Here is a 288,358-nt window from a genome sequence, read left to right on the forward strand (position 1 = left end):
CAAAATAATTCAAATTAAAAACTTGATTTCATATCTTTTGCTGCCCACACCATCTATCCTATACACCCAACTACTGGAGTGATGTAAAACATTTCTATCTCTACTCTGCCTAGGAGATATCCTAATCCTTGAATAAGCTGATGAGCCCCAGATTTATAAATTTATTTATAATCTCAAATGTATCAGACTTAAGAATTTTGATCACTCTACTAATTCCTAAGGATGCCCCACAGATGTTAAGATCATCATGAATTTGCTTAAACCAAAAACTTGCAATTCATCTCTGATTCCTCTCATTCCTTCACATCCACATTTAATCTATCAGCAAATACCAACAGCTCTATTCACACATACATCACAAACCTGACTAGTTCCGACCACAATCAATACAATTTCCTGCTAAGATTATTTCAAACACATCCAGGTTCTGTTCATGCTTATAAAAATCCCCTTCTCATCATCAGTAACTACAAAGCATTTCTAACTCATCCATTGCAGAGAGTGTCTTCCTTGTCCTAAAACCACACAAAGGTATCACAGGATGTCTCAGAGCTCAGACATTCACTAAGAAGATTTTGATTTAAAAATAAGCAACTTAGAAGTTTACATCTATTTTGTTCATTAATTTCTTCATTTGGGACACCTGGGTGGCTCAGTCAGTTAAGCGTCTGCCTTCAGCTCAGGTCATGATCCCAGGGTCCTGGGATCGAGTCCCATATCAGGCTCCTTGCTCAGTGGTGCTTCTGCTTCTCCCTCTGCCTGTTGCTTCCCCTGCTTGTGCTCTCTCTCTCTCTTTCTCTCTCTCTCTGACAAATAAATAAATAAAATCTTTTTTAAAAATTTCTTCATTTAACATTATTTATTCAGGACTCGCTATAAGCTCTCATTCTTATCTGACTAAAAAGGAAACAAAGCCAAGGAAATACTAAGAGTACCCTCTGCTATACAGAAAATAAGTCAAAATGATGTGATAACGCCTGGAGACCTACTTTAAACTGGAGGATCTTCACTGAGGGATATTTAAACTTAGATCTGAATGACCCACAGAGGCCTGCCATACTAAAATCTTGAGGAGAAATGTCCCAAGCAGAAACAGCTATTAGTACCCAGCCATAAGGCAGGAAAGAACTTAGTGTGTTCCTGGAACCCAAAAAAGGACTGAGTGCCTGAAGCTTAATGACAAAGGAGTAGAATGAGGGAAAACAAAGTCACAAACTTAGGCAAGATGAGATAAGCTGAGTCCTTTTTGGTCTTGGTTAGCTAAGTCCACTTTATGTTATGTGAGATGAGAAACCATTAAATAGACTGAAAGAGAATAGTGACACTATCTGATTTTTGTTCTTGAAAGATCAAAGGTTTCCAGTAGCAAGTCTTCAAGTGCTAAGACATCAAATATTGGCTTTTGCTTTCCCCATGACTATGCTTATATTCCAAAAGCAATGCTAATCCATGATTCTGTGGCTTCAGTATGTGCTTATGACCCATAATTTAGGGAATGTTCTAGAGCTCTTTCATGCTGTCCTGGAAGGAGGAAAAATGGAAGTCAGCTTCCATTACCGAGCTGTGACCAATGAGCTGCGAATGCCCTTAACTGGGAAAAGAGCAAGTCTTATTATACCATAAACCCACTAATGTGTCTCCCTCCTAAAGCACAGATTATTTTATGGTTCTACTGTCAGGCCATGGATACTGGTTCTCAGTACTGAGCGAGTTCATTCCAAGTATTAATTTACCTAAAACTAGAGGTTCTTGGGAATCGAGGTACTCCAAGCTGGAAAACACAGGTAAATTGGACACAAATTAGAAAATCCCCTCAAATTTGAGGTTGTCTTTTATCATACCCTAGTTTTAAAGATCATTCATCTCTTAGACTGCCCACATAATCCAGAAATCAAGGGCTAAGGTAAATGTCCACGCCATCGATAACCCTTCACACGGGTAATCATTAGGATAGTTAAATCTGAATAGTCCTGTGATGTTGGTCTGCACGTTCAGTGCCACTGTGATATGAGCAGAGAATACAGAACAAATTCTCCAAAGTTCTCCTAGAATCATACCAATTGCCAATCTAAGAAACCCTTTCCATTCAGGAACCAGTCACCTGCCAAGGCAAAATATCAAGCCCTCACACAGAGGATGCATTCTATTCTAAGACGACTCTCCATTTGGTCTTAAGTCAAAGGCCAAGACAATGAAATAAAGCAAAGCCAAGCAAGCCCAAAAGACTTAGCCCAAAAGACACACACTGTGGAAGAATTTATTTCTTAAAAGTTACACAAGGCAGTTACTGTCCAAGTCACTATGGTCAAATAGCAATATAATTTTTAGGAGTTAGATTTTAAATGGGGGTGAAATACATTTATTTGTTGCATTAGACAAATCTTACAAATCATCTGGCCCAGCTATCTGGCCCAGAAAGAAAATAAAAGCCCAAGAGTTTCAGTACTTTTTAAAAAGGTAGAGCAAGGGAGGGCCAGAGATGATGCCCAGGTATGTGACCCCTGGTCCAGGGGTGGTTCTACTACGTGGCAAAGCAGAATTAGAAAAATGAAGGGAGGCTAGCTCTTTTCACACAATGGAAGAGGGAGAAATGACACATTTTTTGTTGAGTTTTCTTAGAGCCACGTTTTGCATAGCCAAACTAGAAACTAAGCATTTTCTGTGAAAGGCCTCATGTGGCTTTGTCCTTATGTTAATTATAAGTTGGACTACATAGGTACTTTGTGGTTACCAAGATAGCTCCAGGGCAGAAGTGCCCAACTCTATAAACATTTCATTGTTCCGTGTGGGCAGCCCACCAATGCTCAGATATGTTGGGTGTGTAGATTTGAAATCATAAAACAGACCCTTAGGGACGTGGTCATTCTCCAGTCTTCCAGAGTAGAGACAGATTGTGTATCACCCGAGGACATCACTGCTTGCCAAAAACAACACCATGGACGGAGATGAAATAAAATCACCCAACTGGAATCAACTAGAGGAGGTGTGCACAATTCTGGTATGTCTTGCCCAATGCCCTCTGACAAGGGCAACTTTGGTTCTAATTCCAACTACTAGGAGTCCGGGTACCTTTGCTAGGCATTTTTTGTCCTTAAATGAAAATGTCAAAAAGAACTTGATGTCAAAAATATCAGGCACGGTGCCATGTCAAAGGCCATTTCATAATTTAAATTTCATAATGTTCAAATCAAACAACATTAGTCTCTTCATTAAAATGTACTTCAGAGAGGAATGAGAGCTTCATCTTTATTTTATTTCCATAATCTGCTTAATTCCACTTTTTTGTAGGATGTGTCTATTAATTCCACATAAAAATAGAAACCTCTCTATCATCTTTAACAACTTTGTCACTCTCGCATCATTGGAAGAGATGTGTAAAGAGTTCATCAGCATTATTTAAATACAACGGTTAACTGATAAGATATAATTCTTGAAAACTTTATTTTTTAATTTTTCTTTCTAATAACTCTTTTTTTGGGCCTGAATTGAGTATACACAGGGGCTGAAGGAAGACGCTGGTTCATTGAATACACATGCATTTCCAATGAAATCTGATAGATTCTGACTTTCAAACTGCAGCCCTAGAGAAGACATGCTTTTGCATAACTTTGATTCCAAAAATGTGGTAGCGCAGTAACTACGGAATAGAGAGATTTTTTTTTTTTTAATTTCTTTTTCTTTCTTTCTTCCTTGCATGCAAGTGGGGGGAGGGGAAGATGGAAAGGGAGAGAGAGAATCTCAAGCAGCCTCTGCAGCATGGAGCCCAACAGAGGGACTCAATCCCATGAACCTGAGATCACAACATGAGCCAAAATCAAGTCGGACGCCCAACCAACTGAGCTACCCAGGTGCCCCATCAGAGATATCTTATAAAAATACTGCTAACTGAAGAATAACTGTTTTTTAGGGTTGAACAATCTCTAAAATTTTAAATTTTCAGTTTGTGTGCACAGAGCAATTAAGTTACCTCAGCATGAGGCCTATTTAGGACCCAGTTCTGTAAATTGGATAACTTTGGTACCCTACAGGTTAAGATAGTTGTAAAGAAGAATATCAAATGTAGATTGTTCATGGAAACAACCATCAAAGGATAAATGAATAAAGAAGTTGTGATATATATATACATTTGCAAATGTATGTATGAATAAAGAACAAATATATATATGAATAAAGAAGTTACGTGTGTGTGTGTGCACATGCACACACATGTGCAAGGGAATATTATTCAGCCAAGAAAAATGAGGAAATCCTACTATTTGTAACAACAAGGATGGATCATGAAGGCATTATGATTAATGAAGTGAAACAGAGAAAAAGAAATGTTTGATCTCACATGTGGAATCTAAAAAACAAAAACAAAAAATCAAACTCACAGAAACAGGAGCATAATTATGGTTATTCAAGCAGAGGGAGCGGGGAGGGGGGACTGGAAGAAGGTGGTCAAAAGGCACAAACTTCCAGTTACAAGATAAGTAACTATTAGGGATGTAACGTACACCACAATGATACAGCTAACATTCCTGTAGGATATAAAAGTTGTTAAGAAAAAAAAAGTTGCTTAAGAGAGTAAATACTAAGAGTTCTCATCACAAGGAGAAAAACTTTTCCCTTTTCTTCTTCTTTCTTTTTATTGTATCTGTATGAGAAGATGGATGTTAGCTGAGCCAACTGTGGTAATCATTTTCATCACGTCTGTGTATCAAGGTAGAATGCTATGCACCTTAAACTTATAGTGATGTAAGTCAATTACTCCTCACTAACACTGAAAAAAATGTAGATCCTTGTCTGTGTTTATTTGAAAAGAAGAGTGACATCTCCTATCTCTCCCATCATATTTCAAATCATAGCAGTTCAATGGAAATGAGAAAAGCAAGCACGAAAATTGGCAAAGAAATCATTTTGAAAGTATGTGACGCATATTGTTGTAACAAAATATCATTCATCCATATGCTGTCAATATTGAGTTCTCATTAATATGTATTATGCTTTGTTTTCTAACTAGATTTTAAGCTTAAGTAGCCATTGTGTCTGTTTTTTTATTTCTCAAAATGCCTGTCCCAGTACTTAAGAGAAAGAGTGCTCACTAAGTACTGTTGAAAGATTGATTATTGATCGTCAGTGCTGAGAGGAGTCTCCTCACCCGGTATGTAATGCCCGTGGTAAAAGATGGGGTAAGATGGAAATGTTTGTGTGAGTTTGAAAAGTCTAGTCCCTGCCCTGTGATACATAAAGGTGACTATTTAAAGCTTTTAGTAGTATAAAATTTCACTGTAGTTTACATAAAATTATTGGAATTTCTTCTGCTTCCAAATGGATACTACTTTACAGCATTGTCTTATCCTAAATTTCATGGTTCTCTATCTCAGCAAGAACCAGAATGTGTTAAAATATATAAGGCATCCTTTATTTCTTTGAAAATAAAGTGAAAGTGATCAAAAATTATCTAAATAGAGTATGAGCTGTTCAGTTCTCGCTTCTCCGATTAATCTTCATCCAAGGACACAAAAATACATGAAGGGCTGGAGATGAAAACACAAGTCTCACAGCCACGGAAGAAAAAGAAAAGGGGGGAAATGCACAAATTGTGACTTGCTTGTGCACTTCTGCTCTCCGAGCTCATCATTTGTTTTTTGGACGAAACTTGCAGACTTCTGTGAAATGCAGGATCCTTCTAATTCAAAACTACTCAATTGTCTCTGAAACATTCTACGAATAAGAGAGAGACTCTTATTCAAGTTAACAATTAACAGTAAGCAGAGAATCATAAACAGAAACACAAATCTTGAATAAACTAACGGACATGAGCTAGCATTCAAACATTGTATACAAAATCAGAAAGCTTTGGAAGTTAAAAAAAAAACAAAACAGTATTTTATATGCTTGGCCATACAGCTCATGCTATAAAATCAGAGTTACTATATATATAGTATGAAATTAATGCTAGAGAGATAACTATTAGTTATCTCTCTAGCATTATATATGTACTCACACACATATATGCATACATATGCACAAAATTCTGCAAGGGGTTTTAGTTACTGAGTAATTCTGGAGCTGAGTCCCAAGCGAGCAATTTTATTCCAGGGAGAGCAAGTATCTAATGTTTGTTTAATGACCCAATAGAACTTGGATAATGAGACAATTGAGGGTTGAGAAAGGTACACCATCCATCACAATGAGTCTAATGCTAGTGACATACTGTTTATTTACAGTGCAATATAGGAAGACCTATGGCTCACACTGCCAACAAAACAGAACAACAAAAAGTACTTAAAGCCATTTATATTCATTTTAAACTGAAACCCACGGAGTGATGTCAAGATTTCTACTCTTTCTGACAGAGATATAGTATTTATCAACAGCAGTGTGCCTCATTCTTCAAACAGTGCACAGTGGGGGCTTGGATTTTTATAACTTGTGTTCCACTCTAATGGAAAAACAATGAAATTGGGAGGAAGAGAAGAGTTATTCGATCATCTACGTTATCTCCATAGTTATGTCTATGAGACATGCTGTCTCAATTTTTTCCCAGGCCTGACACTGATGGTTTCCAATGAAAATTCTCTCTACTTTTCTACATCGTGGTACAATACAACTTAGCTGTCACTGATTCCTTTTCCTCTTTTTAAGGTTATCACATTATACTTAGTCAATTCTGTAAACTATTTGTGATTCTTTTCGTTGGCAATGAAATCATTTTGCTCTTTGTAAAAAATGATGTGCGTATTAAATCTTGACTTACTAAGCCTCTCACATGAGATCTCATCTTCTACTACCTCCATGGTCTTGCTTTTTCCCTTCAGGTTTTTAATTGTTGCTGTACCAGTGACTCACACTTTCCCAAAGATCATTTATCAAGTCAGGAATATAATTCTACTCTTCCTTACACGATTTGGAAATGAGGGAACATGTATCCAGCTACCTTAGGAACACATGTCCAGAGGCACAAAGTTGTATCTAAAGGTAAGTCACAGTGAGGAGGGTTCAGAGTTTCTGTCTTTCCACATGGAGAGCAGTTCAATTACATAAACTAGAGGAAAATTCCATTATAATTTTAGGACAAAGAATTAGCTCCTTTTCAGCCTTGCTCACTGATTTAGCACCACCACTAAGCATAGTGCCTGGCATGTGGCTGATGATGCTTGCTAGAAATATTTTCTTGTTAGAAATACTTTGCTAATTTAAAACTGCCAGGTGTCAGTGATAATAGAAATATTTCTGATAATTTTACTCCATAAATATTAAGATTCAGCCTACTGTAATCCCTTTATGTTCTTCAGTAATATTTTCAGTAGTACCTACATTCAAAATGATGGAAAACACAGAAACAAACCATTTTTGAACTCACCTGTAAACCACTAACTTTATTAGTTCTCTCCCAACAAACTTACCTAATTTCCCCATTTTTAAATTTGATTTTCTATAATACTTTTCACAGCCAGAACAATTTGAAAAAAAACAAATGAGAATCCATGATATCCACTATCAAGCTATTTTTGAAAGCACTGATATGTATTCACTCCCTTTGTACTCATTGATCAAAAGAACCATAAAACTTTTCCTTAGAGATATTTAACCTAATAAACTTTTGCTAGTGAAAAATATAATTTTATTTGTTAGAATTCATATCTCTAATACCGTACTTATATAGGGACTTTCACCTCATGATAATCTTCAACATAGACTGTGTTAACATAATTTCATCTTTGGTCCTATTTCTTATTTTGCTTTAAAAATCATTACCACAAAAAAAAAAATCATTACCATGGTTATATTACCCACATCTTCAAATACTTTTCAAATACTTCCTATACTGGTTCAGTAATCAGCAAAATCCAAATATAAAAATCAAGTAACAATGTGACTAAATCTTATTGATATGTATCCTCTGAGTACTTTAAATTAATTCATGCTTAGCCATTACTACATAATTGCAGCAATGATCTTATTATTTGGAAAAATGTCCATATATTGGTAATAAATTTTTAAGGACTCTAATAATTAGTGATTTTACTGGGAAAGTTTGAGATCCCATGGCCCTTTTTCAGCAACTAGTATTCTGACTCACGCATCATGCTTTTATTCATCAGTTCATCAGTTCTACGCTGAGCACCTACTACTTGCCCAGTCCTCTCCCAATGCTGCAGGTCCGGAGGTAAAGAAAGACAAGGTCCCTGATTTCTTGGAGTTAGAATCTACCATGATCTTACATCTCTCATTCTTTTTTCTGTATACCTTGACTGTGGTGTCATGTTTTTACAAGTTTCCCCTTCTATTTAGTAACTTTCAAGTCAATTAACATAAACTGAGTATTTCTTGGAACATTTTGGTTCTAAAAGCACACACAAAATTCAGATTGATATAAATGTCCATGTTCAAGTATCATACTATGATCCAAGTATACTTTAAAAAGACTAATATGACAATCACTAGAAACTGGTACGTTTTAATTTTTCCTATAATGCAGTAGTATAAAATCTCCTTCCACATATTCTCTTCAGACTTTTATCTCATGATTCATTTAAAACAAAAATATCCATTTGGTTTTTCATATAAAATTTATATACATAAATGGCAAGAAGAGCTTACTTATACAACTCAAAACAGGCAACTACCTGAAAAATTTCCAGACAGAGCCCTCAGTAAAAATTCCAGGTTTGGCATAATAACATGACAGGATGTAAATAAATGTACATACTAAATCCATGAGAATCTGTGACAGAGTCCACTATGCCCTCACCAATATCTGCTTCCTTTTCTTTCTGGGCCCATAGCTAGATTACATTTCCCAGACTCCATGCAGTTAATTCTGGACATGAGAATGAGTATTTCACAAAGAAATGTGAACCAGAGTGAAATGTACTGCTTCCAACCTTGGTCTGAAACTCTCTCTAGGGTACTTCCATTCTCTTTCTTACTTATGACAGACTGGAATGAGGGGAGTGTTGTGTTCCCGAAGTCCACTACTTTGAAAATGGCAGCAATAAGTGGGTAAGAAACACCTACGGGATGCCAAAATGGTGAAGAACTTTTATTTTGTGGCTAAATAGGTGCTGAAAGTGTTGCTTATGAAAATTCTGAAGACAGACCCAGGCATTGACCAAATCTCTAGCTCAGGAAATGGTAAGGAAAATGCCAGGGAATTGGTTTGTACTGGCTGGTGCTCGATGTTGGTCAAAGTACCATGAGAAAGAACTGAGCTCAGGAAAGTACTAGCTGGTTTGCAGGCAGGTATTAGGGTCTTGTAATGTTGGAGAAGCAAATTTCTTCAAACCCCCTAGTAAAAGAGTTAAAACTGAAAAAAGGCTTAAAACTCAAAGTCATGTTCTGCATTAGACAAGGAAGTCAGCCCTACAGCAAAAATTAAGATTAAGGATGTTGCTTTCCTACCAAAACCTCTTTCTCAAATGGCAGCTACTATTACATTGAAAGAAATAAGCACTGAAGTAAAGAAGCAAAGAAATACAACAAGCTTGAAAAGTAAATCCAGAAAACAATACAAAAAAAAAAAAAATCAAAAGACAATGTCTGTGGTTACTAGCACTTGAAATACACTGTAAACCACTAAATTAGAACCCTAGAAAGTTTTCTGAGGCATAGCTAAAGAAGTAGGAGTTTAGCCCCCAAAAAAAATTAAAAAAAAAAAAAGACTGAATGTAAGACAAAGCTTGGGCTCCTGTTTGCATAAGAATTGGACTTTGAAAGCTGCACAGCTCCCTAAGAGAATGATATTCTCCAGGACCCATTTTAAAAGTGTCTGCAGACATTAAATATAGAAGGAAGATCTTTCAAGAGGGTGGCAGCTAAGTCCACGGAGATCAGTGGATAAGAAATTTCTTCCGGAACACATAACCAAGATCTAATCATGAAACTTCCTCTCCTGCCACTGTAGACATGTCCCAAAATTGCCTTACCAGAAGGATTCCAGCATTTTCCTATGCTAGAGCTGGCCATGAGTTTCCCATTCACACACTCTCAAAATAGATGTTTCTTACGATTACTGTGTACTTGCTTTACTAGAGTACGCTATCCTCTCGTCCATAGGAATTAAAATATAGTAACATAGAACTGGTCCTGATTGAGAGGACTGACCATCTTCCAGATATCCTGGACTTTGAAAGGGGTACAGATATGGAAAGGGGTTGTAGGTTGTTTTACTTGGAAATGGATGGGTCTGCTTTAAATATAGAGCAAAGGCTACCAATTAATATTTCAGGAGCAGGAGGGGAAACTGTGGCAAAAATTTCTTTCTATTCACAAATATATATATTCTCTTTTTCAGGGCACAAAATCAAACAAAACTTTTCAGCCTTCCTTGCATTACTATGTGCCCATGGGATGGGATGGAAGTGCAATTCCCAGGCTGCACCAAGGAAAATGTCTCAAAAATCTCTACTTCTTCCAGTTCCCTGGGATTAGACAACCACCATGTCTTGGATACCTCATCAGAGTTTCCATCAATATGAGTCCCTGTGTGAAAGACAACAGAGAAGACAGCTGTTCCCGACAACAAGTAACATCTACCTTGGATTTCTTGGTTGGGAAAAAAAAATTAACTTACGTTGGCTAAGGGTTTTTGGTAATAGTAGCTAGCATTATGCTAAACCAAAAGCTAAATTTTCAAGTGCAATTTTCAAAGTCATTCACCTATAGATTTATTAATGCTCAACACATTACAATTCCTCCTTTAATGTGTACTACTGGACAAGACAACAGAACCTACTTGTTTTTTTCTCAAGTTCTTCAAACTTTTCAATCAGCTGTCTTATTAGATTTATTAATGCTCAACACATTACAATTCCTCCTTTAATGTGTACTACTGGACAAGACAACAGAACCTACTTGTTTTTTTCTCAAGTTCTTCAAACTTTTCAATCAGCTGTCTTATTTTCAGATCCCCTATTATTGGTTTGCATAGACCTATATAATAGAACATCTATTAAATGGTCCACTAACAGTTAGGTGCCATCATTTTTTGTGTTATACAGATTTGGAAATTGAGGCACAAAGAGGAAAACTGAAAACCTTCCTCAAGATCACATTTCAGAACTGCTGGACACAGGATTCAGACAAAGGCAATCTGACTCCAGAGACGTCATATACAGATACTCATTGGGGCCATGGTTATGAGGAAATGCAAACCTGGTGGGACACTTAGTCCTCCGCATGACTGCCTTGAGTGGCTACTAATAGTGTTAGAGATAACTGCTATCATTTGGGAAATACAGGTAAGATTTGGGAAATTCACATGACAGAAGAATTTCTTTTTTAGAAAAGAATTCAACAAAGAATTCCTATAAACAAAGAGCTCATGGTGATCTTCAAGCAGGGTGTACTTCAGAGAAATGTAAAGATTCACAACATCACAAGGACACATTTATTAGATGACAGTGAAGGGCAGTGCTTAATCCTCCCTACCCCAAATATACGGTTTGTGGAGGCAAGGTTTCCAATTTTTCAAATATTTTCACAAAATGAAAACATTATTTCCTTCTAGTAAAATGAGACGGTTTCCAGAGCTCATAAAATAAAGCACTATGTTGTCCCTCAGTTTTCTCATAAAATATCTTACATTCGTACCATGAAGAGGTTTAAGTTCCTTCTTAGAGAATTTGTAATAACAGAGGATGAGGAATTTTTACTTGCTCTAGATACATAACTACATTTTTAGTCCCTTATTACAGTGTGTTTCATTTCTATGTGTATGCCCTTTCTCACTTACTTACTTACAAATTCCATCACTCATTCACATAGAATGTGTTTATTGGCTGTCTATGAATTGATTCCAGTGGTCAATATAAACTGCTAAAATCTATCTCCAGCATTCACAGCAATGCCTGGAACACAACAGACGCTACACAAATATTTAGACAACAAATGAATGGATGAGTTAATAATGAGCGAATGAACGATCTTAGTTTAACATCTAAAGCAAACTTAAACCTAAATATAAAACAGTAACAGCAAGTCTTTGGATCTGTCTATATTCAATACCCAAATCTGGGCTAGAGTGTCTGGAAGGCAATTAGATGGGAGGTGGATCTGAAGGTTAGACTCAAGCATGGGCACAATGAGTTCAGAAAGATCTGAAATGGTACAAACAATGAACAAACTGCAAAGATATGGAAATAATCTTTGGATTAACAGGAAAATCAGTCTTTATTAGCCAGATTCTTTTCTTATCAAAACCACATGGCCTCAGTACCCTAAAATGCTCCCAGCAAACAGGCCTCCTAATACCTACAAGTAAGTACTCAGGGGCTATTGTGTTGCCCAGGGCATTCCGAGGCATGAGTCTAGGCCTAAGCACTGAACGCGTCTCCTACCTGCCTTCCTGGAAGAGAGATGCCAGTGTGGAAGTAAATGGCTTACTCAAGACCTGAGGGACATAATAAAAAAAACAAAAACAAAAACAAAAAAAACCTTCTTTGCTTAAAGTAAGAGTACTGCATCTAAAACCTAGAAATACCACCATTAACTAAGTTTCAGATTGCACCATGAGAATCTAATTTGTTAAGTATGGAAAGCATAATTAAAATTAAAACATTTAACTTTAAAAAATTAAAAAATATTTAAAATTAAATAAAATTTAATTAATTAAAAGTAAAAAAAAAAAAAAAAAGACCTGAGAGAAATCACTGTGAGTTAAATGAGAGCACATAAAATTGAGGGAGGAAACCGCAGATGTTAAATACACATGGTTTGAGAGAACTGTTTGTCCTCGGAGTCCCATGTATTCTTTTCCTTCAGTATTATTCACTTCAGAAAATAATCAATTCTAGTCATAGGTCCTAAGTCGAAGGTCTATGTTAGCTCCTCTGATAAAGAGAAATGCTGAGGAAAGATACCCATTTATTTCAAGCACTTAGATGTTAAGGGGGCAAAACATGTAAAAAGTAAACTTATATAAATTTTTTACTGGCATAATTGAGTGTTAAAATTATTATTTTTTACAATTTCGTCCATAGCAGTTCTCAGGCCTAAGTATTACTACCAGCACTATCTACAAGACTTCACTCTGCTTTTCTTTGTGGTAGCTCTGTAATTCCTTAACTCCTTGTCTGATTAGCTTTTGAGACTCTGGTTTCACAGTCTCATGTCATAGAAAACATGTCATATATATTGTCATACATATATAATACATATTACATATAAAATTTAAAAATCTGGTGATTTTTTTCAAATTTAATCTTTTTCTTTCTTCAGATTTATAAAATGAATCTATTTAAAGGAAAACACTGTTACAAGTTATTGAATATTATTACTAAATAGACTTTGGATATTTACAAATGGTGATATCTGAATATAAAAAATTTAATGAAAATTCTAAACTCAAGAATGCTACAATAATACATGTATAATTGCATACGTGTGGTTTAAAGGAAGAAGGAAACCCCCCATTTAATGGAATGTAATTGTTACGCTATGGGTGCCAAGTAGAATTGGAAAGACCATAATGAATAGTGGCACTTGCTGTCCACAGAAATTAAATGTTTAATCACAGGCTTAGTGTAGGTCACTTATTTTAACATGTAAATTCTCATGTTTGGTGTCTCATCAATACTCAGACCACAGGGGGGACAGTTTTTTTTTTTTCTTTTTAAACACAAACTGAACTTTTCATTAAAGAAAGAATGAAAGTAGTTTTATATGCATTCTTAATCTTGGTAATGTGTTTGTACTATCTTCTCTTTGAAACTAAACTTTTATCAAAAGCTGACATGATAGAGTGAATCCATGCACGTATGAGTCTATACACGTATGAGTCTATACACGTATGAGTCCATACACGTATGAGTCTATACACACAAGTCTGTACCCATACCCATATATCACTCCCTGCAGAAAGACCCAGGTTTTCAGATCTATATGTATTGTAATCCTACAAAGTATGTATTTTGGATACAAGTGAAGGACACTCTTGAAAAATGCATAAAATTATAAATACAATTAATGCATAGGACCTTGGAAGGGGCCCTTGCAAGTGAGAGGCCCTAACACTTAAGTTTCATTAACATAACGCTAAAGCTTCCTCCAGGTGGACACCGTGGTTGTCTTCCACACCAGCCATGAACACTCACACAATTCTGGGAATACCTTGGGTTTCCAACACTGACATCTGGACAGTCCTCTCAGCTGAGTTTTAAAGAAATAGGCCAATAAGAACATGCACAGCCTATTTGGATCTCCTAAAAATGATGTTCAGAAATCTCATTTTGTATATGTCTTTAAAAGTCTTATAACAATTCTGTGTTTTAACCCTTTCCATCATACTGTGACCTTTTAAACAAGCAGGATACGATGAGGTGGGGAGGAGAAATATTAGGAAAATAACAGTATGCTTAGTCATGTAAACTTTATAGAGGCACATTTTTGGAAAGTGTTATAATCAACCATTAATAAGAGGTTTATGCAATATGAGTAGTCTTAATCACAGTCATGGAAATTATGTAGTTTCAGTTCTAGAAGGCACCTGTCAGTTCATTTTTTTGTCCAAATAAAAAATTAATTCATGCTACTTCACCCCAACACAATTCAATTCATTTAATTCTTGCCTGTTTATCTTTGCCAACTCACAGGATGACATGGCACAGTAAGACTTGCATTTTTTACTTTGCATTAAAAGTATCTCTTGCTAAATGTGTAAGTCATGGTGATGTAATGCAATGTACAGCATGGCCACTATAGTAAATAATACTGTATCACATATTTCAAAGTAGCTAAGAGAATGGATCTTGAAAGTTCTCACCATAACAAAAAAAAATTGTGACTATGTCTGGTTACTGATCTTTACTGAATTTACTGTGGTAGTCATTTCGCATTATGTACAAATATCAAATCATTATGTTGTGCACCTGACGCTAATGTTATGTCAATTTTGCCTCAATAAATTTTTTTAAGTACCTCTTCTTCAATGTTTAGAAATGCAATGAGTAAATGTGCATAAATTTGCCTCCATCTTTATGACAGTAAAACTGATCAAAGCAGCTATGGGAGGGTACACCATATGGTTTTTAGAGGCCAGGAGAGTTAAATATGAATTCCAGTTCTGCTAATGACTTGCTGTGTGATCTCTCTGAGCCTCGCCTTCTACATCTATCAAATGAAGATAAATCAGCTGCACTGGAATGACTGCCTACAGGGAGCAGGAAGATGAGAGAGGGGGAAACAGGGTTAAAATGGAATAAGTAAGTACATAAAACAAGAGAAAGGCCTTGGACAGACCAATGATGATAACGTGCACTGAATATGATTAACTCAGCCCTCCGAACCTGGGAACTATGTAAGTGGAAAATACACAAATATAAAATGAAACAAAGATCTCACAGAATACCAGACCTGTGTGTGTGTGTGTGTGTGTGTGTGTGTGTGTGTGTGTGTGTATTAAGAAGCTGGTATGATTATGGTGCCACTTAGTTTTATGACTGCATGTTCTGGAAACCATCTGGTCCTATTTTCCTAATATACCACAGTTGGGGAATATCTGACTTTATCAATCTGCCACTGGAGAACAACGAGGAGAAGCAAACTCCAGTAAGGCAAGACTATTAGCACGAAGGAAAAGGCAGAAGAAACCTCAAGGGGAAAAGAGATAGTACTTGTGGCAAATGCAAAGAACATGGTCTTTGATATATGTGGGAACAGAAGACCAAGGAGAAATGTATCTTATGGCTCATGTTCTGTGGCTCTGAAAACATGGGCAAAGAGACACACACAGACCCCAGAACAAAATGAACCACTGCCAGGGCGCCTGGGTGGCTCAGTCGTTAGGTGTCTGCCTTCGACTTGGGTCGTATTCCCAGGGTCCTGGGATCGAGCCCCGCGTTGGGCTCCCTGCTTGGTGGGAAGCCTGCTTCTCCCTCTCGCACTCTGCCTGCTCGTGTTTCCTCTCTCATTGTGTGTCTCTCTCTGGTCAAATAAATAAATAAAATCTTAAAAAAAACAAAAAACAAAAAAAACGAACCACTGCCTACGCTTATTATAAAACCAGTGTCACCAACATCAGTTACACTTGCTAATTCAAGAGTCCCATTGTATTTCACTTGTTATTACCCAGGGTTATCCCCTTGCCTTTATGGTCTCTGTTTCTCTTTTTCTGAGAATGATAATTTGGCTGGTGTATCAGTCAGGACTCCAGGAGGAAATAAATGGCATACCCAAATTAGTATAATTTGAGGAAGATTCAATAAGGAGAATAATGGCGAAGGTATAGAAACTGCAAGAGATGCTATAGTGCCCTGGGGCTACTGGTAAAATCCCCAGGCCTAAGGGAATGGGGAGAGGAAGATATCCTAAGCGAGAAAGAAAGAGATTTTGAATAGAGCAAGCCACCTGGAGAGGAAAGGTGGCATTTAGTAGTGTAACAGCTCTTCCGATGCACCTGACGGGCCAGCAGAAGAAATGGTCAAACCTCACTCTCTTCCCTGCCTTCAACATCTCCACTGGCTTGAGGGTCTACTGACACAGGCCATGCGGATCAGCCTAGTAAGGAGGGAGTCATAAGGAACCGTGGGGAATCGATGTGAACAGACAGATAGAAGGTACCCAGCACAGCTGATGAAACATGGCCAAGGAGGAAGGTTTTTATTTTTAAATAAAATATATTGTTTGCCAAAGTAATACGTGCACACAATTAAACAATCGAGGAATACATAGGTATTTATGAATGAAAAGCAATAACCTTTGGTCAATCTTCCATCTCAAAGTCTGGACCGCGAAGTTACTACTTTAAACCACTTCAGGCTTTGGCTCTTCCAACGATTACCTCTAAACATTTAAGTAAGATGCTCAAAATTCTATTTCTTGATTTACTAACTTTAGAAACTGCCTACTTTTTAAAAAAATTTTATTTGTTTATTTGAGAAAGAGAAAGAGAGCACAAGTGTGGGGGGTGCAGAGGCAGAGGGAGCAGACTCCCCATTGAGCAGGGAGCCCGATGCGGGACTCGATCCCAGGACCCTGAGATCATGACCTGAACCTAAGGCAGACGCTTAACCTACTGAGCCACCCAGGCGTCCCAGCCTACTTACTTTCTGCTATGGAAAAGGATTTAGCTTACTTAAACCAACATGCTTTCCTAGGCACCTCCCAGGTGTTATTTTAGTTCTCTTAAAGTTAACCCTGCAAATTTTTTTAAAAGCTGGTTTTGTTCAAGATGCTGAGCTTTTCTTCTAATTATAAAAAAAGTTTCTTTTATTTGATGAGACAGCTAATTAAGAAAGTATACCTTCTAGAAACATCCACAAAAGTTTACTAAATTCACCCATGAGCAAACTTGTTTTATGACAGCCTCACTGAGATATAACTTATATGCGGTAAAGTGAATAGTGTATAATTCTAAGAGTTTTGACAAACACATATGTATCGAAAAATAAAGTATTTCCATCACTCCAAAAACATCCCTGTGTCCTTCTCTAAACAAATTCTTTCTCCTGACCCCAACCCATGGCAACCACTGACCTTATTTCTATCTCTGCAACTCTGCCTTTTCTAGAATGGCATGTAAATGGAATCATAAAGTATATAGTATTTCTTTATCTAGTTTCTTCACTTAGCATAATGATTTTAAGAATCATCTATGATGCTAAATATGTCAGCAGCATATTTCTTTTTGTTCCCATTGTGTGAATAAATCACTATTTATCCATTCAACTATTGAACATGCTAAGCTTTTTAAGAAAAAAAAAATACACAAAACAGAATCTACAATATATTCCTGATATAAATATGTGTGACATAGTACACAGCCCTAATTTTCAATTACTATTTCTCTTCCTGATAATTTCCCTTCATTTAGATCTAGTGTATTCTTTCAAAAATCAGGTCACTGCTTAATTTTTTTATTGCTTTTTTGCTTATTTTTTTAAGGAAGAAGACATAATTTTCTTTTTTTTTAAAAAAAGATTTTATTTATTTGAGAGAAAGAGAGAGCACAAACAGGGGGCGCAGCAGGCAGAGGGAGAGGGAGAAGCAGGCTCCCCACTGAGCAGAGAGCCCAATGTGGGGCTTGATCCCAGGACCCCACGATCATGACCTGACTAAAGGCAGATGCTCAACCAATTGAGCCACCCAGGCACCCTGGAAGTATAATTTTCAAATGTCATTTAGGGAAAAAAAATTTGTAAGACTCCACAAATTCATGGAAAAAAACACTAATTCTGGGAGTTATAAAAATAGAGACTACAGGAAAAATTTTGTAAGCCTCTAATATAATTCATATAATAAAAATATAGCAAATCACACTTTCATTAAACATTTTAAGAACTGAGAGCTAATTTTTATGTACAGTTTTACAATATACTAAGTATATTTTCATCAGTCAGTAACCTTTTAATTTATCAATCATGATTAAAAAAACAGAGCTCTAATAGTCACTACTGCTGTCTAGAAGGCAAAAATGTAACCTTTTGTGGCAGAGCCAACCTATGACATCTGAAAGCAATTTAGGATGAGTAACAAATAGGATGGATTTGCTAACAACTCATAAATAGGAGAAATGGAGAATCATTTTATCAAATATCACTAAAATACACAAGGGAGAAAAGTAGCTTTTATTTAGACTTCATAAAAGCTCCTGATACATTATAATATGAAATTTCCTTTGGCATAAATTTTTATTTGTATGTCACGATTTTGTATGTCATGATCAAAAGAAAATGAAAAACAGCAATTACTCAACTAGGACCGTAAGCAAGACTAATATTTCATCTAGAGCTCTTGAAATTCTGGGAAGGAATTTCTGGGAGACAGAGATGAAACATAATTTGGTCTAATATAAAGATGAAATAAACAGCTTGCTAACTAACTACTGATGAAATCAAAACATAACTATAGGAAGAATACAAGAGCCAAGAGGAATTTTTTTTTTTTAAATAGAAAAGGCAATCACTTTTTTATACTACTCCAGCGTTCTTTTTTTGTTTCAAATTTTGTCCTGAGGTCATGTTATTTCTAATGGTATCTTATCTACTAATGAGTCCATCTTCAACTTCACCAGGAAATTCATCCAGCCAGGTTTCAGGTGCAATTCAACTCGATGCACATGATGTCTTTGTCAGATCCCCAAAGACTTAGCTTTGATTTCATTGAACCAGCAGACAATAAAACAGCATTTGGGAAGTTGAGCCAGACATAATAAAAAGATAGTTGCCCCAGAATAAGAGAGGTTTATATATTTACAGACTTCACAATAAAGAAGAGCCATATGTGAAGCAATAAAGCCAAAGAAATTAATAATAAGAGAAAGAAATATGAAAGTTACATGGCATAAAATAAAAAAAAATTAGAGACCAAGTTTTGCTTTGTTTATTCACTGTCATACCCAAAAATAAAGGAGAAAACACCACGACAAGCACATGGAGACATGCTATCAAGAGGGAATCAATATGCAAACATGAGTTCAAAGTTCTGTGAGTGGAAAGGGATCCTAGGTATTTATAAATCATGATTTTAAAAAAAGAGAATGAGGGAAAATATAAAGGGGAACTTCATGTCTTCTCCAACTACCTTCATTTAAGTGCAAATTATGCCAAGTGATTGAAAAGGGTGGAGGGCATCATAGTTGTTTATTTCACAGTTGTTTTCAGTAACACTGTAATGAAATAAAAATGTCAGTTCCTCCTGTATTGGATCAGTTTATGTCTCCAAGAGAAACTTTCCTCTTGTGGCCACAGATTGTACCTCTTGAGCATAATCATCCATAAAAGTATTCCTTTGATGATGTGTGTGGGCTGACTGGCAACAGTAGCAATGGAAAAATTATACAAGATTAAGGTCACAAGAGACTGGACATTGTTCTTAAGCAGTAAAATGAATAGGCAGGCAGGCTTTTGCTAAGGATCCATTAGCATGGCAAGAGGAGACACATCTGAGATTCATCAATGGGTTGGAGCCACTGTCCAAAGTATTCAAGGTGGTGTCAGAATCTGGGTCCCCAGGGTTTATGCAGAAAAATAATCTTCAGAGCCACTAGCAGACATCTGTTGAAGTAGTTGCTCTCACAACCCTGGAGAGGGCTACTGGTTGCCTTGTAAAATAGGGCAACCTGAGTGTATTCGTTCGTCCAAACACAGTCATACGATGCACATGCTAGAAGCTGGGATACAACAGTCAAGAGGACAAGCAAGTTACATTCTGCCTTGGAACTCAAAAAAGGCAGAGGTGATAAATTCTATGAAGGAAATAATGTCACCATGAGTGCCTTGAGCTCAGGAAGCAAGTGGAATTACTTAAATGGAGCAAAGACATTGTGACCTTAAACGGGAACCTGAATGCTGAATAAATAAGAGTCAGCCTTGAGAAGTGAGGGCCTTCTGAGCTGAGAACTGCAGCCTTAGTATGTTACTTAACCTCTCAAGGCCTCATTCCTAAGTCCATGAAAAGGTAACAAAGCCTGTGCTGCAGGGCACTTAGAGAAAATGAGTCTGGCACTGAGGGCCCTATACCCACTATCGTAACTCCTCTCTGAGTTGCTGTCTCTTTTCCCTCGGACTGGAAACCACCCCCCTCCTTGACACTCCTCAATGTCAGAATTGTGTATCTTACAGTGAGTGAGCACTATCAACATTGTCTGAGGATAGCACAATTTTAAGAGGAAAAAAAATACCAAGAAATTATGTATGCATTCTAGGTAACTGATAAGGAAGGTGTTTTATCAAAAATGAAACAATGTAGTCATTGAAACTACAAAGTTGAGGTCAATGTCCTGAGCAAGAGTCCTCTCAAGGTGCACGAACAAAGACAGCCTCATGCAAAGAGAATATTGGCTTACCTCCAGAATGTCACCTGCCTGAAGCCAAATCCCAATTCTCTCTATCCTATACTGATTACCACACACATTTATCAGGTAAGAAAGCAAACTACTTTTCCTATTGTATTTTTTTTCTTCCCAGAAAAATCAATATCTTTTTTTTTTTTTCCCCTGAGAGCACATCATGACCTTTTTTAAATGACATGCTACAAATACAGACAGGATAAAACAGAAGGAACGGGAAGAGCGTAAGTCTATAGGATCACACTGGGACAGAGAGAGGGTGGTTTTCTTCCAAGCTTCCTTATCCCCACTTCTCCCCTTGCCCTGCCCCAGAGAGTTCGGGGCAGACTAAAATGACTGAGATCCAAATAGTCAATTTCACGTAGTTAATACCAAGTAGAAGAGCTGCAACCGAACAGGTAAGCAAGATAAAAAAATTCAAGATAAGAAAAAGGAAGGGGTAAGGAAGCCAGGTATTAGGATTCAAGTGCCTTTGATGAAGAAGCCGGATCATCTAGTAGGATCCGGTAAAAAATGTAGTGTAAGTATCAAGCAAATTGACAAAAGACATACATTCCCACAGAAGTAAGTTCACCATAAGTGTGATTATTTGGGTTTTGAAATAACAACTAGAGTACCTGAACACAACAGTAAATGAAATATGATTTGGGAAGTACTAAATGAAAAACTCATTTCCCTTTAACTGAAACTATATTTTTAAAATACTGTATTAAAGTGGAGATAGCAGGAGGGTCTGAGGTTTTTTCAGTGAGATTTATACAAGCACATTACAAAAAAAAAAAAAAACACAAGAATACATGATATTCTTAAAAACAAAACAACAACAAAAAAACACTGATTACGGGGCACCTGGGTGGTTCAGCTGCTTAAGCAGCCAACTCTGGATTTCCGCCCAGATCATGAGGCCAGGGTCTTGGGACTGAGCCCTGTGTCGGGCTCTGTGCTCAGCGTGGAGTCTGCTTGAGGATTCTCTCTCTCCCTCTGCCCTTCCCCCTGCCTGCTCGCTCTCTCCCTCTAAAATAAATAAATAAATCTTTAAAAAGAAAACATTCATTACTATTGGTCTGAAAGAGATACTTATTAAATTCCATTCAGACTTATTCTGGTTTGCTCACTTGTTGATTTCCAGGAAAAGACAACTTGTGACATTAACAAGAAGCAGGTCTCTGTTTCCCAGGAACTGTTGGGAAACATCAATGACTCATTTATGGGAGTAAACAAAAGGATTAAGGAGAGAAGAACTATTTCACAACTATAAATACATACTAAGTTACAGAGCTCTTTCCCAGACAAATCTATAAAGAAAATGGGGGAAGAAATGAAAATGGCTTTTGCTGAAAGTAAACATAAAGGAAAGCAGTAAAAGAAAGTTGAGTAACTTTAGTATGTGCTAAGTGCAATAAGTCAGACAGAGACGGACAATAACTGTACCATTTCACTCATACGTAGAATCTCAAAAACAAAACAAATAAAACAGAAACAGACTCCTAGACACAGAGAAGAAACAGGTGGTCCCCAGAAGGAAGGGAAGTTGGGGGATGGGTACAGTAGGTGAAGGGGATTAAAAGGTGCAAACTTCCAGTTATAAAATAAATAAGTCATGGGGAGTAAATAAGTAAAGCACAGGGAATATGGTCAATAATATTGTAATAACTTTGTAGGGTGACAGATGACAACTAGACCTATCGAGGGGATAATTTCATAATGCATAAAAATACTGAATATACTATGCTGTATACCTGAAACTAGTACAATATTGTATGTCAATTATAAGTCCATAAAATAAAAACTTTAATCTAGGGGCGCCTGGGTGGCTCAGTCGTTAAGCGTCTGCCTTCAGCTCAGGTCATGATCCCAGGGTCCTGGGATCGAGCCCCACATCGGGCTCCCTGCTCGGCTGGGAGCCTGCTTCTCCCTCTCCCACTCCCCCTGCTTGTGTTCCCTCTCTCACTCTCTCTCTCTGTCAAATAAATAAATAAATAAATCTTTAAAAAAACAACAAAAAAACTTTAATCTAGATTGAAAACATGTGGCTTCCAAAGAAAACCAGGAGAATATTAGAATTTTGGCTTTGTTTTTGCTTTTGAGCCAGCTTCCTTTGGCCTTTGGGCTTCTTTGTATTCAGCGTTAGAAAATGGCCATTAACATCACCTACCATATTGATTTAACCAAAGTACCATCACCTGAGATAGGTAATTCTTAGCACTAACAGATTTTTTTGTTCATTAGGTTTAATTCTTCACCAAAGATTATGCATAGACTATGGTCTTTAAGCACAATGTACAATATTTGAAATAAGCTATGCAGGGGTAAGGATTCTTCTGATACAACAATAAATCTTAGGCAAAAAGATAATCTTATTTTGAAAATTCATGTTTAAATTTTGAAATAACGGCAAATATATCTAACAAATTGCAAGAATAGTAAAAGCAACCGCTGTATCCTCTTTACCTAAATCCCCAAATGGTCACGGTTTACTCCATTTGATGATTATCCTTTCATTCTCTCTCTGTTGATATGGTCTTCTTTTTTCTTTTCTTTTTTTACAGTTTGCACTATCACCTCTAAATACTGCAGTGTTTTCTCCAAAAACAAAGAGACCTCTAGACATTATTACCACACACCCTTCCCATTCAGTTAAATAACAGTGGTAACAACACTGACTCAACTCATAGATCCCAAAGTTTAACATAACCTAATAAAATCTCTCTAACCACTCTGGCCCAGCAACCCACCCAAGAATATGTACTGCATTTAGCCAACACGCCTCATCAGATTCTGCAGTCTCATCAGTTTTTCCCCATTTCTCCAACCCCTGATGGTCTTCAAGAGTACAGGCTTTCATGCTATAGGATAACCCTTAGTGTCTGATGTTCCCTCACAACAAGACTGAGGCCATGCATTGTGTACATCACATGAGGATGCACACTCGGGTAACATCCCACCAATGATGATATTCAAATTGTCACCTGGTTTCTGCCAGTTTTCTTCAAGGGAAACCCACTTTTGGACAGAGGGTTGGGCCATAAAGATAAAGAGATATGGGAAAGTTGGTAGACTCGAATGGGGTCCCAGAGTTGGATGGTAGTGCTGTTCTCAGCATCATGCACTGTAGTAAAACTTGCTCCCTTTGTTTTGGTTACTATATTACTGGGAGCTATTCTGATTACATCGATCCTCTGTTCCTCAACAAACCCCTACCAGACAGCATTTACATAATTAATGATTCTCACCTGTGCCAACTACCCCAGTGATGGCTGCCAAAAAATGATTGCCTATCTCATCATTTTTTCTGTTTGTCACTCAGTAAACTACTCTGAGGAAGTTCTTTTCCTTCTTCCTTATTTATCTACTTATGTAAGTGTGGAGTGGTGGATTTCTATTTTATTCATTGGCTTGCAATCTAATACTCTCATGATCTATTCTGACACCCAAATTGTCATAGATTTGGTGAGTAGACGCTCCTTCAAACTTGCATCTGTGTGGGGTTTTTTTTGCCATATCCCCAACAGCCTTTAAGCATTTACTTATTTTTGGGCACAACAATATGTTACACATTAATCTTTTTTTGTATAAAAATTTTTTAAAGATTTTATTTATTTATTTGACAGAGAGAGACACAGCGAGAGAGGGAACACAGCAGGGGGAGTGTGAGAAGGAGAAGCAGGCTTCCCGTGGAGCAGGGAGCCCAATGTAGGGCTCAATCCCAGGACCCTGGGATCATGACCTGAGCCGAAGGCAGACGCCTAACGACTGAGCCACCCAGGTGCCCCAAGTTACATACTAATCTTAATACTCCTGTTATATGCTCACTGGCCCCAGCTCTATAATCTAAGGAGACTTGGTTCCTCTTAGGGGGAGATTGTTTCTAGGAATTAAATCCAAGTGTTTGGCATGTACATTACTACTGGAGGTCATAGTTCACAGTCTCTCAGCAAAGAGAGCTACAAAATATAGAAAGCTATAGATATTTATGTATATATCATTTATATATGTATATAATCTATTTGTGAAGCTATATAGATATAAAATCCATATTCATATACAAATATGTATGTTTACATAAATACACACAATAATGCACATATACCTGTAACTCTCAGTATCTGTGTATTCACAGTCCTGGTTCTTAAAGGGGCACTAAATATAGCACAAGTCCCACTCAACTTTAAATTACAGCTGTCTCCCTCCTACTTTAAGTTCTTTGTGCCAAGGGATGAGGGGGCAAGGGCAAGAGTCATCCTACTTTCAGGGATCCCTGGCTCTTGCCAGAAGATAGAGCTTCTGTTAGCTAAGGAGGGTGAGGAGTAATTCTTTGGCACCAATGAGAACTATGTGAGCATCTCTTGGTATTCCCCTGCTCATTTTTTTTAAGTTGAATGGAAAAGTCCAAGAGCCTGAGAAGAGCTCTCAGTGTAGAGGGTCTGGATCACACCACCAAGGAAACTACTTAGGACAGAAAAATGCTGAGAGTGAAGGCAATCCAGAATGGAGAGTAGAGGGAGATGGTCAGTGCAAGTTGCAGCCCTGAGACCTTCTTGAGTTGTGTGAATTATTGTGTCTACCACTGACCTCCCTCGCAGACACTTTTCCCCAGGAAAAGAGGCCTGCCAGAATGCTGGAGTGGCTGCGCTGAGACCTTGCATGAAGAAGTGGTAGACTGTACCAGACACTATGTTCTGCCCTTGAGATGACCCATACAGGACCTGAAGGTTAATTTCCTGCTTCGGGGAGTACTGCTCACTCTTAGGCATCAGCTATCAGTCCTCCCCAGGAACTGCCCTGGCTGAAAGGAGCTATCTATTACCCTCCAAAACCTGTCAAATGTATTATTTTTATTCTAAAATTTGAATTACATAAATTAATATATGAATACATTCTCATTAAATGCAGTTACAAATAAGGGAATTAAGTTCCTTGAGCACTACCCTCATGCCGGTCACCTTTCTTCTCCACAAGAACTACTGTTCTCAGATTGGGATTATCCTTCAAGACCTTTTTCTATACATGTGCAATTATTTCAGTTCTTATCAGTGACCAATGTAAAATTATACCTATATAAAGGGATTAGAGCTGATTTCAGGCATGGTTGGTAAGGTGAAGTCTATGTTCCTATTTTTTAATACTTTTTGGATGCATTTTCTCATGTTTGACAGCATCTATCCTCATCTTTTTAGAGACGTACATTAGGTTTGAGGCATTGTATTGATGTTCTAGCTTGCATATTTTTCTCCCACTCTAAGGAATAATTATTATGATAATTTCATAAGGACTTTTTATAAACCCTGAGCAGTATACAATATATAATTCAGCTAACATTCCAGAAGTCTATAATAAGGGTGTAATTTCACAATTTACAAAAACATTTGAAATCACTACATTAATGTTAATTGCTTCTGATTATAAAAGACAGGATTACATTAACAAGTTAAAAAAGAAGTCACTTATAATCCAATGATTCTTTCATAATGTTTTAGATGTATATAACAGTAAGGAAAAAAATCTCCTTTCTTTCTCCAGTATGATAAAGGTACCAATACCTTATTTATTTATGTATCTATGTATCTGCTCACATATCAACACGTTTTGTGCTTAATCTCATAGCTAGAAAGACAAGAACAGACACACAGACATATGCACACGCTAATTTTGTTTAGCTTTGTACCAAAACAATGGAATTTTACAACCCGCTTTGTTACAGATAAAGCATACGTCATGAACAATCTTTACGAGTCAGCATATGTACATGTATGCCATTTTCACATGAATAGCATTCATTCCATTGTATAAATGCATTAATCCCCCAAAACTGATGTCAATAATGTTTAAACTTGTTTTTGCATTTTTGATAGATGGAAAACAACTGTCATTTTAATTTCCCTTTTATAATGTTTATCTATTTTTATCAGATTTTTTTAGTCATTACAATTCAAATGTGTATTATTATTCCTTATCTACTGTCTAATTCTCTTCTAGGTAGTGGAGTTTCTTTCTTGTATATTTTGTTGTACTTTTTCTATATAGTCAAAGTATTAAACCTTTTTTTATTTAAATACATTGTAAATGTTTCTCCCCATTTTCCCTTCTAACTTTGTTAACAGTGTCTTTAATCATTCACTGTTTTTCATGCTAATGTATTCAAATCTGTCCATCTCAGCCTTTATGGCTTTTGAGATTTACATCCGGGCTAGCAAAGCTTTCCCTACTACAATATATACAGTTTCTGTTTTGGTCTGCTTTTAGTAATTTTTTGATAATGTGAAATATGCACAAAGTTTATCTTTTTTCCAAGGAAATGGACAACCGTACCAATCCAGTGACGTGAAAAGTAATTATTTTTCCCAATGATATAAAATACTTTATCATATCCTAAAGTACCCTTCTATATCTTTTTTTTTAATATAAAACAGTAACACAGGGTCTCTGGGATTAATAATGGTATGATGGTAAAAGCAAAAATTTTACAGTTGAAACACCTGCATCATGTGTTATCACAGTGAATTCATAATTTGAACTAAATCTCTGTTTCCACATCTTCAAAATGGGGATAATGGCTTCCTTCTAGGGTTGTCTTAAAGATTCAATGACATAAAAGTCAACTGTCTGAGTATGATGTGTGCTAGGAAATTAATTCCTGTGTCCCCTTTTCTTTCTATTCATTCTTATCAACAGCTTTTATTAGGTTCTCCCAGGTAATATACTTCACTTTGGCTCATTCTAGTGCAACACTTGAGGTGCAAATAATACACACCAAAGTTTAGAAATTCTACGAGCCCCCACCTCCAAATTTAATTTTCCTTTGTAGGTGCCACTCCACTAAGGTAATTTTTATAGCACCTTGTCTCTGGGGAATGACAGGAGCTTACTGTAAGTGAATTTAAAGAGTGGATGACTTTTAGTTCAGCATACCTGTCACTTCATTCTGAAGTATAGTAGGCTTCTTAACAGACTTTCACTGTAATAATATTCCATTTCTGCTAAGAAGTAAGTTTTCTCCAAACTATTCTACTGAAAGTACTAGGAATCTCAATGTTCAAGATGCTGAAATAGAGTGGGAGTTTTCAGAGGAATAAATGATGGCAAATATATAGCATTTCAATAATACCAGTGGTGTTCATAATGGTATAAAGAAGTTCTTAATAATAACAGGAAAAATTGTTATTAGACTTTCAATAGTGGATGTAAGGTGGCTTTTAGTATTAAAAAACATAGAGAACATGAGGTTACATATTCAACAGGCAATTAAAAACAGAAGGAAAACCAACAGTAGACATCTTTGTTCCACATTTTAAAGAGGTTAAAGTCAACATTTATTTTATGAATTACCTGCTATTTCCAGGTACTGGACCAGGCTCTACAAGTCATGTCTTAGAAAAAATATGCTTTTACTGGATTTTTCTAGAAATACTATAAATGACAATTTCATATTAGTTTCCAAGGCTTGGAAAAGCTTCTATGCAAGACAAAATATATGTGATGTAACTGAATATACAATGAAGCTAACAATTTTTTAAATTTTGATAATGGTATCATAGTTCTCTATTTTTTGAGATAAGATACTATAATATTTTGGATTTCTTTAAAGTAATTCAGTTTTCCCATATGGATGGGAGTACAGATCAAACAAGACTGGGTTATTACTGAAGCAGCATAATGAGTATGAAGAGATTCCCTCTACTTTTGCAGGTATTTGAAAAATTCTATAATAAAAAGTTTTGTGTGTTTTTTGGTTTGTTTTTTTTTTACAGAGAAAGAAAGAGTTGGGGGAGGGGCAGAGAGAGAAAAAAAATTCTTAAGTAAGCTCCATGCTGAATGCAAAGCCCAACGTGAGGCTCAATCTCAGGACCCTTAGAGCATGACCTAAGCCAAAGTCAAGAGTCAGACTCTCAACTAACTGAGCCACCCTGGGCCCCCTATAATAAAAAGCTTTTTAATGACATGTGATAATCAAATAAATCCATAAATATCAGTGGCTGCAGCACCTACCATAACATAGTCCATATAGAAGAGCATTTCCCTGGTCTCATCAGATGAGTTCACTCTAATTCAGATTTTTTAGGTTCAAATCCCAAACCCTATCACTTACTAATATGTTTTATCTGCCAGGTCAGTTAACCATTTTGTGCCTTGATTTTCTTATTTGTAAAAATCATTATAAGAGTACTGTGACAATTAAATCAGTTCATCCCATTTAATTGCTTAGAAGTACTTGGAACATTATAAATAATAAATACTTGTTTGCTATTTTTATTATATAGTGGGAATAGTTCTATTTGGTCTCCATGTTCATCACTCCAGTAAGAAATGCCTAAAGACTACTCCCTGGATTACTGGCCTTCCAACAGTAACAATTTACCTGCCTGGTTAAATCTCATCTGGTTACTCAAGGTCTTGTTCTATTTAACAGTAAGAAGTAATATATCCCTAAGTTTATAGTTACTGAGTAATCAAGCTCAATTCTTGAAATATTGGCAAAAGATTAAAAGCACTTTAAACAGTTTGAGAAAAGAAAAACACTAATTTAAGCTCTTACATTGGCTAAATTTTAAAAAAGGAAAACAAAATATATGATATAAACATAGATATGATTACTGTACTATGATACCATTATCAAAATTTTTAAAATTGTTAATATCATTATATATTCAGTTGCATCACATATATTTTGAATTGCATGGAAGCTTTCCCAAGCCTTGAAAACTAATATGAAATTATTATTTATAGTATTTCTGGTATTTCTGGAAAAATCTATTAAAGTATATTTTTTCTAAGACTGTAACTTGTAGAACCTGGCCCAGTAACCAAAAAACATACAGAAATAATCTCAAAGCTCCCAAACGGTAATATTTCATGTCAAAATAACTTATCAAAGAAAATACTTTATTACTTATTGATAAATATATCCCAACAGGATATATTAGGCTATGCAGAAATTCTTTTTATAATTATAATAATAAAAGTCTAGACTTAAAATGTGATCAAATTTGTCAAATAATTTCAAATATGTCATTGTTAATGGTAAGCCTAATCATAAAAATTACTTTAAAAATCAGGAGAACAGGGACACCTGGGTGGCTCAGTCAGTTCAGCATCAGCCTCTTGATTTCCACTAAGGTCATGATCTCAGGTTTGTGAGACAGAGCCCCTCATTGGGCTCCACGCTCAGTGGGGAGTCTGCTTAAAGATTCTCTCCTTCTGCCCCTCCATCTCGTGTGCACGCACACACTCTTTCTCTCTCCCAAATAAATAAAATCTTTAAAAAAAAATAAAAAATAAAAATCAGAACATATAAAGAAAGGATGAACCAAATCAAGGGGATGCACACAAAAAGTATAATGTGACATCCAAAATTAAAAGTTAGGACTACCTTTAAATGAGTGCTTACAAACTCACATGGTTCAACTCTAAGTGGGCATGATGGTAACCTCAGGAATTAATAATCAAGGGGTAGAGACTGTGACAAACTGGGTTTCAAATTACCTGGTGAATCTAAACACATTCAAACTCACTTATTTTAAACAGAAGGAACCAGTAGATGGTTGGGAAAAGAATGCTCATTAAGTCATTTGGCAATCTATGTCTTAGACCAATATATTGATATAAAAGCAACCATTATCCACAGAATTCGGATGTTTCTTTCAAAGGATAAAATATCTGTATTGTTCCCATGGTGGATAATGAAACCACTCACATGAATCTCCTCCCTGCATTTTTTTTTTTTTAATATTTTAGCGGGTTCCTAATTGGTTTCTCTGCTTACAATTGCACGGGCTTCAAATCTCTCCCCAGTACAGCCCCAGGGTGCTATTTCTTAGAACCCACCTCTGATTGCACCAAGTCGCTTTAAATGCTGAGAACAGCCTAGAGAATGCTGCAAAAATGGTCTTGATCAACATGCTAGCTATTTCTCCAGCATTCCCTACACCTGTTCCCATCCCTTCACTCATGGCGAAGCACTTATTTTGCAATTTTCCTAATGTCTCAGGCTCACACCTTGGTGTTCTCCACACTGTTCCTTTTCCCTTCCCTACCTGGTTCCATCCTATATTATTCAAGCTCCAAGGCAAGAGCCCTGTCTTAGCTGAGATAGAAGCCGCTCCTAAACATTCCCACCATTCCCTATTCTTACTTCTTCCATGACCTTTATTAGGTTGTTTTATATTCACTTAAGATTACCAAGGGAAGATAACTTTTATGTCTCTTTTTATTTCCTATCTTTTGTTTCTGTGTTCTCAGTTTTATGCACAATACCAGGCACAGAGCATATACTTAATTTATTTTTCTTGAATAAATGAATTCATTAATGAAGTGGAACACAAACCAAGTCTGCTCTATTTCATACCCTGTTCTCTTTTATTGAATTGTGCTAAACACATAGCATGGTTCTCATTTTTACTTTGGGGCATAGATACCACATCTTAAAACTAACCAAGGAGGGACACCAGGGTGGCTCAGTCAGTTGACTGTCTGACTCTTGATCTCAGCTCAGGTCTTAAGCTCAGGGTTATGAGTTCAAGGCCCACATTGGGTTCCATACTGGGTGGGGAGCCTACTTAAAAAAATAGTAATAAAAATAAATAAACTAACCAAGTACATACTACAAAAGGAAGGAATTAATAATTCTACCTCACTGGAAACAAAACTACCACCAACAAATTGAATACTGATTTTCTGGATCTACAGAAATGCCAAATGTAAAAGGGAAATGGTTTTATGTAAGGATTTTACACGAGAACGATGCATGTGTCCTGGCTTAGGTGTCTTCTAATTTTAAAAACTCTCTAGGATAAAATCTACTAATTAAGAGATTTGCTCCTAACTCCAAAGGCAATGACATATTGTCATTTCACGGGTGTTTTATTGCATCTTTTTCCCCCCACAGTGAGCCTTGAACTTCATTATTCTATTTCCAAAGAAGTTTTTTCCCCCAGATTATTTTATATGCACCTTTCCATTATCACATGACAAACCCTAACAGTTTTTTTTTTAACTCTTCAGAAGATACAAAAATATGTCTAATTAAGTCACTCACTGGCATTTTGGGTTGAATTCAGGAGCACCTCATATTTGTGATCAGGAAGGTGGCAGGATGGTGGGTGCTTACAGATGTCAATGCCCTCAGGGCTATCTCTGTTTAGTTCACCTTTGTATCTCCATGGAAACGATGTTTTTTTTTTTTTTTCTCCATTTCTAGAAAATAAATCATGGGGAACACTTATTGTGTTCCCATGGAGATCTGGAAGCCCATATTAATCTTCTCCTTTGAATAACAGCCAAATATGAGATTCTCCCTCTCTTTTAAAAGGTAAATGAGCATCCATGAATTTTACAGAAATAAACAATCACTGGTAGCTTAGAAATGAAAATAATTAACAGATAAAACAATTAAAGATGTGATTTTATACTAGAAAAAGTTGAAGTTAAAAAAAGTTGGAAAAAAAAGGAAATCAGAGTCTACCTAAAAATCATCTAGTTAAAAAAAAAAACACACACACATAGAACATCAAGTTGATATTTATAGGCCAGAAGATGGAAGAGAAGTTATCACGGAAACAGAAATAGAGAATTTCTCTGAAATACTGAAAAGTAATAATTTACTCCTTATGAGACTAGTTCCAGAAAAGAAATACTCCTTTAGGGAATAAGGAATCAAATAGTTAACTTTCTGGTTATACACAAATTCAACATCTTTAACTTTTCTTTTCTTCTCTGACAACATATTTTATTTAACCCTCTAACCCTCACCTTCAAAACCTTGAGTGAAAGTTTACAAGTTACTTGTTTAAAAGAGGCTCTTAAATTTACTCTATATATTAGGCACAATTTCAGGTAATAGGAAGAGTCTTCGGGGGTTAAACAAAATAGGTTCAGTAACTCATTTTATTATACACTGTAATTAACATCTATCAATTATCAGCCAATTTTTATGAAAGGCACTATAATCTTTAATTAAGGATCACCTCATTCTTACCTTCAGTTCAAGAGGAGCTGTCTCCACCCAGGCAGACAATATGAGGAGGCTTATGATGCAGTCATGCAATTTAGAGAACCACATACACACCCTAGTCTGGTCTAACATGAACATGCAACTCAGGCAGCAAAAACGAGAACTGGGCTCAGATGTTTTAAATCTTAAAGGAAGTAAAATACTGGGAGAAGTGAACTGTGGAGGTATTGTACACAGTATGCCTGTATTACTGGTATATCAGTGTTCAGAAGACAAAGTAGAATGAAGGTATTTCGATTCCTATCCTGTGTCCATTATGTATGTGTTCCCAAATTCTCAGTGTAAGTCCTAAGATCGTTGAGTGGACAAGCTCAAGTTTTACGTTTGGAGGCACCATGGAATCAACCTCTCTGGAATCACAGGGACACCTGGTCAAATCAGCAATGCTAGAAAGGGGGAACGTTGCAGTGGATAATGGGAAAATAACCAAAAGATAGCCTCTCTGCCTCCCAGAGTTAGGCATTCTTTCCTCTAGGTTCCTAAAGCACCCCATGCTGATGTCTAGAGCTGCAGAAAACACACTGTATTATAATGATTTGCTTACTGCTTCCTTCAGGGACCCATGAACTCCTTGGTGGGAGTGACTTTATTGCATATCTGTAACAGCTAGCATAGTGGTAGACACAGAGTAGAGGGGGGCAGAAAGATTTAATGCTATTGAATAATACATTTTTAGAAGTCAAAATGTCCTTAGAGTTTATTTAAGCTCCTTATGTTTTTCTAAGTGTGGATATAAAGAGATCGGAAGTGAAACTTTGAACCTGAAGCCACAGTTAATTCCAGAGGGGAATTTAGAAGCAAGTTGTACCAAAAAAAAAAAAAAAAAAAAAGTTGTATTACCCTTCATTTTGTATTGATTAAACATTACCCCTTACACATATAATAATATTTTTCATTTTCCCAGGTACAAAGGCACATCAGTAGGATTCACATACATTCTAACATGATGGTGAACTGGTGGTTTAGGCAATGAAAAAACACCTTTACATGCAGAGACTTCTAAATAAGGACTCATCCTAGAGAAACAGCACAGCAAACTGAATGTAGTAATAAAATTGAAGTAAAGAGCTGTCAATCATCTAAATTTGTTCCTCTTCCAGCCCTCCATGTATTTATGCCTTAGCTCTAGATGAAGCATTGAGAAAAGTTTAAATAATTTTTTACTTTTTGAAGATTTAACAAATAAATTTACTTTTTGAAGATTTAACAAATAAATTATAATATTTACAATGTACAATCATGTAAGTTTTAACATATAGACAACATCCCTCCCCCAAAGTTTCTTCATGTTCAGTTATCATCATCCCTCATGTCTCTCCCCTCTGCCCCAGGGAAACACTGATGTGCATATCACCACTATAAATTAATTTGCATTTTCTATAATTTTGATTGTTTGCAGTTTGAGAATTCCATACTAACAAAAGCAGACAGTATTTACTTTGGAGGGGGGGTATTTTTCCAATCAACCAAATTATTTTTAGATTCCTCCATGTTATTTCTAGTATCAACAGTTCGTTCCCTTTACTGTTCTGTTGTATTCCACAACATGTTTTTTTTACCTAGTTGATGAACATCTAAGGTGTTTCCAAGTTTTGGCAATCCAAATAAAATTGCTATGAACATTTGTGTATCAATCTTGGTCCAGACATATGCCATTTTCTTACTTTCATATCTAAAGGTGAAATGGCTGCACCATATTAGTAATGTATATTTAACTTTTTAAGTAACTTCCAAACTTTTTTCCTCAGTGATTGTACTACTTTATATTCCCACCATCAACGTACAAGAATTCCAATTGCTACACATTCTTGTTAACACTTAATAGGATCAATCTTATTTTTAGGCATTTTGATGGTTGTGAAATATTATCGCCTTCCTTTTTTGGTCTGTTTCATACATTTTGCCACTGATGTTTGGTACATACATATTTAAAATTGTTTTATCTTCTTGGAGAATGGACCCCTTAATCATAATGTAATGTCCCTCATTATCTCTGATCATGTTCCTCTTTCTGAAGGTTACATGTCTGATATAAATATATCTACCCTGGCATTATTTTATGTTTACATAGTTTATCTTTTTTCATCCTTATACCTGTCAACTATTTATGTCTTTATATTTAAGTTAGTTTTCCTACAGGCAACATAAACTTGGTCCATACTTTTTTAAAGTCTAATTTCATAATCTGCATCTTTACATTGGTGTATTTAGATTCTGTATTTAACATGAATATTAATATGGTTGATCAAAATTTACCACTTTCCTAGCTATTTTTTTCCAATGTGTTCTTTTTTTCTGCCTTTTGAATTAATTGAGCATTTTTAAAGATTTAATTCTATTTCCTCTATTGGCTTTTATTTATATCACTTTAAAAATTGTGTTTGGAGGCTAACCTATAGGTTTATAATGTGTATCTTTAATTAATATATTACTTTGCATAGAGTGTAAAAACCCTAAAAATATATTTCCAGTTCTCCCTTTCCATTCTTTGTACTGTTATTGCCATATATCTTACGTTTGCATATATGATAAATACACAACACTTTGCTACTGTTTTCCTTCAGAGAGTCCATGAATTTTTAGAGCAGTTAATAAGCCATTTCATCTCTCCCTGTATCTGAAAAGCACCCAACATGGCCTTGTTAGAAAGTGCCTTTCTAACATGTACCTGACACATGGGAGGCACATAAATAAATACTTGAATAAGTAAATTAATATATTCTTGCCTGAAAATATAATTTTTGTAGTTTTTGCAGAACGAAGAAAAACCAGGAAATAATTCACAAGTCTATACATTACGTCAATTAAGAAAATATTCACACAACAAGGAAGTACGGTTATCCAAACTTACAGGAGGGGTGGGAAAGGGTGGTGACGACAGAGAGACAGAAAGGGAGAATGGGAGACAGGCTATTTCAACTCCTACTAAATGATACATCAGAGTTAACATCTATCTAAGGAGCAGGTTTATATCCAAGTAAGCCATATTAACAGAAAAAACTTATTTTCAATTCTGGGTGTGTATATTTTCTCAGGATAACTTTTTTAATCTGGAGGAGGGCTAACTGAAAGAAGGAAAGGAATCCAATCATATACTGTTGGTCTCTTACTGCCCATTTTGCATTTTAAAATTAATATAATACCAATTATTATTCTATATTATTACTTCTGCCAAATATTTAAGTGCTTATAATGTTTCATTCAGCACAGAATATTGCTAGGTACTTTGTACATACCGTGTCATGTGGGTCCTACCCAAGAGCACTGCTTCTTGTACTGAATAGCGCTGTACATAACTCACAACATTTTGACAGTCATTGTCTTATTTGATCCTTTCAGTAATCCTGTGAAGTATGATAATTCCCATTTAATGGATTTGTAAATCTGAGGCTCAGAGATTTTACTGTGCAAGTCATAGACTTCATCAATGAACAAGAACTCCAAGACCAAATCTGATCTCTGCACCCTGCTGTCTCTGGGATATGTATCATCCCAGTCATCCCTTGATGTGCTGTTGCCATTTTGCCCTTGACTCTTCCTATTATTATCAGTCATGGGACCAATCAAAACAAAATCAATTTTTAACATAAAAACACAGCATTCTATCTCCATATAATTAAGAATATCTCAGTTTAGGTCTATTTGACTTACTATATGATGATACCCTTTTCTTTTGAATCTTGAGGAATTAAAAACGCCACAGAGAAGTTCATTTTTTTCTCTGAAGTCAGATAGGACTTTGCACTGTTAAAGATAGGATTAAAAATGAGAAAGAGAAAAGTGAGGATGCTCATGCTCTAAGTGAATATACTCATATGGCTATGCTTTATTAAAGAGTTTTTAAGACCATACTATCACCTAGGTAGTGACTGTAAGCAAACTGTGTGCAGCGAACATTAACATAAATGTTAACGATTAAAATTACTCAAATGTAATAAATATTTCATTTAATGAAGTGATAGGAACATAAAACATTAAGCTGAAGATTATTCTGTAGCACATTCACTGACCATATGATCTAATTAAAGCATGTAAATTATCAGAGATGATCTAGCTCAGGATCATTTCCAATGAAGGTACTCTATCATTTCCTATCATTAGGAAATAGGGTTTGTGAATGACCTTGAATGTCACCTACTGCAGATGATTCCGAAAGTATGGGTGTAGCCAGAAATTTTATATTGTGATAGAGAGGAACAGAGACTCATAACTCAAAATGTGTATAATATTGCCTTTACCTACATTTGAATGACAATAAATAATGCCAAGTTTAGAAGAACTGTTTCTCATGATAATGAAATCATTTAAGACAGAAGAAATTGTCACTTCCAGAACAGTTTGAACTCAGTTTGCATGGCTAAATCTAGATTGCTTCTCAAGGAGTCTTAAAATAAAAGCTCTTCTGATAAAATACTGTTTTTACTGATTACCCTTATCCAATCATTGATTCTTAAAAATTTAAGTATTTGACTTCTCCTTTGTATGTATAGAAACAAAAAGGTAAACTAATCTCTGAACTAACTACACAGCAGAATGTGAGAATACACTTTCTCTGGCATTTCGCAAAAGCTCTCAGGGGTTTTGCAAATGTGTGTTTCTGTATTAGAAGTTTCAACTATCCTGAAAATATTTCCCAAAATCCAAATGATGAGTACACATCATTAAGAAAGCAACAGCATGGCTTATTCATGTGTCCTCTAATAAAATACCTGATTCAGTAAGAGAATGGTTAACAAAAAGAACCAGATAACACAGGTCTTTAATGGATGCACAACCCTTAAAAACTGGCCATGATATTTATGTTTTAAAGCTCAAAGGAATTTGTAATGATTTTCTTCTTCATGAGTGAAAAATCCCTCCTTATCTATCTTACAAGGCCAGGGATTGCTTTGCCTTCAACCAGTTGCCCAAATGAGAACAGGGTGGGGAAAGGAGGACACAAAGGAGGATGTTGTTTGAGTGATAAATAGAGGAAGGGGATAGAGGCAGAGAAAGATGGAAAGCAAAAGAACGAGAGAAAATTCTAAGAAATACTTAGGCTCTAGGCAATTATTTGTGATGCCCTGTCCCCCATATAATATCAAACATCAAAATGTATTCACATCCTCACTAAATACTGTTTCTATATATGACCATCTAAAACTGGAGTCTATTGCAACCAACTAGATGCAATTGCTATGCATTGCGTGCCTTTAATATGAATTTTAACTTTAAACGTACAATTTTCTTTTTGTATTTTGGAGCCAATAATTTTTAGACCTCCAGTATTTTCAGTCTCTTGAAAAGCCAATAGGACCAAAGAATTGTGACAGTAGGAGCCAAAGGAGAATGAGACCCTGCTAAGTCCTAATTTCCCTATTGGCCATGAAGCTACCTATTTTGAATTGCTCATCTTAGGGAAAATATTCAATGTTTTCTACTACTTGTCTTTGAAAGTTTTTAATGGAACTGAATGCAGATATGGGAATATTGTCAAGGTATACATTCTTAGCACCTGTTTTAGGATACTAGGTGAGTTTAAGTTTAGTTTTGATATTTTATTCAATTCTTTATAAGATAATGAAGGCATTCTTATTAATAATAATTGCCTAGTGAGTCCACCTTGACTTCCAGAGCTATCCTTACACGATTTGCTCGTTTCCATATAATCCCTTCCATCTTCCAACTGAAATAAAAAGCACTGTTAAAGGTAAGAAATGAGAAAGAGAAAAGTGAGGATCGATTTGGGAAATAACATAGTCCTCACTAATATTACAATAGTATAAGATTATGTGGCAGGGTCCGTGGCCCTGTTCTCAGAATAATTATCTTTGTTTTAAACATTAATAAGCTCTCCTAAATTTTAATTCCCCCTCTCCCAAATAAATGACAATTCTTCCATGTCTGTTAACTAAGCTGCCAATGGTTTAACAAAATGAAAAGTCAAGGATCATTTAAATATCCAAACTTGGTTTTATCTTTGACCTTCCCTGACCTCACCACCAGCTTCCCAGGTTTCAATATGCTCTTCATCTTCACTCCTTACGGTCCTGATAGGGGCACTCCTCTTCAAACCTTTGTGTGGAGGCCCAGCTCTACTTCCTGATAAAAGCTGAACAAATAAATTCCTAATAATATACTACTTTTTGACAGATAATAATACTTTCGGCTAGGGATCCCATGAACTTAAATGCCTTGAGGGGCCAGGCACGCATCACAAACATATGAAGGAATCTGGTATAAGACGGAGAATCAGAAGAGCCTAAATTCCAGATTGTATCTATGTTTAAAAACATTCTTACAGCCAAACAAAACTGCTGCCATCATTAATGTTCAGACCCCACAGTAACCCTGTATACACATTCATTACAGAATATCTTCTTATATGGTAATTATTCAGTAAATAGATAGATGGATACATTGATGGATCAGTACAGGGATGATAGAATGATTGAGTGAATGACTGGATTTAAACAGTTTTTTTTTTTTTTTTCCTGAGTATAGACACCCAAAATTAAACAGGTAAATTACATGTTTTGCCTTTCAGTGAAACCAATTCTGATTAGAAGTTTATTTCATGCCAATGCTGTTGATAGCACAATAAGCTTTTCTCAGAAAAGCAAAAGAAAATCACGAAGCACCCTTTCCCAGAACTACTGCCTAAGCACAACTGGAAAACTTTTCAAACACCCTACGTATTTCCACTAAGACCAAGGAACACATGAAAATATGGAGCTGAAGTGTTCACTGGGACCATCAGTCCAAACATCTAATTCATAAAAAGAAAACTGGATCCCAAAAAACAAATACTTTTCCATAAACTATATAAATTTAACAGGATAAATACTAGATTCTCTGTCTCGGATTCTTTCCAGAGCATCTCACTCTTCAAGGAAGAAGGATAATCTCCCGTTGTAACTCATTTTCTCCCATGAGAAATGAATTTCCTCAACAGTAGCATAAACAAATCATATTTTAATTAGTACAAGGAATTATACCTATGTTAATTTGCTTGCCATGGAATCTTTGGAGGTGTTTGGAACTAATGTCACTAATTTGAAAAGTGCTGGATTACATCATAACAGGCATTTATAAAAACTGTCAACTTTCATATTATTTAATTCCCATCTGAGCCATTGTTTAGATTATTTCATTAGTGGACCACAATGAACCACATATCCTTATATTCATGCCTTTATAAGCCACTCCAGACACTGACTCTGAGCCCTACCATAGGACTTGCATTGGCCAATGGTACAGTACCAAGCATGATACAAGAAACGGGATTGATAATCACTATCTCACCAGGTCAGGTTGAACTCTCTGTCTCAGAGTCCAACCACGCTCTAAGCAAATCAAGGCCAAACCGTGGTAGAAAGAGAAAGAAGCCACATGGCAGAGCACTGAGACACCAGACAAGCCAATGACCTCAGTTTACCAAATCCCCAGCAGAGCCCTGTTCTAGGACCTGATGCACAGTAACATGGGAAATAATAGTGTAGCTTTAACTCACTTTAAGTTCCGGAGTGACACTTTATACAGCAATACTTATACAACAGTCAAAAACTGGGTAGAGGTATTAATTGGACAAAAGATCAAAGGCATGTAGAGTGGGGGCAGGTAAGAGAACAACCTAAAAATATGCCAAAAGATGACTGAAAGACACAGGGTAGCATTGTTAAAAGAACCTGTATCACATAAGCACCAAGAAAACAGCCAAAAGCATAGGCTCATCAGACAAAATACAGGAAGACACGAAGTTTTAACAACCTTAAAATCATGACTTTAATGATTTTTACATTAAATATAATAAAGATCAATTGTAACAAAAACTTCTAATAACCTTCTAACAGCGTATCTTATTATTTCCGTTATTCAGACAAGGAAATGGAAATCCAGAGGAATGAAGCAATTGGCCTCCGGTCTCTTGGGTGTTAGCAGACAGGATTCCAAGACACCACAGGTGACTATAAAGATTATATAGCTTTCCTACTAGCTACTGGACAGATAAATGAAGGCACTTCTTCTAAATTAGTATTTCTCTTAGAAGATTGTATTCAACTTTTGTGAAAGTATCAATATACTGTCTGAAAGAAATATTGGGTTTGAGGGTCAGATTAATTTAGATAATATCATTATATTACTTTCATATTGGTACATTATTAAAATTACTCTTTCTCTTTTTAAAATGTTAAACTCTTTTTCATTTGTGATTCTTTATGAATAAATTTTTATTAAGATATTATTAGAGCAATTTCAGTTTCACAGGAAAATTGAGGGGAAAGTACAGAGATGTGCCATAAGTCCCCTGCCCCCACACATGCGTAGCCTCCCCTATTATCAACATCCCCCAAAGTGAGACATTTGTTAGAAGCAATGAACCCACACTGACACATCATAACCACCCAGAGTCCATAGTTCACATTACAGTTCACTCCTGGTGGTGTGTATTCTATGGGCTTGGGACAAATGTATAATGACATATACCCACTATTGTGGTATCATACATAGTATTTTAGCTCCTCTAAAAACCCTCTGTGCCCTAGCTCTTCATCTTGCCCAGCCCTCACCCCTCATCATATTGTGATGATCACTTATCTTTTTACTGTCTCCATACTTTTGCCTTTTCCAGAATGTCATGTCATAGAGTTGGAATGATACAGCATGTAGCCTTTTCAGCTTGGCTTCTTTCACTTTGCAATATGCATTTAAGACATCTCCCTGTCCTTCATAGCTAGATAACTCATTTCCTTTTATCGCTGAAAGGTATTCCATTGTTTAGAGATACTCTGGTTAATTTCTCAATTCACCTCCTGAAAGACATCTTCGTTGCTTCCAGGTTTTGCCAATCATGAATACAAGTGCTATTAATATCCATGGGCAGGTTTTTGTGTGGATATAAGTTTCCAAATCCTCTGGGTAAATACCAAGGAGTGTCATTGCTCTATCTTTCTTTTTTAAATATTTATTTATTTGACAGAGAGAGAGAGAAAGCATGCACAAGCAGGGGGAGTGGCAGGCAGAGGAAGAGGGAGAAGCAGGCTCCCAGCCAAGCAAGGAGCCCAATGCGGGGCTTGATCCCAGGGATCATGACCTGAGCCGAAGGCAGACGCTTAACCGACTGAGCCACCCAAGCACCCCTGTCATTGCTATATCTTAAGAGTAGGTTTAGTTTTCTAAGAAACTGCCAAACTGTCTTCCAAAGTGGCTGTACCATTTTGCATTCACATGAGCAATGAATGAGAGTTCCTGTTGCTTCGCATCCTCACCAGCATTTGGTGTTGTCAGCATCCGAGATTTGCTAGACAGGTCTCCCGAGGCAAGGAAAATAAAAGCAAAATTAAACTACTGAAACTCAGTCAAAATAAAAAGCTTCTGCAGAGTGAAGAAACTGGAAGGCAAAACTAAAACAAAGTCAACAAAACTAAAAGGCAGCCTATGGAAAGGAGGAAGATACCTGCAGAGCTCCAGGTGGGGACAGAAGCCTTCCAGCCCCTGTCCCTCGGTGCCCTCCTTGAAGGGAGGAAAGCAGCTCTTGTCTGGTGCTCTAAATGAGCTCCCAGGGCCCACACAGGGCCTGGCGTTCTGCCGGTCGCAGGGTGCCCTTGGCTCTCAGAATTGCCACGAAGTACGCGGCCAGCAGCCCCATCTGTTCTGGGTAGCACAGCTTCGTCTCCGGCAGGTCCCGGCAGGCGGCCCGCTGCTCTTGCACTTGGCACCGTGTGCTGGAGCCCAGACTCTCCATGGCGGGCTGAGGGGGTTGAAGCTCTAATCTAGAAAAGTCGTGCTGCCTGGATGGCTTTCTCACTTTCCAAACTTATTTTTTTTTTTTTTTTTTTTTTACATGTGTGCAGATTTTTCTCAGTAGGAGATTTAGTCTCAAAGGGTTTCTCAATCTCAGCACTACAGACATTTTGGGTCAGATCACTTAATGAGGAGGACTGTTTTACGCACTGCAGGACGGCAGCAGCTTGCATGACTTCCATCCACTGGATGCCAGTATCACTTCCCCAGTTCTGACAGCCAAAAACATCTCCAGACATTGCCAAATAGCCCCTCGGGACAATATTGCCCCAGTTGAGAACTCGTGGTAAAAGGTAACTACTGTGTCATTCCCAGAAGAGGCAACTGAACACATATTTAAATTCCTTGAATTCTGGTTATTTTTATGAAAAAAAATAAAATATAGTGTTATAAAAGGATTATATAACACACGCAATGCTCGGCTTAGTGTTTTGTATATAAGGCGCTGTTTTGGAGATCTAGAAAGGTGCCTAAAAGTACCTAAAGACATAAAAATAGTTATTAATATATTTAGGCTAGGTCAGTAAACAGTAATTACTAAATCTGCATATGTCCCAGGCTTGTTAATAATTTTAAGTTATTACATGTTTTGAAGTTACAGGGATTTTTCTAAGTTTTATTTTACATGTATTCTCCTATTTCATCCTCAGAATAATGCAAGGAGAGAGGGATAGTTGTTATCCTCATCTTCAACATGCAGAAACTGAGGCACAAAGATATTAAACACTGACAGGAGGTAAGTGACAGAGCCAGGATTCAAACTGAAGCCTTCAGTCTCTAGAGACTGAGCTTTCATCATCTATTTTTTTTTTTTAAGATTTTATTTATTTATTTGACACAGAGAGAAAGACAGCGAGAGAAGGAACACGAGCAGGGGGAGTGGGAGCGGGAGAAGCAGGCTTCCTGCCGAGCAGGGAGCCCGATGCGGGGCTTGATCCCAGGACCCTGGGACCATGACCTGAGCCAAAGGCAGACGCTTAATGACTGAGCCACCCAGGTGCCCCATCATCTGCTATTTTTAAAGGAATGAAGTTTAATAATGAAAATGTGCTTTGAAGTCCTGGTTGCAAGGATTTCTGGATGTGATAGATTTCACTGAATTAGTAACTGTGTTTCTCTTCAGGGTTCTTCTAATGCTTGCCCATACCTCTTTTAAAAAGGATGAAGACAGAGTTCATTTAAGACCATTTTGTTCAGTACTTAAATAAGCTGAATAAGGTTCATAACAATGAGAGTGTGGGTTATATGTGCAGGGATTTAAAATGTCCCAGGAGGAATTTAGTAGAGAATTTGTAAAATATTTCCTGACAGCGATAGCTCTCAAGCATCGTGGCCAAAACACAGAATTTCCAAAACTGGAAAAATAAACAACGGCTAACAACGTGCATGCTAAAATGTACCAGCATAACTTCTTAATGGGATTTAGGTCATAAATGTAATTTCTAGGTGAAAGTCACTATTAAAAGTTGTTGAAAACCAAGCCAAGATTACTAGATGATATGGAAAAGGTACGGATACAGGAGAAGAGCAAACATTTTTAAGTAATATTCTCTGTCCTAAAAATCAACTGTACTATTAGTTAAAAATTAATATATACAATTCTTACACAATTGTGAATTGGTAAGACTGGTGAATCACAGACCTGTACCTCTGAAACAAATAATACACTATATGTTAAAAAAAAAAAAGAAGACAGTAGGAAGGGAAAAGTGAAGGGGGGAAATCGGAGGGGGAGATGAACCATGAGAGACTATGGACTCTGAGAAACAAACTGAGGGTTCTAGAGGGGAGGGGGTGGGGGATGGGTTAGCCTGGTGATGGGTATTAAAGAGGGCACGTTCTGCATGGAGCACTGGGTGTTATGCACAAACAATGGATCATGGAACACTACATCAAAAACTAACGATGTACTGTATGGTGACTAACAAAACATAACAAAATTTTAAAAATTTAAAAAATTAATATATTAAAAAAGTGCAGGGTATCCATACTACTATAAAATTTGGAGATCAAAGTTTCAGATAAATGGTCATGTACCTGAGGTGAAGTAGAGAAGATATGACGCAAAAAGGAGAGAGATTTTACTGGGAGGGCAAGGACATGGGCATAGTTAAATTTGGTAAGCAGAAACTAATCTTTATTAGTGCCTAAACAATTAGAAATAGGTATATCTGGGTACACATGTACATGTATTTGCATGTATGTTCATATACATTTTTTGTCTGGTCTACTTTATTAACCTCTCTGTTTATTATGACCTAAAGATTGATTGAACAAGCCCAGAAAAATTTGTCTAGTTATGGTCTTAACATAATCTATTCCCCCAAATGACACACTGAAACCTTGAGTTTAACAGCAGTTAGAGAGTGAAACCTGAGCACAAACATGGGTTATTCATGTTTAACATGGAGAAACCTTATGTCACATTCAAACTGCATATGAGATGCTGTTAGGTGGCTCTCTCATTAACAAATTATTGTTTTGTTTCTCTAAGTAAAACACATAAAGATAATTAAGGGAAGGAGCCTAGATTTTAAGAAAAAGACAACTATTTAGGGTTTTCCCAAAGCTCTGTAGCCTAGATGGAATTATGAAAATATAATTTGACATGGTCCTAGCCATGATGATGTGGCAAGTACTAGCCTAGCCCTTCAAAAATAAAATAGAAAGCTCTATGAGGCCAATGTTTGCAAACAGTGGACAAAGGGATGCAGGATTGCAGTTATTAATAGTATGGGAATATATGAAGTAAGACCCATAATAGCCCTGGGCTTTCTGTCTGGAGGCACCTTCTAGAATACAGGAAAGCAAAAGACAAATAGAGGACAGTAGTCTTTCTAACTGAGGAAACACAGATTGGAAATACAAACTACTAAACTCACTGCAGGTCAGGTTAGGATACCAGAAAAAAGGGAGCTGAAGAAAAAAGCCACCCCAAAATTTACATGGAGGTCTCCTTAATTTGTTAGTCAAATACTAAGCTGTGTGTACTGTGAGTGAGACTCTGCAAGGTCTGGAAGAGAAGAAGACCTGGTACTCGGCTGACTCCCAGGAAGTCACTTACTAGTCCTAGAATAAAAGAAAATAAAAACTCACTCTAACAAAGCCTTTTAAAAGCCTCAAGGTAAACATGGTTACCAATAAGGTGATGCCTGCAAGAATGAAAGTCAACACTTCCCAGACAAAGACAACAGAAACTTACCACAAGAAAGCCTAGATGTTGGAATTAGTACTCAAGGTGTATATGTATTTACATATATTCAGAAACTTAAATGTGCATAATAAATGAACAGATGGACCTGCACAGTAAAATATGTGGGGAAAAAAGGGCCAATGAATGGGTTAATACAGTTTGGAAATAAGAAAAGAAAAAAAGAGACTCAAAGATCTGTGAGTTCAAATTAAGTGGTATAATATAAATATAAATGGTGTCCCAGATAGAGAATGTCAAGGGGACAGAAAGAGCACTTGGAAAAAATGATGGCTCAAACCGACCTGATCTAGGAAGGTCAGCAAATCCCAAAAAAGATGTACAGAAATAAAACACATCTGGATATATCATAACCTAACAGCTGAAAATCTTAACTCAAGATAAAATAATGAAAGCAGGAAGAAAAACAAACACATAACATAGGAGAACAATGAAATAAATGACAATTGACCTCTAATCAAACAGTACAGACCAAAAAGAACATAATCTTAAAAGTTAAAAAAAATTGTCAACTCAGAATTTTATACCAAATGAAAATATTCTTCAAATGTGAATATGATATAAAAACATTTTAAGATAAAAAAAAACATGAAGAAAATTCATGTTATCTAAACTGAAGGAAAGTGACAAACATGGCAACTTCAATATACAGGAAGAAACAAAGAACATAAGAAATAGAAATATGTGGATAAATACAAAAGACTACATTTTTATTCTATTTCTTTAAAATACATGTAAATGTATAAAACAACAGTTTTAACACTTTATCATAAGGCTTATAGGTGGATGTATCATATTTGACAATGATAGCACAAATTTAAAGAAATCAAGACAGTAGACTATTGCAAGGGTCTTACACTTCACATACAGCCATGTAATAAACAATGATGCATATTGGAAACCAAGAGGAACCATTAAATATTACACATACACACATACATACAGAGACAAAGAGAGAGAGAAAGACCTTACAAAGCCAATAGGAGAATGAGGATGGAATACTCTAGTGTATCTGATTAACTGGAAATAAAGCTCAATGATTGAACAGATCTCACAAAAAAAAAAGTTTCTCCAAGTCTGGCATCACCATTTCATAGTGAAAATTAAACTCATTTTTTGTTTAAACTGAAATTAAAAAATCAAGTATATTTGACAATGAAGACCATGAGGAATGCCAAAAAAAAAAAAAACCAGTTCTAAACATTTAAAACCACTGTTCAATGATCAACATGTAAAAGATGAATATTAGAAGTCATTTAAAAATCAAGTCACAAATCTTAGATTTCGGGTGTTCCTTCTTTAAACAAATATGTATTACATGCCCACTTTGTGTCATGCATTGTTCCAGGGGTTAGGAACACAGAAACAGAGAAGAGAAAGAGGATGGGGTATGGAGGAAGGGTACCAGGTGAGGGAGAAAGCGAGAGTCGATATTTGGTAGTAAGTTCTATGAAGATAAAGAAGCAGGGGTGCCTGGGTGGCTCAGGAGGTTAAGTGGTAGACTCTTGGTTTTGGCTCAGGTCCTTATCTCACGGTTGTGAGATCGAGCCCCACATTGGGCTCTGTGCTCAGTGCGGAGTCTGCTTAATACTCTCTCTCCCTCTGCCCTCCCCCCCTTCTCTAAAGAAAGAAATAAATCTTTAAAAATAAAAAAGAAGCAAGGGGGTGAGAGAGGGCTCAGAGTGAAGAGGAAGGGGATTATCATCTTAAATATCAGAAGAGTCCTCTCTTGGACAGTGACATGTGGACAAAGATCTGAAGTTGGTGAGGGAAGAAGCCATGTGAATAAAGGAGAAAAAAAAAATTCCAGGCAGAGGAAAAAACAAATGTAAAAACGGCCTTAGGCAGGGATTTGTCCGGTGTGTTCTATAAACAAGAAATAGACCAGAGTAATTGGAGTGTTGTCCACAAGAGGCCTAAAGAGTAGAAATGAAACCAGATATATAGATGGAAGGCCACTTTTTAGACCACTGGAAGACTTTAACTTTTGTTATCTTATTATCAATTACTTTGGGGGTACATTTTTATCAAATTAAGATACAATAAAATGAAAATTTATATAGTTCTACAAAAATTCTCTGCACATTTAGTGGGCATAGTCATGATGAGTTTTGAGATAATTTGATCTGTTTCTACTTTTTGAAAATTACTATTATGTTGAAAGGAGAACATGATGGGAGGAGGTTGACCATGGTGATCAGTGAAGAGACTATTATAACAATCCAGGTGAGAGGTAATGGGGATTTGGATAATGATCACACAAGTGCTAAGAAGTGATTATCTTAAGAATATATTTTTAAGGTAGAGCCTACAAGATAAGTAAATGGATTTTCAGTAGAATGTCGGAGGAAAAAGGAATCAAGGATATCTAAGGTTATAATCTACACAACGGAAGTAGAGATTTATCATCAAATGAGCTGAGGAAGAATGTGAGAAACCTTGGTTTATGGGGGTAAGATTGTGAACATTTTGGAACAAGTCTGATGTTAGTATACACAACTATGAGACAGAAATTTGGCAGCTGGTGGCATAGCAATGGTATTCAAAGCTGTAAGACTGAATGAGATCACTAAGCGACGGCTGGCAAGGGAGGGAGGTGGGGGTACAAAGAGAGAGAAAGAGAATAAGAAGTGAAAAAAAAATTAAAAACTGAGCATTGGAGCAGTTTCAAATTGCAGACCAGTCATTAAATGAGGAAACTATTAGCTTTTCAGTAAGTCAGAAGAATACGATTTAGAATGAATTATGGGTAAAAAAGGGAAGAAGTTGTACACTAAATTCCCTCAACAGTTATGACACAGACATGTGACAAGAAAAAATTTCACTTTTCGAATATGATGCTGTGATTGCAAGGAAGTTCTTAGAAAATCTCAAATTGGCTGTCATCCCACAATATACAGAATTTCAGAGTTTACATCAGTTCAGTAGTTCTTTATGTGGTGTCTACTAAATAAAAGGCAGAGAAATGTGCTGAGTGACGGATCGGGTTGACTGTCCCTATACCTAGGAAGTTAATGCACTAGCAAAAGTAGAGCTCTATGTAGATCTCTACATCAAATTGTTTAATTCAGTATGTGAACGGTGACTAACAAATGAATGCATTGTTAGAGGGATGTTGAATCCCTTTTAATTCAATGATTTAAGTGTACCTATCTTGGAAAAAAAGAAGGAAGGAACGAAAGAACGAACGAACTTAAAATGATTCCGTGGTGTCACTGACTTCAGTCTCAAGCATTGTTCTAAGAATCTAGATTCTTAGCTCTCCTTCCTTTCTGTTGAGGCTTTGCCTACGGATAAATGTTCACTTGGGGCTCCCCACAACTCCCGGTTTTTATCTTCCTTGATTAAATTCCAGCAGAAAAAAAGAGAATCTTTTTCCCAAAACTTCTAACTAGTACTCTGGGCCTGAGTCTGAATGGTTTTGATTAGGTTCTACTGATATCTATGACGGACTCATTATGGCTGGGTCAGGGATGGAAGAATATGGAGTGTGTTGTTGGGATTAACCAGATGTCACAAGTACATGAGCTAAGGGTAGGAAGAGAATGGTTTCAAAAAAACATCAGATTATTCTTATGAGAAGAGAAAATACTTGTGCTAAAAGAGCCACCAAAAAAACCCAAAATATATACACAATATATGTATATATAAAATATATAATATGTATGTATATATTATATGTGAGTTATTGTCTGCATGTGAGCAGGTAAAGAAGACATCAAGGGGAGTTGTGTAATTTCAGGTGGGACCTTTCGAGTTTAGTAAAGGCACCTAGAACAAAGAAGACATTACAGATTGAAGGAATGGCAAAGCAGAGAGATGGTAGCAAAAAGACTGAATGAATGATCAAAAATAATCAAGACATAAGTTTGACTAGGGGACTTATATATGGGGTGAGGGGGAGTCAGGGGAGAGACAAACAAGACAACTCAAGCGAAATGCTGCTAAAAAGCCCTAAATGCCAGGGTAGAGAGCTGACACTTCAACTGTTAATGGGAATCCCTTGCCATTTGGGGAGAATGGGATGTATTATTTAAAATGCATTTGCAACCAATTACAGAATACCCAATTAATAGTTGCTTATGCCGAAGAGTATTTATTGTTTACTAAGAGTCCAGATGTAGGCACTTCCAAGCCTTAAGCTGTTAACATCCTCCATGCTTTGATCTTTGATATGGTGACATTTGTCTTAGGGCTTCATATTCCCACACATCGATGAACTCCTCTTTATGCAGCTTTCTCTTTCTCCAGAAGGAAAATCTATTCCCAAAGTTCCCAGCCTAAGTTGATTACATCTCTTTGACCAACACGTCACCACATGCCTACCCTAGAGCGATCGCCAGCAAAGGAGAACAGTCTGCCAATATCAGACTAGACCTATCATAATTTAGATTCTTCATTGGGCATTTTGCTACTGTTACTCAATCATGGTTTTATTGGTTTAAAAAAAGGGGTGGGGAGGCACTGGCTACTGAATAGATAACCAATAGAATGCATAGAAGATATCATGTTCAGAGAGACAAAATTAATCTGGAATTTGTGTACAGAACAAATGAGGTAGTGAGTTATAAAGGGAGGGATGGACACAGCACATGGATGCAGGGCATCAACCAGAGCACGGCCACCGAGAAACTGGCCCAAACAGGAAAGGAATGTAACCTTGGAGGACATAAACCACCATCTAATGTGAAGTTATAAAAAAGAGAGAAAACAAGAGATCCTATTTGGTTTGTACTCTGCATTACCAGATTGTTTAATTGCTTTAATTTCCTCATATCCCCAAGAGACCACTTACAATTGTCTCATGTGTCTCCCAATTTAATTTCGATCGAATACTCTTAAACCTCCTTCCTATACCCTTCACCCACCCTCTGGCTTTTCTGGCAAAGGAATACTGGCAGTCTTATTGCCATCTTTTACTTATTAAAATTTCTTCACTTGCACCAGCTTAATGCAACATTCAGCCCTTGGCAATCTGCCACGTGGGTTATTCCTTTTGGCTTGGGTTTTCAACTCCTTCTTTAAAAGAAGTTAATACCCACTGGGCAATATGGAGATTTCAAGTAGCAAATGGCAGGACAAGGGCAAAAACATAGTGGTACAAATATTATTAATTTCCCTATGAGGGTATGAGTAGCAAGCAAAGTAAACACAGATAATAATCCCTCCGCTTCATTCTGATTCCTAGGTCATATATATATATATATATATATATATATATATATTTTTTTTTTTTTATCTATGATTATGGCTGTGCCTAGATCCCATCTGCCTGTTGTCAACCCACAGAGCTACAATTCAAAGAACATCACTCAAACAGGACACCTGCGGTTTTCTAATCCAATGGGAATAAGGCTTCTGGAACCAGTGCTTGCTGATTTGTCCAGAAGTCTGGATTATATGTCTACATTGCAGCACAATCAACCCATTTATTATTTTTTTTTAATCTTATTTATTTGAGAGAGAACATGAGCACGAGCAAGAGGAGAGGGAGGGGAAGGGGCAGAAGCAGACTCTCCACTGAGCAGGGAGCCAGACGAGGGACTCAATCCCAGAATCCTGATCATGACCTGAGCTGAAGGCAGACACTTAACCAACTGAGCCACCCGGGGAGCCCAACCCATTTATTTTTCAAACCATTCTCATGTGGTCAAATACAGCTTCCTAAAATAAAGGCCATCTTTGACCAAAACTTGATTAATAGAAGTAATCAGGTTTCACTATTAAGTTTATGGAGCATGTCATTTATAGGCACAAGCCATAGCCAATATTGCAGGTGCGGCAAAATAACTTTCAATAATAAAAAATTAACAACCAGAGATTAAAACATGCAATGGTAGCAGTCACATTACCATAAATTGCAACCTACATTTCTCGGTTGATAATATTAAGTGCTCCCTCATTCTCTAAAGTAATATCTGCTCATCTTCTTTTTTTTCCTTTTTTTTTTTTTTAATTAAGAAGTTTCTTCTAGGGGTGCCTGGGTGGCTCAGTTGGTTAAGCAACTGCCTTCGGCTCAGGTCATGATCCCAGGGTCCTGGGATCAAGCCCCGCATCGGGCTCCTTGCGCAGTGAGGAGCCTGCTTCTCCCTCTCCCTCTACCTGCTACTCCACCTGCTTGTGTTCTCTCTGTCAAATAAATAAATAAATAATCTTTAAAAAAAAAGTTTCTTCATAATTTCATGACAAGGAAGACTGACCAAAACCCTCCTATCTACTCTGGAATGTTAACTTAAAACAAAGGCAAAAAATTCTAGGTAGGTAATGCTCAGCTCTTCAAAGTTCTTATGTTTCATATAATACAGGAATGCTAAAAAACAAAACAAAACAAAAACACTTAGGTTCACTGCTGAAGTCTCTTCCAATTATTTAAAAATTAGGTATCTCTTTTTTTGTTTTTTTAGTTTCCTGACAGCACAAGAAATGAGCTCTGAAAAAATTTATAACAATTATTAATTTAAAATATATAGTCTTACATAAAGATGGACTAACATACTTAATATAATCATTTCCTTTGCTATTTGACTTTATATATATTTAATATATAGTTCATGATTTTAATAAATTTTATTTAATGTTGTACTCTAGGAATTGGAAGACACTATGTCCTAAGTGGCTGTACTGATTAATTTTTCGGCCAACAAATGGAAAACAGACAGAATAAAATATGTCTTACGTAGCCACTTTTAGCCATATCCTGGGTTGAAATATTTGTCCTTTTTTTTTTAAAGCAGTACTAATGACTAATAAAGGGTTTTATATGTTATCAACAGGTTGGCAACCCAAAGCTTTCATCAAGTTACCTTTTCCCAACTCCAATTAAAATACAAAAATATACATAATATACAAATTAAAAAGCTCTTCATGCAAACAAGAAATACCTATTTCTGAATACACAGCACCAAGACTAAATATCTAACATTTACTAAAGGTTAAGGAGATAGCTTCTATTTTTCCCTTGTTGACAAAATACTCAGTCTGCTGGTTTGTATCATCAAAACAGCTGTGAGACGATTCATTTCTTGCCTCTTCCATCCACAGATCCATTGATTCCTCCAGCACAGTGTCCCTGGACACCCAAACATTATTCAAGTTCTTTATATGGTACATGTTTAAACCAAGGTATCTACTAGTCTAACCATTTCCCATCAGAATTCACAAACCATTTCACTTTAGCAATTAGAAAGTAAAATGGAAGAGCAATAAAAGACATTGGCCATGTGATCTTACAAGACCCACAGTGAAAAGACGAAGTTTAAACAGAAAGTGACTTAGACCCTAAGAGACAGTTTATTCTTCCTCCCTATGCACCATGTTTTCTATTTTAGAAAAGAAGCCTCAACTTCAAAACTATAATCAAAATGCTAAAATGAATTTAATGTTAAATAAAAAAAAATATGTTGGATTACTTCAAAACAACTCAGGACGCAGCAGAGATTATGCACAAAAAACCATACTTTTATTCACATGGTTTATTCATTTAAGATGTATTTATCGTGCAACCAACACTGAAAAATATAGAGGCCTGGCGAGAAGATACTGATGAATAGGCATGACAATTGCTCTCAAAGGACTTCTAAACTTGCCCTCAATTTTATACAGACCCCTTTCACGCATTCCTAAAGTTCACGGTTTGAATTCCTTGAGGCACTAGCCAAAAAGCTGTCTTGGTTAGCATAAAATTATTGTTCTAGCAATAAAAAAAATTAAAACAATTACTTTTTAAAAATTACCTGTTTCCCCTTCTTGGGTGACCAGGGACTACGGAATCCATCTAGTGCTTCCTTTTGCAGTTTCCAGCAGCCCCCCAAATCATCCTCTCGGTTCTCATGCTATTTTTGTGATAGTTCTTTTTAAACTCCTACCTCAGATTCTCTACACCAAATGTACTCCTCTAATGTTGCTGTCTCGTGGCTCAAGACTGATTTGCTACACCTTTCCTTTGAACAAGTTCTGAAATTCAGGCGGTTCATGATCTTAAACCAAATAGCTGTCCACATACCTGCCCTGCTGGAAGGCATGACCATCACTTTCTAGGAAGCTGGTTTTTGTTGCTTTCAAAATAATCTGATATTTGGTTTTCCGAAGACCTATATATCTCAATTTAAAGTAAGTTAGTGGGGCGCCGGGGTGGCTCAGTCGTTGTTAAGCGTCTGCCTTCGGCTCAGGTCATGATCCCAGGGTCCTGGGATTGAGCCCCACACCAGGCTCTCCGTTCAGCGGGAGGCCTGCTTCTCCCTCTCCCACTTCCCCTGCTTGTGTTCCCTCTCTCACTGTCTCTCTCTCTCTGTCAAATAAATAAATAAAATCTTTAAAGTTAAAAATAAAGTTAAAAATAAAGTTAGTAAGTTGAATAAGAGACTTCTAATGCCTAAATGTCAGACATGTGGTCCTTTTTATATAGAAAATAGAGTATTTCAATGGAATGATAATCCACTTTATACAGAAAATAAGCAAACATGAAGTTCTTGTAAGCAACTGAGTGAGTGAGGTTTCAGTGGTAAATAAAATTATTTTAAATTGCTCAGATTTATTTTAAGTCAGCTTTGGAATCATTTAAAAATCATAAAATATGCAAGTCCTGGCCTGGTCCAGCTGCTTAATTTTCCAGGATTATTTATAAATCGCTTTTGTTTAATAAGTAAAACTACCTTCCCTGCTAAATTTGAATTACCAGACACTTCCAAAATATTTCTGAAACCAGCAACCGTTTTCTTATTTGCAACTTGGCTTGTCTTCAAAAACTTATTTAACACTTGTAAGCGGCATCTCAGAGATCGGATCCACCATGTTTTAGTGATTTGTTTTCCCACTGTCGCAGCGTCTGATTTCCAGCAGACGCTATTTCTGCAAATAAGCTTCGCAAGTGCCGAGCGACTTCATCACAGTCCTGCACCAATGTGCCCCAAGCTCAAGGGCAGGAAATGGTTAAATGGCAAAGCCCTGAGCAGCTGCAGCTAACAGGGACACATGATCTGGTTCAAGAAACCACCTTAGAGACATTTCTTTGATTAAAAGACTGAGAGATACTGAAAGAGTCGCTCTCTTTGTGCCAAAAGCCAGAGTGGTCTAAGACTGATGGGCCAACTCCAGTGATCATCAGAATCACCTAGGCAGCGTTTTAAATCTAGAGATTCTTGGGCTCCATGCCCAGCAATTTTGTTCAGTAGTCTTGGGGAAAAAAAAAAATCTCTATTTTTTATGAAGTTCCCCGGTTAGGAAACTTTCTCTAATCTCCTCTGCTCAGGCAGGATCAGAATAAATGATAGAACCATGTATGCATACCAACTTTCTATATAAGTACCTATTTTATTTGGTGTATTTACTTTCAGATGTCATTCGTGTGTGTGTGTGTGTGTGTGTGTGTATACACGCTTAGTTTAGTGATCTTAATTACAGTTCATTTAATTATGTGTCTAGATTTAATTTTTTTAACCGACACTTTTGGTTGTCTTTATCATGACCACGCAGAGGAGGAGTTCAGATATTCTTACACAGAAATTCCTGAACTCAGTGGACCCAAATGATCCATATTCTCACCCAAGAGTAAGTAGATCATGTCATCAGCAACCCTCATGAAAAAGACAGCAACAGAGTCTATTGGGATGTTAATTGTCTTCATGTGAAATGCAATGAAAGAACCATCTGAGCTGAGACCATATGGAAACCACTCATCTAAACCTCTCCTTCCCCCTGCCCCTCACCATTCCTTCTACAGAGAGGAAACTGCATTCCCAGGTAACTGTACTAGGCCATTTTGCAAAGTGGAAAGTGTCAGCACTTCCTTACCTCCTAAATTCATATGGATAATTGCCATAGCATCCAGGAGCAGGAAGAACCGAAGTTGTATATATGTGACAGGCAAACCTGCACAGTGTAGAGTTTGGGTAAGGGGTGGTTAGCGCCCATACTCTAGACCCGGGTCCAATCCTTGTGATGCCACTTACACACTTTTTATTTTGGTCTGTGTTTTTAACCTCTCTTTGTTTACTTTCCTTTATCTGGAGAAATGGGGTAAATTTTAATATCTACCTCATTATTACTGGATCAATGATTCCTACTTTACTATTCAGAGGATCAGAAGACCAGCAGCAGAGGCACTACCTGGAGCCCGTCCGAAAAGCAGCATCTCAGGCCCTGTACCAGAATCTGCATTTGTAATAGGATTTTCACACGGGGCAGGTGATGGTTGAGAAGCACTGATTTAAGACACACGAGGATCTTAGAACTATAAGGAATTTACAAACTTGCTATTATTACTTAATTTAAAACTGAACATTAAAATTAAAGCCAAGAACTAAAAACTCTGCCAATAGGTATACAGACCAAGAAGCAGTACCCAGTCCAATCTGTGGGGGACACATCAGGACCAGTGGAGATCAGTTTCGACCAGAGAAGAATGTGTGTTGCTGATGCAAAACTCAGAACTGAGAAAGATGATGTAGGAAGAACTACAATAGAAACGTATCTCTGGGGCGCCTGGGTGGCTCAGAGGGTTAACAGTCTGCCTTCGGCTCAGATCATGATCTCAGGGTCCTGGGATCGAGTCCCACATCGGGCTCCCTATTCAGCAAGAAGTTTACTTCTCCCTCTGCCTCTCCCCCTGCTCCTCCCCAACGCTCATGCTCTCCCTCTCTCTCAAATAAATAAAATCTTTAAAAAAAAAAAAAGAAGAAACATATCTTTGATACATTTTCCCTCAAGGTTGTCTCTCTGGGAAGGGAGACAGAAAAGTCCGTTAAGTAATCACACTGTAGTGAAGGTTTGATAATGCATGCACATAGAACAGAGATAAGGCAAAAAATAAAAATAAAAGCAGTCGTGCAAGCTGCCTAGAGAAGTCAGAGAATGCTTTTCCAGGGGCCCCACATCTGAACTGGGTTTTAAAGAAGACACATCGACAAGGAAGAAGGCTTTTTGAGTTTTGGAAAATCTCAAATACAAATGCCTGAGGTCTTGATTGCATGATCGCTGAATTTCAAAGTCCCTACACCTTGCGTGTGGATGGTAGTGGCTCTGTGTTTATAAAGGGTAAAACCAGGAGAGGGTATTGAAATGCTGCTAGATGCTGGGCCTGTCTGAGACACAGTTCTGTTGTTCAGGGTGGGCCCAGGAATCTGCATTTATAGGCCCTCCATCATTCTGATATGTTTGAATGGACATGATGGAATTAGGAAATGTGTTCTGCTTCTTTCTGATCATCATAAATTGTGTCCTGGAACAAGTGAGTTGCCAATGAAAGGTTTAACTAAGGGAGTGAAGTAATCAACACTATTTTTTAAGTGGTAAACTTGGGGAAATGGTATTAAATGGTTTGGCTCTGGAGCCAGGTGCTCCAAATGTACTATGCAATCTTGTAAAAGTCACTTCAATGCTCTGTGCCTCAGTGGACTTACCTCTGAAATGGGACACATAATGGGTCAGTTGAGAGGATCGTGAAACACTATGAACATTGCTTAACATGCAGTAAACATGTAGTAACAATACATGTTCAATCATGATCACCATCATAATCATGCTACACCAGACTTCACACAGCAATGCATCTGTCCCAAGAACAGATTACAGAGGATTTATTTTCAAATGCTGTTAACAATTAGTGCCTGATGCATAGATGTAAATTCATACTTATTTCAAAACTTCTCAGTACCAGTGGAAATATTTACTTGCACAAGTCTTCTTGTTTTCTGAGGTATATACGGATGGTGGGTCAGTGATGTCACATCTAATCAGAAAGATGAATGCTTGGCTACTAGAAAGCAGCAATACATGAAATACTTCTTGTGGCCAAAAGTGTTCTTTCTCAAACCAGACTCACTGAAACAATGCGCAGACTCCAGACTTAGACCAAGATCTGAGCAGAGACGAGTCTGAAGTACTTTATTTAATAGAGTTACTGCATCACACAGAATTCAATCTCTCCCTTCTTAAAAATAATCTAATACAAGAATAGGTTCCACAAGCCCTGGCTCATTATAACAACAGATGCATAATCTAGGAATTCACAATCTGTACATTCACTCTTTTTTGGCAACTTGCACTTAACACAATATTGTTGAAAGACATTGAGCTTTGGTAGATTTAAAATACTTGGTGATAGGCATGGTCATTCTTTATTAGCAGTACTATTAATCATTAATGATTGATATATTATCAAAACTTTCAAATAATTTCTTTTCCAGTGATTATAGATATTAAGCTAAAATGCATTAAAAGGTCAATATAACTTCCTCTTGATAGCTCTGCCTTTGAAACAAGTGTATAACAAGATATGAATATGTAGAACTATGAAAATACACATGTATAAATTGAAACTAATGTTTACTGATTTAACGCAGGCCTTTTTGAGGACACAATTTTTCCTGGATTTGTTGCTTTTTCTGGGCATTAAACAGAAGCTGAATATATGCATATTCTGAATAGCTGGTATTCCAGTAGCTGGAAAATCTTAAAGTAAAAGGAATATAAAATGATGTTGTTTGGGTAACAGGTTGAAAATTCAATGGTTTTTACCTTTTATTCAATGTTGAGGATATCCACAGTAGTTGCTATATACTCCTTTCAAAACAGACAATTTTAAAATAGTAACTGAATAGGGGATGCCTGGGTGGCTCAGTTAGTTAAGCATCTGCCTTTGGCTCAGGTCATGATCTCAGGGTCTTGGAACTGAGCCCAGCCTAGAGCCTCTGCACTCAGTGGCGAGTCTGCTTCTCCCTCTCCCTTTGCCCCTCCCCCTCACTTGTGCTCTGTCTCTCTCTCTCTCTCTCTCTCTCTCTCAAATTAATAAAATCGTTAATAAAGAAACAGCAACAATAAATTGAATTCAACCATTCTATTCTATTCTGCAGTCCTCCCACGTGTCCCCTCCTGGGGCCCCCTCCCACTAGTCCTTACACAGCTGGGTATCTCTGCTTTCTCCCCCTGACTGCTGTGTGATTCCGCCTTGTCCTCAGCACTCAACGTGAAGACCACTTCCTCAGATGAGCCTCCCTGAACTAGGTTAAATCCTCCACTACAGACTCCCTTCCCATGAAGCATTTCTCCATTCTAGCCTTTGTCGATATGTCAAGGTACACTCGTGTGTATGCGTGTGTGTGTGTATGTGTGTGTGTTTAATGGCTGTCTCTCAAATGGCTCCATGAAGGTAGAAACCGGACTTACGAGGGCCAGCCTCAGCGCCTATCACATAAAAGACACTTAAATACCGGTTGAATGCCTGAATACATTTTTTTAAATTAACAATGGTCAAACACCAAAGGGACAAAAGTGTCCTAAAGCCAGTATCACTGAACTGTTTTGAGAGCCTCAGCAACCCGGATCCTACCCACTTGAGGCCACACCACACCAGCTACTAACTCCTCCTCTCCTCTTCCTCCTTAACATTTTCATCATAAACACCATTTCTATGATAATATCCTAGGTTTCAAGCTTTGTGCAAGTATTTTAGTTTCAATATCTTATTTAACCCTGACTACAGCTCTCCAGATAGGTACAGTCTGATCCCCATTTTACAGGTGAGGAAACTGAAACTCTAATAAGCTAAGTAACTTGCCTTGAAGGAAGGTCTGCATTTTTTAGCCTCTTGTCACTCATCCCGCACTGGCTCTTCCATACCATGGCCGGTAATGTTAGCCTAGGAAATGGCAAACTCTTTCTGGCTTTCTGTTAGTATGAACTAAACCACGGAAAGAACACACAATCATGTGCTATGATAGACGTTATCTGTACTTTTATCAGCAACACTGTTTTGAAATATCAGAACACAGATGTGGAGACATCACTACTCATGTGCATTCACTTGTCTTGTGAAATGTCCATACAAGTGCCCTATGAAATACCTAATTTAAAATAAAATACGTATTTAGAGAGAATTCAAATTAACAACACTTACCCACTATATAGTTTAGACTAAGTATACTCAAAACATTTAGAGCTTCTGAGGCTGTTTCTACTTCAAGAAGCAGAATTTGGCATTTGTGGAATCATATCAAAAGTGAATTCCTGATACAAAGGATAAAAATACACCACTTTAAATGTCAAGAGGTGAAATGAAAGTTAAGATTCCATAATGCAGACGCTGGATTTGGGAGCAAATAAGTAATGTAACACTAAAACAGCAAATCTGGATTTCTTCAGAAGTGTTCACCATTCAGGACCTGAATGACGAAATTCTGAAGAAGGAATCTGACATAGAATATTTGCTTAGTGGGAAGAAGGTACTACGAGGGTAACTTGATCCTTCTCTTTGGTGTGCATGTGAGGAAGTTGGTTTAAGAGAGATGAAATGATTATATCCTTTAATGAAATATCAAACTAGATCAGTCTTTACATATATGTTAGGAAATCCAAAGCCTAACTATCTTCTCTAACCTGTCACATGTCTGATGCCACTTAGATACTAGGTCACCCTTCTTTGAAAAGCAGCCAAAATCAATTGGTTCCTTAAATGCTTCTACATGTGTTGAACCAAAAAATTAAATATACACTCTTTCCTGGACACTCAGTTTATAGAAAGACCAACTCTTCTATTACACTAAAACTCCCTGGTTGTCTTCAGATTTTTCCAAAATTAACATGACAATGGGAAATGGTGAGTGATCCCTCCAATAACACCCCGTTTCCATTTTGTTGTATATCATATGACAAGTGGCACAAACAGAGCCACCTCTCATTTCAAACAGTGTGGATCTTGGAAACAGAACAAGAACTATCTTAAGTTCACAAGGACATTATGGTCTTTTTGTTTTGTTTTGTTTTACATTTGGTACAAGTAAATTCAGTTTAGATTTTAGTTTATTTTAAGATCCCAGATGCAATCACTTTTGATTTATTTTTTCCAATATTCTACAATTACACCCTGGACGTTAGCCAGTTTATTGAAGGGGAATAATACTCTATCCTTAGATGAAAAAATATCAAGAACCACCTTACCTCTCTAATACACAACAATATATTGAATCCCTGAAATCACAGGCATGTGTGTGAATATTCATATGCTCACACACACATAATGACACACAATCATACAGTCATATAGAAAATTGTTGTCAACCTAGTCAAAGCTTCTGGTTGGACACCTCCGAGTACACACTAGAGAAAATAAATTCCTACACTATACAGGCTCTTTGTTGTCCTACAGAGCGTCAATAGTCTGGGGTAAGAATGATTATGTTTTCATTTCCCTCTACCTACAAATAATATTGTAAACTAAGATAGAGATAAAGTTAATACATACTAGTAGAATCACACTGTTTTTTCATCAATAATCACTTTGAGGCCAAAAAAATAAGTTTGTGGGATTCATTTTATAGATCATTTTAGTGTCATAATTTGAATCAAATCAATGCCAGAAAGTTCACTCCCAAGATGGCTCAGTTTCAACTGTGATAGCACACATAACAGTGCTAAAATAATCTTTTGTTTTAACTGACTAGAGTTAAATCATTTCCACTAGATGGAAATTAAAAAAATGTTGTGGGATCATATGGCATTTACCTTTCTCTGACTTATTTCATCCAGCATAATACCCTCTAGGTTCACCCATGTTGTTGCTAAAGCAAGACCTCATTTTTTATGGCTGAATAATATTCCATATTACTCATTCATCTATCGGTGGACACTTGGGTTGATTTCATACATTGGCTATTGTAAATAATGCTGCAATAGACACTGGGGCGCATGTATCTTTTCAAATTAGTATCTTTTTCCTTTGTGTAAATACCCAGTAGTGCAATTACTGGATCATATGGTTTTTCTATTTTTAATTTTTTTGAGAAAATCTCCACCTCATTGTCCACAGTGGTTGCACCAATTTACATACATAGCATCTAAAAAAAAAACAAATGAACAAACAAGCAAACAAAAAAATCTACAGACTCTTAAATACAGAGAACAAACTGGTGGTTAACAGAAGGGAGGTGGTGGGGGGATTGGTGAAATAGGTTAAAGAGAGTGAAAGAGATACAAAGTTCCAGTAATAACATAAGTAAATCATGGAGATGAAAAGTCCAGCATAGGGAGTATAGTAAATAATACTGTAATAACACTGTATGGTGACAGATGGTGACTGCACTTACCATGGTGAACACTAGGTAATGTACAGAACTACTGAATCACTGCATTGTACACCTGAAACTAACAGATATGTCAAATATACTTCAATAATAAATATGTATGCACATACATACATCAAATAAAAACAAAAACACTGTGGGTCCTGCCAGATGACAGAAAATTGAGTTGTCCATTTGCAGAAAATGTTTCAGGCTTATTTGAATTGAACCAAACTTCTGACAATCAAATCAAGAACAATTTTTAGCTGTAGCTAAGAAGCTGTGAAAGAATTATTTTCTATCTAGTGTTTCCTTACTCCTTGACATAGGCTGATTTTTATCCTGAGGGAAAGCAAAAGCTAAGCATATCAGGCTAGTTCTTCACCATGGTGTCAAGATTCCAGTTCCCTCCTTCCTCTGCCATCCCACATAAGCAGAATTTTCTAGTCACCTTTAGGTGATGGCTTCTGTTATTCCAAATCCTGAAAGAGTAGCGAGAGGTAGCAAACACAGAATGTTTTCATGCACTGGACTTAACTTAACCATATTTACCCTCAAGGAAAAGAAAATCACAGGAATTTCTACAATATTTCTCTATTTCTCTTTGATACAGATATATAATCTTAGAGATAAACTGTTCCCTCCCTTCTACACCAACCCCATGGAACTTCACTACCACAGCTAAGACTTGAACATATTCCCAAGATTTAGTCATGCTGCTTTAGTTATGAACCTTTTATGAAAAAGTTAGCTTGTTGTGAATCAGACCTTCCCACACAAGGCCACAAAAATGTGTGAGTTCATTTCTGAGTCAAATATTTAGCTTAGTTAGGGTTGGTTTGCTTGTATCTCATATAACACATGAGAACAGAAATCTTATTTTTTAAACAAGTGATCCATGATTTTTGCTTATCATATTGTAATAATCTTTGCAGATGAGTAGATCTAACTCACTTTTTCATGCTTTTCTTCTTGGTATCTTCCTACAGGTTATCAAACAAAGTTTAAAAAAAGCAACCTACAGAATGCGAGAAGATATTTGCAACTGACATATCAGATAAAGGGCTAGTATCCAAGATCTATAAAGAATTTATCAAACTCAACACCCAAAAAAACAAAGAATGCAGTCAAGAAATGGGCAGAAGACATGAACAGACATTTCTCCAAAGAAGATATCCAAATGGCCAACAGACACAGGAAAAAATGCTCCACATCACTTAACATCAAGGAAATACAAATCAAAACCACAATGAGATACCACCTTACACCAGTCAGAATGGCTAAAATTGACAAGTCAGGAAACAACAAATGTTGGTGTGGATGCGGAGAAAGGGGAACCCTCTTACACTGTTGGGAGGAATGCAAGCTGGTATGGCCACTCTGGAAAACAGTATGGAGGTTCCTCAAGAAGGTAAAAATAGAACTACCCTATGACCCAGCAATTGCACTACTGGGTATTTACTCCAAAAATACAAATGCAGTGATGTGAAAGGGCACCTGCACCCCAAGGTTCATAGCAGCAATGTCCACAGTAGCCAAACTGTGGAAGGAGCCGAGATGTCCATCGACAGATGAATGGATAAAGAAGATGTGGTATACATACACAATGGAATACCACTCGGCCATTAAAAAAATGAAATCCTGCCATTTATATCAATGTGGATGGAACTGCAGGATATTATGCTGAGCAAAATAAGTCAATCAGAGAAGGACAATTATCATATGGTTTCACTCATATGTGGAATATAAAATACAGCACAGAGGATCATAGGGGAAGGGAGGGAAAACTAAATGGGAAGTCATCAAGAGGGAGAAAAACCATGAGAGATTCTTAACTACAGGAAACAAACTGAGGGTTGCTAGAGAGGAGGTAGGTGAGGGGGATCGGGTAACCGGGTGTTGGGCATTAAGGAGGGCAGGAGATGTGATGAGCACTGGGTGTTATACACAACTGATGAATTACTGAACTCTACATCTGAAACTAATGATGTGCTATATGTTGGCTAATTGAATTTAAATGGAAAAAAAAACAACTTCTTTGATTCTAATTCTCACATGGGAGAGGAGAGCCCATGTTGCTCTATTCTAAAAAATTATATAGAAGGATAATGTTCTATGTCAAATGGCTGAAGCCCACACACAAAACGCCCTATTGCCAGTGAGCCCGCAGTGGCCATGCAACCAGCTTATGCTTCTGAGTCAGCACTGAAGGGCCTGCTCTGGTGCTGGTCGTGGTGCCCGGTCAGCATGGACCTTTACCAAGGTCAAATGAGGTTTTATTCTCGAAGGACAATGACATCAGTCTTACTCATGACCTGATGTTTTTCTGCTCCACAAGGTAATTCACACACTCAAAAATGAGTATTTCAATTTATAAACACTTAAAATAGTTTCACATCTTTAAAGGGGCTTTTGAATGGAGTACACACACACACACACACACACACACCACTTTTAGCTTCCAGGACTCAGCAGAGCAGATAAAGAACAAGGAAAAAAAAGTCTTGACAAAAATGGGTATTTCCAGCTTTCTGGTCCTCTACCTGCTTAGGAAGAGGGCTTTTTATGAAGTGCAAGTCTTCAGAGACATACAAGAGTGGCCAGAACTCAGGACTTTTTGAGGCTCTATACTCAGCTTTCCTAAGCAAGGCTGTCTTACTCGAGAGGTTTGTGATGGAAATCTAATTATTTAGAGACAAATGCTGTACCTCAGGCTACGAAGTATGGCAATTGCTTTAGAGTATTTCACATGTACTCTCTCACAACAAAGCCAATTCAAGTAAACATTTAAATGACCATTTCCTCTGGATTCATACTTTACAACTAAAATTCAACACTGGCAGTTGTTGCATTATCTGACATGAAAAACCTTCTCGGAGTAATCAACGAGAATCAGTTCCTTCCAACACAATTTTAACCACCTCTTCAAAAAATGATGAGGTTAGTCACACCTGATAATGACTCTCATGCAATCTCACCTCTAGGAAAGCCCCACAGTCTCCCAGGACACTGCATAAGGGATTTTCTAGTCTGGTCCAACTAAAATTTGAAATTGAAGTCCTCCAAACATTGAGAAACCAAAGAACCAGTTCAGGGACAGAAAACTCCTCAAACTTCTTAGATATAAGGTCCAAAACAGTGTGTCTGAGAGACTAAATGCCAGTACTAAGAACCATTGCAAATGCATTTTCAGGGAGTCCTAGCTCACCTCTCTCCCCTTATTTACCTTGATGTTTTACAAAAAGTCTCTTAAGCAATCTGAGCTTCAATTTCCTCAGATGTAAAATGTAGAGAACAAAGCCTAGCTCACCAAGATGTGAAAATTAAAACAAACTGAACACTTTAAAGGTCTTTAAAAATGTTAAATCCTCATGTTATGGTGAGATACTGCTTATGAAATGGGGTTGCAAGAAAGGGAAAGAGTTAAATGATCATGAAATGTTCCACACCTTGCCACAAAATAGCCAGAAATACTTCCATGAAAATATATATCCACCCTCTACATCAATTAAATAGGCTCCAGAATATTCTACACTGGAGAGAAAGAAGCCAGTTTTATGATGTTGATAGATATAAACCCTATTATCAAAAGTATACAATTCCATACAGACAGTATTATGAAATACACATGGGAACCAAAGCTAAGATAACATTTATAAGGATCGGGCAGAGAAATCAGGTTCTAACTAGACTTGTTTCTTGCCTTAAGCCCTCACAGCTACTGCCAAACACTTGTTTACAAATCTAAAGATCTTACATTCACAGATCTCAGTACATTTTTATTTCTATATTGAAATAGGAACTCAGCCTTCTGAAACCTATAAGCCATAAAGGTATAAATCAGAAACCCACATACAGACTGAATAATAAATAAATGTTTGATCTCCTGTGTTTTTTCCTTAACTAAATATATTAATTTTTTTAACCCATCACTGTGTTGTGAACTAAAAGCAATGTAATTTCACCCTTCAACTATATGGAAATAACTTTCAGTCATCCAAGTTAAGACTCTAAAGTTAAATCCGGGGGGGGTGGGGTGGGGAATAATTATGTAACTTTGAAATAGTGTCATCTGTGCAGAATAACTTTAATCATAATGTTTATACAAGTGTAGTTTACTGGCTTAAAAATTTATTAGACTCTATTCTGTGGTCTGTGATAAGCAGTACATGGTTAAAGCTGTGACAGCTGTATATAAAAGCCATTATCAAGATCATCTCAGCCATGTGCACATGAGTCTTGTGTTATCTCCTGGCTCCCTTGACCCAGAGCACCCCTGCTACACTCTTTCATGATGTACAGTGCCTTTGGCACTTCCTCATTTAATTAAAAGATTCTTCTGGAACAGAGCTGATTCCTTCCCTCTACCTACAAATGTCCCCTTAGAGTCCCATCAAGTCAGTCCTTCACACAGCAGGTCAACTTCTTGAGATATCCCAACAGTTAATGCTGTAGCTCCATCTTTTGCCTGCTTTAGAATCATGGGAAACCTGGTCTCTTATCTCCCCAACACTTGCCCCATAAGAAATACGGGAGAGAAGGAAAAGGTTGTTACGCCATTTAGCAATCTCCTGACATTTCTTTCTCCAGTGGCACAAGGATGGGTCCAGAGATTCTGGACCTCAAAAAGTACCCTGTGAAAAAATAAGATTCCAGTCCCTGCATTTTGCAGAAACCTCCCAACATGACTTGGAAAAGGGGGGATAACAGAGATGTCTTTTAATATGTACTTTTTTTTTTACCTTTTCTCCATAAAATTCAATTATTTATCTCATTGGTTATTTTTGTCCCTCTTAATGAAGGTAAAAAAAAACCCACAAATAGGCTAGGCCTCCTTCAAAACTTGATGCAATGAAGAGGGTCTCAAACTATGAATCACACTCATTTGGATTTGCTTTCTTTTCCTTCAGGAGCTATCTCTGTACTATTCCCTACCGGTGTAGACAAATCACCCTTTTTGTTGTTCCCATATAGTTGTTCACATAACAACTGAACATATGATAAATGGTAATCCTTCTATTAGCCTACTTGATACAGGGTGATGTCAAGAGAAAAAAAACACCCTGGGATTCCGAGCATTATGGAAAACCTAATCCTGGAGAAGCAAGCCTCTACATTCTACAATTACTTTTGCTCTTGAAATTTTCAAGCTGTTATCCAAATTACTCATTACAGAGGGTCAGTCTTTTGGGCTCCATTTAGGCATTGATATCCTACGTTAGGTAATCAGAAGATCAAGTAAAAATAAAGATGTAAAGGCTTTGGCTTCAGTAAGTAGCACAGGTCAACCCTGAATGCTGGTAAGGTTCTGAGCCAAGAGAAAAAGATATAAGGGTTAACATGCCCCAACCAATTTCGCACAGGTTGGCCTTCTGCAGAATTCCCCAGAAACCAGCCCCTGCCAAATTCTTGAGGCAATCAGTCCTAGTAAAAGCTGAGATGGCAGCTCAGCCCACAGGTTCAGCCCAGCTACATGCACAAGTCTCAGATCCCATCCTTCTAATCAAGCAAACAGAAGGGCCTCAATCAATAAAAGCTGAGAGAGGAGAAGAGGGATAGAGGACAAGCTCTGGCACATCATACTGCTGCTATAACACGGGGCTTGGACCCAAGGCCTTGAATGTGGCTCAACAAGGACTGGTACTTCTTCAGTGATGTTGCATAAAAACTCCAGAGCACAAAGGCCAGGATTTCTGTATCAGAATCTGATGACTAGCCTTGCTAGATCCTTGTCCCAGCTTTTGTAGACAACTGAGTACCTGGAGACCCGGCAAATGTTGCAGATGACTTGGTCTTGTCATCAAGCCAACCGCCCTTTTGTGCTCAACACACACACAGTTTGTCCATTGTTGGTAGAGGTATACACTTACACAGTTACCAAATTAGGGAACAACTTTTGTGTAAGAGATTTTATCAAAACTATAATAAATATCTTGACCCAGAATTTCAACTTCTAGAAATTTATCATATACACATATTTGCAAAATGATGTGTGTACAAAGTATTCATAGCAGCACTGCTATTTTATAGCAGATTATAAAGAATGTAATGTTCATCAACAAGGTACTGGTTAATCATGTAACACTACATCCACAGGACGGAATACCCTACAGCAGTTTAAAATAAAATCTAAAAAAAGACAAGAAAGCTGGTTTTGTGTTGATTTAAAAATACCCCAAAATACACTGTTCAAGTTGTATATGGTGGGAAATGGACTATGCATTTTTTCCTTCCTAATATTTGAATGATAAGGACATAATGTAAATTATTAAATACATAAAGACTAAAAGTGAAGTAAATGAAGTGAAGTAAATCTTTAAAAGCATAGTATTGGGTGCCTGGGTGGCTCAGTGGTTAAGCATCTGCCTTTGGCTCAGGTCATGATCCCAGGGTCCTGGGGCTGAGCCCTGTGTCAGGCTCCCTGCTCAGCGGGGAGGCCGCTTCTCCCTCTCCTCCCCTCTTGTGCCCTCTCTCAAATATATAAAATTTTAAAATAAAAATTTTGAAAAAAGCATAGTATTTATTAATATCCACAAAATAAGACAATAAAATTCAGCATCATTTTTAATTCTGAGAGTTTTCAAGATGAAGTTCAAGTGATGCCTTATGTGATTTCTGTAGCCAAGGCTCAATTAATTAGAAGTACTCAGTATATGAAAACATGAGAAATGATATAAGTAAGGTCAGTCTATTGACTGATTCACTAAGACTTTTCAGATTATATCCCAGGATTAGCCATAGACAACCAGTCAGCTTACTTTTTAAACTTTTTAATTTTACTTCTACCATTATAAAATGGAAAGTGATGGTCAGAAATATGGTCTTGTGGTACGTGGCAAAATAAACAGGATAGAACTAGAGAGTGTCTGGTTTAAATCAAAGTTCTGATTATTGACGAATCATTTCATTTCTGAGGACCTCAGTTTCCTAATAAGCTATAAAATAAAAGTGAGGCGTAATTATCACCAAGATTCCTTCCAGCTTTACTATTTTTTAATTCTATTCGTTATTATTGTAATATAGTAAAAACTCTAAGATTTTGAAAATACCTTAAAGAATTGTGATGCAAACCACAGAGTGAAGTCAGCAATCATGCAGTAAAGAAAAATATGCAGACAAAATACAGCAAATAAAGGTTTCAGTTGTGCTGTCTTGACTATTTTTGAATTTGACTATTGAGAGGTCTGCATGATGAAGAACCTACTATAAAATCAAGCCTAGTATTTTCTCAAAGCTGCTCAGTGATTCAGAGTGAATATTAGCGCCCTCTGTAGACAGACCATGAGACTAGTGTCTCAAGACCCAAGATGGTCACCATTTTGACTGAGCTATGGAGGTACCAAAGAGTTCCATCTTGCAACATGAAACATCATTCAAGAAGTGCTAGCTGCCTGATACATATGGTATTTGGAACTCAAATGTTTGGCGGGAGGGGGGGAGTGGGGGAGGAGCAATAAGTGAGATCAATATCATTTGCTTTGGTCTGAGTTTTTTAAAGTCCCATTACTATATCCTAGATAATTTTCACCAAAGATGCTTTTTAATACAATATTGGACAAATGAGAATGCAAAACAAAAACAAAACCCCAAACCAAACAAAAACAAAACAAAAAAACCAACTAAATACCCACAATGGAAAAGTCAACTAAAACTTAAAAGGTAAGCAAACAGGTAGCCTTGGGGCATATGCCTTATCAGGACAGGGAAATGAATAAAAGCCTTGAGCTTCTGCAAAACCAGGGAGCTGAGTTTTAGTTCATCATATGAAGCCAGAATTATCTAAGGGGGCTAAATTGAAAATGTAAGTGAAAACATTCCTAGAAAAATATACTTATTTTTACCAAATATGATTCGAGAAGAAATAAAAATCTTGACTAGATCTACAACTATTAAAGAGATCTGATAATTGAAATATTTCCACAAAAATATTACATCAAATAATATATATCCAATGAACTATCAAATAATACTATATCATTCAATTTTAATCACTTACAAATTCATCCACAGGCTAGGAAATTCTTTCTATTAAAAAAAAAAAATGCTACATGTTCACTATGGCCCTAATTTTCTCTAGTAAGTATGCCTAGGAGAGAAGTTTTTGGACCATGGGATGTGTACATCTTTGGTTGAGTGAGATAATGCTAAATTATTTTCCAAAATGCTTACTTACCCCTGTTTATATTCCATTCAGTGGTATGGAAGAGTTCCAGTTGTGTTATCTTCTTGGCAACATCTAATATCATAAGCACTTTTAATTTTGCCCATCTATTGCATTTAAATTATTTATTCTGGACTTCCTTTCCTTCGTTTTCTCCAAGTTTAGAGTCATGTGAAAAGCTTTTGCTAATAATCTACCACCATCTACACTTCCATTAGCTCTCCTTTGAGCCTTTATCCTTTCCTTCCTGTCCAACAACAACCCACCACCCTTCAATTTTAAGCTTTTTTCAAATAATACATCTGAAAGTTATTACTGTCAGGACCTGGATATGTGGTGTTATTGATAACTAAGATATTTATTGGCTGTCATGTAGACCTGGTAGCTCTCCAATATCATCCACTGAAGCCAAGTATCAGCAACCATGTGATAAAATTGGATGGTTAGCTTTGCCATATGTTTATTTTGAAAATGCAAATTTGTTCTAAACGACTGATATATTAGAGAACTATTTGAGCCCAGCACACATTTTGCATTTGCTTATGCACAAATTCATTTGTGAAAAATGTTAGGTGAAGAAAGAAAGCTGTATTCCGCTGAAATAAGCCCCGTAGGAATACACAAAAACCAATCTCAGTTTCAAAGCTTCACGCTGGTATGCCCACCCTCGCTTTTACACCACCTATTTTAAAATCAGATTTAACAAGTAATTATTGTGCTCTTTTTATCAGGCACTGTGGTAGGCACTAGTGATCAGAGTTCTCTGTGGTCCTCAAACTCGTAGACTGATGCACAACCTCATAGAAGCTCTTTTTGCAATAACTACTAAATTATAATCGTATTAAGTGCTGCCAGAATAACTGTATGATGTTGTGAGGATGTGTTACGTGAATGAAGCTCTAACCTAACTTGGAGGCTACTATTCAAGGATAGCAGAGAAAGCTGCCTTGAGAAATTGACCTTGAAAATAAAATGGCAAAGGTGAATTAAACTTAGCATGACACCAGATATGAATGAAAAGAAGGGAAGGCTACATGGAAGGCTCTGAAATAAAAAGAAATTTGTCCTTAACAAGGAGTAGAGAGAAGGCCAGGAAGCACAGCAAGAGAGAAGAATAATGATACCATAAGAGGATGCAGTGGGTTGGGTGGTAGCCCCCCAAAAACCATGTGTATCTGGAACCTGTGAATGTGATCTTCTTTGTAAAACGGGTCTCTGCATATTTAATTATGCAAAATATCTTCAAGATGAGATCATCCTCGATTAACTGCATGGGCCCTGAATCCAATGACACACAACCTTCTTAGAGACAGTAAAGGAGAAAAAAGAGACACAAAAAGAAGGTGATCTGAAAATGGAGGTAGAGGTGGAATGACAAGATCTACGAGCCAAGAATGCCAAGGATTTTCAGAAGTTACCAGAAGCTAGAAGCAGGGCATGAAAAGATTTTTTCCTCAGAACCCACAGAAGAAACCAACAGTGGTCACACTGTGATTCTGGACATCCTCAGAACTCCAGGTGAATAAACTTCCATTTTTTGAAGTCATCCAGCTTGTGACAGAAAACTGATACAGAGGCCGTATCAGTCAAGCACCTTACAACTGGTGTGCCTGGGTGGCTCAGTCGTTAAGCGTCTGCCTTCGGCTCAGGTCATGGTCCCAGGGTCCTGGGATTGAGCCCCGCATCGGGCTCCCTGCTCAGCGGGAAGCCTGCTTCTCCCTCTCCTACTCCCCCTGCTTGTGTTCCCTCTCTCGCTGTGTCTCTTTCTGTCAAATAAATAAATAAAATCTTTTTTTTTTTTTAAAAAAAAGCACCTTACAACTAAAGTCACTGTGGCAGGCAGCTTCTAAGAGGGCTCCCACTAATTGCTGTCTCCAGGTATTCACACCTGTGTGTCATCTGCTGCCGTGGAATGTGCCTTGACATCAGGTATATTGCTCAGGGTTTTTTGGCTCTCTGTTTTGTATTTTTCATTTTATTATTTCCAGAGCTTGGCATAGTACCTAGAATATAATAAAAGCCCAACAAATATTTAAGAAATGACTACCTGATCACTTTAATTTAGAGAACTAGAGAGTTGGAGGACTGTGCAGTTGGGAGAGGGTCTAAAGAAAGGATAATTAAAATCACCAATGTTCCAAGGAGAGAAAATCTTTTTAAAAAGAGAGAGTATACAAAAATAAAGAGTCACCATAGTATTGTGACATGCTATTGAATCAAATGATAAACTGCAATTTTACTTCTCTAAAAGATGGCAAGGAATTCACTTTGTTAACTGTGCTATGTGAACTTGAACATGTAACTTAACCTCTCTGTTGATTCTCATCTGAAAAATGTATATAATAACTGTCTGAGCCTCAGAGGGTATAGCGAAGATAAAAAGGTAATGTAGATATAAAGAGCTTAGAATGATACTCAAAATATTGTATAAATTCAATAAATCTTTTTATTAACATTAGTATAGAGAACATTCCATTCAACAGCAGCAGAATACATACTCTTCTCAAGTGCAAAGGGAACATTCTCCAGGAGCGATCTTATGTTAGAACACAAACAAGTCTTAACAAACACAAGGAGACTGCAATAATATCAAGGATCTTTTCTAATCACAGTGATAGGAAAGTAGAAATCATTAACAAGAGGAGTATCAGAAAATCCACAAATATATGGAAATTAAACAACACATTCCAGAACAACGAACAGGTCAAAGAAGGAAATCAAAAAGGAAATTAAAAAAAAAATATCTTGAGACAAATGAAGATGGAAACTCAACATACCAAAATTTATGCAATGCAGCAAAAGGAGTTCTAAGAGTAAAGTTTATAGTAATAAACACTTACATTAAGAAAAAAGAGGGGCACCTGGGTGGCTCAGTCATTAAGCGTCTGCCTTTGGCTCAGGTCATGATCGCAGGGTCCTGGGATCGAGCCCCACAGGGAGCCTGCTTCTTCCTCTCCAGCCTGCTTCTCCCTCTCCAGCTCCCCCATGCTTGTGTTCCCTCTCTCGCTATCTCTATCAAATAAATAAATAAAATCTTAAAAAAAAGAAAAAAGATATCAAATAAATAACCTCAGTTTACAATTCAAGGAAGTAGAAAAAGAACAAATGAGGCACAAAGGTAGCAGAAGTAAAGAAATAATAAATATCAAAGTAGAAATGAACAGTGTAGACAACAGAAAGAAAAATAGTAAAGAACAAAAACACTGATTTCTTGAAAAGCTAAACAAAATTTACAAACCTTCAACCAGACTAACCAAGAAAAAAAAAGAAGGAAGACTCAAGTAAAATTATAAATGCAAGAGGAGACATTACAACTGAAATACTAAGGACCATAAGAAACTAGTATGAAAAATTATATGCTGACAAACTGGGTAATCTGGAAGAAATGGATAAATTTCTGGCAACATACAACCTATCAAGAAGGAAACATGAAGAAATAGAAAATTCTGACAGACAAATATCAAGTAAGAGGACTGAAAAAAAAAAAAAAGATTGAATCAGTAATCAGAAATCTCCCAACACACGCGCACACACACACACACACACAGGACCAGATGGTTTCAGTGGTGAATTCTACCAAACAAGTATTACCCTCATACCAAAGCCAGATAAGGATACTACAAGAAAATAAAATGATAGGTCAATATTCCTAATGAGTATATATGCAAAATATATATGTGAAAATTCTCAACAAAATGCTAGCAAATAGAATTCACACATTAAGAGGATGATACACCATTAACAAATGAGATTTATTCATAGGATACAGGATGGTTCAAAATATGCCAATCAATGAATGTGCTATACCACATTAACCAGAATGAAGGATAAAAATCTTATAATCATCTCAATAGATGCAGAAAAAAGCATTTGACAATATTCACCATGCTTACTTGATAAAAACTTTCAACAAATTGAGTACAGATGGAATTTATATCAATATTTTCAAAGTCCATATATACAAACTCACAGCTAAGATTACATTCAATGGTAAAAAGCTGAAGGCTTCTCTTCAAAGATTAGGAACGCAATGGTGGCCACGCCTCCTACTCCTATTCAATATATTACTTGAAGTTCTACCCAGAGATATTAAGCAAGTTGTAAAGGGTATACAAATCAGCAAAGAATTAAAATTGTCCCTGTTTGCAGGTAACATGACATCATATATAGAAAACCATTTTACATACACACACACACACACATATATACATGGATACACAAACATAATGGATTCTTATTCAACTATAAATAATAAGGAAATCCTGTTATTTGTAAAACGAATGAACCCAGAGGGCATCATGCTAAATGAAATAACATAGAAAGGGACAAATACTGTATGGTATCACTTATATGTGGAATCTAAAAAAGTTGAATTCATGGCAAAGCAAAGTCGATTGATGGTTGCCAGGGCCTCAGGGGTGGGGAAAATGGGGAAATGAGAGCCCTAAGTTCTGGGGATCTAATGTATGGCATGGTGACTATGATTAATAATACTTTATTGTATACTTAAAATGTGCTAAGAAGCAGATCTTTAGGGGCACCTGGGTGGCTCAGTCGTTAAGCTAAGAGTCTGCCTTCGACTCAGGTCATGATCTCAGGGTCCTGGGACTGAGCCCCACATGGGGCTCCCTGCTCTGTGGGAAGCCTGCTTCTCCCTCTCCCACTCCCCCTGCTTGTGTTCCCTCTCTTGCTGTGTTTCTCTCTGTCAAAAAAGTAAATAAAATCTTTAAAAAAAAAAGTAGATCTTTAGTGTTCTCACCACCAAAAAAAAGGGGGGGGATATAACTGTGAGGTGATAGATGTGTTAACTTGATTGCAATAATCATCTCACAATGCAAACATATATCCAATCATCATGCTGCACATCCTAAATACAATTTTGTGTCTCAACTATACCTTAGAAAAGCAAGGGGGAGAAAAAGTAGTAATTTTTTGTGAAATGATGTGTATGAAAACATTTAATGAAAAATAAAGTGCAATACACATATCAGGGATTACTACCTTAAAAAAAATCACTAAACTTACGATCGCTATTTCTTGAGTTTCAGATAGTCACGGTTTTTATTAGCTGTTCTTCAGTCTTCTTCAATGTCCTCACACCTCCAACCTCACCTCTTCTGCTTCCTCGCAACCTGAGACTCTTAGCATGTGACCTGTCCTCTACTTCAGAAAGAAAACAAAAGTTCTTATATGAAATTACTTAAGAGGCCACCATATCTGTAACTTCCTCAACTACCCTTTTCTTCTCCATAGTGTCCAGTTTCTCCAAAATGTTCTCTTACAGTTTATGCCATGTCAGAAAGCACATGCTAGTGATTAGTCCACCTCTTGTGCACCCTGAAACTTTATTTCCAGGTTTGGTCATTCTTACCAGGATTTAAGAATATTCTGGCTCCTTGTCATCAATACAACCAGAACCAGAACAGTAATTTAAGATCACAATGAAAACCTCTCTCCCTGGAATGATGTTTCCCATCCATGCACCTCTATACTTACTCCTCTACACTGTCAAACTTCTCAAAAGAGCTGTCTTGTCAGTTTCTCCAATTTCGTGACTCTCTTTCAGTCTGCCTTATAACCCTACCACTGGAGTAGCTACTGCCCTCTCTTACAAAGGTCACCAATGGCCACCATGCTGCCACCAAAAATAGAGCCTGTTATAATCCATAAAGCTCATTTCTCATCTCACCTGACCTCTAAAAAGTCTTAGAGACACACTCTTCTTGCCTTCTCTTCTTCACTTTTAGGGAGGGGGAAGAAGTACGTATCTGCTTTTCTCGATCAAAACACCAAACAATAAAACTATACTTCACCACGTAAAACTACCATAGACAAGAACAGAACAGACATTTTTTACTCCTGTTTTTATATGTAAGTAGGCTGAGACTGAGAAAGTTTAAGTCACTTTCCCAAGATTACAAAATATGTGAATAGCTCAGAAGCAAACATTTCTGATATTCGAGTCTAACTCAGCTAATGTTTATAAACTTACATGATTTGCGATTTAACAGAACTTCAGTATACTTCTACTCAGCAGTCTGCAGAATCTCATTTCCTCCTAACCTAATCACCATATATTGACTAAAAGAATGACTACCAATCTGTACAAATCAATGATGAACACATAAAATTTTCAAAATCTATTTTCACAGTTAACTATAATGACACTAACCTTAAGAAGGATACGCCAACTAATGCTGTTGGTCAGTTAAGCACTTGTGGATGTCCAAAAACTACTCATTCTTATAAACGTATCTTGTTGCTATAGTAAGCACTACCAATCCACAAAAAAGAAAGCTAATTACTGCAGGTATTAAGCCAGTTTACAAAATGGCACAAGATTCCAAATAGAATCATCTGTGGAAAATGTAATCTCAGCAGTTAAAGCTGGACATTTTTTCACAAATTGGTAATACTAGGATCTGGATTAGAGTTTTGATACCTGGCTATTACACAGTCTTTTAAAAATTGTAACAACATTTCGGGGTGCCTGGCTGGCACCGTTGGTTAAGCCTCTGACTCTTCGTTTTGGCTCAGATCGTAATCTCAGTGTCGTGAGATCGAGTCCTGCGTCAGGCTCCGCACTCAGCACAGAATCTGCTTGAGATTCTCTCTCCCTCTCCCGCTCGTGCACTCCCTCTCTCTAAAATAAATAAATAAATCTTAAAAAAAAAAAAAAAAAAACAACTTTAACAACATTCCAAGGGCATAACATGGTGTCACAGCCTCAGTAGCTAAAGGGAGCTGGACATGGCCCCTAACACAGCACTACACAAACCAGCTACATGAAGAACGTGAGTGTAGTCTGATAAAATCAATGTCCAGAGGAAAAGAGCACACAGCCGGTGAAACATGCCAGAGGCCCAGGGTGAGGTATGTGTGTGCAGCTCTGTGAACCTAACGGAGCCCATGATCAACCGTTAGCGGCTTTCACATGAACCATTTCCTCAAACTGTACCTTTCGTTTATCTTGTTGCATTACTTGGATGCATTCCCCTTGAAACGGTTATTAAAGTTAAGTGCATCCTTTTAAAACGTGAAAGAATAAACGTTTACAGAACTGAACCAATTCTAAACCAATTCAAAATCGGTAGAAAAAGGTGTATAATGAAGGTTAAAATAGCAGATTTGTTGCTGTTCAAGACTAGGTTGGAGAAAATGACTTAGGCGTGTAGTTAAAAGGGGTTTTCTAAGGCTGAACTGAAATTTCATTGGTTAAACCCTGAAAAGAGGAAAGCCACATTCAAAACGTAATTTTCTGATTATGCATCATGAGCTGAGTACTAGCTTGCAAAAAAGGTCCGCTCTCTGCTTTTTTCATGGAAATATCTCACCAAGGAAGAAAAAGCTAACAGAGTGACCAAGAAGTTCACAAGCAACCAAGGCAGAAGCAGTCCTTTCTGGCTTCCTGCCACAATCTGAGGCCAGCCCCGCATGATCCCACTTGACACCAGTTTCAATCAGTATCAAAGTGTGATTTCAGACACAAAGCGCATGGGATTCACAGGGTGGATTCCCCTTGGCGCTGCTTAGAACTGAGGATCCTTGCTCAGAAAAGATAAAGGCAGGTATATACCCTTCTAAAGACCATCTAAAGATGCCCATCTCTCTCATGTCAGTCAGCTCATCATGCAATTTGATATTTTAATAAGGCACAGAATTTTACTTTTTGAAGAAAAAAAAAAAAAGGCAGCAGTCATCTTAAAGTAGGGTGGCTTCAAGTGTTGTTAAGCCAGAGAGAACTGTTGGCCTCCCTTCTCAATTCCACATGGCCCAGGAGCTCAGAGGTCGAACTTCTGATTTGGACTCAGAGTTCCCCATAGGGCGAGGCAATGTTAGTTCTTAAAGCAGGCCAACTGTAAGTTTCTTTAGTAAGTTTTCTTAATTCTATAAACATCACAGAATTTTTTTAAATAAAAAAACATTATATTCCAATTTCATCTCACTTCTGCATCATTTTTATTATTTGGGGGGAATAGTCCATACAGGTCATGAGCGATTTCTGAAACTCTGGCTCTAGACATCTGCAAGTAACAAGGCCATAGGTATGCAGCCATTTATCCCTTGCAAGAAAGCATAGCATCTGGTTCCGGAGGCCTCTACTCTGTGCTTCTATGTTCTCCTCCTGGATAACTATGAACTCCTCAAACCCCGATAAATCCCTTTCTCGGGAAACCTCTTCAAAGTCCCATACCCCTGTCTTTCCTTTTACAGTTAACCTAAATTCTCAAAGGAATGGGACATTTTTTTTTTCCATTTTATTGCAAGACAATCCTTACCACCATATTTTATTGATGTCCTGCCTAATTCAAAAGTGGCTTTTAGAAAATGTACCTACAAAGAGCACAGACATAAGTATAATAACATTTCTAAAAATAAGGACCAAGGACAGAGAGAATACTAATACTATAAACCGCTCTGTTATTCTTCCAGATGGAAGAGAAATGGAAGGCTAAGTGACTGTGTTTCCATTATCAAAACAAAGGGTAAATCCTGGCTCTAGGTAGTTGTTCTGCTGCCTACGAATAAATTACCTTAGACAATCAGAAGTCTACCTTTGTTTTGTCTCCTGACAGAATCACTATGATGTACCTGAATGGTACGCTCTTGGTTTGTCTCATGGTTATTTACAAAAGTGCCCTCACAAAAAGAGATTCTTTTACGATCCATCACGCTACTAGGTGCTGAGTATTCAAAGATAAATGTAAGAAGTTTATTTTAGATTTCAGTATCATGAAAGTCCTTTTATATGAGAAGGGTCTTAATAAATCAGTATGGTCCTTGAGTTTAGAAATGAAAGGATTGGATATTGATGGCATTCCATTATCTATATTGTATATTCATATACCATTAACCACATTTTATAGTCCTATTCCATTTTCACTGGGTTATCATGAAAACTTTTAAAAGAGGTTAATGGGCTTCTGTTTCCAAAGGTTAGCCAGCATCGCTAAAGTTAGAGTTTCCTAAAAAAACATTTAGTTTATTAAAAGAAAACACTGCAGAATGGAAGAGAAAAGAGAATTCCTAAAGGAATAAGATTCTAATACATAGCTAGTATAGAGTGATGCTATTTGTCTTGAAATTTCCAGACTCAGAGAATATTTTTGCTATAAGGGATCTTAAAATATGCAGACTATCTCCTCAATTTACAGAAGAGGAAAAAAAAAAAACCACTGAGGCACAGAGAGGTTAAGTCACTTGCCCAAGTTCCGTAAGTGACCAGAAGTCAAGTCCAGAGTAGACCGCAACTCCCTATATTGAGGATTAATATCTTTCCCACTGTAAAATTCTCAACTCATCCCTGCCCCAAATTACTTGCAGGACAAATCTTCTGTCCCCCCAGAATGATCCCATGCAACTCTAAGTATAAAGCACCCCTGGGTTATGTACCCTTTTTTTTTTTTTTTTTTTTCCAAATTTTAAAGTGGGTCTGTTTACTAACAGTGGTAGATAGCTATTTTTAACAACTTGGAGATTCAGTTTTGGAGGCTCCTAGATTATCATATTTAATACGGTTCAAAATTAATATGCTATCTTCTTTGTAGCTGAACAACAAGATCAATATGTTCTCTTTCTCTTTCATGAGTCAGAGAACACCAGGAGAGTACAGTGGTAACTCATTCATTGATTTTTATCAAATTAAATTAAGTAATCAGATGGCTCAGTCAATGTGACTGCTCCATTTCACTCATCATTGAAAGGAGTAAAATGGATTTGTCACAACATGTAGACAGCCTTTCCTGTGATCTCTTTCACAGAGTTGTTCCTTGGTACTGGGCACATGCACCTACTATGGTACCTATCACACTGGCTTGTAAATTTTTGTTTATCATTCTACTACAAATAAAATAATATTTAAAGAATCACATCATATTTTTTTCAGTTTGATTTTGCTTAATAAAATCTTTAAACAGTGCCTACCTCACTTTGGACACCCTATTAGCTACTGAGTTTATGAGGTTTATGGGGGAGACATATATGATCTTATTTATGATATCATTACAGAGGGGTGCACAGGAACTACTGAGGAAGACCATGTGGGGCTCAGAGGTCATGACAAAAGCAATAATTATATCTGACCTCAATGGGAGCAAACAGAACTAGGTAGCTAGGATATAAAGGTAGGGATAATGAAGGAGAGCATTCCAGGGAAAGAAAAGGTACACATACAAAAAAGCAAAGAAGCATGAAAAATCATTTTATGGTGCAAGGTGGGATAGCTTAGAAAGGCAAAACATGAGGTGCCTGGGTGGCTCAGTCAGTTAAGCCTTGAGTCTTGATTTCAGCTCAGGTCATGATCTCAGGGTCACGAGATGGAGCCCTGGGTCAGGCTCTGTGCTGAGCATGGAGCCTGCTTAAGACTGCTGCCCTCTCCCCCCAACCCTTCCCTACCCACTGCTGACTCACTCTCTCTAAAAAAAATTAGAGAAAATTTTTTAAAAATTAAAATTAAATAAGGCAAAAAGTTATCGTTAGTATTAGAACAAAAATGCTCAGTCTTTGATATACCAGAATCATCTGGAGTACTAAAAAAGAACGCAGAAGGGCGCCTGGGTGGCTCAGTTGGTTAAGCGACTGCCTTCGGCTCAGGTCATGATCCTGGAGTCCCTGGATCGAGTCCCGCATCGGGCTCCCTGCTCGGCAGGGAGTCTGCTTCGTCCTCTGACCCTATCCCCTCTCATGTGTTCTCTCTCTCTCATTCTCTCTCTCAAATAAATAAATAAAATCTTTAAAAAAAAAAAAATAAATAAATAAATAAATAAAAAAGAACGCAGAAGACCAAAGGCTATCTAAGTAGAAGAGGTATTTTATCAAATCCTTAGGTGATTCTAACACACACTGAAGTTCAAGAACTATTGTATTAGAGCATCAAGTGCTAGATGAGGAAGGTGTGTGAAAGGACAAAGTAGAAAAATCAGGCTAGAGAGAGGTAAAGATTACATTCTAGGTTACACAAAGTCAGAAGTCAATCCCCAGGTTAAAAAGAAGTCTACCTACAGCATAGGTAATGGGGAGTGACACAAACATGCCTGCATTTTAGCATAACTACTATCAACACAAAATAAAATACACATAAAATGGAAATAAAACTCAGAGGAGAGGGCAATTAATATTCCTTTCCATTAGCACAGGGGGGAAAGAGGATAAGGGCCTACACTAGAGTTCAGGTGGTACGGATGACAAAGGTGGAAAATATTACACCACCAAGTCGTCAACTTGTATTTAGTAAGACCCACAACAGGTTCATGTAATACATGTCGTGATTAGGTGTCGGTCAATTAGGAAGAAGAATCTCTCACTTTACCCTATCATAGACAACTAAAACTAAAAATATACCAAGAGAACAGATGATTAGTTAAAAATTCTTGAATCCATTATAGCCTGTAAGAGACATTGGACTGCAATGTGAAGTGACTGAGTGGAAACTATTTTTTTTTTTTTTTAAAGATTTTATTTATTTATTTGAGAGAGAGAGAATGAGAGAGAACACATGAGAGGGGATAAGGCCAGAGGGCAAAGCAGACTCCCTGCCGAGCAGGGAGCCCAATGCGGGACTCGATCCAGGGACTCCAGGATCATGACCTGAGCCGAAGGCAGTCGCTTAACCAACTGAGCCACCCAGGCGCCCTGAGTGGAAACTATTTTTAAAACTGATTTTATTAAGAAATATTTAATGCAAAGAGTATGTCTTGACTGTATAAAGAACAATGAAACAGAGATCCACACAGATCCACCACTCCACTTATTACCAATACACTTGAGGACTGTACTCTTCCCCAACTGCATTCTTTCACTTTCCTACTACCCACAAGGTCATCATTCTTCTAAAACTCGTGTTTATCATTTTCTCTCCTCCGTGGCTTAAGTACAGTGGAGGTATCCTATATAATGCTCTTTAGTTTTATTTGTTTTACAAAACTACGGTCTTGCGGCGCCTGGGTGGCTCAGTCGGTTAAGTGGCTGCCTTCGGCTCAGTTCATGATCCCAGGGTCCTGGGATTGAGCCCCACGTCCGGCTCCCCGCTCAGCGGGGAGCCTTCTTCTCCCTCTCCCTCTGCCTGCCACTCTACTTGTGCTTTCTCTCTATCTCTCTGTCAAATAAATAAATAAAATCTTAAAAAAAAAAAAAAAACTACGGTCTTAATGTCTTCTGCAGCCTGCTCTTTTCCCGCATGTGTTGGAGACAATTATTTTTTAGGTGCAATGCTTCAGTTCATTTTTTGTTGAGTGGTCTACTGTAACAGGAGACCACTATTTAACCATTTTCCCGCCAGTAGACATGAGTTGTTTTCAATTTTTCCTCATCATAAACAATACTATTTTTTTTATTTTTTCAAAGAATACTATTTTTAATATTCTTGCACATGTGTCTTAGGGAACAAATCAAGTTTGCTCTAGGATGGTGGCTCTTTTTTATTTTATTTTATTTTATTTTTAAAGATTTTATTTATTTATTTGAGAGAGAGAATGAGATAGAGAGAGCACACATGAGAGGGGGGAGGGTCAGAGGGAGAAGCAGACTCCCTGCTGAGCAGGGAGCCCGATGTGGGACTCGATCCCGGGACTCCAGGATCATGACCTGAGCCGAAGGCAGTCTCTTAACCAACTGAGCCACCCAGGTGCCCCGGTGGCTCTTTTTTAAATGGAGACCCATTACATGGCAGCCCAGTACACATATATGTACACACAGACACATGCATGTGCGTGCATGCGTGCACGCACACACACACCCCCTAAGCAAATGTTTCCTGAAACAATATTTACCCTATTAATACATACCAATATTCTTTCATTTATTACATTCTATTATATTGCATTATATTATATTTCATTTCAACAGGTTGGTATTCAGTTGAATTAACTTTAAAATGCCCTAAAAATCGGCAACCTAGGCTTTGAAAAATCACTGCTCTAAGGGTATAAACCTAGAAAAGGAACTGCTGGGAGGTAAACACATGCACATCTTTGGCTTCCTAAGATAAGGCCAAATTGTTTTCCAAAGGCTTGTAGCAATTTACTCTCCCATCACTGATACCTGTTATTGCTCCAAATATACACCAAAACTTATCCAGTTTATTTACTATAAAATATCATCAATTTGTAGTTATGGTAGAGGTTAATTGTGTTTTCCTATTTTCATTGGCAATTTGTGTTTCTTCTTTCAAACGCCAAATCCATGTTTTCCCCTACTTTGCACTGGGTTGCTCATTGGGCTCTCCTTCATCTGTAGAAATTTGTTTTAAATACATAGTCTTGATATAAATCTTTTGTTGGTCATCTTCACCTAATATGGCTTCTCTTTTTTATGGTGAGCTTAAATTTAAGAAGTTTTCATTGTAAAGTGGTTAAATTTATTTATCTTTCATTATTATCTTTTCATTAGTGCTAATGTTATGTCTATGTTAGAGCTATTAAAGGCAAAATTATTAATGATCACAACAGGACAGATAACCTTAGCCATATACAGAAGTAATTCTACCTAAGTGAGACTTGGTTACCACCAAAGAAATGTGTAAACTTAATCATTTATAAAGCTATCAATCTTAGTTCCAACATATTAACCTAAGAGTGGTCTTTGGCATGTGTCTAGAAAAGTACATGGATAATAAGATTTTGTGTGCGCTTACTGAACACTGTTAGAGAAACAGACTCTATATTCAACAGCTATTGGTCCGTTAGTCAACATAGGGGTGACCCTTGTGGGAAAACTGCCCTTTTCACAGTTTGCCTAATAGATTTCATGACTATCAAATTCTCTTGGGATAAATCATTGTTTACTCAAGGAATTTATGCATAATGATTTCATTTCCTGATATCTTAATAATAGGGTATCAGGGTATCTTGAATTACCAACACCAATTGTCTGAATAATAGATAAATACATGCCCCAATGCAAGGTTAACAGACTATTTTCTGGTATAAGAACTTCCACCAAGTTCACGTTCATCCCAAAAGTGTGATCGAGGTGGGATTCAGTGATAAAGCTGAGTAGATTTGGGAAACAAAGACTCAATTCACCAAGAACTATACCCCCATAAAACTCTTTCTGGAGAGCTGCTAACCACTATTTCTGACATTTCTAAGGCTGGTTCACAACTAAATTGCCATTTGAGACCAGCACATGACTTAGAAGTATGAAGAATTGTGTAAGGATCTAAGACACAACAATTATTTGGAGATGCAGGTCCCATCTAAATATGTTAAAATTATTGTTTTAGCCTTCTGCTTTCCAAAGAGAAAAAAAAATCTGCAGCCTAGGTTCCTGTCCCAATCCCCCATTTTCCCACCTCTATTTTAAACGTAACACCACAAAAGTTGGGAGACGCATATATACTCTTAAACATCTATGGTTTTACAGAATTAGAAGACCTATTTCTAATGACAAATTTAGTTTTTATTTGCATTTAAAAAATAGGTTTCGGCATAGCTCCTAAATTTTTTTTGTCCCAAAGTTAGAATTTGTCAGTAAATGTTTTGTTGTGTATTGCATTTTTTTTATTTTATGTTATGTTAATCACCATACATTATATCATTAGTTTTTGATATAGTGTTCCATGATTCATTGTTTGCGTATAACACCCAGTGCTCCATGCAGAACGTGCCCTCTTTAATACCCATCACCAGGCTAACCCATCCCCCCACCCCCTCCCCTCTAGAACCCTCAGTTTGTTTCTCAGAATCCATAGTCTCTCATGGTTCGTCTCCCCCTCCGATTTCCCCCCCTTCATTTTTCCCTTCCTACTATCTTCTCTTTTTTTTAACATATAATTGTATTATTTGTTTCAGAGGTACATGCATTTTAAGTACTTGACTTTTTAAAATTACATATTGTACATGTTTTATAGTGAACTTCTATATTTCACAAAACTGCGTATCTCAGAATGCTCAAAGTCTATCACTTATATCATTTATAACTCTCTGGGAGAGAAGAGGATTTGTGTATAAATATGTAACTGTCACTCTGTACCATATAAAAATTACTGCAGCCATTTTATAAACTTAATCTCTAACACACGTTTAACTAAATGAAACTACAAATATCGCTCATATGATTTGATGAGGATTCTTTTTGTTTGCTTTGGTTTACAATTACATACCATGCTATCTTCATGTTTAGCTTTTCATAATCTGCTGGGAAATACATATTTCATATTTGTAAATAAAATTTTGCCTTAGTCTCTCAGACTATGTAAGTGTGTGCTTGTGTGTGTGTGTGTGTGTGTGTGTGTGTGTGTGTGTTTTCAAACAGCAATCTTTTGAATAAGGTAGAAATAAAAATCTACTTGGGAGTATTTAATTGTTTTAATATCCTTAAAATTACAATTTTAAAACTCCTCTTTCACAGTAGCATTTTTTCCCCATATTTCTCTTCTTTCCATAATGGAGCCTTATGCCCCCACATCAACATTCTGGCACGTCTCTAATTATAAGGAAGACTACTGTTATTTCTTTCTTCATATTTAGAAACTATTTTTAGATGCTGGCTTTCACATGCATGTCTTTCTTTTTCTAAGTGATTCTTTCATCTAAAAATCAGAGATAAAATTTCAAGCTAATGTTGCCTAGCTAAAAATACAGTGGAATGCAGTACTTTATATTTACATCATTTGAAGTAGCAGAAAACATTTCATTGGATGGAAAGTGACCAGGACCCAAGTAAGAAAACCAGGAGAGAAAATGTTTCAGATTTTCTAAAACTATACTGTGTTCAGGTACACTGACCTTTTTTCTTTGGGGAATGCAGGTTTGTAAGTTCCAAATCAAAATACCCAAGTGAAATTTTGAAATTGAAAGTGTGCCTTAACAAAGAATAGTTTCACATTTCTGGATTCAGAAATTCACTTCTGGATTCCAGATATTGACTGCTTTTCTCATTTCCAAAATATTGTATTTTATTGAAGGTTCAAATTGTTTCCTAACATGACTGAGGAGTGCTCCTGAGGGTATGGCAGGCTCAGGAATCAATCAAAAGCAAAGACTCTCTACATGTGGATTAGAACAAAGGAAAAAGGAGAATTATCTGCCTGCATCTAAGAATACTTGTAATCTAACTAAATTCCTCTCTAGTGCAAAAGTTAGATTTGCTTCCTAGTTTATGGCAGAATTCTAAGCCATTGTTTTCCATCGTTTAGTTCATTATATAGTTTCCATCAACTTTATACTCATCTCCTTCAATGGCTGTACCTACTGGGCAGCCTTTGAAGACCCTTGTCAGGAAAGAACGGGGTCAGAGAAACATGCTGGAAAGACACAGGGCAGTGATCAATAGTTTAAACAAAGAAATGAAACTGGGACAAGAAAAAAAAGTCTAAATTTAATCAGTTCAGTTTAATTTATTAGATGAAAATTCCAATAGCAATTGAGTTAAATTCCATCACTATCAATGAACCTTAAAAAAGTTCTCCAGGTTCAATATGCAATCTAAGCTTCACACCAGAACATAAATTAAATTAATGGTATTCTTTTCTCATTGCATTAGTTTGATTTAAGTGAGATTTGAAGTATTTCTTATAGCAGATAATTCCAGTTCATCTTCTCAATGTGCAAACAGAACTGAGTTCTTTTGTCAACCTACAGCCACGGACACATTTATGGTCATCATACATTATTCAACTCGTGTTTCTTTGTTCAAATATTAAATCATCCCCTATTACCTAGCATAAAATAGATGTTGGCCTTATTTTGACTGTAGGGTGGCAAATTAGTATAAAAGCAAGTTATCAATTCTCCTGACAGGTGTCTCACTTCCAAAGGAAAGCAGAATACTTTTCAAAACACTTATTTCAAACTTCTTTTATCAGTTTCTAAAAGTGCCATCTCCTTAATTTAAGGCGATTATTTCAATGACCATTTGTCAGCTCTCCCTTTTCGGGAGAAAGTCTAGTAACACTTGCTGGGCCTGATCACAGCCCTGTATCCTTACAGCGTATGTTTCTCTGACCCCATTCTGTCCATCCAAGGGTCCTCAACAGCTGCCCAGCAGGATATAGACACTGAAGAGCCTAATATGAAGGTGACTGAAACATACTTGTGCTCTAAGGAACCAAAATAAAACAGTATTTTCCACTAAAAATGATCCTGTCCTTGTCTCCAACTTTTTTTAGGTTTAATTTGATGTGGGAGAAAGGTGTGTAACTACAACCTAACTAATGGTATCACTTAATACCGAAGTGATAAGATTTAAAATGTCCTCTTTCCTGTAAAGGAAAAGAAAATCATGAACAAATCAGAGGCCTAACTGGCATAATAAAGCAAAGACATTTACTAAAACCAGGCTACTTGGCATTCAAAACATTCTTTAGTTTAAGAATCCTACAGGAGCTCCTCAAATGAAAGCAACAGCAACAACAAAGCATATCTTTAGCAAAAGTCCTTAAAGATACCATTTTTATTCATCATGAGAAAACAGGTCATCATGACTGATTTTCTTCAGTTGTTAACTCTTCTTGCAACATTCTGCACAGTTCTATAAATACAAAGTGTGTATTTTTTTTAGCCAACATGTATTTTCTAAATGTGTAGAAATTTTCATGACTCAAGTAGAGGGAAAACAATGTTGGATGTATAACTACTTTTTCAAACAGGCCATTTTGTTGCTACCAGATCTCCTATGGTGGCCCCTCTCCATTACTAAGACCGCCTTATGGACTCCAGAATCAAAACTACTACAGTACGTCCAGAACTAAGCTACTTAGAATTTTTACTGTCAATACTGTCTTGCGTATGACTCATTAAGAAAGCTCATTAGAATTTTCATATTAAATATTATCCTATGGCATATCCATTATTTCCTAGTAGCAAAGCCAGAAATACAGACGTAGGGAGATATTCGTGTTGGTCCAGCTCTCCTCTTCTCTATTCTCTTCAATTCACCATATGACCTCAGAACCATCGACTCTGGACCTAGTCCTCCCTCACCAGAGCCTAGTCTAATCCTCACCAAGCCCTTTCTCATCCCACTACATAATACTTTAAACTAAACACTGAGATACTTGTTTACTTGTCTTGAATCTGTTCTGTCTTCCCATTGTCCACAGTTCAGATTCCTCCTTATGACCTCCTTTTTCTCCCTTCTGCCCAACCCCAAGAATACCCCCCTACCCAACTTCAGAAAAATCCCACTCAACCTTATTCAAGACAGCCTGACAGATCCCCATAGCAGCTTACTATCTCAAGCAATTCTGAGGACAAAACCTAAGAAAAAATGGGGTCCCTATCTTATATAACAAGGTCTAAGGCTCATGGAGGGCCACAGACTCCATCAATTGCCTACACAGTAAGATTTAAGAACATTCTACAAAATTTTCCCTAGCCAAGAATATCCCCGTCTAATCCACGAGGCCAGCTGACCAGTTCGTCTTGAGGAAGAGGAAACTCTGTGTAATGGAGAAAGCCTGACGTTGAAGCTAGTTCTGGTTGAGTTTGAATACCAGCTGTTTTGCCTCCCAGCTGAGCAACTTTGGAAAAGTTACTAAACTTTTGAGCCCAGATTTGTTTTTCAAAAACTGGAGATTATAATCCCTCAGTTGCAAGATTAGGGTAAATGTAGGCAGTATGCCTAAGTGTGAGGCAGACACAGTACCCAGTAAACTGAAGCTCTTACTATTACTTCTAGCATCCAAAATGGATTTGGGGTAGTGTAAGATCCCTTGGTAAATGGCAGTTGGAGCAAAGTGGGTAATAGTGAGGAAAAGGGAAATAAAATACCTCAGAAAGTATATTAGAGAGATACCAAAGGCTATAACATCTACTGTATTGATCTTACAATCATAAGTAGAAGTAAAACAACATTTACAAAGTTCCTAATACAAGCCACCCATGGTCCTAGGAATTTTTCTTATATTAAAATACATGAATGCATTAATTAATTACCTCCATAATCATCTAAGGTACATGTTATCTGCATTTTACAAATAAAAATGTCTTCTATCTCAGAAAATTTACTTAACTTTACAAGTTCACACAGCTGCTAACAGTCCAACTCTAAAACTCACTACCTTCCTGCTCTGTCACGCTCCCTTCCAGCTTGGAATCAAGTGCTGGCTCTGTGTGAACTTCTGCAAATCATCTACGGTGGTGTTTCCTTTGCCTGTAAAATATCTATAATACCAGCTTACCTCAGTGCGGTGATTAAAGAACATTATATACAGTACATGAAATACAAAGTTATTATTAAAGAAAATACTAACTTAATACCATTAACATAAAAACTAAATTGCCAGATTCATCAAACCCCATAGTCCCCTGATCTTCTGTTTGATGTTGTGATCCTAACCCTCCTATCCCATTTTAATCCTGCTATGTTGACCTGTTCATTTAGCGAATATATTGTGACCACCTACTACATTCTAAGGAATTGCCTCAATACTACCAATCTGCCTTCAGGGAGTTCAAAACCACTAATGGAAGGAAATACAGAATTACAAATTACAGCTCAAAATGATAAGAGACATAAAGAGGCATGAACGACACTTTGTGTGAGCACAGTAAAGGTACAATCTCTGCCTGAGGAAAATGCAGAAGCCTCTCAGAGAGGGAGACATATGTGAACTGTCACTGAAGGAAGATTAAGTATTTGCCACACAGATAAGAAAAGGACATTTCTGAGTTAAAATGAGGAAATCTCTTCTCAAGAACCATTTTGCCCCTGGCAAGAAATTCAGTGATATTTTCCCTGGTGATTAGCTGGAAAAGGTGATTACTTTTGAAATAGCCTAAAAACTAAAATCCAAGTATTTCATGTGGATGATTAATACTAAATATTTAATTACTTTATACTAGTGAAAATGATTGGTTCTTCCTTTATTGGGAGGGCTAAGTGGCAGAGCACATATCCTGTCCCAAGTGATAATCAGCAAAGATCATAACATATGCACAGGAATAGCCAATAGGGTCTCTCCTCTTCCAGTCAAATGGATGTGATTTAGAGTCTGGGAGCCCAAGACTCTCTGGTCTAACATCATCCACTTTTCTCCACTTGCTATACCAGAAATGCAAGGTTCAAACCTGTTGGAGGTGGAGACTCTTGGTTCCAGTATATGTAACTCAGTGAATTTTGCCATAGAAATCACCAGGTTACAATGCCTTGGCAAGCAGAACACAATCACAAGCTTCAACAGACACGTGGATTGTGCTTAGATTCTCCCTGTGAGGAAGCCTAAGACACAGAAGAAAATTTCAACAGATGAATGGATAAAGAAGATGTGGTCCATAAATACAATGGGATATTACTCAGCCATCAGAGAGGATGAATACCCAACTTTTGCATCAACATGGATGGGACTGGAGGAGATTATGCTAAGTGAAATAAGTCAAGCAGAGAAAGTCAATTATCATATGGTTTCACTTATTTGTGGAACATAAGGAATAGCATGGAGGGCATTAGGAGAAGGAAGGGAAAAATGAAGGGGGGGAAATCGGAGGGAGAGACAAACCATGAGAGACTACGGACTCCGAGAAACAAACTGAGGGTTTTAGAGGGGAGGGGGTGGGGGGGATGGGTTAGCCCGGTGATGGGTATTAAGGAGGGCACGTACTGCATGGAGCACTGGGTGTTATACGAAAACATTGAATCAGGGATCACTACATCAAAAACTAATGATGTATTGTATGGTGACTAACATAATAAAATAAAATTTAAAAAATTTTAGGTAAAGGAAACAAAATAAGGAAAGCACACAAATGATCAAAAAAGTATATTCTTGTAGAATTTTAAGAAACTAGAATGGGATGTGGGTAAGAGGATAAGAAATGAGGTCAATGAGATGGCCAAGGAGCCAGATCATGCAGGTCTTGAAAAGCCAGAGAGTCATAGCATCTGATTTTATTTAAATATAGCATTCTGGCCATAGTAAGGGATTTTCTTTTCTTTTCTTTTTTTTTTTTTTTTAAATCAAGAGGGACAAGAATGGAAACAAGATAAGTAAGAGTCTATCACAACCATCCAGATGAGAGATAATGTTGACTTGATCTAGGGTGTTTGAAGCGGCTAGTCTCATTCAAGATATATTTTGAAGGCAGATCTAAAACTATTTGGTCCTGATCAGTACTGCCCCTCTTACCTCTCCAGCAATCCTGCTGAGGGTATACAGCAAGAGAGATGGACTAGAGAGTATGACCCCAGCCTGAGGACACCACTGATGATTTCTGTACATGGGACAAGGAGAGCTAGAACTAATAAAATTTAATTTCATTCTTTCAGGCCACCCTAAATCTTGCCTTACTTTTTCTAAGAAAATAGCTAACATGTGGTGTTACCTGTCTCCCTTCTGTGAGTCACATAATGAAGACTTGCCCATACTTCCCCATTGGCAATTTGTTTTTCAGTGACAAGGTGACAGTTTTGGTTCATTTAACCAACAACTAATTCCCAACCACTGAAAAACCATCCGGGAATGTTGTTCTCGTGAGATAAGGTGATTTTCTAATTGGTCTGTTTTATAGAAAATTTGTTCCTTCAAGCTACACTGTGCTCACGTCAGTCTTGTGGCCAGAAAGATGCTATAGGCTGACCTCCAAGATACTCACTTTGGCTGCCCATGCAAAATAATGAAAGGCTACTGTCGGGCATTCCAAAAGGCCGCTGAACTCGTTAGCTTTTAACATACTCTATGGGGAAACACTTAAACACACATAAAACCAACTGCAAAATACACCTTTAGTGATTAAAGCCTTTAAGTCATGAAGCACTATTCTTCATGTTGACTTTTAGAGATGATAATTAAATATAATTTCAAGTCTATTTTAAGCTCAGTATTTACATTTCAGTTTCACATGAAAATGTTTTACCATTTTAAATGTATTAAGAGATTGATAGCAATTCATGTCTAGGGATTAAAATGTGTGATTTTCTCCTTGCCTTATTCCCTTATTTATTTGTTCACACACTCATTTAAAAATATGAAGTACCCACCATTTGCCCTGAAATCAGTCAGGAGAAAGAGGTGAACACCAAAATAAGGACCCTACTCTAATATAGCTTGTAGTCTAATGAATTTGATGCAACAATGTTGCAAAAGAGAACTGTATTTGGAATCACCAGATATGCCTTATGTTAATATCACAGCTCTTCCATTTTAGGCCCTAGAGTTTCTTCACCTTTCTGAGCCCCACAGTGGAAGAAGCGCAGAGAGGTGGGACAAGAAATCACAATCGTGAACGCTCTTTCTTTCACAGCTTTACCTTGGATCCAGCAGAGCTCCCGTAAAGCAAAGAGTGTGGCAACTTCCCTTAGAAATTTGCCTGACACCTCATTTGCTGCCCCTGCCACTATACCCAAAAGCCCCCTACTACTAGAGTCCTCTCATCACCACCCCCCAAGTGATGTTTGGAAAGAAGTTCCTCAAGACACTTCCAGCCAAGTTACCTCCTTTGCCCATTTGGCTTGTGATAAACTCGCCTATCTTCTCAACCCCAGTTGGTAGTAATGCAGATTTGCTCTATAGCTCCTTTATCTCCTTATTCTGCCTTCAGGATGCTCCAGCAAGAGACAGGCTTCTGTGTCTGTGTTTGTGAGCCCCACATCTCCAGGTAATTCATTAACATTCTCACCGAAGAAATCTTGGTGCCATGGCTGAACCAGGTCCTGTCTAGGGAATACTGAGCTGAGGAGTGAGCTAATGATCTCTTTTTGCACACTCCTCCTAAAACAGAGAGAGGTCTTCTAGAAATACACACTGATGATTGGCCTGAGGAGAAGAGGGTCCCTTTACCCTCCTCCAAGGTAAAGAATACATAAAAGACATTGTTCTACACAAGACCCCAATCTCTCCACTCTCTATCACACAGACTACCTCCTACTGAAGTCTAGTCTCCTCTGATATACCCTGAAGGGGGAGGTGGGTGCACTTGAGGTTGCTGGGCTAGTTCTTCTCTATTTTAGTAATCCAACGTAAGAATTACAGGCATCTCTCTTCAGAAACTAAACACTTACATTTATTTTCAGTTTGGAGGCTTTATTAAAAACTCAAAAACCTCAAGAAAAACAATTCAAACTCCAAGTGTGTGTGTGTGTGTGTGTCCGCGCGCACACACACGCACGCGCACGTGTGTGTGAACATCAGCATCTAGGGTGGGAAAGATATGCATTTTTCATCATAAATTCTTTTACCCTGTTTAATGAAGTGGTAGTATTTTTAATTTAAAAAGTCAGGGGGTTTTTTTAGATAAAGGAGATTGGGATTTCACTGGAACTCCTTTTTACTGAGTTACAAGAAATATCCTTAGTCATTTCATGTTATCCAAAGAAATTAAGCACTTAGAAAATCACTGCTGTATCCAAGTTTTTATCTAATGGTAGGTTTGTTTGTTGTTTTCTCCCAAAACTGAATATGAAACTGGTAGTGACTATGTGACCAGAGCTGTCCCATAATATTGTGGAAAACATCTGAAGAGGCCCCTTGGGAGTCTGTCCTCCAGAAAATCTGACAACTATATTCTCCACTCCTGCCAAAGCAGGGTACACACTTTATAAAGGTAACTGTTTATTGTTTTATTCCCTTCTACCAAGGTGCCAGGCCAAAGAACAATAGAGGAAGTGGCACTGACAATCTCCTTATCTCGTGTCATCAAAGACCTCACAGTTTCAGGTGTCATCCATTTGGAACAACATATTTGACTGAGTTTTTCAGCTAAAAATAGCTTGTACTCCAAAATTTGGAACATACTGACATTTTTGTAATGAAGTACAATTTTGTCATTGACTCTACTAGAAGATTCAATTATTTCTTAGTTTCTTTGACATTACTGTACTATTGGAAATTAGCCTAAAGTCTGTGCAGAAATGTACATGCACACACGTTCATATACACACATGCAACATAATTTAATTTGTAATCTATAATAGCAAAAGAGCTCCATGGTGGAACTTTCACTTCTCAAGAGAATATAACTAATAGGCAGCAGGTCCTAGGAAGTCACAAAAATAATTACAAGGATTTATGGTGCCTGGGTGGCTCAGTCAGTTAAGCGGCCAACTCTGGATCTCAGCTCAGGTTTTGATCTCAGAGTCATGAATTCAAGCCCCACGTTGGGCTCCATGCTGGGTGTGGAGCCTACTTAAAAAAGAAGAAAAAAATCCTTGTCCTTTTTGGGCACCTGGGTGACTCAGTCGATTAACTGTCCAACTCTTGATTTCGACTTGGTTTGTGATCTCAGGGTCGTGGGATCAAGCCCTGCATCAGACTCAGCGATTGGTGCAGAGTCCGCTTGAGATTCTCTCTCTTCCTCTCCCTCTGCCCTTCCCCCTGCTCAGGCTCTAAATAAATAAATAAATAGATAAATAAAAAAAATAGTCTTTAAGAAATAATAAAAATAATAATTACAAAGATTTAGAAGAAAGGCTTAAAAATAACACCAAATACTAAATCTGAAAATTAATCCATTGCTCTACTTTAGGTGGCCTTAAAGCTGAAACGTAGGAAACAAAATGTACAATGCACATACTTAAGAAGGTAGGAAAAAACCTTTGTTTACTAATTCCTCATACCTAATAACTCACAGCAAACAAAAGGAAGGTGGGCCTTAGTTGCTGGTAGCTGACCACTATATCGTAGGATGGGAAATCCACGCTAGGCAAGAGCTGGGGGCGGGGCAAAGAGGAGACCCTCAATCCTAGCTCAGGCTCATGGCTGTAATTGTTTTCCTATCCCAAAGGGTACATATTATTAGCCAGCAAGCCAGATGTGTTTTGTTTGGTTCACACAGTACGGGTGTGTTGTTTAGCTGCCTTAACTGGCACTTAGACATCAGAAGTTCCCATAAAAAAACTGGCTTCACCATAAAATAAGAGAACTCTGATGAAAATCGAATGCTTTGAAGCAGTACTTTATAAAACTGCATGTTGATATTATGATTAGAAACTTATTTTAGGGTTTCCTAACAGTAAAAAGGAAAAATGGTACCTACTGTTCCCTACTACATTTTATTTGGCTGAAACACATAGAAAACAGGAAGGTAACAAGCAAAATGCATTGCTTTTTCAATCTGTGTTATCAAAACACATGTAAAGACATTGCCAAAGATGTAAAAGTATCAGTACTCAAACAGGTTGTATGCTATGGAAAAACTGATGTGCAGCTGGAGAAAAAATACTGTCCTTTCTAACTCCTCAGCTTCTATTATTTGCCAAGTTCTATCTCCACTGTACTTTGAGAACTTCATAAGGATGGTAGAGAAGACATATGCTCAACAACAAATACAAAAAATATATTTCTTAAGAAAAAATAAACAATGCTTTATGAAAGTCATTGTAAATACAGTCAATGATGGAATAACTACTCTGACATACATATATTAAATAATTTAAAGAGAAGTCCAAGTTTAAAGAAAAGTGCTTATAGACAAAATTCATTACTGCATCAGACATAGTTAAGCTACTAAGCTAAAGATATAAAAACTAGGAGTCCCCAAAGTCTTATGGGAGGACATCAAATGGTTAATTTCATGTACATAAACACTAGCAATAATTCTAGTTACAGTCTTGATAAATGCAGTGAACTGTCCATCCCACTCTGTATTTCTATAGGTGTTGGTAACAATGTGGATGCAGAAATAATGGGCCTTAACCCAAAGAAATGATGATATTCCGATATTAGAGACCAAACATTTCAACAGCTTTCTCTCTAAAGTGAGAAAGTTTTTACCAAGAAGTGCACAGCAATTTCCTCTTTGGTTCCATGTCCTAAACAAATCATCTGTGCATTCCTGGCCTGTCCTTGTGGCCAGGACAATGCTGCCATTAAAGACTTAGGCTTAAGAGCTTGAGCCAAGGAGCCTAAAACTAATAGATGCCTAAGGTTCATTGGTCTCAACTCTGGCTGCACTTAAAACTCACCTGTGAAATTAAAAAAATAAAACAAAACAAAAAATAAAAACCTATCTCCATAATCAGGCCTTATCTGTTTGAGTGGTGCTAAAGTATCTGTAATTTCAGCAAACTCCCCAAGTGATTCTAACTTAACCACTAGAATTAGAACCACTGGCTTATAGTCCTTAAGATCCACCAGTAGAGGTGGGTATCAGCTCCCAAACTGCATGGTTACTAAAGCAAGGAATAAAATGGTGCTTGGACATCAACTTCTGTATCCAAAAAAATACACACAGAATGGTGAAAACCTTATTACATTTCAAAAAACAGAACTATACACCAGAATGAATGTAGGATTGCCAAATTACATACGGTTTAGGATAAACTATGTTACATCGGTGTCCTAGGTAAATATTTAAGAAAGAAAACAGAAATCTAAATACAAATAGACCATCAGGAAAACAATGAGTATTAGAAAGAATTACATATCAAATCAACTTTATCTATCTGAAGTTGAAATTGGTGCAAGTATGTAAAAAGTTCTAAATTGATGACTTTCCCAAAAAAGCTGTTATTTTCCAACATGATACAGCATTCACAGAATATTCTTTCCTGTTTCTCTGCTCCCTTCCAATAGAAGCTCTAAAGAATCTTATGTTTTACAATTAGTACATTTACTGTACATTCCCATTTTAGGGTAATTCAGATTCATCATTTATAATTTTGATAGATAGTAGTTTTCTGTTCCCATTGTGTGCTGTAGTTATTAGGTAATAATTATTGAGAAAAAGAGGGAAATAGATAAGAAAGAAAAAAAAAAAAAAACCCAAGGAGGGAGGGATGAATAAGAAATCCTGAGTAATTACAGTGACATGGCATCTGTTCATCATTTTAATAACACTTAATAATTCTGCCATAGCCAACAGAAGACCAGTTCAAAAATACTTCTCAGGGCCGTCAGCTTCCAGACCTTAGGTCTCCTTGGATAATGAGTGAAATTAACAAAGAAGGGTCAAGAAGAAATGCAATGCTTCCCAAACTGTTCTTTACAACAAACTTGAGGACTGTGTAAAAACTGTATGTACCATACAGCAGACATCAAAGTAGGAAAGTTGTCAGAGATAAAGAAGGGTATTCATTATATTAAATGGGTCAATTCTCCAAGAAGACATAGTAATTCTTAATGTGAATGCACTAATAAAAGAGCCTCAAACTCCATGAGGCAAAACCCATAGAAATGCAAGGAGAAATAAATAAATCTACTACTATAGTTAGAGACTTCAACAACTCTCTGTCAAAAACGGACAGAGGGGCGCCTGGGTGGCTCAGTCGGTTGGGCGGCTGCCTTCGGCTCAGGTCATGATCCCAGGGTCCTGGGATCGAGCCCCGCATCGGGCTCCCTGCTCCGCAGGAAGCCTGCTTCTTCCTCTCCCACTCCACTTGCTTGTGTTCCCTCTCTCGCTGCGTCTCTCTCTGTCAAATAAATAAAATCTTTAAAAAAAGAAAAAAAAAAAAAAAACGGACAGAGTCAGCAGGCAGAACACCAGTAAGGATACAGTTGAACTGAACAACATCATGAATCACTTGTGTATAAGTGACATCTATAGATTACTTCATCCAAAAAACAACAGAATACACACTTTTCACTAGCCTCCATCAAACATTCACCAAGATAAATTACATTTGGGCCATAACACACACCAGTAACAAATTTAACAATGAACAAATTTAAAATACAGAAATCATAAGCAGTAACTGTTGTCAGACAACAATGGAGTTAAATTAGAAATCAGTTAGGATAATCCTCAAATACATCAAGATTCAAGAACACAGTTTTAAGTAACCACGAGTCAAAGAAAAAACCTCAAGAGAAGTTTAAGAGTATCTTCAACTAAGTGACAATGAAAACACAACTTACGGTGGTTGACATCAACATCATAGTAGTATTATACATCCCTTATTCCATCCCCCACTTGACAACAAAAATTTGGCATGATTCATGGACAAAACTGCCTTCAAGGGAGAGGTGAGATCTATTACAACATGCAAAGGAACATGGAAGTAATGTCACGCATCCATTTGACAGGTAACAGTCAAATAGACCTCAATCCTGGATGTGGGCCATAAACCAGGTTCAGCCCCTCACTGTGCTCGCAGGAGCCCTGGAAAACCCCAACTTAGACAATCACCCACAAATGAGAGAGCCTCTGTGGAAGTCCAAGTTTTCAGAAAGCTCCAGCACACCAATGGAACAAAAAATACATATATGAGTTCAGACACATTGGAGTAGGCAAAAGAAACAGTTTGACTTTACCTGCATCACCCCCTGCCCAAGGTGGCACAGCTTCGAGCCAAGAGAGATCTTCCTCAGGCTGTAACTTCTCCTGTGGGGAAAAGGGAAACTGTATGAGTGAGCATCTGGCTTCCTCAGCTCTGTAGGATGCTGTCAAAGGGGCTCATTTCTCTCTTATTCTATCCAGAGTAATGAATCACGAGCTGTATGATGATAGAGTAAGTAGAGCAACAGATAAGATGCTTAGAAGACATTAGAGGAACACAGATCCTATTAACTACATGGCAGACTCCATAAAGAAGCCCAAGAATGAGCCACTGGAAATGCCCCAACCCATTAAATCCCCAAATTGTCTATATGCACCTTCAGCACTCTGCATGCCTCACCACACATGCCCTCACCCAGTGCATGCTCCCAATGGCAGCAGTGAAAGTAGGCTTTGGCAGATGGCTAGAGAGTATGCTGAAATCCAGTTGAATCTGTGCGACAGGGAGAGATAACAAACTTAAGCTCCAGCACCATGTTTGAGAAAACAAAAGAGAGGCTGTCAACACTTGGCCATGGGCATTTCAGGTCCTACACAAAGCAAGCAAGCTTAAGAATTCTCCTCAAGACAGAGCAAGAAGAATGGAGTATATGTGCCCATAAAAGTTCTGAGACACCCTCAAAACATCCATTAAGGTTGACAGAAGGTGTCTCTCTCCCAAAGGCAGGCAGTAAAGACTAGAGGAGGTAACTGTTACTTCAAATGCTAAGAGGGAAAAACAAAACCTCAAGAAACATGAAAAACTAAGGTAACAGGACACAACCAAAGTATCAAAATATCTTCCATTAACTTAATCCAAAAGAAATGGAGATCTATCATTTACCAGATAAAGAATACAAAAAAAGTTGTTTTAAGGAACCCAATCAGCTTCAAGAACACAGAGAAAGACAATTTCACAAACTCAGAAAAATACACTAACAAAATGAGAAGTTTAACCAAGAGAAAGAAATCATGAAAGAGCCATACAAAAATCCAGAGCTCGAGAACACAATGAATGGAATAAAAAATGCAATAAGGAACATCAACATCAGACTTAAACAAGAAGAAAGAATCAAGGAGATTGAAGACGAAAACCTCAAAATTATTCATTTAGAGAGGAACAAATGATAAAGAATGCAGAAAATGGTCAGTAAGACAAAAACAATAACTAGAGACAAAGAAGATCATGGCATAATGATAAAGGCATCAAATCATCAAGAAAATATATCATAAATTTATAAGCACCCAGTATCAGAGCACCTATATATATCAAGCAAATACTAACAGATCTGAAGGGATAGATAACAACACAATAATAATAGAAAACTTTAATACCCCACATTCAACAATGGAAAGATCACGCAGTCATAAAAAGAATTAAGAAACACTGGACTAGAACCATACTTTAGACCAAATGGACCTAACAAATACATACAGAACATTCCATCCAACAACCAAAGAATATACATTATTCTCAAGTGCACATGAAATCTCCAACATGGTAGGTCACACAAATCCTAGCAAATTTAAGGAGACTGAAGTCATACCAAATATTTTTTTCTGACCACAATGGTATGAAACTAGAAATCAGTAACAAAAGGAGTGCTGGAAAATTAACCACTATATAAAATTTAAACAACACAATCCTGTACAAGCGATGGCTCAAAGAATGACAAGGGAAACAAAAGAACATGACAAACAAATTAAAGCATCAACACACATACCAAAACATATAGGATGCTGAAAAAGCAATTCTAGGAGGGAAGTTTATAGTGATAAATACTACATTAAGAAAAAAAGAAATATTTCAAGTGAACAGTCTAACTTTATACCTCAAAGGAGTAGAAGAAGAAGAACAAATCAAGTCAAAATTTACTAGGTGGAAGGAAATAACAATGATCAGAGCAGAAATAAAATAGGCCAGAGAAACAACAGGAAAGATTAATAAAAATACGAGCTTTTTGAAAAGACGGTGACATTACAACTGTTACCAGAGAAATACAAAGGACTATGAGAGACTACTATGAACAATTATAAACCAACCAATTGTATAGCCTAAAAGTAATTAAATTCTTATAAACATACAACCTATCATGAGGGAATATGAAGAAGTAGAAAATCTGATCAGACCAATCATAAGTAAGATGTAAACAGTAACCAAAAGTTTCCCAACAAAGAAAAGCCCAGGATTAGATGGTTTTGCTGTAAATTCTACCCAACATTTAAAGAAGAATTAGTGCCAATCCTTTCTCAAACTCTTAAAAAAAAAAAAAAAACTGAAGAGGAGAGAACCCTCCCAAATTCATTTTACAAGACCAGCAATACCCTGATACCAAAGCAGGATAAGGATATTACAACTAAGTAAATCTAAAGACCAATATCCCTAATATACATGCAAACCTTCTCAATAAAATGTTAGCAAACTGAACTCAACATCACATTAAAACAATCATACACCATCATCAAGTGATTTATCCCTGAAATACAGGATGGTTCCATATATGCAAATCAATAAATATAATACACTGCATTAGTAGAATGAAAGATTAGAAGGGATCTGATCATCTAATTAGGTGCAGGGAAAGCATCTGACAAAATGCTAACAGCCTTTCATAATAAAAACAGACAACAAATTGGGAAGAGAGGAACACACCTCAACATAATGAAGCCTACATAGGAGAACCCCATACCTACCACCATACTCAACAGTGAAAGATTGAAATCCTTTCCTCTAAGATCAGGAATAAGACAAAGGTGCCCACTCTCACCCCCATTTCTATTCCATACAGTACTGGAAGTCCTAGGCAGAGAATTGAGGGGAAAAAAAAAAAAAAGAAATAAAAGATATCCAAACCAGAAAGTAGTAAGTGCAACTGTCTTTGTTTGCAAGCAATATGATCTCATATGTAGAGAACCCTAAACTGTCCACCAAAAATACTATTAAAACTGACAAATTCAGGGCGCCTGGGTGGCTCAGTTGGTTAAGCGACTGCCTTCGGCTCAGGTCATGATCCTGGAGTCCCTGGATCGAGTCCCGCATCGGGCTCCCTGCTCGGCAGGGAGTCTGCTTCTCCCTCTGACCCTCCCCCCTCTCATGTGCTCTCTCTCATTCTCTCTCTCTCAAATAAATAAATAAAATCTTTAAAAAAAAAAAAAAAAAAAAAAAAAAAACTGACAAATTCAGTAAAGTTGAAGGATAGGAAATTCATACAGAAATCAGTTAAATTCTATACACTAATAATGCAATATCTGAAACAAAAATAAAGAAAGCCTCCTTATGATAGTACCAAAAAATAATAAAATAGGAATAAATTTAACCAAGTACATTAGAGATTAGTACACTGAAAACTAAAAGACCTTGATGAAAGATAATGAAGAAGACACAAATAGAAAGCTATCCCATGTTCATGGACTGCAAAAGTTATTATTTTAAGAATTTCCAAAGTAGCCAAAGCAATCTTCAGATGCAATCCAACTCCTATCAAAATTCTAATAGCATTTTCAAAATGTCAGAAGAAGGAAGGAAGGAAGGAAGGGAGGGAGGGAGGGAGAGAGGGAGGGAGGGAGGGAAATCCTAAAATTTGTACGAAACCATTAAATAACCTGAATTGCCAAAATAATCCTAAGAGAGAAGAGCAAGCCTGGAGGATTGATACTTCTTGATTTTGTACCATATAACAAAGCTATAGTAATCAGAACAGTATGGTACTGGCATAAAATCAAACACAGAGATGAATGAAACTAAATCGAGAGCCCAAAAATAAACCCTCACATATACAGTCAATTGATATGTGACAAAGGTGCTCAGAATAGTCAATAGGGAAAGGAAAATCTCTTCAACAAATAATGTTGAAAAAAATGGATAATCACATACACAAGAATAAAACTGGATCCTTATCTTATACCACTTAAAAAATTAACTCAAATGGATAAAAGACTAAAATTTAAGTCCTGAAACCATAAAACTCCTATAATAAAACAAACAAAAAGTCCTATGGCACTAGCCTTGGCAATGATTTTTTGGATATGACACCCAAAGCACAGGGATTAAAGAAAGTTAATTAGTGAAACTACATTTAAAAAAGCATCTGCACAGCCAATTTTTAAAAATCCTATCAATAAAATCAAAAGACAACCCACGGTAGGGGGGGAAACATATGCAAATCATATCTGTTAAGGGGTTAATACCCAAAATACATTAAGAACTCATAGAACTCAATAACAAAATTGCAATCCAATTAAAAAATGGGCAAAGGACCTGAACAGACATTTTTAAAAGGAGACATACAAATAGCTAACAGGTACATAAAAAAGAGCTCAACATTACTAATCATCAGGGAAATGCAAATCAAAACCACCATGAGGTATCACTTCATACCTATCAAGATGGCTATTATCAAAAAAAGGGAAGATACAAGTAGTGGCAAGGATGTGGAGAAAAGGGAACTTTGTTGCTAGGAACATAAATTGGTACAGCCACCAAAGAAAACTGTATGGAGGGTCCTCAAAAAATTAAAAGTAGAACCACCGTATGATCTAGCAATCCCACTTCTGGGTGTATATCCAAAGGAAATGAAAACAGGATCTAGAAAATATCTGCATTTCCATGTTCATAGGAGCATTATTCACAATAGCCAAGACATGGAAACAATGTTAAGTGTCCATTAACAGACAAATGGATAAAGAATATGTGAGATACATACACACACACATATATACAAACACACATACATATACACAATGGAATATTATTCAGTCATGACAAAGAAGGACATCTTGCCATTTCCAACAACACAGATGAACCTTGAGGACATTACACTAATTGAAATAAGCCAAACATGGGCGCCTGGGTGGCTCAGTTGGTTAAGCGACTGCCTTCGGCTCAGGTCATGATCCTGGAGTCCCGGGATCGAGTCCCGCATTGGGCTCCCTGCTCAGCAGGGAGTCTGCTTCTTCCTCTGACCCTCCCCCCTCTCATGTGCTCTCTCTCTCTCTCTCTCAAATAAATAAATAAAATCTTTAAAAAAAAAAAAAAGAAAGAAGCCAAACAGAAAAAGGCAGGTATTGCATGGTATCACTTATACAGGCAATGCAAAAATGTTTCTCACAGACACAGAGTAGAGTGGTGTTTACCAGGGGCTGAGGGTGGGGGGAATGGAGAAATATTGTTCAGAGTACAAACCTCCTGGGCCACCTGGGTGGCTCAGTCCGTTAAGTGTCCGACTCTTGGTTTTAGCTCAGGTAATGATCTTGGGGTCATGGGATCAAGCCCCACAGCAGCCTCCACACTCAGCGGGGAGTCTACATGAGATTCTCTCCCTCTGCCCCTCCCCCTCCTCACATGCTTGCGTGCTCTCTCTCTCTCCAATAAAATTTTTTTTAAAAGTACAAACTTCTAGTTAAAACACAAGTTCTGGAGATCTAAAGTACAGCATGATGATTACTCTTAGTAATACTGTATTATAAACAGGTTGTTAAAAAAAAATGATCTCAATTGTTCTCACCACAAAAAAAGTGGTAATTACGTGAGGAAAATATCAGCTAACATTATGGTGGTACTCATTTTGCAATATATAAGTGTCAAATTAACACATCTTACACCTGAAATTTACACAGTGTTATATATCAATTTTATGTCAAAACCGGGGGCAAACTCAACAGTTCTTAAAATTCAACAGGAAGCAAATAGCCCAATTTAAAAATTGGGCAAAAGACCTTAACCTCATCAAAGAAGATAAACAGACTGCAAATAGACACATGAAAAGGTATTCCACATCATATGCCATAAGGCAAGTGTAAATTAAAACAAGGAGACACCTCTAGAAACCTATTAGAATGCCAAAATCCCAGACAACAATACCAAATGTTGATGAGGATGTGGAGCAACAAGCAGGAACTCTCATCCACTGCTGGTGGGAATGCAAAGTGGTCCAGCCACTCTGGATGACAATCTGGTGGTTCCTTACAACTAGGCATACTTTTACTGTATGATCCAGCAATTATGCTCCTTGGCATTAACTCAAAGGAGCTAAAATCTTATGTCTACACAAAACCTGTACACGAATGTTTATAGCAGCTTTATTCATAATTGCCAAAACTTGGAAGCAACCAAGTTGTCCTTCAGTATGTGAACAATACACAAACCAGGGTCCACCTAGACAATGGAATATTATTGAATGCTAAAAAGATATGAGCTGTCAAGCCATTAAAGCACATGGAGGAACCATAAATGCATATTACTAAAGTCAAATAAGCCAATGTGAAAAGGCTACACACCATGCAATTCCAACTACATGACATCCCGAAAAAGGCAAAACTATGGATACAATAAAAAGATTGGTGGTTGCCAGGGAGCAAGGTGGCAAAGAAACTAGTTGGCAGAGCAGAGAGTATATTTAGGGAAGTGAAATTGCTCTGTATAATACCATAATAATGGATATAAGTCATTATACATTTGTCCCAAACCCACAGAATATACACCATCAAGAGTAAACCCTGTATCCCTGAAACAAATACATTATATGTTAATAAAATTTTTTTTTTTTTTTAAAAGAGTAAACCCTAAAGTAAACTTGTAGACTTTGGATGATTATAATGTGTCAATGTAGGTTAAACCTAGGTTTAAAATAAATAAATGAAAGTACCATTCTGGTAAGTGATATTGGTAATACGGGAGACTATGTATTGGGTCAAAGGTATATGGATGGGAAATCTGTTCCTTCTTCTTAAACATTGTTATAAACCTAAAACTTCTCTTAAAAAATTACATCTTTAAAACAGTATGTACTTGTTAATTTAGGTAAGCCTCAAAGTTTTCTCCTCTCCCCCCATTCAACAAACTAAATTAGACTTAGTCTGTTTCTATTCAACCTTTATTCCAATTTGAGCCCTTCTTGCCAATTAATTTTCACCTTGTCTCCTTTCCTTTTTGCCCAAGTACTCATATTTTTTTCAGTAATTCTTGCTGCTCAAATATGCAAAGATTCTTCCCTGGTGTAAAGCAAATAAAGGCAAATTTTCCCAATGTTGAATTATTTATTAAGCAGGGTATTCTATATTCAGTTTTTAATAACATTTGCCCATCATATTCATTATAGGACAAATTCAGCTATTTCATTTAACAAGTGTGTATTAAATACTTGAATTCATTAATGGATGGAGTTTTGAAAGTTGCAAGAGAATCGATTGAGGAGGCCATTTAGTCACACTGGGTATGAAATTTTGCACTTACAAAGTCAGTGACTGGGACAAGATGGAATCAAACCTAACGTTCCATGTTAGAAATCTAACTTTGGTGATGCTGAGTTATTGGAATGAAATCAACCAAGAACTGATGACTATAGTCCCCTAACTCAGTCTGAGAGGCAGAATATAATTAAAGTGATTTAAAACACACTACATATGGAAGAAACATTAGTTTGCCTGGAAGATAACCAGTCCAGGAAGGTCAAAGAGAACAAAAGGTGCTAGGAACCGTACTTAATAAAAATCTAACCCCATAAATGCAATAGGATAAAATGAGGATATGAAATGCTATCAGGCAAACCCTAAAGTTTTAAAGTAACCTGATCATTTTTTATTCCAAGAATTAGTTAAAGAGAAAATGCTTTAAACTTTTGAAGTACATTAGAAATAGTTAGAAATACATGTAGGGGCACCTGGGAGGCTCAGTCAGTTAAGCGTCGGACTCTTGATTTCGGCTCAAGTCACGATCTCAGGGTTATGAGATCAAGCCCTACATTGGGCTCTGTGATGGGCATGGAGTTGCTTAAGATTCTCTCTCTCCCTCTCCCTCTCCACCGACCCCCAACGTTCACTCGCTCACTCTCTCTCAAAAAAAAAAAAAAAAAAAAATTTAGGTATGTAGTTTCTCTAAATAAGCCCTAGTCCCTGAAAATTTAGCACTCCTACCTTCATATGGCCAACTCATGAGTGCTTGCTTTATTATAGTAACAGGTTTGTACGTCTTCTCTAAAAATTACAACAGCAAAATTTTATACCTTTCTCATAATGCTGTATCGTCCATCAAACTGCAGAGCAAGTGAGGAATATTTTGAAAATCTGAAGGATGGTTTGACTATCACTTTTTCTAGTTGGTTCCAATGTTTTTCAAGGATAGTTTTTTTTCGTTTAGAAAAGTTGACTTCAGGATGCTACTCTTTGCCTATTCTACTGTATGAAGTATTGTCATTTCTTCAATTTCTTACCCCTGTATACTATATTTCCCTTCTGAATTCTTAAAGTACTTTTTTTCCTCTTCTCTTTTTTTCTTAAAGGAAGGTGCCAGCCTGACCAAGTGGCCAACAACCCACAAAACAGGTAACTAAATTGGACAATTAATCTGGATAAAGTCGCATTTCTGCTATCTTGGAGATAACATTTTCATTAACTACTACACTTAGGTAACATAGCAATTCTTTACATAAATTTTAGTTTAGTGTGCTTTAAGAAGATTACAAACCATTTCGAATTTTATGCAAAATTGGGTTGGTACAGAAATTCCATAGCTTTCACCAGACTCAGTCATTCCCAAATCCCATGAAAAAATTAAGAAGCACAATGCAAGGAAATGTATACCATTAATTTTTAAAATTTAATAACACTTTCAAGTTGATACTAGACTAGGCCAGCACAACTGAAAAAACAAAACATACAAATGGTATTCTAAAAACAATAGATTCAACCAGATGAATTGTTACATGTTAATGCTAATGAAATAATAAACTACAGTAATTTCAAATCTGTGGAAAGGTTAGGTCGTTTGTGGAAAGTACATATTGGTATCAAAGGGAAAAGAGATGAGAAGTTATAAAGAATAAGGGAAAGCACAGGGTAGGCATTTTAAAATATACCCGGGTTAAAAAATATTTTCCTACTGCTCAAAAAAGGACCAACTTCACCATTCATGAATAACTTAACTCAATTGTCCCACCTAATTGCCTTGACATTCCTGCAGCAGGTCCTTATTCCCACTTCACAAATGAGTAAGGCCAGCGATGGTAAATTTCTTGTCCGAGATCATACATATCACCGTCCTGTAAATCACCAATGACATTTCCCAGGCTAGTGAGACTCTCCGGGGTCCTTCCTCTAATCTCCACATTTTAAATAGTGCTGTCAAGCTTATCGCTGGGATATGTATTACCATGCACTGCTCTCTAGTGATACCCTCCCAGGCCCGTATACAGTTAGGGGGCACAGTTAGAGCTGCTTCACGAGCCTGTGACCCATGCACTCTGACAGGACCCTGTACAGATGGGCACCGTGCTTGGTTTAATGCTCTGCTGTAGCTATCAAGAGAAGCCTGATAATTTTTGCACTAATGACTCTACACTTTCATTTTGCACTGGCCCTGCAAATCTTTAGCTAGGCCTGGGCACAATGCAAGTATTTGTGTGTATATAACTGTGTGTGTATGAAAAAGGATTACTGATAAACATTGAAGCTTTCAATGATTATTACCCACATGAGCTGACATGGCTGGGAGGAGAGCTAATATGCTGTTACCAGTTGTCCTTAAAAAAAAAAAAAAAAAAAAACAGGGAAAATGAGAATATTCTCCTCTCCCCTACAAATGATTTAGATTTTCTATGCCAAGAAATGTATATTAATCTGCAAAGAGACTGTTACTCCAATTTAAGACAAAGTTTATTTTTCAATACATCAGAGTGAATATGCATGAAGCTATATCACATAATAGCTTTTTTATTACATGTGATCAACTTTACAGGTTTATGGGGAAATTAAATATTTTCATTTTTTAACAAAATATTCTTGGTGCAAACCGGTTTAGTGGATAAAATTAACTTCATCACAAACACTGGATGCAGACATTTCATGTCAACTTGTGAAATTCATACATGAAATAGGACAGGCCAAAAGTAGTGTCACAACTTTAGAAACTAAGAAAATGAACACCTAACAGAATCTTATTTATACAGCAGTTTCCCGCAGAGTCTATTTTACTACCTTTTTAAGACTGTATGACAATACAGGTGGAGGAAACAGTGCTGAGACAATTATCTGGTAAGGATTTTTTTTTTTTTCCATCAGAATGTTCTAATTATAACAAGTAAGATTCAATGCAACAATTCTGAAATTTAGATGAAGTCAATAGAAGGCTTTGGAAGCTTTGGAAAGGTATCACTGCTTGGGTACTACTCATCAAACTCTGACTTAAGTGGTCAAAAATGCAGGCTGAGAATCAGTGTATTTTAAAACCTGTGTCTAAGTATGGCTAAGAAACTGCTTTGAGTGCTATGATGAATAAAAGAAAAGGAGATGTTGCTCCAGTTTACATAAAAATCCAGCTCACGCTGAAACGGCTAAAACTAGAACTAACTCCTTATAGATGTGCCTGAAATGAACAAATGCTCAACACCAGTCACACCCATTGCCGGGACATACTCAAATGTATACTTCAAATTAATAATACCCCCTTAAATGCGCTCTAATACCTCTAAGACGTAATCCATCACTGACTTTAGTTAAGTTTTGTAAATTCTTTTAACTTTATTTCCCAAGGATTAGTTGTCCCTAAGAATTTAAACTAGTTCTAGTTACTAGAATATTATTTCTAGGAAGACAAAGGAAATTTGGAAAAATAAAAACTAGCATTATCATTCACTAAAAGGTTGTACGTATCAATTTTAAGCCAAGATAAGAGAAACCAGTTATTGCCGGACTCAGCCTAATTCTTTTGACAAAACCCAGGAACAGAAGCTCACATTCCATTTGTTCCAAAGGGCCTTCTGGGTTGCTTAAAATACCTTTATTATTCTTGGGCCTGGTTTAAGACACATTCGTTTGTCTCATATTACCATGAGATTAATTTTTGCAATACAAAGACCCACTCATTGAAATCTATAAATAAAACAGTACTAATAGACAATGTACAATAGTTTAAATTTGAGTAATGTTGCTTCAAAATGACCTAAGATTTGAAATTTCACCAGATTTCACCAATTTGTTCAAACATCTTGTATCTGACCAATTTCAAAAAATTTTCGTTCATATAACCTACAGTTTTTCCTAACCTTGAATATTCTTAGAGAATTGAACCTTCTCATATTTCTGTGCTTCTATCTTGATTCAAATGTGCTCAGTCAAGCTTCCCCTGCATTGAAGAGGTAAATCCCCATTTTTCCCCTTGGAAAATTCCAGGCATATTTATAGTTCTCTTTAGTGGAAAGAGGAGCGGTGACAACACTTACCTGGTTGAGAAGAGAAAGGAAGGGAGGAGATAAAGGAAGAGGATCGAGAACAATATAATTTAGTTCCCTCCACACAGTTAGAAAGGATAGAAATGGATGACAAGTGTCTCGAAGGACTGGCAGAAGGGGGGACATCCAAGGAACCTGACCAACAGAAGGCCTGGCCATTGCAGATGCAGTTTAACACTAAGTGCCCTATAATCTTAGGTTGGCCTGGCTCTCCACAACTTCAGAGACCAAGACAGTGCATCTAAATCCAACGCTGTGCACACATACGCACGAAACCCATTGAACTGTATTCCCACATCTTGTGGGGAAACCATGCTTCTCTGCAACGGAAAGGCTTGTACGCTCTGTGGTATGTTAACAGGACAAAAGAACATAGTTACTGAGAAGTGCACAGAAATGGAACAAGGGGGGCTTTTTATTTCCGGTAAGTGACCCAATCGTCCTCCTCCTGAGAAAGGTGGGCAGGACTGACGTGTGCTTAATGATTTCAGCCCTTTCCCATTACAACCTTCTCCGCCAGGCTCTTTCGGACAAAGTCTTCATGGTTTAGATGGTCTTTCCCTCCCCCTTGTTCTCTCTATGAGGAGCCTAGGAGGGGCTCAGATAACCTCAGGATGCCAGGAGAGGGAGCCTCATCTTCTGTGCTGACCAATTTTCTAAGACGGATTATAAATTATACATGATTTCAAATTTTAAACACTTTCTTAGGGCACAGGAGGAAAGAACATTCAACATTGGTTAAAGGGATTACAACTCCTATTTCTATTAATTTCTGTGTAAAAAGACTTATAAACCTCACCTGTGCTCTATCAAAAGGTGCCACAGTGGTTGTGTGCCACTCACCTCCTTGCAGACCTCCATTTATTCCACCACAAATTCCGTGGAAGCAGCAACCAGTATCTCCCTGAAAATGTTTTTATTTCTGCCATGTTGGAAATGGGTGCTGATGAAAAATTTTAATTTGTGTGCTAGGGGTACATCTCACCATCTACGAGGTGTCATTATGAAAAATAAGGTGCAATTACCCAGAATTGACCCTTCCGGGCTCATGAAAAAGTTTCTGTCCCTGTATCAGTCACAAGAGATGTGAAATGCTGATTCTGAAAAAGCATCAAGTTCTCACAGCCAGAAAAAGCTTCCTCTCAAACGGATTCAAAAGCAGATGACAGATAAAAGAAAGAAAGTTGCGACAAACTGACAACTTAAATGGAGTTCTAGACAATTTCCAAAGTCTACAACCTCAAAATGATGGTTTCTCGCCGGAAGTTTCTACTTAAGAGAGAATGTAGCAAGGATGAACTGGCACAGAAAAGGACGGAAATGACTCATAATAGGCCACATCAACACGTCCCTTGGGTCAGATTAAAATGTAATGCTACAAATAAATAATGCTTTTAAAATGTATTCTAGGGGCGCCTGGGTGGCTCAGATGGTTAAGCGTCTGCCTTCGGCTCAGGTCATAATCCCAGGGTCCTGGGATCGAGTCCCGCATCGGGCTCCTTGCTCAGCAGGGAGCCTGCTTCTCCCTCTCCCTCTGCCTCTCCCTCTGCTTGTTCTCTCTCCGTCTCTCTCGCAAATGAATAAATAAAAATCTTTAAAAAAAAAAAATAAATAAATAAAAATAAAATGTATTCTACTTGGGGCATCTGGGTGGCTCTGTCGGTAAAACATCTGTCTTCGGCTCAGGTCATGATCCCAGGGTCCTGGGATCGAGCCCCACGCTGGGCTCCCTGCTCCGTGGGGAGCCTGCTTCTCCCTCTCCCTCTCCCTCTGCCCATCACCTACCCCCACCTACGCTCATGCTCGCACACTTTCTCTCTCTCTGAAATAAAATCTCTTAAAAAATTTTTTAAATTTAAGAAAAATTTTTTAATAACATAAAATGTTTTCTACTGACAGATTTATTGCCTTAAGGGATTGTCCTAAGAAAGGGATTGATGAAATACTTTTATTTCTTTGAGAGCCTAAGAATTTGCATTAACCAACTGACAAACAACAACTGGCATTAGTTGAAGCTCTCCCAAATAGGAAATCAAGATTTTTACATAGCTTAAATGACAACTTCTGAAGACAACTGAAAGTTCTATTAATATTATAGCATACATTTCAACAATGACTTTGAAATCAGAGTATTTGAAAATTCATTTCAATTTCAAAACAAGTACCAGGTACATGATATTCATTTTTATTATTTAACTTCATATCATAACCTTAACATGAAATTAAAATATCAACAATCTGTTCTCAGTTTCTTTATTTTTTTATTATGTTATGTTAATCAGTTTCTGCACTTATTAAAATAACATGAGTTGTCTTGTTGCAGCAGCTACAGTGAACAATAAAAATCTGTTCCCCTTCCCCAGTGGACAATAGCAGTGTTACATCAGTGGTGTCTCTGTGGCTTTTACTTAATAAAGGTGATAAATTTAGCTTTGCACTGGGTCAGTTTACTGCACCATGCATGCTGTTTAAAAAAAATGATCTGTGGGTTACAACTCTAATTTATATTTTTCACAATGTTTCTTTCTCTAATTGGGCATTTTATGTTTTTGCATTTAGTCTTTTTCTATCTCTGCTTAGGTCTTTTCTTTTCAGGGGAGACGTGTGTATGTATTTATGCCTACAAACACACACACACACACACACACACACACACACACACACACACACCCCTTCTGATTCCTAAAACACAAACCATGGTCAATCTAGAGAAATTATAGATCATAGACAGAATTTGAAATTAAGATCCCACCTCACTTTCTCTATGATAGCTCTGTCTACAACCATAAAAGGCTTTAGAAAACTGCAACCTCCATCCTACCTGGCAACTCCTGTTAACTACTTCAAGGGAAGTATGGGGGAAATCTTTTCAACTATAAATAAAGAACTTGTTTATGTCAATAGAGACATGTGCACTATCATTTCAGAAAATGTTTTCTTTCCCTCCTAAATTTTTCTAGTTACAGAGTGACCACACCATTTTATTTGATTTAAAAATGCAACATTTTTTTATAAACTTCAAGTTCCCTATCCAGAAGAAAGCCCACCTATTAGCATACTGTGTGTTTTTATAATCCTTATTTTAATTGCTTTATGCATTTACTTATATACTTATAGGAATACTGAGTACTATTTTCTATTTCAAAATTGTATTTAGTTATAAGCCTCACATATTATTTTTCATATTGCTTTTTCCACTCTATTTGTTTTTGAAGATTATTCCATGTTCATGCATAAACCCATCTCATCTTTAAACCTAATGTGCTATCTTCCAGAACATGGAGGAACCATACTTTACTTCAACATTCTACTATGATAAATATCTTTGTAGCTTTCAAATTACTGTTATTTTCAAGAGCACAACAATAAACCTTCATATGTTTTGTGTACTTACAGAAATGTTGCATTCTAGGTTTTATATGGAAAAGTGGAATTACTGGATTCTAATTTGTGAACATTTTTATAAATTTTAATAGAGGACGACAAATTGCTCTCCATAGTGGCTGTACCGGTTTTCACTCCCACCAACAGTAAAGACTAGTGTTTCCCAACACAAGTACGAAACTGGCAGCTCAATGTCTTTACTCACTTTAAACCACAGGGATTTTTTTTTTTTTAATTAGAATATGAATTCCTGTCGGCAGGACATATTTAAATTTTCCACAAATGCCAATTCTCCCTGTTATCTTATACCTTCCTCACATGTAGAGTCATTTCAAGATGTTACCTATGCCCAGAATGATGCCATAAGTTATCATCCAAACCAGGACACATTTGAAAGAAAAAGGAAGGAGCTGGGGTGGACTCAAGAGTAACAGACAAAAACCTCACTGCCCCAGGCAAACTGAAAAATATGGCCATCTGATGTATTTTTAATAGCTATCTTATTTTTAATCCCACCTCCCCCAATACTAGAGGTATTGAGTATCTCCACATACATTTGCCATCTGCATTTCCTGTCCTATAAATTGCTTATAATGTGTGCCCATTTTTCTATTGGTTCATGTTTTTTCCTTACTTACTTTTAGGGATTCTTTTCATATAATGTGTCTTATTTTATCAGTTTTATATGTTGTTCAATTTCTTTCTTTCTCTGGTGCTTGCCTTTTTCTCTAGCTTTATGATGGCTTATATCAAATTCAAATTTTAAAGTCTAATGTTATATTATTTACATACTTTACACACACACATATGTACACACATATACATATATAGAGGATTTCTAGAAAGATGTATACCAAATATCAGTTGTTGCTATTTCAATCTAGTAAGGTGATTTTTATCCTCCTTAATATCACTATTTTTCAAGTTTCATAAAATAAACATATCCTATGAAAAAAATAACCAATCTACAGGTCCTAGTGTTTAATACTAGGTCTCCGGACACAATGGTATAACCCTTACAACCTCGAGATTTCCACCTGAAATCATCTTTGTCCAGCTCATTCCTAATTATTCACTCCTACCAAGATTTCTTATTTACCTGAAGACATTGAACACAACACTTGCTTTAAATCTGATGTCATCAGCAACCTTCTGTGTCATTCTCCCCCACCTTTCTTCGCATTGATGCTACTTGCTCTCAGGCTGATCCTATGTAATTTAGCTCTCACGGCTCAGGATTTCATGGTTTGTTTGTTTTTTCCATTAAATCAGCCTATCTTTAACCGAATTTTCCTCCAATATAATTAACACATATGTTGGATCTAGTTTAATTTGTCTTTAATTGTTTTTCCTCAGATTAATTACTCTAGAAAGACAAGTGCTTCTACATCCCCCCACACACACACTCACATACAATTGAATTGCTCATTCCGTCTCCATCTAGTGTCAGTAATCTGAGGTTAGGGAATCCCGTAACCCCAGATCTCAAATGGTAACAACTGTACCCATTTTACTTAAAGGCATTCACTGCAACATTTTATAGCTAAATTCCAAGAGGCCAGACTGGGAAGCAAATACAAATACTCTTAATCTCTAACATTCTTGCCTACCTTGTTATCCATTTGGGTAGGTAATCAAATTAATTAAACATGAATGCTCCCATTTTCACTACTTGAGGTCCATTTTAAATATAGCTATCTGGCCACATAAGTGGGTACATTCAGGGTTGGCCTGGCCACTGGAGTTATAGTAATCACTAAAGGATAAATCTGGGAGTACCATGGAAACAATGATATATCTAATTCTATATCCTGATCAAACCAATCTTGAATCACCTAATGCATGTATGTATGTATTGTTATATTGACAAATTTCCCTCAGATGTGTGAAACTTACACAATTGCTTTTCAAATACCATTTGCCCTATCACTCCATCAGTCATTTCTGAGAGATGAATTCAGCAAAATTAGTAAGCATTCCTTGGCATCATTTATAGAGAGTCTGATTTGGAAAAACTATTCCTGCCTAGTCCATCTTGTAGTGATAAATTTCTAGGAAAGACAACATCCAGTAAAACTCATTTATCACCAAGGCCTTATAATGAAAAATGGCAACCCTGGGAAAAAAGTTTCTGAAGAAGGTAATTTCTGGAACTACAGAGCTACTTCTAAGACATCTAACAATGCAAGCCTTCCTCACTTTTCTAGCCAAGGATTCTGAACTGAGTTGAAAGTGCTAATATCCCTCATTAAATGGTCTTGAAACTACAATGTCATTGGCCCTGACCATACACAACAGAATTCTGAGACTATGTGGGTAAAGATATTAAAGTTCCGGATTAATCTTCATATGGCTAAGAACATGACAGCAGTTAACTCATATAGAAGTTTAGAACCAATCTTGCCCTCTATCCGTAGGACAGTAGAAAGTAATTATGCCCAAACTGTCCCTTCCCTCAGTAAGAGAGAGTGAGGGAGACTGAAACAGTGAAAAGACAAAGGAGCTAGCTGTTTAATGATCATCAATAACCAAATTCATAAAGATAACTTATCAAGTTACTATAAACTGCAGTGATTCAATGTCTTCTAATACTCCATACTTTGTCAAAATAACTTCAAGTAGATTAAGAACAGTTCTCGTTTTCCAAAGAGACTGTAAGCCACCGGTGTGTTATTTGCAAAGACAGGTTTCCATTAAATAGGATTATAAATGATAATTGAGTCCAGTACGTTCAATTCAAACCTGTTTGAGCTACTATGTACAGAAGTCTATTAGGAATAACATTCTACAATCTATGTAGCTGATGTAAACATGTTTCTCTTTGGAAAGTGTATTAAAAATTTAATCTTGGCTACCAGAAGGCATTCTTCTTTCTCCACTTCCCTCACCAGTCAACATCCGAGGCACATCACAATGGCCCACTAAGGAACACAGCTCTGATTTCTTGGGGTAAAAACGTCATTTAGCTAGACAGAGCCCAGAGGTGAGAAGAATAAACACTGTGGCTAGATAGATGAAGAGAGGAAAGAGCTGATACGAGTTTTAAAGAGTTAAGGGACTTAAACTGCTACTTCAGTGAGAGAGTTTTTCAATGCACAGAAGAAACGAACTTCTCCGTTCCTTCTCTCTCTCCCTTTATCTTGAGGTGAACACACTCATACAGTAAATCCCAATCCAAGATTTGTTTCATTTATGTTTACCACATAATATTTCAATATTGTATTAAAAAAATTACCCCCAATTTACCCAGAGGTAAGTCCTATTACATATTTGATAGGTCACTCAATACTGTTCCTATTTATATCCCTTATTTATGTACAGAATGTGTATTTAATGGTTGACAGATGTGAAATTATATTCCAAACACAACTTTTATTATCTGGGAGTAATGATCATCTTTTCTATTCTCCTAATTTTAATTTATATATTGCATTCTACAATATACTAGATATTTACATCATGCCCCATTTGCACTATAACCTTAATGAAATTCTTATAAACATTTGTGTACAACCTAGTTTTACTCCTATAACAGCAGACACAATGAGTCCATATATATGTTAAAGTTATTGATCTATTAATATTTTTCAATTCTGACCACCTGTCAGAATTATTTGGAGAGCTTTGAAAAATACTGGCACCTGGGGTCTACCACTGAAGATTCTAATTTGATCCAGTACGAAACCTAAGTTTCTCTTGCTTTTAAAAGTTCCCTAGGTGATTCAAGTGAGGAGTCAAGGTAGAGGCTGATACACGTATTACCAAATTGACATCTTTAATCATAATACTAATTCACAAACCTCCAGCATTATGAACAAATGTCTACCAACTGTGCAAATTGGCCTCATATGAATCTTTGTCCCATAGGTGACAATGGATACCTCATTTTCTTAATTCTCACCTTGATTCCTAGTGAGACTAAACATTTTTCAAGTACTTACCATCCATTTGTCATTTTCCTTTTATGAATTGCCTCTTTATATTCCCTGCCCATTTGTTTAATTGCAATGCTCATGTCTTTATTATTATAAATAATCATTCATGAGAATTAATTTTTCTACCAGAGAGAGCAAATTTACCATTTATCTTTTCGTTTTGTTGCTATAGGTTGCATGAAAATGTGAAATAATTAAATCTATTTTTAGATAGTTCCTCATTATTCTTATCCTCTTTAAATCAAATGTCAGCTGATATCATTTTACTTCTTAAAAATAAAAATAAAAGCACACATCTGGAAATTCATTTTTTAGTCCCTTCAGACTCCAGTTTCTACTGAATTAGTTCAGTGATTATGTTACCATCTCACCTGGGCCATTGTTTTTCTGCACTACATTTAACCGGACCTAATACCCAGCCTCTTTCTTTATTACTAACTATTCACACATGGCAATTTTGTGTAGGAACTTTTAGAGTTTCGGGGAAAATCACGTGGCGGTATCCCAGGTTAAGATGCCCATCTTCTTAAAACTCTCTCGTCTCTATTTGATGGGATAACATCTCCTACACAGGGTTACCACTTCACTCTCCTCTAATCCATGTATCTTTTTCTACAAACACCTAATTAATACTAACACAGAACATCTTCAGTATTTCTTTTGTGGTCTCAGATCCAACCAAGTCCTTTAACTTTGCTTTGACCCGAGTAGACTATCAACTGTAATGGACACTGCCCAAAACTCAGTGGCTCATTGCAACCATTTCTTCAGCTACTATCTAGTGCTCTGCTAGAGACAGACAGAGAGGTATGTTCAGTTGTTCACGAGCCCAGTATCCCATCTTCTTGTGTTTCCATCACCTTCTTTGCTTGCAAACAGGTTCAAACAAAGAAAGAGAGCTTAGGAAAGGCAAAAATGCCCTGAGTTCCCTTGGGCGCTTGAGTGGCTCAGTCATTAAGCATCTGCCTTCAGCTCAGGTTCATGGTCCTAGGTCCTAGGTCCTGCTTGGCAGGAAGCCTGCAGGAAGCCTGCTTCTCCCTCTCCCGCTCCCCCTACTCATTTCCCTCTCTCGCTGTCAAATAAATAAATAAATAATCTTAAAAAAAAAAAAAAACTAACACATCTCACTGATACATGTACTCAACTGGCCAGAAAAAGTCACATGGTTGCATCAGGAGACAAAGGGGCAGGAGCATGTGGTCTTTGTGGTGAGGAAAAAGAGACCCAAATATTGGTGTGCAGTAGTAAATTTCACATGCCTAGAAAGACATTTTCCTCAATAATGAGGGTTTCCTTCAGAAACAAATTCTCATCTAAGATAAGAAAATAAGTTGTTCCTATGCTACACTGAAAGACATTCCATACTCTGAAATCAAAAAACTATTCAACAATCTTTTATCTAGTTATTTCATAATTTCATTATTGGTATTTAAATATCAATACCCCTAGAATTTATTTTAGTGTGCAGTAGATTAAACTTTATTCCAAAAAGGAGACCAACTTTCCAACATATTTAGTCAATAATATACTTTTAACAATTCACATGTTACTTTGATCATATGAGAAAGAATGCTTCTGGAATATCAATTCTATTTATTTATCTAATTATCGTTGGAAAAAGGGTTACTGTAGCCTTATAATTTATTTTAACATAGACCATCAAATTTCCCCTTTGTCATACTTGCTTATAAAATGTTTTCTTTTTCGAACTGCTTATTTGCCATACGACTGAGCCACCCAGGCGCCCTGCCATATATACTCTATATAGATTCCGTTCTCTGTCCAGAATCATATTCCTTCTGCCTGAAGAACTTCTTTTAGTATTTCCTGTGGCGTAGTCCTTTATTCACCCTTATTTTTTTTAACACAACTGCTTTTGTTGGGTTTTTTTTTGGGGGGGGGGTTATTTTGCTATTTTTAACTCAAATTTTGATTGACTGTAATTGTAGGTTCGCATGCATTTATAATAAATACAGTGAGCTCTCTTATACACTTTGCCCAGTTTCCCACAATGGTAACATTCTGGAAACTAGTACAGTATAGCAACCAGGATATTGACTTGAATACAATGCACTGACCTTACTCACAATTCCCTCAGTTTTACTTGCACTCATTTGTTTGTCTCTATGTCTCTGTGTGTTGGACTCTATGTGTGTATTAAGTTCTAGAGAATTTTGTCAGTTGTGTAGGCTTGTGGATTTCTCTTCTGTTTTTGAAAGGTATTTTTTTCTGGATACAAATGACTTTTTTTCTTCCAATCTTTAAAGTTATCACTGCATTTTCTCCTGGTTTGTCTCAATTTTTTATTACAAGTCAGTTATTAATCTTATAATATTCCTCTGTATATAACTTGTCTTTTTTTTTTTTCTGCCTGCCTTCAAGGTGTTCTTTAGGTTTGATTTTCAACAGTTTGAACATGGTATGTCTACAGGGGTAGGGGTGTGTGTGTGTTCATAAAGAAGGATAAATTCCACACTGTGGACTTTGGGAAGGAATAGAAATTCATGAGTAGATTTAAGTTGCTCAGAGGAACAGAAAGCCTCAGAGCTTCCCCCTGTGAGAAGACCGTCATTCTTTGACCAAATAGCAAATGGGGCTTATAATAGAGGAGGCCGTGTATTTTGCAGCTGGGGATTTATTTTTCATTCTAGTTTACTTCACATCCATCACTATCACAGTTATCCTTTGGGGAATTTTCTTTCATCTGATCAGGAGTACCTTCACCATAAGACGTCCACCCTGGATAAATTACTCTTTCTTTCTTGTTCTGAGCAGACTAAACAAACAGCCTACATGTAATGACATTTTTACACTCTCCATGACATTACACAAATGCGTAAATACAGAGTACAATTATGGACCGATAAGTGCATTATGTTGTGATTAATGTGTACCTGTACAAATGCATACTTTTTGTTTTCGATATTCTAAGTTGCATTCCAAAGCAGCTCAAAGTACCTATGAACCATTGAACTCTCAAAGCATTGTAGTGTCAATATTCCTAGGTCTATAGTCAATAAAGAAAAATATAACTCAGCAGCACCCAGTACCAGCCACGATTTTGAGAAAATCATCATGAAGCCACAAGTCCCAACTGCCCACACGGTGAGTGCTGAAGATACCATAAACTCCTCTGAAAGGAATAGTGATCCATCCCTGGAACCTCCATTTTCATAAACAAGGACTACTAAGTCCCAACATTCATTCACTCATTCAAAAAATATTTATACATGTGAGGGACACCTGGGTGGCTCAGTCAGTAAAGCATCTGCCTCCGGATCAGGTCATGATCCCAGGGTCCTGGGATCAAGTCCCACATTGGGCTCCTTGCATGGCTTGGAGACTGCTTCTCCCTTTGCCTGCCGCTCCCCCTGCTTGTCTCTCTTTCTCTCATACATAAATACAATCTTTAAAAAATATTTATAGATGTGATCATCAATTTATTTATGAGGTTGGTACTGAGTAAGGTGATCCTTGGTAAGCAGTGAACTGCAGAATCAAGGTGACTTCTCCCACTTATTTAACATTTAGTAGGGAATTTTCCTAAGATTATAAAGCAAAAACCTAAGTATGTACATTTTAAGGACTCTTTCTCTGCTATTCTAATCCAGACCAATCACTCCAGAGCACTATCTCCATTCTGAAAGAATGCAGTCTTTACCCACCAAGTCCTCCCCTCTGATCATCACAAATACAGAGATCCCTACACTGCAGTTACCCAGTGAGCAGGTGGGAGAACAGGGCCCATTTCTGTGTTTCTGATGTCTGCTTTGGTATATGGTTGGTGGCTACATTTTTGCTGACAAGGATCCATGAGATACATAGATTAGTACAAGAAGAGAACCACAGGACTACTGCTTGGGAAGAGCCTGATGTTAGAGAACAAAAGCAAAAAAGCAATTAAAACCCACCTACACTGCATACCAATCCAAGTGTTTTTAAGACCCTGAGTTTACAAACCAAGTATAAAAACAAAATGCTCTCCCAGCATCTACAAATATTATTAATCAAAACAGCAAAGTAGAGAAGTTCTCTCAAACTTATACTTGTTGGCAATGCCTAAAAAGCAGCATTCATAGGCACGTCTACTGGGAATTCAGATTTTGAAGGCCATTTCTTCTTTGAATAATCCTTCTCCTCAGAAAGCCTAGGTATAAAGAAACTATCATAATGGGAAAATGCCTTTAACTGTAATTTTACACTAAATAATACATATTACATTTGACTAATATTTTTAAAAAGTCTTTTACATTTTACCGGCTCAATTATTTTTTTGCAACAATCCTGTGAGGTATTATTAACCTTTCTCAGATAAGAGAAATGAGGTCAAATTAGCCCAATCATTTGTCCAAGTTTACATGGCTAGTAAGTAGTGAAACAGGATTTAAATTTAGGTGTAATTTACAATCAAAATTCTGAATTTTCTGCATTACCTGAACATGAACCCAGGATGGGTTTTGTGCCACTATTTGTAAACATTAATACAAAAAAAATCATTTTATCTCCTAATAATTATTCACATTGTTCTTTCATATAAAGCATAGTTCAGTCAATTTTTTAAAAACCTTCACACTAGAAAATTTAGTTAGTTCATCCAAATTTGAGATTAAGGAAACCAGCACGGAGGATTGCCCTGAGAAAAGGACCCGCTACAGGCAGGCTCCCTAAGGACTCCTAAGGATACCCAGGTTCTCATCCCTGCAACCTGTGATTACTAACTTATACGGCAAAAGGAACTTTGCAGATATGAAGTTAAAGATCTTCATATAGGGAAATTATTCTGTATTACCTGGACAAGCCGTAAATGCAATCCCAAGTGTTCTTATGAGAGAAGGATATTTGATCACAGAGGAGAAGGCAATGTGACAAAAGCCAAGAGATTTGAAGATGCTATGCTGCTAACTTCGAAGATTGAGGAAGAAGCCATGAAACAAAGAATATAGCTTTAGAATCTGGCAAAATAAGACACTATCGAGGGAGAGTTTATTAGGAATTAAGCCAGGTGAAGAATCCATATTATATTCTAAGACACATAACCTCCCACATTAATTGGCACACCCACCATGCAAAACATTAAGGACATTCCTCTACTAATAGATTCAGCAATTCCACTCCTGGGTATGTATCTGAAAATCTCAAAGCATATTCACAATAACCAAGACATGGAGGCAACATAAGTGGTCACTAATGATGAAGAGGTAAAATGTGACATATGTTAATGGAACATTACTCAGCCATCAGAAATAAAGAAATCCTGCCATTTTGTGACAACATGGATGAACCTGGTAGACATTATGCTAAATGAAAGATGCTAGGCAGAAAAAGATCAATACTGTAGGAACTCACTGACAGGTGGAATCTAAAAAAAAAAAAAAAAAAAATCAAACTCATAGAAACAGAGTTGGTGGTTGCTCCTGGGAAGTGGGAAAGGAGAGAGTAGGGGGAAAATGGATGAAGGCAGTAAAAACCTCTCCTTAAAAGATGAGTAAGTTCTGGGGATATAACGTTTAGCATGGTTACGACATTTAACAATACTGTATTATATATTTGAAAACTTTAGATAGGTTTTAAAAGTTCTCATCACAAAAAATTTTAATTACGTTAGGTGATGCATGTGCGAAATAACTGTATTGTGATTATCATTTTGCAAGATAGATATGGATAAAATCACCACATTGTATACCTTAAACTTAAAAAAAGTATAATTTTAATAGTAAGTATATTTTATTCTTGCCTATTTATATTGAGTTCACACTGAAAAAGAATATGTGTAACTGGTTGGGGTAACACATTAACCATTGACATCCCACAGCACCAGAGCCCACCCTGTAGGTAATTTGGGACCCTGGTGTGGCCTCCACCCTGAGGCAGTCAACACAACAAGGTCCCATCACAGCTGTGGTCCACTTCCAACCCAGTGATAAGTACAGCTGCTTAAACCAGGAAGTCACAGCTGGAACAACATCAACTTACCCAAATTTCAGGGTAGCAGTTTACCCAAATTGCAGGCTATGGTCCTCCAAGTAAACAAACAGCCTCAGGAACATAATTTGTTAAATACAAATGTAAGAAAAGACAGCCAATGACAAGTAATCTTGGGTTGTTTGGCATAATTTGTCGACTTACTGAGTGCCTCATGGAAATAAACTCCAAGAAGAGAACCTTGATCTAACGGCCAGCTACAGCTTCTTAGGAAAGGGTGCCAAACCCTCCTTTGTGCTCTGGAGTGAGATTTCAAGCATGTGGAGACTCTGCTGAAGGATCGGCCATTCTGTTTAACACGGAGTAAAGGCTGGGCACCAACAAAGACCTTACAGTGATTTTGAGACTGGATGACTAAGCAATTGCATGAAGGTAAGTGATGACCTATAAGAGTTAGAAAGTTGACACTTGACTTATCTGTGGAACAAGGCTGGGCTGTTCACACTGTTACAAAGACTGACCCCCAAATTGGAGAATGGTGCTATTGTGTTAAAGGTTAAAGAACTACCTTTTCTATATGCTTTTTTCCTCCAAAATATTCATTTCCTGCCCAAATTAACTCAGCAACCTCCTACTGTTCTTGCCGCCAGTCCTGTCCCGCTGTAGTATATTGTCTGCACTTCAGACAGTGAACTTTCTGAAATGTAAATCAGATCACATATTTTCCCCTGCTTTAAGATTCATAATTGGCTCCCTGTGGCCTTGAAAATCAAGTCTAACTTCATGATTGGGTCTTACTTTGAAACAAGTATCTCAGCGCGGGTCGGTTCTTCAGAGGTGTCCTAGGAAGCACAAATGATGGAATGGAAAAAGTGAGATGGGGAAGGGAGAAAAGTCTTGAAAGCATGAGTTGGGAAGTGGGTAACCTCTGTGGGTGTTGGGTCTCCGTCCATCACAGGACAGAGAATACACCGGAAGACTGTTGGGGTTGGCTGGGGCATTCACCGACCACCACTCCCATTTGTGGAGAGGGCCACAAGGCCTAAGAACACCTCACCCAATTTGCCCTGAGGGAAGGAAAGCCATCTTTCCTAGTACTAGAGAAAGATCTCAGTCACCAGAGAGAAGCAGATAGTTCTATGGAAGAAAGGTGTCAGCGCTCCAGAAACGGTATCATCCTTCAGCTGCAGGTGAGCCCAGGAAGGCTGAAAGGACAGGGGTGGGCCATTCATGAGTATGCTTCACGTTGCGTAACAGACCCTCATGTTCTGGAATGAAACTCAGTTCACAAAACTTCTCTCTGGCTACCTCATCTCGTAACTCACCTACATTGAACCTCCTTGGCAGGATATTCGTCTGGGTACCAGTAGTTTTCTGTCACAGGATTCTTCTATTTCCCTTTGGACAATTCAAGATGTATGCTGTAAAGCTGTACAAACAAGCTATGTAGATGGCAGAGTTTCGTGAGGGTAAATACTCAAGATTTTAGAATTGATGGATCTTAGATACATATTTAGCAGAAGCGAGGGCAAGCTGTCAAAGCCAGGCTTTTTAGCCAGTAAACTAGAACTTCTTTTTCTGCTGTTGTATATAGAAATAAAACCTCCTTTTGCTACATAGGCACCAGTATGTTCACAAATAGGTGACTTGGGGCCAGAGTCCAGAGCTATCCATTACACAGGATTGTTCAAGATTTCTTTGAGCAAACCAAAGTAAGGTACCTGGACTCTTTTTGCAATGGTACATGTCCAAGAGCTACCTAAAAATTCTAGGAAACACTGCTGAAAATCCACTCCCGACACACAGCAATCACAAGCAAAATGTAGCTGATGAAGGTGGCAAGGGGACCCACAGATGACGCAGAAGAGCAAGGCCAAGACCTGCACATCAAGCAAAATCTTTTATTCAGACACTGCACAGATGAGAAAGTAAACGGGAAACAAATAACTTGATCTTTCTGCGAAGCACATGAAAGAATACACAAAATCAGTGCAAATGATTGCTTTTCCAGCTTTGGAAGGTTTGGGAGTTACAGAACAAAAGGCCAACAGAGAAAATTGTTTTACCAATATGCCACTTAATGTTCAAATGAATGCTAATCATCCTCATTTATAGAATCTCATAAATGCATATGACCAAAAAGGAACAGAATGTGTTAATGACTAAACTCTGACTCATTTTTTACTGTGCATATGGAGTCTATTGCCAAAACCTGTCACTTCTTTCCTCAAAACCTCTCCTGTAATTATACCTTTCCTACCTACTGGCTGTTTTACGGCACATCTGAGTGGTCTTATAGAAACAATGGGACACCATTTTACAAATTATTAAAATCGGCCATCAGCAATTAAAAAAAAAAACAAACCTGGTCCAATGTCACTGGAACAGTAGATGGTATAGTTGCAATTTCTCATTTGGAAGAATATCTTTAAGGCACCATCCAGCTGTACAAGGCTATGGTTTGATGATTACACACCATCCTTTGCTTCATTTGTCTACCACTGCCTTAGCCTAAGACTGGACCATTTCTCACCTAGGCAACTACAATTCGCCTGACAGCAATAATCTCAGGGAGCAAATCTTTTCTCCCACCACGTCATGCTCTACTCTAAAGCATGATAATAGCTCTCTTTGCACTTGTGATCATACCCGAGATATTTAGACTGTTTTCTCAAGTCTCCTATTAAAGACTAAATGTATGAGTTTGACACCACCCTGCTCAGGCCTAGGCTGTTCCTACTTGGTTTATCATTGGCTCATTTACATAGCTCCCAGCCCCCGCCCCCACAAGTCCTGCGCTACCATCGCCCTGAGGTTCCCAACACCCTCTGGTGTGCGAACATAAGTACTGGATTTCACTCCACCCAGCAGCAGCCGGCAGCTTTCTCTGCCTCTGTCCTCATTTCAACAATATTTCATGTACCCCCTAAAAAAGTTTCCATCCCTTTTTATGGATGAGTAATATGCCATCAAGAAGAATGTAATCCTGACATTTGCAACAACTTGGACGGACCTGGACGGTATTAATGCCAAGTGAAGTAAGTCAGAGAAAGACAAATACCGTATGATTTCACTCATGTGTGGAATTTAAGAAATAAAACAAACGAACAAAGAAAAACAGAGAAATGGACAAAAACAGGCTCTTAGAACAAACTGGTGGGTGTCTGAAGGGAGGTGATAGGGGGATGGGTAACAGATGAAGGGGATTAAGAATATACTTATCATAATGAGCACTGAGGAATGTACCAATTTGTTTAATCATTATATTGCACACCTGCAACTAATATAATACTGCATGTTAATTGCATTTCAAGAAAATTAAAAAAAAAAAATTTGTTAAGAGGGTAAAAAAAAATTGCATGTTAATGTTAACTGCCACAGATGGCCAAGTCCTGCAGGGCAACACAGAGCTGATTATCTGTGCTTTGTAAAACACAGGAAATTAACACTCAGTGTGTTTCCTTTATTTATAAAGGAAAACATTTTCATTTTTGCTGCTATCTGATATTTTCATATGTCATGTTTTGAAATTATTTTGCTCAAAATACAAACTGGAACCAATCTCAAGAGGCTTTATAAAAGTTACCCTAAAAACAGGCTCCCACACCCCCCTGAAAATGAAGCCTCGGGGTGTTTTACTTCAGTGACTTGACATTTAAGGGAAATTTGTGGACACTTTATATAGGGATACATTAGCTGTATTTACTTTTACTCTTTGGGATTTATGAAGAACAATATGAAAGTGATAACATTTTTAACATTCATAGATATATATATATTTTTTAAAGATTTTATTTATTTATTTGACAGAGAGAGAGACAGCGAGAGAGGGAACACAAGCAGGGGGAGTGGGAGAGGGAGAAGCAGGCTTCCTGCTGAGCAGGGAGCCCGATGCGGGGCTCGATCCCAGGACCCCGAGATCATGACCTGAGCCGAGGCAGTTGCTTAACCAACTGAGCCACCCAGGCACCCCCATTCATATATGTTCTTTCTGTTTGCACTGTGGGTCTGTTCATCACAAAATACAAAGTGCAAAGAATCTTCCAGAGCATAAGTAGAGCCACAGGTGGGCAGTAATTTAGCATTGCTTTTGCCACTATTATATCCCTGGCACCTCACTGACTTAGAATAAGCCCTCAATAAGTATTTATTAAATTGAACTTTAATAGAAAACACACTTTTCATTTGTAAGTCATAAGCAGGACATGAGTTTTAATTGTGCAATTTCAATTCTGTGCATGATACATTCTTAAAGGCCTGAGTGTTCATGTGAAGATGGATGGTCCAAGACACTGGGTTCAGCCCTAAGAGTTTATTTATCTTCTAGAAACAGAACAGAAATCATCAATGATTACAAACTACATCTGGGTCACACAAATGATTGCACAGCTTTCTTAGGTATGCCTTTCAATTAATTTCTCATTTCCAGTACACTTCAAAGACAGAAATTTTCCTTAAAAATATCCCTTGTGGCCATGTTTTCCTTTCTAATCCCAAAGCCATCTGCCTTATACAAGCTCCCCAACTTCTCACACAGGAGTCCCTACAAACAGACTCCTTGAAGACTTCCTGGCTCTTGGACTTTATAATTCTGATTCATTACTCCCAGTACTGTCAAACACATCTTCCTCAAACAAGCATCCTCTATCACTACACTTACCCAAATTATTGTTTCATGATTTTCCTGTTCATCCACACAAACCTTCTCCGACTTGAGATGCTCTCTATCAGCCACGAGAAGACATCTAGACACCACTCTTGACTACTCTCTACTGCCACCACTCCCCCCACCCCCCCACCCCTGCCAGTCCACGAGAAGACATCTAGACACCAATCTTGACTACTCTCTACTGCCACCACTCCCCCCACCCCCCCACCCCCACCAGCTCGACTCTAACCGACCACCGAGTCCCATCAGTCCTACTCTCCAGTCCAAGGTAGTAGGGTTCTCTCTCACCAACTACAGCAAAGCCTCTACCACTTCCTGGTTCCTACTGACAGGACAGCACAGTGATCAGTCTGGCCATCTACTAACATGAATGCATGGCCAAAGTAACTGACCTCCGAGTACTATCTTAGTACCTTTACCTCTAAAAGAGGGGATTAATAATACTATCTACCTCACAGAGTTGTTATGAGGATTAAATGAGACCGTAATTATAAAGTGCTTATAATACTGGGTGATACATACTTGAGTGCTGTGTAGGTACGATCTTGATGAGGATGATGGTGATGATTATCCCTCTCAATTTGCTATATACACAAGAACCAGAATAGCCTTTAAATTATATGTCATATTTGATCATATTCTTACTTAAAACTCTCCCAAGAATTTCTACTCATTGCACTTAGAACAAAATCCAAATTCTCTACTTTGCCCCTTGATGTCCAACATGACCTGGGTCCTATTTACCTGCTTAGTTCATCTTGAGCCCTTGCCTCTCTTCCTTACTTTGTTCCAGGCTTCAAAATCTGTTAGTTTTTTAAACTTATCCATCTTTTTCTGTGCTACCTGTTCTCTCCCCACCCCCCTTACCTAGCTGGCTCCTCAACCTTTAGATCTTGGCTTGCAAGTCAACTCCTTAGAGATGTTTTCCCTGACTACACTACCTAAATTAGCACCCATCTCCAGTATTCACTGCCTTAGCATCTAGCTCTTATCCCCTTCGCCATATTAATAGTAGTATTACTGATGTTATTCCTTACCACAAACCTGCTTCTTTTATTTATTTGCTTGTTTATTTGCTGCACCCAACTAGAATGTCAGTCGCCTGATGGTAGGTACTCCATTGGTCTTGTCCATCACTGAATCTCCAGTACTAGACAGAACCTAGCACATGGTGTGGATATCATCAACCGTGGAATATTCTATCATTGCTTTTATTTTATTCAGCTAACTATTTGTCTCTATTCCCAGATTCCTGCTCTCCCCCATGTTCAGGCCAATTGCCTTCCCTTTGTGTCTGAGCTCACATAGCCCCCTGGACAGAAACACTCTACCCTCTCACCGTGCTCTATCAGAATTCTGAAGGGGAAGTCTCAAAAGACTTCTGTGAACACTCTGACCCTCACTGATCTTCTGCTCCTTAGCATTTCTCTATCATTTAAAATCTCTCCACACAATCCTAATCATTATGCATATACAACAATATTATAATTCCTTAATATACATTGCTATCATTTCCTCAACAAAACTTTATATGTTTTTATATTTATTTATTCCTATAGCGTACAACATCAAAGAACACTGATAAAGAAAGCAAGGACGCTATGCATACACTAAAATTCTAAGTACCCCAGGAAAGCTTTCATTTTAACACCTCAACATCTATTTTTTTAAATAAATTCATTTCTCTAACCAAAAAGATTTTTTAAGTTTAAGAATTTGGTTTTGCTTGGGTGGTGATGACACCTAGGCTTCCCAAAGTATTGCAGGCTCTAAAAATTGCAAGAACAAAACATACTGGAGACCATATGGAAACAAGTTCAGCAAGAATTCTGTGTAGTTAGCATCTGCTTCTATCAAAATTGGTACAGAAACTGATAACCTTGCCTTTCTATTTCTTCTCTCAGGCTAATGGTTAAAAGGGTAGTTTAATCATGGGTTACTTTTAAAAAGGGTTTTGCCAAGATCTTAACTGTTGAGTTATTAAAAAAAGAAAAAGTTCAGGGAAAACTTGGGCTTGGTTTTCATTTAGTTCCAGCTGGTTGAATTGTTTTGTCAAGGCCAGTTTCAGTACAAACTCCTGCAAACCTGAGTATCAGCACTGATGACTCAAGCTTCTTTGTCTAACACAAACTCAGAGATGAAGCCTAAGAGTAACTTTTATAAATATTTTGAACCCTTGGAGCCGAAGAAGGACTTACATTTGTGACAAGGGATGTTTCTGAAGCTTTTCAAGTCGACATAAAAGGCCGCATGACCACAGCTTCTCCTATGTACCCACCTTGCTCTGGAGACCACTTATCCTCATGCTCAACAAAGAAATTATGGGCAGCCAGCTCTGTTCCAGGCATGGTGCCGGGTGCTAGGAACACAGAGGACTTACAGGATCAGGGTGTCTGGGTGACTCAGTCAGTTAAGCATCTGACTCTTGGTCTCAGCTCAGGTCTTGATGTCAGGGCTGTGAGTTCAAGCCCAGCATGGAGCCCACTTTAAAAAAAAATTAAAAATAAAAACAAAAACAAACAAGCAAACAAAAAAACACAGACAGACTCAATGTTCCTCCAGGGGCTTAATATTATTACATTCCACTGGTGATCTGATTTTAGCTCACTTCTCTCTGACAGAAGTATGCATCAAGGTCTCAGTGTACTTTTCTCATCCTTTACCTGACTCAGTGCTGAAAGGCAAAATAAAACCTCCTTTTGCCCTAATTTACCTCCTCATTCTTTTTATAATTCATAATTTTTTCTTCTAAATTCTCAAACATTTCCTACCTTCATAGTAGTAGCGTGTTTATAAATCTAAGATGTCATCAATTACAAGAACACACTGTTACTTTATGTGCCACTAAGAACAAAAATACACCACTGCCAATTAAATTATGTCAATACTTTTGATCACTTGCCATTTGGGGTTACAAAAAGAGCTCACTAAAACTTTATTGGACCTAAGTTGTTATTCCCCCCACCCCATATCATTAGTGTGCATGTAAAAAGAAATACAAATTATTACCAAAATTTCTTCACATTCAGATTCAAAATTACTGATCAATTCAGAGTCAGTAAGGTCCATAATTTTCTATAGAAAACTGTTCTCAGTGCCATCAAGATCCCTGGTGAAACGGCATTTTTTTTTTTTTTTTTTTTTTTTTTTTTGGATAGTTGACATAGAACGTTACATTAGTTTCTGGTGAGCAACAGTGATTTGACAATGAAGACGCATTTCTAAACTGTGCTTCACTAACTGTTCTCAGGATTCCCTTGCGGGCTTCGGATTATACAATATCAATAGCAATACTTAGCTATATGTCTATACAGTGCTACAAGTTGTGATGCCCAAATACAGTAACTCCTTCACAATTGCTACCTAAATGACAGTAATTGTGTGAAAAACATTTTGATTTCATAAATGTTATAATGTAAAAAGAAAGGGGACTCTAAGAAAGAACGAAATACATCACACGAAAAATATGAGCCATTTTTTTAAAAAATATTCATTATAGCTACCAATTTTAAAAGAAAAATACTCCTGCTTTTACCCACAAATGTCCTCAAGAGCAAGGTCAGCCTCATGCAGGTAAGCAGGGAATATATGCGGAGTTCCAACCCTGGTTTTAAAACTGCCCACGAAGGCGTTACTTCTCATCAGTTCCTAAAGGTGAAACAAGAAGTGTGTTCTCCTTCAAAAGATACTGGTATCTATTTGTTCTGAGGAACATGGCTTACAAGTGCAACATGGAGATCTGAGGCTGCCTACAGAATCAGCCTTGCCAAGAACCTTAATTTATCATCATAAAATCCTGGAGCTGGTAAAAATTCATGCAATTCTCATCCCAGTATCCTCCTTTGCTACCGAGGAAACCAAGGCCTGTGGTCCCAGATGCACAGTAGACCTCCAGCTTCCCGAATCTTGTGCCAGGGCTCTGTCTAGCACACACTGTAGATGCTCTCTGTGGGGGGAACATCAGCTCTTCCAGGAGGGACCCAGTACCACACTCTCCCTATGTGATACATCAGGGCACTTTAAAATACTTACTGCAATACAGCTCTTCTGACTACCTTGAAAGGGACTGAAAAATACCTTTAAAAACATTCTTCAGGCAGAATGTGAAACGACCCAAGAACCTCCATGAGAGAAACGTGTAATAACGAGCAAGACTCAGACACCCAGAACAAAGGTCAATCAACTAGAGTTCGTGGGCAAAATCCCACCTGCCGCTTCTTTTTGGAAATAAAGTGTTACTGAAACACAGTAACACCCATTTGTTTCTGTATCTTCCTGTTTGTTTTCAAGCAAAGCTGCGTAGTTACAATGGAGACCACATGGGCCACGAAGCCGAAAATAATTACTATCTGGCCTTCTACAGCCCAAGTTTACCGTCTCCTTACCTGAAAGAAAGGCTCCCAGAGGCCAGCCGCCGGAGTAGCAAAAGACTGGAGCTTCAAGGTCCAGAGGAGATTTTATGACTTGATGGTACGGAAAAGACTATTCCCTTTAAACACATGTGTAACCACGGCACTCATTACTCATGATTCATCCTCTCCTAGAACATGCACACACACTCAGAAAGAAGGTGACTTTTATGCATTATCTCTCATAGCTAAACTTATCACACTGTAATTACATGATACATTTATTTCTGCAGCTATAAAAAATTTCCAATAATCAATTAACCTCTTGATTCATTTACATGTTTCCCAAAACCCTTGCCCAGTATACTTGAGCTAGGACTTGAAACTTTCAATACTCTCACTTCGGGGTCATCCAAAAGAGTAGTCTGTCCCTCTGCGATGATTCTACAATAAAATTCTTTTCTGACAGACATTGATACTTTGCTGAATACCTCCTGCAAATAGTAACTCTCCATAAACATAAGCAGGCTGTAAAAGTTCTATTAATAAAAAATATTGTAAATTAAAGTACTGCTTTTATTTTTATCCAAAAACTTGATGAATATGTATGATCCTTTTTTAGAATGAACTTCTATAGTTATCAGGAGCTGAGACTTTTGGAATAAACTGTGCTCCTCACTTAGCACAAAAATATCCACTTATGCTAAGCAAATCAAGGGACTGCCTTGATGGTGAAAACAAAAGGACAGCATTATCAACACAAATGAAACAAGAATTTAGCTCACAAAAAGAAGAATCACTGGATTTATTCATAAATTGATTTAGATAGTGATTCTATGTGAAACGCAAAGGTTACTCTTTGGAAAATTCTGTGGGATTTGTAAAATTAGGATTTGAGGAACAATACAACTTCCAAACTGATGTGCCACCTACTAGATGGAAAATGCATACCTACAGGAGTGCCCCTTGAAGTGTAAAATCTCCCATGGTCTTCAATGCCACCTGCTAATATTTTACAGGCAGTCCCTACAAGAATAGAAACATCCTGAAATGCAATTCATTAAATGAGTCCCTCAACCATGCTTGTAAAAAAATATTCTGAACTCTAATTGATTCTGTAAATTTTCCAACAGAGAGCTTTATGTATGCTAATAGCATTGGCCAGCAAGCATTCCCAACAATCTTGCCTGGGTAAGTAAACCAGAGAGAGAAGTTGGCAGCCATCCCCACTGAGGTTCTCCTAAGTCTGCAAGAATGCTATCCTGCATTTGGTGAAAACAGTCCTTTAGATATTCACACTTTCTAATCCCTCATTTCCCTCCCAGCTTGATTTGTTAACATTTGGGTTCATTTGCTCTCAATCCAAAATACACTTACTGAGGATTCAGGAGAAAACAGAAAGATCTGGGGATGCCGACAAGAACTACAAGGACAACAAACGTGGCAGCAGAATATTCGACAAAACCTGGACTAGGGATGCAAGGAAGAAGGAAAACAGATGTACTTGAATAAAGGAAAATAGGATTCAAAAGAGAGGAAGCCACATGAAATGGGAGAAGAAATACATGGTGGGAACAGAGGAATGAGGGCAAATACAATGCCCATGTGGAACAGAACTCCTAGCTGTTAAGGCTTATAAACATTAGAATGATTTAACAGTCTCCTTGGGGAAGTTGTAAAATGTTTTGTTCCTGGAAATGTTTACACACAAGGTAGTGAGTTGATGCAGGGAAGTAATTCAGCTGATGTCTCTAGATGTCCTTCCAACTCTGATTCTGTGATTTTCTAACTTAAGAATGACTAAGGTAATGCCAAAAAATAAAAATCAAAGAACCCGTGCTCATGTGCATCATCAGCACAAGATTTATGGTCTGCCTCACAACTTTGTTCCAGAGTAACATGGGCTGAATGTCAAATGCATCGTTCTGCTGGTAATCATTTGTTTAAGTGCTAAGAGTGACTCGGTACATTTGTATAACAATATTCAATCTATACACGTAATGGCCCTTCTGGCTCCCTTTACGTTTTAGGCCCAATTTTCTTACACGCCAAATCAAATAGATGTCTAATCAGCTTTCCAACGGTCTTCTTAAAAATACCACAGTTTCTGCGGACTCTACTAGATTATTTCCATGTTCTTAATGACAAGCCCAGTCTAAGTTAAACCAGCTAAAGACCTTTCTTTTTTTTTTTTTTCCTTCCAAATTTTGCCAAGATGTTGACTCCATTCTAATGCAATGTTATTCTACATGATGAGGTAGGCTTTCCTGAGAGGGAGCGTACTTATGGTTTCATTTCAATGTGTTCCAATGGGTTCTATTTGCAGAACAAGAGAATCATTTATTCTGTATTTATCTGCATTTTCAATAGAATGTATATTTTTCCTTCGGGTCTGTCCTCCACCCCACCCACACACACACACACACACACACACACACACACACACACACACACACGAAAAGTTCATGTTAATTTACCACCATGCATATCAAAGCGAGGCTCTAACCATCAAGCTTCATGGGAGCAGCATTCTTCAGAATCATGCCTTTAATACTCTCTCATGTATAGGCCCCCTTCATCAGGAGTAACATTGTGTTTTGAAGGCTCACATTCATATTTACAGAGGGTATTCAAAAGCTTTGCAGTATCAAACCTGGCTGAAATTTCCACCAGCATTGTATTTATGCTACTATTTCCCCACTATTATTTTCATGGAGCCATTTTTTTTTTTTTTAATCTACTCTGCATGACACTGACCTACCCATTCATTACTTCTCTGGACAATCTCTGCGGTTTTCTGTTCCCCTTTCCTTTTACTCCAGTGATTACTTGCTTTGGGGTCTTTTTATATGCCAACCAATTCATCACATGTATTTGGTATTTTCTCATAATTTTCGCTCTAAATACGGTCTCTGCCATCTCACCAATATTCTGTTGGACCCCACTATTTCTGCTTTTATTCGAATGCTAATTATTTCAGTCTTGGGCATTTTGGAAGGATTAATGAGTACATGGGAAAACCGGTGGCCTTAAAATTTTTAAGGTCATTAACACAGCTAGTTATCAACTCAAAAAAGATCCTTATAAGAAGGCATTTTTGTTCTTGTAGAATCTTTAATTTGGGGGGGAAAGGGGGGGTGAGAAACTACTTTCCATGGTACAATGGTTTTCAGACATAATAGGATTTCATGAATGTAGAGCAAACTTAGGAAATGGCAAAAAAGCATTTTGAGACATTTATCAGTATACTATTTTATATACTAGAGAAACCAATTAATAGATTAATTTCATTAATGAAAGACAAAAACAGAGAAGGAAAAGACACAATATGAGGACAGCAGACCATTGCTTTTCCTTGGGGAAGCAGCAACTAGCTAACAGCCCATCAGAACATTCCCAAAGAAACAATTTCACCAATTTATGGATTCTCTGAAAAGCAGGGTGAGGACTGCAGGGAAAAGCATGCCACCAGCTGTCCCTGTATGGCTATCTGTGCCCTCTTTTAGGCGCATCCATGTTAGGCTGGCTCTACAGCATTCTTCTTATGAAAATTTCTCAGTGCCCCTGATTTTGATTCAACCCCACTCCCAAGCCAACTTGGCCATCAGAAGGATCTGACACAGAGTTATGAAGTGAACACTGCTTTGTATTAGCACTCGAGTATATGAATATACACAGTGAAGTAGGACAGAAAGCTTTAGGACCTATCCTTACATGTCCTTTTGATGGGATCCCATTAGTCTTTGAGCCCATGAGTGAGTCTGGCACCAAGAGGCTAGGCGATCTCCCTCCTTATACTTTTCCAGCTCAGACCTGGAGACAACCATTCTCCAGGATCATTTCATTCATCTCTGTTGGGGAATGTATTAGGAAACACATTGTGAGCAGGAGGTGTGCTCATTGCTAGAAGGCTATGCTTGTCTCTAGGCCTTTCCACCGTATAAAGCAAGAAAACCGTATAAATAAAACTGTATAAAGTCAAATTCAACACCACTAGATTTGAGAAACATTTACTATGAGGCTAATGAGCTCTTTTCCAGGTTCTATACCTAATTCTTTATTTTATTTCTCCTTAAAGAGATCCTCCAAAATTTTAACTCTTCAAATCTCACAAAAACTCTATACCCCCATGCCCTAACACAGGGTTTCCTCAGATCCTACAATACCCTTTTTGTCATCTGCCTTCTTCCACAGTGAAGACTCAGATTCGCAGAAGATCAGTATCTTAATTCATTTGCTCTATCTTCTGACAGACAGAAAATGTTTCAGAATTACAATACCACTAACAATACTTACAATGAAACTGCTAAGTCAAGTTTAAGATGTCATCGCCACACTGCACTTAGGATACATCCCATCAAGGGTTAAGTTACTTAAATTTTTATTTTGTGTGGCTGTGTTTTCAACTCTGATAACGTACTAGGTTCATTTATGCATGTTTATGTTGAATCTTAGGTTTTTTTCATTCTTGTAATTTATTTAAGAAGAATATTTACAGGCCTCAAAATATCAAAGTAGTAAAACTAGAGATATCACCCCTATCCTCATTCCCTCCAATCTGTTCCTACCAACCTCAAGCTTCTGTTCCAAAGTCACTTTATCCTTGTCTCTTGCGGGGAAGAGCAACCAAAGTCCCTGATTCTCCCTCTCATACTTCACTTGCATTACTGTATTTAACACTATCTGTCACTATGTAACGTAACGATACATTTTTCACTATCTGTCTGCTTCCACTCAAGTATAAATTCCATGAGAATACTTCGTTTCACTTACCACTATATCCAAGCACCTAGAATAGTCCCACACACAGTAGGTACCCTATACTTATTTATTGTATAAATTTCATGACAGAATAACATTTTTATTTATACAAATGGGAGCCACCCTATAAAAGCTATTCCAAACCTTGTCATTTTCACGCGGTACCTCCTGGAGGTCGCTGCACACACATTTTCCCCTCACTATGGAATGGCTGTGTAATATTCTCTGGTAGGGCTATGGTTTATTCAACCTGCCCTCTATGGAAGGGTATCTAGATTGTTGACAGCCTTCTTCTGCTGTGGACCCTGCCATAATCGACACCCTTTAACAACTTGGACTTAAGTTCATTTTTCTATTTAACATATTTAAATACAAATATGAAACAAAATTTGGTATGTAGTGAAGGAAGAAACTTAGATTTATTTTTTGAAAATAAACATGATTCCAAAGATATCTCCTACTTACAGGAGCCTCTTCAGATTAAGCTATAGACTTACAGAGATATATATTGGCTCTCTGCATTCAAAGTGGTCTGTATGTAGGTACAAACACTTGACAATAGAATGAAGTAATTTCTTATGTCCTCTGTAACCCCAATACTCACTCCCTGGTACTCCATGGTACCCTATGCTTTTTGGTTTTCTAGAACACACCAGACTTGCTTTACCAATTTTTCCCTCACCTTTTAAGGTATTAATACCAAAGACAATAGAAGTCGTCTGAAATACAGTATTTACATCTACATGTAGTATTGCAATTCCTTAATGTACTCAGATGTTTACACAAAAATAATGACAATAACAGATAATGCAGAGGAGCAAAATCTGTCATCCCAAAACAGGACTTTTGAGTGTGTGTCTCATTTTAAGCTGATTATTTTTAAGGAACAGAGGATGCACAATGTTTTTCTTGCCTCTCCCCCAACTACCTCAATGAACTTAGGTAGACAACCAGCTCTAGGAAATGAGCTACCCCCACAGATAACGACAGTCTAATAGAAACTAGGAGGGGTAGACAGGGAAGAACCCAGCAAGGCCTGTCTGATCAAAGTCCTCTCTCTGTTCCATTGGTTCTCAATGGCCCAGCACTCATCTGTTCACCAAACATTTCTCTTTCCATTAAGCCTCAGACCCCTTACCCCTTCTCCTTAGTCCAGAATGACATAGATACCTCATCTTGCCTGTCTTTACAATCTGTCATGTTTATGTGGATTCCCCATATGTACGTAATTAAATTTGATTTTCTGTTAATCTCTCTCATGTCAATTTATTTCTTAGAACAGCCATGGTAAATGGCTAAAGTTTTTCCTCCCAAACAGTAACATACTGAGTTTACTAAAAATCTCTAAGTCTATAATAATACTGCAAGAAAAGGAGGTGGGTAGGTAGGGAAGAAGGACAAGCTGTGTGTGTGTGTGTGTGTGTGTGTGTGTGTGTGTGTATGCACGTGTAAAGTCAATGTATAAAATGTTCATTTGAAAATCTAGGGGAAAGTATTCAAATGTTCTTTAGAATTTTTCAAATTAAAAAAAATTTCAGGAAAAGGAAAAAAGAAACGAATGGAAGTCTGAAAAGCAAGGAGCAGACACGATGTGAGATGTACAGACACATCCTACCTCTCTCACCTTATAAAACCACTACATTCCCTCCAATAAAATAAATTACAGTAAATGACCGCTCTGACAAAACCAAGCGTAACTGCATATACAGTTCATTATGAATAATGTGTTTGAAACAAGTATTTTATTTTGAAAATACAAAATGTTGCATTCTGGAATTTCCTGTGTCATGCAGTTGACATTTGATACTAATTGAAGCATAAATGTAAATACTATAAACGCAGGGTATTTCACTTATCTATACGATGGGCAAATTAAAACACTGTCCTAATTAAAAGCAGTTCCTAGAGAAATACATACTGAACACCCAATAGGAATAACTTTAACAAGACATTAGCATTTACTCTAAAATCCGAAGGTCATTTAGTAATGTTACATGTTTGGTAATGTAACATATGTTCCAGGAAAGTGTCAAATTAAACCAAGCAGGACCGGCCTCAGGCGAAGCTGTAACATGGAAAGGTTTATCCTTCAGGCCCAGTGTCTCTCCCCACTTCTGGATGATTCCCACAGCCCCTTTGGATTGCCATCTAAAGCAGGTGTTACTTCTTCATTCAATTTGTTTCGCCTCCCCCAGAAAGCTTATCTCTGCCTCCTGCCTGCTCTACGTAACCTTCTGCTCCCCAACTCCCACAGCATTGTACCGAGTTTCACCTTCTGTATCCATTTCCTTCATGGTTCACAGTATTTGCTAAGTAGCATTAGAAATCATTCCTGTTTAGCATGCTAACGAGAACTAGGCAACCACCCCATACATGTGTGACCTGAAGCCCTCAGAAGACAATACCATGTGAGAAGACAATACTTTTTCCTCAAATGCCTCAGGTATAAAGTTATTTACCTTCCTCTGTGAACCTACAGCACCGTGTAGGCCTTTGAACACGCAATACTTAATAGTGGAATTATTACTCTAGGTCTTTACCTCCTCCCAATTAGACCACGTTCCTTTCGGGCAAATAGCCTATCTTGAACACTTTTGTGTCCTGACATGTAGCCCAATTCCTAGCTCATTACAGAGGCTCACGAAAAGGCTACTGAACTTAATAATCAAGTTGAAGACAATTTACTTGTGCAGTCCAGAAACAGAAAGCACATTTCAGAGGGAATTCTTCTGGGAAAGACCAAACTAAGAAGAGGAGTAATAGTGAGAAAAGGCAAAGGTACAGCTTTCCCCAGTTCATGGGAAAACTCCCCACTGTTGGCAGTAGGGAGATTCACAATAGCCTTTTAGTTGAAACAAGGGCAACCCTGTGGGAGAAGAATGCCTTAGGGTTCAACCTTCACTCTGTCAGGGAAAGAATCCATTTCAAAAAACAAAGCGAAATTGGGTGACTTACTGTTGAATTTCCACTTTTACCCAGGTAAAATTCTCATTGTTTGTTGAACTCAGTAAAAAAGAAACTTTACCCAAAACAAGTTTTTTTTTTGTTTTTTTTTTTTTTGTTTTTTTTTTAAGAATTTATTTATTTATTTGACAGAGAGAAACACAGTGAGAGAGGGAACACAGGCAGGGGGAGTGGGAGAGGGAGAAGCAGGCTTCCTGCTGAGCAGGGAGCCCGATGTGGGGCTCGATCCCAAGACCCTGGGACCACGACCTGAGCTGAAGGCAGACGCTTAACGACTGAGCCACCCAGGCGCCCCCCAAAACAAGTTTTCAACAATAAAAGTACAATATATTATCAAAGACCACCAATCGCCTTCTGGAGCTTAAAACCTTCACCTATGTAATAACTGGTCCTACAAAAAGAAACAATGCCTCCAGAAAATGAGGGGAAACAAACTGTCTTTGGAGTCAACAGCATGTTGCAGTAGAAACCTGATTCTCAAACCTTCAATTATGGGAAATGACCCATAATATTAGCATTCTCGAGACGTGCCACATTCTACGAGGGAACAAACATGGGGTGAAGGCAGGGAACCTGAACTCAAGACTCAGCATCAGTACCTTCTGATCCCCTCACAAGTCACTTGACTTACCTGCACCCCCAATTCTTTGCCTGAAAACCGGGAATGTTGAAGTTGATGTGATTTTAACGTTCTTTCAAGGCATATTATTAAATAATTCCACACCTGATTTCTTCTTTTGGGTAGTAAAGATAATATGGGGCAAAACTGGCCATAAACTGTGTAAGTTTATACAGGCTTGAGGGACAACCGCACGACCACAACTCGTGCTGAAAACCAAGCCTCAGATCTCGGCAGCTCTATTTTCGAAGCTGGTGGGTGTGCAGGATGCAGAGGGCTCCCAGCTGAGTCCCGTTCAGTGAATTACCTCCGGTGCAGGGAGCTGACAGGTGACAAACACTTCTTCCCAAGAAAGCTTGCCTCCAATTCCTGATCAATGCTGAGATACAAGGGCTCAGGGGTCTCCCTATTTGGGACAACTCTGAAAGATCATCCTGGCTCCAGAGCAAGCTAAGGATTTGGCGCCTGCTACAGCCCCATGTCCCAGCAGACGTTCCCATACAGAGCAGCTCCCCCCACCCCCAGCCCAGGCCTGCTTCCCTCACTCCCTTACAGGTACTGTGCCCGAGAGGATTCCCCCATATCCTCCTGCCAACACATCTCCACCTCAAGTCTGTGTTCCAGGGATTCCAACATCAGATAAAAAGTTGGTACTAAAGATGGTCCTAGGAAGCAAATTATAAGATGGAATTTTAGAGAGCTTATAATGAGGATCCTTCAGTGGTAGTAGCTGGAATACTTATCATTCCTGAATGTTGTGGTGGCACAATTATTAAAACTTCTACCTGTGGTAAACTGGAACGGGTCATCGTTGTGTCAGAAAGCAGTGACAAGTGCAGGGCCTTGGATATTGGAGAGGCTGAGGGAAAATGAAATTATAAAAACCAAAGAATCAAACAACATTTGCTGGCTGCTATTGATGCCCTGTAGAAATTCAATGACACTCAGAGGGGATTCTCTCAAAAAAAGAAACAGGCGCTTGATAAAAGTCAGAGGGCCTCCTTGGAAGTATAAAGAGGTTTTCATCTACTGGAACAAGAGGGCAGAAAAAGCTTAAGATCAGGTCCAACAGGGTATTATAAGGCAAGGTCAAGAGAAGGCAAGCTGAATTCTCAACCCGGCAGGTATGCCACTCAAGGTGGGGACATCAGGGTTGAGAGACTTGAGAATCTTGACCCCTCAGATCCCACTGAACTCTCTCGCCCTGCTGAGTGGCTTATCCTTTCAAACCCTAGCACTCTGCCCTCGCTTGCAGATGATGCAAAGTCTTGAGAAAGAACATATACCCTCCTAAGGTTCTCTGCCATCTCCACTCATGGCACAAGACAATCATGAGGCTCAAATCAAACAGAACCCAGCCAAGCAAGTCCTGATCCTGCTAGGGGAGAAGGGGGATGCCGAATGAGCTACAGGCTAGAGAACGTGATTCATCAGGAGCCAGGGGAGTATGTGTGGGGCTCGATGCCAAGGGCACCGCAGCAAAGAGTATGGAGCATGAAAGTCGGGAAAGAGAGAGCTTATCAATATGGGGACACTCCCCTCTGACACAAGAGTTAATAATCGGGCAAGAATCCTGAAGAGATGGTGCTAACACACTAGCTAGGATAGCTCTTAGAAGCCTGGAAAAAGCAATGGCCTGCACTAAGAAAACAAGAAATGTCAGAATAGTTATGACAGTGGAGAAGGGCTCAAAATGATCAGGAACAGAAATATGCCAGGGATCATATTTGCAAAAAAAAAAAAAAAAGAGGGGAGGAGAGGAGAGGGGAGGAGAGGAGAGGAGAGGGGAGGAGAGGAGAGAAGAGGAGAGGAAAAGAAGAGGAAAAAAAAAGAAAAAAGAAAAGGAAAGAAAGAAAAGAAAAAAGAAAAGAAAAGAAAAGCCAACTGGCCAACTATACTCTATGGACAGGCTTGAAGGTCAATATTCTGTTTACTGAAGCAATGGGAAAAAAACACCAGAAATGGTGAGAAACCTCATGGTGGCTGTTCTTTCTGAGACAGGGCTACGTGCAGGAGACGCTGTACAGTATTGGCCTATTGGATAGTCATAGGAATTTTATAATCCTAAAATAATAAAGGCCAAATTCAATACTTCAGAAGCAAGGGGTATGCAGTTATCAAAATGAGTGACAAGGTGGAGTGGGGTGCATTTTGCTTTATCAGGTGTCAGATATTCTTATATATTCAAAAAGTATTCCTAGTCTCTTTTCTGTGGCACAATTAAATTACTTTGAAATGGTGTGAACTTTGTAAGGATGTCTTATGAGGGACAAGAGCAAAAGCTTCAGAGCTAATTCTGCCTCTCATGAGGCAATAAGCATCCTTTGAGGATCCTACCCCACTCTCCATCGGACTGGTGGGAATACCAACAATGCCTGCCCTTCTCTGTGCTCAGGGGACTGCTCTGACTCTTCCCTCTGGAAGTTCTTTTCCCAGCCTTGAGCAGTCAGCTCCAGACCCCAAGGACCCTCACAGGTGTCTGGAGCTCTCCTTCTATGCAGCTCTCTGCTTGCCAGTTCTCTTCCCTGAGAACCCTGACTATGTTGGCCCTCCCAGACTGCCAACTCGTGTCTGCTCAGTTCAAAATATTTACAACTGGGGGCACCTGGGTGGCTCAGTTGGTTAAGTGTCTGCCTTCAGCTCAGGTCGTGATACCAGGGTCCTGGGACGGAGTCCCATGTTGGGTTCCCTGCTCAGCAGGGAGTCTGCTTCTCCCTCTGTCTGCCACTCCCTCTGCTTATGTGTGCGCTCTCTCTCTCTCATATAAAATTAAATTAAATTAAATTAAAATAAATAAAATCTCAAAATATTTACAACTGGGAGCAAGACTCTATTAAGAAAATGTAGCAAAATGATCAAATGGACCAAGATTACACATCAACTCATGCAAACTTGTATAAACCTTCTCAGATAACTGGAGGGTGGTGTGTTCCCCTTTCCCAGAAATCTCAGACATATCTGAAATACAGAATAAGTATACTTCCCAGGGAGTTTTATTAAGATGTTTAATTAGCAGAAAATACTATAAAACACATAAGCAATATAGCAAATACATATAACCATTGAAATTTCTTATGAGATTTCAGTCTACAAAACCTAATGCTCTTCTACCCCAGATGAACTGCTAATACCCGAGCTCCCAGCATTCTTCCTATGGCCGCTATATGAAGATGGACTTCCTGACCAACCAATGGCCCTATTTCCAGAGAACGTGTTGCTCATTCACACTGGTGGGTCCCTGCAGTCATGTTGGAATGACATACCCATGTACCCACAAGGGGGAGTTATACAAGATAAGCACAGAAAATTCTCTACCTACCAGAAATTTAGAATGGGACCTAGAGACACCACTTAATGTCTTTGGTGCCTGAACTGAAATGATCTGTAGGGCCGCCTGCACCTGTCATGTGGAAAAGCAGAGCAGGTTGATCTGCACAGAGGGTGAAGATGAGATGCAAAGAGAAACAAGAGAAGACCTAAGAGAAAGTAAACAGTAACATCCCATTCTCGGTAATGTCCCTGTGTGAGATTCAACTACGTTTGCTGGCACTGAGTTCCAGTGAGAAACCATGTCATAAATTCTCCTTTTCCATTTAAACTAGTATCACAGAAAAACTAACCTAGCATGACTTGTGGGATACAATCAAAATGCAACTTTGACTCCCATTATCCCTTTAAAATTTACTCAGTGAAGGACAACCTTTCTCGCCCTTGGAAGAAACTCTCCAGTAAGCCCCCTAAGTTTTTGTTCTCATTTCAAGTAAAAAATATCCTCCAATCACTTTCACCTCCAAAAACTGTCTCAGTTCTCTAATTAAGATTACACAGAGTCAACTCTGCTATCAGGTTGTAGCAGTAGGTCCGCCACTTACAAATGGCAAAGGGGGGAAACAAAGGAGATATGTTATCTTTCCTTCTCTACTTAACCAAGTCTCTCTGATAACAGCTCTGATAGAACACCCTTCCTCTGTGTGCAGCATCCACTGCATCTCAGTGATAGTCAAAAGTTAAATTTTATCATGTAACATTAATGTTAGTAGGTTTCTGTTACTATCCCTCCCCCTTGCACCAAAGAACAAGGAATGAAACCCTCCTCCAGTTTCTTAGTAAATACCTGCATTGTAGCCTATATGAGCCTGAAGGTAAATCTCACTGTTGAAATATTATGCAGGCTCATGGGACATAACAATTTGCTGAGTCAAGAATGTGAATCACATTAGCTAACAAATGAGCTAGCGAAAATTCTACATCCTTATCCATCTGTGATTTTTATTTTCTTTGCCCATAGCGGCGCATAAAATAACTCCTGTGAAATAGTTTAAGAAAAAGATCATCTTCACGTAAAAAACAGAACTTTAAAAAAAAATGTAAAAGTATCAAAAGCTGGAGTATAAAACATGACTGTGGCTTACATCTATGATTTTTAGAACCACCAGCTACTTCATTCATTGAAGACATACCAATTGAACACCTAGCATGTGCAAGCCATCGTGATGGGTGCTAAGTATAGACGCTGAATAAAATGGGCATGATTCCTGCTCCTTTGAAGCTTACTGTCTATATTTGCCCCAGCTCAAAGAAGAGAAGATTCATCAAATTATTTCCGCCAACGCCCTCCTTACTCATCAAGGGAGAAAGAAAATTGTGATGAAAGGTAAAATCTGCTTAATTTATGGTGTGAAAATAGGCACAGGAGACGTGTGCCTTTAGTCAAAGATGTGGATCTTTAGAAAGCCAGGTGCCTGTACCCGTTCTTTTTATGAGGCAAACCTAAAAGAACTAACCTTTAGCAGCATGATGATAAAGAAAGGTAAAGAAATACTTCATGCTGTGTATAATATGAAGTTAACAGGAAAAACACATAAAAAAAAAAATAAGGTAACCGCATTTCTGTAGAATTGCTCTCTCCCGATCTGAACAACTCACGGAAAGCAGGGTTGGAGCTCAGAATGAGTGCTCAGTTTCTGTTGGGGGAAAATACAGAAAAGACCTTCACACACACACACACACACACACACATTGTGGTTACTACCCAGCCACAGCCCTACTCATTCATCAGCACTTTCACTCTGTACATTCAAGGAGGTTGAAGGTTAATATTATAATAATGATGAAATGTAAGACACGAGAAGATTTATGTTGCTAGCAGCAATCTGATTTTAAACTTCATAAACTACCTTATTCCTTTATTTATGGGGTTCCTTGGACATTTCATTTACATTTTGTTTTATTAGAGAGATATATATGTCATGGAGATTCTGAAGAATTAGCACTAAGATTGTCAAGAGACCTAGAAGTTGCACAAACATATTGCCGGTAAATTCTGACTTCCACCAACGCAGATACCTAAGAACAGTCAGGCAAACGTGTAAGTCAGGAATATTTAGAAACCCACTTTAAAAAGCCTTACCAAAACTGAGTGCTAGTAACCTGCATTGATATTTCTGGGTATTTTGCATGTACCTTGCCAGGGCCCGCTATGAGTTAGTACTCATTAGTGACTCCTTTCTAGATTTTGGGAACCAGAGCGGCCTCTTGAGGAATGACTCCCTATTAGGACTAATTTACAATCCAGCCCAGGATACTCTTGAGACCAAAAGGAGGAGCTATTAATAAATATGCCAAAGCAAGAGTTAGAAATGGCCAAGCATCAACTTATGGTCACCCTAACTGAGCTTTCAAACTACCTGAAATGCAGACTCTAGGATATCTGTTTCTCTTGAAGCACAGAACAAAAATGCAACTCCAAAAGAGAGAAAAAAAAAAACTGCTGCCACAATGTGAGCAGATACATTCAATGTGTACAGGCTCATGGCTGAGCCATGTGTATCCTCAACTGCTCAAGCTGCTAAGAGATGGTAGCCACTGAGGAAAGAGACTCAAGCTGACACGTCTCTGACACACATCGTTCCCCTCCGCCAGATGCAGGCAGATCACTCATAGCCTCTCTCAGTTAATAACTAGGGAGTTCAGGGTGAGTATGACATCAACTCGTGAAACATGCAATTCCCATAAAGGAACAACCACACCGTGTGGGAGGAATAGCAGACTCTGCAAGAACAGGTTTTGCCAACTCACTTATCTAGAAATTGTGACTTTAGGGGGTTTCTTTGGGGAAATCTAGTATAATTTGCCAATTATTTATCCTTAAATACAGTTTATCTTCTACGTGGGTATCCACACTATAGAATCTTTTGTGTCTCCAACATTATTCATGTTATCCAAGGTCCTCTCTCTGATACACCCAGCAAGAACTCATCTCTCATTCCCAGAATTCTAAAAATAAATGCACTTTCCTCACTAATGACCTATCAGAAATTCTTGGTTTATCTCAAGAATATTGGTTTTTATTCCTGGGACAGAGAGGCATAACTGTATTTGAATAAATTGCTTTTGAAGATGATCTGTGCTACTGATCCACTAGCAATATGGAAAATCACAAATTTATAACACATATTCTTTCTACCCTTTTATCCATTTGTTCATTCCTTCATTTATTCAACCAGTGTTTGTGCCTATGATACACTAGGCATTGTGCTCCATTATAAAAACATGCGATAAATAAAGCTCAGCCTGGTTTCAGCCCTCATAAAACTTTCTGCTTAGTGAAGGAGACAGACAAGTAAATAAACAAGTAAACGAGCCTACAGATGCAAGGCTATGGTCTGAGTCACTACAAAGTAAAACGGGTACATATTTAGATGGAGTGGTCTGAGGAGGTCCTTGGAGAAGGTGAAATTTAAGTCAAGACACTTGCTCTATTTTTCGTTACTACCCTTAGATTCTCTCTCTCTTTCTCTCTCTCTTTTTCATTTACTAAATTTCTAATCTCAAGTGTTATACACTTTTGCTTCTGTTTTCTTTCTCATCTATATTTATTTGGTCACCTTATTAATTTATTCTACACTTTTAGTCTCTCTCATCTTGGTCCCTGTTTATGTGGCCTCTCAGCAAAAAATTCTTAAAGATATCCCATCGTTTTTCTCTGGTATATGGATATATTTAAATCAAATCTTTATTCACTATCAACCTCCTATTTCAAAACATTATACTAGACTTTTATATTATATACCATTTAAGATGTGAAATAAGGGTCAGAGCATATCCTATAACATTTTATTTGACCAGAATTGTTTTTGATTGAAAAAAATAATTGAATCCGTTAGTGAGGCTACTTTGTTTCATGAACCTAACTTGGTTTCTCTTCTTCTTCCTCTCTGGCTCAAAATTGTTATGAGAGACTTCTGAACACTAAACAGAGCATCTGCAACATCGGGTCTAGGCATACAACGGTATTTCTAATCATTTTATGTAACCACTTCAACACATTCATTAAGCTGTACCCAGTGGGAAATATAAGTATAGCCTTGTCCCTCTGAGCTCACAGGCTAGCAGAGCAATTTGCTTTCATTATTATGTAACACAAATTTATCCAGGCTTCATTAGTCTATTGGTAATAAAGGGCATTCATATTAACGGTAATACCTCTAATTTCACAAATTCTTATCTGATTACTGAAGCACGGCCTTCAACTCCATGCTGAGCTCCCACCAATAATTCTGCAGGGGTGTCTGCCAGGAACTCTATTCTGTCCTTCCCAGGGGACACGGGTTCTGCGGTTTCTGGCAGGTGCTGCCATCTCACACAGGGAACATGGTTGCTTCAGTTTTTTTGTACAACCTACTCCCTTCCTAGTACCAGAGTTTGTTACTGATCTCGTCTATTGTGTCTGGCTCCTTCTCTCCTCAGCAGGAGCCCTCTCCACAGAGGTACCTCAGGCCCCAGGCAAGCAGATGTGGGCTATCAGGTCATCTAATCGGTTAGCTACACGTGACTGAACCCAGCATGGTTGGTCTTTGTTCTATTCTGACCATGGCACCTCCAGGCCTTTTAGAGCTGTCATCAGGAGTTAAGGGAGCTGGGGAGGGGGGGGTTGGGGGGGGCTGCAACACAGAGTGATGCTCCGTGTCTCCAGGATTATCAGTCTCATGAACAGGGTTAAGGTAGAGCCTCTCATTGCTCAACTAAATGACTGGAAATAAGATCATGCCTCTTCTACCTACATCTTCCACGCCCTTTAGCAAAGGTCAAGAGGAAGACTATATAATGGGACTAAGACCACATCTCAAGATGGCTTATAAGTACCATCTTGACCCTCTACCAGTGGGTCCACAAGGAAACCCAAAATTCCAAACAGTCCCTACTACCAAAACTCACACCCTTGCCACTATCTGTGTTGACTGATCGCATTATCCCTTTATCCTTTATAGTGTTATTGTGGAAGCCAGATTCCCAGGATATCATCCATCACCTGCACCCTGATCTCCACTAGGAGGTGGAAATAGCATCCCCTAATTCTTTCCCCCACCTCCACCCAACGTCGAAAACTCTTCCACTCTGCCCTCTGAAGTTCACCATTCATCATCATCAAATCCCCTGCCTTAATATTTCTGAATGTTTACTTCATTTTCTGGCTCTAATGAAGAACTGATTATCCCCTCGGGATACTCTTTCCCTCACAAGCATAAAGTGCTTGAATTTTTTTCTTCCTACAGTCTTTTTCTCTTTTTTTTTAAGATTTTATTTATTTATTTTTAAAGAGACAGAGAATGTACACAAGTGGGCGGGGAGGGAGGGGCAGAGGGAGAGAATGTGCTGAGTGCAGAGCTTGACATGGTGCTGGATCTCAGGACCCTGACATCATGACCTGAACTAAAATCAAGAGTCAGATGCTTAACCAGCTGAACCACCCAGGCACCGCTTTCCTAAAGTCTTTATAGCATTGGACGTGGAGATTTTCCTGGTTCTCATTGCCACTTCTATGTCATTCTCCCTGTGACCTCATGTTAGTAAATCCAGTGCTCATTCTTAGTCTTCATCTTCTGTCATCTCTCGGCCATACTTGGCATCGGTTTTTTGCTCTTTGTCAACGTACTTATTTCACTTGGAATCCAAAATGTCATCTTCCCCTGGTTTTCCTCCAACATCATTGATCATTTCTTCTCCATTTCCATTGATTTTTTTTTTTTTCTTTTCATCAGTCGCTTACTGTAGAAAAGCCCCAGGGTCTCTTCTCTACAACACTCATATTCTTGATTTCACTGAGTTTTGTGGCTGTAAATTATGGATATATCTCTCCGTCTCAGCTCAGATCTCTGCATTCCAATCTTGTATATTCAATAATCCTCTCAACAGCTTTACTTGGTTGTCTAATAGATACTGGATCTCAAAGTTACCATACCCAGAATCAAACTGTGGATCTTATCCTCCATACTTACTCTATCTACAACTTTTGCAGTTGAAGGCAACTCCATACTTACAGTTACTCAGTTCAACATTCCTGGAGTCATGGTTGCTTCCTTCCTTTCCTTCACAGCCCATATCCAAAATTCCAGCACGTTCTATTGGCTCTGCCTTCAAAATATAACTAGACTCTGACCACTTCCACCTTAATTTATTGCTACTGCCCCCGTTCCATTCTGTATCATTCCTAGCATGGTTTTCTGTTTTTCCCTTTGCTCCTCTGTCTGTTCTCAATCCAGGAGCCAGGATGATCCTTGTAAAACATAAGTCACGTAATACCTGTTATTCCTCTACTCAAAATCCTCCAATGGTTCCCCACTTTTCTCAGAGCAAATCCAATGTCCCTGATGGCCTCTACAGACTTACATGGCATAGCCCCCATATCTCTCTGACATCATCTCCTAATTTTCTCTCCCTTGTTACAAGACAGACAGACTCCAAACTAGGGTCTTGTGCGGTCTGTTCCCTTTCCTTAGAAGTTCACAAGGCTAATCCCCCACTTCCTTCATATTTTTCTCAAATTATCTCCTCAATGAGGCCTATCTTACAATCTTATTTCAAATTTAATCTGCTTCCCAATACCAGAGCAGACTTCTGATTCCCTTTGCCCTGGCCTCGTTTTTTACTTCTCTTCACTATACATCTTCTAAGGTATCATGTAACTAAGTTATTTATCATGTGTTTACTTATTATCTGTCTCCCCTCCCAAGGATTTTTGTTTTTTTCACTGATATACCCCAAACTCTCTACACAATGCCTAGCATATCATACATGCTCAACAAGTATCTGTTCAACTGAGTTAAATCTGGGATCCTAAAAAAATTATACTATCGTGGTATGTATTTTTTTTAAGGCTAAATAGAATATTCCAGAGACAAGGACAAATGAGATTTCTCCCAGAAGTATTGACTGAAGCTTTATAAAGAGGTAGAAAGTGAGGCAGAGTTTAACAGGTGGGTAAAATTTTTTAGTAAGTGGTGGTGATGGGAAGAAAACATTCCAGAATTAAGATAAAAGATTCATAAAAAATTGGACAACAAAAAGAAAAAAACACAGAATATACATATGAGGTGGAAAGTATTTGGGGTAGGCTAGAATGTAGACTCTGGGAGCAGGAAAATTTGAGACATACTGCTGGAAAAACAGAATAGGATTTTATAGCCAATGGATTTTAAAGTAACAAGCAAAGTTCAGATAATATTCTATATGCAGTATGGAGCTGATAAAGGATTTTAAAAACAGAAAAGATAAAACTAAACTGGGATTATATACTGGAGTATGTAGAAAAGAGAAACAAAGAGAGTATTGTGGAAAGTTGCAATTTTCTGTATGAGAGATTATGTGGTACTTAACTGTAAGAGTTTTTTTTTAAAGAGGTATAAACTTGATATAGTCAGAGAAAGAGGAATTAAAAAATCTTAGTGTTAAATAATTAGAAAGTACAAGATAAATGGAGAAGATAGGGTTTCTATTCTGAGTGACTTTAAGCAAAATAGAGAAAACAAGATGGAGAAGATTTATGAGAGATCTTTGATTTGGAAGTTTATTTGAGAAATCTAGGAAAAATTTGGATATATATGTTTGTGGCTCAGGAGAGAAGTTTAAGCTGGAGCTATATATTCATGACTTTACAGTTAAGGAGCACAACTACAAATTGTTCAGAATTTACATGGGTTCAGAATTTACAAAGGGAAGCAAATAATGGTAGAAGGAAATACATTGGAAGTACTCAGGCAGGGAGAATGGTATCATGATGCACCTGAAGAAGAGGGAGTGTAGTCAGGGAGGAAACGTCAGTGTTCCAGATCTTTCATGGGTGACATCTGAGTGACAAGCTCTGGATGCTGAATGAAGAACAGACTGAGATGATTAGAGTGGAAGACCTGAGAGACCGGTGGGATCAGAGGACCATGAGTCATTAACAGGAATGCTGACATTTGAAAGAACAATGGCAAGGGTTTGGGTAAAGAGTAAGACCTCTACATCCATGATGTATCAGGGCTATGAATGCAGGTGGTCCCATGCAAAGTGACACAAAAATTGGTTCATATCTCTGTAATTGCTTAAGCAGATGATACAGAAGATCAAACAGCTTTTACATCTTTAGATTAATGGTCTGACAAATATATTAAATGATGCTGCTCTGAATGGGTTGCAGGGTCCTATAATAAGTCAAGTATATGAGAAAATAATAAATTAGCTACCTGTAGAATCATAAGGAAAAATTATCATCCACTGGCCTTGAGTGATCATATATTCAAAAGTCGAAGTTTTGTTTCATATGATTTAAAGTCTTATTATTTGTGTTTCATTTATATGAAATAATGAGACTTTCTTAGTGGGATAGGAATAACTGATATGAATATTACTTGCTATAAAAATAAAAGGATGATAAATGGACATAGAGGATATTATGATAAGTGAAATAAGTCAGACAGAGAAAGACAAATAATATATGATTTCACTGATATGTGGAATCTAAGAAAACAAAACAAACCAACAAAACAGAAACAGACTCATAGATGCAAGAAATAAACTGCTGGTTTATGGAGGGGAAATGGGAGGAGGGGCCGGAGAAACAGGTAAAGGGGATTAAGGGGTACAAACTTCCAGCTATAAAATAAATAAGTCATGGGGATTTAATATACTCAATAATGTTGTAATAACTTTGTGTGGTGACAGATGGTAACCAGATTTATCATGGGGAACATTTTATAATGTATAAAAATATTAAATCATGATCATGTACACCTGAAACTAGTAGGATATTGTATGTCGATTATACTTCAATAAAAAAGAAAAGAAAGTGATGAATTTGATAATGATTAATGCCTTCCATTACATTCAAAACCAAGGTGCAATTACTAGCTCTAGAGATAGAAGCATATGTCTACAAAAGATGAACTAATATTTTAACATGTTTTAGAAGTCACAGATTTGGATTATATGAGCACTTCACTTTCACTTCCCTTCTCTGTATCTATTTTAAATTATTAGGTCATTTTTAAGTAGAGAATTTTATTTTATTTTTTTTAAGATTTTATTTATTTATTTGTTAGAGAGAAAGAGCGTGGGTGATAGAGAGTGAGCAAGGGTACAAGAAGGGGGAGCTGCAGAAGAGGGAGAAGCAGGCTCCCTGCTGAGCAAGGAGCCTGATGCGGGACTCGATCCGAGGGCACTGGGATCATGACCTGAACCGAAGGTAGGCGCTTAACCGACTGAGCCACCCAGGCGTCCCTAAGTAGAGAATTTTAAAAATAAATCTTTCATCTTTGCTCTCCATAAAAGTTATTGCCCAAGCATTATATATATATGTGTGTGTGTGTGTGTGTGTGTGTGTATATATACACTTTATCTATAAAAGTTTCATATATATATGATATATATCATAAATTAATTTTCTATTTGATGTCTTAGGGTTCAACTACATGATTCCCTATACTACGAATGATGACTTTCTAACTGAAGCTTGCACCCATCCCTCCAAAAGCATATCTTAAATATTAAGATATCACATTAAAAAGGTAAGAGACAAAGGAAGCAGCATAGATAATTAATATTATAAGGAGAGAACTAGACAGGAAAATAAATGATCTAAGGATAATTCTGAGTTGTCAAGAATTTTTTAAAATTTCTAAGAACAGAAAAAATCCGGGTCCTTTTGCACTTTCTCTTCCCTCACGCCACTGATCCAACGTGCTATCCAAGTCAATCCTGGAACCTCACATGAACTTATAAGGATTTTCTTCAAAACTTTTGTCTGTGATTACTTTGCCTTCAGAATACAGGAAATGGGAGTAGCCAGTTGTTGAGTATGTTTATACAGCACATGTTTTGTTTGTGCATATCTTGCCTTAAGAAAAGATATGGGAGCTTTGAGTTGTCAAGTTGATTTTAGTGCTGAATATATTGCTTTAAATAAACAGGCATATGATTGCATTTGTCAGCAATTCCTAACAATGAAAATGTGTTCATTTCTAGTATGGCTGTATTTCACCTCACTAAGAAGTCAGAAGTTAATGAGCTGATAAAAAATATATCTCCCACTTCTGGTGACTGAAGTAGAAAAAGACACTCAAGGAAGACCAAAGCCTGTAAAAGAAGCAGAGCTGCACTGACGAGCCCATCCTGTTGTTCTGGAGCTTGCTGCAGATTGAATATAACTCCTCCTGCCTTTGGATGAATGTTAGGGCCATGACCCATGAAAACAGGTTCAGTCCACTGAAATTACTGACCAGCACGGCCATGGCCATGGCACCTAGATGCACACCACTGGCCCCTGCCTGAAAACAGATTTGTCCCTGCAGGGGAAATAGCAAACTGGATGATCCCACTTTGAATTCTGTGTATTAGCATCGATACTCCAATAGGAAAGGGTCTTATCCAAAAACTGAGAAAAGTGAGTTTTGCATTTGCCTATGTATCTTGGCTTACACAGATTGAAACAAAGGAGGCTTCTGATTGAAACATTCATTGAAGAACCTTGAAACTCATCAGCACTGTGGCTTAATTTAATTTAATTTTTGTTACCACATGCCAATGAGGTAAGCAGTGTACTTAATACACAGAGCCCTGTGCTCCCCAAGGGGCTTCTATTATTTCATGAGTCTCTGTAAGCAACAGGAACCACCTTCAGAGATTGTAAAAACTATTCCTTTATTTGGTGAAACTTGTCTGGGGACTCTTGGATCAGCCCCTGATTCCTATTTATGGGTGGCCTTCACATTCTGAGAGGGCAGCCCGCCATTTTCACAATTTACTTGTGAAACCCAAACAGGTATAGGGGCAACTCCCAGCAACAGGAATTTTTATTAATCCCTTCCCTCTATTTTTGTAAAGCTTAGAAATCATACTCAAATGAGAATTTAGTATTTTTATAATCATAAAAATGAAAGTGTAGTATTTGTAAATCCACAGGACTAAAGAGCTCTTTCAAGAATAGAGGACACAGTGTTTCATACCTGAAAATTATTTCATTACACAGAAGTGATATTAATCTTTCCTGCTTCCTAACCAAACTTGAATGATCAGGCATCCTGTCCGTTGCTTCATTATAATGTATTCTTCAACAGGGAGCCAAAGATACATGTCAAGCTTGAAGTAGAGGTTCATTTACCTTCATGTACTTTGTAGGGAAAGCCTCTGATGATTATGTAAGATGCCATCAGAATTAATTATCAAATGGATGAATGAATTTTAAAATGAGGTTATAATTCATTGACTAGATTCGTGTTCACCATTCTCCAATTAGGGTGGGCCTATTCCATCTTGGATTAACATTCTTCTTTCTCCTTAATTGATCTCTTGTCATCCTTGAACAAAAAGTCATTTGTTAGTGCAGGAAGCAAAATTAAACAAGGAGTCTACTGATGTTGAAGGATTCTTGTCTCATAGGAAACATGGCATTGCAGGGTGCTTGCAATGGACAGAAATGAAAAACATACACACACACACACACACACACACACACACAAACACACACACACGTGACGCCACACACTAGGATTATGTTAACCAGGGTTGATATTCAAAATATGTAACAACTAGTACAGCATGAACCTAACTATCAGAATGAATGAAATATCTAAATCAGAACAGCACAGCCTGCTGATAAAGTCATATTGATAAATTCTGACTGAATATTAGCTTTGAAGAATATGATTTATTCTCATCTTTAATTTACTTTAAAATTCAAATGTCATAACTTGCAAGCAGGAAATTCTACAGTTCTGCAATCTTTGTCGGTATTTGCAGTGTAAACCGGGAGAAGCAACCCTAAATGCTATAGACGCAAGGCAGGAATAGAAAGTCAGCAAGTACAGAAGAGAGCTGCAGGTAGTGAGGTGTAAAACAGGGATGTATGTCCCCAACCAAAAACATTCAAATTCAAATATTTGTATTCTCAGATTCTTAGGTTTAAACTCACAAGCATGCCTAAGTCCAATAAATACCTTCAGACGTTGTAATGTTTTCCAAACCAACCAACTACTTCTGAAATACACTGAATTCCTCATAATGGACTATGTCGTTATGTCAGGAAAATGAAATCATTTAAAAATAATCATTAAAAGGGGCGCCTGGGTGGCTCAGTTGGTTGAGCGACTGCCTTCGGCTCAGGTCATGGTCTCAGGGTCCTGGGATCGAGCCCCGCATCGGGCTCCCTGCTCGGCAGGAAGCCTGCTTCTCCCTCTCCCACTCCCCTTGCTTGTGTTCCCTCTCTCGCTGTCTCTCTCTCTCTCAAATAAATAAATAAATAAAATCTTTAAAAAAAAAAAATAATCATCATCATTAAAATCATTTAAAAAGTCATTAAAAAATAATAAAAATCAAAGACAAAAATTTCCCTAATGTATCTCTTACAGTATAACTTGCAAGGTCAGAGACTATGTCTTTTACCATCTTTATATGTAGCATGGCATTCCTCATTCTTTATGTTATCCAATGCAGAATGAATAAGGTTTTTTTCCTGTTCATTTGTTTATTCTTTTACCGTTTTAACATAAGGAGTTTTTAATTTTTCTAAGTGAATGATAATAAAGTAGAAATATATAACTACTTCATAAAAGCTATTATACATCATGAAGGATAACAGAAAAGTGTGACATTGTTATTAAATTATAGGTCAAATTACTCAAAACTTATAAAGGCTATATGGAGAAAGAAAGAGTAAGTATGATCATAAATACCACAAACAATTTCTTTACCCTCTCAGAAGATTGCCAGTTTCATATGACAAAAAGCCTCCATGAGCATCCTGAAACCCACCAAGCTATCCAGAATGAACAAATCACCATATCATTCATTGGTTCAATGGGATTTCATGAGAACCATAGCAAACTGGTTTAGAACAGGGTGGAATCACTACAGAAATTCACTGAGTATGCCTCAATCCTAAAGGAACTTGAAGAAAATTCTTTCAATTATGGAATGAGGTGAAGAAATACAATTCAGGATGGACCACGGGAACAGCATACAGCACTCCTTTCTCCTTAGGCTTGACAATTCTCCAACAAACCACGCACAAAAGGATGATTCCTCAAGACTGTGTATATATTAGAGAAAAATATAATGCATATTATACACACCAAGTTCTCAAAACCAAGAAGTCTGAGCATTTCTTCATTCGAACCCAATGCCATGCTTTGTGTATCATAAACCTCAAACCTATAATTTTGTGGCTAAGAATTAATTCAAGAATTTGAGATCAAAGCTGGAGGTATCACAATCCAGATGTCAAAATATACTACAGAGCTATAATAATCAAGACATTTTAGTACTAGCACAAAAATAGACACACAGATGAATGGAATAGGATTGAGAGCCCAGAAATAAACCCATGCCTATATGTCCAATTAATATATGACAAAAGAGGCAAGAACATACAATGGGGAAACAACAGTCTTTCCAATCAATGGTGTTTGGGAAAACTGGACAACTGCATGCAAAAGAATGAAAGTGGACCACTTTCTTACACCACACATAAAAATAAACTCAAAATGGATTAACGACGTAAATTAGGACCTGAAGCCATAAACTCCTAGAAGAAAACATAGGCAATAATCTCTTGGACATCAGCCTTAGCCACATATTTCTGGATATGTCTTCTCAGGCAAAGAAAACCAAAGCCAAAATAAACCTTTGGGACTGCACCAAAATAAAAAGCTTCTGCACAGCAAAGGGAACAATCAACAAAATGAAAAGCTGGCCTAGTGAATGTGAGAAGATATTTGCAAATGATACCTCAAGGAATGGGTTGATATCCAAAATATATAAAGAACTTACATAACTCAGCACACACACACACACACACACACACACACACACACAAGCAATCCAATTAAAAAATGGACAGAGGACCTGAATAAACACTTTTCCAAAGAAGACACACAGATGGCCAACAGACACATGAAAAGCTGCTCATCATCACTAATCATCTGGGAAATGCAAATCAAAACCACAGTGAGACATCACCTCACACCAGTCAGAACACCCAGTATCAAAAAGACCAGAAATAACAAGGGCTGGCAAGGATGCAGAAAAAAGGGAACCCCCGTGCACTGTTGGTGGGGACGTAAATTGGTGCAGCCCCTATGGAAAACAGTATGAAGTTCCCTCAAAAAAAGAAAAATGGAAATACCATATGATCCAGTAATTCCACTATTGGGTATTTACCCAAAGAAAACAAAAACACCAATTCTAAAGATATGCACCCCTATATTTATTGCAGCATTATTTACAATAGCCAAGATATGAAAGCAACTTATGTGTCCATTGATAGATGAATAAAATATATATATATATATATATATACACACACACTATATATATGCACACACACAATAAAATGCTACTCAGCCATAAAAAAAATGGTATCTTGCCATTTATGACAACATGGATGGAACTAGAGGGTGTTATGCTCAGTGAAACAAATCATGGAGAGGAAGACATGATTTCACTTACATGTAGAATTTAAAAAACAAACTGATGGTTGCTAGAGCGGAGGTGGGTGTGGGGATGAGCAAAATCGATGAAGAGGAGGAAGAGGTACATACTTCCAATTATAAAGAAAATATTCACAAGATGAAAAGGATAGGCATGGGGACTATAGGCAATAAAAACAAAACAAAAAAAATCTGAAGAAAGTAGGATGGGAGGAATAGACGTAAAGAAGGTAAGAGGCTTAAGTTAGCATAACACAGCGGTATTCATGCTTGATCATTTGATAACGTCCAGGGATGACCACATTCCCAAGTCACTGGACAAATGACAGAAGTGAAACGCAGGCACCAATGGGAGCTTTCCCCAGGGCAACAGCAATTACGACGCTGACCTCATACCAAGAAACTGCACCAAACACCGCACTCTGTGAAGATTGGAAGCACAGAGTTAGAAACTACGCCATATACTACTTATAATACACATTTTAAAATGTGTTTTGAGATAACGCTGGTCTATCACACTGATGACAGCTCACTTCTTGCTGCTGCAGCAGCCTGTATGTATGGTAGGTGATTAAAGACCAGAATCTCCCTGTTTTGACATTTGATGAAGTCTGAAAATATTTCTTATACAGAATGTGTAATAGCAACATTAATCAGCTTTTCAAATCTGTTGCTTCTCAAGACGATACCACAGATTTTTATCCTTCCCTCAACTACTAATTTCTTAAGGAGAAAAAAGCCATATAATGAGTAAAATGTGTATTTAAGTTTCTGCTCTTAAATAGCTACCAATATTTAAATGTTTTGATAGAACAGAAACAAATGCTTCAAGAAAATCTGTCTCAAAGATAAAATTTTAGCTAGAGAAATGCAATGTAAGTTAAAGAATAAATATATTTATTCCAAAAATATTAACAAAAGTCTACTTAGAAGTCCTGATCCATCCTGTAATAGGTGTATATACCTATCTTCACAGGTTCATCTTTATCCATGTCAATGAACTCTTGATTAAAAAATAAAATCTTCATATATGTTCTTCATTCTAAGATATCAAGAATATGATGCCATTTGTATCATTTAAACTAAATAATAACATGAAAATTCTGGTATAACCAAGGATTTTGCAGTCAATCCTAATTAATTTAATCTCCTGAACTTCTGTGGATTGAGCAAATTTAGCAAAGACTTTTATAACCTACACAAATGCAGACACTGAAAGCAATTTTTACATGTCAGCTACTGACTTTAAAGAGGATACAAAGTTTCTGTTATTCTTTAAGATAGAATTCGCCATTCATACCAAATGACCAAACCCTAATGGAGAGAAATGGTAATATTTTGAAAAGTATTCTCTAATACATAGAAGATAATTAGAATAAATGGAAAGATATCCCATGTACTTCTGAAGTTTCAAATACCTCCAACTTAATGTGCAAATTCAATGAAATCCCAGGGAAAATTCAGTTGAATTTTTTTTTTTTTTTTGAGGAACTTTAAATAGTCTCTAAAATACATACTAAGGAATAAAGTCCAGAAACAGCAAAGTCAAGCATAAAAATGAATGTGGGCCAGTTAACTGACCAGGTCTTAAGGAATACAACAAAGCCATAGTGGGGAAGCTAGGTGGTATTGGTCCAAGCACACACAAATAAATAAGGGAAATACAAGAGAGAGCTGAGGAAAGGAAATGGTTGGACAAACGATGAGAATGAAAAAGTCAGATAGAGATTCTGAACTCTAAAAAGTATCACAGCCCAATCTCAGAATAGTCCATAGCACTGGAATAAGCTGAGATGAAGCCAGATAAGCCAGGAAATCCCACTCAAAGGGTGACCTAAGCCAAAAAATAAAATTAAAAAAAACAGTCCAAGAGTCCAAAAGTTACAGATGTTTCTGGAAGCTAGCAGAGTTCCCCACAGCCAGAATCCAAGTACAGGATGGCAATAAAATTTGAAAAGCCCAGTGCAAAATGAAAATGTGGGTCTCAAAATGCTAGAAAAAGCGTCATTAAAAGTACTAAAATATAAAATATTTTAAACTATAAAACAGAAACCTTATTCCTTCCTTCTCCAACCTCTCCCTCAAACTGTCATGATATTTTTACTTGCTAGGTAAAGCAAATGATATTCTAAAAAGTAAAAATTAAAAATCTGAACTGTTAGTATAAATTTTACCAATTATCTTTATATAGTGCAATGCCAGTCTTAAATGCAAATATAAAAGCTTTTCACTCATATGCAGTATGCCTAAAATTATAGAATTATATTTTTCATAGCTTCTATGTGAGTATGCATTATATTCGTACCAGATGGCAGAAAATCTGTACAAAACTAACACAAATGTTTGTATTTCTTTTCTTCATACAGGTACCTACTACCAATATTCTTTACCTTGGCTGATTGGTAAATGAGGAAAGACTGAAAAGAAAAGGAATTTGGGGTTATACTATCTTTCTTTTTCTTATCATTTTCAACATAAAGGGTAGGTGAATGCAGGAAAGTAACACAAGCAAGAAAGGACATGATAGGGTTCCTGGTTGTGTTTCTTAGAGTCCATTCGCTGATTTATTTCCACAATCAAAGCAAGTCTTGGTCAGAAAAGAAAACATGCCTCTCGGGGCTGCTAATGCTTCCTCGTTTATAGGTGTAACACGGTAAACTAATTTTGAGTCTCGCTGAACTTCTACATATCACAGATTGTGGTAGGCAGACTATTAAGATGGGTTGCCTTTGGCGTACATATCCCATGGAGTTCCCTCACTTGAATACTATAAGACCTGTAAGTGTGATACGATATTATTCCCAGGATTGTGTTACATTATATGGCAAAGGTAAAGGAACTCTGCAGATGCAATTAATGTTCCAAATCAGTTGACTTTAAGCTCATCAAAATGGTGATTATTGTAGGTGGGCCTGACCTAATCAGACAAGCCCTTTTAAAAGAGGGTTTAGAAGTCAGAAACTCCAAACAACAACAAAATATCTCTCCTCTCTCCCTTCCTCCTCCTTCCCCTCCCTTCCCCTTCCCCTTTGAAGCTTTAAAGAAGCAAGTGGAGGTGAGCTCTACTGTCACAAGGAAGTGAATTCTGCCAACAGTCCGAGGGAGCTGGGAAGCAGATCCTTCCTTCCCACATCAAGCCCCCAAATGAGAATGCAGCCAGCCAGCCTTGAATGCAGCCTTGTGAGTCCCTACACAGAGGATCCAGTTGAGCAATGCCCAGACTCCCGACCCACAGAAACTGTTGGATAAAAATGTATATTGTTTTCTACCACTGAGTTGGTGGTAATTTATTATGCAGTCTACATAACTAATACATGAGTCCCCTAGAATTCCATGCTCATGGAGAATCGCAGATGCTGTGTGAATAGAGCGGCAAGGAACGGTGGCAGATGCGCATATTGTGTGCATCTTTCTTTCCTCATACATATGCTCCATTGTCCCAGATGAATTTGCTTACAAAATACGAGTTCAAAGACAAAATTATTAAGAAGGTCAAATGAAGAGCAGCAGACAATTAAACCAACTGTGGACCCTTCTGATCATGAGACCCTGTGCAAAGGCACACTCATGAAGCTGGCCCTGTCGTAGTAGACAAGGACCAGGGACCAGGAAAGATTACTTCCAAGGACGAGATAAGATATTTAATACTACATGCCCTTCCCTTCCCTCCCCCATAAAAGCAATACTGTCTGAGAGAGAATAGTGAGCAATTAGGATAGCAATCTGGATACCAAGCATTATCCAAATGACCTGTATATTGGCCACATCATACTTGGTTCATGCTAAATTTTATATTTAATTACTTCACTGCTTTCCCTTCCCTAATCCCAACAAATGAATCCCAAAGATTGCCAGATTTATTACAGACAGAATTGCAAAACTGCATGTTTTTTCTGAAGTCCAAGTTACAGTATGAATAATATATCTGGTGCCATTCCACTCACATCACAGCTCTTAAACTATTTTTTAATAAATTCTTTAAAGTTAGACAACACCTTGGATAATTCATCCCTTCAACGCACCCTCTGGAACTGCATTCAATCATCTTTCTAAGATAGTTTTGCCCCTAGAGACTCAATAAAGACAGAGATTGTTAGGAAAGATTCATTGAAGAATTTTAAGTAAGATTATCAATGTAACTTCATAAAACCAACAATTTCTAAATGCCTGGAAGATCATAAGATGCTATCTTCCAGCTGTTCTGAGGGTAGAATTCATACAGAAGTTTTGTTCTCAAACTGCCTTGGCATTTGGAAACACGTAAGTGCTAAGCTCTAAGTTATTTTATTCTCCCAGGGGAGAGAAAAGAGCTGAGGGAAAAACATTCTGATGAAAAGCATGCCAATATCATTTCCATCTGCAAACCTCTCTCAAGAGTTGCAACCGGTGAGCAGCAGATCTTAGGTGGCTTTTAAAGTCCCAAAAGTCCATCCTTTGTACTTTACTAAACGTTGGTTCCAACTACAATCAGAATGAAGAGGTTCAGACCATCCCAAAGAGAACTCTTATTTCTCCTGCTTCACGTCTTGCAGTCAACTTTTATTTTTCCTATTTTTGACATTTTTTTCTTCCCTTAACTAACCTCCCTCTATCAATACATCTCTGTTTCTTCTTCCATTACCAAACTCCAGATTCGAATAACCTCACACCTGAATCACTTCAATACCTCCTTATACCTTCCTAACGTCCTTTTTTCTTCTCGGACATTTAGTAGAACACTGCCAGATTAATCTCTCTAAAATGCTGTGTCTAAATATGAGCAAAGCTAAATTATGTATCAAAGTCACCCCTCAACTTGGGCTTCATCCACCTTTTCACCTTTGGTGGTTTCCTATTCACTATCAGGAAGTAGCCCAGAAAGCCTAGTCAGGTTCTCTGGGAGATAATGTGTTTGTTTGTTTTTTTATAGAGAAACTCAATCCAATTCCACATTTTTGGATTCAACTAAACAGACTTTTCTTTTTTTTTTTTTGAGATCTCTACTGTACACCAGCCACCATGCTTGACAGCAGAGAGGCAATGATGAGTAAGACATGGCCCTGCCTTTGAAGAGCTCCTTGTGGTTGGGAGGAGTTTAAAGTTCACGGCACCAGCACCACAGTACAGGTGCCATTTACTAAAGAGGATCATGCATAAAGTGCTCTGAGAACACAAACAAGAGACCCAGTGAGAGGGATGTTAAAGAGAATGGACCTACGAAGACCATGTAGGAGATACGGTAGACTAGGTCATTCATTTATCGTCCTGATCAAGACATGGGGCTTCCATTCCTAAACAATATTCAAAATGAGAATTGTTTTTAAAAGGCTTCCTTATAGTATCGACAAGGTTGTGGTTTCAGTTTGAAGATGATGGACACCTAAATTAGAGCAGAAGCAGCAAAGAGGGAAAGTTGGAAGATGAACTGGTATAAAAAAGAACTTACAAGACTGTGAAAAACAGTATGAGAGAAACTGAGAAAACGGGGACTAAGTTGGGCCCCAAATTCTCAGGTCTGAGTGCCCAAGGCTACATAAGATGTCAACGGCAAGACATTCAGAACAGAACCAGGGCTGGAGAGGGAGAAAGCGTTGCATTTTAGGTATTCTAAATGCCTCTCCTTGCAGCAGGCATTTATAGACGAGACCTAGAAGCAGCGTTGGTGTATATTTGGGGACATGATAGAAAACATTAAGAAAGAGGTGCAAAAAGAACAGCAGGGAGCCAGCAATGGAATTTTAGGATTAATCCACCTTTGGAGTCAGCAGAATCTGGTGAAACCAAGGACAGAAAACAAGTTAGGAGCAGCCAGAAAATTAGAAGAGAAAGAAACACAACATGGTCTAGGACCTGCCAGTTTTACCACAGGTATCACTTAAAAATAAAAATAAAGGTTATGAATTATTCTCTGCTCTCTCTCCAGAGCAGAGAAAAAAGAGCACTTTTTGGACATTCATTTTTTAGTGGTCTTGGAAATTGGGGCTTAGTGTTTGATAATTTATTTCAAACTATGAAGCTGGGAATCTTTAGAGTACACACAAGGGTATGTTTTTAATTATGAACTAACAATATGAGAGGAAATCTGATGAAATACACTATAATTCACTTACATTTTACTGAGAAAAATGGAGACACATGGCTTCTCTCCAGCTGATCTGAGCGCGCCCAATAGCCACAGTGCTGTAAACTGCCACCAGCACGACTTACACCTCAAAACAATCAAAATAAAAGAACATATAAAGTTCTACATAATATAGGTCTGTATTTAAAGCCAATGTGTTTTATGTTTTTAGTCAAGCACAGTTCTCTTTCTTACATTAACATTGAAAGGACCTACCAATAGTTCATAAATCCAAGCCTTAAAACTGCATGCCTCCCACTGATACTCAATATTGCAGGTTTTTATAAGCCCTCTTTGGGGCAGAGCCCTCAGCTCCACAGGCCACCAAAAGATGTTGACTAGGACTGGCCTCTGCCTAAGGGAAAAAGAGTTCAAATAAATCTAACATGGAACATGAGCTCTAAACAACTGAAATGGAATCCAACCAACCTACACAACAGATTATTGTGATTTTTTTTCCCTTAAATAGGAAGTTGTAGTATTCGGAGTCAAGGTAGACTGCTACCAGACTCCAGTTCTGCTATCTAATAGTTGTGGGACCTTGAAGCTGTTTGAAAATCTTGGTTTCCATGTATGAGAAATGGATGGTTGAATATAACTTACAGGGTCATTGGGAAGGTTAAATTAGGTGGCACATACAAATTACCTAGAACAGGGCCTGCCTGGTCCAGATCTGCACTATGTAATTGGGTGAGATTAGTTTTCAATAATAGCAAGAAAGAGAAGCATTTTTGTAATCTGACATTTTCAAGATTTCACATGATTAACACAATTTCCAGGAAACTGTAATGTTAATTTCTCTAGCCTTTATGACCATCTATGATTAATGCTCTCTTAGCTAGTACTCAATGTGATAATGTTATGAGTTCTGTAACTTGAAGCATTATAAGAAGGACAAAATGAGATGATTTATGCAATCAAAGACAGGTAGGACAGCACATACTTGACCCTCATTCAAGAAAGATAAAACAATTTATGATAGGAGTGTAGTATCATTTAGGAGAGAAAAACACAGCATGCAAAGAAAAAGAGCCTCTACTTTTTAAAGGTTCTGTGAAACTTATGTTAATTACAAAATTCAGCACAATCATTAACATGCCTTTTTTCAGTCAGATGTGCCTCTGGGCAAGTCACCGACAGTCTCTGTGCCTCAGTTTCTTTGTCTTCTAAACACCAATAGCAATATCTACTACACAGAGTTTTAAGGTTCAAATTAGTTAATACATATAAGGTATATAACTGTCGAGAATATAGTTATTTCTGAATAACTGTTTATTGCTATTATTCTTTCTTGAATTCATTAGGGTGCTGAATATAAACAGAAAACACAATCAGCTGGGACTATAGAGAAAATTTAAGGTTGGGACTACAGTCAGAGGTGTGGGCAGGGAAAGGAACGAGAAGAGATATTGAAGGACCTGGGGACCGACAACAGTTAGAAATCATTATTAAAAGGAGGTCTGTCGAGGCAAGCAAGGGGAGGATGGTGTTATAAAGGGACACAGAACCACAGCATGGAAAAAGGAGGAGAGAAAAAATCTCTATTTTCAACTCACCAAACCCAACAAGAAACCAGAGGGCAAGGAAGTCAAGGTGTGTAGTCCATAGCAATCAGCCCCTCAGGGCTCCACCTCAGGCAGGGAAGGTCAGAGAATGGATCTGGGAGGGGACAAAGGGCTAACCAGAAACAACCCAGCCCAAATAATAATTGAATAATTAGATCAAACCCCTTATTCCTCAGAAATAGTCTTAGCCAAAAGCTTTTATTTTGCTCACTGCATTACTTCCTCAGTCCCTCAAGCATGCCAAGTCTTTTTATTTTTAGGAGAGACCTACCTACTGCGACAGCTGTGTCACATCTGATATCTTCCGGGCTTTTGATCAGTGGAGTGTAAGCCCTTATTTTGAGACACATATTTCTTTTTTTACTATTCCAAATAATAGTCAGGAGGAAGAAAATTCTTGATTATTAAAAAATGCCATAAGCCTAATAAATCTAGGCTGTCAACTTGTTCATGCAAAAGACGGAGGTGTAAGTCTGATGAGCCTTTGAACATTTTTGGTGACTGCTTTGCAAACAGAGCAGTGGCTTGCTTTATTTTTGGTCATTTTCTAGTCTCTCCTCTTTACGGTGATTCATAATTCCAAGACCCACTTTAAGCCAAAGAGTTTTACACTCAATCAGCAAACAACCTAAATGGATCACTCTAAATCTTGATATTTGATAAAGATGCTCTCCTTAACCAAACTTCCGACAGGCTCTTCTGACTTCTGTTTTTGGCCAGAACTTGCTCTAGGCTCTGTCCTTGGACTATTTAGTCCAGTTTAGCAAGAGTCCTGCTGGGTTAGTTTAACAAAAATCCCATACCCTTGATATCTAGTAAAATTCCTCACCACCGGGCTTAGTATCTGACCATCCTTGATATCTGGTCAAATTCCTTACCCTCTACCCTGGAGGTCTTATCACCCTAACCTGCCTTCAGCTATAATCCTATCAAGTCACTTTAGTCAGAATCACCCCTTTAATCATGACGTTTCCTCTCAGTAAATTTCCATTCATTGACTCCCACCACCCTGCTTCTTAATGATAAATCTCCACTTGGCCTTCTCGCAGTCAGAGCTGAGCCCAATCTCTCTCCCTTCTACAAAACCCCTTTATAGTAGTCTCCCTGAAAGGTCTACCTTAGCATTCTTTGACAAGCATCATGAGTAATTTTTTCTTTAACACGTTAGCTGTCTCAATGAACTGATATAAATTTTTGTTTCACGAGTAAATAACTATGTATCTATGGCATTATATGATTGTGCTATAAACTTCTCAAGAAACTCTCAAGTAAGATACTTTGAAGTGGACCAGAAAAAGATTAGTGGGAGTCTTCAATGGAAAACTAAACACTTCCCAGAACACATTCCTCCTAATTAGCTAATTCGAGTAGATCTCTGCCTTTCATTGACTTTGAGCATTTTACAGCTCTTAATTGTAGATAACTGACTGCAATAGAAATGATTCTTGACCATAGGCATGCAAATGAGTTCTTACAATAGGGGGACACTTGACTTCCCCACCTACCCACTCGCAGGAAAAGCCAACAACTGCACCTATTTGTAAATGCATCAAAACATTCCTGATTACCTGTATCTGTATGATATTTTGAATTCTCCTCTAAACCTATTACAGTATCTTTCTGGTTTCCCCAATAATTAATGAGTAAGTAAAATCTTTGGCACAAATCCCTCTTATATCTGTGTGACTCATATTTTATCTTTTTAGAAAAATAATTCTTTAAGAGGGGTTATTACTATTCCCCAATCTTACAGATGGAGAAACTGAGGCTCAGAAAAGTTAAGTAGCTGGCCTATGGTGGCACCACTAATAATGTGAACTCACGACTGTTGAAACTGTTAAAAAAGGAGACAACAACCCCAAAATGCAATCACTTGTGCTATGCCCCTGTCACCAAACTGAGACTTAATACCTAACCTAATCATAGTTTCAACTTCTCCCAAGAATATAATCTTAACTAGTTAATCTGGAATTACCTGGTCAGCACCCGTGACGTAATCTGCCTGAGAGATACCCTGCTTTCCCCCAAAGACAGGTGAAACAAACAGCTTTTTGCCTGAATAACTTCCTTGTCCGGCCTATAGTGGTTCAGCCTATAAAAGCCTCCTGTGCAGCTCTCTGCAGCCGCTTCCTATACTGTAGACAGGACATTGCCTGATTCGTGGATCACTGAATAAAGCCAATAAGATCCTTAAAATGTATTTAGTTGAATTTTGTTTTTTTGTGGTTTTTTTTTTTAAGATTTTATTTATTTGAGATAGAGAATGAGGTAGGCAGCACGAGCCGGGAAACAGAGGGAGAAGCAGGCTCCCTACTGAGCAGGGAGCCCGACTGAATAGGGAGCCTGATGTGGGGCTCGATCCCAGAACCCTGGGATCGCGACCTGAGCCGAAGGCAGATGCTTAACCTACTGAGCCGCTCGGGCGCCCCGAATTTTCTTTTTTAACAAAGCCAAAGTACATACTTTTCCAATACACTGTAATTTTATTAATGTAAACAAAATCACATGGAGTTTGTATGCTAGAGCATTTAATAGAACACTGGATCATATGCAGCGTGAAAACCCAACCAACTAATAATTACTACTGATTAGATAATTAGTGACTAGAATTGCTAATTACATTTCAACATAGCTGCTGTATGGTAATAAAAGCAAAAATAATAGCTTGGTGAAGCTTAAACAAAGTAGCATAATAAAAACCCAGCCACCAGACATGTCAGCAAATCATATCACTTGGAACTTGAAGAACACCCAGGTATATTTTTCTTCACTCCACTGATTCCTAGGATTAGCAGAGATCATTTAACTGATTTTGATTGGTTTCATACATAGAAAGGAAAAGAAAAGAAAAAAAAGAGAGAATCAGAGAAGGAGGAAAAGAAAGAGGAGGGAACAGCAGGCTTCAGCATGTGATAAACTAAAAACTGCATATGTATGAGTCTTGAATTCTATCTGGCAATTCTATGGCACTGGGAAATTACTTAATCTGACTCACAGGTCCTTTCTATATAACATGGGCATAAGATCACCTAGCGTTAAGCTATTAAGATAAATGAAATAGTGACTATAAACCATCTGGCATTTAAGTTTGTTTTCAGCACATTTTAATCCCCTTTGCTCAACCCCACCCCTGCCCCAAATCATTCCGTAACCCTCTAAACACAGTGAAGCAGCACACGAGAATTCAGAATACTCTTTACTATTAAGTAGTACCAGAGGGCAGACAGTGAACCTGAGCGTTTGAGTCTATTTTGTTTCCAGTCTGCACCTGTATGGTATGAATTATCAATGACACATCTACAAAACAAGTAATTTAAAGACTTACGTTGTGAGTGTAATGAAAAATGTGTTTGCCTTAAAAGAAATGTAAGACAAGCAGATGCTATAGGACTCAGAAGTTCTTTTTTTTTCTTTTTTTTTTTAAGATTTTATTTATTTATTTGACAGAGAGAGACACAGCGAGAGAGGGAACACAAGCAGGGGGAGTGGGAGAGGGAGAAGCAGGCTCCCCGCTGAGCAGGGAGCCTGATGCAGGGCTCGATCCCAGGACCCTGGGATCATGACCTGAGCCGAAGGCAGACGCTTAACGACTGAGCCACCCAGGCGCCCCAGGACTCAGAAGTTCTGATCTCCATCAAATAGTGTCTGAAATGAAGATTCATTGTGGTAACAGTGTGGCATCCTGAAGGGAAGACTTTTACATTACGGTTGTCTTGATGCACAGCTGAATTGACAAGCTAATATGTAGTCTTTAAGCCATTTAAGATGATACAATGCTCTGAGTTTTCTCACTCAGCTACAGTTTTTTGTGGGAGACTGGGATGGGAGAGTGTTTTAAGTCACATTCCCAATTTAGTTCATGGAGGATAAGTGGTAAAACAATGAGAACATCAATTCTGATTTTCCTAGCTTCTTCTACCTTCCTCACTGACTTCCCTAATTTCCACTTCCCAACTCCTCTAGAATCTTTTACCCTCATGCATCCCTCTCTGAATTAAACAAACATAGAAACTAAATATAAATAACACTGAACTTTACACAAACAACCCCAAACTATTTTCATACTGTATACTAAACATAAAGTATAAATGGTAAGTAAAGAAATTATTGTTGCTTTTGAGTGGCCAATTCAGAAATTGCCAACAACTGCTATAAGGTAAATGGAGTTTTCTATCTTATAAAGGGAAAAAGAATTGCCTTAAAGAGAACACAAAAGGAGAACATAGATAATGAAGCATTCCCTAGATCTCTGGCAACTGACAGTAGATTAAAAAGCCATTTTAGACACAAAAACATTAAAAGTGAAGCAGATTCTTCTAAGAAGATGTCTATTTCAGGCTTGTGATTTACTGAGTTTGAACACATAACCATGAGACCACTATAGGACAATCTACAGGTATGTGGAGACTGCATGGCCTTTATCTATTTTTCAGGCTTCCTTGCTCATCTGGATACTTAAGAGAATCCATCATACAGTCCCATTACCATCAAATGCCAAGGATCAAAATCCTGTCACTGGCATCCCTTTACCCAGTTACTAAATACTGCAGAAAGTTCCATGGACACTTTACCTGATGCTGGTCACACTCATAATGCTGATCAAGGAATCAGTTAGTTCATATGAAACTATCCCAGCTATATCCAGGCGGAGTTAGTTCTGTAGACAAAATTTATGCCAGTAAATAACTGAGATCAGGGAAATACAAAGTTCTAAGATTGAAAAAATAACTATATCTGCTAAGTGTGTTGTTTCTCTTAATTCACAAAAGATGCGTCAGTGCATAATTTAATAATACATCATCCCTTATGGGGTCCTCTGTTTCAATCCCAACTAGTCTAACATCAACTAGCATACCAAAATTCAGTTTTGTTTTGTTTTGTTTTTAAGAGAGAGAGCATGCAGGCTCAGGAGTTGGGGTGGGGGGGGCAGTGGAGGGGTAGAGGGAGAGAGAATCTCCATGGAGCCCAACACGGGGTTGGAGATAAATGTAGCTATGAAATCCGCAACAGAAAGGTATCAAATCCTCTGATCACTCACTGCACCTTAGGATGGACAGGATGCCAAACCTCCCAAGCTATAATCTGTCTCAGATGTTTTCAGTATCTGTTCCAACTCAGATAAAACATAAAACACGGGAGGTAGAATTGGCAAAACTAAAGGCTAAGTACCAGCTATACCACTCACTTTGAAAATTTTACTTAACATCTCTGAACCTCAGATGGATCATCTGTAAAATGACTGTAATGACAACATCCTAATTATACAGTAATGATGCATGATTTTCAGACACTGTGGAAGATGATGTTGTTAAAAGAGTCAGAATCCTGATTTATGTGCGAAAGGCGTCTTGCTCAACAAAACCATCATTGGCATTTTCTCTGATATGCTGTGTTTGGAAACAATTTACAACTTATACACACACGCACACACCATTGATCTTCTCTCTTGGCTCTAACTGAAGGACTTAGAGACCTAATATGCATTCAGTGGTTACATCCCCACCCTTGCCAAGATAGGTAAAGATGGATAATAAACCTGAAAATGTTTTAAAAATCTGCCAAAAGAAATCCAAACACTATTCAATGCCCCCATCTTGAGCTTATCTTTATGCACAGATGAATGGTTCACCATGGTAAGTCAGATACTTTAATTTTGCATCCTAAAAATGCCAAATCTGTCCTGATAGCTTAAGTAAAACATTCAGAAACACCGAATACTTACATTGAGAGAATTCTCCAGATTTCAAGCTAGGATTAACGTCCATGTGTTTCCAAAGAAAAGACTGGATGAGACAATATCTGAGAATTATAGTCAACCAGTGTGTTTTAATCTTTAGCCTCTTTCCATGCTTTCTCCAATAACTTGGGTGTTCATGCTAGTCAAAGATATTTATAAAAGATCTTTGCTTTCTGTTGTTGGCAAATTATAATCAATATATTTTGAATATGTTCAAACTGCCCAATCTCCAGCTACTGCATCTCAGAAGATAGGCTATTTGCCTATACCACTTCATCTCCCACCATTTTAAATTCACCAGATTCTCCAAATTCTAACTAGTCTTTCATTAAGTCACTCCTAAAATACATTATTGTAGCTTCTGATGAAAATGCTTCCACAGATTTGTTTTAGTATCATGTGCCCCATTTCTATGGTTCTGGAATGTATATCGTTGTTCTAACAGTCATGGTGCGTTTTGCTTCACCTCTCAAATACTGAGTGACTGGCACTGTGCTGGGCATCAGGACACAACGGGGAAAGAAAATGAAACCCCCATGAAACTCACAAGGAACTAATAAAGCAACTTAAAGTAACGGGGTCGGGGGTAGAGAATAGGAGGCAGGATAGCTATTTTAGAAGGAGAGGTCCAAGGAGGGATTGTGTGAAGAGGTGAAATTTAGGCTCAAGAATAATGGATGAGGAGGACCTTGCTACTGAAGAACAGCAGAGAGAATCTACAACAAGAAGGAACTGCATACACAGTTGACCCTGGAACCACACAGGAGATGGGGTGCAGACCTGCTGTGCAAGTGAAAATCCACATATAATTTTGACTCCCCAAAACTACTAATAGTCTATTGTTGACCAGAAGCCTTACCAGTAACATAACAGTGAATAAACACATATTTTTGATGTTATATGTATTATATACTGTATTCTTACAATAAAGTAAGTTAAAGAAAATAAAATGTTATTAAGACAATTATAAGGAAGAGAAAATACATTTATAGTGCTGTATTGTATTTACCAAAAAAAAAAAAAAAATCTGCATATAAGTGGACTTGTACAGTTCAAACCTGTGTGGTTCAAGGATCAACTGTATAAGGCTACAAGATAGGAAAGAGCTTGAGATGGTTTAAGAAAAAGAAAAAAAGGTTCAGGATGGCCAAGGGATAAGGATTGAAAGCACAGTGACAGAAAACAATTTAAAAGCGTGAAAAATGACATAACTGGAGCCATTTGTTTTTTGGTTTTTTGAGAGAGAGAATGTGTGTGCACACGCACGTGAGTGCAGGAGGGGAGGAGCAGAGGGAGAGGGAAAGAGAGAATCTTAAGCAGGCTCCCTGCTGAGCACAGAGCCCAGATGTACAATGTGGGGATTCATCCCATGACCCTGAGATCATGACCTGAGCTGAACCCAAGAGCTGGACGCTTAACCGACTGAGCCACCCAGGCGCCCCAGGAACTATTTTTAAAATAGAGCTGCAGCACCCATTTCAGAGTAACTACCATGCATGTCCTGTTTTCTAAACCTGTGAGCTGGGCCAGACTGCCAACATTCCAAGATGTCAGCCAGCCTATGAAGGTCCTATTTGAAGAGACTGATCAAAGCGAACTTCTGCAGAGTGAACGTCACCTGACCAATCAATGAAGTACAAACCTAGCCCTGCTTCTCAGCATCAATGAACTCCTCTGAAAAACAACGTACCTAAGCCTCCTTTCTTCTTTAAAAACTCTGAGTCTACCTCCTGTAATTGGGACACTCTTTTGGGTTTTTATCTAAACCTGTGTACCGGGAACTGCAATTCTTTGATCGCACAAAAACGCTTTGCCTCTGGCAGGGACGGGTTTCTAGTTTTCAGCTTGACCGAAGCGACAGTGAGTGTCTAGGTGGATACGGAAACTCCTTTCAAGCCCTGAGACAGGGGGATGGGAGAGGGGAAACCTCAGCAGGAGAGTACTGCAGGAAAACAGTGCCCTCTGATGACAGTCAGGTTTCAGTTTAGGCCAGGAAGGCAAAGGAAGGCTTTGCAACAAGAGAATGGAGAGAATTTGCTGACCTGAGCAGGAAGGTCATGGAAGGGCTTTGGTACACAGAGGAGTAGTCCTGGTGCTGAGAGAGGACAACCCATTACTTAGCTCCATAAGGAGCCTCCAGGAATGGCTGCCCATGAGATTGTGGACTAAGTCAGTGTGATGGGGCTTCGGGGCTGCAGGTAACAGCTAGGGGCTACACCATGTTGTGTAACGGCCCCTCCCAGAGGCAGCTCCTGAAAAGTGGAATGACCCTCCAGATTGCTGAGATGGAGGCAGAAGAGTAAAGAGATTCAGTCAATGTCATTGTGCTCATGACCAAAGGCTCATTTTTTTTTTTTTTTATGTAACTTCCTTTCACGGCAGGCCAGCTTTCAATGTTATTCCCGTAATTTGATGGTATCAAGAATACAGAAGGTAAAAAAAATACAAAGATTTTTGAACACAGATTTCTTCCTCCTGCTTGCTTTCCAACTGCGTGCCCACAAAAAACAAAAATTAATAAATTCAGTGGGTTGGAAGGATTTACTTCCTAAGAACAGTATCAGTGGCCAATGAAAAGGTTGAGAAATGGTGAAGAAATATATTCATAATTGCAACTCTCCCCCAAAGAAACAAAGAAATCCCTCTGAAGTTAATGGGAGACGATATAGTCGGAAACCATCATGGTTGAGGGGAATGAAGAGGCTGCAGGTCTGGAAATTCCCAGCTCCATTAGAATGAAAAATGTTTTAACAGCATATAGCAAAGATGCCACTGGGAATCTGGCTACTAAGTCTGCACACCAGCCAGATGGTATTTGTATAATCAAGGAGAGAAAGAATTAAAACTAGGGTGCTGGCATCTCCGTAGGCAGACTGATGGGCATACCGTGGCTGTGATTTGGCAAGGGGCATCCAGATGCACTCCCAAGTGAAGGGCTCTGATATTATCACTTCCTAATTACCTCTACATCGGTGAGACATTAACCAGTTGCCCTACAGGGAATTCTTCAAACATCAAACGGGGAAAGTAAGACCTTCCCCCACACCAGGTGAGCTTTGCTGAAGTGACTGGAGATTAAGAGGAATCCTATCCACCGAGCTGAGTGTGGGCAATGGGTCAGGAGAAAGAGACCACCTTGGCAGTTGAGACAAAATGAAATCAACAGGTGTAACTGTAGGAAGGAAGGCAGCAGAATGGATCCCCTGAAGCATGAGTGTAGGCTTTGCTGGGTAACCAGGTAACCAACAGACTTAGGAGCAGCCTCTAGAATGTGGTTGCCTCTTTTAAGCCAAGATTCAGATCAACTCAAGGCCTAACTGTTAGAGTCACATATGACAACCGACCCTTTAAGAAGGGGAACACTTTAACCCCAAAATAAGCTTCCAAAGCACAGAGGGTAGAAAAAACAAAACAAAATTAACCAAGAAAGGATTGCTTTTGCAAGGAAAGACAGTCTTGTCTTTGCAAATGAGAGTAAGCAAAATGATCTAAAACAATGCTACTTTATGAGGATCTGAAATTCTGCCACTACCACCATCTAATGGAGATAGAATCACTCCCATTTTCAGGACAGAAATAATTAGATGATGTTGTTGAATTGAAAAGGCTATATTTTAAAAACATAGTTTCCATTACTCTAAAAGAAATTAGTGTCGTTAGTAGAAAAATTATAAAGTTCAGAAAAGTATGAAAAAAAAACCCGCAACTCTACCTCCCAGAGGCAACCACTAGTATATTGTCATTTCTCCCTTCTATTTTCTATGCATATTTTCCATAATTGATATACTAAATATGAAACATTATACCCTGCTTTTTCAGTTACTATAATAAATGTTTTCCAACTGACTTTATATTTTAATATACCTGGTTTACTTGTTACAAATTATTTCTTTTTAGGTCATCTAAAGTGCAACGTGGTCTACTTTGTGGATGTAATACTTCCTGATAAATTACAAAGTAGCTTATGAGCTCTTGCTAGGTTCAAATCACTAGGCCCAACAATCTAAGGAGAATGGAATTTTCTGCCTCCAGCAGAGTGAGAAATGTGGAGCCCCAGGGATTCTACCTATAATGAAAAGTGAGGTAGAGCCTCAGGGAGCTTCCACCCTCAGCTACATTGTGCCCCTCCTTATTTTGGCTTGTTCATTTGCAAATGAAAGAAAGCAACAGATCTAAAACAGTTCTTTTAGGACTGCCCCTCCACTCATCCACCCTCTCCTGGTATCTATTAAGATCCCCTTCCAATATCACATGTCTGTAACTCTCCCTGGTTCCTCCTCCTCTGAGGACTCAGTTGTTCCTCATGTGTCCATAGAGCTTTCAATAAACTCTGCAATTTATCACATTTATTATATAATTAATCTACTGTAATTGCTTGACCCCCTCATGAGTCTATGAACTCTTTAAAGAGAAGTAAGCACGTTTTTGAGTGATGACAACTGAATATATTTAAAGTGAAACCCAATTCCCTGAAAATTTGATAAAGTAATACTGCACACTTTTTGTTAGTAGTAGAGATAATAAATATATCTAAGTATAAAATTGTTTTATTTATTTTTTAAAAGATTTATTTATTCATTTTAGAGACAGAGAGGGAGGGAGAGTGCGAGTGGGGGGAGGGGCAGAGGGACAGAGAAATCCAAGCAGACTCCCTGCAAAGCGTGGAGCCCAGCGTGGCCCTGAATCCCAGGACTGAGATCACGACCTGAGTGGAAACCAAGAGTTGGACGCTCAACTGACTGCACCACCCAGGTGCCCCTAAAATTGTTTTTAAACGATATTCATGGAGATTGCTTTTGTAGAATCCTCAAGTGACTGTTTAAGATCTCCTCTGTTTCACTTCCTGAAACATGCAAACAATGCATAGTACTTACGTTTCCAAAGAACGAAATGCCTGCTTATTTATTATTATCACCAACTTGGTATAGAGACAGTTAAAACTACAAAGAGTCAGGTAATGACAGAAGCCATAGGAGAGACGACAAATACTCTACAGCCTCACAGAGGTTTAAGAAGATTTTCCTTTAAATCAAGAGTGCCACAGAGTACGACAAAATTATTCGTCTTTTTCAACTGTCAAGCATCCATGTCAATAAATTCTAGACCCTGTTCAAAGGGACAGAATAAGAGAGCTTATCCACAATCACATAACAAATCAGAAAGAAGGTGATAATCTGTGATTATACAAGATTTCCTCATAAGAATTTGGGACATTTGGAGATTATTTGAAAAGCTTTTTAATCCTGGGCTGGAGGTGGGAGGGAAGAGAATCTGCTCTAAAAGTTAATGGGAAAGAGTCCAGTATTGTTTCTTGATTCCTTTTTTTTTCTTTTTTTCTGACTTTATTTAGTTTTCTTTTCTATTTATTTTTAATTTATAGGAAACAAATAATTTTTATATAAGATGCCATATATAAATGCATATTTTAAAAATAACATCAGAATGCCGGAAAATTAAAATAAAAAAATATACTCTGTGTGTATGACATACTGTGCAGGAATACATGAGTTTCCTCACAGACATCAATTCAATTTAAACCTCACCAAATAAATTCAATTTTAATTTTGCTCAGTATTGATCCCAAGTGAGGTTAGTTCAGGCTCTTTGGAGGGGAGTTATCTATTACAGCAATCACCACCACTCCGGAGAGCCAAAGAAGCAAATGAATCAGAGAAACTGTTTGCAAATGGCCAAACAAATTGATAATTTTCAAAGAAATGTACTCTAACACAGAGTAAGTATAAGCCTTATTTATTTTTTTCTGCTAATGACAGTGGTTTCTCTTTAGCCAGACAATTGGGGCTGATTGTGCTGTTACAGCAAAGCTATTCAAAGGCTTGGAAAATGTCTTTCTGGAAATGTCCTTTCATTCACTAGCCCTGGACAGCACAAACGTCCCTGTAAAGCTTGGTGCTGAAACAATTCTTTCAAGCTACCTACTTTCCTTGGGCAGCTTCCTGGTGGGGGAGATTATAAAGACTCCCAATCTGGCCAGAGTCACATTTTTAGGGCTCAATAAAGACACAGCTGTCCCAGTGAAGACTGACTGCCCTAGAGCAATCACTAAAGTGGGGAGGCATCTGGGCAGGGCAATTGGAAAACAGGGTGCTGATTGCTGATTAGAGAACCCTGAGCATCCATCCTGGCACAGTTTAACCACAGAAGGTTATAGTTCTAGTGCGACATTTCAAATAGCAGACAGCATAAACCAACAAACAATTCATCCTGTTTTGATATGACTGCAGCCATTCTCATTGTCCACTTGGAACCAGAGCAAAAAAAACATAGCAATCTGATACAAAGTATTCAAAGTTACATACCATTTTCACCACTTCTAGAAAATTAAAAATATTTTCTTGACTCTTATGTAGCCTCTAATGGATCTTAAAATTTCTTTTTATCTCCAATAATAACTAAGAATTCCCAGCAATGCTTCATGTTACTCTGAAAACCTATGTTTAATGACTGTCCAATTCCATCAGCCTTGGAGAAAAACACATCATGACTTCTGTTTTTGTTTATAAAAAATGTTTTGTTAAATACATACTAGAAAAACTTATAAGTATATATTTTTAAGTAACAATAAAATGAACAATGCATACCCTCCACCAGCTTAGAAAGAAAACACTACAAATAACTCTGAAGTCCCCTGTTCCCATTCCCAGACCGAACCCATTTCTCCTTGACGCTTAAAGTAACTACCAACCTGAATTATGTATTTATCATTCCCTTACTAATCTTCATAGTTTTAATACATAACTATGAATCTCTAAACAACACAGTTTTGCATTTTACTTTAGTTTGCATTTTACCTTAGTTGGCATTTTACATAATGCAATAATTCTGTATATATTCTTACTGTCTTTTTTAAGGTCAACATCATGACTAACATCAACATCATCCATGTTGATACATATGTGTAATTAATTCATTCTAATTGTTGCATATGATCCTATTTATCCAGTATATATTTTATATACTATCCAGTATATTTATCCATCTGGTACTGACAACATTTATGTTATTTTCAGTTTTTTGCTATAATAATCAATGCCACTTTGAGAACTTGCTGTTGGCTCACACTGGCAATAAATTTTCAAGGATATATATCAAGAAAAAAAATTTCTGTTATGGAGTATGTGTCTCTTCAACTTTACTGAATAATACCAAAGATTGTTCCAAAGGGGTTAAAATAGCTTATATTCCCACCAGCAGTGTATATAAAAGATTCTATTTTTCTACATCTTCATCAACATTGATAGTAATAGGCATTTTACCTTTTGCCAATCTGGTAGATTTGAACTATTATTTCATTGTAGTTATCATTTGTACTTGAGGTTGATCAAATTTTTATTTATTTAATTGGTCATAAGTAGTTCATGTTCCTTGAAATATCTTTTAAATTTTTTTGCCACTTCCTCTTGTGTCACTTGCCTTGTTATATTTTTATTCATTTCATAACGATTGTTAATTATCATATCAATTTTATATTCTAGAGAAATATTCTTTTGCTGGTTTTATGTATCTTCTCTCAGTTTATGGCTTTTCCCCCGTCTTGATTCTCTCCTTTTATAAAGTTTTTAATTTTAAAGTAAATTAATTTATCAATGAGTTTCTTTTTGGTTGGTGCTCCTTTTGTCTTCTTTAAAAAATGTCTCCTAAATCCTGAGGTAGTAAACGTACTCTCCTAAATGTACTTCTACAAATATTTCTGCTTTTCTTTCTCATTCAAGTATTTTTCCTTCTGGAACTGACTCTTCTGAATTATGTAAGTTAGAGATCCAACTTTATATTTTTCATACAGGTAATCAATCCCAGCACCATTTATTAAAAAATCCATTCTTTACCCACTGATCAGCAAGCCGTCTCCAGCATGCACCAAGTTTTCATATACACAGGAGGTGCTCTGGACTCTTCTGATTTACTGTTCAACCCGTCTTTGTGTGAATATAATACTATCTATCAGGTTTTTTTTTTTTAAGATTTTATTTTATTTATTTATTTATTTATTTTTGACAGAGAGAGACATAGCGAGAGCAGGAACACAAGCAGGGGGAATGGGAGAGGGAGAAACAGGCTTCCTGCGGAGCAGGGAGCCCGATGTGGGGCTCGATCCCAGGACCCTGGGATCATGACCTGAGCCGAAGGCAGACGCTTAACGACTGAGCCACCCAGGCGCCCATACTATCTATCAGTTTTAATAAGTCTTAGTTTGTGGTAAAAAAAAAAAAGGCTTCTGTGTTATTGTTCATATACCTCACTATTTTAGCCAATCTTAATCCTTTACTATTCCATAATTATTTTAGAATGAGATTTTCATCTATGAAACCTTTTGCAATTTTGATTCAGATTGTGTAGACTCTACAGATCAATTTGGAGATGAATATTAATCTTCCCTCCATAAATATGATACATCTCTCCATTTATTTTGATGTTTATTACTACATTTTAAAGGATTTTTTATTTCTCTCTACATAACAGCTTTGTATAACTTTTGTTAAATTTATTCTTGGGTATCTTACATTTTTTTACCTTATTTTAAATGGTAACTAATTTTAAATTAAATTTCTATTTCTTCCTAGTGTACATAATTAAATTTTACATGGATTTTGCACCTGAAAAGTTTGCTAAAATGTCATATGTTCTTCTAATTTTCTAAGCATAATTTTGTTTTTTTCATGTAGAGAATCATAACACCTTTAAAGGATACTATTTTTGTTTCTTCTCTTCACATACTCAGAGCTAATATTTTTTCTCTTGACTTCCTTTGTTATTTAGGATTTCTAGTGCAATGATGAGTAAAGATGATAGAGTCTTTGACTTGATTTTAATTTTAAAGGAAATGGTTTTAATATTTCATTATTATGTACAATCTTTTAAGATTTTCTTTTACCAAACTCTCTTGGAATTTTCCTCTATTACCAATTTCCTAAGAGTTGTTAGTATAGTGTATTATAAATTTTATTGCATGTTTTTTCTTCATTTATTGAGAAGGTGTTTCCTCCTTAAATCTATTTATGTAACAGAAATAGATTTTCTAATGTTAAACCCACCTTGTACTTCTGGGCTAAACCCAACTTGATCATCATGAAATATCTTGTTTACACACTGCTGGACACAATTTGTTAATAAGTTATCTGAATTTTTGCATCTTTGTTCATGCATGAGATCAGCCTGTCATTTTCTTTCCTGCTGTATACCTTTTCTGGTATGTATCAAGGTTATATTAGCCATATAAGAGTTGGAGAGTGCTGCCTCTTTAATTATTCCCTGGAAAAGTTTGTATAAGACACAATAAACTGTTTCACTAATGTTTGATGAAATTTGCCTATAAAATCATTTGGACCAGAGGTATTCTTTGTGGAAAGAAGTTTTAAATTACTGATGGTAACTTGTTGATAGTTACAGGACTCAAAGTTTTATATACTTAAGTCAATTTTGGTGACTTTTTTTGGAAAAAAGTTCTAATTTCAAAAAATTTCCCATTTCATTTAGATATAAATTTCTTTATGAAACGTTATCTTTCATGAATACTTTTCCAAAGAAGATATCCAGATGGCTAACAGACTCATGAAAAGATGCTCAAAATCACTCATCATCAGGGAAATACAAATCAAAACCATGATGAGATACCACCTCACACCTGTCAGAATGGCTGAAATTAACAACACAAGAAACAACAGGTTTCAGGTGTTGTTACCAAGGATGAGGAAAAAGGGGAACCCTCCTACACTGTTGGTGGGAATGCAAACTGGGAATGCAAGCCACTCTGGAGAACAGTATGGAGGTTCCTCAAAAAGTTGAAAATAGAGCTACCCTACAATCCAGCAACTGCACTACTAGGCATTTATCCAAAGGATAAAAAAATACAGATTCGAAGGGGTACATGCACCCCAATGTTTATAGCAGCATTATCAACAATAGTCAAAGTATGGAGAGAGCCCAAATGACCATCAACAGATGAACAGATAAAGAAGATGTGGTATATATCTATAGAATGGAATATCACTCAGATATCAAAAAGAATGAAATCTTGCCATTTGCAATGATGTGGATGCAGCTAGAGTGTATTATGCCAAGCGAAATAAGTCAGTCAGAGAAAGACGAATACCACATGATTTTCACTCATATAATTCAAGAAACAAAACAGATGAACATATTGGAGAGGGGCGGGAAGAAAAAAGGGAGAGGGAAACAAACCATAAGAGACTCTTAAAGACAGAGAACAAACTGAAGGTTGATGGAGGGAGGTGGGTAGGGGACGGTGTGCTAGATGGGTGATGGCTTTTAAGGAGGGCACTTGATATGATGAGCACTGGGTGTTATAGGTTAAGTGATAAGTCACTGAATTCTACTCCAGAAACCAATATTGCACTATATGCTGTATGTTAATTAACTAGAATTTAATACAAATTTGAAAAGAAAAAAAATTGTCTTTTCATCTTTTTAATCTTTATTGCATCCACACTTAGGTCCTCTTTTTCATTGCTGGCACTGATATTTGTGTCTTCTTCATTTTGCTTAATTTCACCCAAGGTTTGTTGTATCCCTTAGACTTTTCAGACCACCACCTTCTATCTTTCTATTGTATTTTTGTTTTCTTTTCTTTCATTTCTGTTCCTATATTTATTATTTACTCTGAGTTTGTTCTGTTTTTTAACTGCATATTTTATAGATTCTCTAATTTCTTAAGTTTAATGTTTAATTTCCCATCTTACCTCTTCTTCAATACATTCATCTACGGTAATAAACTGACCTAGAAGTATAGCTTTAAAATTTACTTTTTTTACTGATGTATAATTCCACAGAAGAAAATGCATAAATCTTCAGTTTTCATTCTGATGCGTTTAACAACTCTATATGCCCATAATTCATCAAGATCCAGAAAATGTCCATCACGCTAGAATATTCTATCAGGCCCCTTTTCATTGGTCTCCCTCCCAGAGACGCCCTATGTTCTGGTATCATTCATGATGGATTAGTTCTGCCTGTTCTTGGACTTCACATAAATGTAAAATTACAGTATGTATTCTCCTGTGTCCGTATTTTCACATGGATCACCAGTAGGCTGTTCCTTTTCATTGCCAAGTAGTATTCTACCATCTGAATATGTCACAACTTGTTTATCCATTCTTCTATTGATAGATATTAATGTCGTTTCCAGTTTACAGCTTTTACAAATCATATTTTTTTGGATAATGTCTCTTTTTGTGCATTTCAAAAATTGGGTTTACTGTCTCAATTTTTATTATAGAGAATTTTTATATTTTCTGGACACAGGTCTTTATCAGATAGATGTTCTGCAAATATTTTCTCACAGTCGCTGGGTTGGATTTTTATTTTCTGAATGATATGTTTTAATTAGCAAAGCATTTAATTGTGAGAAAGCCCAATTTAATTTTTATTTCTCTTTGAATTAGGACTTTTTCCAGTCTGCCAAAATATCTTTGACTATCTCCAAGGTCATGAGTATATAATGATTCATCTTAATTTGTGCATGGAATGAGACACAGGTGAAAATTTTAACCTATCCATTAAAAATTTTATTTGAGTATTACATTTTATTACTAAAAATGCTAGTTATTTTTAATCTGCTTGATGAGTTTCATAATATTTTCATTAAAATTTTGATACACTATTGTTTTTAACATATTAAACAAGGTTATTTTCTATGCTGTTGCTATTACTTTCAATAACTAAGTTATTTGAGTCTCATTTTTGTCATTTGTTTGCTAGCCCTTACTCGTTGGCTTTAGAGGGTATTGTGTTTTATGATTTATTTCTTTGCAAATTTGCACTGTACTTTCATTTTGAGGAATTCTTAGAGCTTGAATTAAAAGTGTGTTCCTTAAGAAAGAATTATTCTTGTTTCAGTCAGGTGCTCAGGAGCACTCCTAATCAAGTATCATCTAAAATAAAATTTTAGATGAGGGTTTTTGTTCCCAGATGGGTGGTGTGAATTTTGCCCTTAAACCACACACATGAGGACAGGATTTTCTCCTTCTTAAACTATCATGCTGAAGTAAGGAAGTTCATTCCTGTCTCTTTTGATGGGTGAACTTTTCCTTTCACTGGGGATATAGTTTTTTGGGGTCCTCAGTATGGGTGAGAGTCTCCTTTTAGATTTCACAATGTGTACAGGCTAGGCATTATATTCTTTTCTGTGATTTTCGTAAGATTTCTTAAATGGGTCTTTAGGGTTCTCGTTAATTGATAGTTGCCCCAGGATAACCAGCTATTTTGTGCTTCCTTAACTTTCTGGATTCCTGTTTATACTCCATTTTCACTCTGAATATTTTCCTTACATTTTTGTTTCCTCAATAATGCATTTTAAATACAGCTAATATTTTTTAGTGTCTTCATTTTGAAGTGAAAGGTGTTTTGAGGATATCTAGTCCACTGTATTACATGTCAGAAATTGAAAACCCATATTTTCAAAGTGTTTACAGCCTCATCAGCTAACAATAATACAATTTGCAAAACTGGAAACAACAAAAGACAAAACTAGATGTATAGTGTGTAGATTAATAGTAACTTTGATCTAAATATGTGAGGTTCCAATCATCATGAAGACTTTTGAAAAAGTAAAGGATTATTTTCTGCCCTCAGTATATCCAAAGATGATATTCAAACATGGCACATGTACCGGTTGATTAAGCAGGAGAGAAATCAAATCATTTGGGAAAAAAAAAAAAAGAACAGACAATAGCCATGTTGATAGATTCTTGTTCAAACAGCAGCCTCAGTGCATGAAATATCATCGGGGGCCAAGAGTGACCAGAGATTCCTGTTGATTAAAATATCACCAGTATATTTGATACTTAACCTACCATAGAAATGAATAGACCACTGTTCAATATTTTCAGGTCATGGTTCTTATCTACCTGAATCCAAGGATTTACTAGAAAAGTCACTACATTTGTGGACTCATTGTTCATTACTAGAAAAGAAATGGAAATAAATATCCTCTAGAAATAAGCAAAAACTTAGTTTAGGCTTATAGATTGGCAGCAGGATGTCTCAAAGGAAGAAGTTTTGTAGACTTAATGTTTCTGGATATCTCAATGAAACAAGCCATTGACAATCAAATGAGTTTAAGCATTTCAAATAAGCCTACTTCAAAATTTTTGTAAAGTGTTAACAAGTTCTTACCTTACCTTACTTCTGTGGTACAAATAATGTCAACACTGCCTGAAGACTTCCCTTTAGCTTCTTTTTTGTTGTCGTTGTTCTTTTCATATCTTGCTGAGTAGTTCATGGTTTCCAGAATTCAGTGACTTATCACATTCTATTTCAACTAAATAAGCATAAAGCAGAAAAAGGACATACTTGGCCACATAATTTTACCTTTCCATTAGCAAAACATCTGAGCAAATATATTGTACTTATACCTATTACTTAATCTTTTATATTCCCCCCCTCTACTTAGTATGCTTCCTTTCTCATCAATACAGTTCATACTTAGCCTTTGAAATCTGTTTTGTAGACTTTTTGGAGTATATTTTCTCTTTGGGATGTTCTGCCTCTTGATGTTTTAATGGAGTTACTGTTAAGCATTGGGCAGGTCCCTCTCCCACCTGGCTGTCATCTCCCATCCAAGAAAGACCTCCAAATGAGGAGTTTATAAATTCTGCTCTAGATTTCAGGAGGAACCCTGAAAAGGTACCCTATTGCTCTGGCCTACTTTTTGTTGTTGTTGTTCTGCTGAACTTCTGAATACTAAGAGTACTGGGACCAAGATTTGGATGTGAAGCTAAGGGAAATGTACCAAAGAGATGGCTTTTATGTCAGGCAAGAAATTCACATGTACCCAGTTCACCAAGGCCAAGGAAGTCTTCTAGGTCTTTGCAGTCAAAGCCCTAGAAATACTGTGGCAACATTTTCTCCACTGGGGAGTAGGGAAGTGAAAGGGAGAAGGTCACTCTACATGTACCCACTATCCTCCCAACTCCAGAGGTGCTGCCCATGTAAAGAGTTTCGGTGGTACACATGTGAGTAAAGGTGACAGAAGAAAAGCAACTAAAAAGTAATTTTGCCCAAAGCCTCCTTTGTCACATCCCATGTGAACCTGAAAAGGAGGATTTGTACATTCAAGGCCCAAGCCATCTCTCTTTCATTCATATGCTACATATGAAAAAGTGAACCATGTCAATAAAAAGGACAAAATAAAACTATCTTCACTGAATTATTTTGCACATAAATAGTTACTGAAATACATATTTTAATTCTCACTTTTACATTCGTTTTTGCTAAAAAATATTACCCTGGGGTAGGAAAATATAGATAGATAGATAGATAGATAGATAGATAGATAGATAGATAGATTGCCCTGGATGATTAGGAAAATTAATCCCAATTAATCCCAACTCTCTTAATATGTTAAACCAAAAAATTAACAAGACTCATCTTACTGTGTTCTAAGACAGTCTCAAAAGAAATGATCCCCGATCCTTTCTAATCATCAACCAGCCCACTGTTTACAATCAATTAACCTTTAATTCCCACAACACACTTATCACCAAGATAATTTTCAGAAATGTGCACATCACATTCAGATAATCCTCACTGTTCCCTCTGTACTATACTTCATTTCCACTAACAGGACAGAAGTTTGGGGAGCTGCCACATTCCAACAGGAACCTGGCAAGGTTCACTGAGGATTTTCCACAGTTGCCCAAAGTCCAAGCTATCACTGGGCCTCATCATCGAGCTGAGAAGCCAACACCGATTATAACCATGCAGCTATACTTCAGACTGCAGGATAGCGATCAGTGGACTCCAGCGCCACCTACAGGCGATACCTTTATTGAATTCTTTTCTCAGGACAAAAAGACGATGTACCTGAGAGGTGATGAATTACACTGCTCACCAGAAGCTAAAGCGGATTCTTCTACTTTGGCTCTTCTGCAGTTGCCTTTATTTTAGAGACCAATAATTAATTACTCCTGAATGGGCCTAATTTCAAATATAACAGAGGGGCGCCTGGGTGGCTCCATCGGTCAAGCCGCTGCCTTCGGCTCAGGTCATGATACTGGGGGTCCTGGGATGGAGCCCCACATCGGGCTCCCTGCTCCACAGGGAGTCTGCTTCTCCCTCTCCGTCTGCCCTTCCTCCCCACTCATGCTCACTCTCTCTCTCTCTCAAATAAATAAAATCTTAAAAAGAATAATAAAACAGAAACCAAAGTTTTTATATTATTATCAGAGGAAATGGATTAATTATCTATTCTCTAGTATTGTGATGAGACTGCCCAAGCTGGTATGGTTAAAAGATGACAAAAAGGGGCACCTGGATGGCTCAGCCAGTTAAGCAACAGACTCTTTTGATCTCATCTTGGGTCTTGATCTCAGGGTCATGAGTTCAAGCCCCATGTTGGACTCTGGGCTGGGTGTCGAGCCTACTTAAAAAAAAAAAAAAAAAGATAACAAAAATATTGGGATACTGGTATAGTGCCATTAATACTAATACCATTAATACTTTAACCTGCTAGATCATTAACCTTTGGTAGTTAATATAAATTATCTCATTATATGTATAGACTATGTCTACACAGTAGTCAATGGGGTGATTAGACAGTATTACAGATAATTTTTCTGTATGATAATTACCCAAATCATCAAATATTCAATAAGTATCTACTCTGAAATGGGCATTATGATAGTAAAAAACTCTGTTCTGGGGACTTGCATTACGCATTTTGTCTATCTAACTTAATTGGAATTTAAAATTAAATAATTAAGCAAATACTTGTTGAGCTTCTACTATGTCCCCAACAGTGAGCTAGGGGCACAATACCACATTAGGTGCAAATACAATGAAATGAAAATTCCTTGTTCCTATCATCAAATAGTTAACATTATAATTGGGAAGAGGAGACATATACAGATAAAAACATAAAGGAGAGTTCCAGGGAGTAGGTGTTCTAAGAAGTGAGAAACGTTAAGAGATTACAATAAGAACAAGGACTTTAATTAAGCCTAGAATGGACAGACAGAAGCAGACAACAGGAGTAATGGAAAAAGAGGTTTGGTAGTATGAATGGAAGAGATATATGAGCTCAAAACATACTCATGGCCAAAACCACATTTCTTTTGCATCTGCGACATAACAGAACTTCTCCATACTTCTTTGGTTCCCACATAACTCTGCAAGATGGCTACTATTATTATTTCTATTTAATAGATGAGGATATGGAGGCTGAGAGAGGCTGATTAATTTGATCCGAGTCACTGAACTGAGAAGTAGTAAAATCAGGATTCAAACCCAAACTTTATCATTCCAAAGTAGGTGTTCTGAACCACCATGCCAACGATAATAAACCATCTGTCTTTAAAGGATGCAGAGTATGGCTTGAGATAAATTTAGGAAGTGTAACAGCCGGGCAACAGATGGCACATTCAATTGGGTTATTCAAGTTGAGTTTGATACAGAGAATATTTACAAAGGTGTGTGCAAGGTACAGAAAAGCCACCAGAATAAGGCAGTATCCCAACACTAGTAAACAATTTCCACCCTTCAGGGTGGAGTGGAGAGTGGGAGTTACCAAACCCCAGAAGGACAGGGTCTTATGGAGAGAGATGCCAGATAAGATAAAAGACTTTGAGTAGAAAGGCGGAATCTGAGGGAATAAATTCCCTGATGTCATCTTCCTCCTTTCCACCAGGATTCTCACTCACACAGCTCACAGAGATCAGCCACCAGGGCCAGAGAGTAGTTGAAGAAGGGTAGAGAATGAATCTGGAGAAGCAAATGGAAGAGGGGAGGCACTAGGATATCCTGTGAGGTTCTTGAGTGTTAGCCTAAGCTATCTAGACTTTATTCTGTTGGGAATAAAGAATCAAAAAATGTTTGGGGAGAGTTAACTACATATGAAAGAACTGCTTTAGGAAAACTAAATTTTCATTAATGCAGATAGAATAAAAAGGTTGGTAGCAAGGACACTTTGGAAAAAACTTTGTAGAAAGTTCTGGCAGGAGACTTTAGGAGCCTAAGGTGAGTAATGGTAGCAGAAGAGAAAGGAAAAGGCTCCATGGGCTATGATATTTGAAAGGAATGAACTCGATTCTCAATCACACAGACAGTGCAGTCCATCAATGAGTGAGTCTGCCTTCTGTTTTCTATTTTGTCCATTTTGGAATTTATTTTAATGGATTCATGACTTTCATTCCATCATCGAAGACTTTCTGCAACTAACTGATGTTATTCATTGTAAGAGCAAACATAAGCTGAGAGGTTAAGACAAAAGATCTCAGAAGTGATGACCTTACCTTCAAGGTTGAGGGGGAGCAGGGAAAGAAATTTAAAGATAACACATATTAAACTGACTGTGATTGGCAATTTTAAATTCAAATTTTCCCCATACACTGAGGAGGTAGGTATTACTAGCATTCTACAGAAAAAGAAACATGCTGAAGTTCACATAGATAGTAATAATTATAAACAATGATGATGATGATGATGTTAATGAAATCTGAGTCGGCATCCTTGTTTTATTTTGAGACTTAGTAACCCTGATCAAAACACCCCCAGCATCACAACATCAATCAAATTTTCAAATTATATTAATGTGATCCTTAAAATAAGTCAATTAGGTAAGGTGACATAAACCAAAGAGGTCTAGTAGACTGAGTGACTTTCCCACAGACGGAGAATGTCAGAGTCAATATCAAACTCTGCATTTCTGTAATTCTTCTTTTGGATTCTTACACAGTCACAGTCTCTTGATTAAACATATTATATCAATACATGAATTTTATGTACAACGAACTTAAAAAGAAAAAGCTTCACAATCAATGCTGTGGGTGAATTCCTATAAAGCTGGCTTACTTTCATAGGTATTTCCTAAATATACACCAAAAACAAAACTAATGGCAGAAGCTGAAGTCAGGAATAAAGCGGAAGGTTCTTTTCAGGACTGTAGCTTTTACTAGTTACCACATCTTTGATTGATGCTACCAAAGTGAAGAGGTTGCTAGAATGGCAAGTAAAATAAGAGGGAAATGAGAGGGCTCAAACTAGGTAGTGTGAAGTGCTATTCATTCCAAGTGCCACCTACTGGAAGAGTGAACTTGCTAAGAAATGAATTGCAAGGAATGACATTTGAATAGAACACCTGATACTTTCAGCTCAAGTTTAGCAAAATTCAGCAGGTGTCAGAAAAATTTTTGTTTATAAAGAGAGAAACATCATAATCCAAAGAGATCAGAGCCTGTTTAGAAGAATCTAAAAGTAATCGGGAGGAAAGATGGCGGAGGAGGAGGGGACCCTATTTCAACTGGTCCCCGGAATTGAGCTGGATATCTACCAGACCACTCTGAGCACCCACGAAACCAGCCTGAGATGTAAGAAGATCTGGATCTCTACAAACAGAATATCGCAGGGGGTTGGTTTTGAGGTATGAAGCAGGGAGCCGTGATTCCATGGGCAGATATCGGAGGATAAACGGCAGCGGGAGGGAGCCTGGCCATGCGGATCCTGCACCGCCGGTGAGTGACAGCCTCGCGCGCTGCAGATGGGGCGCAGACTCGCAGGACTGGTAGCAGTGGGGAAAGGACTCTAGGGCAGCCCCCGGGATGGAAACACAGAGCGGCAGGGTCGCGCCAGTGAACTGCAGTCCCCGGAAGGAAACCCGGAGCGGCGGGGTCGCACATGCAAACTGGGAGTGGCTGGCGGTTTTAGAAGCACAAAGGGCAGAGATGGACCCCGACCTGGAGGCAGGACTGGGGGCACTGCAGAGGGGTGCACAACCCAGGCTGCTGCAGTTTATAGCAGCACGGACAGAAACGGAGACGGTGTGGCCTGGAGAGCTCACTGAAGAACAGACTGCGGTCTCTCTGCTCTGAGGCAGAGGATTGGAAATGGTCCCTTCTGCTCTGACTACTCGCGGAAGAGACGCCGAAAGCCGCCAGAGAACAAAAGCCCCAAAAACTGATTCCTGCTGAGCCCATCCCCCGCCACAGGGGGGCAGGGCAACTCCGCCCAAACAGGGTTGCCTGAGTAACAGCGCGGCAGGCCCCTCCCACAGAAGACAGGCTGGGAAAACAAGAGTCCAGCAACCCTAAGGTCCCAAGAAAACAGGTGCATCTTGCTTGGGTTCTGGTCAATAATTTGGACTCTATACCTTCCCTCAAACACCCATCAACAGAATGACTAGGAGGAGGAGCCCCCAAAACAGAAAAGACTCAGAGATTATGACTTTTGCTGCAGATTTACAAATGGATGCAGATATAACCAAGATGTCGGAGATGGGATTCAGGCTAGCAATTGTGAAGACAATGGCTAGAATGGAGAAATCAATTAATGGCAACATAGAGTCTCTAAGGGCAGAAATGAAAGGTGAATTGGTAGAATTTAAAAATGCTATCAATAAGATCCAATCCAATCTAGATAATCTAACAGCTAGGGTAACTGAGGCAGAAGAATGAATAAGCGACCTGGAAGACAATATAATAGATAAAAAGGGAAAAGAGGAGGCCAGGGAAAAACAACTCAGAATCCATGAGAATAGAATCAGAGAAATAAGTGACACCATGAAGCGTTCCAATGTCAGAATAATTGGAATCCCAGAGGGAGTGGAGAGAGAGAGAGGACTAGAAGATGTATTTGAGCAAATTGTAGCTGAGAACTTCCCTAATCTGGGAAATGAAACAAACATTCGCATCCTAGAGGCAGAGAGGACCCCTCCCAAGATCAAGGAAAACAGGCCAACACCCCGGCATGTAATAGTAAAACTTGCAAATCTTAGAACCAAGGAAACCATCTTCAGGGCAGTTGGGGGAAGAGATTCCTTACGTACAGAGGGAGGAACATCAGAATAACGTCAGACCTATCCACAGAGACCTGGCAAACCAGAAAGGCCTGGCAAGACATATTCAAGGTACTGCATGAGAAGAACATGCAGCCAAGAATACTTTATCTGGCAAGGCTTTCATTTAGAATGGATGGAGAGATATAGAGCTTCCACGACCAGCAAAAACTGAAAGAATGTGTGACCACTAGGCTGGCTCTGCAAGAAATATTAAGGGGGGTTCTATAAAGGAGAAAGACCCCAAGAGTGATATACAACAGAAATTTACAGGGACAATCTATAAAAACAACGTCTTCACAGGCAACATGATGACAATTAATTCATATCTTTCAATAATCACTCTCAACGTGAATGGCCTAAATGCTCCCATAAAACGACACAGGGTTGCAGAATGGATAAAAAGACAGGACCCATCCATATGCTGCCTACAAGAGACTCATTTTGAACCTAAAGATACATCCAGACTGAAAGTGAAGGGATGGAGATCCATCTTCCATGCCAGCGGACCTCAAAAGAAAGCTGGGGTAGCAATTCTTATATCAGACAAATTAGATTTTAAGCTAAATTCTGTAATTAGAGACATAGAAGGACACTTTATCATTCTTAAAGGGTCTATCCAACAAGAAGATCTAACAATTGTAAATATCTATGCCCCCAACATGGGAGCAGCCATCTACATAAGCCAACTGTTCACCAAAATAAAGAGTCATATTGATAACAATACGTTAATTGTAGGAGACCTCAATACTCCACTCTCAGCAATGGACAGATCATCTAAGCAGAAAATCAACAAGGAAGCAAGAGCTTTGAATGATACAGTGGACCAGATGGACCTCATAGATATTTACAGAACATTCCACCCTAAAACAACAGAATACTCATTCTTCTCGAGCGCGCATGGAACTTTCTCCAGAATAGACCACATACTGGGTCACAAATCAGGTCTCAACCAATACCAAAAGATTGAGATTATTCCCTGCATATTCTCAGACCACAATGCTTTAAAACTGGAACTCAATCACAAGAAAAAATTTGGCAGAAATTCAAACACTTGGAAGCTAAAGACCACTCTGTTCAAGAATGTTTGGGTCAACCAGGAAATCAAAGAAGAACTTAAACAATTCATGGAAATCAATGAGAACAAAAACACATCGGTCCAAAACCTATGGGATACTGCAAAGGCGGTCCTAAGGGGGAAATACATAGCCATCCAAGCCTCACTCAAAAAAATAGAAAAATCCCGAATTCACCAACTAACTCTACACCTTAAAGAACTAGAGAAAACGCAACAAACGATGCCTAAGCCACGCATTAGAAGAGAAATAACTGAAATTAGAGCAGAAATCAATGAATTAGAAACCAGAAACACAGTAGATCAGATCAACGAAACTAGAAGTTGGTTCTTTGAAAGAATTAATAAGATCGATAAACCACTGGACAGACTTATCCAAAAGAAAAGAGAAAGGATCCAAATTAATAAAATTATGAATGAAAGGGGAGAGATCACGACTAACACCAAGGAAATAGAAACAATTATTAGAAATTATTATCAACAACTATATGCCAAAAAACTGAGCAATCTGGATGAAATGGAGGCCTTCCTGGAAACCTATAAGCTGCCAAGACTGAAACAGGAAGAAATTGACAACATGAATAGGCCAAAAACCAGTAACGACATTGAAGCAATGATCAAAAACCTCCCAAAAAACAAGAGTCCAGGACCTGATGGATTGCCTGGGGAATTCTACCAAACATTCAGAGAAGAAATAATACCTATTCTACTGAAGCTGTTTTAAAAAATAGAAATGGAAGGAAAACTTCCAAACTCATTTTATGAGGCCAGCATTACCTTAATCCCCAAACCAGGCAAAGACCCCAACAAAAAGGAGAATTTCAGACCAATATCCCTGATGAATATGGATTCCAAAATCCTCAACAAAATTCTAGCTAATAGGATCCAACAATACATTAAAAGGATCATCCACCACGACCAAGTGGGATTTATCCCCGGGATGCAAGGTGGTTCAACATTCGCAAATCAAGCAATGTGATAGAACACATTAATAAGAGGAGGGAGAAGAACCATATGGTCCTCTCAATTGATGCAGAAAAAGCATTTGACAAAATACAACATCCTTTCCTGATTAAAACTCTTCAGAGTCTAGGGATAGAGGGAACATTCCTCAAGTTCATAAAATCCATCTATGAAAAACCCACAGCGAACATCATCCTCAATGGGGAAAAGCTGAAAGCCTTTCCCTTAAGATCAGGAACACGTCAAGGATGCCCACTCTCGCCACTGTTGTTCAACATAGTACTAGAAGTCCTAGCAACAGCAATCAGACAACAAAAAGAAATAAAAGGTATTCAAATTGGCAAAGAAGAAGTCAAACTCTCTCTTTTCGCAGACAACATGATACTTTATGTGGAAAACCCAAAAGACTCCACCCCCAAATTACTAGAACTCATACAGCAATTCAGTAATGTGGCAGGATACAAACTCAATGCACAGAAATCAGTTGCTTTCTTATACACTAACAACACAACTGTAGAAAGAGAAATTAGAGAAACGATTCCATTTACAACAGCACCAAAAACCATAAGATACCTCGGAATAAACCTAACCAAAGAGGTAAAGGATCTATACTCTAGGAACTACAGAACACTCATGAAAGAAACTGAAGAAGACACAAAAAGATGGAAATATATTCAATGCTCATGGATCGGAAGAATAAACATTGTTAAAATGTCTATGCTACCCAGAGCAATCTATACCTTCAATGCCATCCCGATCAAAATTCCAATGACATTTTTCATAGTGCTGGAACAAACAATCCTAAAATTTGTATGGAATCAGAAAAGACCCCGAATCGCCAAGGAAATGTTGAAAAAGAAAAACAAAGCTGGGAGCATCACGTTGCCCGATTTCAAGCTATATTACAAAGCTGTGATCACCAAGACAGCATGGTACTGGCACAAAAACAGACATATAGACCAATGGAACAGAACAGAGAACCCAGATATGGACCCTCAACTCTATGGTCAAATAATCTTTGACAAAGCAGGAAAAAACATGCAATGGAAAAGAGACAGTCTCTTCAATAAATGGTGCTGGGAAAAATTGGACAGCCACATGCAGAAGAATGAAACTCGACCATTCTCTAACACCATTCACAAAGATAAACTCAAAGTGGATGAAAGACCTCAATGTGAGACAGGAATCCATCAAAATCCTAGAGGAGAACATAGGCAGTAACCTCTTTGACGTCGCCCACAGCAACTTCTTTCAAGATACATCTCCAAAGGCTAGTGAAACAAAAGCAAAAATGAACTTTTGGGACTTCATCAAGATAAAAAGCTTCTGCACAGCAAAGGAAACAGTCAACAAAAGAAAGAGGCAACCCACAGAATGGGAGAAGATATTTGCAAATGACACTACAGATAAAAGGCTGGTATCCAAGATCTATAAAGAACTTCTCAAACTCAACACCCAAAAAACAAATAATCAAGTCAAAAAGTGGGCAGAAGAGATGAAAAGACACTTCTCTGAAGAAGACATACAAATGGCTAACAGACACATGAAAAAATGTTCATCATCATTAGCCATCAGGGAAATCCAAATCAAAACCACATTGAGATACCACCTTACACCAGTTAGAATGGCAAAAATGGACAGGGAAAGAAACAACAAATGTTGGAGAGGTTGTGGAGAAAGGGGAACCCTCTTACACTGTTGAATGGAATCCAAGTTGGTACAGCCACTTTGGAAAACAGTGTGGAGGTTCCTCAAAAATTGAAAACTAGAGCTGCCCTATGACCCAGCAATTGCACTCCTGGGTATTTACCCCAAAGACACAGATGTAGTGAAAAGAAGGGCCATATGCACCCCAATGTTCATAGCAGCAATGTCCGCAATAGCCAAACTGTGGAAAGAGCCGAGATGCCCTTCAACAGATGAATGGATAAAGAAGATGTGGTCCATATATACAATGGAATATTACTCAGCCATCAGAAAGGATGAATACCAACTTTTACATCAACATGGATGGGACTGGAGGAGATTATGCTAAGTGAAATAAGTCAAGCAGAGAAAGTCAATTATCATATGGTTTCACTTATTTGTGGAACATAAGGAATAGCATGGAGGACATTAGGAGAAGGAAGGGAAAAATGAGGGGGGTGGGAATTGGAGGGAGAGATGAACCATGAGAGACTATGGACTCTGAGAAACAAACAGGGTTTTAGAGGGGAGGGGGAGGGGGGATTGGTTAGCCCGGTGATGCGTTTAAGGAGGGCTCGTACTGCATGGAGCACTGGGTGTTATACGAAAACAATGGCTCGTGGATCACCACATCAAAAACTAATGACGTATTGTATGGTGACTAACATAATATAATATATATAAAAAAAAAAAAAAAGAAGAATCTAAAAGTCAGAAGTTTTGAACTTTTCTATATATCTGACAAGTGAGTCTGATCTTTGAAGAATTATAACCGTCAAACAATGGCATTTTTTTCTTCACTTCTGTAAATTATGTGTAATTATTTTTAAATGAGACACATGTACATCGGATGTCAGAAACTAGTCCCTCAAAGTAAAATAACACCCTCATTCAGGCAACTGCTTCTATTCTGGCTGCTTAGAGATGTATCAGATCATCCTTACTTTTTCATTCAAAAGTTCAGGACCCTCAGAAATGATTAAGTAAAATAAATTATTCCTAGTAATCCAATAGTAGCTTCAAGGTGCAGCCCAAATAGGCAAACTTGAAGCCTATAGCATTAGAAGAATGACATGGGAAGGTAACAAATGATCTTAAAGAGCCACTGCTGGACAAGCTAATTAATATTAATTCCAGCAATTTGAAATTAAATAGCTTTGCTTCTAAAAGGTGGAAATACCAGGACAGAAAGGTACTAACACTAGAAAAGGAATGACATTCTCCAGGTTTTATAAAAAATGTATAATCTCACGGGGCACCTGGGTATCTCAGTCGGTTAAGCATCTGCCTTCGGCTCAGGTCATGATCCCACGGTCCTGGGATCGAGTCCCGCATCGGGCTCCCTGCTCAGCGGGGAGCCTGCTTCTCCCTCTCCCTCTGCTGCTCACCCTACTCGTGCTCTCTCTCTCTCTCTGTCAAATAAATAAATAAAATCTTAAAAAAAAAGTGTGTAATCTCTGGGTTACATTTCTGAAATTTCCCGGGTAATGTCTGTAGGGTGAGTCTACAGGCACAGAATCCCAGGCACAGAACTATGCTCCAGCCTTGTCAAACAGTCTGATGCCCAAGGGCAACATGGAAACTGCAGAGCTCCCTAAGTTCAAAGGGCCTGGTATGACTAGACAAGGAACATGTCAGGGATAGCCAGTATGGACTCCAAATGTATACATAACTATACATGTGACAGGATAAAATTACTTGTAATAAATACATAAATAAATAAATAAAATAAGGTTATTTGTGGTATTAGATTATAATTCAAACCATAAAGTAAATGTACAAGTGTGTATGGATATAAATAAGTAGTTGAATACATACATAAATGAGAGAGAATAGACAAATCTTCCTTACAGAAGAATTCTAAATAATATATGTAGATACTTCCCTACCCAGGAAATAATGTAACTGCCCTCCCCAACAGTGGGTTAGACAGTGATCTCCTAGGAAAAGGGGAAAATAGTAACTTTAGAGTAAAGAAACCTGGCAAATAGTACTTGGACTAAGTGAAGAAGGTTAATGTCCCCACTGACCTCAGGTGGTTATCATGTACCCTCTGATAGGACGTAACAAGAAGAGCCTTCTACCTTTGTGATACTCCTTTTAAAAACCAGTAATCCCAGGGACGCCTGGGTGACTCAGTAGGTTAAGTGTCTACCTTCCGCTCAGTTCATGATCCCAGGTCCTGGGATCGAGTCCCGCATCAGGCTCCTTGCTCAGCGGGGAGCCCGCTTCTCCCTCTGCTTGCTGTTCCCCCTGCTTCTGTGCTCGTGCTCTCTCTCTCTCTCTTTCTCTCTCTCTTCTCTCCCCACCCCGACAAATAAATAAATAAAATCTTTAAAAACCAGTAATCCCAGTCTGATGTGCAAAAACATTAGACAATCCTAGATTGGGGAACAATTCTACTGAACATCTAGGTGTTGAAATACGGGAAGACTGAGGAGATACTGCAGAACAAAAGATAGTGGAGACATATGATGACTACATACAGTGTGGTCACCTAGTTTGGATCCTGGAACAGAAAAAACACATCAATAGAAAACCTGATGGAATCCAAATAAATTCTGGGGTGCATTTAATATTAACATACCAGTGTCAGATTCTCAGTTTTAACAAATGTACCATGGTAATGTAAGGTAATAGTAATGGGGCAAGCTGAATAAGGGCTATGGAGAAAGTCTCTGCTCTATCTTTGCAACATTCCTGTATATCAAAATGTATTCAAAAATAAAAAGTTTATTTAAAAAAATCAAATTATGGCCAAGAACTACAAGCAATGTGAATACAAAAATAAGATTGCTGACATGAAAGTGGACTCCGTAATATTAGCAGGAATGGTGAAATTCTGCAATGTCCAAAGGATACAGCAGTACTTGACCATCCAAGGCAAAATGGATGTGGTTACCATAATGTGCAGCCATTGACTAGGGTAACTGTACACTCAGAAAGGGAAAAACTGATTCTTTTTAATATGTAACTACTGATTGAGCAAATGTTTATTTCTATGAATAGAGATGACCAAAATCAGTTCGTTTTTTTTAAGCAAAGACAATAGTATAGTTTGTATTGCTACAAAACTATTATTATCTTTCATGTTTACTATAATATGTAATAAAGACAATAGGGACCTTAATTAACTTAATGTGCCCCCATAACACCAGGTTGACCCATTACACTGATAATATGCTAATTGCACATGGTTAGTAGCAGATGTGTAGTAACTTATATGCCCTACTGCTTACATGCTAGAGAATCTGAGATTTAAATACTATGAGGATTCACGGGCTTGTCATATCAGCAATGTATTTATAGGTCCCCCTGTCTGAGGAATGCCAGGATAGCCCTAATTAAAAAAAAAGGGGGGGGGGGTAAATTGTTGAATGCATACCTCCTACCACTATGAAAGCGGCAAAGCATTTGGCAAGCTTGAGTCAATTTTTGAGGAAGAACATGCTGCATATGGGAATGTTGTTTTGACTCATTTATGGGATGATCCATAACTACATACATTTTGAGGCGAGCTTAAGAAAAGGTTTTGCAACAAGTCCAGGCTATTGTGCAAGCTTCCCTGTACATTGGGCCAAATGATCCTGAAGATTCAATGGTGCTAGAAATATCGGTAATGGATAAAAATGTTGCATTGGTTCTCTATCAAGACCCAATAATAGAATCCAAGTATAAAGTCAAGGAATTCTACTTCTGGCCAAAATGGAGTAACAAGGGCCAGAGTTACCCCGTTTCCAGAAATCAATTAAAGTATCAGACAGAATTAACTGAAACAATGGTTTTCAAAACTGAAGTAGCAAGCGAAAAAAAGTCAGTGATCCCAAAAGCTATGAAATGAACCATGAAAACACGCAACTCTCCATTTTACTGCCTGCAGATGATTTGCAGACCACAATTCAGGGATAGAGAACCCAGGCAGAGGTTCATAGAGGCCATGGAATCTCCCTGAGTTGTGGGGATAAATCTGGAAGTCTGGGGAAGCAAAACTGGCTACAAATCACAATCAGAGTATATGAGAGGAGAGAACATCAAGGAAAGAGAGTTTTGGAGGTTTTTAAAAGGTTACCCTCAAATCTCCAGCTGAGTACTTACCAGTACGTGCATGTGATGGATCTACTTGAGGAAAGGCCAACAAAGCAAGATTCAAGGGATAAATCTATAGAACTCATATAAGGCCAGCAGTATTTCCTATTCTTAGCAGCTAAAATAGAAATAATTCATTGGTCATCAGATAGAATACACAAGGAAACTGCCTCAACAGTGGAGTAGTATCAGTCCCAAAATTAATGCTGCATGCATCCCATCTAACAGGTTAAAAGCTAGACCCAAAATAATCAACCTATTTCCAAGTCACTTAACCGCAAAAACATTTAACAAGGTTGGGTAACAAAGGCCAAGAATATGTATAAGAATAGAAAAGTAACCATCTCCCAACAAGGTAAAATTCACAATTTTTGGTATCCAATAAAAAAAAAATTATCAGGCTCGCAAAGAAGTAGGAAAATAAGATTGCATGAAAAGAAATATCAATCAATCAAAACAGACCCCAAAATTACATACATGATTGAATTAGTAGATAAGGACATTACTGCTGAATTATATATATCCAAAAAGCTAAATGCAAGATTAAACATGTTAAGTAGAGACATGGGAAATGTAAAAATATTTAAATTGTATTTCTAAAGATTAAAAACTACAATGCATGAGGAGGAAAATAAAGTGGATGGGATTAACATCAGATGAAACAATGCAGACGAAAATTGGTAAACTTATACACAGAAGTAGAAACTATCCAAAATGAGAGAGGGAAAAAAATGCTTTAAAAATAATCAGACCAGGGGCACCTGGGTGGCTCCGATGGTTGAGCATCTGCCTTCGGCTCAGGTCATGATTCTGGGGTCCTGGGATGGAGCCCCGCATCGGGCTCCTGGCTCAGCAGGAAGCCTGCTTCTCCCTCTCCTTCTGCCGCTCCCCCTGCTAATGCTCTCTCTGTTTATCTCTGTGTCTTAAGTGAATAAATAAAAAAAAAAATCTTTAAAAAAAATAAAATAAAAATAATCAGACCATTACTAAGCTACAGAAAAATATTAAGTAGCCCAACATAAGTGTGATCATAATTTCCAAAGAAAAAGAGTGACGTGAAGAGGTGGAAAGAAAGATGGAGGAGGAGTAGGGGACCCTATTTCAACTGGTCCCCGGAATTGAGCTGGATATCTACCAGACCACTCTGAGCACCCATGAAACCAGCCTGAGATGTAAGAAGATCTGGATCTCTACAAACAGAATATCGCAGGCAGTTGGTTTTGAGGTATGAAGCGGGAAGCTGTGATTCTGCGGGCAGATATTGGAGGATAAATGGCAGCGGGAGGGTGCCTGGCCGTGGGGATCCTGCACCGCCGGTGAGCGACAGCCTTGCTTGCTGGGGATGGGGCGCAGACTCGCAGACTGGTAGCGGTGGGGAAAGGACTCTAGGGCAGCCCCCGGGGCGGAAACCCGGAGCAGCGGGGTCGCGTGGGCGAACTGGGAGCGGCTGGCAGTTTTAGAAGCACAAAAGACAGAGACGTGCCCCGACCTGGAGGCAGGACTGGAGGCGCTGCGGAGGGGTGCACAATCCAGCATGAACAGAAACGGAGACAGTGTGGCCTGGAGAGTTCACTGAAGAACAGACTGCGGTCTCTCTACTCTGAGGCAGAGGGTTGGAAACGGTCCCTTCTGCTCTGACTCGCGGAAGAGACATGGAAAGCCGCCAGGGAAAGCCGCCAGAGTACAAAAGCCCCAAAAACTGATTCCCGCTGAGCCCATCCCCCGCCATGGGGGCAGGGCAACTCCACCCAAACAGGGTTGCCTGAGTAACAGTGCAGCAGGCCCCTTCCCCAGAAGACAGGCTGGGAAAACAAGAGTCCAGCAACCCTAAGGTCCCAAGAAAACAGGTGCATCTTGCTTGGGTTCTGGTCAATAATTTGGACTCTATACCTTCCCGCAAACACCCATCAACAGAATGACTAGGAGGAGGAACCCCCAAAATAGAAAAGACTCAGAGATTATGACTTATGCTGCAGATTTACAAATGGATGCAGATATAACCAAGATGTCGGAGATGGAATTCAGGCTAGCAATTGTGAAGACAATGGCTAGAATGGAGAAATCAATTAATGGCAACATAGAGTCTCTAAGGGCAGAAATGAAAGGTGAATTGGCAGAACTTAAAAATGCTATCAATGAGATCCAATCCAATCTAGATAATCTAACAGCTAGGGTAACTGAGGCAGAAGAATGAATAAGCGACCTGGAAGACAATATAATAGATAAAAAGGGAAAAGAGGAGGCCAGGGAAAAACAACTCAGAATCCATGAGAATAGAATCAGAGAAATAAGTGACACCATGAAGCGTTCCAATGTCAGAATAATTGGAATTCTGGAGGAAGTGGAGAGAGAGAGAGGACTAGAAGATGTATTTGTGCAAATTATAGCTGAGAACTTCCCTAATCTGGGGAATGAAACAAACATTCACGTCCGAGAGGCAGAGAGGATCCCTCCTAAGATCAAGGAAAACAGGCCAACACCCCGGCATGTAATAGTAAAACCTACAAATTTCCTTGCAAAAAAACTTGCAAGGAAATCATCTTAAGGGCAGTTAGGGGGAAGAGATTCCTTACGTACAGAGGGAGGAACATCAGAATAACGTCAGGCCTATCCACAGAGACCTGGCAAACCAGAAAGGCCTGGCAAGACATATTCAGGGTACTACATGAGAAGAACATGCAGCCAAGAATACTTTATCCGGCAAGGCTTTCATTTAGAAGGAATGGAGAGATGCAGAGCTTCCACGACCAGCAGAAACTGAAAGAATATGTGACCACTAAGCCGGCCCTGCAAAAAATATTAAGGGGGGTTCTATAAAAGAGAAAGACCCCAAGAGTGATATACAACAGAAATTTACAGGGACAATCTATAAAAACAATGTCTTCACAGGCAACATGATGACAATTAATTCATATCTTTCAATAATCACTCTCAACGTGAATGGCCTAAATGCTCCCATAAAACGACACAGGGTTGCAGAATGGATAAAAAGACAGGACCCATCCATATGCTGCCTACAAGAGACTCATTTTGAACCTAAAGATACATCCAGACTGAAAGTGAAGGGATGGAGATCCATCTTCCATGCCAGCGGACCTCAAAAGAAAGCTGGGGTAGCAATTCTTCTATCAGACAAATTAGATTTTAAACTAAAGTCCGTAATAAGAGACATAGAAGGACACTTTATCATTCTTAAAGGGTCTATCCAACAAGAAGATCTAACAATTGTAAATATCTATGCCCCCAACATGGGAGCAGCCATCTACATAAGCCAACTGTTCACCAAAATAAAGAGTCATATTGATAACAATACGTTAATTGTAGGAGACCTCAATACTCCACTCTCAGCAATGGACAGATCATCTAAGCAGAAAATCAACAAGGAAACAAGAGCTTTGAATGATACAGTGGACCAGATGGACCTCATAGATATTTACAGAACATTCCACCCTAAAACAACAGAATACTCATTCTTCTCGAGCGCGCATGGAACTTTCTCCAGAATAGACCACATACTGGGTCACAAATCAGGTCTCAACCAATACCAAAAGATTGAGATTATTCCCTGCATATTCTCAGACCACAATGCTTTAAAACTGGAACTCAATCACAAGAAAAAATTTGGCAGAAATTCAAACACTTGGAAGCTAAAGACCACTCTGCTCAAGAATGTTTGGGTCAACCAGGAAATCAAAGAACTTAAACAACTCATGGAAATCAATGAGAACAAAAACACATCGGTCCAAAACCTATGGGATACTGCAAAGGCGGTCCTAAGAGGGAAATACATAGCCATCCAAGCCTCACTCAAAAAAATAGAAAAATCCCGAATTCACCAACTAACTCTACACCTTAAAGAACTAGAGAAAACGCAACAAACGATGCCTAAGCCACGCATTAGAAGAGAAATAACTGAAATTAGAGCAGAAATCAATGAATTAGAAACCAGAAACACAGTAGATCAGATCAACAAAACTAGAAGTTGGTTCTTTGAAAGAATTAATAAGATCGATAAACCACTGGACAGACTTATCCAAAAGAAAAGAGAAAGGATCCAAATTAATAAAATTATGAATGAAAGGGGAGAGATCACGACTAACACCAAGGAAATAGAAACAATTATTAGAAATTATTATCAACAACTATATGCCAAAAAACTGAGCAATCTGGATGAAATGGAGGCCTTCCTGGAAACCCATAAGCTGCCAAGACTGAAACAGGAAGAAATTGACAACATGAATAGGCCAAAAACCAGTAACGACATTGAAGCAATGATCAAAAACCTCCCAAAAAACAAGAGTCCAGGACCTGATGGATTGCCTGGGGAACTCTACCAAACATTCAGAGAAGAAATAATACCTATTCTACTGAAGCTGTTTTAAAAAATAGAAACGGAAGGAAAACTTCCAAACTCATTTTATGAGGCCAGCATTACCTTAATCCCCAAACCAGGCAAAGACCCCAACAAAAAGGAGAATTTCAGACCAATATCCCTGATGAATATGGATTCCAAAATCCTCAACAAAATCCTAGCTAATAGGATCCAACAATACATTAAAAGGATCATCCACCACGACCAAGTGGGATTTATCCCCGGGATGCAAGGGTGGTTCAACATTCACAAATCAAGCAATGTGATAGAACACATTAATAAGAGGAGGGAGAAGAACCATATGGTCCTCTCAATTGATGCAGAAAAAGCATTTGACAAAATACAACATCCTTTCCTGATTAAAACTCTTCAGAGTCTAGGGATAGAGGGAACATTCCTCAAGTTCATAAAATCCATCTATGAAAAACCCACAGCGAACATCATCCTCAATGGGGAAAAGCTGAAAGCCTTTCCCTTAAGATCAGGAACACGTCAAGGATGCCCACTCTCGCCACTGTTGTTCAACATAGTACTAGAAGTCCTAGCAACAGCAATCAGACAACAAAAAGAAATAAAAGGTATTCAAATTGGCAAAGAAGAAGTCAAACTCTCTCTTTTCGCAGACAACATGATACTTTATGTGGAAAACCCAAAAGACTCCACCCCCAAATTACTAGAACTCATACAGCAATTCAGTAATGTGGCAGGATACAAACTCAATGCACAGAAATCAGTTGCTTTCTTATACACTAACAACGCAACTGTAGAAAGAGAAATTAGAGAAACGATTCCATTTACAACAGCACCAAAAACCATAAGATACCTCGGAATAAACCTAACCAAAGAGGTAAAGGATCTATACTCTAGGAACTACAGAACACTCATGAAAGAAACTGAAGAAGACACAAAAAGATGGAAATATATTCAATGCTCATGGATCGGAAGAATAAACATTGTTAAAATGTCTATGCTACCCAGAGCAATCTATACCTTCAATGCCATCCCGATCAAAATTCCAATGACATTTTTCATAGTGCTGGAACAAACAATCCTAAAATTTGTATGGAATCAGAAAAGACCCCGAATCGCCAAGGAAATGTTGAAAAAGAAAAACAAAGCTGGGGGCATCACTTTGCCCGATTTCAAGCTATATTACAAAGCTGTGATCACCAAGACAGCATGGTACTGGCACAAAAACAGACATATAGACCAATGGAACAGAACAGAGAACCCAGATATGGACCCTCAACTCTATGGTCAAATAATCTTTGACAAAGCAGGAAAAAACATGCAATGGAAAAGAGACAGTCTCTTCAATAAATGGTGCTGGGAAAATTGGACAGCCACATGCAGAAGAATGAAACTCAACCATTCTCTAACACCATTCACAAAGATAAACTCAAAGTGGATGAAAGACCTCAATGTGAGACAGGAATCCATCAAAATCCTAGAGGAGAACATAGGCAGTAACCTCTTTGACGTCGCCCACAGAAACTTCTTTCAAGATACATCTCCAAAGGCTAGTGAAACAAAAGCAAAAATGAACTTTTGGGACTTCATCAAGATAAAAAGCTTCTGCACAGCAAAGGAAACAGTCAACAAAACAAAGAGGCAACCCACAGAATGGGAGAAGATATTTGCAAATGACACTACAGATAAAGGGCTGGTATCCAAGATCTATAAAGAACTTCTCAAACTCAACACCCAAAAAACAAATAATCAAGTCAAAAAGTGGGCAGAAGAGATGAAAAGACACTTCTCTGAAGAAGACATACAAATGGCTAACAGACACATGAAAAAATGTTCATCATCATTAGCCATCAGGGAAATCCAAATCAAAACCACATTGAGATACCACCTTACACCAGTTAGAATGGCAAAAATGGACAGGGAAAGAAACAACAAATGTTGGAGAGGTTGTGGAGAAAGGGGAACCCTCTTACACTGTTGGTGGGAATGCAAGTTGGTACAGCCACTTTGGAAAACAATGTGGAGGTTCCTCAAAAATTGAAAAATAGAGCTGCCCTATGACGCAGCAATTGCACTCCTGGGTATTTACCCCAAAGACACAGATGTAGTGAAAAGAAGGGCCATATGCACCCCAAGGTTCATAGCAGCAATGTCCGCAATAGCCAAACTGTGGAAAGAGCCGAGATGCCCTTCAACAGATGATGGATAAAGAAGATGTGGTCCATATATACAATGGAATATTACTCAGCCATCAGAAAGGATGAATACCCAACTTTTACATCAACATGGATGGCACTGGAGGAGATTATGCTAAGTGAAATAAGTCAAGCAGAGAAAGTCAATTATCATATGATTTCACTTATTTGTGGAACATAAGGAATAGCATGGAGGACATTAGAAGAAGGAAGGGAAAAATGAGGCGGGGGGAATTGGAGGGAGAGATAAACCATGAGAGACTATGGACTCTGAGAAACAAACAGGGTTTTAGAGGGGAGGGGGGAGGGGGGATTGGTTAGCCCAGTGATGGGTATTAAGGAGGGCACATACTGCATGGAGCACTGGGTGTTATACGAAAACAATGGATCATGGATCACCACATCAAAAACTAATGATGTATTGTATGGTGACTAACATAACATAATAAAATTAAAAAAAAAAAAAAGTTACATGAAGACAAATAATTGAAAAGATAATTGCCAAAAATATTACAAATTTGATGAAAACAAAAACCAATAGAACCCAGAAATACAACAAACCTCTAAGTACAAAAGAATAAGCTAGTTAGAAAAAAGTGCACCACGGCACATAATAAATTTACTGAAACCAATAAAAAGGTAAATCTTTAAAAAAAAGAGAAAAAATAAGTTACATGCAGATGAACAAAGAAGAATGACAGAAAGGAAGAAAAGCAAAACTTATTTGCATATAATATCATCGTCTAAGTACAAATTTCTGTGGAATCCACAAAGAATAAAATTAAAAAGGGAATTTAAGCAATGCTGGCAGATACAAGATCAATACACAAAAATCAAGTGTATTTCTTTAGTCTAACAACAACCAATCAGAAACTGAAATTGTAAAAACAATACCATTTATAGTGGAATTGCAAATGTGTAAAACTCAAGGCTCACTCTGCAAAAGATGTACAAGATCTGATCCCTGAAAAGTACAAAATCCTGCTGAGACAAATTAAAGATCCAAACAAATGAAGATAACTGGTGTGTCTAGGTATCAACACACTCAATATTGTCACTTCTTGCCACATTGATCTATAAATTCAACCCAACTCCAGTGAGAAATTTCAGATGTTTTTTGTTACAATTGACAAGTCGATCCCAAAATTCATGCAAAAATACAAGACCAAAAATAGTCCAAACTGCTTTGAAAAGGGAGAACAAAAGTGGATTTCTTACACTATCTGATCTCACAATTTATTACACAATACTAGTGACAATAATCAATATAATGTGGTATTGGTATAAAGACACACAGATTAACGGGACAGAGTTCAGAAATAGCCCACACACATGTATACAGAGTCCAGTGCTTTTTGACAGAGTTACAAAGGAAATTCAGCAGAGAAAGGCGAGTCTTGAATGGTGCAGCACAACTGAATGACCTTATGTTAAGTACAAACTCAGCTCCAAGTTTGTGGAGCACAGACGTGCCCCCCCTTACTACTGAACAACTCCGGTCACTCTAGTAGACTGAGTACCTGACCAGGACGTATGAAGTGACTATGTCACCCGAGGTGACTATCCTGACAGGTCTTCTAAATCAAAGTCAGGAGGTTGAAAGTGGAATCCATTTTATTAGGGAAGGGATACATTCATACTCGGCCTTGAAAAAATCCCTGAGTTTAAGGAACCCAAGTTTTTAATAACATCCTTTCCTCTTCAGGAGACATTATCTCTACCTTCCAATGTTGTTTGTTATACAAATAGGATATCCAGAAACAAAACTATGTCCAGAATAAAAGTAGTCAGGCCTCTGCTTCTAAGATGTGCAGAAATATGAGACCCCTGAAGAATCCTCAGTACCCCGCTAGGGGGATGGAGTGATTCTGAAGGATTAGGCTCACCCCACTGCAGCCTTAGCTGGAAGGAGGCAGCATGACATCTATTTCTGAATGAATACTGAAGTATTACTATTCTATGGAATTGGTATTCTGAATCCAGACTGATTCTGTGTCTTAAAATAACACCAACATTCCTATCTAAGAAAAAACTAATCACACTGAGCAAATTAAAGGGCAAAGAGGGAAAAAACTGTTTGCTTTATACTTGGATCCCACTAACAATCTTGATATCAACATGCCACGTCACACACACAACTTGTGCATACCAAAAACAGCCGTCACAGAAAATTCTCCTGGGGAATTAAAACTTTACTATTTTGCCTTACAGGTTTCAGCAATGCTTGGCTTTTATTACAAATAACATACATTACCTTGCTAATTTGGAAAGAAATCATAATGAAAAAAATTGAAAGCAGAGAAGTTTGGGAGTCCCGAATGGATTCAGGAATTAAACAACAACACCTTTTGAAAAATCACCTTCTTTCTCCAAGCATCACAGTCTCATATTAAAGGGCTCTTAAGCAGAGCCAGGGCCATTCTTGCTCAGCCATATTCAAGAAGCTAAACCATATCTAGCACATCTATCAGTTCAATTCCAAAAGAGTACAGCCTGGTTCTGTGAGAGCAAAACTTAGCTTCACCGTGACAGCGCTTCAGAGAAACATACTGGCTTTGGGGGCAAGAGACAAGTGAGAACCAGAACTTCATTAGTTGGAATTAATTATCAGTGATATAGAATGATGCATAGAAAACAGGCAAGACAAAGCAAATGTCTTTGAAACAAGACTCCATTCTGATTGCAACAGTCAGAAACAACTACTTTCTGAGAAAAAGTAGAGGTTCTTAAATAAATATCTATGGGAATCCGTGTACCCAGTGGGCTACTCTAAATATTACACTATTCAGAAATACTATATACTACTGCTTAATGTGATTTCCTGAATTAAACTAAAAATAAATGCAGTAGCACACACCTTTTGGTACCCAGATCTACTCAGAGGCACTGTATTTAAAATATCAATAAAGGGGCGCCTAGGTGGGTCAGCATATGACTCTTGGTTTCAGCTCAGGTCATGGTTTCAGCTCAGGTCATGATCTCATGGGTCATGAGATGGAGCCCCAGGTAGGGCTCCACACGCAGCAGGGAGTCTGCTTGAAGAGTCTCCCTCTGCCCTCCCCTCACAAGCTCTCTCGCGCTCCCCCTCCTTCTCTCTAAAATAAATAAATAAATCTTTAAAAAATATATATCAATAAAAATTACTAAGAATCAGCTTTGGAATGATGCAACAGTATAGATTTTCTCCCATCTTGAAAGAAATTGATAAGAATTATCTTGTCTAGTTGTATTAAATATCATAACCTCAAGATAATTCATATAGAATAAATTGATAAGGCAAAATATTTTCCTTAAAGTGAGGCATATGTGTTGAAAGCCTAATCTAAATATTAGTGTTTCACAAATTCTAGAATTTCTGATCAAAATCTTACAATATTAATGCCAACTGTGCTTACAATGTCTCAACCAATCAGGTTTTAAGTAGTAATACAGGGAGACGGAAGGAAGGCAGACAGACAGGAGTCCCTGTTTTTGAGGATTTCAAAATTAAGTCAGTAAATTGGGCACTTAAGCACATGAAAGAAAAATCAATGAACTGAAATTTTCAATAACGTATTAAGAGAAAAGCAAAAACACCGTGTTGACCTTCTGTCAAAGATTAGAAAACTATGTATATTTTGTGGGACTAATAAATTGATGAGTTACTGGTTTAGAAGAGCTCAAAAAAAATTCCTGGTAACTAAGAAATGCTCAATATTCATTTGGAAGCCATACTAGCTCTTGTCATGGGAAGACTGGAGGTTGGTCTCTCAGAGAACAAGTTTATTTTCTGGATCTAGAGGTAGAAGGACTCTCTGGGTGCAGCAAATATGATGTATTAAAATTCAAAGAAGGTGCTGATCAAAAACTATGCAAGACAGACATGACCCAAAGAGGCATGAGAGGAGCCCAGAAAGCTCCCCAACTTAGAGGAAACCAGATATGAAAGCTCATGCACCGTAATAAGCTTCTGAGCACTGAGAACAAATGCAAAGCCGTTAGGCACAAATGATGTGGCATGGAGATCCCGAGTAATTAGTAGAACTGCTAAGTATGGTTATCTCTGGACATCTACGAGTGGGTGAAGAAGTGTAGTGCTTTATTTACAAAGGTATGGGTGTGGGAGGTGGATTCAAAAAGAGTCACACACATTTGCCAAACGCTTAAAGAGGATTCTTAGTCTGTTTTTCCAGGAATCGGGGGAAAGGAGGAACTCTCCAGTTGTTTTCACAAACTGACAGCAGCTAGGTTTGAAACAGCCACATAACATAAACATTAAAACAGAATTGTATTCTCTGCAGAACACAAAACTAACATTTTATTTAGAATATATAGTCTAATAAGGTCTTTTAATTAATGGAGCAATTTAAGCCAAAGTTTCTTTCTTTTTATTCTGAGGATAAATGGACATTTATATCTAACATGCACTGGTTACACGCAAATACAAGTGAGTCATGGCCCATTTCTGAGAAGCACATGCATTCTGGAAGCAGTGCATGCTAATTACAGTACTTATTGAAAATCACCATTTTGACAACTATAATTTTGCCACCACCTTTCCAAATCCTAAATTGCAAAGTATCTTGTGGCAAATATATTCTAACTAAAATATACTCTATTGCAGCTGCTAAAAATTTCTGAGACTGAGTCCTCTTTTGTGAACAAGGACACCATACGACATCTTTAAAATACTGTGTTTAATGATGGAACTGCCCAATAACTATTTTATTTTTAAGATGAATATACCCCCGGCACATACAATAATTATTATTAATAACAAACTTCTATAAAACAATACATAATTAATATTCATTGAGGACAAGCCACACACTAGGCATTGTGCCTAAGCAGCTTACATGCCTCTCTCCGTTTTTCTATCTACCTATTGTCTATCTAATCGCTCTATCTAGCAATTAGACCAAACTGTATAATTTAATACTAAATTCTACTCTTTTTAAATAACATTACGAGCAATTTGGAAAAAAAAAAAACAAGGGGTGACTGGGCAGCACAATCGGTTAAACGTCCAACTCTTGGTTTCCACTCAAGTCGTGAACTCAAGGGTCCTCTGCTTGAGTTTCTCTCTCCCTCTGCTCCTCCCCCTGTGCTCTCTCTCTCTAAAATAAATTAATAAATCTTTAAAAAAAAAAAAGAAAAAATATAAATGACAGAAAATAATCCAGTTCTACATAAGTTAACAAACATATTATACCAATTCACTAATATAGCCAATGTCTTCACTACAATGGGTAATTTGAGAAGATATTATAGCAATATATAGTGTTCCAGACAACAAGTTTTAGTCTTATCAAATTGAAATGTGCCTTTAATTACCAAATAAATATTTGATAATATTTATTTATTTAACTTTCAGATATAAATACTTGATTTACAGAAATCATTTATTAAGTACCAAAACTTCACAAGACTCCTTCTAATTACATATAAAAGTAATATATAAAAGAAATCTGTCTCAAGTTTATAGAACTCTTTACACTTCATTAGCTATATATTTAATTCTGATTACTACAACAGTAAAAAGTAATTTCATAATAGGTTGCATGCAGAAACTCGTAATTAAATTAGAGTTAGAGGTAACATTTCAAGAAGTTAAATTATATATTAACCTACAGAATAGAGGAGAATATTATTATGCTGAACAATGGTGAAGCCAAGTCCTTACAGCCAAAAAATTCATTTGCTGCCCACCTTTTTTTTAATGAATAAAATTCAATTTTTAAAAATAATGTAAGAGAAAAATCAAATATATATCTTGTTATTTTTAATGAGCCCTACATGTGCATTTGGTTAAGCAATAAACTCACTTTTTTCCTAGTACTGTCTGTAGAAGCTATTGTTGGGGCAAGGTAAAAAATAGGAAGTTTGGAAATAAAATTTCCAAAATTGTTTCAGTGTTGAACTGTATCACTATGAAACACATTTCATTAATTTCCAAGATTAAAGCCTTCTTGACTGATAAATTTAAGACCTTTTTTGTTTAATATTAATGATAGACAATTCATTTAAAAAGGAGAAATTATGATCTTCTTAAATATTATATTCACTTAGTTTTCTGTCAAATTATTAAAAATTGTTTTTCACCTTCAATGTGTGAATTCAATGAATATTTCAACAAGTGATAGGTATGTTTAATAATGGCTTAAATAATGAATAAATTTTACATTAAGCTTTTATGCAATAATTACTGAAAATGCTACAAAAAACTACATTATAAAACTCCTTTTTTAAGTCTTATGGTACTGAAAAATATAATTAATAACATATATCGATGAAACATAATTTTGAAAGACTGGTATTTATACAGACTTATTTTTATAAATTCTATACATCTTCACTGAAAACATGCACATACAAATTCACAGTGACCAATACATTGTTTAGTTTCAACCCTGTGGTACTAGATTAGTTTAGTTTTACGTCAGGCCAATTTCCTTCCCAAACATTTTCAATCAATGTCTATGTTCTCCGATAAATATAGAACTCTGGAAGAATATTTAAATAAAAAAAATTTAGCAGAGATCGGACCAAAACCAAAAGCCACGCCTACCAACATATTTACTTTTGCAACGACTTGGAAACTGGCTCCATATTTCAGTTAGCACAGAGCCCTTGAAACTTTCACATACCTATGTATGATATATTCCAAAACGTCTAGATTCTGCCTAAATTCCTTAATCTGATACAAAGTTGTGATACCCAAGAGTTGAAACACTCTTGGATGCAACATATTGGCCTCAATACCCACAGGTAAACAATGTAAAGGGCTCATGGATACAAGCATAATCCAAGTTAAGGACTTCCCCTGAGATTTTTAAGTGGGAAAACAGAAAACTTGAATCCAGGATGGAGAGAAAAGCTGTTATATTATTATTCCACTCCATTTTTTAATAAAATGTTCATCAGATACCACAACTTCCTTTGGCATTTTGAAGAATAGGTCTATTATCAGCAACATATAAATTTTTCCTCCTCCTAATATTTGAAAAGCTTAGTCATTACACTAATAGAAAATACCTTCCAATAATCAGAGAAAAGTAGCTTTTTCAATGACAAATGGCTTATAGCAAGACTAAAGTGTTTGCACAATATTTCTTAAACCTGAAAAATATTAGGAAATTTGAATACGAGAACACAAAGTACATTTTCTGATTTTAAATTATATTTTGTGGCTAAAAAGAAGTTTTAGATAAAATAACGACTCTGTAAGATTAAGACTACCAAGTTGATGATAAGTACAATGTAGCCAGCATTAAGTTTAAGTACAAGCTTGTTACAAATGCCAGTTTTGAAAGTATAAATATGTATTATTTGCATTAAGGTAATTCACAACTCTGTATATTTTGATGATGCTTCAAATTCCTCAAAATATCCAAGATATATATTATTTTTTATCTATTCACAGATCTTACACATTGAATTACTACATACATATTGATTTTCAGTATCTTTTGAAACTGTAACAGAAGTAACACTTTTAATTAAGCACCAATAAATCAGAAAAAGTTACATGTTTTTAAAAGCTATTTCATCAAAGTAAAATATTGGTGTTAGCTTGTTACCAAGATTTAATTTATGCTATCTTCAATGACTATCCCTTTCTAAGCAATTCTCCTTTTCCTACTTCTTAGAAATTATTCAAAGGATAGGGGCGCCTGGGTGGCTCAGTCGTTAAGCGTCTGCCTTCGGCTCAGGTCATGATCCCGGGGTCCTGGGATCAAGCCCCGCATTGGGCTCCCAGCTCCGCGGGAAGCCTGCTTCTCCCTCTCCCACTCCCCCTGCTGTGTTCCCTCTCTCGCTGTGTCTCTCTCTGTCAAAATAAATAAAATCTTTAAAAAAAAAAAAAGAAAGAAATTATTCAAAGGATAAAAGAACTTTGCTATAAACATACATATTGTAATTTTTACCATATGTAAAAAGTTTGGTTTTTAACATTTCTATGAGGTATTGTCCTAGCCATTTTAGTGAAGAAATACAGGAACAATAAATAATAGTTATCTGATGACAATAAATTATATATTTACTTCCAGCTTCCACAAGCCTACTTACTTTTTACTGGATTAAAAGCTGGTATTGGGTGAGACCAGAATTGCCAACTTTTGCAATTTGCCTGCTGATAAAAATGCTGGATAAGCTAACTTGTACTGTTTAACTGAAAGAGTAATATTTGCCTACATGTCATGGAAAATAGACAAAATATGTTTCTGGTGCTTTTTCATTTTGTCAATATTGGAATACCTCTTACTGACAGAAAAGTTGCAACACCAAAGGCTGAAAATGGATTCTGACTTTAAGATTTTCAAAAGCTGCTAAGTAAATTAAACGAGTACACAGACAAATAAAATACAAAACAAAATAAGATATATGGCCTATGAGGGCGCCTGGGTGGCTCAGTCGTTAAGTGTCTGCCTTCGGCTCAGGTCATGATCCCAGGGTCCTGGGATCGAGTCCCACATCGGGCTCCTTGCTTAGTGGGGAGTCCGGTTCTCCCTCTCCCTCTGCCCCTGCTTGTGTCCCCTCTCTCGCTGTGTCTCTCTCTGTCAAATAAATAAAATTAAAAAAAAAAAAAAAAAAGAAATATGGCCTATGAGAGACATGGGTACATGCTATAGAAATTGAAAGGAATAAAAAGATGGTTTCTGGCTAAGGGGCAAGGCAGAGAAAATCAGCAGATGCTTATAGTAGTATTGTTTGCATATGGCCTCAGCAGATGGGAAGAAACTGGATATTACGTTTAAAGATACCCGAATTTGAAGAAAAAAAGAAAAAGAAAACTTCACAGTATACGTTCAAGCATAGGGGCCCTGGGCAGGCTGCCGTAAAATGTGCCACTTTGGCATAAAGATTATTTTGAGGGCGCCTGGGTGGCTCAGTTGGTTAAGCGACTGCCTTCGGCTCAGGTCATGATCCTGGAGTCCCTGGATCGAGTCCCGCATCGGGCTCCCTGCTCGGCAGGGGGTCTGCTTCTCCCTCTGACCCTAACCCCTCTCATGCTCTCTGTCTCTCATTCTCTCTCTCTCAAATAAATAAATAAAATCTTTAAAAAAAAAAAAAAAAAGATTATTTTGAGTTAAAATGAAAGCCCCCCAAAACTTCCTCAATTTATACTGGAAAGGAGAGCTTATACCAGGAAGAGCAGGATTAGCAGAGACTCCCCTTTACCTAAGAAGGAACTAATCTGTATAATAGAACCATGTTGTTTCTCCAAACATCTCCTTCCACCTTCTTGCTAAAGACTTTTATCCCCTCTGAGTCCTCAGGTCCCTATCCCTCTCCTAAGCTCATATAAGCTTCCTGTTGCCTCATTGGGTGTGGAATTCCATGTCTGTGTGGATTCCCTGTACAGACGCCTATTAAATTTGGTTTTCTTTTTTTAATCTGTCTCATGTCAATTTGATTCTAAGTCCAGCGGGAAGAACCTGAGGCAGTAGAAGATCTTCCTATATGACATGAGTTATGAAAAAGTATTTATGGCCTTTCTTGTGTTTAGGAAACCATAACTTAAAATGTACATTTTCACTTTGCTCCATAAGAAAAAAAAAATGTCTTTTCATTTATGTGTCTCTTGCAAATACGCACTTTGCCTATAGTAGCTGCTGAATAAATTACTGCTAAACAAATGGACTATCTAAAGTAAACCTACTTCGTGGAACAATTTTTTAATGGCATAAATAAACAGTACAAACTGTACCAAGAAACTGGATACTTCTATAATAGACATCAGTTTACTTACACTACTAAGTCATATGTTAGGCAAATAAATTAGTTGTCAAATCTTTATGATACTCTATTGCTAGTTCTTCAACCTATAAAAACTCCATGTGTTTATTAAGAACACTGGATGTTCAAGAGCTCAGGCATTGTACATTTTATGTTGCACAAAGTTTTACAATGAAGCTGTCAACTTTCTTCCATTTGAGTAAATAGAAAACAAACCTCATTTTAAAACAGACACTTCCATGCCTCCGTGTGTACCATGAGCCACAAATAAAGAAGAGTTGTGGGTATGAGAAATGAAAGAATATTAGCGTTAAAACTTAAAGAGCAACACCTGGGGGCGCCTGGGTGGCTCAGTCGTTAAGCGTCTGCCTTCAGCTCAGGTCATGATCCCAGGGTCCTGGGATCGAGCCCCACATCGGGCTCCCTGCTCAGCAGGGAGTCTGCTTCTCCCTCTCCCACTCCCCCCTGCTTGTGTTCCCTCTCTCGCTGTGCCTCTCTCTGTCAAATAAATAAATAAAATCTTTCAAAAAAAAAAAAAAAAGAGCAACACCAATCAGTCTGAGAGCTATATGAGAGATTATAAGAAACTTATCCTCAATCATATTTATTACTTCCGTGAAACAGAAAGTCTACCAAAGTCGCCCTTAAGAAAGTCTGTTGTACTTTCTCAAAGAGTGTAAATAAACCTTTCATGGTGGACGCTATTTTTATTTTGAAACATTTGCAATTTCCCACTTGTTCAGTATTTCAAGTGTAGCATATAGATACCCATTATTAACCTTAACGATAAGAGAACTATCACATCTTACAGTAAACTTTGGTATGAAATAGCCTATTTAAATGGTATGTCTTTTTTAATTTTTATTAATTAAACCACTTTTTTTTCCCCCTTAAGCCCTACAATTACTTGAGAGGATACAGACAAGTACTTTTTTAAAAAGATTTATTTATTTATTTATGGGGGGGTGGGAGAGCACACGCTCACGGGTGCACAAGCAGGTGGAGGGGCAGAGGAATAGGGAGAGTGAGAATCCCAAGGTGGGCTCAATCTCACAACCCTGAGATCATGACCCGAGCCAAAATCAAGAGTCAGATGCTTAACTGACTGAGCCACCCAGGCGCCCCTACAGTTAAGTATTTTTGAGGAATAAATATTTCTGTATTTTCTTCCTGGATCAAATGATTCAAACAAACTTCCTTTTCAGGGAAAATTGAAGACCAGGTATTGTTGAGGACTCTCCCACTGAAACAATGGTGTGTGTGTGTGTGTGTGTGTGTGTGTGTGTGAAATAATGTATTTTTAATGCAGCATAAAGTATTAAAACATTATTTAAAATATACTAACAACTTAACCAAAAGAAAAAGAAGTTTCACATAGTTTAACCCCTCTTCCCTCCTTAAAAAAAGGAAAAGCCATTGAATATGAACAGGAAAGAGTAACAATAAATGCAAATATTCTACAAGGGCACCTGTCATAAACTGGTTGGCCTTGAAATTTGGTTATCAATGACATGGTGCTCAGGGATCCAAGAAAAAAAGTAGCTCCTGACCACCATGTAGATGTCCAACCCAAGAAGCCCCAGTAAACTAAGCCCCTAGAGCTGAGCTATCCATACACTAGCCACTAGCCAATGTGGTTATGGGGTACCTGAAATCTGTCTAGTGAGACTAAGAAATGTAATTTTCATTTGTACTTAATTTTAGTTAATTTTAATTTAAACACTTGTAATTCAGGTTTTTTTTTAAGATTTAACTTTTTATTTTAGGGGGGGAGTGGGGAGGAAGGGAGGGGCAGAGGGAAAGAGAATCCCCAGCAGATGCCACACTGAGTGTGGAGCCCATCGAGGGGCTGGGTCCCACCACCCTGAAACCACAACCTGAGCCGAAACCAAGAGTTGAAAGCTTAACCAACTAAGCCACCCAGGGACTCCCCTTTTCTTTTCTTTTTTTTTTAAAGATTTTATTTATGTATTTATTTGAGAGGGAGAGCGTGCGGGCAAGCAGGCGGAGGGGCAGAGAAGATAGAGAATCTCAAGCGGACTCCATACTGAGTGCAGAATCCAAAATAGGGCTCGATCTCATGACCCAGAGATCATGACCTGAGCCTAAAGCAAGAGTCGGTCACTTAACTGACTGAGCGACCTGCTGATAATTCAGTTATGTGAAAACATACAGCTTTGTTGGGAAACTTGTATTCAAATTTATTTTATTTTATTTTTTTGGCAGAAGAAACTTGCCAGGATTTTGTCTTTCTCTCTTTGTTTTTTAATTATAACAACAACCTAATTTTTTTTTTTCAAATTTTATTTAAATTCTAGTTAACGTATAGTATACTGGCTTCAGGAGTAAAATTTAGTGATTTTAGTGATTCATCACTTACATACAACACTCAGTGTTCATCACAAGTACCCTCTTTAATGCCCATCCTTCATCTAGCCCATCCCCCATCCATCTCACTCCATCAACCCTCAGTTTGTTCTGTCTTTAAGAGTCTCTTATCTCTTGAAGGGGGGGAAATCGGAGGGGGAGACGAACCATGAGAGACGATGGACTCTGAAAAACAAACTGAGGGTTCTAGAGGGGAGGGGGGTGGGAGGATGGGTTAGCCTGGTGATGGGTATTGAGGAGGGCACATTCTGCATGGAGCACTGGGTGTTATGCACAAACAATGAATCATGGAACACTACATCTAAAACTAATGATGTAATGTATGGTGATTAACATAACAATAAAAAATTTTTAAAAAAAGAGTCTCTTATCTCTTTTTTCCCCCCTTCCCATATGTTCATCTGTTTTGTTTCATAAATTCTGTATATGAGTGAAAATTTTTAAAAACATAAACACATGAAGCTTTTTCAAGAAAAACCTTGTCTGAATTGATGTGTTCTAAGTGTAAAACACCACATTTCAAAGAATTAGTGTGAAAAAAAGAATGTAAAATTCTTACTAACATTTTCTATATTACCTATTAGAATACCATTAAATAAAATACGACAAAAATTAATTTCACTTCTTTCTATTTTTTAATGTTGCTATTAGAATATTTTATATTATGTATTATGGCTCAACTTACATTTCTACTGAACAGCACTAATCTAGAAAATTAACTGCCAATTTACAGATAGACTGAAAAAAAAAATGTCTTCCCAAAACCACTAGTAAGGAAGTTATCTGCCTTTGAACTTTGATGATGGGAGCAGAAGGGAAAAAGAAAACAATTGATATAAACCTCATATATATTCTGCAACCTGAATTCATATGACATAGGTAGTCTAAAAAACATAAGGCCAGTAATTTAGTTTATAGTTGTTCCAAATTGGTAGTGAATCCAAGAAGCTGGCAAAAATTAATACAAGTCCTCTTTGGAGGAAAACATCTTTCACAAATAAAGTTTCAAGAAAAATGAGTTTAAATCAAAAATAACAGAACTTAACTGGAAACAAAGCACTATGAGCAAAACCAAGAGAAAAGCAAGCAGGGAGTCAGACACACAAAGACTTTAAGATTGAAAATATCAGACAGAATATATTTTATATTTTATCATTAATTTATTCAACAAAGGATTACTGGGTGTCTTCAATTTTGGCAGTCTTCTATGCTCTGGAAATACAGCAATAAGTAAAATAATCAAAACCCCTGCCATCAAGGACTTTGCATCAACACAGATAAGTTTAAAATACATTTTAAAATATGAAGTGTAAAATATTCAAACATGAAAAGTAAGAACATAAAATAAACATTAAGAATAAAAGGCAGACTGGCAACAGAAATAAGAAATAAATTATAAAGATAACCAGATGGACCTTACAGAAATGAAAAATATAATAAATTTTAAAACTGATGGCTGAATTAAATCACTGATCTACATTATCAGCTCTCTATATATTTTACTAGTGTGTGTGTGTGTGTGTGTGTGTGTGTGTGTGTAATGCAAACAGAGACAAAGAAATAAAAAGATGAAAAATAATTTAACAGACATAAAGAACAGAGAAGATTCTGGAACATTAAATTTCTAGAATGGGAGAAAAGATAGAATGGAAAAAAGCTCTTTTTGAAAAAATAATTACTGAAGATTTTTCTACAAATATGGAAGGGTACCATTCTGCTGATTCAGGTGAACCCAGTGAATCTACAACAGAATAAATTAAATAAAAATCTATACTATGACTTAATATAGTGAAAAACCTCAGAGCAACAAAAATAAGGAGAAGAATTTAAGAACGGGAAAAAAAAAAAAAGACAAATTCCCAATGCAGGAATAACCCAATGAGACTAAAAGCTGGCTTCTCAATAGCAGGGATGAAACCAACACAAAAAATAAATGTGCTTAGAAAAAGTAAGTGTCAACCTAGGATTATATTCCCAGAGAAAATAACTTCCAAGCACTAGGGTAAAATTTAGGCATTTTCAGTCACACAAAACCTTAAGAGTTTGCCACCAATAGAACCAAGAAATTTAAAATTTTTTCAAGCACAGGGAAAGTATTCCAAAATGAACATCTGAACTACATGAAGGAGTACTGAACTGAAAACAAGATAAAGATGTAGGTTAATCAAAGCAAACATTGACTGTATAAAACATAAATAATACTGTTATATGGGCTTAAACACAAATGGGATAGAAATAAAAGTCACATGGGAGGGGGAGAAGTGTATTGAGTATTAATATGTTCTAAGATCTTCAAATTGTTCAGGAAGAGTGTAAAATTGTTAATTGACTTGATTTTGAAATATTAAGTATGGATGTTAAAATGTCTAGGACAACTATAAAAAGCACACAGAATATAGAGCTTCTACATGAACAGCGGCATAAAAATTGAAAGAAAAAAACCACACAAACCAAATTACAATACAAAAAGAAAAAGAAAAAAGCAAAGAAGAAACAGAAAAGGTAGAATGAATAGGAAATATGAAATAAGATGGCAGAAAATAATCCAAAATAAGAATAATAATAATAATTGTAAATGAAGAAAATGCTTCATTTAAAGACAAATGTATTCAAACTGAAATAAAAACCAAAAATCCAACAACTGCCATCCATTTAAAACATAATGATAAAAAAGAAAAATAAAGAATATATATAAGGTAAATGTTAATCAAATAATCGTGTGTGCTTTTATTAATACCAGGAAATATACACTTTCAGGCAAAAATAATTTTCAAAACATAATGTAGGTCAGAAAGATTTCTCATTTCCAAACCTGGATGCATCTGAGGCAGCTCAAAATATATGAAGCAAACTGACAGAAATTTTAAAAAGGAATTTAAAAAGCACCCATCATGGTTAGCTTTTCATACACATCTCTCTTTAGTTTATAAATCAGGCAAAACAATAAAAATCAGTTAAGTTAGAGAACAAACAACATAATTTACAATTTGAACTAGCGGGACACAACAAATGGAAAATACACATTTATTTCAAGGATGCCTAGGAAATGAACACTATGCTGAAAAATGATGCCATGAAAGTTGACCATTGGCTCATGAAGCAAGTCTCAAGAAATTAAAAAGATTTGTATTGTAAAGATAAGCTTTTTTTAATCTGTCCATAAGAAAATTAATTTTACAATCAAATAATTCAAACACTTCTAAAAATTTATGAATCATGGAAAAATCATAATTAGAAAAAACTACATAAAAAACTTAGAGGATGCAGCTATCATGGATATGCACAAAAATGTACAGTTTCAAATGAAAATTACACCTTAGGCGTCCACGTTAAGAGATTAGCAGGCAACTAACAAACAACAGCCCAAAGAAAATAGGAAAAAATGAAATGATAAACATAAGAGGACAATCTAACAACATACAATATATATAATAGAAAAGACAAACAAAGTGAATAATTGGTTCTTTGACATCTAAAATAAATTTGATTAACATCTGCCAAAACGTACCATAACAAAAAGGAAACAAGGCACAGTAAATGACATTAAGAATAAAATAGAAAAATCCACAAAATGATGAATACACCAGACATTAAACAGATAATCAAAGGATATTATAACTACTTTACCTCCATAAACATAAAAAATTTAGATAGAACTGGCAACTTGCTAGAAAAATTTAATATTCCAAAATTTACTCAAAAATAAATAAAAACTCCCCAAATCCTATAAACATTAAGAAAAATAAACTATTAAATAAAATAAACAGACAATTTTACTGGGAAATCAAAGAAATCCCAAATCAAATAACTGCATTTTTATACAAAATACAGAAAAAACTGAACAGTCTTAAACTCATTGGAAGGAACCAGTGCAACCTTGGTAACAAAGCTTAATAAGGAGAACATGAGAAAAAAATACAGGAAAATATCACTCTTAAACAGTGATGCAAAAATCCTAAAAATATAATAATGAACCCAATTTAGCAATGAATGAAAATTATGCTATACTGTGACTGACTTGGGATTTTCCCAGGAATGCCAAATAGGTTTAACATTAAACAAGCAATTAATGTCATTTACTGTCTTAAAAGACTAAAGGAGAAAAACAATGACTGATCCTAAAGAGTCAAAAATATACTTAACATCCATTCATTATTATAAAAAAAGATATCTATAAAAAGCTACAGCAAGGAACACAATGGTAAAATGTGAAAATTGTGTCTTTTGACATCAAAAACAATAATATGCACTACTATCACTGTTTTTATTCTAGTATTCTTAGTAATACATTAAGATCAAACATTTCAAAATTATAAAATCCTTAAAAGTAACAAAAAATAGAAAGGAAGAAATACAATATAATTTTTCACATATGATAGTATTGCCTGTGCAGAAGCCCAAAGAATCCAACAATAAAATAGACAAAGCAACTATAACAATATCGTTGGAATTAAAATGAATATACAAGGTATTTTCAATTAGTAACATTCAATTAGAACAATGTAACTGAAAATAAATGTCTGGGGAGGGGGAAATGAGGAGGTATTAGGCAAACAGTACAAAGTTCCAGTCATGAGAAATGAGTAAATCTCAGATATGTATTGTATCACATGCTTAAAAATAGATCCCATGTTAAGTATTTTTATTACACACACAAATAGCAATAATAGTCATAATAACAAAAATTAAAAATGAAAAAAGTTGGAGGAAACTTCTAGAGGTGATGGATGTGTTTATGGCATAAATTGTAGTGATAGTTTCACAGGCATATACTTATTTCCAAATGCATCAAGTTGTACATATGAATTATGTAAGGCTTTTACGTGTCAATCATACCTCAAGAAGTGGTTAAAAAAAAAAAAGGAGTCATTGCGAGAGTCAGCATTCAGTATTTGACTCACCCTCTCATAGACAACACTGTAAATGCTGTTAAAATTTTGTTTAAAAAACAATTTGAAGGCACTGGAGAGCACCCAAAAGCAAGAGATACTGAAGAGAATCTGACCTTTGAAGGAAGTGAAGCATCCCAAGTGAAATGAATTTTTACATAAACATGGGCTCTAGTCCCAAAGACACCCACCAGTTCTCATGTTGCAGAGGTGAGAGCTCAAGTTTGAGATGTCAGAGGAGGGATCTGGTTTAGCAACTGAGCAGCCCTTCAGAGAGGCTGCAAGAACAGCAGGGACTCTAAAATCTGCATACGCACAGGGGAGACTCCAAGGGACTGAGTGGAAAACGATTGGCAAGCAGAAAGAAATCACAAAGATGCCAACTTCTACTCACCACAGGGAAAACAGAGTTTGAAGTATGAGTCTCCCAAGTCAGAGGAGCTTGGTAAACACTTCAGGCTTCCCATAGATTTCACCCTAACAAATCAATGTGTGATCCACAGTCAAGAAAAAAAAAAATCAAAAGGAAGGGAATCTGAGATGACCCAGATGATAAAATTAGCAGGAAAAGAAATTTTCAGACATTAAAACAGCCATGTGTTCAAAGGCTCAAAGGAAAAAAAAAAAAAAAGGTCATAAAGATTAAACATATAAAGTACTCTCCACAGACAAATGGAAATTAAGAAAATAAACCAAATGGAAATTCTAGAAAAGTACAATAACTGACAATGAAAATTTCACTGGAGAAGTTTAATAGAAGATTCTTCCTGGCAGTAGAAAAGATAAATTTGCAGTTCAATCAATTGAAATTATCCCATTTGAAGGACCGAGGAAAAATAGATTGAAATAAATTAACAGGGCCTCCATGAAACTCTGGAACAATATTAAAGAGTATCACCATACATGAAGCTGAAGTGCCACAGGGAGGTGAGGGAGGGAACAGCGCAGAAAAGGATTTGAAGAAAAAGATAATTTTCACAACTTGGTGAAAAACCATAATGATATAAATGCAAAAAGCTTAACAAGAAGAAAAACAGAGAAACACTTACCTAGACAGATCATAGTCAAACTGCTGAAAATCAAAGACAAAGAGTGTTGAAATAATCTTCTAGGCCCAACGAGGAGCTGCTCCCAACCAGGGTGTCAGAGCAGCAAACCCAAAACTTAGATAACTTTGGGGTCCCTGTAAACTCTCCTTCTGACCAGAAATGTAGTATATTCAGGAAGCCAATGCCCCCCAGACACCAAGCCAACCCTGGGTCTTCTTACCCCAAACAAGCTGACATGGCCCCAGCCTATTTGTTCTTTATTCTCTACCCTGTAAAAGCTTCCTGCCTCCTGACCCATTTTGCAGTTCTTTGAAAGACTGTCTCCTTCATGAAGTGTTAACTAACGTATGTTTCTATCACCTAAATCATTTTTTTAATAGTTTGTGGCAATGAAGAATGGGATCTGAAGTTGACTGCTAACAGCTTATGGGACAAAAAGCCACACAGGTGAGGTGCCTACTGAATGCTCTGAGGTCAGTTTCTCTAGCTGATACCAAGGGCCATGGGTAAGTCACACGTGAATTTGAGCTCTGTCCCCTTGCATGCAGCTCTGCAATCCAAAAAACTATATACTTAAAAATATCAATATATTTATTCGATATCAAAAATATATTTAAATACTACTGTATTTAAATATACATAAAATATAATTTATATTTTCCATTTATATAAATACATACTATAAATGCACATAAAATATGTAAATATCTAAATTATTAATTAAACATCAATAAATGTATAAATATATAATGTAGGTTATATAATATGAAATATAAATATGTATTAAATATTATTAAACTAAGTACATGAAAAGACATATTTTATATAAATTTATATTAAATATAGAAATATATAGTTCCCAGAAAGGTTCTAGGATCCTCGAAAGGTTCCGGGGTAGCTATGTTATCATTCCACAACAGATGGCAACCATTAGTGGACTCACAAAGTCTCAGGGTAAGTGCACAGCACAAACTGCTGGGGGACTTGTGAAAATAAGACAAGAAATTCAGAATTTTTTGATCAATGGCACATCAAAATCTAAGTAGGCACAAGTTAGACTATTAGAAGCCATTTAGGGTTTCTGCCACTATAAAGAAACAGTCTCGTGAAAGAAATAAATAGAGCTACTGCTAACAGAAACCTCAGAAGCCAAAGCCACAAGATTGGTGGGCCTGGGTGAAGCATTTAAAAGCCATTAGGGAGCTCACTACCTAACCCTAAGACTCCCGGGCTAGGATAAGTAAGTCAAGAAATGAGTTGGACTGACATGAGGTCACCTACCAACCTCAAGGAAATTTCTGTGCAACAAGGCACATAGACAGTAAAACACCACAAAACTCCCAACTTAGGGGCACATCCCTCTTCGGTATTTATTTGGCTTCAAGGACAAGGCTTAGCTGAAGAATTCTGGTCTTCTAGTTTCAAAGAATTGAGCATGTCGTCTTCCAGCTCAAATGCTTATTTTATGCCTGAGAACTGTGGTCCCAGAAGCTCTAGATGGTCCCCATATGGCCCCCTCCCAGGGCTGATGGGACTCCAAGGGACCCTCCAGTAAACTGCTATCAGTTATTCCCTTAAACAGCCGTGGGAAAACTTAAAATTAAAAATTAATAAAAAGTCAAGGCTGGCTCAGTTAGTAGAGCATGAGACTCTTGATCTTGGGGTTGTGAGTTCAAGCCCCATGTTGGGTGTAGAGCTTACTTCAAAAAAATAAAAGTCACAACACCCTTAAAAAAATTGATGAAAAATCTTACCAAATTCTGGCAGATAACTAGGGCTACACTCTCTACTTTAAATCCCACTCACTCCTGAGTCTGCAGGTAGGATCTTAGAAAAACTGGGAAAAGCTTAGTGGTGAGAATTCTTATCGGAGTCCACTCTCCCAGATCTCTGTAATGCCCAGTAGAGAGAAGGTAAAATTTCATGTTTTCCTTCCCTTATCAAATTCAGACCCCCAGGAATTGGTTTGGGGGTACCCACTGATTGTTGATCCTTTCTAACGTCTCCTAGCCTTCTTATTTTGTGTCCTGAGAACTAGGCTAGGCTATCTGCTTGCCTGAGACATGCAGGTATTCAGTTCTTACAAATATATGCAGCTCAACCATCAGGTTGGGGGCCCAAAAATTATGACTGAATTAATCAATTAATTAATGAATTAGTTATAGCATGACAACCTGCTTCCAACTACTGTATGACAGATATTTTCAAAAGAGAGGATTCTAAATTACTGTTGAGCTTTTAAAGACTGAAATAAAAAGGAACATCTAAAAAAATACATGAGGGGGCACCTGGGTGTCTCAGTCAGTTAAACGTCAGCCTTCGGCTCAGGTCTTGATTCTGGGGTCCTGGGATGGAGCCCCATGTGAGGCGCTCTGCTCAGTGGGGAGCCTGCTTCTCCCTCTCCCTCTGCTCCTCCCCCTACTCGTGCTGTCTCTCTCTCAAATAAACAAATAAAATCTTTTTTAAAAATTAAAAAAAATAAAAAAAATACACGAAGCATCTGTAATCTTTGAGTAAAAATCTGTTCCATTTATTTACTCCTAAAGCTTTAAGGTGTTTGAAGAAGTAGGACTGTTTCTTTAAAAGTCTGAAGTGAGTGTGATGAAAGCTAGGAAGTCACAGACTTCTGATTCTGTCTAAAACATACACAGTTAGTCTTTGACTTCATGCACCCTTTTTGGATCTTGTTAAAAGTTTTTATATGTAAACACCATACTGGCACAAAACAATCTTATCAGTATATTCTTTTTTCAACCTAACCAACAGAAGAGTAGCATCATCTTAAAATACTGAAGCCACTGATCCTTATGCCTGACTGTATACTCCTATATTACAAGTGGAAAGAGAAGACTAGGAGGGGAGGTGGAGAGATTCAAAGAGAAAAATTAAGTATAAGAGTTTGAAGAAAGGATAAGGTAATTTAAATTTAGCTAGCATATTTCCCCCTAAGGTCAGGAACACGGCAGGGATGTCCACTATCACCACTGCTATTCAACATAGTATTAGAAGTCCTAGCCACAGCAATCAGACAACAAAAAGAAATCAAAGGCATCTAAATCGGGGTGGGGGGATGGGTTGGCCTAGTGATGGGTATCAAAAAGGGCACGTACTGAATGGAGCACTGGGTGTTATACGCAAACAATGAATCATGGAACACTACATCAAAAACTAATGATGTAATGTATGGTGATTAACATAACATAATAAAATTTTAAAAAATGTAAAAAAGAAAGAGAGAAAGAAGAAAGAAAGAAAGAAAGAAAGAGAAAGAAAGAAAGAAAGAAAGAAAGAAAGAAAGAAAGAAAGGAAGGAAGGAAGGAAGGAAGGAAGGAAGGAAGGAAGGAAGGAAGGAAGAAAGAAAAAGAAAGAAAGAAAGGCTTCTCTAGGCTGCACCAAAAAAAAAAAAAAAAAAAAAACTCAGCTAGCATCATAGGTTTTATGTGTTCAAAATATAATTTTATTGTATATACACATATATAGTACATATATAGAGATTTGTTTTATGTATAATCATCTTCAATAAGATATTGGTGAACTAGCCCATTTTCACTGAAGAAAAAGCAAGAAAATACTGGTGAAAAAGGGTTGTATTATAAGAAAAACAGCAGGGGCATTAGCCATGGGTCTATCTAGGGTCTATATATTAGAAGTACATTAGGTGGCAAATAAGAAAATACAAGTACATGGTGGGCTGCAAGTAATAATGGGATAAGCAATTTAATCATGTACCCTAAGAAAAAATCTGGAGGTAGGCAATCTTTCCTCAAATCCCAGGTTCCCTCTATCTTTCTGTTCTACCATCCTTTCAAGAATTTGCTTCTCCCATCATAGTTATAAAATAGCTGCTAAAGTCCTAAGAATTGAACCCATGTTCACTTCAAAATATAAGAGGGAACTACAAGGAATCAGATGCATATGTCCCTTCTAGTACTTTCCAGAATCCCTAATGAGAGCTCTGCTTAAATTTCATTAGCATAAAGCGTGTTGTATGCTCACTCCTAGCTGCTGTGGAGACTGGGCATTAAGCCGTATGAGACTCTTGTGGAGGGAGAAAAGAGAGAGGTAATCGGCGGGGGGGGGGGTGGGGGGGGTATAAATTATCTGGTTTTCTGACCAAGTGTCAGCTACACAGAGAACACTCATCTTCACTTTGGAGAGTTTAACATCCCAAACCTCAGTCTCCACACATGGGAAGTATCTTTCTCTGCATTGTGTTGGGACACTTAAATAATAAAATACAAGAAAGCATTTAGAACAATGTTTGGTATATTTTAACACTCAAGAGATACTACTTTTCCCTCTTTTCAAGACTACAATTCCCCCTTGTTACTTATTAGCACGCAAACATACTTGTTTATTATATTTTCCTCTTTTTCTAATTTAAAAAATAACCACTTCACATATTGTTACAGCCTGAAATCCAAACTAAATGAACCCCAGTGGACACTTACAGCCCAAGCTCGTGTGTGTCTGGAGTGAGAATTACTTCCATAAGGTGGCCTTGGACAGGTTTACTATGCACTTTTTATTTTTTATTTCTTCCCCCTCAAATCTCAATAGCCCATTATTAGGATCCAAGTTAAATACACATCTATGGATTAGAACATCCCAACAAGAGGTGATCGGAACTCAATTCAAACCAGCTTAAATAATTTGTTTAAAAACAGAGATTAAATGACTCACACAACTTAAAATTCCAAGGGGATATCAGCTTCAAATAACGTGGTGGAATCTCTCTCTTGTCTCCCTGTCTCTCTTACTACAGTCTCAAGAGCCTCTCAAAGAGATGGCAAGAGGCTACTAGCATTTCTAGGTCTGCATCCTAGCAACACAGTAACCCCACAAAATAAGAAAGCATCTCCTTGGGGCACCTGGGTGGCTCAGTTGGTTGGGCAGCCGACTCTTGACTCTTGATTTCGGCTCAGGTCATGATCTCAGGTCTTGGGATCAAGCCCTGCATCCAGCTCTGCCCTCAGTGGGGAGTCTGCCGCAGGATTCTCTCTCTTCTTCTGTCCCTCCCCCCCACTTGCTCTCTCTCTCTCTCAAATAAATAAATCTTTATAAAAAGAAAAAAAAGAAAGCACCTTCTTTCCAATAATTCCAGCACAACTTTCATAGTTAGAATGACTAAGGACATAAACCCTTGCGTTAAGATCACAAACTATACAGCTAGAACAACTGGTTCATATCATGGCTCAGGGCTTAGTAATAGTGTCTCTCTGATCAAGTTGTTTAACTTTTGTGAGCTTTAATCTTGTTACCTATAAAACAGTACTTATTGCCTGAATCAACTGGGGGACAAATGACTTCAATCAGCTGTAAAGTAGTATCTACTTCCTGGATTATTTGTGGAATTAAATTACTTAATACCATCTAAAGTACTTACAATAGTGCTCAGCAACCAGTGAGTGCTAAGTATTAGTTTCTGATGTTATCTCTAAAACAATTTGTATCTCTAGGGGAATGAGAGTAGAATATGTTGAGTGACATGCCCATCCTGGGGTAGGTGTGGTTTCCCATGGACTCACAGTTCAAGAGGAATGGTATCCCCAAAGAAAAGTTGAGCGGTTATTAATAGAAGAGTGAGAAACGGATGCCCTTTAAGCAAAAACAACAGAGATTCACAATAGTCTAAAAAGCTCCTATATGGCCTTGAAAAAATTCATAAATCTTTGCATTAACTTCAGTAACTGTTCCTCAAAACAAAGTTAAATTTGTTTTTCAAAGAGGGCTTTGGCAAGTGCATATCTGTCTACTTCTATTATATTAATAGTTTAAGGGGTACCATTATGGAAAATTAGCCATTAAGCAGAACCAAGGAGAAAAAGCCATTTTAGACTTTTCAGCAGAGAGAATCTTGAAAAGTGTGCTTGCCCTCAAGAAGTTGGATTCCTTTGAATAATTCTATAGAATTCATTATCATGGCCATAAGCTTAAATCACATTCTATATCAGAACCATGAAAGACAGTGTTCCTTTCACTCAGACATATTTCAGAAATGGCTTCATTACTTTTTTGTAAAGCAACAAGAATCCATATTTACAGTATTGACCCCTGGACATTAGTAGTTAATGATGGACTCAAGTTGCATGTTTTCTAAAGAGGCAATCAGCAATTCGTCAACTCTTCATCTGTCTCCCCAGTTGCCTCCTCCAACCATACCACACACACACACACACACACACACACACACACACACACACACCATCAAGCACAGAGGACAAAAATGTTTTCCAGGTTTTTTTAAATAGCATACATAGACATATGCATATGTGATTTACAGTAAATAGTCAATAACTACTTAAGGTGAATGATCTTGGTTATTGCATGGGCTCTATCGTCTGTGCTCTTTGTGACTGGTGAATATGGTGGAAGGAGTTTTATATTAGGGTTTCACTGGGTGCTCATCTTTTGTTGGGGGTATAATATAGAGAAGCTATGTGTATGCTATGTTATGTGGGTTGGCAGTATTGTTCCTAAGGTAGAAGAATGTGTGTTATGGTAAATTACCTGATAAATGTGGCTGTGGTATATGAGTAGTGCTTGTGCATGGGGATGATAGTAAAAAAATTAACAAAGAGTTCAACCCGTTTGCTGACTAATCAGAAGGAACCACTGAGAAAATGAAGGAGAAAAGCCATATATAACCTATGTAGTCTTATCAAGGCACACTGGTTAAGTATCAATCATGTATATGTTTGCACATATCTCATGAAAGATACACAATAAGAATTCAGTTTATATGCTGGCATTTACTGAGGGTCTCCCCATGTTGGGTCCCATTGTGACCCTAGGTTATGGGAAAACAAGCAGCTGCGCTGGGATGTACAGTGCCATAGGGCTTACATATATATGCCCCAAACTGTTCACTCTCCTTGGCAAAAAGCCAGGTCAGTATGTGGTCTCATAGCTTACAGGGAAGTCCCATAGTTAGCAAGTTCAGACACATAGGATTATTTATTTTTTGTTCATTTGTCTTTGCTCATACCTCAGAAACTGTCTAACATATTACTATTTCCAGGTTCTTTCCTTCTCCTCCCTCTAGTACACAATAAGTTGTATTTAGAGAAATATATGTGTAAATGAAAAAAGTGAAGGCTTATAATCAGATTTCAGCCTCCTTTCTCAACTGGAGCCATGCTTCTGTATCTGGCCCAATTTTATCATAAGCTATATGTTTCAGTTGTTATTTAGTTTTATGAGAATGGAAATCCTTCTCTGTTTTTTTTATATTTCATATTTAACAGTTGGGTTTCAGGGAAGAGAGTTAATTAACCTTATACACACTCATACACCCAAGCCTTTCAAATGAACAGAGAAATTTTTAAGTACTCTGGAACTCCTACATAATGTACAATCATGACATTTTGTCCCTGAGGACATAGTCTTATTCAAGAGTAAATATGGTAACAGAGCCATCTTAAGGATCTAGTATTATAGATATTTGTAGTCAGAGTATCATCATTTCCCTTCCTTCTGGCACAAAATCGGGGGCTTCAGTAGCATTCTTGTGTGACTACTTGAGTACATCACAAGCTGTGGTTTTAAGGCCAATGAATAGTCCATCTATAGGTCTGCACGGGGAGCCCTCCATCTCGGCTTGGAATTTTTTGGGTTTTTCTCCCCACAGTAGCATTCTAAACAGGCTCTCTTATTTTCATAACCAAATATCCAACTAAACTGTGTGGAATAAATTCTGAGTATGTGAGAAAGTCAAGAGTAGGTGTTGGCTTAACCATGAGATTGATCAAAAAATGCTTCAGAATAAGGGAAAGATATGAGGTTGACCACAGAGCAGGAAAGAATTCATATAAGTAAAAGATGAAGGGGAAGAGACTCCTGTAGAGTAAACAGCACATGTGATGTGTCGAGTTAAATGTTAATGATACATGAAGAGAGTAGCAAAATGTGACCCAATTCCACAAGCAGTTGCTGAAGAACTAATGGATAAGATAAGCAGAAAATGGTAAACCCATCAAACTAGCAAACCCATCAGAGGCCACCAAGGACTCTGAGCCATTTTAGGCTCTTGGGTAGGGAGAGAATCTTGACAAAGTTGCTTCAGTCCAGCAGACTCTGCGACATAAATTAAAGGTAATAAGGCAGAAAACAGGAGCTTAGTTAAGAAACAAACTAGGGGCCTGGGTGGCTCGGTCAAGCATCTGACTTCAGCTCAGGTCATGATCTTGAGGTCCTGGAATCGAGCCCCGTGTTGGGCTCCACGCTCAGCAGAGTCTGCTTCTCCCTCTCCCTTTGCCCCTCCCCCTGCTAGTGTGCACACACTCTCTCTCTCAAATAAATAAGATCTTAAAAAAAAAAAAAAAAACTAGACAGCAATGACATCAAGCTCTAAAGCCTTGATGGATTCAACAAAACCCAAAGCCAAATGCTGATCTTATTGTAGTCCATCAAGGAAACTGAGACAGTGCTGAATATCAAGCTTTTATTCTGCAAATGTGGTAGAATACTTCAGTTCTGAAATCTTAATAATGATTGGCTTCAGTTTATCTTTCAATTGGGGGAGGGGCACTGCCCCTTTGTCTCAACACAAGCCCAAGACCAAACAGAAGGTGACAACTGATAGCTTCACAGCGTGGCAATGTTGGAGAGGAGGTACAGATCTTTAAATGTGAGAATTTCAGAGATCTGAGAGCCCTTGGTCTTCCCTGGGATACTGGGCAACACTTGGGATGAAACTTTTTAAGCCATGGCAATCAGATTTCTCTGTAACAAAACAGAGGTAAATCTTGCATATTTTTCTAGTAGACACTGGGTCACAAGCAGAGATTCAACTCAAGTTATCAGAAACAGAAATATCTTAGAAAGATATGTGAAATCTCATGGAAATCTGAAAACAATAATAAGGTAGTCCTTATTATTGTCCCCAAAGAGACTGGAGCCAAAAGTTCTTTTATATCCTCCAGGTCTATCTGTTCAGCATCTCTACTTCCCTCTGAGCAACTGTTCTGTTACCGCCTCACTGTCTGTACTTTCTTTCTAGACTCCCTTGGGGTGTTTCTGCCCCTCTCCAACACTATATGAGACATAACTTTCGTTTTCCATTTTGCTGAATTGGGTCAGGTGACATGACCTTTTATTTCCAGTGCCTACTACCTTCTATTCCTTTTTATCTCATTTAAAATGTTTAAAAAATGAGGCGTCTGGGTCGCTCAGCTGCTTAAGTGAGCGACTCTAGATTTCAGCTCAGGTCATGATCTCAGGGTCATGAGACCAAGCCCCGCATGGGTCTCCGTGCTGTGTGGGGAGCCTGTTTAAGATTCTCTCTCTCCCTCTCTCTCTGCCCTTTCCCTGCTATTCAAGCTCACTCGCTCTCTCTCAAAAAATAAATTAATTAATAAATTAAATGTTTTAAAAATAATAGCTCTAAAAATATTTATTCTTACTGTTAAAAAACAAATCACATAGCATAGACACATCTAAGGAAAAAAAAAACAAAGTCACCTGAAATATTGAGGTAACCCACATTAACAATTTGATGATAATACTAGTTTGCAAGGGATGCCATAACAAAAAGACTACAGACCAGGTGACTTAAACAACAAAAACTTGTTTCTCAGAATTCTGGAAGCTGAATTCCAAGATCAAGGCATTAGTAGGTTTGGTTTCTGCTGAGGCCTGTCTAGCTTGCAGATGGTTACCTTCTTGCTGTGCCTTCACATGGTTCTTTCTCTGTGCACACACATCCCTGATATCATCTCCTCTTCTCAGATTAGGGCCCTACATTTGTGACCTCATTTCACCTTAATTACCTCCTCAAAGACCCTATTTCCAAATAGTGTCACACTGGGGGTTTGAGTTTCCCATATGAAGTTTGGGGAGATAGATTTTAATCCAAAATAGTAACCATATTTTAAAACATTTCTCCCTTTTTCACATGTACACACACTTTTACACATATGCTGTTATACTTTTGTATGAATTGAATCATATATCATGTCCTTCTTTTAACCTGGGAATTTCCTGTTTTTTTGTTGTTTTTTTTTTGACAGAGAGACACAGCGAGAGAGGGAACACAAGCAGGGGGAGTGGGAGAGGGAAAAGCCGGCTTCCCGCAGAGCAGGGAGCTTGATGCTGGGCTCGATCCCAGAACACTGGGATCATGACCTGAGCCGAAGGCAGACACTTAAGGACTGAGCCACCCAGGCACCCCGGAACTTCCTGTTTCTTACAGTCTTATTTTGGCCTCTCCCTTCTTTCCTTTGCCTGACCAACAAATATCAAATAACCAATATAAATAACCCTATGTGTATATTTCCATATTTTTCCATGCATATATAATAAAATCAAAGGGCTCTTTGACACTGTTTTGTTTTTGTTTTCGTTTTGTTTTTTTCTTTTTTTTAAATTTTATTATGTTATGTTAATCACCATACATTACATCATTAGTTTTTTTGTTTTTTTTTTTTAAAGATTTTATTTATTTATTCATTAGAGACAGAGAGAGAGAAGCAGAGGGAGAAGCAGGCTCCCAAGGAGCAGGGAGCCCGATGCGGGACTCGATCCCAGGACCCTGAGATCATGACCTGAGCCGAAGGCAGACGCTTAACCATCTGAGCCACCCAGGCACCCACATCATTAGTTTTTGATGTAGTGTTTTTTTTAGTGTTCAATGATTCATTAGTGGCATATAACACCCAGTGTTCATCACATCATGTGCCCCTCTTAATGCCCATCACCCAGTTACACCATCCCCCCACCCACCTCCCTTTCCACAACTCTGTTTCTTTCCTGGAGTCAAGAGTCTCTCATGGTTTTTCTCCCTCTCTGATTTCTTCCCATTCAGTTTTCCCTCCCTTCCCCTATGATTCTCTGCACTATTCCTCATATGCCACATATGAGTGAAACCATATGATAATTGTCTTTCTCTGCTTGACTTATTTCACTTAGCATAATACCCCCCAGTTCCATTCATGTCGATGTAAATGGAGGTATTCATTCTTTCTAATAGCTGACTAATATTCCATTGTATATATGAATCACGTCATCTTTATCCATTCATCTGCTGAAGGACATCTCGGCTCCTTCCACAGTTTGGCTATTGTGGATATTGCTGCTATGAACATTGGGGCGCAGGTGCCCCTTCTTTTCACTACATCTGTATCTTTGGGGTAAATACCTAGTAGTGCAATTGGGGAACATATGGGAAGCTCTATTTTTAATGTCTTGAGGAATCTCCATACTGTTTTCCACAGTGGCTGTACCAGCTTGCACTCCCACCAACAGTATGAGAGGGTTCCCCTTTGTCCACATCCTTGTCAACACTTGTTATTCCCTGTCTTGTTAATTTTTGCCATTCTAACTGGTGTAAGGTGGTATCTCATTGTGGTTTTGATTTGTATTTCCCTGATCCCAAAGGATGTGGAAAATTTTTTCATGTGTCTGTTGGCCATTTGGATGTCTTCTTTAGAAAAATGTCTGTTCATGTCTTCTGTCCATGTCTTGACTGGATTCTTTGTGTTTTTGGGTGTTGAGTTTGATAAGTTCTTTATAGATCTTGGAAATCAGCCCTTTATCTGTTATGTCATTTGCAAATATCTTCTCCCATTCCATAGGTTTCCTTTTAGTTTTGTTGACTGTTTCCTTTGCTGTGCAGAAGCTTTTTATCTTGATGAAGTCCCAATAGTTCATTTTTGCTTTTGTTTCCCTTGCCTTTAGAAACATGTTGTGCAAGAAGTTGCTGCGGGTGAGGTCAAAGAGGTCACTGCCTGTGTTCTCCTCTACGATTTTGATGGATTCCTGTCTCACATTGAGGTCTTTCATCCATTTTGAGTTTATCTTTGTGTATGGTGTAAGAGAATAGACCAGTTTCATTCTTCTGCATGTGGCTGTCCAATTTTCCCAGCACCGTCTATTGAAGAGACTGTCTTTTTTCCATTGGATGTTCTTTACTGCTTTGTCGAAGATTATTTGACCATAGAGTTGAGGGTCCATATCTGGGCTCTCTATTTTGTTCCATTGAGCTATGTGTCTGTTTTTGATCCAGTACCATGCTGTCTTGATGATCACAGCTTTGTGATATAGCTTGAAGTCAGGCATTGTGATGCCCCCAGCTTTGGTTTTCTTTTTCAACATTCCCCTGGCGATTTGGGGTCTTTTCTGGTTCCATACAAATTTTAGGATTGTTTGTTCCATCTCTGTGAAAAATGTCGGTGGTATTTTGATAGGGATTGCACTGAATGTGTAGATTTCTCTGGGCAGCATACAGACTTTTTTTTTTTTTAAAGATTTTATTTATTTGACAGAGAGAGACACAGCGAGAGAGGAAACACAAGCAGGGGGGTGTGGGAGAGGGAGAAGCAGGCTTCCCGCGGAGCAGGGAACCTGATGTGGGGCTCGATCCCAGGACCCCCGGGATCATGACCTGAGCTGAAGGCGGACACTTAACGACTGAGCCACCCAGGCACCCCCAGCATACAGATTTTAACAATGTTTATTCTTCCAATCCATGAGCATGAAACATTTTTCCACCTCTTTGTGTCTTCCTCAATTTCTTTCTTAAGTGTTCTGTTGTTTCTAGAGTACAGATCCTTTACCTCTTTGGTTAGGTTTATCCCTAGATATCTTACTGTTTTTGGTGCAATTGTAAATGGGATCAATTCCTTAATTTCTCTTTCTTCAGTCACATTGTTAGTGTATAGAAATGCAATTGATTTTTAATGTGATCATATTTTATATACATTTCTGAAACTTTCATTCTTCAGGTAACAATACATCATGGAAATTTATGCTAGTCAATGGGTAAAACTCTAACCTGTTCCTTATAGTGAAGGCATAACATTCTGTGCAATGGATGTACCACAGTTTATTCAATCATTCTCCTCTTTATTTGGCATTAATTCCATTTCCAATTTGTTGTCATTGCCAACTATATAGCACTAAACATGTATGCACAAGTCCCTAATGTTATAATTTATTTAGAATAGATTCACAAGAGCCTTACTGCTAGGTCAAAGTTTATATGTATATTTAAATTTTATAGATCTTGCCAAATTGCTCACTTAAAAGGATATAATAACTCATATTTCTACTATAATTACATGAGTGTACACTTTTCCCCAGCATCCATGTCAGCGAAAGGAATTATCACCAATTTAACTACCTGCCAATCTCATGGAAGTGAAATGAATTCTGTTACTTTAATTTTCATTTCTCTAAATACAATGAGACTGAGTATAAGTTTACCAGCCATTGTCTTTTCCACAAATTGCTTTTTTTAATATTCATTGCTCATTTTTTTCATGGGATTATTTATCTTTTTTTTTCCATTATTTTGTAAGAACTATTTTGTATTTTGTACTTTTTGATTTGTCCATTCACCTCTCATATATTATGCAAGTAAATTTCCCACATATTCCTTAAGTTTTGATGCTGTTTATGATAGCCTTGGCATGTAAAAAGTACATATGCAATGCATACAGTCACATATATCTATTCACATATATCTATCTTTTCCTTTATAGCTTCCAAATTGCCAGACTTTGTAAAAGGTCTCCTCAAATATTCAGTTACAATATGTCTTTTCTCCTCTCTTCCTCAACTAACCAAACCAAACCAGACTCTAAATATGCATCTCTTACCCCTATAATCTCAAGCATCTCATACAGAAAAATTTAGCTCTCTGTCAGTACTCAGCCCTCTCACAAGATCAGGAAGCCCTGTATCTCAACACTCACTGAAAACATCCAGGCATTTACCTGGCAGTTATTTTGCTAGATAATATTTTCAACATGTTATTTTAATTCTGAGTTTATTTGATAAAAAATATTATTGAGTATCAACTTTAAAGACCCTTGGGCAAAAAATTCAACATAAATTTTGGCTTAATAAATAAACCTTGGGAATTATTAATAATCAAGTGAAATTGCTTTCTGTTATATTAAAATATTCTAAACATCTTTTCAAATTGTGGTTAAAAAAATACATCTCCAACACAATTTCCCATTAGAAGGGCCACGTGAATGTCTATGGCCACCACCTGCAAAGGACAGGAAGTATGGCGGAAGAAAAGTTGCAGTAGAGACAGTGATCTCAATCAAATGCAGTTAAAATAGTCTACTGCTTCAAACTACAAAAGCATATGACCATCTGAGTCACTGCTACGGCATCTCCAATGTAAGCTTAAGCTTCTCTGGCTTCACAGTAAACCATACTTTGGTGATCCACCACACTGTTTCTTTTTATACACTTATTCTAAGAGAATAGAAACTACCCACCAGAATAATTAATTACTCTAAAATGATATCTCTGGAACAAACTTTGGCTACCATGACCTCCTCTTCCTGTGGAGTCCAGAAACCCCTGATTCTGGTGCCCTCCTGCCCTAAACCTTCCCCTACAATCAATGTCTCAGAGGTGTCCTCTTCACAGATCTATCTCAGCATCAGCCATGGGAGTTGATGCATTTCATTTGAGTTTTTATGAGAGATTTTTTTCTTCTGAATGGTGTAAGCTACGTATCTACAATCTCCATCCAGGGAGAGTAACAGATATTCCACGTAAAATGGATCAGGTCCTAAAGGTGCATGTGAGCCCAAAGATATATGTATGTGTGTCCAAAAATAAGCACTGGAGTTGTGTCCAGCAAAGAATGAAGTAATACTGCTCCTCGGCAAACTCAGCCTTCACTATCCTTTTCCCCTTAGAAAATTGAATCTACCTGCTCAGGCATTGGTTCCAAAGTCTCCACATGTCGGGGTCTTTCTTTGATGGCTGCTAGTTCATAGTACCTTAAACTTCATACTCTCCTGAGCTATCTTACTCTCCTGAAATGGTAGCCTGCCCTGACTCTGTGGTACACATGCACTGGTGGATCTCCAGGCCGGAACAGACCAGGCAACAAGCCATACAGCTGAAGCAAATCTCCGTGGTCCTCAATCAACTGGGAGTACTGCTCCCAGCTCTCTCTGATCTGCCTAGTAAAATATTTGTCTTTCCCCTAGTCACAGATCAGAACCCCAAATGCCTACAGTGATCTGACAGAGTAATATAAATGACTGACCCTGGCAACGTGTAAGAAAAAAATCAACCACCAAATATTTTCAGTAATGTATTTAGAAATGTGCTGGTAAACTAGCTCTCTGGAAAGAAAACAAAACAAAACAAACGAACAAAAACCTGACTTCTGCTGTTTTCCATTTTCCATGGTGTAAATATTCCTACCATTGGCTATTTTAAGTTACTAATGGTTAACAACTGGGTCAAGACATCATGCTAAGTGAAATAAGCCAGTACAGGATAAACACTGCATGCTTCAACTTATATGAGGTATCTAAAAAGTCAAACTCATAGAAATAGAAAGTAAAATGCTGGTTGCCAGGGAATGGGAGAAGGTGGAAATGGAGAATTACAGGTCAATAGGTATAAAGTTTCAGTTATGCAAGATGAACAAGTTCTAGAGATCTACTGTACAGCATTGTGCTCTTATGCACTTCAGAAATCTGTTAAGATGGTAGATCTCATTTTAAGTATGCTTACTACAATTTCAAAAAATCTTGAATATTTAAAAATTGGTCCTAAACAGAGTACAAACTGACTCTAGCACACCACTGAAAATACGGTTTTAGTACCTAAAACAATATATAATATATATACAACCTCAGGCTGTATTGTCAAATCTAAATCTAAAAACCAAATGTTGAAAAGTGCAAAAATTGTTTATCAATTATTTTGGTAATTGGGTATTGTTGCCTGTGTACATGAAAAACAAAATCTGTAATTTTTGTGTGCTAAGATGGTGACATCAGTCTTGTATTTCACAGTGCGATGCATGGCACACATCTCCTTCTTACATCCTTTAAATAGCACAATACTTAACTTCATTCAGTTTCATAACAATACACTATGTCTATTAACACATATACTTCTAAACTTTAATATATCATTGCATAGTGGTCTTAATATTTAGGGTAACATCTCTTAAAAATTTATAAAATGCTTAAATTCAAATTGAGCATCAAATTTCACTGCAGTTCAGTAACTTCAATTCACATGTCTTCCTTTACCCCAGTACTGTAAATTGAAAAGATCTAATTGAATAATGCAGTTCATTCTCCAAGCTTAGACATTAGGGAACATTTTGACGACTCTATACTTCAACTTTCAAATTTTGCATATTTACTTCAGGTTATTACTTTCTTTCCTGGTGACTGGAAGCATGGGAGAGGGGGCAAACTTCTTTGTTGTTAAATGATTTTCCCAATGATGGTTTTATTAGGAATTTATAAATGGTGCCATTTTTTTAATTCATAAAATTTATTCACTAGAGAATTTTTAAATTGACAGCAACATTCAGCGGAAAGTACAAAGAGTTCCCATGTACCTCCTTTCCCCACACCCCCAACTTCCCCATTATTGACATCCTTCACTATGACGGTACATTTGTTACAACTGATGAACTTATTTGATATATTTCACATGTTTTTTAATAACTATTTTTGAATACCTTTTCAGAGAAACATCGAACTTAACTGAGATGGGATTTTAATATAAACTAAAAGCCCAAATCTTTCCTTCAATCTTCAATGTAAGCTGAAGCAAGGATGTGCCCTAGGATGATGTGAACAAGTTCATTTCTCCAATGGTACAATCTCCTGACAACAACTTGGATAAATCAAGACTGCCATATTCAACAGTAAATTCACTGACAAAGGTGCTAAAATGTCCATGTCTTGAGCATGAGGAATCCCTACAGTTTATACTGTTTATTACCACACCTATGATATATTCCAATTTTTAGCCCAAAAAGATTTCTGTTAAATATTGAAAAATCAACTTAGTCCTTTGTCCTTTCACAATGTTACTATCTTAAAGTTTTGAATTAAGTCAGGTGTTATCACTAATTTTCATAGGAAAACCATATCTAACATGTTTCCTAATTTTGCAGCTTTTTCTGTTCAAAGAAATAACAAATTTATACTGTTGAAAGTTATATGGGCTTCAATGTACAAAAGTATTTTGTTCACATCAAAATTCTCATTTAAAACAGCAAGCAATTATGGGTAAAGATGTAATATATAGATACAGATACACACTCACAAGATGCAATAATCAATACTAACAAACTAACTCTTTCATGCTATTTTTCATATAGATCTCTTCCCTCATGAACAATTCCTAGTTAGACTTATAATCATGAATTACTTTACTACTTAGAATATATAACGTCACTTCTACTAACAGAAAACCTATATATAATCAAAATCTATAAAACAACTTGATGCCTATATTTTCAGTGAATCTGTGACTTCCAATCTGACCAAAATGAAGTAAAAGGCCTGAATTTACAGTATAAACTAAAAAGATAAGACCCTGAACAAAATATATGAAACAAAGGTTTTAAAGACATTGAACACTGGGCTACAAAGAAGACATGAGGAACGAATCTGTCTGTGATTGTCCCTATTGATTTCCTTGAGTTTCCAGGCTGAATCACAGAGAACAGAATCTGGGGTGGGCCTAGAACAATTCCGGAGATGAGGAGACAAGTCTGATACACCAGGAAAACAAAGACACTAAATTTCAAAGAGCAGAGTATTAAAGAGAAGAAGTATAAACACAGAAAACTCCACAGATTTTCATGAAGATTCTATTCAGTATTAAGCAGAGTTTGCATGTGATGGGACTACCAGAGGGTAAATGGAAAAAATACAACTGACAGATTAGAGGAAACAAAAGACTGACAGATAGACACTCACAAAAGACTGAGAATAAAACCTGTTACCAAGAGCCAGACTGGAAAACCTCATAATTCGTGGGGGCATTGGATAGAAGATTGAGAACAGTCTTGCCTCAGATGTAGAAAATAATTATCCCTAGGCTAAATGTTATGCAAGTACTGCCCAATAAATATTAAAGACAAGATCAAAGAATCAAACTTTACCCAAATAATTTAACCACATTCCAGAATAAAATTCAACTATAAGAATATAAAATGACCAAACACTCAAGAAGGTAAAAAATCGCAATGTCTGGTATCCAGTCAGAAATTAACAGGCGGGGCGCCTGGGTGGCTCAGTTGGTTAAGCGTCTGCCTCCAGCTCAGGTCATGATCCCAGGGTCCTGGGATGGAGCCCCACATTGGGCTCTCTGCTCAGCAGGGAGCCTGCTTCTCCCTCTCCCTCTGCCTGCCAGTCTACTTACGTGTGCTCTCTCTCTTTCTCAAATAAATAAATAAAATTTAAAAAAAAAAAATTAACAGGCATAGGGATGCCTGGGTGGCTCAATAGATTAAGTGTCTGTCTTTGGCTCAGGTCACAATCCCGGGGTCCTGGGATCAAGCCCCGCATCAGGCTCCTTGCTCAGCAGGGAGCCTGCTTCTCCCTCTGCCTGGCACTCCCCCTGATTGTGCTCTCTCTCTTTCTGACAAATAAATGAATAAAATCTTTAAAAAAAAAAAAAAAAAATATATATATATATATATATATAAATGGAAAATAAAGGAGTTCTAAAGATTTTGATAAAGATTAAAAAAAAAGAAAAAGAAATTAGCAGGCATAAGAAGAAATGAGAAAAAAAACTACACAAAATGAGCAAAAAAAAAAAAAAAAAAAACCCCAATCAATCAAAACTGACTCAGTGCTGACACAGATGATGGAATTAGCAGACCAGAACATTAAAATGGATATTATAACTGCATTCCATGTGCTCAAAAAGCCAGAAGACTAAACATGTTAAGAAAATCCTTGAAGGCATAAAAAAGACCATACTGAATTTATGATTAAAACTACAATGAGATTAATGAGATGAGATAAAACTAAGACATCTGAGAGGAGATATGCACTTGATAGGATTAAGAGCAGATTACACACTGTAGAAGAAAATATTAGTGAACCAGAAGATAGAGCAACATAAAGATCTCAGTACTCACTGTGATAGCACACATACTAAAACTAGAACAACAGAGAAAAGATTAGCAGAGCCCTTGCACAAAGATGACAAGTAAACTCATGAAGCATTCCATATTTTTAAAGATTCATAAATACAGGGTAAAAAATTATAGATGCCAGAGGGAAGTGAATGGGGGGGGTGGAAGAAACAGGTAAAGGAGACTAAGGGGTACAACATATCAGTTATAAAATAGTCATGGGATGAAAAGTACAGCATAGGGAATACAATCAATAACACTATAATAACATTGCATGGTGACAGATGGTAAACTGCACTTATCATGGTGAACACTATGTAATGTATACAATTGTCAAATTATTATTCTGTAGAGTTGAAACTTTTATAACATGTATGTCAACTATACTTCAATTAAAAACTAAAAATTTAAAAAATAATCCCAAATGAGAACCAGAAAAAGTTTTTTAAAAGACTTATAAACAAAAATGAACAGAGCATCAGTGACCTGTGGGACAATATGAAGTGACATATTATATGCACAATTAGAGTCTTTAAAGAAGGGGGAAAGAGGACAAAAAAGATATTTAAAGAAATAGTGGCTTAAAAATCTCCAAACTTGACAATAAGTAAACAAGTAAAGCTGAACAAAACCTAAGCACAAGAAACATGAAGAAAACTACATAAGGATGCGTCATGACCTAATTGCTCAAAAACAGTGATAAAGAGAAAATCTTAAAAGCACTAGGAGAAAAAGACACATTACACAGAGAAGAACAAAGATACGAATAACAACAGATCTCTTATCAGGAACAGTGCAGTATCTCTAAAGTATTCTAAGAAATACTTCAAAGTATTTTAGTACTGTCAACCTAGAATGTTATGCCCAAACTATCCCTCAAAAAGGAGATGAAATAAATATCTTTTCATTCAGACATACAAACACTGAAATAATTCATTTGCAACAGACTTGCACTGTAACAAATGTTAAATGAAGCCCTTAAGCACAGAAAATTTTATCGGATGAAAATGTGTAATTACACAAAGGAACGTAAACACACCAGAAGCGGGAATTTTGTAAGCATATATAAGATTTTTCCTACTGTTATTTAAATATTTTTAAAAGAAAATTATTTAAACAAAAACAGTAAGAATGTAGTGAGGGCTTTCGAAATCAAAAAGGCTTTTAATGAGGTGCAATCAAAAATGGAGGCTCTAACTGCTAGGATAAATGAGGCAGAAGAAAGAATCAGTGAGATAGAAGACCAAATGATGGAAAATAAAGAAGCTGAGAAAAAGAGAGATAAACAACTACTGGATCAAGAGGGCAGAATTCGAGAGATGAGTGATACCATAAGACAAAACAATATTAGAATAATTGGGATCCCAGAAGAAGAAGAAAGAGAGAGAGGGGCAGAAGGTATATTGGAGCAAATGAGAGCAGAGAACTTCCCTAATGTGGGGAAGGAAACAGGCATCAAAATCCAGGAGGCACAGAGAACCCCCCTCAAAATCAATAAAAATAGGTCAACACCCCAACATCTAATAGTAAAACTTACGAGTCTCAGAGACAAAGCGAAAATCCTGACAGCAGCTCGGGAGAAGAGATCTGTAATCTACAATGGTAGAAACATTAGACTGGCAACAGACCGATCCACAGAGACCTGGCAGGCCAGAAAGGACTGGCATGATATATTCAGAGCACTAAATGAGAAAAATATGCAGCCAAGAATACTATATCCAGCTAGGCTGTCATTGAAAACAGAAGAAGAGATAAAAAGCTTCCAGGACTAACAAAAACTAAAGGAATTTGCAAACACAAAACCAGCCCTACAAGAAATATTGAAAGGGGTCCTCTAAGCAAAGAGAGAGCCTAAAAGTAACAGAGACCAGAAAGGAACACAGACAATGTACAGTAACAGTCACCTTACAGGCAATACAATGGCACTATTGATATCTTTCAATAGTTACCCTGAATGTAAAAGGGCTAAATCCCCAATCAAAAGACACAGGCTATCAGATTGGATAAAAAAACAAGTCCCATCGATATGCTGTCTGCAAGAGACTCATTTTAGATCCAAAGACACCCCCAGATGGAAAGTGAGGGGATGGAAAACCATTTACCATGCTAATGGACACCAAAAGAAAGCTGGGGTGGCAATCCTTATATCAGACAAATTAGATTTTAAACCAAAGACTAATAAGAGATGAGGAAGGACACTATATCCTAATTAAAGGGTCTATCCAACAAGGAGATCTAACAATTGTAAATATCTATGCCACTAACATGGGAGCAGCCATTTATGTAAGCCAATTAATAACAAAAGCAAAGAAACACATTGACAACAATACAATAATATGGGGGACTTTAACACCCCCCTCACTGTAATGGACAGATCAACTAAGCAAAAGATCAACAAGGAAATAAAGACTTTAAATGACACACTGGACCAAATGGACTTCACAGATATATTCAGAACATTCCATCCCAAAGCAACAGAATACACATCCTTCTCTAGTGCCCTTGAAACATTCTCCAGAATAGATCACATCCTAGGTCACAAATCAGGTCTCAACTGGCACCAAAAGACTGGGATCATTCCCTGCATATTTTTAGACCACAATGCTTTGAAACTAGAACTCAATCACAAGAGGAAAGTCAGAAAGAACTCAAATACATAGAGGCCAAAGAGCATCCTACTAAAGAATGAATGGGTCAACCAGGAAATTAAAGAAGAATTTTAAAAAAATTCATGGAAACCAATGAAAATGAAAACACAACTGTTCAAAATCTTTGGGATGCAGCAAAGGCAGTCCTAAGAGGAAAGTATATAGCAATACAAGCCTTTCTCAAGAAACAAGAAAGGTCTCAAATACACAACCTAACCCTACACCTAAAGGAGCTGGAGAAAGAACAGCAAATAAAGCCTAAACCCAGCAGGAGAAGAGAAATAATAAAGATCAGAGCAGAAATCAATGAAATAGAAACCAAATGAACAGTAGAACAGATCAACAAAACTAGGAGCTGGTTCTTTGAAAGAATTAACAAGATTGATAAGCCCCTGGCCAGACTTATCAAAAAGAAAAGAGAAAGGACCCAAATAAATAAAATCATGAATGAAAGAGGAGAGATCACAACCAACACCAAAGAAATACAAACAATTATAAGAACATATTATGAGCAACTCTATGCCAGCAAATTACATAACCTGGAAGAAATGGATGCATTCCCAGAGATGTATAAACTACCAAAACTGAACCAGGAAGAAATAGAAAACCGGAACAGACCTATAACCACTAAGGAAATTGAAGCAGTCATTAAAAATCTCCCAACAAACAAAAGCCCAGGGCCAGATGGCTTCCCAGGGGAATTCTACCAAACATTTAAAGAAGAATTAATACCTATCCTTCTGAAACTGTTCCAAAAAATAGAAATGGAAGAAAAACTTCCAAACTCGTTTTATGAGGCCACCATTACCTGGATCCCAAAACCAGACAAAGACCCCATCAAAAAGAATTACAGACCAATATCCTTGATGAACATGGATGCAAAAATTCTCACCAAAATACTAGCCAATAGGATCCAACAGTACATTAAAAGGATTATTCACCACGACCAGGTGGGATTTATCCCTGGGCTGCAAGGTTGGTTCAACATCCGAAAATCAATCAATGTGATACAATACATTAATAAAAGAAAGAACAAGAACCATATGATCCTCTCAATAGGTACAGAAAAAGCATTTGACAAAGTACAGCATCCTTTCTTGATCAAAATTCTTCAAAGTATAGGGACAGAGGGTACATACCTCAATATCATAAAAGCCATCTATGAAAAATCCACAGCGAATATCATTCTCAATAGGGAAAAACTGAGAGCTTTCCCCCTAAGATCAGGAACACGGCAGGGATGTCCACTATCACCACTGCTATTCAACATAGTATTAGAAGTCCTAGCCACAGCAATCAGACAACAAAAAGAAATCAAAGGCATCCAAATCGGCAAAGAAGTCAAACTCTCACTCTTTGCAGATGATATGATACTTTATGTGGAAAATCCCAAAGACTCCACCCCAAAACTGCTAGAACTCATACAGGAATTCAGTCAAATGGCAGGATATAAAATCAATGTACACAAATCAGTGGCATTCCTATACACCAACAACAAGACAAAAGAAAGAGAAATTAAGGCGTCGATCCCATTTACAATTGCACCCAAAACCATAAGATACCTAGGAATAAATCTAACCAAAGAGGCAAAGAATCTGTACTCAGAAAGCTATAAAATACTCACGAAAAAAATTGAGGAAGACACAAAGAAATGGAAAAACATTCCATGCTCATGGATTGGAAGAACAAATATTGTGAAGATGTCAATGCTACCTAGAGCAATCTACACATTCAATGCAATCCCTATCAAAATACCATCCACTTTTTTCAAAGAAATGGAACAAATAATCCTAAAATTTGTATGGAACCAGAAAAGACCCCAAATAGCCAGAGGAATGTTGAAAAAGAAAAGCAAAGCTGATGGCATCACAATTCCGGACTTCAAGCTCTATTACAAAGCTGTCATCATCAAGACAGTATGGTACTGGCACAAAAACAGACACATCGATCAGTGGAACAGAATAGAAAGCCCAGAAATGGACCCTCAACTCTATGGTCAACTAATCTTCGACAAAGCAGGAAAAATTGTCCAATGGAAAAAAGACAGTCTCTTCGACAAATGGTGTTGGGAAAATTGGACAGCCACATGCAGAAGAATGAAACTGGACCACTTCCTTACACCACACACAAAAATAGACTCCAAATGGTTGAAAGACCTAAATGTGAGACAGGAGTCCATCAACATCCTAAAGGAGAACACAGGCAGCAACCTCTTCGACCTCAGCTGCAGCAACTTCTTCCTAGAAACATCGCCAAAGGCAAGGGAAGCAAGGGCAAAAATGAACTACTGGGGCCTCATCAAGATAAAAAGCTTTTGCACAGCAAAGGAAACAGTCAACAAAACCAAAAGACAACTGAGAGAATGGGAGAAGATATTTGCAAATGACATATCAGATAAAGGGCTAGTATCCAAAATCTATAAAGAACTTCTTAAACTCAACACCCAAAGAACAAATGATCCAATCAAGAAATGGGCAGAAGCGGTGCCTGGGTGGCTCAGATGGTTAAGCGTCTGCCTTCGGCTCAGGTCATGATCCTGGGGTCCTGGGATCGAGTCTCGCATCGGGCTCCCTGCTAGGCGGGGAGCCTGCTTCTCCCTCTGCCTCTGCCTCTCTCTCTCTCTCTCTCTGACTCTCATGAATAAATAAATAAAACATTTAAAAAAAAAAAAAGAAAGAAAGAAATGGGCAGAAGACATGAACAGACATTTTTCCAAAGAAGACATCCAAAGGGCCAACAGACACATGAAAAAGTGCTCAACATCGCTCAGCATCAGGGAAATCCAAAGCAAAACCTCAATGAGATACCACCTCACACCAGTCAGAATGGCTAAAATTAACAAGTCAGGAAAGGACAGATGTTGGGGGATGCGGAGAAAGGGGAACCCTCCTATACTCTTGGTGGGAATGCAAGCTGGTGCAGCCATTCTGGAAAACACTGTGGAGGTTCCTCAAAAAGTTGAAAACAGAGCTACCATACGACCCAGCAATTGCACTACTGGGTATTTACCCCAAAGATACAAATGTAGGGATCCGAAGGGGTACGTGCACCCCGATGTTTATAGCAGCAATGTCCACAATAGCCAAACTGTGGAAAGAGCCAAGATGTCCATCCACAGATGAATGGATAAAGAAGATGTGGTATATATATACAATGGAATGTTATGCAGCCATCAAAAGGAATGAGATCTTGCCATTTGCAATGACATGGATGGAACTGGAGGGTGTTATGCTGAGCAAAATAAGTCAATCAGAGAAAGACATGTATCATATGACCTCACTGATATGAGGAATTCTCAATCTCAGGAAACAAACTGAGGGTTGCTGGAGTGGTGGGGGGTGGGAGGGATGGGGTGGCTGGGTGATAGACATTGGGGAGGGTATGTGCTATGGTGAGCACTGTGAATTGTGCAAGACTGTTGAATCACAGATCTGTACCTCTGAAACTAATAATGCAATATATATTAAGAAGAAAAAAAAAGAAGAAGATAGCAGGAGGGGAAGAATGAAGGGGGGGAATTAGAGGGGGAGACGAACCATGAGAGACTATGGACTCTGAGAAACAAACTGAGGGTTCTAGAGGGGAGAAGGGTGGGGGGATGGGTTAGCCTGGTGATGGGTATCAAAGAGGGCACGTTCTGCATGGAGCACTGGGTGTTATACGCAAACAATGAATCATGGAACACTACATCAAAAACTAATGATGTAATGTATGGCGATTAACATAACATAATAAAAAAAAAAAGAATGTAGTGAGGGCTTTACAGCATTTATATATCAGTGAAACATATGACAACAATAGCACAACTGCCAAAATGGAAAAATAGAAAAATACTATTGTAACGTTCTTACAGTATATGTGAAGTGACATAACTATTACCCGAAGGTAGACAATGATAAGTTTTAGATGTGTGCTACAAACTATAAAGTAACTTTGCAATAGTATAGTAAGGATTGTATCTATTAAGACAATAAAGGAGATAAAATAGAATCATAAAAATCATCAATTAGTCAAAAAAAAAAAAGGCAGAAAAGAAGAAAAGGTTGGCCAGTGGGGGAGAAAAGACAGGAAAATTAAAAAACAAATAACAAGTAACAAGGTGATTGATTTAAACCTCATTATATTAAAGATCACATTAAATAAAGGAATATTATCAACAACTCTCTCTAAATAAATTTGTTTAGGTGAAATGGATAAATTCTTTGCAAAATATAAACTACCAAAGCTCGCTCAAGAAAAAAAAATTAGAAAATCTCAATAGCCCAGTATCTATTAAAAATATTGATTTATAGTTAAAATCTACCAACAAGGAAAATCTCCAGACCCAGATCAGTCTACCAAACATTTAAAGAAGAAATAATACCAATTCTACACACACACACACACACACACACACACACACACATTATAGAAAAGGAAATATTTCCCAACTCATTTATGAGTATAGGATTAACCTGATATCAAAACCAAAAAAAAAAAAAAAACACTACAAACCAATTTTCCTGATTCATATAGATGTAAAAATTCCACACAAAATGTTAGTAACTAGAATCCAAATTATTTTGTTAAAGGATAATATACTATAACCAAGTAGGCTTTATGCTACAATCTTGGTTTAATATTCAAATACCAATCTATGTAATTTAACAGCTGATATAGTAAGAAAAAAATACTCTTATTTCAATACATGCAGAAAAAGCATTTGAGAAAATGCAAGATGCATTAATAATAGTAGGTAACATCCTCAAACTGATGAAAAGCATTTTAAAAAAAATCCTACACTAGTGTCATACTTAATGGTGAAAGTCTGGTTACTTTCACCTTAAGATTGGGAATGAGGCAAGGACATGTATTATTACCACTTCTATTCAACATTGTACTGGAGGTTAGAACCAAAGTAATACAAAAGTAAAATTAAAAGCATATAGATAATGAAAAGAAAAAATAAAACTGTCTCTGCTTAGAGATGATATGATTATTTATGAGGAAATTAAGAGAGAATCCACAGAACAACTACTAAAAGTAATTAAGTGAATTTAGCAAGGTCATGGAATACAAGTTTAATATATTAAAAACCAATTGGATCTTTGTACATTAGGACAAAAAAATTGAGAAATGAAATTTAAAAATCAATTCCACACACAGTAACAACAAAAACCACTAAAGTATTTATGATCAAATCAAACAGAAGATAGCCAGATGTATACATTAAAAAATAAAAAATATTGTTGAGCAAAAATAAAGATAACCTAAATAAATGGAATGCTATATCATGCTTTTGTGTCATAAGACTCAATACTGCTTAAAAGGCCATCTTTACTAAGTTGATCTACAGATTCAGTATAATCCAAATCAAAATTTCAGCAGTAGCAGTATTTTTGTGTGTGTAGAAAATGATAAGTTGTTTTAAAATTTTTATAAAAATGCAAGGGATCTAGAATAACCAAAGATATTTTAAGACGGAAGAACAAAGTGCAAGGACTTACCCTCCCTGATATTATGACTAACTATAAAACAACAGTAATCAATCTATTGGGGTACTGCCAAAGAGATAAATGCATCGTTAATAGAATAAAACAGAAGGTTCACAAACAGCTCCACAAATATATGTTCAAATGACATGAAATAAATGTGTCAATGCAATTCATTGGGGACATAAAAGTTTTTTCAACAAATGGTATTGGATCAACTGGTTATCTAATGAGTTACCATTACAGACACAAGAAAAGCTAAAATTAGAAAGAATGACTATAACAAATGCTCACGAAGATGTGCAATAATTAGAACTTTCCTACACTACCAGTGGGAATTAAAACTGTACAACTACCGTCATGGACTGAATGTTTTCCTCCAAAATTCATAGGGTAAAATCCTAACCCCCAATGTATTGGTATTCGGAGGTAGGGCTTTGGGGAGATGATTAGGTCATGAGAGCAGTACCCTCATGAGTGGAATTAGTGTCCTTCTCAAAAGGGACCCAGGACAGCTCTCTCCTACTCTTTCCACCATGTGAGGATACAAGGAGAAATAAGCATTCTGCAACCCAGATGAGGGCAGTCACCAGAACCCAGCCATACTGGCATCTTGATCTTGGACTTCTAGCCTCCAGAACTGTGACACATAAATGTCTGTTTAGAAGTTCTATAGTACTTTGTTATAGCTGCCCCGACTGATTAAGCCAACTACTTTGGGAAGTCTTTTTAAGTTCCTTAATAAGTTAAATAGTTGCCCAGCCATTCCACACCTCAGGATTTAGTGAAGAGACACAAAAGCAGAGGTCCACACAAACATGTGAATGTTTACACCAGATTTACTGGAATGGCCAAAAACTGGCAACAAATCAAGTGGTCATCAGCAGAAGAAGGGGATAAATATATGGTAGTATATACATGTACAATGAAACACTATTCATCAACAAAAGTGAACTATTGATACAGAACATATTAATCCCAGATAATAACACTTAGTGAAAGGAACCAAACAAAAGGAGCATACACTGTATGATTCCATGTTTCTAAAATTCTAGAAAGTGAAAACTAATTTATAGCCACATAAAGGAAATATGTGGTTGCCTGAACACAGGCATGAAACAAAGAACGGAGTACAAATGGACACCAGGAAAATTTTGAGGTTTATAGGTATATTCATTATCTTGTCACGATGGTGTCATATTACATATGTCAAACCATCAAATTACAGAACTTCAAAATGTGCAGTTCACTGAACATCAATTATATCTCAATAAAGTTGTAAAAAAAAAAAAACAGTAAAAGGGTAAAAATAAAAATTTAAAGAATACTTTTCAGCCTAGATTTCTGTGTTGAGCCAAATACCCAGGCAAGTTTAAAGGTATAAAGATAGTTCATCTTAGAGAAGTTTTCCAATGCAGTAATGATATTAACTCATTTTTTGGGCATAAAAATAGCATTTGCTATTTGCATAGCATTTGCTACTAATGTTACTGATAGATATCTAACTTCTGATGAAGCTTTTACGAAATTTCAAAAATAATATGCAAAGGGGCGCCTGGGTGCCTCAGTTGGTTAAGTGTCTGCCTTCAGTTCAGGTCATGATCCGGGGGTTTTGGGATGGAGTCCCACATCGGGCTCCCTGCTCAGTGGGGAGTCTGCTTCTCCCTCTCCCTCTGCCTGCCACTCCCCCCTGCTTATGCTCTCTCTCCGTCAAATAAATAAAATCTTTAAAAAAAATAATATGCAAAGAATATATGTGCAGTTTGCCTACATTACTGTTAGCAGACATCATTTCTGTCAGGTAAAAAGAAAGATTTGTTACACCAGTCAGAATGGCTAATATTAACAAGTCAGGAAATGACAGATGTTAGTGGGGATGCGGAGAAAGGGGAACCCTCCTATACTCTTGGTGGGAATGCAAGTTGGTGCAGCCATTCTGGAAAACAGTATGGAGGTTCTTCAAAAAGTTGAAAATAGAGCTACCCTACGACCCAGCAATTGCACTACTGGGTATTTACCCCAAAGATACCAATGTAGGGATCCGAAGGGGTACGTGCACCCCGATGTTTATAGCAGCAATGTCCACAATAGCCAAACTGTGGAAAGAGCCAAGATGTCCATCGACAGATGAATGGATAAAGAAGAGGTGGTATATATATATACAATGGAATATTACACAGCCATCAAAAGGAATGAGATCTTGCCACTTGCAACGACATGGATGGAACTAGAGGGTGTTATGCTGAGCAAAATAAGTCAATCGGAGAAAGACATGTATCATATGACCTCACTGATATGAGGAATTCTTAATCTTAGGAAACAAACTGAGGGTTGCTGGAGTGGGGGGTGGGGTGGGAGGGATGGGGTGGCTGGGTGATAGACATTGGGGAGGGTATGTGCTATGATGAGCACTGTGAATTGTGCAAGACTGTTGAATCACAGATCTGTACCTCTGAAACTAATAATGCAATATATGTTAAGAAAAAAAAAAAGAAGAAGATAGCAGGAGGGGAAGAATGAAGGGGGGGAAATCAGAGGGGGAGACGAACCACGAGAGACGATGGACTCTGAGAAACAAACTGAGGGTTCTAGAGGGGAGGGGGGTGGGAGGATGGGTTAGCCTGGTGATGGGTATTAAGGAGGGCACGTTCTGCATGGAGCACTGGGTGTTATGCACAAACAGTGAATCATGGAACACTACATCTAAAACTAATGATGTAATGTATGGTGATTAACATAACAATTAAAAAATTTTTAAAAAAAGAGAAAGATTTGTTTATACTTCTGTATCCGAAAACGTGAACCCATCTGCAGGTAGTAGAGATGGGAGACATGAACTCACAAAGCCCTGCTCAGTGCTCATCTCCATATCCCTCCCATGGCTTCATTATTGAGAACCTCCACACTTTGCCCATAACTAAGCACCGCTACACAGGTCACCTTCTCTCACTCCAAACACAACAGATTGACAAGTTGTTGCTTTTTTCTCTTTCTTGTTAATTTGATTGTTTGGGAGAGATGCCTCCAGTTTCCCTTTGCTTAAGTTTATTAACTGCTTCACTTTTCAAAAGAACTATTTTCAAGGAAGGAAGGAAGGCAGGAAGGAAGGAAGGAAGGAAGGAAGAGAAAGACCTCAAGTTAATTTTATTACATAGGCTATTTGTCACTAAAAAGTTCAGCAATTTCCTTTAGTATTTTCTGTAAAATTACTAAATACTTCTTTTTTAAAATTATAGACACATCAAAAGCCTATCTTTATCTGCTTTGGGCTGTAAAAGACATTAATTTATTCTTTGCCAGAGGAAGGGAAATATGTGCTGAGTGGACAGTTGTTACCCCCCAACTACACTGCTAGAGAGGATGGTATTACTACACTGATTAACAGTAATTAAGTTATTTGAGAAACTAACCGAATGCAGTTATTTGTTCTAAAATCAGCATAAACCTAAACTGCTAATTATTTCCACTATGCCCAACAGCAATTCCAAAGGCTCTAACTGCAATCAAAGAGCGTATGTAATGAACTTGCCAAAGACACTTTTATGATGCATATTAAATGCAATGAAAATGTAAGTGTTGGAAACTTAAAAAAATTAACACAGGGAACACTGCAAGTTAAGGGTCTCCACGCTATTGCTGATTTTCACATTACACATTTGTCAGATTAAAGAAATGAAATGAGTATTGCTTAGCTTTGCAGCAGCAACTGAGGAACTTAAAAGGAACATATAAATCTGTGAAGGACACAAAACTCAATAAAATACATTATTGAGTATTATTGTGAGGTGAGTTATAATTAGAAACATTAAGAGGGCACTTATTACAAGAACTGATGGATGAGTGCAAAGTTCTAAACTTTTTCTTAAGAGCTGTTGGTAAATCCACACTGTTTCCAGGCTTCTTTTAATAAGCCGGGAAATCAAGACAGGCACAGGTTCAATGGGAGAGCAGGATCTGAGTCAGGACACTGGAAATTCTAGCTTGGCTGTATCATTTGCTTACTGTGTGATATAAGGCAAGTTACTTACCCTCTCAGAGTCTCAGTTTTTTATTTCCATACAAAATAGGAATAATAATAGTACCTACCCTCATCCGACTGTAATAAAGACTGAATGAAATAACATGCATGTGAAATACTTTACACAATGCTTGATACATAGGGCTAAAGAAATGGTACCTGCCATTATGAAAGTCACATTGTTGTGTTTTTTTCAAATTGCAGAAACACTGCTGAGCCAGGAAGATGACTAGACTTTGTAGGTCCACTTTATATTCTGCAATATTGAAATATATAAGATACAAATGATCAAATAGACAACTATTTTTATCATTTAAATTAAGAAAAATTATTATTTCTTATACCTTTTTTGCAGTCTAATAGCACGACACTTGGCACAAATTAAGTGCTCAGTAAACTGGGGTGGGTTTTATTCCAAACAAATCACAATTCATCCATTCTCTATAAGCAAATATTGCTCCACAATTTTATAACACTTTTATAAGGAAAATATGCATAGGATACTGCAAAAATATATTTTACAGCTAACTCAGGAATTTACTGGAAATTCAGATATGCAAAGAAAGGTTGGGAATTCTATCATCCTATCTGTTTAAGTATAAATACACATTTAGATATTATAAAACATTCCTGATTCCTCCATCTTCTTCATTCTCACATCCAATCATTGTAAGCTCATAAATATCTCAGACTCCACCCACAGCTCTTTAACCCCACTGCCACTTCCCATGTCAGGAGCCATGATTTCTCACCTAGATTTCTAAACCGGCTTCCTGGCTCGTCTTCCCTCCTCCCATTTCTCTCTCCCATATCAATTTTATACGTGGCAGCTGGTGTGATCTTTCTCAAATGCATGTCATTTCTCTCCTTAAAGCCCTAGGGGCAGCCATTTCCCTCAGATAAAACTCCCAAGATATTAGCATGGCACATAAAGCCTTCCTGGTGAGCTGCTCTGTACTTATTGTCTTCAACCATATCCACTGCCATTCTCCCACTCCCACTCCCTGCCCCAAATACAAATGACTCTCCGGTTAGAATAAACTGCCTTAATTCCTCAAGCACACCATTCTTTCTAGCACACTCATTTCCTCCATCTGGAGCACTCTTTTTCTTCTTCGTCATCTGGTTAACTCCTACACATCTTTTAGGTCTGGGCTAAAGTCACTTCTTTTTAAAAAATCTCTCCAGATTCCCTAAATTTGAATTAGGTTCTTTCTTACAAATGAAAACAGTAGTCTATATTTCATTTATTCTCTCAAGAAATGTCTGTTGAGTTCCTACTACTTCAAGGTTCTGTTCTAGGCACTGAGATTCAGTAATACAGATAAGGTCCAAGCTCTCCAAGAACTTATATCATAATGGAGTAGGCAGAAAATTTAGAAATAATTAATATATATTAATGGTAATATATTTAATATATTACATAGTAATAAGTGCCTTGAAGAAAAAAGAAGTTAGAATAGGGAGAACAGGATGTGTCAAATTGAGATTTGATGTTTTCTGATGCGATGTCGGGGAAGGTTCAAAGAGAAGATGATATTTGAACTTAAAAGAAATAAGGGCACAAGCAAAGTTAATTTTGAGGAAAGGGAGCTGCACACAATGGGAAGAGCATATGGTATGGCCCTCAGATGGTGAAGTGCTTGGTGACTTGCCCTATTTAAGCAACAACAAGAAAGTTAGTGAGGCTGGAGCAGAGTCTAAGGAAAGGAGGAGAGATGAGGTCAGTGAGAAAATGGTGGGAGGGCAGATTATTCTAGGTTTGGAAGCATTGTAAGGCCTTTAGATACTTTCCTACATGAGATGGAAATCCAAAGGAAGCTCTGAAGAAAGCACACACAGGGCACCTACCCTAACATGCGTGGTAAGACTAGAGCACAGGGGCAGCTGTAGAAGCAAGGAGATCTGCTAGGTTGTTGAAATACACAGGATACGGCTGATGGTGGTTTAGACTCGACTCCAAAGAGCAAGGAGTATCAGATTTTGGATATATTTTGAAGGGAATCTATAAGAGATGGGATGTGAAGGATGAAAATCAAGGTTGTCTCCCAAGTTTTTTTTTTTATCTAAGTAACTAGATGAACGGAATTCCTGTTACTAAAATGGGGAATGGTACAAAAGAAGGAGAAAGCATGAGAAAGGTATAGAAGGTAAACTAGTGTACTCAATAGTCCTTCGAGTGATGACATCAATTAAGCAGGTGTATAAACAAATCTGAAGTTCGGGGAAAGGGGGGAAAAATTCAGGATGTAGGTTTTCACTGGTGAGTCACTGACATCCTAAATAAGAGACCTAGGGCAGGAGAAGAAATAGAAAACAGATGAAGTCCCGGGACCAATCCCTCATTTGGGAAGATGGAGAGAAACTAGCAAAAGAAACAGAAAAGACAGGAGTGGTGAAATAAATATAAACAGAAACTGATATCCTGAAAGCTAATAAAGAAAGTGTTCTTCTAAGTAGGAGAGAGCAATCACTGTTTCAAATGAAGCTGACAGGTCGAGTAGGGTAACACTAAGAACTAATCACTTAATTTGGCAACATGAAGGTCACTGCTGATACTACAAGAGATATTTTGAAGGAAACATAGGGTCAAAACATGATTATACAGCATTTAGGAAAGAACAAGAGAGGAAGTGGAGTCACTGAGTGTTGACCAACTTTTCCAAGAAATTTTTCTATAAACAGTCATTGAGATAAGGAGCATGACTGGAAAAAAATGTGGGCTCAACAGAGAGTTTCTCTTTAAATAAGAGACTCATTTGTGTGCTAACTGGAATAAATGCAACAGGATCATTTACAATATTTACCAAAGAGCTTACTATTATCCAACATTCTCTGGTATGCCAAAAATGCGAGAATATTCTGCAATCAACTTTCAAGTACAAAAAGGTTTCATTTGTAAAACAAATAACCACAAAGAGACCACCAACCTGAGTAGTTTCAAACATTTGTATCTGTATTATTAACACAAGGATTAAGTAGTTCATTTTCAAATATTAAAGGCAATATATTCATAGATTTCACTTCAGCTACAATTCTCTTTAAAGTTGAATGAAGAAGAGATTCAGTGTATTCTCTTTTGTCTTCCATAGTGAATTTTTTATTATCTACATCATTAAATTGGGGAGAGAAAGAGACCAATGGACAAGGAGAATAGAGATATGAATATTTATTTATCTTTGGTTATTTAATGCTTTATTCTTCCAAGCAATTGATCGCTTCTTGACCTTTTGGCTAAGATCAAATGTAGTATTCTTCCAATTGATTTCCTGGTGATTAGCTTAAAATCTTGATATGAATATCAGTAGAAATGTTTCTCTGAGAGCCCATACACTGCTTCTTCTAGGAATAAGGGCGAGAAGCAACAAGGTACAACTGGGACTGGAAATTACTCAGCTAACAAAACTACAGAATGCTGACCATAATCCCACAACAATTACCAGTTACCAAATACCTGATATCTGTTCCTTGCTGGGCTTGGTGCTTTCCAAGCACTGTCTCTTCTTTTCACAAAAGCCTCTGACTGCACATTATCGCCTTCATACCAAAAATGAGGAAACCAATGCTCGGAGAGAATATATAACCTGACGAATGCCTCTAATTTGGTAAGAAACAGAGCTGGAGATTCAAATTCAGGACTGCTAAATTTCAGAACATACGTCTTTCCAATATGCCGCGGTGCCTCTCTACCACCAATTATCTGCAATTACGTAGCTCAAACCTATGTACAATTTTGAAAGAGCTCTCTCTCTTCATATTTTTTCTACTATCCATAGTCCTCTAAAAACTATCCTACCATTATTGTAGATAACTAATAAACACATACATCAGCCCCTAATAATAAATATTTATCCTTCTCACACTTGACTCACACAAAACTGTGATGCCTAAAAAGGATATATAAATTAGAATTCCTATTAGTATACTATGTACTTTTTGTTTAACTACTCTGGATTTATCTTTCTTACACAATTGCATTCTGAAGAAATGTAAATGTTAAACATTAACAAGCATCACATTGCTGTGACAATAAAAGACATTTTTTGATATCGGTAACAATCAGAGAAGTTTGGGGAGTGGGAAAAGGAAGGTCTGAGTGGAGTCTTTATTAGGCATATAAAATTTAAATGACAGAGCCCTTTATAATCCTGCCAGAATGTAAATTCTTGAGTGTATGAAAGACTAAAAGCTTTGTCTGTATAAAACTGACAAAATACCTCAGATTATAATTGGCAGTAGGGTGATAATGGAAAGGAGATGTGGCTTAATTGGAGTTCTGTTCGTGAAAGCACAGAGCTTAGTAGTGTCATTTTAATTATTTCTAGCCATTAATCCTGCAATCATCTATTACTTTCTCCATGTATTACATCAGGAAGCATTCCCTGATGCAAATGCTATGATATTTAAAAAAGCAAATGCCCAGTGAAAACAAAAAGACCCAGACTAGATTCATTGCCTCAGCAGCTGCTCTGGAGAACCATAAACTGACTTTTAAATCATGAACGGTCAGGATGGAGAATATGGCTACTTTAATTATTAACAATACACATTCTTGATTCAGACATCCATTTAATCATCACTCAAAACTGTTGCATTAATTAATTAAGTACTTAATGTGATGCTTAAGATGTTTCCCTTTAATATGAGCCTTTGATTATTCCTGCCCTGCTTCGACACAGCTGGATGAAACATATCACTGAAAACATACTACCATAATGGCCACTTGCAGTGATTGCTGTAATTGATGGTTTTTCCCAAAACGTGAAGTACTATCACAGGAAGACATGGTTGCGAGCCTTCTGTTAACCATTTCATGTATAAGTCACAGTAATTACTTTATCTTTCCTTTTGCTTTTTCAAGGACTTACAGACTCCAAAGCTTTATTATTTAAATTGTTACTGCATGTAACTACATAGGTAGGCTGTGTAAGACTCCCATGCTTTCTAGTCTGAGTAAACAAGCAATCCACACTGCAGTTCGTGCAAGTATCTCATCTGATTCCCATTTTACCCACCCATTTCAACTTTAATTTAGTTTACAAACACTTAAATTTATACCTTTAAGCATTTTTAAAGGTAAATTCATGCAATTAGTATTTCACCTCCAATCATAACTTCTAAGTATTATGCTATAAACTGAAAATGAATAAAGGAACCGTTAGAATCTAGCCCAGAAAAATGCCAAAAAGTATATTTTAGTGGGAGTCGAATGTAGCCTCAAAACTGTAATTATCTTAATTTTTCAAGTTCCCTCTCATTCCTTCTGTTCTTTTTGTACGGATTTCCACATTCCAGGAAGTCTCTCATATTTAATTAAAAAGTAATATTTACTGAGTTGCATAGAGTTGACTGATTTTCCCAAGTGCTTCCCAAGCAAAAATGTATTCTACTGTCTTCACACTGTAGCAGATTACCAAATGTAAATTATTAATGGTCATTTGAGATCCTTTTAGGATTGGACAGCACACAACACTGAATTAAAAACACATTGGCCAGAACCTACCTAAATAGAAGACTATTCTCAAATATTAATGTCCTCTATGAACTCTACTTTTAGGGGGAAAATATTAGGAATTTATTTTAATAACCAATTTCCAAGATAGCTGTTGGTGTAATTACAAATTCAACCTAGTTTCCTATATGTGTGCTCTTCTAGAATAAGAACAGGTAACTTGGGGTACCTGGGTGGCTCAGTTGGTTAAGCAACTGCCTTCGGCTCAGGTCATGATCCTGGAGTCCCAGGATCGAGTCCCACAGCGGGCTCCCTGCTCAGTGGGGAGTCTGCTTCTTCCTCTGACCCTACCCCCTCTCGTGCACTCTCTCTCACTCTCTCTCTCTCAAATAAATAAAATCTTTAAAAAAAAAAAAAAAAAGAACAGGTACCTAGACATGAACTTTACACACTCAAAAATCTTCAGTGGAGGCAAAATTCAGTTATACTCAAAAAATCAAGGCATGAAAATGAGATCATCTTACAGAAATTTTCAACCACCACTACTGAAGACAAGGAAGAGATTTCTGGCCAACCAAGCACAACCACAAGACTAGAGTAACACTTAGGAGTGTGTGTTCTGGAGTCTAACACCCAAGGAGTTCAAAGTCTGAACCAGTAATTGTCAAGTATTCAAACTTAGATTATAAACTTCCCTCAGCAACAATCTCTTCATTTGTGAAAGAGGATATAATTATCTTGATTTCATAGGATTGCTTTGAGGATTAAATGGGATAAATGTACAGCACCTACAAGTTTGTAGCATATAATTTCCATATATTTCATATATTCATTTCAATAAATGTCATATATTTATAATAATTCTTATTTACAAATTTTCTTTTATTCCAACAATTGATTCTGCATGTATTCTCACTACTGTGATCTAATATGTGGAGGTGGTACATTGCTGATCTATACAAAATTCTTAGAATTCATACTTCTGGGAATATTAACCCATAACATCATAATGCCTTTTTACATTCCAGAATTAGCTTATAAATATTGGAAATAAAAGATATAAAGAATTTTCCTATCCTCTGTCTTCACTTCTATTCCTCAGATATAACCAATATACGGTTGACCCTTGAAGAACACAGGTTTGAGCTGCACAAGTCCACTTACATGTGGATTTTTTTTCGAAAAATACAGTACATGCAAATGTATTTTCTCTTCTTTATGATTTTCCTAACATTCTCTTTTCACTACCTTACTTTATTGTAAGAATACAGTATATAATATACATAACATACAGAATACGTATTTATGTCATCGAGAAGGCTCCCAGTCGACAGCAGGCTATTAATAGTTCGGGTTTGGGGAAGTCAAAAGTTATACATGCATTTTCAAATGCATAGGGGTTGGAACCTCTACTCCTCAAAGGCTGTTCAAGGGTCAATTATAATGAGCATTTGGTGTGCAATTTTCCAAATACTGTTCTGTGCTCTTTATTATCTTTAAGTACCTTTTCTAAGCCATGGTTTGTTCCACACATAAGGAGCAACTAAGGGAATGTCAGGTTATATGCATTGGGCAGAGTTTATATTTTCATGGCTTTTCTAATCTTTAGACATTTTTATTCTTCTCTTTACTGTAACATAGATAAAGTAATCTAATTGATCACGAGAAGAAGTTGACTGGAATAGGGGTATGGAGAAAGCTAAGAAAGGTCAGACTATAGTATACATCAGATACATATAAAATATATATATACATAAATGGATGCATATTATAAAGTGAAAGCCAAACTATAAAAACCAAAAATCTTATATACAGATGATGAGCTTGTGAAAGAAACATAAGCTCACATTCACTCCAACGCACTTCATCAGACATTTAATAAACATTCAACGGTTCCATTAGCACCAGGACAATGAACAGGAAGAAAACAAGAGCGTCAAGGAGTACCCACTCCCACGAAATGAAATTACCAGCGTTAACTTGACAATTAAAAGATGAAATACTGCAGCACAAAGCTGCGTGAAACAGATTATCGTGTGGCCTGGAACATTCATCGTAAGAGAGCAGACTGAAAGTCGGCTACTTGAATTTGTAGACGCTTGTCTGATTTCAAATTTCTTCAGCAAAAGAGACTGGATTGTGAGAATACTTTTGAAAATCTGCAAGCTGCAAGTGCTTAGAGAACAGAGGGCAGCCTCAGAGTCTCAAAGGGGAAAAATTACATTTGAAGCTCAAAGCTTAAATGCACACCCTAACCGTGTATAAACTAGATACAAGTTGGCTTTTAGTGAAATGCAGTATCTATGAACCATTGCAATTAGTTACATAACATAGTATTTGTTCTAGAGAAAGGAAATGAGTCTCTTTGACCACCTACTTTTCATTCTCTCCCTTTAAGGTTGAGTTCAGATATGTGACGTTATAAACCGCAAAGCCCCATGGTTCTAAATCAACTAAGGAAGAGAAATATTGAGAAGGTATAGCAGTCTTTCTTAGAGTTAAAAAAAATATTTTTAAGTACTGGATTCACATAGAGTTTCATGAATCATGGCAGTTAAAACAAATGATGAAAAAGCATTTCTCAATGTCAGCAAGTCCTTTTTAGGGAATTTTGATAAAATGGGTTGAACTAAGTGGTTTTAAAGTATTAAAAAACAGGGAACTGTACCTAATCTCTTCCAAAAGCTCGCTTTATGTTGTACTTACAAGGCTGACAGCCCAAACTTTGAAAGTCAGTAGAATAACCACAAATAGTTTTATATCTGTTGGCTCCCAAAGAGCAAGTGACCCCCACAAGGCCTTATATGCAGTCGGATTAAAAAAAAAAAAAAGGCCAACTGATTATCCCTCAACGTGCATTATCTTTCAGCCCATTGGTATTATATAATACATTTAGTCATTGCTACATTTAATGAAATAAGTGATTTCTTAGTAGTTAACAAGATCAAGGGCAAAATATTTCACAATGTTTTGTTAGTAAAAAGCAACCAAGAAGAAAAACATTTACTGGCTATTCAGGATAATCTAAATAAAACAAGGAACAGTAATTTTCAAAGCATGGAATTTGCTCAGAGATCAAGTTCTTTCCCGTACTATATCCTCCCTGCCTCTTACCTTGGGCTGGCCCCACGAGGCCAGCTGATCCTCGCATCCACTGACCCTCTGTTTGCCTCTGGGGGGCTGTTCCCAGGATATGAAAAGCAGTTGCTTCTTTCTCTACTTCTTGTGGGGCTTGTTTTTTAAGGCTTAGTTCAAAGTACCATCTCCTCCATGAGGCCTCTCAAATTTCCATCTTGCCTCCAGGCCCTGAGCATAAAAGCTGATTCAATACCTTCTCTATGAATCTGCAACACTTTGCTCATGATGATCTTCAGGCATACCAAGGATTTCCTTGTACAAAGACCTGCAATAAAATATTTTTTGATCTTTCCAAATGGAGGGAATAAAGACTGGTCATGACACTGGCACCAGTTTATCTGCTTTGAGTTACACAAAATTTGAGCCAAGGTAACCGGTTATGGGTTGGACAGGTAAGTGAGAGGGGAAGACAAGAACAAACATTCCTTCTTTTTTTTTTCCAAGTTAGAACAAACATATCTTGAGCATGAACTTGGTGCCAGAATATGAGATGTTGTTTTGTGTTTATTAGCAACTTCAACCGGAAAATCATCCCATGTGTTAGATATATCATTATGCACATTTTCCTGAGTAGAAACCTGAAACTCAGAAAGTCACTTGCTTTGCTTAACCCAGTGGTGAATCTGGGTTGCTGATGCAATGAGGTAAAGTGTAACTCACCTTTGGCTGATAGGCAGAATGGCGTAGCAAAAAAAAAAAAAAAAAGCAAATGTGAGTTTGAAAGCAAACAAGCTTATGTTTGAGTCTTAGTTCTGATGCTATGAGCCAAGAAAGTTTAGACAAGATCCTATATCACACTTGGCCCCAGCTGCCCCAAATGCACTGTGGGGAAAATAATGATACCAACTTCATTAAGTGATTTTGTATAGGGTGTCAAATTCTGCTGAGACCATTGGAACAACACAAGTCATATAATGTCAAGTCTATCTTCTTGAAATTAAACTGTTTCCTTCTTGTAAAACTTTAAAGGAAAAGTTGTCCTAAGGAGTGATTCATTGTTTAAGTATGAGGGATTTTAAAAGATTGTGGTGTAGAAAGTTATTGAAGACAGACCTTCTTTCTTAATAATTCTTGCCCCATAACCTCCTTCTCACTTCTAAACCAAATGTAAAAACGTCTCTTGGGATTAAAACAAAGATTGGTGAGAGCAGGAAGAGAAAATGAGGCATGTGCATCCCCTAAGACAACAAAGGATGAATTTATATGAACTGATTTTATGGTGTTTTCTTAATCTTTAATTTCACATAGAGTTTAGTCCTTTGCCCAGAAGAAGAAGGATTCCTCACTAATCCACATGTTCACAGTCTCAGAACTGCATTTACTATAGGCAAGTTGAAACAGAAAGCAGCCCAGAAAAGAGTAACTAGGTTCCCAATGAAGTTACCTCACAAATGTCTCCAACTCCTAGGACAGCGAATACGAGGACACCTCAGAGGCTACCACCTTATGCCACAGGATTGCTGTACCACAAAGGAAACCACGAGGTTTAATCCGGATGATTACAATGTGCTCATGCCACCAAGGCGAAACCATGAAACACGCATTCTGAAGCCCAGTTGTTCCTGAGAACTCCAGAAAGATGCCCTTCCGGTCGTCAGCTCCACACTCTGATCTGATGTCAAGAGAATTCGAAATTCTTCTGCTCCCCAGCTTCCCCATCTTCTATTTCACTAAGATTTTATGGGCAATAATGAGATGGTCGAGGTTGTACCCTAGGTTTCTTTTGAAAGGCCATAAAATTGCATTACTATCATTAAGAGGTACACTGAGGCATATTAAAAGTTTAGAATTTAATTGAGCAAGAATTGATTTCAATTGGGCAGCGCCAACCAGATAGTCGTCAGCAGCACTCTGCCAATGGCAGCTAGGGGAAAACTTTAGAGAGAAGAGACTGAAGCAAAGAAAGAAAGCTGTTCCTGATTGGCCGGCTGGCCTTGGGTTTCAATTTCTAACCTTGAGGTATTTATAGGCTGATTTTGCCTTTCTTTCCCAGGTGCCATGAAATTAGTGCTGTATGAGTCTACCCAGGCCCCCTCGTTTAATTAATTTAACACTATTTGAAATAAGTTTGTATTTTCTAGTTATATTAGATGAGACCCAAATTAATGTTCACATATAAAACTTTATAAGTGTCATGATGAATTAAAAACAGTACTTCAAAGAAACAGGGAAAAGGAAGCACATAATAAAGAATGGCGGAACTTAAAATGTCTTGCTCTTTCTTTATAATATTAACAGAAATATTTTTATGAAGAAGATAGCCAGTGGGATTTATTCACTTTTATAGATCTATTTAATCATGGCCAGCATCTCTCTTTCACTCTCCACTGTTAAATATTCATTTCTCCAAGTTCGCTTTGAAACATAAACCATGACTAGGCTAAACCCTTTCCCCTACAATTATCTGCAATCTCCAAGTTTAAGTTATTCAACAGCTATCACATTAATTATGTCTATCTGCTAAATTATTCCAAGTCCTATAGACATTCTTTGAAATGGAGCATTCATTCTGTATTTATGCATATTTCATTATGTTACAGATCACTGTATTAAGAAAAGCAATCCTAAGGATCGACTTTTATGATAAATAACCTAATATTCATAGTCCTTCCTTTATGCTTGCTTGGCCATGCTCATTTTCATAACGCTCTGTGTTGGAGAAGAGAAAAACTACTGCTTATCCAGACTGCTGATCTTCTGCTACTTTTGCCACATTTTACTTTTGTGGTTTCCCAGAGGAAAGCTATAATGAGGGTGGCAGATACAATTGTTTACAAACACTATTATTTAATTATCTATAGCACAGAATTAAATTATGAAGAAATCTAAAGTGACAAATTGAGTCTCCTTTTGGAGCATTTTAGACACACGATGTTTCCTGTATATTTTTTCAATGGCAGAAATGGCAAAAAAAAAAAAAAAAATGCATATAATAATGGGTAATAATGATGGATATAATAATGATGTATAATATTGTATGTACGTGCATGTATATACACTGGGGAGGGTATGTGCTATGGTGAGCACTGTGAATTGTATAAGACTGATGAATCACAGACCTGTACCCCTGAAACAAATAATACATTATACATTAATAAAATAAATTAATTAAAAAAATATAGAGAGATATACATATTTATTAATGTATTTATTTATGTACACATGTGCTCTTAGCTTTAAGCTAAGCTTACTAGAAGTGAAAATATAGGAGAACTTTCATTCATTTAACCAGGGTTCACTTAACTCTAACTATTTGCCAAGCATTATGCCAAGCTCCAAGCAGAGGGATTACAAAACTGAAGACTATTGCAAGGAACAGCAAGAACTCCTATAGCAGTGATGAAGAAATCACCCAAACAGACCCTTCATACTTCCTGTGACCATAAACAAAAGCAGAAGCAATCACAAAAGCAGGGATGCTATGACAAGGGTGTACCAGCTGGATATTCTAATCATTGATTAAATGTAGTAAAAATGTGTGTTAGGTTAAACGTATGCAAATTAAATATGTTAATACAGCTTTGGGACTGCATGTTATTTTTTGTTTGTTGGTATACCTGTCTTGGTTATAATGCTACAGCTCCTTGAAAGCAAGGACTAGGTTACCGTCTTAGTATTTCTGTGTCTTCATAGTGCCTACACATAGGAAGTGATCCGAAAATGTTAGTTAAGCTAAAAGATATACTCAGTGGAATATAGAAGACAGTGTGTTTCACTTTAATATATAATCCCAGAAATAATATTTGCAGTAGTACATGCTGAAGTGCTTATATTTATAAAGTTTATTATCTAAGCCGCTCTTGGCAGCAAGTACAGACAACAGAGGTTGCAAACCTACAATCTGACACTACAGATTACAATAAAAGAAATAAAGATGAGTTGGCTATTATAACCATAAAGGTTATATGTGTATTTCTTCATTCCTTTTAATTTTGGTAAAAAGAGGAAGGACGACAGAATGATGAAGCGGTGTTTTCATTGCTGGCACCCTGTTCCTGGGCACCCTGGATGATATGCCGGAGTAACAAGAGGTGAGATGCTATTAAAGACACACAGCATAAAATCACAGTAGAACTGTTCATTAGCTAGAATGCTTGGAGACCAGGTAGCCTTCTGAAGGGTCATATATAATACCTTGATCTCAAAATTTATGGTGAAAAAGTCCTTGATCATATTAATGTCATTGCTTTTTGTCTGTGTTTCATGGTAATCATGATGGATTTTCTTAAGATGTACACCTTTCATGTTCAGGTACAAATAGCCTAAGATATGATTAATGCTTTGCACTAAGTTAGATTTTTTTTTTTCCACATACAGGAAAACAATCATCAGGCAGACAAGCAGCCACATTATCATTCACAAGAGAGTTGCTTTTTCAAGAAATCAGCATAAAATAAAATATTGAAAATATAATGCAGTGTCGTTTATATGGGGGAATTAGAAAGTAGCTGTGTCAGCCCACGACACATGGCTTTAAAACTGTACTTTGCTATTTGGGATAAAGTTTAAAAGTGAGAGCTGTGTAGGAGAAGCATGAGCTCTGGATGACAGGCAGGACTCCTGGAGACCCTCGGGTCTGGCTCTGAAACACTCATTTAATGTATAACCTGTGTATTTACAGTAAAGTTGTCCCCAGTGAACTCTTTGCTTCCTAGTAATTCTTTCAAACTATTGAGCTACAAAAACAAGAAAACAATCAACTTTAGGATGCTTTTCCCTCCTAAACTGCATTCAAACTTAAATGTAAGAAGAATAAATAAAGTTATTTTGGAAATGGAAGTTGCAGGAATTTTCATCTGATCACAGGATTTCAGCTTCTTAGAAAGCATATTAAAAGACATTTAGATCCCACTGTCGTCATCCAAAGGTCAAACAAATCCTCTGAGATCCGTGGTTCTCAAACTTTAAGATGCCTCAGAATCAGCGGGAGGATTTGTGAAAACACAGATGGCTAAGCCCCACCCCCCAGGGTATTCTGGTTCATTATGTCTGGAGTGGGACTGGAGAATGTGCATTTCTCACAAGTTCTTAGGTGACAGTGTTGGTGTTGGTCTGGGGATTACACCTGGAGAACGTCCACCCTAGATCACAATTTCAGTCTTTGATCACCTTTAGTGGTAAGGAATCACTAACTCAATTCATCAAATAGTTATCAAGCATCTGTTCTCTGAATGGCATTGTGTTGGAGTATCCAAATAACAGGAAAAAGAGTACTGATTTTGAAGAGCTTCAGTTTCGTGGGAGAAAGAGATATAATAAGGATTTCAATATAATAAGACAGACAGAGACACAAGGTGCTATGAGAGTAGAAAGAAGGGTCATCTGCCCAAACCAGGGTTCACAAAGCCTTCCTGGAAAACATGTCACATGAACATGGCATTGAAAAAAGAAGGCTGGGGAGGGAACTCCAGCAGGAGAAAAGACACCTAGAAATATCCACCTACACATAACTAGGTACATGAAGTATAGGCAAAAGAGTTTACAAACATGAAATTTTTATATTACAAATTCCAATTTAAAAAGTGTTATTGAGGGGCACCTGGGTGGCTCAGTCGTTAAGCATCTACCTTCAGCTCAGGTCATGATCCCAAGGTCCTGGGATCGAGCCCCGCATTGGGCTCCCTGCTCAGCGGAAGCCTGCTTCTCCCTCTCCCACTCCCCCTGCTTGTGTTCCCTTTCTCACTGTGTCTCTCTCTGCCAAATAAATAAATAAAAATCTTTAAAAAAAAAAAAAAAGTGTTATTGAGTTGGTTACCATAACTATAAAGGATCTATCTATATTTTCTTAGTTCTTTTAATAGTATTTAAAATATGAAAATTATCTGTTATCTCTATCTATGTCCATTAAGTATCTCACAAGAAAAATTATCCAATTATGAAAATAAACCTACCATGTACATAGAACACCTACTGTATGAATGCCCCAGTGGCCTAGAAGATTCCTTTCTACTTAAAGGGACATGAAAGCTCTTTTTAGGTTGCTTTCCCAGAGTGACGGAAAAGCATTCATCTTGTTTTTAAATGAAAACAAAATGAAAGTAAAAAAGGCAAGTAGTCACTGCCTTCCCAGGGGTATGTTTAGCAAGATATAATTGTGGTTATGAAAGCTCCTAGGGGCACTGAGAAATCAAGTAATGAGGGGTAGGGAATCCTGTCTGTGAAAACTAGAGAAGGTAGAAACTCTGCATGGGGAAGTAGGAGACAGAGTCCCACTGTCCTCAGCACTTTCCATCAGGCTCCCTCCTGCCAGGCTGGAACCCCAGGGAAAGGCAAAAAAAAAAAGCCTTTTTATCTATGAATTCCAGCATCATGGTGGAATTTGGTATGACAGACAATAAGAGGACAGAGAACTATTAAGTGGGTAAGGCCTGAGGGTGAGCAATAGTTCACCGAATTCATACAAATTGAACATGATGGTATGACTAGGGAAGGAAGAACTTGAAAAGCATACACACAGCGCTGAGGAAAAGACTAGATATGTATGCAGTTCAAAAAGAGACATAACTAAACTACAGAAGTAGACATCAGAATAATGGGTTACCTTTGGGAAGGAAGAAGGGACTGTGATTGAGAGAGGCAGAGGGAAGCTGCTGGGGTGTGGCAACCCTCTACTCTTTCATATGCATGGTGGCGGCATGACTTATTTTGTAATAATTCATTGAGCTGGAAATATTTTTGTACACTTTTTCTATATGTGGGTCATATCTCATAACAAAAGAGCTTTTAAAAAATAAAAACAACTTATGTAAACTTCTCTTCTTACTTGGTCCGAAGCTTTGCTCCTAAGTACACATAGGAACTTCAGCTCTTATAACTCATGTGAACCTGGGACACAGGGCATATTATATTTGGGGTAAATGGTCTGTTTTCCAGGTGAAACAGAAAACTGTTGTTTCTGTTCAGGGAAGACACGATTAGGACCAGAACTGAGACAAAGATGTGGGAACAGTGAAATAGGAAAACTTCAGGAGAGTTTTCAAAATAGCCCTAATAGAACTTAGTAACCAATTAATAAGAGGTTAGGGTAAAATTTTCAAATAATTTCAAGATTTCAGACTTGAGTACCATGTGGCTGGTGATGCTTTTAACCTGGCCAGTGAAAATGGGGAATGCCAGTTCTCCTTCTTAGGCCATGTTACCTGCTAAATTAGAAATGTGCATCGAGGTAAAATCTTTTTCAACAGAAGATTCTATTTTTCTGTGTTCCTGTCTTAGTTGGGGAAAAAATGATTGTTGTCTATACAGAACTTGCTTCGGCAATGCCTAAGGAGTGTTCACAGGAAATTTTGCTATGCTTTGTTTTTTACTCCAATGTATTCCAGATTGACGTGCTGTCACTGAGACATGAGACTAATCCAAATATGAGACAAAGGAAAGACAGATCACAGTCGGCCATAGATCGAATAAGGAGACGAAAAAGAAGCAGTTAACAAAAAGTGGCCCTGATATTGGACATGAAGTCTCTCCCCCTAAAAATTTTGTTCTGCCTGATACCTGAAGTTCCATTATTAGATAACCATTCTATGCTTAAGAATTTCCTTCCCCCTGGTGTTTTCTTTCAAACTTCACATTTTCATGAGAGTTATGTGATGAGACTATCATGACTTTTCATCTATCATTGGAAAAATGAGATGAACATACAGAAAAATTCATAGAAATGAAAATTAACTTCAAAATATTATATTTAGCATAATGCCAACATTATATAGAGCGTGAAATTTGTCTCCAGCCCAAAAGTCAGAAATTAGCTATTACAACAATTTTACAATTTTCAACTCTTTTAATTTATTGGCAGCATTGTTTGAATGACTTCTTCTCTGAAGAATTTAAAGAGTGAACAACTACAATGCTTCTGAGATTATTTGAGCAATCTCAGAATATGGGAACACCAATGATTTGTGCTAAGTTTGTACTCATTAAAATATGTAGTAAATTCTTAGCTAACCGGAAATAACTGTTGAGAAGACACACTGGGCCAGTGTAAAGATAACAAACACCAAACTAGTTTGTGCACCAGCAAACTGAAATATATTGGCAAATTCTCTACAGGGATCCTTGATTCCTACAGAGACAGAGTAAACTACATACCAGAATTTTGGAGAGTAAAGCGGTGGTTCTAAAACTTTGCTGCACACTAGAACTACCTGGGGAGCCTTTGAAAATCCCAATGCCAGGTAACAGCTAATACCAATTAGGTTGGAATGTCTGGGTGTGGGAACTAGGCATCAAAATTTTTTAGGACACCCAGCTGATTCCAATGTGCAGCACAATTTGGGAAGCACTGGAGTAAACTTACAGTTTTATATCCACCATATCTGCTTAGAAAGCATCAGAAGTTGTTCATTAAAAGTTGCGTTTGGGAAGGGAATGGGAGTAATTCCTAGATCCCTTTCTGCCACTAATCCATGAACACTACCCTCCCTATCCTACTTCCTTGACAACCCACCATTATCTGGCTTTGGGGAGAGGAGAAGATAAGACCAGGGAAATGGTAGGGTTTGCTATCATTCAGCAGTAGGGGGACTTTAGTATTACAACTCTGATTCTCTTATTATCTCATCCACAGATCAGCACTCTGTGTTCAATACCATGGCTGGTATTGGCTCCACATTTCCTCGTCTCTAAACCTAAGGTCAAGATAAGCAGCACTAAGGCATAATGGCTGCCTGTAAGTTCATCCTGGACTCTGAGCGTGAAGAGAGACATGATTAACAGTAAGTACAATGAGCCATTCCTTTCCTCTTGCTACATCTCACAGGCTTAATTTCCCCTCCAGTCAATCATTTTCTCAGGATCCTGAGCTACACTTTGGTCTTCTGATGTCTTCACTGTGCCATGGAATGCTTTATTTTGTTCTCATTAACAGCTGACAGGAGCTTCCCAGGAGATGCAGAGTGAGATGTCTGGTTCTTTATTTCTGAAATATCTTCCTTAGTTAACTATTTGGCATTAAAACGCAAATGTCTCTCACAGGGGCTCACTCCCTTTGACCTTTAAAATAAAATTTTACCTATAGGATCTGGTGTTGCCCCGTTTTTCTATCCTAGGTTGTATGTGAGATTTAAGTAAAGCAATCCTACCCTCAAAAAGCAGATCTCAGTTGAAGAGTTGATGAGTAAACATTAAGCCTCCATGTCAAGCACAGACAAATAAGTACACACTATGCTATACAGAAAAAAAAATGAAACCACCCACATTTTTAATAATTTAAAAATACTACTCTATTTACATTGCCAAGTAGTAGTATGTTCCATCTCTACTGGTTATTGGAAGAAGGGCTACAGCACATACACATAAGATTAATAAAAATTTCTCTTTGGAGATGACTGATGAATACATATCACTGCAGACAATACTGACCACTACTCATATACCAGACACAAAGAGTGTCTCTGTTGTGACCTCAGCTTTATCATTAATTCCAGGGAGTTCTTCTGAATGTGTCCATATATAAAATGATGATTACTTTACCTTAAAGCCTGAAAATTTTAACTGGATTTCAATTACTCTGCTAACTTACATGGCCAGAATCAAAACTGTTTTACAATCACGTCAGTAACAAGTCCATGGAACTGATGTTGCATTAACACGTAAAAACTTACTTGACCTCTTGATGCCTCCATTCTTTTTTTTTTTTTTTAATTTAGTTGATGCCTCCATTCTTACAGCTTAAAATGGTGACTGATCTCTAGCACCATGCTGTTTCCATCAGGAAAATAACATGCTGGTTAAAGAGGGGCTGTCAAAAAATATTTCAAAAACCACAAATGAAAATTATTGGAGAAGTCCAACATGGATATTTTTATAACTACATTTCACATTTTATCTCAGTTAAAGTCACAAAAGTTGCATTATTATTCTAAGAAAACATTTTTTATATTTGATGAGATGATAATAAATGTAGAGGTCACTGTCTTTAGATCATATATACTGATAAGCATATTATTTTATGGCTATAAAAAGTCAATCAAATAGAACTACCAAGTACAAAAGATGTTTATTCCAACTAATATTTAAATAAGCTTATTTATGACCTTTGCTTTTGGTAGCATGTTTGATTTTAAATTTGAAGGAGGACATCTAGTTTTATCCTTGATATATAAAAAGCCCGGAAGCTGTCATTTCCATCCTCCAAAGAAAAAAAAAAAAGCTGAACACAAAAAAAATCAAAGACTTTTCTTGAATGTCAGAGAAACTGAGGTCTTGGGGAAAACTGCCATCAGGAAATCTGGCGACACAAGTGCATTCAGCGAGGCACAACCGAGATCTGTTCATCTAAAGAAGATGCCTCTGGAGCCAATAACTGATAGGAACATTTAAACATTAATTTATTGAATTACTGGAGGCTGACTGTGGACTACTTTCAAAGTCAGAAATTCTTGAGGACTGGATTCTTGGGAGGAGGGGGGATCACGATTTTGTGGGCCTTTCCTCTGGGAAAAAAACAACAGATTCTCACGATGAAGATCCTAGAAAGATCCTTTCGTGGCCCTGAGAGAAGAAGGGCAAGGGTAATCACTGTAAAATATGCCCAGAGCTTAACTCCACACCAAAGCCTACTCTTCAGCGGAAAAGACATTGCCATAGCCTTATCTTGGCTGGAAAAAGAGAATTCCTCCTACTCCATCTCCCTCTGGTCTTCCTGTCTCCCCTAAGAGAAAAGAGAAGTCAGCAAGGGTCAGAACTTCAATGAAATACATTGGGAATAGTGTATGGAAGGAAAGTAAGCAGAGTGCAGGGAGGGAAAAGCCATACCACTGGAGAAACAAATGTGAAGATCACAGCCTTAAGACACAGGCTTCTAAAAGACTGAGATTTAATCAGAAGATTATAGAACACTCTCCCTACCCAACAGCTTACTATAAAACAGGGCTCCAGGATAATATAATACTTAAAATACAATATATGTTAATTATAATACAACACAATGGTAATAATTAGAGTAAAATAAAACAATAGAATAATAGAATATAATAATTATATAATAATAGTGGATTACAACTCAGAGAACAGCAAGTCACAGACTCTCTATGAGAAGGAGTACTTGGAAAATCTTACGATCAAGAGGTGAGACAAAAACAAGGACACCAGAAGAATCTGAATTCTCTGGCACATACAGCTACAGAAACCATTAAACATAGCCCAAATCTGAGCCATATTAACATATTCCCCTATCCCTAATGGCCAATTTCCCTCAGTTCCTATTACCCTATCCAACAAGTCTTTCAAAAAAGATTATAAGACATGACAAAAGACAAGAGAACACAGTCTGCAGAGCCAAAGCAATCACCAGACTTGGAATCAGATGTGACACCATTGATGAAACTATCAGAAAGGGAATTTAAAATAACTATAATTAATATCTTTACATCTATAAAGATAAAAGTAGACACCTTCAAAAATATAAATAATGTAGGAATGAGACGATTACTGTAAGAGTCAAACAGAAATGGTAGAAATCAAAAACACTGTACCAGGAATAAATAATGCCTTTTTGGGCTTGATCAGTAGACCCAATATGGCTGAGGAAACAACCAGTGAGCTTAAAGAGAGATTAATAGAAACTTCCCAAACTGAAATAAAAGAGTAAAAAAGAAAGAAAGAAAAAAAAAGCACAACATTCAAGAACTGTGGGACAATATCAAAAATGTAAAACACATACAGTTAACCCAGAACAATTTGGGGGTTACGGGCAGTGACCCCCTGTGCAGTCAAAAAAAATTTACAACTTTTGACTTCCTCAAAGCTTAAAGCTTAACTATTAATAGCCCACTGTTGACCAGAAGCCTTAGTGATAACATAAACAGTCAATTAATACATATTTTGTATGTTATATGTACTAATACTAAATTTTTACAATAAAGTAAGCTGAAGTAAAGAAAATCTTATTAAGAAAAATCATAAGATGAAAAACACAGTTTTTTTTTTTAATTCCAGCATAGTTAACATAGTGTTATATTAGTTTCAGGTATACAGTATGATTTAATAATTCCACACATCACCCAGCGCTCACCAAGATAAGTGCACTCTTAATCTTCTTCACCTATTTCACCCATCCCCCCACACACCCCCCCTCTTGTAACCTTCAGTTTGTTCTCTATAGTTAAGAGTCTGGTTTTTTGGTTTGTCTCCTTTTTTTTCTTTGTTCACTTGTTTTGTTTCTCAAATTCCACCTATGAGTGAAATTATATGGTATCTTTCTTTCTCTGACTTATTTCACTTAGCATTATGCTATCTAGATCCATCCATGTTGTAAATGGAAAGATTTCATATATGTATTTACATGTGTATGTATATGTACCTTTATCCTCTCCTTTATCTCCTTTATCCACTCATCTTTATCCATTTATCTATGATGGACACACTTGGGTTGCTTCCATAATTTGGCTATATTGTAAATAATGCTGCAATAAACACAGGGGTGCATATATCTTTTCAAATTAGTGTTTTCATACCCTTGGGATAAATACCCAGTAGTGGAATCACTGGATCATATGATAGTTCTCTTATTAATTTTTTGAGGACCCTCCATACTGTTTTCCACAGTGGTTGCACCAGCTTGCATTCCCACCAACAGTGCACGAGCGTTCCTTTTTCTCCACATCCTCACCATCACTTGGCAGTTCTTGTGTTTTTGATTTTAGCCATTCTGAGAGGTGTGAAGTGATATCTCATTGTGGTTTTGGTTTGCATTTCCCTGGTGATGAGTGAAAAGATGTTGAGCATCTTTTCATTTGTCTGTTGGCTATCTGGATGTCTTCTTTGGAGAAATGTCTGCTCATGTCTCCTGCCCTTTTTTAATTGGAGTATTTGGTTTTTTGGTGTTGAGTTATATAAGTTCTTCATATATTTTGGATACTAACCCTTTATCAGATATGTCATTTGCAAATATCTTCTCCCATTCAGTAGGTTGCCTTTTATTTTTGTTCCCTGCTTCCTTTACTGTGCAGAAACTTTTTATTTTGATGTAGCCCAAAAAGTTTATTTTTGCTTTTATTTCCCTTGCCTTGGGAGACATTATCTGGAAAAATGCTGCTATGGCTGATGTCAGAGAGATTACTGCCTATGCTCTCTTCAAGGATGTTTATGGTTTCAGGTCTCACCTTTAGGTCTTCAACCCATTTTGAGTTTATTTTTGTGTATGGTGTAAGGAAGTTTCATTCTTTTACAGGTGGCTGTCCAGTTTTCACAACATTTGTTGAAAAGATTGTCTTTTCCCCATTGTATATTCATCCCTCCTTTATCAAAGATTAATTGACCATATAATTGTGGGTTTATTTGTGAGTTTTCTGTTCTATTCAATTGACCTATATGTCTATTTTTATGCCCATTCCATACTGCTTTCATTACTACTGTTACGTAATAAAACTTGAAATCTTGAATTGTAATACCTCCAGGTTTTTTTGTTTTTCAAGATTGCTTTGGCTATTTGAGGTCTTCTGTGATCCCATACAATTAAATTTTAGGATTGTCTGCTCTAGTTCTGTGAAAAATGCTGCTGGTATTTTGACAGGGATTGCATTAAATCTGTAGATTGCTTTGGGTAGTATGGACATTTTAACAATATTTGTTCTTCCAACCCATAAGCATGGAATGTCTTTCCATTTCTTTGCATTGTCTTGAATTTCTTCTATAGAGTTTTATAGTTTTCAGAGTACAGGTCTTTTACCTCTATGATTAAGTTTATTCCTAGATATTTTTTTGTTTTTGGTACAATTATAAATGGGATCATTTTCTTAATTTCTCTTTCTGCTACTTCAATATTTAGTGTATATAAATGCAATGTATTTCTGCATATTGATTTTGTATCCTGCAACTTCACTGAATTCATTTATCAGTCTAGTAGTTTTTTGATGGAGTCTTTAGGGTTTTGTACATATAGTATAACATCATCTGCAAACAATGAAAGCTTTACCTTTTCCTTACATATCTGGAAACATTTTATTTCTTTTTCTTGTCTACTTTTGCGTCTCAGACTTCCAGTACTATGTTGAATAAAAGTGGTGAGATTGGACATCGTTGTCTTGTTCCTGATCTTAGGGGAAAAGCTCTCAGTTTTTCACCAGTGAGTATGATGTTAGCTATGGATTTTTCATATATGGCTTATAATATGTTGAGGTATGTTCCTTCTAAAACTACTTTGTTGAGGGTTTTTATCACAAACGGATGTTGTACTTTGTCAAATGCTTTTCTATACCTATTGAAATGATCATATGGTTCTTACCTTTCTTTTGTTGGTGTAAGGTATCATGTTGATTGATTAGTGAATACTGAACCACTCCTGCATCCCAAGAATAAATCCCACTTGATCATAGTGAATGACTTTTTAATGTATTGTTGGACTTGGTTTGCTAATATTTTGTTGAGGATTTTTGCATGTATGTTCATGAGGGATACCGGCCTATAGTTCTCTTTTTTTGGAGTGTTTTTATCTGGTTTCAGTATCAGGATAATGCTGGCCTCATAGAATGAATATAAAAGCTTTCCTTCCTCTTCTATTTTTTGGAATACTTTGAGAAGAACAGGTGTTAACTCTTCTTTAAATGTTTGGTAGAATTCACCAGTGAAGCCATCTGGTCCTGGACTTTTTTTTGTTGAGAGTTTTTTATTACTGATTCAACTTCATTACTGGTAACTGGTCTGTTCAAATTTTCTATTTCTTCTTGATTCAGTATTCTGGAGGTTATATGTTTCTAGGAATTTACCCATTTCTTCTAGGTTGTCCAGTCTGCTGGCACATAATATTGCATTATATTCTCTTATCATTGTTTGTATTTCTGTGGTATCAGTCATTATTTCCTCCTCTTTCATTCTGATTTTGTTTGAGACATCTCTCTTTCTTCTTTTTCTTTCTTTCTTTTTTTTTTTTTAATGAGTCTGGCTAAAGGCTCATCAATTTTGTTGATCTTTTCAAAGAACTAGCCCCTGGTTTCATTGATCTGTTCTATTGTTTTAGTTTCCATTTCATTTATTTCTGCTCTAATCTTTATTATATCCTTTTTCCTACTGGTTTGGGGTTCTGTTTGTTTTCTTTTTCTAGCTCCATTAGATCTAACATTAGGTTGTTTGAGACTTTTCTTGCTTCTTGAGGTAGGCCTGTATTCCTATAAACTTCCTATTTAGAACAGCTTTTGCTACATCCCAAATACATTTACAGTTCTGCACTGTATTTACTGAAAAAAATGTGAGTGATGGGGCGCCTGGGTGGCTCAGTTGTTGAGCGACTGCCTTCGGCTCAGGTCATGATCCTGGAGTCCCAGGTTCAAGTCCCACATCGGGCTCCCTGCTCAGCGGGAGTCTGCTTCTCCCTCTGACCCTCCCCCTCTCATGCTCTCTCTCTCTCTCAAATAAATAAATAAAATCTTAAAAAAGAAAAAAATGTGAGTGAACCTGAGCAGTTCAAATCTGTGTTGTTCAAGGGTCAATTGTAATAAGAATACCAGAATGGGAGAAAAGAGAGAACAGAAAGATAACTGGAAAAATCTTCAAATATTTGGAAATTAAATAACACAGCTCTAAATAACCCACAAGTCAAAGAAGTCTCAAAAATTTTTAAATGTTCCCTAACTAAATGTAAATAAAGCTCATATATTAGAAAATATGAAAGGTATAAAATTGATAACCTAGGATTCCAGTTTTAAAAATTAGAAAGAGGAGGAATTTAAGCCTAAGCCAAGGAGAGAATGATAAATAAGAACAGAAAACAATGAATTCGCAATCAATAAAAGCAAAAAACCAATAAAATCAAAAGGCACATTTGAAAAGATCAATAAAATTGATAAATGAATAGATATCACAAATGAAAGAGGGTTCATCCTTATTGATTCCATGGAAATTAAATAGATAGTAAAGGAACAGTTTGAGCACTCTAATGCCTACAAATTTGATGATTAGATGAAATGGACCAAGTCCTTAAAAGACATAAACTTATCAAAACTTACACAAGAAGAAATAAGTAAACTATTTTATATCTATTAAATAAATTAAACTAATAATTTACAACTTCCCAAAAAAGAAAGCACAAGGCCCAGATAGTTTCACTGGTGAACTCTATCAAGCATTTAAGAAAGCAATGATACTTTTTTTTTTCTCATTAAACTTTTGTTTTAATGGGTCTCAAAATTCTGTGACAGATTTTTGGTCAAGTTGTTTCCATTAAAAAGTACTTATTTTAAAAACTAATAACTTAAAACACACAAAAAAGCAAATGGTCCACAAAACATTCTCCTTTCCTTCTGAAGGTTTTATGATGCATTGTTATCATTAACCAGTCTTTTACTATTAAACTTAAATGGCAGAGGGCATGTTCTGCATGGAGCACTGGGTGTTATGCACAAACAGTGAATCATGGAACACTACAACAAAAACTAATGATGTAATGTATGGTGATTAACTTAACATAATAAAAAAAAAAAACTTAAATGGCCAATTGACACAAACAGTTCTGAGACTGTTCTTCCACCACTGATTAAGACTGGGGTGGCAAGTATTGGGAATAATATTCATTTAGCCTTCTGAGCTTTCTGGGCAGACTTGGTGACCTTGTCAGCTCCAGCTGCTTTCTTGTCCACTGCTTTGATGACACCCACAGGAACCGTCTGTCTCATGTCATGAACAGCAAAATGGCCCAGAGGAGGATAGTCAGAGAAGCTCTCAACACACACAGGCTTGCCAGGAACCATAACAACAATGGCAGCATCACCAGATTTCAAGAACTTGGGACCATCTTCCAGCTTTTTTCCAGAACGATGATCTATCTTCTCCTTCAGCTCAGCAAACTTGCAAGCAATGTGAGCTGTGTGACAATCCAGCACAGGTGCATATCCAGCACTGATTTGGCCTGGATGGTTCAGGATAATCACCTGAGCCATGAAGCCAGCTGCTTCCATTGGTGGGTCATTTTTGCTGTCACCAGCCACATTGCCACAACGAACATCTTTGACAGATACGTTCTTGACATTGAAGCCCACATTGTCCCCAGGAAGAGCCTTACTCAAAGCTTCATGGTGCATTTCAACAGACTTTACTTCACTTGTAACATTGACTGGAGCAAAGGTGACCACCATGCCAGGTTTAAGAACACCAGTCTCTACTCGGCCCACAGGGACAGTACCAATACCACCAATTTTGTAGACATCCTGGAGAGGCAGACGCAAGAGCTTGTCAGTTGGACGAGTTGGTGGCAGAATGCAATCCAGAGCTTCAAGCAGTGTGGTTCCACTGGCATTCCCATCTTTACAGGTGACTTTCTATCCCTTGAACCAAGGCATGTTAGCACTTGGCTCCAGCATGTTGTCACCATTCCAACCCGAAATTGACACAAATGCTACTGTGTCGGGGTTGTAGCCAATTTTCTTAATGTAGGTGCTGACTTCCTTAATGATTTCCTCGTATCTCTTCTGGCTGTAGGGTGGCTCAGTGGAATCCATCTTGTTAACACCCACAATTAGTTTTACACCCAGTGTGTAAGCCAGAAGAGCATGTTCACAGGTCTGCCCATTCTTGGAGATACCAGCTTCAAATTCACCGACACCAGCAGCAACAATCAGGACAGCACAGTCAGCCTGAGATGTACCTGTAATCATGTTTTTGATAAAGTCTCTGTGTCCTGGGGCATTGGTCACATAATACTTGCTGGTCTCGAATTTCCACAGGGAGATATCAATGGTGATACTACGTTCATGTTCAGCTTTCAGTTTATTCAAGACCCAGGCATACTTGAAGGAGCCCTTTCCCATCTCAGCAGCCTCCTTCTCGATAGTTCTTTTGTCGATCCCACCACATTTGTAGATGAGATGACCAGTAGTGGTGGACTTGCCTGAATCTACGTGTCCAATGACGACTATGTTGATGTGAGTCTTTTCCTTTCCCATTTTGGTTTAGGTTGAGTGGTGGTTTTCACAACACCTGTGTTCTGGTGGCAAACCCATTGCGGAAAAAAAAGAATGATACTAACTTTTGACAGTCTCTTCCAGAATATACAAGGAGAGAACTTCTTAATCATTCTTTAAGGCCACAATTACCTTAATATCCAAAAAAATAACATAAAACAAAATAAAGATAGCACAAGAAAGTAAAACTACAGACCAATATCTCCTATGAATACAATGCAAAAATCCTCCATAAAATATTAGTAAATTGATGTCTACAATGTACAAAAAGACTAAGTTTTATCCCAGAATTGCAAAGTTAGTTTCCAAAACCAATTAATGTTATAAAACACATAAAGAGAATAGAAGACAAAAACTACATGATCATCTCAATAGATGCAGAAAAAGCATTTCACAAAATCCAATACCCATTTATGATAAACATTCTTAGCCATCTAGGAATAGAAGGAAACTTCAACTTCATAATAAACATCTACAAAAAAACTTTATATGTGATAATGAGAACTGGATACTCTCCCCTGAAAATTGAGAAAAAGGTAAGCATGCCCTCTCTTACAATTCTTATTCATTATTGTACTGAAAGTCATAACTAATTCAGTAAGAAAAAAATGAAAGCTACAAAGATGGTATGTGAAACACAAGGTACAAAATATTATGATTGTATTATATGACTATTTTAAAATATGTTAAATTATGTTTGTCAAAATATTAACAGTTGCTTCCATGTGGTAGAATTATAAGTAAGTTCTAATTCTTTATATTTTATGATTTATCAACTAGGAATCTATTGCTCTTTTTTCCCTTGGTGCTTAAAATTATTTGTTTATTTATTTATTTATTTATTTATTTATTTATTTATTATTTGACATCAAGCTAACATCCCATTGACTTAGTAAAATACAAAGATGTAGAATATGAATAGTTAAAATTTAATTTACCGTATTTTCTTTAGCACTTATTTTATGACTGTCGGCTAGGAGGCCTTGATTGATAACACAAGGCAAAATTTATGTCACAGTATGCCCTAAAGTTGTGACTCCTACTTTTGAGGTATTTTATGTTTTAAATTTATACAAAAAATTTTTAAACATCATACAGTAAAACATCTGAAAGCTACAATTAAAATGTAAGTGGTAAAAAGTACATTTGTCTTGAACCATTGTTTTTTTGTCAAAAAACAAAACACAGTAGTTTATTCATAACTCCATGTATCACCAAGTTAGTCAAAAGAATCTACAATTCACTGCCTCTTACAACATTCAGATTAGTACAACTCAGCTTCCATATATTGCTTCATATTAGCTCCATTTGTTCTCAGTGAAGATAACCAAGATCTATCAAAAACTTTTCATATTTAGAAGTATTAATTTCATCCTCTTCATAGTCTTACAAATATATTTTTTTAAATGATTAGAATGAAAAAAAATGAAATTTTTGACTTTGGCATTCTCATTTATGTTTTGCTTACATAAAGGTAAAACCAATTATCAATATGTGAGAATATCAATTATGGGACATTGTTTCAGAATCAGGTATGTCTTGGCATAATGGCCAAAAAAAAAGTTCCATTTCCCTTGTTCATTCTCTATGCACCTAGAGAAGCCCCTACAGTCAGTCATACACACACACATGCACGCACGCACACACACATCCCTTTTGTGAGCTCCATGAGGGTCTTACAGTAGATTTTAAAAGAAAAAAACTATCACTAGAAGTTGCAATATAGGAAGAAGAAGAGGGGAAGGGGAAGGGCAAGGGGAAGGGCAAGGGCAAGGGGAAGAAGAAGAAGAAGAAAGAAGAAAGAAGAAGAAAAGAAGAAGAAGAAGAAGAAGAAGAAGAAGAAGAAGAAGAAGAAGAAGAAGAAGAAAGAAGAAGAAGAAGAAGGAGGAGGAGGCGTCGCAATTCTGTTTTGGGTAAATTTCTGCCAAGTCCCTCAAAATATCAGAAAATATTTCTTGAATTGGTATGTAAGTTTTTCTGGGATACTTTGTGGTATGTCTAAACAAAACTGTAGAATAAATCCAAGAAATTTCCATAAAATGTGGCTAATTTTACTTAATGGCAATATTTTTAAAATGTGAATGTATTTTAGGGCATAACAAAACAGAAATCTACTAGAAAAAGCTAATCTACAATGATACAGATCAGAACAATGTTTGGCTGGGGCTGAATATTGGAGCGACCTGACCAGGAAAGGCACAACCAAACTTTTTCAGGTGATACAAATGTTCTACATCTCAATGGTAGCATATTTAAATGGACACAGAAATTTGTCAAAACTGATCAAAATTTATACTTTAAATATGCACATTTTATTGCATGTAAATTATGCCTAAATTAAGTATATATATTTTTTTTAAGATTTTATTTATTCATGTGTGAGAGAGAGAGAGAGCACAAGCAGGGGGAGGGGCAGAGGGGGAAGCAGACTCCCCGCTGAGCAGGGAGCCTGACTCAGGGCTAGATCCCAGGACCCTGGGAAGATGACCTGAGCCAAAGGCAGACGCTGAACCAACTGAGCTACCCACGTGCCCAATAAAGTATACTTTAAAAGGCAAACTGCATGAATTTAAAATATAAAACTTGAAGAATTTCCTTCATCTCTGAATTTCATTTCTTGTGTTGGGTTGCAATATTAATGGAGGCACTATATGGGAAAACACCCTAATACCATAAATTTCACATTTAAGTAGTTAAGTGAATGTAAATGTCCCTTCCTGTTCCCTTAATAAATGTTACCACATTAAGTGTAAGAATTTTAAAACTAAAATTCCTGCAAGGATATTAACTTAATCACAAAGCAAAATTTTACATTCTACTCTTTATTCTTTAGCACAGATTTAACAAATAAAGTGGCTGACTTCAAAGATACCTTCACCTGCCTAATCCAATTCATGCTTTTAGAATTCATTTAGGAGTTGCTTCATCTAGGAAGACTGCTCTGGCCGATACCATCCCTCAACCTATTCCTGCCAGGAAAGCGCAGGTATCTCTCCTCTCTGCTGCCATGTTGATATCTTTCCACATCACTAATGCATGTTACCATCCATCCGTCACCTACAAAGAGTCCGAGCTGGGGACTACTGTATAAGTAGGGTTTATCACAAGAGTGTTCTCTGACAGAGGGGAGTGATGAAGAAATATGACAGGGCAGGGGAAAAAGCCAGGCAAGAATTTGGCCTTGGGTCTCAGCTGGATTCTAGCTTCAGCCCAATGTCCTGGGGAACTCTATAATAATAATATATAATAACTCACAATAATAGAGCATTAACTGCATCACAGGGTAGATCCCACCCTAAGAGACCATCTCCCCCACCCAGCCACTCCCAACCACCAGCCTTCCCCCTCACTTACCCATCAATCACAATCAATACCCCAGAGGATGTCCTAAGGAGTATTATCTCCCTAGTGAGAAGGCAAGAAAGAGGCAGCTCACAGCCATACTCATGGCAACTGGGGGAGAGCGTACCAGACCAGTAAAGGGAATCTGAGATGAACACCAACAATATCCACCACACCACAAAACACTTCACTGCAGTATATATTTAAAATAGTGTGTAAGAACATGAGCCCTTGAATCAGATTGCCTATAGATGTCAACACTACATAAAGCTATGCAATTTGGGGAAAATCACTTAACTTCTCCAAACTGCAGTTCCCACATCCATTACCAGGAATAATGTAATAGCAGTATCTACATCATAGGGCTGTCATGAGAATTAAATGAAATAATACATATAAAGTGCTCAGACCAGTGCCTGGAACATAAAACCTTAATACTTATTAGTTGTTACTATCATTATTGCTGCTGTTGTTACTGTTATTATTATTATTATTATTATTCTAATGATCAGATTAAGGGCCTATCTTTCTCACTAGATAATGAATCAAACAAACTGACATTTAAGAACTCACCTAACCCTAGCTCTTGGTGTTACTAGTTGATGGCCTGGCATTTACAGATGAACCATGGCATTCTTTTCTTGAAATTAAATGCAAGGGCACTGATGTCAGACAAGGTAGCTCTGTAACTGTTATAAACTAAGACAAAAAAGACCATTCTATGATCTTCTCGGAACAAAGACAAAACAAGATTACAGGGCAAACAACAAAAATACCAAACAACATCTTTTCCCAGCTAACAAGAATAACAACTGCTTCTTTGTCAATTATAGGCTTAGCCTCAGATTAATTTTCCTGCCTTCTAGGTGAGATTCATTAAAATATCAAATTAACCACCCCACTCCCTGACAGCACCCAACCCAGAGCAAACCCTCCTTCCTTGAACATTCCTCAAAAATCACCTGACACAAGCACAAATCCTATAATAAATCCTTCTTAACACCCTTCTATTATGAAGCTTCATGATTCTCCATAGTGTGTGGTCTCCCTCATTTCAATAAGGCAATAAATGAAACTTCATTTGACAACAGATATATTTCTGACCACCTTTGACTAGAAGGCTTTGACACAGAGATAATTCATCTATGTATTCCCAGTGCCTAAAATACAGTTGGCATTTCATAAGAGTTTTTGAATAAATGAGTTAACCCCAGATACAAGTTAGTTCCAAAGATCCTGATTCTATGTAATGGTTGACACGGGTGATTTTCACATTTGCAATCCACACAATAATTGAGGAGACACAGATACTACTGAGCAAAGAACAACAATGTTAGGTAAAATTGAGAAACACGTTTAAAAATCAGAGTGCTGGGCATCTGGCCATCAGTAGCAGTAATGGAGAAAGTAAATCAAAGGTTCAGATGAAACTATGAAATGACAAACTTATGAATAGCACAGATTCTGCAATGACAGATGCTGCTACAAATCAAAGAGCCATCATCACCTTGTGTGCATTGTACAAAGAAGGCTGTCTAACTGAGTACTCCCAGGTTGTCACAGTAGTCTTGGAAATCAAGTCTGGATGACTGCCATCTTGGTGCAATGCATTTTTGGTCTACCATTGTACACAGGGAAGAGAAAATTGACATCATGACTGGGAACTCCATGTTCTTTGCTCAACAGTAATTTAAACAGGCAGCCAGTCCAGCTGATAAAAAATAATTTAATAGATAGATTGATAGATAGATTAAAATGATGTAAATGACTTGTAGGATATACATATTTTTGGCAGCAGTTGGAAGAAACTCTGATATACACATTATACGACTAGACTCTGAAACATTTCTGGAAGGAGTAACAGAGCTCATCACTCAAGCTCCACACTAATTTTTGAAGACCCACTGTGACTTTTTCCCTTCAAGTCTTTGGTAGAAGATAAAATGTGATCTACATTAAAGTTTGATCCCTACTAAATCTAATTCTATGAAACTGTCTCACTGATGACATTATTTTAAAAAGAAATGACTCCTTTTATAGATAGAAATTAAAATTATTGTTATTTTTAATTTAATAGTATCAGGATGTCAACATTCTAATGTAAATCTGAATGTATATTTGGAATAATTTTGTAGAAATATACATGAAGTAATGATATGATGCTTAATTCATGCTTTAAATTGTCATAGTTTTGACATGAATTCTATATATGCTGTAATTTGGGGCAATGACAATTTTACATTAGAAATACAAGTTTTGTTTAAAAATTACTAAAGAGAAATTATCATGGAGAAGAAAATTAAGTAATCTCTATACCCAATGTGGGGCTTGAACTTACAACCCTGAGATCAAGAGTCACATGCTCTACTGACTGAGCCAGCCAGGTAGTCCCACAATTTTTAATTTTCTAGAAAATTGATGAGTCCATCAATAAGCAAGTTTCATAAATCAGCATCTCACCTTCTCCTTGTAGGAAACATCCAAAAACAACAAGGAGAATTTTTAATGCAAACACTATTTCCAATGAAGATAGAATAATTCCCAGTTTCTACACATAACAGTTATCAAAAGCAGCTGAGGTTAAGGGAGAGAATAGGAAAGAACCTTTGAATTTCACTTCAGAGGGAAATTTCCCTAGTAGAGGACATACCTAAATGTGCTATCAAAATGCATTTGTAAAAGTGAGAGGTTCATACTGATGTTTCCCAAGTATACCTCTTGATACATATGGAGTGCAAGAACTGGGTTAAAATTAGCTAGCAAATGAAATTCTCTTCAACTGTGTTTGGTTCAGGAAAGTACAGCAGGCAGGCAAAGAAAGAAGAAAGAAAGAAAAGAGAAAAAAAAAAATCAAAAGTAAAAGCTACAGGTAAATGAAGCAGCCTGCTCTTTGGCAACAGAGAGGAAGAGAAATTTTGAATTGTGCACAGCAGTAAACTGGAATACCACCTTGACCTCCATCTGGCCCTCTCAAGGAATTTCTTGAAAAAACAAACAAACAAACAAACAAAAACAGCCTTAGGAAAAATCCAATTCATTCAATGATAAAACACAAAAACGAACCACAGCAGTATCAAAAACATAACACTGTAGACTTCTACTTCGGGCCAAGACGGAGTAACAGGAACAAGACCTATTTTCTTACTTTAATCAACCAAAAAACCAGGTAAGATATATAAAACAATGGTTTTCAAGACAGGACATCAAGCAACAAAGGGCAGTGATCCCTGAGAGATAGGAAACAAATGAGGCGGACCCTGTGATTTACTGCCAGGTTTGCTGTGCTGAGAGAAGTTCCAGTCCACGGTAGAGAGAAGAAACCCAGAAAGAAACGAGTATGTTCTCTAGGTTAAGGAGACAGACTGGGGTTCAGTGATACCAAGGTAGTAGAGTTTATAAAAGAGCATACTAGGGGGGCGCCTGGGTAGCTCAGTCGTTCAGTGTCTGCCTTTGGCTCAGGTCATGGTCCCAGGGTCCTGGGATCGGGCCCGCATCAGGCTCCCTGTTCTGTGGGAGGCCTGCTTCTCCCTCTCCGCTCCCCCTGCTTGTGTTCCCTCTCTCGCTGTGTCTCTCTCTGTCAAATAAATAAATAAAATCTTTTTTTTTTTTTTTTTAAAGAGCATACTAGGGAGGATACAGCTGCGCAGTGAAAGGACTCCAGAGATGTGCAGATGATCATCTTGTGCATGCAGCAGAGTAATTAATCTGTGTGTACATAAAAGGAAATTGCCAAGGCTGAAGGAAGAGTCACCTGGAAGGGTAAGAGGTAACACTGCATAGGGCTCACAGAATCTAGGGACAGTGAGTGCCTGGTCATACCAGCCAGAATGAAAAGCCTCAAGATTCACAGGGCATTGTATATAGTACACAAAAGGACTTTACCTCAATCCCTACAACAAACACTTCTCTGCCATCCAACAAAGCTTCCCACATAACAAAACTTAAAATCAAGACCTGAAATTGAAAAAAAAAAAAAAAAAATATATATATATATATATATATATATATATATGCAATCACAATGCCTAAAACCTATTCAAAAATTACCAGGCATGAAAAGGAGGAAGAAAACATGATCTGCACTGTCGATAACAAAAAAAAATTAATCGTAAGTGACTCAGAACTGACACCTATATTAAAGTTAGAAGAGGACATTAAAACACTTACTGTAACTGTATTCTATATGTCCAAACAGTAGGAAAATGTAGGATATAAAAAGGCCCAAATCAAACTAAT

The 288,358-nt window shown here is 37.4% G+C and overlaps 1 non-coding gene and 1 pseudogene across 1 annotated transcript; one reads left to right on the forward strand and one right to left on the reverse strand.

Annotated features, from left to right (window-relative positions):
* The first annotated feature begins 242,157 nt into the window (after nucleotides 1-242,157).
* On the forward strand, nucleotides 242,158-242,264 carry LOC118546505 (U6 spliceosomal RNA). The gene has a single exon (XR_004922622.1). It is a non-coding gene; the product is annotated as a U6 spliceosomal RNA (small nuclear RNA).
* A 36,954-nt stretch (nucleotides 242,265-279,218) lies between these two features.
* Nucleotides 279,219-280,800, reverse strand: LOC118546502 (elongation factor 1-alpha 1 pseudogene; annotated as a pseudogene).
* Between the last annotated feature and the right edge of the window lie 7,558 nt (nucleotides 280,801-288,358).

The sequence above is a fragment of the Halichoerus grypus genome, chromosome 2 (genome assembly GCF_964656455.1).
Source record: "Halichoerus grypus chromosome 2, mHalGry1.hap1.1, whole genome shotgun sequence".
In the NCBI taxonomy this organism is placed as follows: domain Eukaryota; kingdom Metazoa; phylum Chordata; class Mammalia; order Carnivora; family Phocidae; genus Halichoerus; species Halichoerus grypus.